This window comes from Pelobates fuscus, chromosome 13 (assembly GCF_036172605.1).
Source record: "Pelobates fuscus isolate aPelFus1 chromosome 13, aPelFus1.pri, whole genome shotgun sequence".
Classification (NCBI taxonomy): domain Eukaryota; kingdom Metazoa; phylum Chordata; class Amphibia; order Anura; family Pelobatidae; genus Pelobates; species Pelobates fuscus.
Genome location: NC_086329.1, coordinates 108,735,763 through 108,957,362, shown reverse-complemented (window position 1 = coordinate 108,957,362; position 221,600 = coordinate 108,735,763). Strand labels below are relative to the sequence as shown.

The 221,600-nt window shown below is 44.6% G+C and overlaps 1 protein-coding gene across 1 annotated transcript; it reads left to right on the top strand.

Annotated features, from left to right (window-relative positions):
- Positions 1–58,171: 58,171 nt before the first annotated feature.
- NTRK1 (neurotrophic receptor tyrosine kinase 1) lies at positions 58,172–164,909 on the top strand. The gene is made up of 17 exons (XM_063439216.1): positions 58,172–58,576; positions 92,061–92,135; positions 93,165–93,236; positions 98,062–98,130; positions 104,191–104,348; positions 105,036–105,178; positions 106,882–107,017; positions 110,544–110,873; positions 112,932–112,949; positions 123,136–123,194; positions 126,122–126,224; positions 128,618–128,764; positions 128,944–129,074; positions 137,063–137,235; positions 139,802–140,042; positions 153,997–154,155; positions 163,159–164,909. The coding sequence occupies exons 1-17, from the start codon at positions 58,341–58,343 to the stop codon at positions 163,342–163,344; spliced, it is 2,436 nt and encodes an 811-aa protein (XP_063295286.1). The 5' UTR covers positions 58,172–58,340; the 3' UTR covers positions 163,345–164,909.
- Positions 164,910–221,600: the final 56,691 nt, after the last annotated feature.

The window sequence follows — 221,600 nt, the reverse complement described above, 5'->3', positions numbered from 1 at the left end:
GAGAAAATGCAGTGTTTACATTACAGCCTAGGGATACCTCCACTGGCCATGGATGACTAGTAGAGGTGCTTCCTGGGGCAGTGCTGCACAATGTGATTACCATTCAGTGTCTCCACCCTCTGCATGGAGACACTAACCTTTCCTCATAGAGATGCGTTGATTCCATACATCTCTATGAGGAGATTCTGATTGGCCAGGGTGTTTGACGCCTGTGGGGGTAGATCATATGGGAAAGCATTGTGTTTGGTTGGGATCATCAATTCTGATGATGTCAGCCAAGAAGGCAGACCAGGGGCAGAGCCAGCAGTCGACTGTAATAAAGATAAGATTTTACTATCTCAGGGAAGTAATGGGGGTCAGGGGGACTTTTAACACTATAGGGTCAGGGATACAGGTTTGTGTTCCTGACCCTATAATATTCCTTTAAAGTGTATGTGCGTTGAGTACACTGAAAAAGCATGAAATCATCAATATGTTGTACTAACACCAACATGGTCCTTGCCGCCGACTGACCTCCCTTGTAGACCATTCTTGACATAGACAGTAAGTGACAGGGGAGCAGAATCACCCTCCTATAGGCTGATCTTCTACTCTTCATCACAGCAACTACAGTGCATGTGCTGCAGTTGCTGTGCTATTTCTCTATAGAGAGAGAGGCAGGTGTTGTTCCTTTGCCTACTCATATACTGGGAATAAAACCAAAATATTGGTGTTTTGGGGATGTGTACACGAGCCAGGCCAACCCTGGAACAGTAGGATGGGAGTAATACTAGTGCGAAATCCACCGGGTGAGCATAATGGTGGATGGGACACAAGGCAAGTTATACCAGAATCAGCTATTCGATATTTCTCTCATAAACTGTATATTCATTCTCTGTGAGGAAAGGTGCAGTAATTGTGTCAATATTGATATTTAAATTACATTTTCGTATTATCTAGTGTAGTTCCTCCGACCTGGACAGGTTGAGGTCTAAGAGGACCATTGCACGGTGTCATGGATCCTATCTGTATCATGCTATGAATAGGTTTTCCACTGACGTAAGGCCGTATGTTGCTCTTCCCTATATTGACGCATATATTGCATTATCTGCTGCATCTGGGGTAAAAGAAGCCAAAAAGGCCTTTGTGAAAGATAAAACATAGCAGTGTTTACTCTGCTGTCAGGATTCAATAAACGTTGCTGTCTACCTTTGTAACACAGACCTGTATCCTAACCCAGCAACAGCCCCATGGCGTGGGAACCGATCCATCTGTACCATGCGGACTTCCTGAACACCTTCAAACGATCTATTTCTAGGACACTGGAAATATGTAACTGTGGGTTTGTTTACACCGCTAATGAAAGGTTCTCGTTAACACGTCAGGGTTCATAAAGAATCCAACATTATTTCAATAAGAGGGAGAGTGGAGACTAACTTTTGTGAATTAAATTTCTTATGATGCATTGCTTGCCCTATGGAAGGAATGCTCCCTGCAATGTATTGACCTACTATAGTTACATCCACTATTCCCCACTGTACCCCATGATCTCCTAAGGGTAGGGAGGCTGGATGGGCCTAAAAAAATGATACACAAAATAAAATAGACTTGTGTGTGCAAGAATGTGTAAATGTGTGAGGACGTGTGTGTCAGTAAGGGTGTCAGTGTATGTGTTTGAAATCCGTGCGATTGTGTGTGTGTGTCAGTGAGAGGGTGTCAGTGTATGTGTTTGAAATCTGTGCGATAGTGTGCCTTTTATTGAGAAAGTGCGTCTGTGTGTTCAGGTAGCATTACTGTAGTTCACCATTTATTTAGAACTCTTTTTGAAAAGTCTATGGGTGACATGTCTCCATATGTTTGCTGTTGGTGTTTGTTGAATTGGGTTTGTTTTTCCTGTGTGCTTGGGACATATCCCAGTATAGCTTGATTCATAATTTTGTTATTGAGAAGCATTGATTCATTCTGTGGCTGACGTGGCATCTCTCCTCCTCTCCATATAATATTTGCTATAACCGTGTCAGCTGAATTGTATTTATGTATATATCACTGCTCATTGGTTTCTGCCCAAGTTGGGGAATTAACATGCTTGCCCAAATACAGTCAACAAGCTGCCAATATTATCTTTTGGCTGAAATGAAAGGTCAATTTGTTACATGGAATAATTGCTATTTAATGTGGTGAAGGTGGGAATGAAGCTTCATGGTGAAGTATAAGGCAACAAGCTGGAAAATGCTTTTTGAAAAAGTTGAATTGTGTGTACCCCTGCCCGCGGAGTTGCCCCCTATTGCTTTCTGTGGACTGTCTGTGAGGCCAAAATAGGCGTTGGCAACGACTTGTCTGGCATTACAGTAATACTGCTGCGAGTACTAATACTGCATTATCACATAGTAATACTGTAATGTTGTATTATTAACCATTAGCAGCAACTTGTCTGGCAGACATTACAGTAATACTGCTGTGGGTACTAATACTGCATTATCACATAGTGACAGGCAACTGTTCTCCTACTCCAGAGGAGCTGACAGAGGTTGCGGACCACGTCGTCGTGGCAGTGCACGCTTCCCCACAGGTAAGCAAGTATTTAACTCAAGATTTCCTTACTCCTCAAACCGCTGGTCGCATTGCTCTGTTCTTTCAGACCTGGACGACCATCTCAGGAACTCCTATCGAAAGGTCTGATCGAGTCCGCTCACGACCCCGGAGGTTTCTTCAGCAATATATTTCTGGTAAAAATGAAAACCGGAGATTTCCGTCCTGTCATAAACTTAAGGAGGCTCAACACTTACGTTATGTACAGGCACTTCAAGATGTAAGGCATCCATCTTTTAAGGGACCTCCTTGAAGACTGAGACTGGTTCACGAGACTGGACCTCAAGGACGCATATTTGTCAGTACCCGTCCACTTATCCTGCCGCCGATTCCTCAAATTCCAGTGGCAAGGTCTTCCCTGGCATTTCACATGCCTCCCTTTCGGCCTCAGCTCGGCCCCGTGGTGTTTCACCAAATTACTGAAGCCAGTGGTTGCACATCTTCGGGCACGAGGAATTCGGTGCATTATCTGCCTGGACGACCTCCTACTGTTTTGCTCCGACAGGTCCAGACTGAATCAGGCCTACTATCCGCATCCATACAGGCCATTTTCCCCAGGACCACTACAGGGCGATGCAACGCCTGAAAGCCTCCGTTCTTCGCCTGAACCCTTCCTACGACCAAATGGTTCTGGTAACGGAAGAAGTCAAGGAGGAACTCAGATGGTGGTTGGACAGCATGGAGGCATGGAACGGGCGTGCCATCTTCGGGAACGCACCAGACGTCGTACTGGAGTCAGACGCCAGCCTCTGAGGTTGGGGCGCGACGAGCGACGGCAGATCGACAGGAGGCGCCTGGACTTCACAAGAGATCGACTTGCACATAAATTGCCTGGAACTCTTGGCAGGATCCTTTGACATTCGCAGCCTAGCGAGGGACAAATCGAACTGTTGCATCCTCCTCTGGATGGACAACGTCTCCGCGGTTCGCTACATTAACCGCCTGGGCGGAGCCCGATCAAGGCTCCTATCAGCGATAACGAAGGAGATCTTTGACTTCTGCCTACCCCACAACATCTCCCTCAAGGTGGAATATCTCCCGGGAGAAACTAACCTCATGGCAGATTGGTTTTCTCATCACTGGCGGGACAGCAGCGACGAGAGGCTAGATCCCCAGGTCTTCCAACACCAATCAGACAGGATTTATTTGCGTCACGCAATAAGCAGACATGGGATTACTTCAGCTGGCTCCCAGATCCGGAGAGCAGGGTAGTACACACGTTTCTCAGCCATGGCCAACCATGGGAGCGTACGCCTTTCCCCGATTCACTACCTGAAGAATCAACGTGTGTCTCTACTTCTCATCACTCCCTTATGGCGGGGCCAACTCTGGTTCCTGGACCTCCTAGTGTTGTCCTACGCGGATCCCCTACTCATACCATTCGATGCTCCTCACGGATCCGAAGGGGAACCCTCATCCTCTAATCCTGGACGATTGACTCACCCTGGTGGCTTGGACTCTTTCCGGGGTGCCTGGCAGGTTGGTGAGCTACCGCAGACTGCTAGGGACCTCATATGGGATTCCTGGGCACCAAGAACCAGACAATGTTACAGTTCAGCTTGGATTCCTGGTCCTCTTGGAACGCAACCTCGATCCGTTTACTGCCCCTATAACTTCCATTGTGAACTTTCTTTCCTATCTGTTCTCCACGGGTCGTTCCTACCGGTCACTCAAAGTTGTGCGTTCCGCGATTTCGGCGGCACACGTCCCCATTCTAGGGATTCCCGTGGGGAAGGATCCACTGGTATGTCTACTCTTGAGGGGCATTCGACTGCAGAGGCCCCCGGGACCCAAATACTCGCTTATGGGACGTTGAGGTTGTCCTACAGTTTTTGAGAGACTGACTTGGTAACGACAGACTTTCTCTCCGACAACTCTCAGCTAGACTTGCGCTCCTTCTTTGCCTTGTTTTGTTCCGTAGGGTATCGGATGTTCAGGCCTTCGACATTGAGGCTTTTTCGGTTTCTCCGGAGGGAGTTACCTTTCGAGTATCACGTCGTACGAAATCAGACTGTCTGTTTTCTACCCCTTTTTCCTTACTGATCCTCAACTCTGCATTGTCTCTACACCACGACGGTATGTTAAGGTTACGTCCCTGCTTCGGGTCTCTACTTCGGGACAACTTTTGGTGTCTTACGTAAGACCACATGTACCCGTCTCGGCTACTACACTCGCCAGATGGATACGATGGATATTATCACTGGCGGGTGTGGACGCGGCGTTCTGGGCCCACTCTGTTCGCGGGGTGGCCGCTTCCTCGGCGGGTGCTTCGCTAGCGGATATCCTCCGTTCCGCGGATTGGTGGCAGGAATCAACCTTTCGGACATTCTTCTTCCGTCCGAGTTCTGGTGCGGCCATGTCTCTTCTGCATCAGTGTTAAAAATGCAAAATAGGAAGCCTCCTGTCATGTGGTAAAATTTAAGATTATGCTAGCTTTAAAGGAAAACTCCAGTGCCAGGAAAACAATCAGTTTTCCTGGCACTGCAGGTTCCCGCTCCCTCCCACATCCCAATCCCCGGTTGCTGAAGGTTGCTTCAGTTACTTACCTGAGGCAGCGACGATGTCCCTTGTCGCTGCTTCCTCCTCCGCACCGCTCCTCCTTCAGTCTCGCCCACTGGCCGAGGAGACCTAATGCGCATTAGCGCTCCCCATAGGCAAGCATTGAAAAAGATTTTCAATGCTTTCCTATGGGGAATTGAGCGACGCTGGAGGTCTTCACACAGCGTGAGGATGTCCAGCGACGCTCTAGCAAAGAAAATCTTTGCTATGAGTCAGGAAGTGCCTTCTAGTGGCTGTCTAGTAGACCGCCACTAGAGGTGGAGATAACCCTGCAATGTAATTATTGCAGTTTAAAAACCACTTGCAGGGCTAAGAGTTGGGAGTTGGCACCCAGACCACTCCAATGAGCAGAAGTGGTCTGGGTGCCTGGAGTGTCCCTTTAATGTACCAATCTTAATTTGTTCGACTGTCTCTAACATCCCTCCCACATCCCTCCCTCTTTCCCCATGCCGCTTGCTGATATCATCTCCGCCTGCATACCAATGATCCCACGCAGTGCGGCACGAAATTTAATATGGTCGCCAATCAGGTGATCTTTCTCACATCCCTCCCCCTTTCCTCACGCCATCAATATCAATGCTATCTGCCTACATCTCCCATAATCCATCGCGGCATGGGCCGAACTTATTAGAATAGCTGCTGATCACGTGATTTTCATAATCAAATATATTATGTTAGCTTTGTTTTAAAAATATAATTATCAGATATCCACCACATATGTATGTATGTATTTACCGATGCATGTAAATCTTGTTCATTTTGAAAGTTACAAAACGCATCTGACAGGTTTACAGGTTTAATAAAATGTTGGCACCTTTTATTAAACCTGTACATTCCCTATTTATACCTGTAGGTATCAGGCTGTATTTTCTGATCGCCACTTGATAAAGCCTAAAGGCGAAACACTTTCTGTTTTTTTAATATTACTATATTGTTTTAATAAAGGTATTTTGGGCACTTTCTTACTGTGAGTAGCCATTTTACTTTTTTATTCTTTTACCATTACCATCCTTTTTATCCGGTACCAGAAGTGTTTTACTTTCCAGTGTGGATATTACACCAAAGAATAGGATTGTGGGGATTATACCACTCAAGCTGTATTCATTGAACAGTTAGTCTGTTCAATCAAATGTGAGTAACCACTTGTTTTTTTATTTTCTCACCTCTGGCATTTGATACTTTGAGCACTATTGCTGTTCCCTTTTTATTCCCCATATGGTTCCCTAATCAAGCAAGAATACAAAGACCTCACGTATCCCATAAGTGGGGATTATACCACTGTACGCTATCAACACTAGAGCTAAGTACATAGCTCTATAAAACGTGAGTAGGACAATATATATTTTATATTGCATTTTACCCCTTTGGGACATACTACACCAGCAGTTGTTGTTATTTTTATTTATTTCATATTAACTACAAAGACGTATTGATATCACTCTGAAGTATACACATACTACCAAAGCCTGTACCCCCTTTCAAAAAGTAACACCTTGGTGTTGGACTCATTCACCATATAGATTAGCTATCCTGGACTTTTGTCCTGGACTGTTTATTTTTCCTGTGTGTCGGTAAGTATCGTGTGCCTATCATGTCATGGTGTGTCGGTGTGCCTATCATGTCATGGTGTGTCGGTGTGCCTATCCTGTCATGGTGTGTCGGTGTGCCTATCCTGTCATGGTGTGTCGGTGTGCCTATCCTGTCATGGTGTGTCGGTGTGCCTATCCTGTCATGGTGTGTCGGTGTGCCTATCCTGTCATGGTGTGTCGGTGTGCCTATCCTGTCATGGTGTGTCGGTGTGCCTATCCTGTCATGGTGTGTCGGTGTGCCTATCCTGTCATGGTGTGTCGGTGTGCCTATCCTGTCATGGTGTGTCGGTGTGCCTATCCTGTCATGGTGTGTCGGTGTGCCTATCCTGTCATGGTGTGTCGGTGTGCCTATCCTGTCATGGTGTGTCGGTGTGCCTATCCTGTCATGGTGTGTCGGTGTGCCTATCCTGTCATGGTGTCGGTGTGCCTATCCTGTCATGGTGTGTCGGTAAGTATCGTGTGCGTATCCTGTCATGGTGTGTCGGTGTGCCTATCCTGTCATGGTGTGTCGGTAAGTATCGTGTGCCTATCCTGTCATGGTGTGTCTGTAAGTATCGTGTGCCTATCCTGTCATGGTGTGTCTGTAAGTATCGTGTGCCTATCCTGTCATGGTGTGTCGGTAAGTATCGTGTGCCTATCCTGTCATGGTGTGTCGGTAAGTATCGTGTGCCTATCCTGTCATGGTGTGTCGGTAAGTATCGTGTGCCTATCCTGTCATGGTGTGTCGGTAAGTATTGTGTGCCTATCCTGTCATGGTGTGTGAATTCCTGACGGTGCCCGGCAGTGTGCTGAACTGATTCCTGCTGATGTTATACTAGAGGTCAGCGTCTATTCCGGGATTGTTGCGGTCTAACCGCTTAGTATGGGAGCTGTGCAGCTTGATATGAGGCAGCTAAGTCAAAGGTGTGATGCGGGCAAGTGAGTATGTGCCTCAGGGGTGTGGTGGATAATGGGGGGCAATGTTTGGTGCCTCTGTTGTTCGTGTGTAACCCTAACCCATGGGGGTAGCGAGGGGGAAGAGTGTCAGTTGTAGAAGTTCTCTGCGTGTGTCTCCTTTCTATTTTAACAACTAACATTCATCACCAGAAAACGTATCAAATTATAAAACAGGTTGGCTACAGTCCATTCCTTGAGGTACCACTTTTGTGGTAATTTGTCCATTTTTATTCATAATTCCAGATTTAATGCTAAACTCCAAATCGCTTCTTGAAAGTAAAATGCAAACTTCCGGTATGGTAAGTTGGTGTATCATACCATTGCCACTAGAGGTCAGCATTATACAACTTGCTGTGCATTATCATGGCTCACTTACTAGAGGGTTTTTCAAGATTCAAGATCATTAATGTGCCTCTGAAGACATACAAATTTAATTTATGTATATTTATATATATATATACATACATTGTTAATGCAATTCTGTAAGCACATTTTTATTTTTTGTAAAAAAAAATTTAAAATCTAAAAATAAAGGTAGTAGAGTGATTATAATTTTACAGCGGTCAGCACAGGTCCCTATGCTAGTAACAGAGACAGAAGAGAGCAGGAGAACCCTCCTACAAGTGGTTATCCTGTTCTCCATTATATCTATTCCTTCAGCAATACCAAGATGCACTGGCAGTGAAGCCAGCCTGTTGGTATTAAGCAGAGAACCACTGCCTATTATGGGGACTCAAGCAGTGCCAATCGTATGTGCCCTTAGGGCCACCCAATTGGCATCACTAAATAGAGGCCCCACTGTTGCCGTTTAAGAGTGCCGGCAGGCTGGGGCAGAGCGCGAGGTAGCAGTAATCTTCCTGCAGCTCCTCTCTGCTCTCTCGCTCTGTATAGTGATGCCGGGAGCGACATATGACGTCATTCCGGCCCCAGCATCACTATAGGGAGCAGAGAGGAGCTGCACGTAGATTACTGCTCCCTTACACGCAGGAACAGAGAGCAGCCCTACTGGGACCCCAGGGAAAGATCCACTCAGCTCTCCCAAAGGTAAGGAGGCTGGGTGGATTAATATTAAAAATGTCAATTTGTGAGAGTGTGTCTTTCTGTATCTGTTTAGGTACCTGCACCCCTCCGATCACGAGAGAGGGGTTTCTACTTACCTTCTCTCCCACGCTGGGCCAGTTTTCTGCGGCTTGTCCTGCCTTCATGGCTGAGATAATCTTTATGGTCTCAGTTAAACCAATGCTTTCGTATAAGAAAGCATTGGGAGGATATTGTGCATGATCTCTATAGGTAAAATTCAGAGGGTGGAGATGCGGAGAAAAGGTGCTGCACGCTGAGGACTCCCTAGTGACTGTCACTCGAGGTGTTACTAGGGAGCAATGTAAACACTGATTTTTCTCTGAAAAGGCGGTGTTTACATTGAAGAGGCTACAGGCACCAGAACAACTACATTAAGCTGTATACTATACATTAAGCTGTATACTATACATTAAGCTGTATACTATACATTAAGCTGTAGTGGTTCTGGTGACTATAGTGTCCCTTTAAGAAATGTATGTTTCGCGTAAATTAAACTTCACTAGTTTAAAAAAAAAAAAAAAAAAAAAAAACTGTCTCCTAGATTTTAAACAAATGTATTAAGCCCTGCACTACACACAAGCACACAACTGAATTCCAATGGCAACAGTACATACAAATACACCCCTCCATGCACAAATATACTCTATAACAAAGCATGCTTACATTCACACATACAATCCAGCAAGGATGGGGAAATGGTAGATCCCCAGCTTGCACAGCATCATGGGAGTTGTAAGACAGATGTATTTTTGAGAGATTCTTGCGCTAGAGAGGGGCCCAAAAAATGTCCTTGCACGAGGTCTACATTTGTTCCACCATTGACATGAGTATCTTTATTGTAGGCATTTTAGCACAATCAGTTTGTATAATTATTTAATTCATTTAAAGTGGGCAAACCATGGCAGGAGGAAAGCAGCAATGCTGGCATTTAAAGGACTCAGATACTCCTGATTGCTGTCAGTGCTATTCTACTGCCTTGCCATTGTGTCTCGGTTTCAAATCTGTCTGTCAGAGCTAAATGAAGTCTTTGTGGCATCCTGCGATCAAGGAATATCCTATCACTGCACACTCACAGCAGGATTTAGCGCTTAGTGTTCCCAAAGCTGCTAATAATAAATAACATATTGTGTGCAAGCAGCTGGTGGGATAAATGACGCATTAATGTGCAGTATATAAAATATGCTAAGATAGGCTGTGCCTTTAAGACAATATTTTATATTAAAAAAAAAAAAAAACGGGGGGCGGGGCCTGACTGCTGAGCAGGGAGGACGTGAATCTCACAAGCTCCTGCAATAAGCTACACTCTATAGCAAATCTTACGCTCAAAAAGCCACTAATCGGACTACAACGGTCACCAACCGTAAAGGGACTTCAAGCGGAACAGAATGTTACCCCTCAAACGATGCTGTGACCTACTTTCGCCGATCAAGCAATCGAGGCCTACTCACAAGGCGAGCGCGGGAGGGACGGCCGCCCTCCCACCGCCGCGACTAGCCACCTCGACGACTAAGGGCCCCTGTCCCCCCCCCCATGGACCGGCGGGGGTTATCCCGGTCCAGACTCCACAGGGCTACAGAACCCCACAAGCTACCGGGATTGCAAGCAGCACTTACCCAGAGGCCAAGATGGCGGACACCGACCGAGCCTCCATGCCCCCACCTGCCCAACCTCTCTCAGCGAGGATGCCAATCGTGAGCCATCAGGAGGACCGCATAGCAGCGGCATTTGACCTCTTCTGGACAAGGTGGGAGGCCATACTGGCACAAAACCATGCAGCCGCAGCGTTCCCTCGACGGCCCGCCACGGCTCACACAAAAACGCCGGCGTTGAAACGCAAGGCTACGCCACCGACTGACACAAAGCTACAGAAGTTCATAAGAGCTCGACCCAGATCTAAAGGCAGCAGACCGAGCACCCGCTACTGCAAGCCTGAGTCCAGACAAGCTCGGAGAGCCACCAAACTCTGCCTGCCGCCCCACAAACTAAACTGGCGCACTCGAGGGGCCCGCACCCGGCCTACACCAGGCGAAGGTCAGAAAGCCGGTCAACACTCCACCCCAATGCAGCGATGCACAGCCGTAACCAGCACTCTGATGAGCTACACATGTACCTCAAAGGGACACACTGAACCTCACACTCGCCAAACAGCAAGGGGAGCGGAGACACTGTCACACCACAAGGCATACATCCCCCCCACCCAAGGCACTCACACAGGACTGGGAGGCAATGGAGGAGACCCTGCAGCATTCATGACCACGGGCGTCCATCCCAGAGCCCAAATTAAGGCCTCTAGATTGGGCATCGGCTAGGCACCAGCGGACTGTCATGCCAGGCTCCTTACACTCTTTGACAACGTATATGCCATGAGAACTATACATTTGATAAACGGCAGGCCTGCCTGCAAGCTAACTTTTTCTTGACCTAATCTATGTCCACTAGACAGACACACACTTTTAAATATTTTGAGCTAATACCTATACACACGTTAGAAGCAACAACTAAGCATGTTACAGATCATCACTTAGTGAGTCACACGCACTACGATATGCATCACGCTATTGTATACTCTTCTTCCTTTCCAAAAAAAAAAAAAAAGTGCACTGTTATTCATGCCATGCAAATGTTTTTCTTTGTCTACTGAATTTCTGGCGATAGCTGTTGTGGCATTGCTAGCTAAAATGTTACCTTTATCACCTATGCACGAAAAAAATAAAGAATTTAAAAAAAAAAAAAAAAAAAAAAATTAGAGTTGAGTACTGTTTTTACTGATCTGAACTAGCTTAGACTGGAATTTTACACACCTCTACTTTTTTGATCTGTCATTAATCTGATCCATCTCATTGTTTCTCTGTTAAACAAATGTTATTTTTATTGCACATTTATACTGTACGAATTCTCTACATTAAAGTTTAAAATAAAAAAAAGAATAAAAAAAAAAAACATGTTGTGGCGGGACCGCTGCCTAACTGTGAATTGCCCCTTTTCTATGTGTGGATCTGCCCTTCTAGAATGTGTGTTCCTCCTTTTGTAATTCTCTACCTTTCCTTAATTTTGACCTTAAATCCTGCACCTTTTAACGGGGGAGCTCCGTGTGCCGATACCCCATTTAGAATGTTTAGTTGGAATGTTCACACCTCGCTGAGGTGTGAAAACCACAGACCGCAAGCTTCAATCACGTGGAGGTGCTCCGGCACACGGATCCCCGTGTGTCGGACCACCCCGATACTACATTTAGAACTTTTAGTTATAATGTTCACACCTAGCTAACGAGGTGTGAAAACCGTAGACCGCAAGGGAACAAACGGTGCATGCTTCCCCTAAGTGGCCGCCGGTTTGTATCACCGAATGCCTACCAGGGGGAGCATTCGTCTCCCGAACCGGCCTGCGCGCACTGTCTTCGATCCCCATGTCGGGGATCGTCCTACCCACTCCCCACCGGAGCTAGAGTCACTTTACCTCCCATACCTGGCAGCTTCGAGGCTAGGCTCGTGGCTGCCCAGGAGAATGCTTTCTCACACTGGGTAAAGGGACGCATGCAAGCAGGGAATCTCTGGAGCTGTGAGTCGCCCTTTCACCCGATTGGGGCGGCGAAGCCTCTCTCGTCCCTAGGCACTGAAAGGCGCAAATTGGTTTTGCGCCTTTCAGCGGATTGGTGCAATCGGGTTTTGCGCCCTTTCTTCTGATGGGGCCGCAAAACTCCTTCTCCCGAGCGCTGATTGGCGCGATTTGGTTTGCGCCCTTTCAGCCAATTGGCTGTTGCTTGGTTTAGGCACGAAGTTTGAATTTGGTGGACTAAACCAAGCAATTCCATGGAACTACTTTCAGGAATGTACAGAGCCTCAAGCCCCAGACTTTGAAGGCTGATATATCAGGCTCTGTACAGCCGATCGCCCCCCTTTTTGCAGGCATCCCAGATGGGTTTTCCCTGGGAGATTCTCTCAGGCCAGGGCACCCAGTTAACTGTTGAAATGCTGCACAACCTCCACAGTTGGTGGGTAATTAAACCAATCCTGAGCTCCCCTTACCATCCCCAGACCAATGGCCTGTGCGAGCGTTTCAACAGTACATTGAAGCAAATGCTCCGTACCTTTGCAGAACTCACAAGGATTGTAAGCTCATTGAGCAGGACCCTCCACCTCTCTGTTCCTGTACGTTGAGTTGTCTGGTTACAATTAAATGATGGCGCTATATCAATAATATAATAATAATAAAGAAACACCTTAATAATCTAAAAATGAAAAACCAGTCTGGACCTGATCAAATCCCAGCAATGCTGTTGAAGCTCAGTGCGCTGGCAATTGCTAAACCTGTCACAACTCTAATTAAAGAATCCCTGGTGTCTGGATACATACCCAAACTTTGGAAGACTGCGAAAGTAGTGCCTATCCATAAAAGTGGTGACACTACTTTGGTTTCTAACTATCGCCCAATATCATTGCTCCCGGTATTGTCAAAAATCTTAGAAAAATGCATCCATACGCAACTATGTGAGAATTACCAACAATCAAGCTATCTGACCCCTGATCAATCAGGTTTTTGGCCGAATCACTTCACTACAACTGCCCTCTTAAAAGTTTGCAATGACATCCAAACTAGCATGGAACAAGGAGACCTAACTGGAGCTATTTTCCTTCCCTTTCCATTCCCTTACATCAAACAAAGGGAGGGAGCGGATTCCCACTCCTGTGCCATGACGTCCTTGATTTGGCCGATGGTATTAGCTGCAACCCTAAGTTTTTAAAAAAAAAAAAATGCCCATCGACGGCAGAAGCCAGCCAATCCGCCCATCGGCAGCAGCCGGAAAACCCGCCCATCGGCAGCAGCTGGCCAATCCAGACATTGGCAGCATTAAGCTGAACGGGAGATGCCAATATATTGTGTCAAAGCAAAGTTTGGGACCATTTTGATAGCGTAGGGCAGGGGTAGGCAACCTACGGCACTAGTGCCATGCACGGCACTCGAGGTGCCTTTGCACGGCACTCAAGGCTGCTAGAGCCAAACAGGCTCTGGCCTATCAGGAGTCCCAGTAAAACTTCAGATATCTGGTAATCCGAAAAGGTGGTGAAGGGCAATCCTCAATTTATGCATAGCAGCACATCTCAGATCACTTCCTCCCAGCACTTGTGAATGGGAATCCACACAGTAGTAGAGCAGCACGCTCCTGTCTTTGACATGTACCTGGCCGGCCTGGTCCCCACTGGAACCCAGGGAAGTCACCCACACGGCTAGATATACACAGAAATGCAGAATAACCCTTCCCACCATACAAATAATACAGACAGCCCACACACAAACATACACACAATCCGAACAAACGCAACAACACTAACAATCCACATACATGCACACAACCCCACATGCAGCCTCTCACATGCAATACCCCAAACAACCCCCACACCCTACCAAACACACAATGTGACATATCCATTCACACACACAATTTCACAAGCAGCCCTCATACACAGCTTACATTCATATGTATCATACACAATACCATAAACTACTCATGAACATATACAATATAATAGCTCATATATGCAGGGCCGTCTTTAACTCGGGCAAATGGGGCAGCTGCACCGTGAGCCCCGCTGGCCTCAACTATTTCTCACCCCCCGGCCGGTAATCCGCACACTAAGGAGGCCCACCGGCTGGCCCATGCACAAAGGGCCACTCGGTGGGCTTCTGTCAGCAGGGGTCTGGTCGCGCGCTGAGGCGCTTTAACAGCGCGAGTGGACCCCTTGATTTTCGGCAGCAGGCTGGGAGGAAGGGACGGCCGTGCATCACTTCCTCCCACAAAGAGAGGAGCGCGTGGGAAAGAAGAGTAGGCAGAGTGGAGGGGGGCTGGCCAAGAGAGCCAGACCCCCAACTCTCAACACCTTCAGCCACCAGCAGGAAAGGTAGGAAACTGGAGGGTGGGTTTTAAAGTGTACATTGTGTGTGTGTTAGAATGCTTGTGTGTGTCAGTATTTGTATGTCTGTGTGTCAGTATATCGGTGTGTGTGTGTGTCAGTATATCGGTGTGTGTGTGTGTCAGTATATCGGTGTGTGTGTGTCAGTATATTGGTGTATGTGTCAGTATATCGGGGTGTGTGTCAGCATGTCTGTGTGTGAGTGTCAGCATATCTGTGTGTGAGTGTCAGCATATCTGTGTGTGAGTGTCAGCATATCTGTGTGTGAGTGTCAGCATATCTGTGTGTGTGTGTGTGTGTATGTCTGAGTGTGTCAGCATGTCTGAGTGTGTCAGCGTTGGGGTGGAGGACGTGATTGCACTCCTGGGGAGGAGGAAGGGGGGACAGGGTCCAGGGGGCCCCAAGCAAATGCTTTGCCCAGGGTCCAGTCAATATTAAAGACGGCCCTGCATATACGCACATATACAACGATACAAAGCAATTACAGTAAAAATAACAAGCAGAGTACGGCAGCATACACACCTTAATTGAAAAAAAAAAAATAGGACGGCACGCTACGGGACATCACAATCCTATATTGGCACGGTGCTGCTAAAAGGTTGCCTACCCCTGGCGTAGGGGATGGGTGCTTTGCAATGTGCAAACTGTGTGGGAAGAAAGCAAGCAGAGGGAGAGTGTTGGGTTATCTTACCAGTACTAGGACCATCATCTCTGCATACAGACCAAAGCAGAATTAATGAGGAAAGAGGCAAAAAATAGTACTCCTACAAGTCTTGAAATATTTTCACCACCAGGTCCAGAACCACTGTCTCAATATAGTCTCAATATATTCACCACCAGCTAGCGCCAGAACTAGAACCACTTTCTCGATACATTCACCACCAGCTAGAGCCAGGACTAGAACCACTGTATCAATATATTCACCACCAGCTAGAGCCAGGACTAGAACCACTGTATCGATATATTCACCACCAGCTAGAGCCAGGACTAGAACCACTGTCTCGACATATTCACCATCAGCTAGAGCGAGGACTAGAACCACTGTCTCAATATATTCACCACCAGCTAGAGCCAGGACTAGAACCACTGTCTCAATATATTCACCACCAGCTAGAGCCAGGACTAGAACCACTGTCTCAATACATTCACCATCAGCTAGAGCCAGGACTAGAACCACGGTCTCAATATATTCACCACCAGCTAGAGCCAGGATTAGAACCACTGTCTCAATACATTTACCATCAGCTAGAGCCAGGATTAGAACCACTGTCTCAATACATTCACCATCAGCTAGAGCCAGGACTAGAACCACGGTCTCAATATATTCACCACCAGCTAGAGCCAGGATTAGAACCACTGTCTCAATACATTCACCATCAGCTAGAGCCAGGATTAGAACCACTGTCTCAATACATTCACCATCAGCTAGAGCCAGGACTAGAACCACTGTCTCAATATATTCACCACCAGCTAGAGCGAGGACTAGAACCACTGTCTCAATATATTCACCACCAGCTAGAGCCAGGACTAGAACCACTGTCTCAATATATTCACCACCAGCTAGAGCCAGGACTAGAACCACTGTATCGATACATTCACCACCAGCTAGAGCCAGGATTAGAACCACTGTCTCAATACATTCACCATCAGCTAGAGCCAGGACTAGAACCACGGTCTCAATATATTCACCACCAGCTAGAGCCAGGATTAGAACCACTGTCTCAATACATTCACCATCAGCTAGAGCCAGGATTAGAACCACTGTCTCAATACATTCACCATCAGCTAGAGCCAGGACTAGAACCACTGTCTCAATATATTCACCACCAGCTAGAGCGAGGACTAGAACCACTGTCTCAATATATTCACCACCAGCTAGAGCCAGGACTAGAACCACTGTCTCAATATATTCACCACCAGCTAGAGCCAGGACTAGAACCACTGTATCGATACATTCACCACCAGCTAGAGCCAGGACTAGAACCACTGTATCGATATATTCACCACCAGCTAGAGCCAGGACTAGAACCACTGTCTCGACATATTCACCATCAGCTAGAGCGAGGACTAGAACCACTGTCTCAATATATTCACCACCAGCTAGAGCCAGGACTAGAACCACTGTCTCAATATATTCACCACCAGCTAGAGCCAGGATTAGAACCACTGTCTCAATATATTCACCACCAGCTAGAGCCAGGACTAGAACCACTGTCTCAATATATTCACCACCAGCTAGAGCCAGGATTAGAACCACTGTCTCAATACATTTACCATCAGCTAGAGCCAGGATTAGAACCACTGTCTCAATACATTTACCATCAGCTAGAGCCAGGATTAGAACCACTGTCTCAATACATTCACCATCAGCTAGAGCCAGGACTAGAACCACGGTCTCAATATATTCACCACCAGCTAGAGCCAGGATTAGAACCACTGTCTCAATACATTCACCATCAGCTAGAGCCAGGATTAGAACCACTGTCTCAATACATTCACCATCAGCTAGAGCCAGGACTAGAACCACTGTCTCAATATATTCACCACCAGCTAGAGCGAGGACTAGAACCACTGTCTCAATATATTCACCACCAGCTAGAGCCAGGACTAGAACCACTGTCTCAATATATTCACCACCAGCTAGAGCCAGGACTAGAACCACTGTATCGATACATTCACCACCAGCTAGAGCCAGGATTAGAACCACTGTCTCAATACATTCACCATCAGCTAGAGCCAGGACTAGAACCACGGTCTCAATATATTCACCACCAGCTAGAGCCAGGATTAGAACCACTGTCTCAATACATTCACCATCAGCTAGAGCCAGGATTAGAACCACTGTCTCAATACATTCACCATCAGCTAGAGCCAGGACTAGAACCACTGTCTCAATATATTCACCACCAGCTAGAGCGAGGACTAGAACCACTGTCTCAATATATTCACCACCAGCTAGAGCCAGGACTAGAACCACTGTCTCAATATATTCACCACCAGCTAGAGCCAGGACTAGAACCACTGTATCGATACATTCACCACCAGCTAGAGCCAGGATTAGAACCACTGTCTCAATACATTCACCATCAGCTAGAGCCAGGACTAGAACCACGGTCTCAATATATTCACCACCAGCTAGAGCCAGGATTAGAACCACTGTCTCAATACATTCACCACCAGCTAGAGCCAGGATTAGAACCACTGTCTCAATACATTCACCACCAGCTAGAGCCAGGATTAGAACCACTGTCTCAATACATTCACCACCAGCTAGAGCCAGGATTAGAACCACTGTCTCAATACATTCACCATCAGCTAGAGCCAGGATTAGAACCACTGTCTCAATACATTCACCATCAGCTAGAGCCAGGATTAGAACCACTGTCTCAATACATTCACCATCAGCTAGAGCCAGGACTAGAACCACTGTCTCGATATATTCACCACCAGCTAGAGCCAGGATTAGAACCACTGTCTCAATACATTCACCATCAGCTAGAGCCAGGACTAGAACCACTGTCTCAATATATTCACCATCAGCTAGAGCCAGGATTAGAACCACTGTCTCAATACATTCACCATCAGCTAGAGCCAGGACTAGAACCACGGTCTCAATATATTCACCACCAGCTAGAGCCAGGATTAGAACCACTGTCTCAATACATTCACCACCAGCTAGAGCCAGGACTAGAACCACTGTCTCAATACATTCACCACCAGCTAGAGCCAGGACTAGAACCACGGTCTCAATATATTCACCACCAGCTAGAGCCAGGACTAGAACCACTGTCTCAATACATTCACCATCAGCTAGAGCCAGGACTAGAACCACTGTCTCAATATATTCACCACCAGCTAGAGCCAGGACTAGAACCACTGTCTCAATATATTCACCACCAGCTAGAGCCAGGACTAGAACCACTGTATCGATACATTCACCACCAGCTAGAGCCAGGATTAGAACCACTGTCTCAATACATTCACCATCAGCTAGAGCCAGGATTAGAACCACGGTCTCAATACATTCACCACCAGCTAGAGCCAGGATTAGAACCACTGTCTCAATACATTCACCACCAGCTAGAGCCAGGATTAGAACCACTGTCTCAATACATTCACCACCAGCTAGAGCCAGGATTAGAACCACTGTCTCAATACATTCACCACCAGCTAGAGCCAGGATTAGAACCACTGTCTCAATACATTCACCACCAGCTAGAGCCAGGATTAGAACCACTGTCTCAATACATTCACCATCAGCTAGAGCCAGGATTAGAACCACTGTCTCAATACATTCACCATCAGCTAGAGCCAGGATTAGAACCACTGTCTCAATACATTCACCATCAGCTAGAGCCAGGATTAGAACCACTGTCTCAATACATTCACCATCAGCTAGAGCCAGGATTAGAACCACTGTCTCAATACATTCACCATCAGCTAGAGCCAGGATTAGAACCACTGTCTCAATACATTCACCATCAGCTAGAGCCAGGATTAGAACCACTGTCTCAATACATTCACCATCAGCTAGAGCCAGGACTAGAACCACTGTCTCGATATATTCACCACCAGCTAGAGCCAGGATTAGAACCACTGTCTCAATACATTCACCATCAGCTAGAGCCAGGACTAGAACCACTGTCTCAATATATTCACCATCAGCTAGAGCCAGGATTAGAACCACTGTCTCAATACATTCACCATCAGCTAGAGCCAGGACTAGAACCACGGTCTCAATATATTCACCACCAGCTAGAGCCAGGATTAGAACCACTGTCTCAATACATTCACCACCAGCTAGAGCCAGGACTAGAACCACTGTCTCAATATATTCACCACCAGCTAGAGCCAGGACTAGAACCACTGTCTCAATACATTCACCACCAGCTAGAGCCAGGATTAGAACCACTTTAAATGACAGAAGGGAAGCCTTTAATGAAGAAGCATCCAAGTGTGGTTGAAGAAATGAAGGCGTGAGGCTATGGAAAAACCCACTAGGAGAATGTTGTGACGGACTGCCTGGCAGCCGACTGGGTACCTCCGTCAATTGTTTCTTCCTAGTACTTGCGAGCACCATAAGCACTGCACTGGAACACCATAACCACCGTAAACCCCAAAACCGCTGCAGCTTGGTTGGGGTCTCGTTGTCCTGCACCTGGTGGACCCAAGACCAGGATCCAGCTTCCAGTGGGTAGACCTCTGCTAGTCCAGAGAGCGAAGCAGGCTGCGCTTATAAGAGCAAGTGTTGTGATTAGTGATTATAGCAATCCCCAGAGTGAATATAGGTCGGTCTAGTTCGGTAGTTTGAAAATAGTCTTACACTGGAGCTTGTTTCCCTCATCCAGACGAATGATCTCACCGAACAGCGCCCTTCTAAGTTGTATAGAACCGAACGCAGACGATGATGGAAGTCCAGCGGTGTTCGGGAGTTTCTGTATCTGATTTCAGTTCCATGAGATTCATGCCCAAACACCGCTGCCTGCATTCATACAAACAAGATGGCTGCCACCTTGTGGTTGTCCATAGGAATTGTGGCCATCCAGATGAATAATTAGAACACTGCGGTGAGAAACGTTACAAGTTGTTAATAGGTGTTATTAGGAGCAAGCAGGCTCCTCCAGGAACTCGTGGCAAACTCATGTAAAAAGGTGAGTTTATCACAAATGTGAATTACATAAAATAACATTTTTGGATGAAGTTTGGTTCAGTAGAATTTTTTTTTTTTTTTTTTTTTTTACATTTTTCACCTGTGCACAAGTCTAGTGTCTATATTGCAGTGAGGCTACAGTGAGGCTGCAGTAATGTGCAGGAGGTTATATGATCTCAGTAATCCATTATTATATTGCAGTGAGGCTGCAGTAATGCGCAGGTGGTTATATGATCACAGCTCTGCAGCGCAGTAATCCATTATTATATTGCAGTGAGGCTGCAGTAATGCGCAGGTGGTTATATGATCACAGCTCTGCAGCGCAGTAATCCATTATTATATTGCAGTGAGGCTGCAGTAATGTGCAGGTGGTTATATGATCGCAGTAATCCATTATAATATTGCTGTGAGGCTGCAGTAATGTGCAGGAGGTTATATGATCTCAGTAATCCATTATTATATTGCAGTGAGGCTGCAGTAATGCGCAGGTGGTTATATGATCACAGCTCTGCAGCGCAGTAATCCATTATTATATTGCAGTGAGGCTGCAGTAATGCGCAGGTGGTTATATGATCGCAGCTCTGCAGCGCAGTAATCCATTATTATATTGCAGTGAGGCTGCAGTAATGCGCAGGTGGTTATATGATCACAGCTCTGCAGCGCAGTAATCCAACATTATATTGCTGCGAGGCTGCAGTAATGCGCAGGTGGTTATATGATCTCAGTAATCCATTATTATATTGCTGTGAGGCTGCAGTAATGCGCAGGTGGTTATATGATATCAGTAATCCATTATTATATTGCAGTGAGGCTGCAGTAATGCGCAGGTGGTTATATGATCACAGCTCTGCAGCGCAGTAATCCATTATTATATTGCAGTGAGGCTGCAGTAATGCGCAGGTGGTTATATGATCGCAGCTCTGCAGCGCAGTAATCCATTATTATATTGCAGTGAGGCTGCAGTAATGCGCAGGTGGTTATATGATCGCAGCTCTGCAGCGCAGTAATCCATTATTATATTGCAGTGAGGCTGCAGTAATGCGCAGATGGTTATATGATCGCAGCTTTCCAGTGCTGTAATCCATTATTATATTGCAGTGAGGCTGCAGTAATGCGCAGGTGGTTATATGATCGCAGCTCTGCAGCGCAGTAATCCATTATTATATTGCAGTGAGGCTGCAGTAATGCGCAGGTGGTTATATGATCGCAGTAATCCATTATTATATTGCTGTGAGGCTGCAGTAATGCGCAGGAGGTTATATGATCGCAGCTCTGCAGCGCAGTAATCCATTATTATATTGCAGTGAGGCTGCAGTAATGCGCAGGAGGTTATATGATCGCAGCTCTGCAGCGCAGTAATCCATTATTATATTGCTGTGAGGCTGCAGTAATGCGCAGGTGGTTATATGATCGCAGTAATCCATTATTATATTGCTGTGAGGCTGCAGTAATGCGCAGGAGGTTATATGATCGCAGCTCTGCAGCGCAGTAATCCATTATTATATTGCTGTGAGGCTTCAGTAATGCGCGGGTGGTTATATGATTGCAGCGCTGCAGCTTTCCATTTTATTATGACATTCTAGCCAGGCTGCCATAATGCACAGTTGCTCCATTTTTAAAACATACCGAACCTGTTCAATAAACCTGTTCTTTACAAATCTGAAAACACAAAGTATTCAAAATCGAGACGTTAAATTTCACGAATACATATATATAAATAAAGGTAGAGTATGTTATTGTAACTCCTTCCCCTGCGCATGTATGGTGTCAGCGGAACATTGCCTTCACTGCCATAAATCTTTCCTGCCCTCAAAATAAGAGGGATATTGGCAAATGCTACAGAAAAAAAACAAAAAAACGATGAACTTTATCGATTAACCTGCCCATAAACTTTACGAGGCGTCGGAGCGGAGATGATGGACCGTGTTCTAGATAAGAAATACAGCGCGGGATCGATCTTCTATGGATGTTCACGATTCAAGGTCTGCAAATTGTAGAACTTGCTGGAGAGAAACTTTGAAAGAGTAACAAGTAAGATGCTGTGTCACGGTAAAAGTGCCGCGTTATTAAATACCGTGTAATGAGCTGCTCTAATTAGACAGCGCTGGGGATCGGGCTCAGAGAGGTGCTGCTAAGTGCACTAATTGCCATTTCCAAATACGTCAGGAAAAAAAGAAATATGTAGCAGTGATAAGACAGCTCCTGGGTTAGCGCTGTGGCCCCCAGGGGCCTGTGACAAATGGGACCCGTTACCATTTTTACAGAGAGTGCGATACCTTGATACATCCAGCTCAGCAGAATTCTCCAACTAATTAATGGCTTTTTAAGTGAGGTCGAGCGCAGTGCATGTCCTGTCGGGGAAGTCATCGAGAGATGATTTGCATAGGATCCATAATGTGAATGGACCCCCAGAGTGCTGTGAATCCCTTGCACTGGCCGAGAGGTGGAGGGGACCGGGCTGTGATTTATGGCCGGCACAGGAGGACACAGCTGTATGTTGAGGATTTAAACTTCCTATTGTCACCGTCAGCTTTCTCCCGCACACAGCGCTAAATTGGGAGGAAAATGGAAGCCATCTATCCCTATATAACTACGTCAATTAGGAGAACGCATCTAATAAAATAGACTATGTGCATACGCTGAGCTCCACACAAACTGAAATCATATCGCATTAGCACAAATGTATTCAACAGTAAACCCACACATTCACTTTCTCTTACTGTACAGAAGGGTAATAGATACCTGGAATAGCCTCCCAGTGGGAGCAGCAATAGTGATACAGAAAGGGTAGTAGATACCTGGAATAGCCTTCCAGTGGGAGCAGTAACAGTGATATAGAAAGGGTAGTAGATACCTGGAATAGCCTTCCAGTAGGAGCAGTAACAGTGATATAGAAAGGGTAGTAGATACCGGGAATAGCCTTCCAGTGGGAGCAGTAACAATGATATAGAAAGGGTAGTAGATACATAGAATAGCCTTCCAGTGGGAGCAGTAACAGTGATATAGAAAGGGTAGTAGATACCTGGAATAGCATTCCAGTGGAAGCAGTAACAGTGATATAGAAAGGGTAGTAGATACCTGGCATAGACTTCCAGTGGGAGCAGTAACAGTGATATAGAAAGGGTAGTAGATACCTGGAATAGCCTTCCAGTAGGAGCAGTAACAGTGATATAGAAAGGGTAGTAGATACATAGAATAGCATTCCAGTGGGAGCAGTAACAATGATATAGAAAGGGTAGTAGATACCTGGAATAGCCTTCCAGTGGGAGCAGTAACAGTGATATAGAAAGGGTAGTAGATACCTGGAATAGCCCTCCAGTGGGAGTAGTAACAGTGATATAGAAAGGGTAGTAGATACCTGGAATAGCCTTCCAGTGGGAGCAGTAACAGTGATATAGAAAGGGTAGTAGATACCTGGAATAGCATTCCAGTGGAAGCAGTAACAGTGATATAGAAAGGGTAGTAGATACCTGGCATAGCATTCCAGTGGAAGCAGTAACAGTGATATAGAAAGGGTAGTAGATACCTGGAATAGCCTTCCAGTGGGTGCAGTAACAGCGATATAGAAAGGGTAGTAGATACCTGGAATAGCCTTCCAGTGGGAGCAGTAACAGTGATATAGAAAGGGTAGTAGATACCTGGAATAGCCTTCCAGTGGGAGTAGTAACAGTGATATAGAAAGGGTAGTAGATACCAGGAATAAACTTCCAGTGGGAGCAGTAACAGTAATATAGAAAGGGTAGTAGATACCTGGAATAGCCTTCCAGTGGGAGCAGTAACAGTGATATAGAAAGAGTAGTACTCATGGGTGCCATCAAGGGGAAGAACCCCTTCAGTTTTGAAGGCATGGACTTAACATTCTTCTCAGACCTCTCACGCAGTACCCTGCACTGGAGAAAATCCCTTTGACCGTTGACAACATCACTGGCGGCCAAAGGGGTGACGTACCGTGGGGGACCATCACACGTACTCATTATACCGCATCAGGGCACTGAACATCGAGTAACGGACATATCTGTCCTGGCGGCACTGGGCCTCACGACCCCCCCAACTACTACAGCTTAGAACCCAGCCAATGTCGTCCCGTTTGTCCCAACTCTCAGGGGCACATCTGGGATGAAGACTATGTGAACCATTGACTTTTGTTTTTCATGATTTTGTTTTCTTTCTTTACCGCATACTCTATAGGTTGAGGTTTACCCCTCCAATTTACCTTTAACACGAACAGACGTCTGACTCTACGCCATTCCAAGTTTCCTGCACACACACAGCGGGCCTTAAATATACAACATGACTTCTCCTTAAATAGCTACCAATGCCTTCAAAAAAAACCTCAGTGCTCTCTTTTCAAATTCCCTTCTACAATCGAATCTTCAATGTATATCTCCTTGATGCATGTCTGCCCGATGCGTGTCTGCTCGATGCGTGTCTGCTCGATGCGTGTCTGCTCAATGCGTGTCTGCTCAATGCGTGTCTGCTCAATGTATGCGTGATGCGTGTCTGTTCAATGTATGCTCGATGCGTGTGTGCTCGATGCATCTGTTCAATGTATGCTCGATGCATGTTTGCTCGATGCGTGTCTGTTCAATGCGAGTCTGCTCAATGTATGCTCGATGCGTGTCTGCTCCATGTCTGCTCGATGCGTGTCTGCTCCGTGTCTGCTCAATGCGTGTCTGTTCAATGTATGCTCGATGCGTGTCTGCTCCATGCGTGTCTGCTCAATGTATGCTCGATGCATGTCTGCTCAATGTATGCTCGATGCGTGTCTGCTCAATGTGTGTCTGCTCAATGTATGCGCAATGCATGTCTGCTCAATGTATGCTCGATGCGTGTCTGCTCCATGTCTGCTCGATGCGTGTCTGTTCAATGTATGCTCGATGCGTGTTTGCTCCGTGTCTGCTCGATGCGTGTCTGCACAATGTATGCGCGATGCGTGTCTGCTCAATGTATGCGCGATGCGTGTCTGCTCAATGTATGCGCGATGCGTGTCTGCTCAATGTATGCGCGATGCGTGTCTGCTCAATGTATGTGCGATGCGTGTCTGCTCAATGTATGCTCGATGCGTGTCTGTTCAATGTATGCTCGATGCGTGTTTGCTCCGTGTCTGCTCGATGCGTGTCTGTTCAATGTATGCTCGATGCGTGTCTGTTCAATGTATGCGCGATGCGTGTCTGCTCAATGTATGCGCGATGCGTGTCTGTTCAATGTATGCTCGATGCGTGTCTGTTCAATGTATGCTCGATGCGTGTCTGTTCAATGTATGCGCGATGCGTGTCTGCTCAATGTATGCGCGATGCGTGTCTGCTCAATGTATGCTCGATGCGTGTTTGCTCCGTGTCTGCTCGATGCGTCTGTTCAATGTATGCTCGATGCGTCTGTTCAATGTATGCGCGATGCGTGTCTGCTCAATGTATGCGCGATGCGTGTCTGTTCAATGTATGCTCGATGCGTGTCTGTTCAATGGATGCTCGATGCGTGTCTGCTCAATGTATGCTCGATGCGTGTCTGCTCAATGTATGCTCGATGCGTGTCTGCTCAATGTATGCTCGATGCGTGTCTGTTCAATGGATGCTCGATGCGTGTCTGTTCAATGGATGCGTGATGCGTGTCTGCTCAATGTATGCTCGATGCGTGTCTGTTCAATGTATGCTCGATGCGTGTCTGCTCAATGTATGCGCGATGCGTGTCTGCTCAATGTATGCGCGATGCGTGTCTGCTCAATGTATGTGCGATGCGTGTCTGCTCAATGTATGCTCGATGCGTGTCTGTTCAATGTATGCTCGATGCGTGTTTGCTCCGTGTCTGCTCGATGCGTGTCTGTTCAATGTATGCTCGATGCGTGTCTGTTCAATGTATGCGCGATGCGTGTCTGCTCAATGTATGCGCGATGCGTGTCTGTTCAATGTATGCTCGATGCGTGTCTGTTCAATGGATGCTCGATGCGTGTCTGCTCAATGTATGCTCGATGCGTGTCTGCTCAATGTATGCTCGATGCGTGTCTGCTCAATGTATGCTCGATGCGTGTCTGTTCAATGGATGCTCGATGCGTGTCTGTTCAATGGATGCGTGATGCGTGTCTGCTCAATGTATGCGCGATGCGTGTCTGTTCAATGTATGCTCGATGCGTGTCTGTTCAATGGATGCGTGATGCGTGTCTGCTCAATGTATGTCTCCTCACTCTCATGTATAAAGCCAGGATCTCACGCCTGGTTAAGCTCATTCTCATTCCTAGTCATCAACTATATTAACGATTTCCCTTCTCAAAGCTTAAAGCAAGTGAGAGTTGTCCGAAACATGTTGGAGGGTTCTATACCAAGAGAAAAGGGTGTTATGTTTAAAACAAAATAAAAAAATCTGAATCATGTCCAGATAAGTTGCCCAGCTTTTCAGCAGTGTCTCCAGACAAGGAATACTCAACATATTTTTTCTTACACACACCTTATCATTAATCCTTATCACGCCAATAAATTGATTTTTCTTTGACTGGAACAAAACCTGGGAGGGCACTGTCTTACCTGCCCCATGTACAAGCCTCTGCTGAACCTGGCCAGTCGCTCATCTACGGTCGTTGACTGCCTCTACAAATAAAACCCAGTTATGGACTGCAAGTATTTCCGAGCAGCGCAAGGTTTTTCCATGGAAAGTCTACTGAAACGGCCATAGAGTAGTCTCCTTCTGAGATTGAATTAACCATCTGGCAATTAAACAGAATATCAATTCTGGAGGGACCAACTCCCATTAGTAATGTATTCACTAAACGATGAACTGCAGAAAATACATAATAGTAATAGTAACGTTTAGACTAAAATAGCCGATCTGTGACTTCAGCTGAATAGAAGATTCTGTCAGGTCAACTATCTTGGCCGACAATGTGCCATTCCTTTTTCAATTTGCTACAATTCAGAGTTGTGTTAACTTTTTAGAGCTGTTACCACACATTCTGTGTAGTTGGGTGTCAGATACATTGTGACATTTTCTGTAATGTCTCCTGATCACTGAAATAGAGGATTTTACACATCGTTACAGTGCGAGCACACCCACCGACAGACAGTTTGTACCAACAGTCCCAGCCAAACAGACCCTCCAGGACTCCCAATCTCTGATTACTGGGTCAGGGTAGTTGGTGGTGGGGAGGAAAGAGCTGTAGATTTAATTCTGAAATATGACTGGCTTTCAGTAAATATTACATATACTGGACCCTAGTGGTTTCTGTGATATGACTAGATTAGCTGCATTTTTTTCCAAGTGAAATGTCTGGCACAAGCTGAGTCATCCCTTCCACCGCGGTGACGCATGCCGTGTCGTAGTATGGTTTTAGAGGAGCAGTATCTCAAAACGAAGGCACGGAGTAGAATCAGTAAATGCAATAACTGATTCATTGCCAGAGGAGCAAAGAGTCTCTGTAACCGGAATCACAGGAGATTTCTCCAAAAAATAGAGAACCAACTCCGAGAGCAGCGATGGACAAACTGTAGATCCTCAGATGTTGCAGATCTCCAACTCCCATGATGCCTTTCCAGTCTAGTGTTTTAGTTAAGCGGCAGTTGCTGGAGGGTTTAAGGATCACTATAGTGTCAGAAAACCAAGCAGTTTTCCTGACACTATAGTGCCCTAAGGGTGCCCCCACGCTCAGGGTCTCCCTCCTGTGGCACTGAAGGGGTTAAAACCCATTCAGCAGCTTACCCTTATCCAGCGGCGGGTTCCCTCGGCGCTGGTGACCTCTCCTCCCCCGCCGATGTCAGCGGAGCCGAATGCTGCGCGTGCATTCAAAGTGTCCATAGGAAAGCATTTCTCAATGCTTTCCTATGGACGCTCTGTGCGATGGAGGCATAATATGCCTCCAGCGTTGCAGATGCGCCTCTAGTGGCTGTCCGGAAGACAGCCACTAGAGGCTTGCTTAACCCCAAATGTAAACATAGCAGTTTCTCTGAAACTGCTATGTTTGCATCTGAAGGGTTAAAACCTGAGGGACCTGGCACCCAGACCACTTCATTGAGCTGAAGTGGTCTGGGTGACTATAGTGTCCCTTTAACTTTTGGCCAACCCTGCTCTAGAGTAATCAGCAGCCCCTGGGTGGGAAATCTCCAATATATAAGGTAGGCAGCATGGTTTAAACAAGAACACATTCAGTCAGTCTGATAAATAATATTATATCAGGTGACCTCAGTCTGGGGTGGGATGGTCATGCTATAGGTTGTGGCTTCTATCTATGTACCTCATACTGTGAGCACAGAATTGGATCCAAGTTTCAGAGATGGTCGGGTTTATAGATCCGCAGAGTGACTATCATCCTTAAACCCTTCACCTCATTAGTTTCCTAGAATTGTGACCAGCAGAGCACCGACGACTTGGCTGAGGATAACAGCAAAGATCTCCAGGCTTCCAACAGAACGCAGGTCATGGCTGGAGGCCCAGGTTTGGGATGTCTCCCAGCACGCAGTGCAGGTTTATAACCAATAAAATGGACACAGGTAAAATTACAGGGATATCAGTCATGTCTAGGAGACAATCAGGAACCTCACAAACAGCGCTAATGTCAGAGTCCATGCCAAGATTTAGGCTTTCTTCAAACAGCAGTACTTGTGCCTGCACGTGAAAAAATAGTGGCCAAGAGGAAAGGACTCATGGTTTACCGGGGATGGTTAGTGTGATACCATGATGCGTGGCCTTGGAGAAGATCAACACTGAGGCACTAGGCCCTCTGCTCTGTATCAGGGTTGTATTATGTCATCAATGGATATCAACAAAATGATCCTTCAGAAGGCCAGGGGTTATTTCTTCGTTAGTTAATATATTTATATATCTGTATTTGTGTATCCAATACAAATGGATGCCATGAGGTTTGGTGGCCTTAACAGTAATTAAACGCTGCAGAAGAACTACGTCCACATATCACTCCAACAGGGATTTTACACGCTCCTCAAACAGTCCTGAACCCAGAAATGGCACACACAGATTGTCAGGGGAGAGACACACTCGGGAAACGAATGTGTATACAGAGATATATAGAGATATTTCATTTTCTGTCATAAACGATGCATGTTATTAGAAAAATAAATTACACAATGTAAAAATTCTGTTTGAGAGTGAGAGGGAAGGGCTCTGTAAAGGGTTAATCAGGGTAATGTAAATGGGCAGGATTTAAAAGTTTCCCCTATGTATAAAAATATGGAGCCTAAGGGGAGGAGCGAAAAGCACAATGGGTGGTTTCCAAAAGACAAATTACAAGATTGTTAAAAAGCAAATTTGTTCTTAATCTAAACACAGTAACAGCGATTGCTGCATCTCAAGGACAACTCGAACAATGCCTTCCATGTTTCTTATATTGTCCCTCGTGCTCAGGGAAATGGACCCTATGTCTCATTGTAAATCCCCCTCCTTCCCCCAACACATTTAGGAGGACTTCGTCACAACGAGGGAGACTCACTGAGGACAATGTACTCAGATTAATCCAGTAGGCTCCAATATGTGCCCCTGTCCCCTCTATAGGATCTTAGAAATTCTCGTTCTACAGAAGCTAACGGCGTCTTCTAACAGCCAACAATACACTTTTGTGTTTTTTTTTTAGGAAACATGCAATTCGTGTTAGAATTACAATTATTAAACTAGCGGACGCTTATCCTGCAGCGCTGTACAATAGGGGAAACAAGACAACAATGCCACGTCCGACATACGGGAATAGTTGGTGTAGTTACATTTAGGCATTTATTTAATCCAAACTTTGTGCTGGCACAGGCTGGCATCCCATGCAAATTCCAAATGTCCCATCACTCTGTGCGAGCAGCACGATTTCACAGGCTCACAGAGCTTCTCATTAAGATGGTCGCCCTGAAGTTTGATTTATACTTTATACCACCCCTGCACACCATGTCATCAGAATAAATGGTTCCTCTGTGTATAGCGGGGCGAGGAATGAGGAGATATTAAAATTGTGAATGCTAATTATTTATTTACATGGTAGCATGGTAGAGTTCTATAGGAGACAGTCGGAAAATAGAATGTCGTTCTTCAGCATTCTGTTTTATGGAATTAATAGATTTCACACTCTTTGATCACACTGAAAACCTGAATTAAGGGACAGCTTCCTGCCACCACTTAAATAAAGGCTGGGACCTCATTCCAATTATGCAATGGTGTCCTGGTCTCTGTACACTTAGTATACTGAGATTTTACAAATAAGTGGGGGAAATCTGGAGCCACTAGAGCAGCCAAAATACTCATTTAATGGAGTCTCGGACTCAGAAGGTTGGTTTGAGCACAGCTGTGAGGGTTTTGACCCCAAAAACATCCAGAGGGTGACTGCCACAGCTGGGACACAGGCCTGGTGGGCTCAGCAAGGACGAGAACAGCTGAGAAAACAAGACAGCAACACAGGGAACCGTGAAATATGTCAGACTGTGTTAAAACAATATGCAGAGGAATCGCCTCCACTTTAGAACTTAATGTATCAAAGAAAAACACGACACACAGATTGCAACAGATGAGAGCAGATCCCCGATCAGAGGGATGAAACCTGTCGGTGGGTGTAACACGTATCTTTATAGGATGGTGAAGATAAAGCACAATCTAACTGACTGGCAGAAGAAACAAAGGAGGTGATAAACCATGAAGATTCACAAGATTTCGCATTTCAGGCGTTTGTACAAATGTGTCCCAGTCTGAGCTCGACAATGTAAAATAAATGATCCCACTGAACTGCCGGAGAAGCACCACTAAAAGTAATACTACACGCATGTAATACATTAATACTACACGCATGTAATACATTAATACTACACGCATGTAATACATTAATACTACACGCATGTAATACATTAATACTACACCCATGGAATAAAATAATACTACACGCGTGGAATAAAATAATACTACACACGTGGAATAAAATAATACTACACCCATGTAATAAATTAATACTACACGCATGGAATATAATAATACTACACCCATGGAATAAAATAATACTACACGCATGTAATAAAATAATACTACACGCATGTAATAACATAATACTACACGCATGTAATAAATTAATACTACACGCACGTAATACATTAATACTACACACATGTAATACATTAATACTACACACATGTAATACATTAATACTACACGCATGTAATAACATAATACTACACGCATGTAATACATTAATACTACACGCATGTAATACATTAATACTACACGCATGTAATAAATTAATACTACACACATGTAATAAATTAATACTACACGCATGTAATACATTAATACTACACGCATAGAATAAAATAATACTACACGCATAGAATAAAATAATACTACACGCATAGAATAAATTAATACTACACGCATGGAATAAAATAATACTACACGCATGGAATAAAATAATACTACACCCATGGAATAAATTAATACTACATGCATGGAATAAAATAATACTACACGCATGGAATAAAATAATACTACACACGTGGAATAAAATACTACACGCATGGAATAAATTAATACTACACGCATGGAATAAATTAATACTACACGCATGGAATAAATTAATACTACACGCATGGAATATAATAATACTACACCCATGGAATAAAATAATACTACACGCATGTAATAAAATAATACTACACGCATGTAATAACATAATACTACACGCATGTAATAAATTAATACTACACGCATGTAATACATTAATACTACACACATGTAATACATTAATACTACACACATGTAATACATTAATACTACACGCATGTAATAACATAATACTACACACATGTAATACATTAATACTACACGCATGTAATACATTAATACTGCACGCATGTAATAAATAAATACTACACGCATAGAATAAATTAATACTACACGCATGGAATAAAATAATACTACACGCATGGAATAAAATAATACTACACCCATGGAATAAATTAATACTACATGCATGGAATAAAATAATACTACACGCATGGAATAAAATAATACTACACACGTGGAATAAAATACTACACGCATGGAATAAATTAATACTACACGCATGGAATAAATTAATACTACACGCATGGAATAAAATAATACTACACACATGGAATAAGATAATACTACACACGTGGAATAAAATAATACTACACGCATGGAATAAATTAATACTACACACGTGGAATAACATAATACTACACGCATGAAATAAAATGTTATTACACAAGTGTAATAAGACATACTACATCTGTGGAATAAAAATAATTTGACACACGTTGAATAAAAATAATGCTACATGTGTGGAATAAGAATTATACTGCATGTTTTTATTATGCATTTTTTCAGTGTGGGATAGATCTAAACCAGCTTGCAAAAGCAACAGATCTTGTGTCTGCAGCCTTTGCAAGCCCTCCCCTTCTAACCCCGCCCAGACTTTCTGTGGCTGTCCAATCACAGACTTCCCAATGCAGCTCAATGTCTCTAGAGTTTATCTCCACTGAGCTAAACAAACCAGGAGGTAACAGGACCGGCTGTCTGATTGGTTAAATTATAAAAGTGCCATTTTGATTGAAATCTGCACTTTTTGTAAAATGAAAAAGGACACAAGCTAAAGTGCTTTATGGGTGAGGATTGCCCCTTTTATGTTTTAATGCTGTGCTGAATGGGATAATGAGGAAGTATTGGCCCGAGCATCAGTGGGTGGCTGTGGTTTGCTGAGTGTCAGCTGACCCCTTTCAGTCTATCACAGCGCCCATTGTTGGTATGAATTGATATTGTTAGAAGGAAGTGTGCAATCTCTGCCGTAGCCACACCTCCACTGGGGTGGGGCTATAGAAAGCCAGGGACTCTAATTCAGTGTTAAACTGTTTAAAAATCATTTAACTCTGAATGGAGGGACAGCACCAGGGGACACCAGGCACTATAACAACTTCAATGAGAGGGAATGGTTTAACACTGAATGGAGGGACAGCATCAGGGGACTCCAGGCACTATAACCACTTCAATGAGAGGGAATGGTTTAACACTGAATGGAGGGACAGCGTCAGGGGACTCCAGGCACTATAACAACTTCAATGAGATGGAATGGTTTAACACTGAATGGAGGGACAGCGTCAGGGGACTCCAGACACTATAACCACTTCAATGAAATTGAATGGTTTAACACTGAATGTAGGGACACCGTCAGGGTACTCAAGGCACTATAACCACTTCAAGGAGATGGAATGATTTTTACACTGAATGGAGGTACAGCGCCAGGGGACTCCAGACACTATAACCACTTCAATGAGATAGAATGATTTAACACTGAAAGGAGGGACAACGCCAAGAGATTCAAGGCACAATAACCACTTAAATTAGATAAAATGCTTATTATGCCTACAGTGTCCCTTTAAGAAACAGGACAGAATACACATCATTTGAAAAATGTAAGAAATAAATTAAAGATAGAAGAGTACAGCCTTAGAATCATGGGGAATATAGTCAATAAATCTCTGCCAATATTGTCCATCACTCCCACTGGCAGTAGGACCTCGTGCATCATTGAAAATCTCATGGCTCATGTCGCCCTGTGCTATATATGGGAGTTAACTAAGAAACCATTCTCTTTATATTTTTCAGATTTTAATAATAATGTCTTTGATATCTTTCAATTTTTTTGAAATTGGAAATTAGAGTTGTATCTAACAAATAAAGGCGCAGCATACTCCATACTCCGTTTGTTTACATAACAGAGCGTAAGTTGTAATGAGGGTTTGATGAAGACGAGCTCTCGTCTCTAAAAGACCTTGTCCCCGAAGGCAAAGAGACCAGAAGATACTAGAGGAGCCATGTGGCTTGTCTCAGTACAGCTTGTTCCAATGTCCATAAATCCTTGGTAGACAACTTGAAATGTAACTCACGGTGTAAGGAGCTCTTCAAAAATTAAATTAGCACAAATCAAGTCCTTGGCCCCTCTGAGCCGCTCGCTCTCACTCCAAAGTCTTCTCCTTTGAGATACTGAAGACCATCCTCCTGAAGGGGCTTCTGCAGTCTCAGGCGATTATGCCAGGCTTGGATGAGCCTGTGCAGTTGGCCTCAATAACTCCACTTATCACAGAATAGCTTCATTAGAAACCTTTTAAGGACGAGAGCCAGAGATGACCTGGCTGTTTTTAGTGAGATGAGCACCTCTGGGGATCTCACAATGACTTAGATATGTAAGGTTTGGCTAAGAGCCATGGCGTGAGTTACAGTTCTCATTTTTAAACTTAAAAAAGAGCCATCAGGAGGAGTATTCACCTCGATCCACCTGGTCCTTTTTGTGATTGGGGAAATTAACAGGGCACGTAAAATGAAGGAATTTGGCTGAGGCAGGGGGGCACTTTGGGCTATAGATCCACGCCAGCATGATTACTCTGGAGTTTCTATAGAGTCAGTTTCACAAATCCACACCAGAAAATATTAAACAGAATAACACAGCATATGTACTAATACACACTTCACCATTTTGTATCATTTATATTTCATGACACTTTTAGGCTGAGGCTATTTAGTATGTTTGGGCTTGTGCTAGGTTAGAGTATAGGAACATGCTCTCTTGCTGCCCAAGATTAGTGGGAGTTACAGTTGTAATACAAATTATTCATCCCCCCATTGAACATTTCAGACTTTCAGCTGTATGCTATGAATACATCAAACAAAAGCAAATGAAATAGCTCAACACAACGAATACTTCAAGTGGTTATTGAATTTGGGGAAACCACCTGAAGCATCTGTTGTGTTGAGCTATTTCAATTGCTTTTGTTTGATTTGCTCATTGCAAACAGCTGAAAGTCTGTACATTTTGACAATAAATCTGATTTTCAATGGGGGGTTGAGTAATTTTGATTACAACTGCATACTCTCAGGCAGCAGCTATTTTATTCATTAATGGCGCTTGGGAGAAAACTAATGCCACACTGAACCCCTTAACTAATGCCAAGTCCGGTCCTTGGAGAATGATGAAAACATTACAACAAAAAGTCTGACTAACCAACCAAAGAAGACGGGGGGAGCTAACCATCCAAGAGAGACAGTGGGTTCAGCCAACCAAGGGAAACAGTGGGGCTAGCCTGCAGAAGGAGACAGTGGGGCTAGCCTACAGAAGGAGACAGTGGGGCTAGCCTACAGAAGGAGACAGTGGGGCTAGCCTGCAGAAGGAGACAGTGGGGCTAGCCTACAGAAGGAGACAGTGGGGCTAGCCTACAGAAGGAGACAGTGGGGCTAGCCTACAGAAGGAGACAGTGGGGCTAGCCTACAGAAGGAGACAGTGGGGCTAGCCTACAGAAGGAGACAGTGGGGCTAGCCTACAGAAGGAGACAGTGGGGCTAGCCTACAGAAGGAGACGGTGGGGCTAGCCGACAGAAGGAGACGGTGGGGCTAGCCGACAGAAGGAGACAGTGGGGCTAGCCGACAGAAGGAGACAGTGGGGCTAGCCGACAGAAGGAGACAGTGGGGCTAGCCTACAGAAGGAGACGGTGGGGCTAGCCGACAGAAGGAGACGGTGGGGCTAGCCGACAGAAGGAGACAGTGGGGCTAGCCTACAGAAGGAGACAGTGGGGCTAGCCTACAGAAGGAGACAGTGGGGCTAGCCTACAGAAGGAGACAGTGGGGATAGCCTACAGAAGGAGACAGTGGGGCTAGCCTACAGAAGGAGACAGTGGGGCTAGCCTACAGAAGGAGACAGTGGGGCTAACCTACAGAAGGAGACAGTGGGGCTAGCCTGCAGAAGGAGACAGTGGGGCTAGCCTACAGAAGGAGACAGTGGGGCTAGCCTACAGAAGGAGACAGTGGGGCTAGCCTGCAGAAGGAGACAGTGGGGCTAGCCTACAGAAGGAGACAGTGGGGCTAGCCTACAGAAGGAGACAGTGGGGCTAGCCTACAGAAGGAGACAGTGGGGCTAGCCTACAGAAGGAGACAGTGGGGCTAGCCTACAGAAGGAGACAGTGGGGCTAGCCTACAGAAGGAGACAGTGGGGCTAGCCTACAGAAGGAGACAGTGGGGCTAGCCTACAGGAGACGGTGGGGCTAGCCGACAGAAGGAGACGGTGGGGCTAGCCGACAGAAGGAGACAGTGGGGCTAGCCGACAGAAGGAGACAGTGGGGCTAGCCGACAGAAGGAGACAGTGGGGCTAGCCTACAGAAGGAGACGGTGGGGCTAGCCGACAGAAGGAGACGGTGGGGCTAGCCGACAGAAGGAGACAGTGGGGCTAGCCTACAGAAGGAGACAGTGGGGCTAGCCTACAGAAGGAGACGGTGGGGCAAGCCTACAGAAGGAGACAGTGGGGCTAGCCTACAGAAGGAGACAGTGGGGCTAGCCTACAGAAGGAGACAGTGGGGCTAGCCTACAGAAGGAGACAGTGGGGCTAGCCTACAGAAGGAGACAGTGGGGCTTGCCTACAGAAGGAGACAGTGGGGCTAGCCTACAGAAGGAGACAGTGGGGCTAGCCTACAGAAGTAGACAGTGGGGCTAGCCTACAGAAGGAGACAGTGGGGCTAGCCTACAGAAGGAGACAGTGGGGCTAGCCTACAGAAGGAGACAGTGGGGATAGCCTACAGAAGGAGACAGTGGGGCTAGCCTACAGAAGTAGACAGTGGGGCTAGCCTACAGAAGGAGACAGTGGGGCTAGCCGACAGAAGGAGACGGTGGGGCTAGCCGACAGAAGGAGACGGTGGGGCTAGCCGACAGAAGGAGACAGTGGGGCTAGCCGACAGAAGGAGACAGTGGGGCTAGCCTGCAGAAGGAGACAGTGGGGCTAGCCTACAGAAGGAGACAGTGGGGCTAGCCTACAGAAGGAGACAGTGGGGCTAGCCTACAGAAGGAGACGGTGGGGCAAGCCTACAGAAGGAGACAGTGGGGCTAGCCTACAGGAGGAGACAGTGGGGCTAGCCTACAGAAGGAGACAGTGGGGCTAGCCTACAGAAGGAGACAGTGGGGCTAGCCTACAGAAGGAGACAGTGGGGCTTGCCTACAGAAGGAGACAGTGGGGCTTGCCTACAGAAGGAGACAGTGGGGCTAGCCTACAGAAGGAGACAGTGGGGCTAGCCTACAGAAGTAGACAGTGGGGCTAGCCTACAGAAGGAGACAGTGGGGCTAGCCTACAGAAGGAGACAGTGGGGCTAGCCTACAGAAGGAGACAGTGGGGATAGCCTACAGAAGGAGACAGTGGGGCTAGCCTACAGAAGTAGACAGTGGGGCTAGCCTACAGAAGGAGACAGTGGGGCTAGCCTACAGAAGGAGACAGTGGGGCTAGCCTACAGAAGGAGACAGTGGGGCTAGCCTACAGAAGGAGACAGTGGGGCTAGCCTACAGAAGGAGACAGTGGGGCTAGCCTACAGAAGGAGACAGTGGGGCTAGCCTACAGAAGGAGACAGTGGGGCCAGTCAGCCAAAAAAGCAAACGCACCAGCCAGCTTAGGAGGCAGTGGGACCACCTGCACAAAGGTGACAATGAGACCACTGTCACAAGGGAGATGAATTAAAGAATCGAGAACACACTAATTGTCCTTCGATTAGGCAGTGACAGGACAGAAACAGTTCCAGTTTAAAGTTTATAACTTTGTCCACTCTATGTCCGATCTATCTATCATGGCCTTGAATCTTGAATAAAATATCAGAGGCTGCATGGCCTCACCAGAAGCCCACACAGCACGCAATGTATTTGTTTATTAGATGCATGTTCAATTTAAGGGTCAAATTCTTTAGTAAATATGTCCTTTAACTACATACCCCATGCTGAGTATATTAATCGGCATCTGTTAGCTCATTCCCTTATTGATAAACATGTCTCAAGGTGTTGATAGGTGTTCTTGATTGAGGGCTAATATTTGATGCAGCCCCTATAGCGATCATGACATTCCTCCTGCCGTCTAATCATTGTGAATGTACGTATATTAAAAACATTCTTCATCTTTCGTCGCCTTTCGCAAGTGGTTGGTCTCACATGGAGAGCGTGTGCTTTTCAGATATACAAAATCACACATGTTAGGGCCTTCTGATGAGGCACGCAACTCATTAAAGGTAGGAGCTCATCTACAAGAAACAGATCACAGTTTGTATGGACCCTGAATCTTGAAGAAACAGATCACAGAGTTTCTATGAACCCCAAATCTTGAAGAAACAGATCACACAGTTTGTATGGACCCTGAATCTTGAAGAAACAGATCACACAGTTTGTATGAATCTCGAATCTTCAAATACACAGATCACACAGTTTGTATGGACCCTGACTCTTGAAGAAACAGATCACACAGTTTATATGGACCCTGACTCTTGAAGAAACAGATCACACAGTTTGTATGGATCTCGAATCTTGAAGATATAGATCACACAGTTTGTATGGACCCTGACTCTTGAAGAGACAGATCACACAGTTTGTATGGACCCTGACTCTTGAAGAGACAGATCACACAGTTTGTATGGATCTTGAATCTTCAAATACACAGATCACACAGTTTGTATGGATCTCGAATCTTTAAATACACAGATCACACAGTTTGTATGGATCTCGAATCTTCAAATACACAGATCACACAGTTTGTATGGATCTTGAATCTAGAAGATACAGATCACACAGTTTGTATGGACCTTGAATCTTGAAGAAACAGATCACTCAGTTTGTATGGATCTCGAATCTTCAAATACACAGATCACACAGTTTGTATGGACCCCGAATCTTGAAGAAACAGATCACACAGTTTGTATGGATCTTGAATCTTGAAGAGACAGATCACACAGTTTGCATGGACCCTGACTCTTGAAGATACAGATCACACAGTTTGTATGGACCTTGAATCTTGAAGAAACAGATCACTCAGTTTGTATGGATCTCGAATCTTCAAATACACAGATCACACAGTTTGTATGGACCCCGAATCTTGAAGAAACAGATCACACAGTTTGTATGGACCCTGACTCTTGAAGAGACAGATCACACAGTTTGCATGGACCCTGACTCTTGAAGATACAGATCACACAGTTTGTATGGATCTCGAATCCTGAAGATACAGATCACACAGTTTGTATGGACCCTGACTCTTGAAGAGACAGATCACACAGTTTGTATGGATCTCGAATCTTGAAGAAACAGATCACACAGTTTGAATGGATCTCAAATCTTGAAGAAACAGATCACACAGTTTGAATGGATCTCAAATCTTAAAGAAACAGATCACACAGTTTGTATGGATCTCGAATCTTGAAATAAACAGATCACACAGTTTAAATGGACCTTGAAAATTTCCATCTGGTAAATTAAGCTGAAAGTGAAATCTTATGATAACACATGGAACAAAGAGACAAAAGGGTATATTATGATATAGTCTGAAATGCAATACATGTATTGAGAATACTGGATTATTGTGTGGTCTCCTGGCACCCTTCACCCCAACAAAACCTGTAAAATAAAACGTTAATTTGCCTCTAATCCAGCTGTGAGAGGATATCGCCAAGCATGCACTCTACCTCCCAATGCTTCTCTGTGAGAGTGCATGCTTGGTGATAGCTACATTGAGTCGGGCACAAAGTTATCAGGAAGAGCACTCATTCAGCTGTCTGTTGAATTAAATGGTGCAACCTTGTCACTTCATAAAAGGGCTAACTCTGAAATCTGCACTTCTGTAATGTGACAAAGAGAAAACACTCTGATAGAATTCTGATAACACTATGACTGCACTCTGTAACACTCGATAACACCCTGACTGAACTCTGTAACACTCGATAACACCCCGACTGCACTCTGTAACACTCGATAACACCCTGACTGCACTCGATAACACCCTGACTACACCCTGACTGCACTCTGTAACACTCGATAACACCCTGACTGAACTCTGTAACACTCGATAACACCCTGACTGAACTCTGTAACACTCGATAACACCCCGACTGCACTCTGTAACACTCGATAACACCCTGACTACACCCCGACTGCACTCTGTAACACTCGATAACACTCCGACTGCACTCTGTAACACTCAATAACACTCCGACTGCACTCTGTAACACTCGATAACACCCCGACTGCACTCTGTAACACTCGATAACACCCTGACTGCACTCTGTAACACTCGATAACACCCTGACTGCACTCTGTAACACTCGATAACACCCCGACTGCACCCTGACTGCACTCTGTAACACTCGATAACACCCTGACTGCACTCTGTAACACTCGATAACACCCTGACTGCACTCTGTAACACTCGATAACACCCCGACTGCACTCTGTAACACTCAATAACACCCCGACTGCACTCTGTAACACTCGATAACACCCCGACTGCACCCTGACTGCACTCGATAACACCCCGACTACACACTGACTGCACTCGATAACACCCCGACTACACACTGACTGCACTCTGTAACACTTAATAACACCCCGACTGCACTCTGTAACACTCAATAACACCCCGACTGCACTCTGTAACACTCGATAACACCCCGACTGCACCCTGACTGCACTCGATAACACCCCGACTACACACTGACTGCACTCGATAACACCCCGACTACACACTGACTGCACTCTGTAACACTTAATAACACCCCGACTGCACTCTGTAAAACTCGATAACACCCCGACTGCACTCTGTAACACTCGATAACACTCCGACTGCACTCTGTAACACTCAATAACACCCCGACTGCACTCTGTAACACTCAATAACACCCCGACTGCACTCTGTAACACTCGATAACACCCTGACTGCACTCTGTAACACTCGATAACACCCTGACTGCACTCTGTAACACTCAATAACACCCCGACTGCACTCTGTAACACTCGATAACACCCCGACTGCACTCTGTAACACTCAATAACACCCCGACTGCACTCTGTAACACTCGATAACACCCCGACTGCACCCTGACTGCACTCGATAACACCCCGACTACACACTGACTGCACTCGATAACACCCCGACTACACACTGACTGCACTCTGTAACACTTAATAACACCCCGACTGCACTCTGTAAAACTCGATAACACTCCGACTGCACTCTGTCACACTCAATAACACCCCGACTGCACTCTGTAACACTCAATAACACCCCGACTGCACTCTGTAACACTCAATAACACCCCGACTGCACTCTGTAACACTTGATAACACCCTGACTGCACTCTGTAACACTCGATAACACCCTGACTGCACTCTGTAACACTCGATAACACCCCGACTGCACTCTGTAACATTCAATAACACCCCGACTGCACTCTGTAACATTCGATAACACCCCAACTGCACTCTGTAACACTCAATAACACCCCGACTGCACTCTGTAACACTCGATAACACCCCGACTGCACACTGACTGCACCCTGACTGCACTCGATAACACCCCGACTACACACTGACTGCACTCGATAACACCCCGACTACACACTGACTGCACTCGATAACACCCCGACTACACACTGACTGCACTCTGTAACACTCGATAACACCCCGACTACACACTGACTGCACTCTGTAACACTCGATATCACCCTGACTGCATCGAATACTCAATATCACCCTGACTGCATCTAATACTCAATATCACCCTGACTGCACTCTGTAACACTCAATAACACCCCGACTGCACTCTGTAACACTCAATAACACCCCGACTGCACTCTGTAACACTCTATAACACCCTGACTGCATCTAATACTCGATATTACCCTGACTGCACTCTGTAACACTCGATATCACCCTGACTGCACACTGTAACACTCGATAACACTTCAATAATCCCTATACAATTTAAGAAGCTGAAGAGTGTGGAGTGTTCGTTAAAAACAAAAAATAAAGATAATTAATAAAACAAATTACAAGGTGATACAGAAATGAGGAACATTGCTAAACATCAGCATGTGATGTGACTGGTTAAAAAAACACAGGGAGTCGACGTTAATTTGAGTTTAGTAATTGATGAATGGGGTGTGTTTGGATAATTGTATGACGGCTGCCCACCTTTCTTGGATCATGCATTCATCCACCCTACTACACATGTTTATCTACAAGAAGGAGACATGGACCTTAATTAGCTCACAGAACTCTGAATAGATTTGCATATATAATGTGACCTGTATTACCCACCCTGCCCGTTATTTCACTCCCCTGATTTGGGGGACGTTACCATATCCTGCAGGGAGGGAGTGTAACGGGGGATCCAACTTAACTCCTCTGCTCTTGTAGGACTAAAAATTCCATAACTCTATGATCTATAAGCTGGTAGTGTTGAACGGGGGAGTCTCTAACTTTCCCCTGTCTGTAACTCCTTCTGAAGCTGGCAAGTTAAATTAAGGGAACACACACAAATACTTACATACATACATAGTTACATACAACCCAACTCTAGAAGGAGAATGCAACAAATCACTCTGCAAACTGTGTCAACATATATGTGGCAATAACAAATCATACAACATTAAGAGATCATATTCGTGTACATCTACGAATGTGGTGTACATGATACAGTGTGTGACAAAGCTTGCTACATTGGAGAAACTGGCCTTAAGCTGCATCTCAGAATTAATCTACACAGACGCTCAATCAAGAACCACAAGGAAAACGGATATTGTACCCCCGTTGGTCATCACTTCACCCAGACTGGTCACTCCATCCAAATCCTCAGGATTAAAGTTCTTAAAGGGAATTTCAAAGACTCTCATGAACGAAAGACATTTGAGATGAATATGATCACACATTTTAACACCAGAAATGAAGGACTTAATCTGGCTTTCTCACACACTACCACAACTTTATATAAACACACATCTTAATGTCTTATATAGTTATTTTTCAATATTCCCGCTTCACCTTTATTGGATCAATTTATGTACATCTATGTGTGTATATATCTGTGTGTGTATCTGTGTATATCTGTGTGTGTGTATCTGTGTGTTTCTATGTGTGTGTGTATATATCTGTGTGTATCTCTGTGTGTGTGTGTGTGTGTGTGTGTGTATATCTGTGTGTGTGTGTGTATGTATATCTGTGTGTGTGTGTGTATGTATATATATATATATATATATATATATATATATGCGCAGCTGTATGTTTGTATGCCTTGCCCTGTTCTGTACATACTGCAATACTCTGGGATTTATATATATATAAAAGGTATCATTGCATACTGCAATACTCTGGGATTTATATATATAAAAGGTATCATTACATACTGGTTGGAGTTCCCCAAGGCTCTGTCCTTGGTCCCCTTCTATTTTCTCTTTATACTGCCTCTCTTGGAAAACTTATTGCCTCTTTTGGATTCAACTACCACCTGTACGCTGATGACACTCAGATATACCTCTCCTCACCGGACCTCTCCCCGGTCGTCCTGCAACGTGTCACTGCTTGCCTCTCTTCCATCTCTGACTGGATGTCGTCACGCTTTCTCAAACTTAACCTCTCTAAAACTGAACTCCTTGTCTTTCCTCCTCCTAATACTGATCCTCCTCTCTCACTCTCCCTTCAAGTCAGTGATATCCACATAAGTCCATCCCTACAAGCGCGCTGTCTTGGCGTCATACTTGACTCTGGTCTCACCTTTGAGTCTCACATCCAGTTTGTTGCCAAGTCCTGTAGGTTCCAACTCAAAAACATAGCCCGCATCCGCCCCTTTCTTACGCAAGATGCTACCAAGGAGCTTGTCCATGCTCTAGTAATTTCCCGCATGGATTACTGTAACTCTCTCCTGATTGGTCTCCCCAAAAGCCGTACTGCCCCGCTACAGTCTGTAATGAATGCTGCAGCTAGACTGATTTTCCTATCCAGTCGGTCCTCTCACACCTCGCCCCTCTGCCAGTCCTTACATTGGCTCCCTGTATCCTATAGGAGTCAATTCAAAGTGCTAACCCATACATTTAAAGCACGGAACAATTCCAGCCCCTCTTATATCTCTTCACTGATCCAGAGGTATGCCCCTCCTCGTACCCTCTGCTCTGCCCGCGACCACCTCCTGACCGCTGCTCGCACCTGTACGGCCAACTCACGCTTGCAGGACCTCTCACGGGCGGCTCCTCTCCTATGGAATAACTTGCCTACTGCCATCAGACTCTCCCCTAGTCTTCAATCATTTAAGAAGGGCCTTAAAACCCATCTCTTCAGGAAAGCGTATGGCCTCCCAGAGTAATCTCTCCCTTACATACCTGTCTCTTGCTCTCTCCTATGGGATAGTGCTTTGCTCTCTCCTCCAGCTCTGCTTCACTCCTACTTGATATTTCCTATCCTAATGTTTCTAATACCCCACCTCCTATAGACTGTAAGCTCATTTGAGCAGGGTCCTCTTCAACCTATTATTCCTGTAAGTTTTCTTGTAATTGTCTTATTTATTGTTACATCCCCCCCTCTCAAAATATTGTAAAGCGCTACGGAATCTGTTGGCGCTATATAAATGGCAATAATAATAATAATAATAATACACATCATACTCTGGGATTTATATATATAAAAGGTATCATTGCATACTGCAATACTCTGGGATTTATTTATATAAAAGGTATCACTGCATACCGCAATACTCTGGGATTTATATATAGAAAAGGTATCATTGCATACTGCAATACTCTGGGATTTATTTATATAAAAGGTATCACTGCATACCGCAATACTCTGGGATTTATATATATAAATGGTATCACTGCATACTGCAATACTCTGGGATTTATATATATAAAAGGTATCATTGCATACCGCAATACTCTGGGATTTATATATATAAAAGGTATCATTGCATACTGCAATACTCTGGGATTTATATATATAAAAGGTATCATTGCATACTGCAATACTCTGGGATTTATATATATAAAAAAGGTATCACTGCATACCGCAATACTCTGGGATTTATATATATAAAAGGTATCATTGCATACTGCAATACTCTGGGATTTATATATATAAAAGGTATCATTGCATACTGCAATACTCTGGGATTTATATATATAAAAGGTAACATTGCATACTGCAATACTCTGGGATTTATATATATATATAAAAGGTATCATTGCATACTGCAATACTCTGGGATTTATATATATATAAAAGGTATCACTGCATACCGCAATACTCTGGGATTTATATATATAAAAGGTATCATTGCATACTGCAATACTCTGGGATTTATATATATAAAAGGTATCATTGCATACTGCAATACTCTGGGATATATATATATAAAAGGTATCATTGCATACTGCAATACTCTGGGATTTATATATATAAAAGGTATCATTGCATACTGCAATACTCTGGGATTTATATATATATAAAAGGTATCATTGCATACCGCAATACTCTGGGATTTATATATATATATATATAAAAGGTATCATCGCACACTGTAATACTCTGGGATTTATATATATATATATATATATATATATAAGGTATCATTGCATACTGCAATACTCTGGGATTTATATATATATAAAAGGTATCATTGCATACTGCAATACTCTGGGATTTATATATATAAAAGGTATCACTGCATACTGCAATACTCTGGGATTTATATATATAAAAGGTATCATTGCATACTGCAATACTCTGGGATTTATATATATATATAAAAGGTATCACTGCATACTGCAATACTCTGGGATTTATTTATATAAAAGGTATCATTACATACCGCAATACTCTGGGAATTATATATATAAAAGGTATCATTGCATACTGCAATACTCTGGGATTTATTTATATAAAAGGTATCATTGTGTACTGCAATACTCTGGGATTTATATATATAAAAGGTATCATTGCATACTGCAATACTCTGGGATTTATATATATATAAAAGGTATCATTACATACTGCAATACTCTGGGATTTATATATATAAAAGGTATCACTGCATACTGCAATACTCTGGGATTTATATATATATATATAAAAGGTATCATTACATACTGCAATACTCTGGGATTTATATATATAAAAGGTATCATTGCATACTGCAATACTCTGGGATTTATATATATAAAAGGTATCACTGCATACTGCAATACTCTGGGATTTATTTATATATATAAAAGGTATCATTGCATACTGCAATACTCTGGGATTTATATATATAAAAGGTATCATTGCATACTGCATTACTCTGGGAATTATATATATAAAAGGGCAATACTCTGGGATTTATATATATATAAAAGGTATCATTGCATACTGCAATACTCTGGGATTTATATATATATATATATATATAAAAGGTATCATTACATACTGCAATACTCTGGGATTTATATATATAAATATATATAAAAGGTATCATTACATACTGCAATACTCTGGGATTTATATATATATAAAAGGTATCATTGCATACCGCAATACTCTGGGAATTATATATATATAAAAGGTATCATTGCATACTGTAATACTCTGGGATTTATATATATAAAAGGTATCATTGCATGCTGCAATACTCTGGGAATTATATATATAAAAGGTATCATTGCATGCTGCAATACTCTGATTTATATATATAAAAGTTATCACTGCATACTGTAATACTCTGGGATTTATATATATAAAAGGTATCATTACAAACTGCAATACTCTGGGATTTCTATATATAAAAGGTATCATTGCATACAGCAATACTCTGGGATTTCTATATATAAAAGGTATCATTGCATACAGCAATACTCTGGGATTTATATATATAAAAGGTGTCATTACAAACTGCAATACTCTGGGATTTATATATATAAAAGGTGTGATTACAAACTGCAATACTCTGGGATTTATATATATATATAAAAGGTATCATTACATACTGCAATACTCTGGGATTTATATATATAAAAGGTATCATTACATACTGCAATACTCTGGGATGTCTATATATAAAAGGTATCATTACATACTGCAATACTCTGGGATTTCTATATATAAAAGGTATCATTGCATACTGCAATACTCTGGGATTTATATATATATAAAAGGTATCATTGTATACTGCAATACTCAGGGATTTCTTTATGTAAAAGGTATCACTGCATACTGCAATACTCTGGGATTTATATATATAAAAGGTATCACTGCATACTGCAATACTCTGGGATTTATATATATAAAAGGTATCATTGCTTACTGCAATACTCTGGGATTTATATATATAAAAGGTATCATTGCATACTGCAATACTCTGGGATTTATATATATAAAAGGTATAATTGCATACTGCAATACTCTGGGATTTATATATATAAAAGGTATCACTGCATACTGCAATACTCTGGGATTTATATATATAAAAGGTATCATTGCATACTGCAATACTCTGGGATTTATATATATAAAAGGTATCATTGCATACTGCAATACTCTGGGATTTATATATATAAAAGGTATAATTGCATACTGCAATACTCTGGGATTTATATATATAAAAGGTATCATTGCATACTGCAATACTCTGGGATTTATATATATAAAAGGTATCATTGCATACTGCAATACTCTGGGAATTATATATATAAAAAGTATCATTGCATACTGCAATACTCTGGGATTTATATATATAAAAGGTATCATTGCATACTGCAATACTCTGGGATTTATATATATAAAAGGTATCATTGCATACTGCAATACTCTGGGATTTATATATATAAAAGGTATCATTGCATACTGCAATACGCTGGGATTTATATATATAAAAGGTATCATCGCACACTGTAATACTCTGGGATTTATATATATATAAAGGTATCACTGCATACTGCAATACTCTGGGATTTATATATATAAAAGGTATCATTGCATACTGCAATACTCTGGGATTTATATATATAAAAGGTATAATTGCATACTGCAATACTCTGGGATTTATATATATAAAAGGTATCATTGCATACTGCAATACTCTGGGATTTATATATATAAAAGGTATCATTGCATACTGCAATACGCTGGGATTTATATATATAAAAGGTATCATCGCACACTGTAATACTCTGGGATTTATATATATATAAAGGTATCACTGCATACTGCAATACTCTGGGATTTATATATATAAAAGGTATCATTGCATACTGCAATACTCTGGGATTTATATATATAAAAGGTATAATTGCATACTGCAATACTCTGGGATTTATATATATAAAAGGTATCATTACATACTTCAATACTCTGGGATTTATATATATAAAAGGTATCATTGCATACTGCAATACGCTGGGATTTATATATATAAAAGGTATCATCGCACACTGTAATACTCTGGGATTTATATATATATAAAGGTATCACTGCATACTGCAATACTCTGGGATTTATATATATAAAAGGTATCATTGCATACTGCAATACTCTGGGATTTATATATATAAAAGGTATAATTGCATACTGCAATACTCTGGGATTTATATATATAAAAGGTATCATTACATACTGCAATACTCTGGGATTTATATATATAAAAGGTATCATTGCATACTGCAATACTCTGGGATTTATATATATAAAAGGTATCATTGCATACTGCAATACTCTGGGAATTATATATATAAATGGTATCATTGCATACCGCAATACTCTGGGATTTATATATATAAAGGTATCATTGCATACTGCAATACTCTGGGATTTATATATATAAAAGGTATCATTGCATACCGCAATACTCTGGGAATTATATATATAAAAGGTATCATTGCATACTGCAATACTCTGGGATTTATATATATAAAAGGTATCATTGCATACTGCAATACGCTGGGATTTATATATATAAAGGTATCATTGCATACTGCAATTCTCTGGGATTTATATATATAAAAGGTATCATTGCATACTGCAATACTCTGGGAATTATATATATATATAAAAGGTATCATTGCATACTGCATTACTCTGGGAATTATATATATAAAAGGTATAATTGCATACCGCAATACTCTGGGAATTATATATATATATATATATAAAAGGTATCATTGCATACTGCAATACTCTGGGATTTATATATATAAAAGGTATCATTGCATACTGCAATACTCTGGGAATTATATATATAAAAGGTATCATTGCATACTGCATTACTCTGGGATTTATATATATAAAAGGTATCATTGCATACTGCAATACTCTGGGAATTATATATATAAAAGGTATCATTGCATACTGCAATACTCTGGGATTTATATATATAAAAGGTATCATTGCATACTGCATTACTCTGGGAATTATATATATAAAAGGTATAATTGCATACCGCAATACTCTGGGAATTATATATATATATAAAAGGTATCATTGCATACTGCAATACTCTGGGATTTATATATATAAAAGGTATCATTGCATACTGCAATACTCTGGGATTTATATATATATATATAAAAGGTATCATTGCATACTGCAATACGCTGGGATTTATATATATAAAGGTATCATTGCATACTGCAATACTCTGGGATTTATATATATATAAAAGGTATCATTGCATACTGCATTACTCTGGGAATTATATATATAAAAGGTGTCATTACAAACTGCAATACTCTGGGATTTATATATATAAAAGGTGTGATTACAAACTGCAATACTCTGGGATTTATATATATATATAAAAGGTATCATTACATACTGCAATACTCTGGGATTTATATATATAAAAGGTATCATTACATACTGCAATACTCTGGGATGTCTATATATAAAAGGTATCATTACATACTGCAATACTCTGGGATTTCTATATATAAAAGGTATCATTGCATACTGCAATACTCTGGGATTTATATATATATAAAAGGTATCATTGTATACTGCAATACTCAGGGATTTCTTTATGTAAAAGGTATCACTGCATACTGCAATACTCTGGGATTTATATATATAAAAGGTATCACTGCATACTGCAATACTCTGGGATTTATATATATAAAAGGTATCATTGCTTACTGCAATACTCTGGGATTTATATATATAAAAGGTATCATTGCATACTGCAATACTCTGGGATTTATATATATAAAAGGTATAATTGCATACTGCAATACTCTGGGATTTATATATATAAAAGGTATCACTGCATACTGCAATACTCTGGGATTTATATATATAAAAGGTATCATTGCATACTGCAATACTCTGGGATTTATATATATAAAAGGTATCATTGCATACTGCAATACTCTGGGATTTATATATATAAAAGGTATAATTGCATACTGCAATACTCTGGGATTTATATATATAAAAGGTATCATTGCATACTGCAATACTCTGGGATTTATATATATAAAAGGTATCATTGCATACTGCAATACTCTGGGAATTATATATATAAAAGGTATCATTGCATACTGCAATACTCTGGGATTTATATATATATAAAAGGTATCATTGCATACTGCAATACTCTGGGATTTATATATATAAAAGGTATCATTGCATACTGCAATACTCTGGGATTTATATATATAAAAGGTATCATTGCATACTGCAATACGCTGGGATTTATATATATAAAAGGTTTCATTGCATACTGCAATACTCTGGGATTTATATATATAAAAGGTATCATTGCATACCGCAATACTCTGGGATTTATATATATATATAAAAGGTATCACTGCATACTGCAATACTCTGGGATTTATATATATAAAAGGTATCATTGCATACTGCAATACTCTGGGATTTATATATATAAAAGGTATCATCGCACACTGTAATACTCTGGGATTTATATATATAAAAGGTATCATTGCATACTGCAATACGCTGGGAATTATATATATAAAAGGTATCATTGCATACTGCAATACTCTGGGATTTATATATATAAAAGGTATCATTGCATACCGCAATACTCTGGGATTTATATATATAAAAGGTATCATTGCATACTGCAATACTCTGGGATTTATATATATAAAAGGTATCACTGCATACTGCAATACTCTGGGATTTATATATATAAAAGGTATCATTGCATACCGCAATACTCTGGGATTTATATATATAAAAGGTATCACTGCATACCGCAATACTCTGGGATTTATATATATAAAAGGTATCATTGCATACTGCAATACTCTGGGATTTATATATATAAAAGGTATCATTGCATACTGCAATACTCTGGGATTTATATATATAAAAGGTATAATTGCATACTGCAATACTCTGGGATTTATATATATAAAAGGTATCATTGCATACTGCAATACTCTGGGATTTATATATATATAAAGGTATCATCGCATACTGCAATACTCTGGGATTTATATATATAAATGGTATCATTGCATACCGCAATACTCTGGGATTTATATATATAAAGGTATCACTGCATACCGCAATACTCTGGGATTTATATATATAAAAGGTATCATTGCATACCGCAATACTCTGGGATTTATATATATAAAAGGTATCATTGCATACTGCAATACTCTGGGATTTATATATATATAAAGGTATCATTGCATACCGCAATACTCTGGGAATTATATATATAAATGGTATCATTGCATACCGCAATACTCTGGGATTTATATATATAAAAGGTATAATTGCATACTGCAATACTCTGGGATTTATATATATATGAAAGGTATCATTGCATACTGCAATACTCTGGGATTTATATATATATAAAGGTATCATCGCATACTGCAATACTCTGGGATTTATATATATAAATGGTATCATTGCATACCGCAATACTCTGGGATTTATATATATAAAGGTATCACTGCATACCGCAATACTCTGGGATTTATATATATAAAAGGTATCATTGCATACCGCAATACTCTGGGATTTATATATATAAAAGGTATCATTGCATACTGCAATACTCTGGGATTTATATATATAAAAGGTATCACTGCATACTGCAATACTCTGGGATTTATATATATAAAAGGTATCACTGCATACCGCAATACTCTGGGATTTATATATATAAAAGGTATCATTGCATACTGCAATACTCTGGGATTTATATATATATAAAAGGTATCATTGCATACTGCAATACTCTGGGATTTATATATATAAAAGGTATAATTGCATACTGCAATACTCTGGGATTTATATATATAAAAGGTATCATTGCATACTGCAATACTCTGGGATTTATATATATATAAAGGTATCATCGCATACTGCAATACTCTGGGATTTATATATATAAATGGTATCATTGCATACCGCAATACTCTGGGATTTATATATATAAAGGTATCACTGCATACCGCAATACTCTGGGATTTATATATATAAAAGGTATCATTGCATACCGCAATACTCTGGGATTTATATATATAAAAGGTATCATTGCATACTGCAATACTCTGGGATTTATATATATAAAAGGTATCACTGCATACTGCAATACTCTGGGATTTATATATATAAATGGTATCATTGCATACCGCAATACTCTGGGATTTATATATATATATATAAAAGGTATCATTGCATACTGCAATACTCTGGGATTTATATATATATAAAAGGTATCACTGCATACTGCAATACTCTGGGATTTATATATATAAAAGGTATCATTGCATACTGTAATACTCTGGGATTTATATATATAAAAGGTATCATTGCATACTGCAATACTCTGGGATTTATATATATAAAAGGTATCATTGCACACTGTAATACTCTGGGATTTATATATATATAAAAGGTATCATTGCATACTGCAATACTCTGGGATTTATATATATATAAAAGGTATCATTGCATACTGCAATACTCTGGGATTTATATATATATAAAAGGTATCACTGCATACTGCAATACTCTGGGATTTATATATATAAAAGGTATCATTGCATACCGCAATACTCTGGGATTTATATATATATAAAAGGTATAATTGCATACTGCAATACTCTGGGATTTATATATATAAAAGGTATCAGTGCATACTGCAATACTCTGGGATTTATATATATATAAAAGGTATCATTGCATACTGCAATACTCTGGGATTTATATATATATAAAAGGTATAATTGCATACTGCAATACTCTGGGATTTATATATATAAAAGGTATCATTGCATACTGCAATACTCTGGGATTTATATATATAAAAGGTATCAGTGCATACCGCAATACTCTGGGATTTATATATATAAAAGGTATCATTGCATACTGCAATACTCTGGGATTTATATATATAAAAGGTATCATTGCATACTGCAATACTCTGGGATTTATATATATAAAAGGTATCAGTGCATACTGCAATACTCTGGGATTTATATATATATAAAAGGTATCACTGCATACTGCAATACTCTGGGATTTATATATATAAAAGGTATCATTGCATACCGCAATACTCTGGGATTTATATATATATAAAAGGTATAATTGCATACTGCAATACTCTGGGATTTATATATATAAAAGGTATCAGTGCATACTGCAATACTCTGGGATTTATATATATATAAAAGGTATCATTGCATACTGCAATACTCTGGGATTTATATATATATAAAAGGTATAATTGCATACTGCAATACTCTGGGATTTATATATATAAAAGGTATCATTGCATACTGCAATACTCTGGGATTTATATATATAAAAGGTATCAGTGCATACCGCAATACTCTGGGATTTATATATATAAAAGGTATCATTGCATACTGCAATACTCTGGGATTTATATATATAAAAGGTATCATTGCATACTGCAATACTCTGGGATTTATATATATAAAAGGTATCAGTGCATACTGCAATACTCTGGGATTTATATATATATAAAAGGTATAATTGCATACTGCAATACTCTGGGATTTATATATATATAAAAGGTATCATTGCATACTGCAATACTCTGGTATTTTGGCATCTTGTCTACTGGACTAATACGGCTAGTCCAATCGTCACTACATATATAGAGAGAATAATAATAAGTATATATAAACTGCGTTCTTTAATACTAGAGTCCCCAGCAGTCCATCCTCTCTGATCTGTTTGGGCTAATAAGAATATATGAGACTGAGCAGCAAGGGGCGGCTGTGATTGGTTGGGAGTGTCAGGTGACCGCTTTCAGTCTATCACAGTGTCCATTGCGGTTATGAATCAACATGGCTAGAAGGAAGTGTTTAATCCCTGCCTTAGTCACACCTCCAGTGGGGGCTGGCCTATGGGAAGCCAGGGACTCTCAATGAGTGTTAAACAGCTTGCTAATGGTTTAACACTAAATGGAGGGACAGCGCCAGGGGACTCCAGGCACTATAACCACTTCAATGAGATGGAATGGTTTAACACTAAATGGAGGGACAGCGTCAGGGGACTCCAGGCACTATAACCACTTCAATGAGATGGAATGGTTTAACACTAAATGGAGGGACAGCGTCAGGGGACTCCAGGCACTATAACCACTTCAATGAGATGGAATGGTTTAACACTAAATGGAGGGACAGCGCCAGGGGACTCCAGGCACTATAACCACTTCAATGAGATGGAATGGTTTAACACTAAATGGAGGGACAGCGTCAGGGGACTCCAGGCACTATAACCACTTCAATGAGATGGAATGGTTTAACACTGAATGGAGGGACAGCGTCAGGGGACTCCAGACACTATAACCACTTCAATGAGATGGAATGTGTAACGGACCGTTTCACTTACAAGAGGATAAAACCCAGTTTAGGCGATAATCCCCTTTACAGATGCACAGGCAGCTACTGCAAACACCATTCTCCCGACTGGAACCACACGAACACTGGAACAGCTGAACAAGAAAAGCAGACATCGGCTTACACTCTTGGCAGTCAGCATACAATCCCATTCCCCCAAAGACCGAGACGACACATCGCTTTGAGGGTTAAGCAAGACTCTAGACTGGGACACCCAGTCTGGCTTTTATTTCCAACTCACACATACAGGCCACACCCAGGGGGAGGCATAAAAGAACCAATGACATAGATGTTACCTCCCACACATCCCCTCCCCTTAGTGTGACACATAATCCCATTATGCATACAGAGTAAAATATACTTTTACACAACTTTCATAACTTTAAAACCATACATCACATTCACATAAAAATACATATCCACAATCAATCCATTCAGGGGAACAACATATTAAAAAATGGCATGAATCCGACCAGGGGTTTAAAAGTTACTAAAAGTATCTTTTGGGCCTGGGCTTGCAGCATGGCACAATCTGGCTCAAACAGAAGTAAAACATCCCCCACAATGCATCCCGGCTTCCTCCCTTCTGCCCTGGAGATAATTGGAGAAGTAATTCAATTATCTAGGACTAGAGTCAGACTCCATTAACCACATGGTTGCAAAGAGACAGTAAAAGACATAAAATTACATACTGATACATTTAACACATAAAACACACATTTCTACATATCCCCAGTTTAACTGAACACATAAATACCTACATAATATTTAAGACAGTATTACTGTGATATGTTACAAAGTCTTAAAGGGACATTAGTCCCAAAAGTCCCAATATGTCCATCGCTGATTTTAAAGGGCCAGTAGCAGCAATATAAATTATTACATGCCCAAATATAGTGTTTATAGAGCAATATGTCCATGGGCCGTAGTCGCAGGGCAGGAGGCTAGCAGCCAGGCCTCTCCAGTTCACAGTGGCGAAGCTGGTTTCGCCACAGAATGGTTTAACACTGAATGGAGGGACAGCGTCAGGGGACTCCAGACACTATAACCACTTCAATGAGATGGAATGGTTTGACACTGAATGGAGGGACAGAGCCAGGGGACTCCAGGCACTATAACCACTTCAATGAGATGCAATGGTTTAACACTGAATGGAGGGACAGTGTCAGAGGACTTCAGGCACTATAACCACTTCAATGAGATGGAATGGTTTAACACTAAATGGAGGGACAGCGCCAGGAGACTCCATGCACTATAACCACTTCAATGAGATGGAATGGTTTGACACTAAATGGAGGGACAGTGCCATGGGACTCCAGGCACTATAACCACTTCAATGAGATGGAATGGTTTAACAATGAATGGAGGGACAGCACCAGGGGACTCCAGGCACTATAACCACTTCAATGAGATGGAATGGTTTAACACTAAATGGAGGGACAGCGCCAGGGGACTCCAGGCACTATAACCACTTCAATGGGATGGAAAGGTTTAACACTGAATGGAGGGACAGCGCCAGGGGACTCTGGGTACTATAACCACTTCAATGAGATGGAATGGTTTAACACTAAATGGAGGGACAGCGCCAGGGGACTCCAGGCACTATAACCACTTCAATGAGATGGAATGGTTTAACACTGAATGGAGGGACAGCGTCAGGGGACTCCAGGCACTATAACCACTTCAATGAGATGGAATGGTTTAACACTGAATGGAGGGACAGCGCCAGGGGACTCCAGGCACTATAACCACTTCAATGAGATGCAATGGTTTAACACTGAATGGAGGGACAGTGTCAGAGGACTTCAGGCACTATAACCACTTCAATGAGAGGAAATGATTTAATGCTGAATATGGAACTTTTCATAGCTTCATCTGAAGGATCCTCCCCCTTCCCACACACTAGTACCCCCGTGAAACAGACACATCGTTAGGGTGAGAGGTGTTTGGTAAAAAAACGCTGACAATGCTCATTAAACTAAACAAAGTAGATCATCCGCGCTTCTATCTGGATTCATGAATTCATTTCCTTCTTGCAGCATATGAATGTTATATACTGCCATATTGATATATAATACAATCCTAGCGCCTGTTAACGTAGGGCCTTCTTCCTGCCATGTGCGCCTCGTTTTACAGTCCTGAACCCCCACAAGATGCGAAACCTTCCCCCGCGGTGAGTCCTGTGCATTCTCACAGTATGAAAATCGACCTCCCAACAATACTGGGGTACAAGACCTGATCCCAGCCTTGAGTTACAGGGGAAAGCTGCAGCATTAGGGAAAGTATTTTACAAAGTAGTAGATGGATGGTATGGCCTCCCCGCAGAGGTGGTTATCACTTACACTAGTCGAGTTAAGGAATGTCCAGGACATAAGCCCAAGAACCAAAATCATGAATAAAGTTATTACTATGGCAACAGGAAGGCTAGGTAGGTCATTGGTTCATTTACTTTTTATTTCTAAATAACCAAAACAAATTGTAAAATATAGGCAAAAAAATATATATTTGGAAAAATTGCTCAACTATGCTATTACCTCAGTCTTAGTTTTTTGCCATTTGGCAAGTTACTATCCCAACATGTTGTATAGTGATTGAATCCCTAATAGTGCTCACACCGAATGCACCGAGGCGATAAAAATGTATTCCGTAGACTTGGAATTATAGAGAATCGACCAGAAAACTGGGAATTGAACACCACCTATAATTTAATTGGAGGTTGCAAATATTTAAATAAAATGTTTAATTCTCTATAATTGCCAGTTCAGGAACGAATTTCCAATATACTGTCCCAAAGCAGCCATGGGCGTCAGTCTTTGTATGTACATAGGGGTACACAAAGCACATCACCTCCGTGATGTCACGGCTTATTATGTCCTAACCAGCCGTGCTCCTATCGGACATTAAACTTCCAGCATTCATTTTTTTAATCAACCCCCTTTGTTCTTGTGTTACCCTACTGCCTCTCACACATGAGATTTGAAGATTTCCTGTCTGTAACGCATTGCCTCCTAATCCCCAATAACCCCAAACGATACTTTCCCCTCTGCATGCTTTGCCTTTTGTCCTATAACTAGTTGCCCCTGCCCCCGGACACCGTCACATTCTCTGTCACTAATAAAGATTCAGAAGATGAGATAAACGTGGTCTTTGGACAGCTGCATCCCTCGCATTAAGTATTCATTACTGTGGTCGCCACTTTACTGTGTGTCCAAGGAGGGAGTTGTGTGCCTGATCTGCAGCCCCTCCCCATTTTAGGCTGAGATGTTTGCCTTTAGAGTAGGGACGATATCTGTGTAGCACTCACGTGCTGAGCAAGCAGCGATCATTCCACGATGTGCATCCCTTGTTAGAGCAAGCTGGAGGACGATGCACTGACTCGCAGCCAACAGAGGTAGCGAGGCAGGTGACGTGGAATATGGGGTGTCTGGTCAATAGTCAGGGGACCTGGTCCTGCATGGACAGGGCAGTTTTTGGAGGAGTTGGGCATCACGTTGCTTGGATTCTGGCATGGTTCGTCTTACTTTCCACGCCAGGCATGGTGACACCTTGCCCAGAGTCCTGCAGGTGTTACGGGACCTTGGTTCAATGTCTGGAACCCAACTCCATCACTAGCATGCTGGACCTCGGAGAGATGGAAAATGTCACCGAAATGTAAGTGTTGTTTGTGACACCTTCCCCATGCTCGGGGACAGCACTTGCTCTGCCAGAGAAACACACGTTCACGAAAAGTTTTATAGGAATTCCTCAAGTAGTATTGCAATATTCCAACGTGAGGACTTGGCAGGTGTTTAGTTAGAAAAGCTATGTATGTTAATATTGTTGGGGAAAATAGTGTCATTTTTTTTTTTTTTTTTTCAGCGTTATGATATTCTTAGAACCTGCTTTACTTTGTACTTCATCAGTAATACATCCGTCGCCTACTCAGATGGCTACTAGCTTCTAGTCGGATGGCTGTTCTTGCCACTTTCAAGTTGTCTATGTATGTTGTGCATCAATTAAACAGATTCTGTGAGTTCTGTCTGTATGTCAGCAGTCAGTATGTCCTGAACTTTATTAGTTTTGAATTAAGCAGAAATTTGTATAAAATCCATTTACAAAAAAACAAAACATATCTATTAGATTTATCGAATGAAAGATCCACTGGGCAGGAGCCAAATACTACTATTAAATATCAGCAAACAGACCCACATTGACAGGGAGCTAGCCCAGTGTCAGGTATTTGTATTCATTGTGTACAGAAATGTTGTAATAGCTACACACATCTATCTGCACAATCACTTGAGATTAGACCAGAACACAAACGGCAGACTGGCTTCGGAATAGACTTTTAAAGCATAAAATGAACAATTTTGTAGGTTCGTTTGAGCATATCTTGGCAAGACAATGGGATATTTCAGCTGGACGTGAATTAGCAGAGATCAGAAACCTGTGTTGATCATTCTACATCATTTGAATCGTTGGTGAGATCTGTTTGCGTACAGTACTTAATCCCCAATTAATTAGTAGACATGCTCCCAGCAGGTTGCAGACATAGCTCCAGGATCTGGGGTACCAGAAAGTTCTAATGCTCATTGTGGGTTAAGAAAGTTCTAAAACAGTAGTCAGAACATTCCATTAGTTTCCATGGCGACTGGTCCAGGTTAGAACTTTGTCCAGAATTGCTCTTAATACCGGACTGCTGCTGTCCTGAAACAGTGCTTGGGTTTTCCCATAGTAACATGCTGGCTGATCGTGTGCTTGGCGTTTACCTGGTCTTTAAATGCTCCGAATTGTAATATGTTTTATCAATGTCTCCCGTTTGGTATGTGCTGGGGTACACAGAAGGGTTGCAGGGGAGCGTTACTTTGATCATACTTTAAAAGCCAAGTGCACCCCACTATGGAGGATTACCCTGATATTAAGGTGTCGTAGCATGGCTCAATCCGGGTTCGATGTTTGCTTTGCTAAGAAGCAATCTGGGTTACAGGGAAACGCTCCCTACATTTATTTAAAGATTGCCAACATCTTGCGTTTCTGAGTACAGGTGTGCTTTGCCTAGCCACGTTGGGTTACAGATGTGTGTCCCCAATGAATCTAACTCCAATCCTGCTCAGATTTCCTAAATCCAGAGCCATACACCTGTGACCTCTCTACTATAAGGAAGAAAGCCCTGATTTCAGGAGGAATCCTACAACACCAGGTTTCTGGTAGGTAGATCTGCCGCGGCATAGGGTCTACACCAGAGACAATGAGGCTCATCTTAGCAGCGCTGCGAGAGAGCAAACTCGGCTGAAAGTTTACTATCTTGACACAAGAGCACCTTGTCAAGTACATAATTAAAACCTCTATGAGTTCTTCAAGAGTAATTAGGATAAATAAACATTTTAGAAGAAGCAATATCCTATGCGAGGTTCATTCCTCATTTTGGGTTCCTTGTCTATCCTTTCCTCGAAGTGACATTCAGCTGAATGATAAAGATCTTTTTAAATATTTACTTGAATTCTTGATCGGAGTTTCCCCAATTAGATTGAACTTTGTTATACCAATTATTTAGTGATTTCTGTGAAGAATTCTTAGAATGAGATTATTATAAATTTATTATAACAAACGCATCATTCATGTAACTTATAAAAGGGCTCCCAATGGTTTTGTTGTTTGTGTTTAACACAATATTTGGAAGATCGGCATTGTGCTACGGAATGCTACAATGGGGTAATTAGAAAGAGCAATCCTAGAGCAAGGTGCTAAGGTTGCAGCAATCTACATGAACAATGCAGTGGTTTCCATAGCGATAGCTCCAGTTTAAGCACTTTGTTCCAGATAAGCTCTTTATAAAGACGTTTTACTTAGGGTTTTGTGCTGTGACCGTCGCTGAGAGCTGCACTTGCTCCTAAGTTAGTGAAATTTATCATTTGGGGCTTCGTGAATCTCACACAGAGTACATTAAAAAAGTAGTGCATACTTGGAATTGCCATCCGGTAGAGGTGCCTGGGGCTGATACGCTGAGATTAGCAGAAAAGGCTGATAATTACCACTAAATAACAATGAACCATAACGATGTCCCCCAAACTGTGAATGAGAAAAGGCCGATATTCCCTAATAATACATGAGACACGTACCAATAAATCCATGTGCATTAGGAGTCCGCTAACACACATCCTGACTAATGGCATTACCCAGCTAATGACTGTCCCCCTGCGCTGGGAGTCATTCAGTAATGGGCTGATGTGAGATGCAGATCCGGTAGGGAAGATTAGACGGCCGCCCGGGGATCTGTTTTGTCGGATTTCTCTGAAACACTCACCGGCATTCACCAGCGGAGTTTAAACCTTTCAAACGTGCGAGCTCAGACTCACTGCATGCCAGCCGTACAGAGAATATTCTACTATCCATCGTGTCCCCCATATATATCGCCCCCCAAACGTCCTCACAACTTCCACCCATCATTCAGCGCTGCACAATATGTTAGTATATCTACTGATATAATAACATGAAATAATAGGAATAATTGTATTCTTTACAAACTGTTCATTATAGAAATATTTCATTTCGCAGGAGACAGCGCTACTTTTCCAAAAGTAAATATCTTAAGGTAACCGACTGCAACAAAAATGCCTGCCATTAATCCCAACGGAATCGCTTGATACGGCAGCGCCAACTCAACTTGTTTGTCACAATGTTTCCATTCTGTACCCGTCGTACAACCCTGCAGTATATGTTGGCACTCTTACATAGATTCCATGGAATGGTTCCATGGCGGTAGCTCTCCAATTCTACCATCACAACCTTCTTTCCCCCGATTACAAAACTCTTACCCCATGAAAGTCCCAATCATCCAACAATCCTGTTTTAGCTCTCTCACCCCAAAACCTGTCTCCTTAATGAGGAACTGGGCATCTACATATTAGTAAAGGTGTCTGTGAAACACCCACTACAGAATGTCATAATACCCAGACACAAACCCTCTAAGGCTCTAAAAATATTAGATGGACATCTTTAGCAGATCGACTGGCCCAGGGTAAACGTTTACGACCACACGTTTAAATGGTTTAATCTTTAGGGTATGAAAAAAAAACAGACCAGCGATCTAGTCCTAAGTAGGAGAGTGACAATAAAATGGAAAGGATGCCAAACCTTTACTAATTCCAAGGATGACATACTTACATACTGAATTGTATCTACCCGCTACTCCAGTTTATTGTCACTCTCCTACTTAGGACTTCATCTTTGGTGATTTTTTTTTTTTAAATATGCTATTTGTGGTTATTCCCCATTTCCAGTGAGAATGGCAGCGGGCATTATTATTGTTCTCTGGGCTTCTCGATCAGATCCTACTTACATATTTACTCTACCTATTCTTTAGGGTAGACTTAGCCCTTACTGTTTCCACTGGAAGGCTATTCCAGGTATCTACTACCCTTTCTATATCCCCGTTACTGCTCCCTCTGGAAGGCTATTCCAGGTATCTACTAACCTTTCTATATCACTGTTACTGCTCCCACTGGAAGGTTACTCCAGGTATCTACTACCCTTTCTATATCACTGTTACTGCTCCCACTGGAAGGCTATTCCAGGTATCTACTACCCTTTCTATATCACTGTTACTGCTCCCACTGGAAGGCTATTCCAGGTATCTACTACCCTTTCTATATCACTGTTACTGCTCCCACTGGAAGGCTATTCCAGGTATCTACTACCCTTTCAATATCACTGTTACTGCTCCCACTGGAAGGCTATTCCAGGTATCTACTACCCTTTCTATATCACTGTTACTGCTCCCACAGGAAGGCTATTCCAGGTATCTACTACCCTTTCTATATCACTGTTACTGCTCCCACTGGAAGTTTATTCCAGGTATCTACTACCCTTTCTATATCACTGTTACTGCTCCCACTGGAAGGCTATTCCAGGTATCTACTACCCTTTCTATATCACGGTTACTGCTCTCCCTGTAAGGTTATTCCAGGTATCTACTACCCTTTCTATATCACTGTTACTGCTCCCACTGGAAGGCTATTCCAGGTATCTACTACCCTTTCTATATCACTGTTACTGCTCCCACTGGAAGGCTATTCCAGGTATCTACTACCCTTTCTATATCACTGTTACTGCTCCCACTGGAAGGCTATTCCAGGTATCTACTACCCTTTCTATATCACTGTTACTGTTCCCACTGGAAGGCTATTCCAGGTATCTACTACCCTTTCTATATCACGGTTACTGCTCCCACTGGAAGGCTATTCCTGGTATCTACTACCCTTTCTATATCATTGTTACTGCTCTCCCTGTAAGGTTATTCCAGGTATCCACTACCTTTTCTATGTCACTACTAGCCTTTATAGCTAAAGACTATTCAACACGTATAAACGTTTCTATGGCACAGTGTTTCCATGTCCCCGTGTTACAGTTATGTTGGCAGGATAAGGGTTCACATGGCCTATCCCGAGCGGTGAGTTAGTAGCCTCCGTTTCTACATATGAGGCTGTGAATTGAAAGGCTCTTGGAGTTATGTCCGATTGCAGGGCTGGCTCTCTGGGGAGACCGGCTAAACATACAAGAAGTTATGATAACAAATTGATGACAGCGAGCTGAGAATTCAAAGTTTAATACACATTGTATCAGCGGGAGAAAAAACGGAGACCCAGAAAATTAACTAGGGGCATCGAGGAATAATAAGATCCTAAAACTGGGTTACCAGGAGCTTTAACATGTGTCCTGCAGGACCAGTAAAGGAGTAGTCAGTGCAGAGAGTGCTGTGACGGCAGAGACACTCATTTCATATCAGAATGGAAACGAATAGTCAGATGGATGAAATCTGGGTTTCTTTACCAGTTTCAGGTCACGGGGTGAATGGGGAGGATTTGGGGTAGAGAGGTGGGTCAGATGGATTTTAACTCCCTACAGAGAATAATCTCCAGGCTTGGGGGATCGCACGTGTTAAATACAAAGTTAACATAAAAAACAATATCCAAAAATAATAGTACAAAGACGCATTAAAGGGTCCAGCATTCTCAGGATTTGCAGCTCTTACATGCAGCTACGACAAGTTCTAGAAGTCAGTTCAACAATATTTAATAAATATGTGAAATGTAAAAAATAAAATTAAATATAGAAATCTCCTTTATCCTGTAGCTGGGCGCCTCCATCTTAGCTCCATGTCAATCATTGTTATAAGCTCCGCCCTTTACACCTGGCAGTCAGTATAGAGAGAGCTACCTCCATCTTAGCTCCCTGTCAATCATTGTTATAAGCTCCGCCCTTTACACCTGGCAGTCAGTATAGAGCCACCTCCATCTTAGCTCCCTGTCAGTCATTGTCATAAGCTCCGCCCTTTACACCTGGCAGTCAGTATTGAGAGAGCCACCTCCATCTTAGCTCCCTGTCAATCATTGTTATAAGCTCCGCCCTTTACACCTGGCAGTCAGTATAAAGAGAGCCACCTCCATCTTAGCTCCCTGTCAATCATTGTTATAAGCTCCGCCCATTACACCTGGCAGTCAGTATAGAGAGAGCCGCCTCCATCTTAGCTCCCTGTCAATCATTGTTATAAGCTCCGCCCACTACACCTGACAGTCAGTATAGAGAGCGCCACCTCCATCTTAGCTCCCTGTCAGTCATTGTTATAAGCTCCGCCCTTTACACCTGGCAGTCAGTATAAAGAGAGCCACCTCCATCTTAGCTCCCTGTCAATCATTGTTATAAGCTCCGCCCTTTACACCTGGCAGTCAGTATAGAGAGAGCCACCTCCATCTTAGCTCCCTGTCAATCATTGTTATAAGCTCCGCCCTTTACACCTGGCAGTCAGCATAGAGAGAGCCACCTCCATCTTAGCTCCCTGTCAATCATTGTTATAAGCTCCGCCCATTATACCTGGCAGTCAGTATAGAGAGAGCCACCTCCATCGTAGCTCCCTGTCAATCATTGTTATAAGCTCCGCCCTTTACACCTGGCAGTCAGTATAGAGCCACCTCCATCTTAGCTCCCTGTCAGTCATTGTCATAAGCTCCGCCCTTTACACCTGGCAGTCAGTATTGAGAGAGCCACCTCCATCTTAGCTCACTGTCAATCATTGTTATAAGCTCCGCCCTTTACACCTGGCAGTCAGTATAAAGAGAGCCACCTCCATCTTAGCTCCCTGTCAATCATTGTTATAAGCTCCGCCCATTACACCTGGCAGTCAGTATAGAGAGAGCCGCCTCCATCTTAGCTCCCTGTCAATCATTGTTATAAGCTCCGCCCACTACACCTGACAGTCAGTATAGAGAGCGCCACCTCCATCTTAGCTCCCTGTCAGTCATTGTTATAAGCTCCGCCCTTTACACCTGGCAGTCAGTATAAAGAGAGCCACCTCCATCTTAGCTCCCTGTCAATCATTGTTATAAGCTCCGCCCTTTACACCTGGCAGTCAGTATAGAGAGAGCCACCTCCATCTTAGCTCCCTGTCAATCATTGTTATAAGCTCCGCCCATTATACCTGGCAGTCAGTATAGAGAGAGCCACCTCCATCGTAGCTCCCTGTCAATCATTGTTATAAGCTCCGCCCTTTACACCTGGCAGTCAGTATAAAGAGAGCCACCTCCATCTTAGCTCCCTGTCAATCATTGTTATAAGCTCCGCCCTTTACACCTGGCAGTCAGTATAGAGAGAGCTACCTCCATCTTAGCTCCCTGTCAATCATTGTTATAAGCTCCGCCCTTTACACCTGGCAGTCAGTATAGAGCCACCTCCATCTTAGCTCCCTGTCAGTCATTGTCATAAGCTCCGCCCTTTACACCTGGCAGTCAGTATTGAGAGAGCCACCTCCATCTTAGCTCCCTGTCAATCATTGTTATAAGCTCCGCCCATTACACCTGGCAGTCAGTATAGAGAGAGCCGCCTCCATCTTAGCTCCCTGTCAATCATTGTTATAAGCTCCGCCCACTACACCTGACAGTCAGTATAGAGAGCGCCACCTCCATCTTAGCTCCCTGTCAGTCATTGTTATAAGCTCCGCCCTTTACACCTGGCAGTCAGTATAAAGAGAGCCACCTCCATCTTAGCTCCCTGTCAATCATTGTTATAAGCTCCGCCCATTACACCTGGCAGTCAGTATAGAGAGAGCCGCCTCCATCTTAGCTCCCTGTCAATCATTGTTATAAGCTCCGCCCACTACACCTGACAGTCAGTATAGAGAGCGCCACCTCCATCTTAGCTCCCTGTCAGTCATTGTTATAAGCTCCGCCCTTTACACCTGGCAGTCAGTATAAAGAGAGCCACCTCCATCTTAGCTCCCTGTCAATCATTGTTATAAGCTCCGCCCTTTACACCTGGCAGTCAGTATAGAGAGAGCCACCTCCATCTTAGCTCCCTGTCAATCATTGTTATAAGCTCCGCCCTTTACACCTGGCAGTCAGCATAGAGAGAGCCACCTCCATCTTAGCTCCCTGTCAATCATTGTTATAAGCTCCGCCCATTATACCTGGCAGTCAGTATAGAGAGAGCCACCTCCATCGTAGCTCCCTGTCAATCATTGTTATAAGCTCCGCCCTTTACACCTGGCAGTCAGTATAAAGAGAGCCACCTCCATCTTAGCTCCCTGTCAATCATTGTTATAAGCTCCGCCCTTTACACCTGGCAGTCAGTATAAAGAGAGCCACCTCCATCTTAGCTCCCTGTCAATCATTGTTATAAGCCCCGCCCATTACACCTGGCAGTCAGAATAGAGAGAGCCACCTCCATCTTAGCTCCTTGTCAATCATTGTTATAAGCTCCACCCTTTACACCTGGCAGTCAGTATAGAGAGAGCCGCCTCCATCTTAGCTCCCTGTCAATCATTGTTATAAGCTCCGCCCTTTAGACCTGGCAGTCAGTATAGAGAGAGCCGCCTCCATCTTAGCTCCCTGTCAATCATTGTTATAAGCTCCGCCCATTACACCTGGCAGTCAGTATAGAGAGAGCCACCTCCATCTTAGCTCCCTGTCAATCATTGTTATAAGCTCCGCCCTTTACACCTGCCAGTCAGTATAGAGAGAGCCACCTCCATCTTAGCTCCCTGTCAATCATTGTTATAAGCTCCGCCCTTTACACCTGGCAGTCAGCATAGAGAGAGCCACCTCCATCTTAGCTCCCTGTCAATCATTGTTATAAGCTCCGCCCTTTACACCTAGCAGTCAGTATAGAGAGCCACCTCCATCTTAGCTCCCTGTCAATCATTGTTATAAGCTCCGCCCTTTACACCTGGCAGTCAGCATAGAGAGAGCCACCTCCATCTTAGCTCCCTGTCAATCATTGTTATAAGCTCCGCCCTTTACACCTAGCAGTCAGTATAGAGAGCCACCTCCATCTTAGCTCCCTGTCAATCATTGTTATAAGCTCCACCCTTTACACCTGGCAGTCAGTATAGAGAGAGCCACCTCCATCTTAGCTCCCTGTCAATCATTGTTATAAGCTCCGCCCTTTACACCTGGCAGTCAGTATAGAGAGAGCTACCTCCATCTTAGCTCCCTGTCAATCATTGTTATAAGCTCCGCCCTTTACACCTGGCAGTCAGTATAGAGAGAGACACCTCCATCTTTGCTCCCTGTCAATCATTGTTAAAAGCTCCGCCCTTTACACCTGGCAGTCAGTATAGAGAGAGCCACCTCCATCTTAGCTCCCTGTCAATCATTGTTATAAGCTCCGCCTTTTACACCTGGCAGTCAGTATAGAGAGAGCCACCTCCATCTTAGCTCTCTGTCAATCATTGTTATAAGCTCCGCCCTTTACACCTGGCAGTCAGTATAGAGAGAGCCACCTCCATCTTAGCTCCCTGTCAATCATTGTTATAAGCTCCGCCTTTTACACCTGGCAGTCTGTATAGAGAGCATGCAGAGAGGAGGAGACCTGAAACAATGTTACTATTCCTTCTCCTCATTAGCAATGTGTGCCCTGACTGTGCCTTTTCTGAACTGGATTAACATGTAATTTGATAAATATGAACACGTTTTAGGTGATTTCAGTGTTTTATTCAATGAACTAAAAAGTGGAATTTCTCCTTAGACTTGCTAAAGCATTCCTGATTTTACCCCCACAAATACCAGCACCATCGTTCTCTATGGACACAGAACATTTCTGGGAGTTGCAGTTGAATTTTGAGCACGCAACATAACACACATTCTCACAACAATATTATTAAAAGCAAGAGAAACTCTGGTAGGAGGGAGAGTGAGATAGGATGGACTGTAACCTAACCTACACAGTGCACCTAACGTGTGTGGGAGCTTGGAATGTCCCTTTAATAATATAAACCCACCCAGTATAACTAACTGTAACCTAACCTACACAGTGCATCTAACGTGTGTGGGAGCCTGGAGTGTCCCTTTAATAATATAAACCCACCCAGTATAACTAACTGTAACCTAACCTACACAGTGCACCCAACGTGTGTGGGAGCCTAGAGTGTCCCTTTAATAATATAAACCCACCCAGTATAACTAGCTGTAACCTAACCTACACAACGCACCTAACGTGTGTGGGAGCCTGGAGTGTCCCTTTATTAATATAAACCCACCCAGTATAGCTAACTGTAACCTAACCTACAGAGTGCACCCAACGTGTATGGGAGCCTGGAGTGTCCCTTTAATAATATAAACCCACCCAGTATAACTAACTGTAACCTAACCTACAGAGTGCACCTAACGTGTATGGGAGCCTGGAGTGTCCCTTTAAAAATATAAACCCACTAACTGTAACCTAACCTACACAGTGCACCTAACGTGTGTGGGAGCCTGGAGTGTCCCTTTAATAATATAAACCCACCCAGTATAACTAACTGTAACCTAACCTACACAGTGCATCTAACGTGTGTGGGAGCCTGGAGTGTCCCTTTAATAATATAAACCCACCCAGTATAACTAACTGTAACCTAACCTACACAGTGCATCTAACGTGTGTGGGAGCCTGGAGTGTCCCTTTAATAATATAAACCCACCCAGTATAACTAATTGTAACCTAACCTACACAGTGCATCTAATGTGTGTGGGAGCCTGGAGTGTCCCTTTAATAATATAAACCCACCCAGTATAACTGTAACCTAACCTACACAGTGCATCTAACGTGTGTGGGAGCCTGGAGCGTACCTTTAATAATATAAACCCACCCAGTATAACTAACTGTAACACAACCTACACAGTGCATCTAATGTGTGTGGGAGCCTGGAGTGTCCCTTTAATAATATAAACCCACCCAGTATTACTAACTGTAACCTAACCTACACAGTGCACCTAACGTGTGTGGGAGCCTGGAGTGTCCCTTTAATAATATAAACCCACCCAGTATAACTAACTGTAACCTAACCTACAGAGTGCACCTAACGTGTGTGGGAGCCTGGAGTGTCCCTTTAATAATATAAACCCACCCAGTATAACTAACTGTAACACAACCTACACAGTGCATCTAATGTGTGTGGGAGCCTGGAGTGTCCCTTTAATAATATAAACCCACCCAGTATTACTAACTGTAACCTAACCTACACAGTGCACCTAACGTGTGTGGGAGCCTGGAGTGTCCCTTTAATAATATAAACCCACCCAGTATAACTAACTGTAACCTAACCTACAGAGTGCACCTAACGTGTGTGGGAGCCTGGAGTATCCCTTTAATAATATAAACCCACCCAGTATAACTAACTGTAACCTAACCTACACAGTGCATCTAACGTGTGTGGGAGCCTGGAGTGTCCCTTTAATAATATAAACCCACCCAGTATAACTGTAACCTAACCTACACAGTGCACCTAACGTGTGTGGGAGCCTGGAGTGTCCCTTTAATAATATAAACCCACCCAGTATAACTAGCTGTAACCTAACCTACACAACGCACCTAACGTGTGTGGGAGCCTGGAGTGTCCCTTTAATAATATAAACCCACCCAGTATAACTAACTGTAACCTAACCTACACAGTGCATCTAACGTGTGTGGGAGCCTGGTGTGTCCCTTTAATAATATAAACCCACCCAGTATAACTAACTGTAACCTAACCTACACAGTGCATCTAAGGTGTGTGGGAGCCTGGAGTGTCCCTTTAATAATATAAACCCACCCAGTATAACTAACTGTAACCTAACCTACACAGTGCATCTAACGTGTGTGGGAGCCTGGAGTGTCCCTTTATTAATATAAACCCACCCAGTATAACTAACTGTAACCTAACCTACACAGTGCATCTAAGGTGTGTGGGAGCCTGGAGTGTCTCTTTAATAATATAAACCCACCCAGTAAAACTAACTGTAACCTAACCTACACAGTGCACCTAACGTGTGTGGGAGCCTGGAGTGTTCCTTTAATAATATAAACCCACCCAGTATAACTAACTGTAACCTAACCTACACAGTGCACCTAACGTGTGTGGGAGCCTGGAGTGTCCCTTTAATAATATAAACCCACCCAGTATAACTAACCCGGTGTAACCTAACCTAAACTACCTAAACTATTTACATCTCACCATTTGGATTGAGATATTTAAAAAGTGTACATCATGTAATATTCAGAGTCCCTTTCTTTGAGAAAGACTTTATGGTTTAACTATATTTGCTTTTAGAATTGAGTTACGAAGGTTGATTTCTCATGTCTTATTAGACATGTTTTGAGATTTTGAGATTAACATATTTTTGAGCAATGACCAGATGAGTTTAGTTACCAATTCACTTCCAGTTACCAGCCACTGAGTGACGTGACAGCCTATCATTCTGATCAAACAGCTTGGAGATATGGACCCCTGTGGGATAAAGGGTTCAAAAGAGCAATCACTTGGTGGTCTGTTCATTTGTACTGGTGACAAAGGGGTTAACCCCATGGATTAGCCGAGATAGAGGTGCCCCCCAGCTCATGTAGCCATGTATGTTATAAGTGTAGGTCACCGTGTAATTGTGAACGCGTCTGTTTAGCGGGGCTTATGGGACCTATCGGTTTACAGAGCTTTTAAGTTGCGTGTGTTGTTTGTACGGCTAAGTGTTCATGTGTGGGGTGAGAGAATCGCTCTCTCAGATTGCACACAACGTCAGCTTGGGGAGGGGGTGGTTAATGGCGTGAAATTAATCCACAAAAAAAAACAAAAAAAACACAAAACACTGAGCAGAAAAGAGAAATACAATCTTATCACAATATAGACACAGTAGTAAAGTAGCACAAACATCGTTTCTTATTTTTTGTTTAAATAAAGATTTTTTTACACTTATGGCCAATTTTTTACAATACGTCAAACCCTTTGTCCTTTATACAAAGCAATTCTGTGGCTTCATTTAAACTAAAGCATTGTCTGTTCTACAGAAAAAAACATGAATCCTCGATAATATCCCACGTTAATCACTCATGACATCATCATGACATCATTTTCCTTTGATTAACAATGGGGGCGATGTCTTTGAAGCTTTGTATATCTTTAGTTAATATCAAACTAAATAAACCCGATAAACCCTTTTTGCAGTGTCCTTCTTTAACACAGGATCTACATCGGACATGTTGGGTCTTTCAATTCCTCAATTTTAACTTATACAGCACAAAAATCAGACGTGTTAATACTTATATCACAGTATAAAATGATTACAACATGCATTAAGTATATATGTGAATACAATCTTCTTTACCCTTATATTAATACATTTTAGGATTGCTTTCTTTAAAAAAATAAAATAAAAAATCAATTGCCCCATTATTCACTGAGGAATATCCCTGAATACAGATATTTGAAACAACACTATAGTCACTCATTGAAGTGGCCTGGGTGAAGTCCCTGTCTCCTTAGTCCTGCAATGTAAATTATTGCAGTTTTTGAGAAACTACAATAATTACATTGGAGGACTAAGACTGCCTCTAGTGGCTGTTAATACGACAGACACTAGAGGCACTTCCTGGCGGCTAACCGACTTTATGTCATCTGACGCTGGACATCATGTTCTGCATGAGTACATCTAGTGTCAGTGAAATCCCATAGAAAAGGGGAAGGACTATTGCTCTCGTAGAACTCACACAGCGCATGCGCCACCTCCCCAGTCCGATTACATTTGAGGTGTAACCCCACCTCTGGCAGTGTCATGGGGTGTCATCAGTTAGACCGAAACTCTCACTCTGGTCTGGCTAATGACAAATTATGTGCAATTCATTGTGTGAGAGCGGACCGTCTCAGCCAATCATTGGCGATGGAATTCTGTGCTCTGCAGACCCAGATAAGAGGGCAAACCTCTGCTAACCAGGGAACCGGACCAGGGTAATCCCATATAATAATTACAACAGGGGGCTGCACTCTTTAACGTACCCTTTCTCTGTAAATATGTTGATATTGTTTTTTACCTTGACAGTCACTTTAAGAGTACAAGACCATATACAGGTCTGCAGTATTTACCAACTAAAATAGTTAAATAGCTTCTAATCTGTAAACCGTTGTTCCCTATTAATGACTGCTGATGAATTCTCTCCCCCTGTTGCCCCCAACAAAAACACATGAGACCTGAAATAGGGGTAAGGGCAACGGCCACAGCTTTATTAATTTTACAACTTTTTAACGGATCAGCATTCTATCCAACTGTCAGCTGTTGGGTAACTTTCCCCAACAGACAGGTACCACTTCCTTGTCCAGAGTTCGTATCAGCCTGCCTATTGCCATCAGCCCTCGGCAGGCTGCAACTCCCCAAGCCAACTCATCGTTTCCCCCATTACTTTCCATTTCGCTGGCCAGGAGCACCGCCACCGCGATGTCGACTCAACCTAGCCCCTTTGGTTGGCATTGCGCCCCCCGCAGCCAGCGCCACCTCCAACCCAGACTGTAGTCCCAAGTTAAAAATGTCCAAACCATCAGATGAACTCCATCTCTTCTCATTAAGACCACATTGTCACCCTACAGGTCCACGTGACGAACCACCATGCCACCCAACTGTCTCACAAACCAAGAGACTGTCATGTTCAACTTTCGCCTCCCACGCTCGAGGCCCCGAGCGTGCGGCAACGCCTGCCAACAAGGGCGTAGAACGATTTCGAACCAGACGAGCATAAGATCCTGAAACAGATCCACACAGCAGGCCAGATCCTGGTTAATTACATGAATCATTCCCACCCATGTGCACCACCAGAGTTACCAGCCCCGACACAAACCTCCTAAGTTCAACACATTCCTCATAAAACTGACCCCAGGAAAGCCCTCTAATCCCCCGCTACCGAACTCTGGCCACTTCATCTGGGAAGCCCAAGTTCCTGCCGTAGGACCTCACCTCTGCTTTGCGAGCTGCCCATTAAACATAAGAGTGGCCCAGGATTCACACATAACGAGGGGGACCTACAAGAGAGGAAAGCGTTACAACAAGTGCGACCGAAAAGTCCCATCTGCCCAAACGCAGCCGCTGAATAACCTAAGACGCCTGCATGGCGGCTCCAATCCTAAAGCAGTGAGCAGAATACCCAGAGGCATCCACTCCACAGGCACGCAACGCCAACCGAAGCAATGAGGAGAACTGGTATCAACGGCGACCCATCCTGATGTGCCAATAGAGACGACGACGCCCCCAGCCTCGCATCCAAATAAACCCTGACCAACTGAACTGGACAAAAAGGGCCCCTGGCGGCCCAAATCCAAACAACAACAAAGGGAGAACGCAACCCGACACTTCGAAACCTCAAATGCCGAAGCACACACCTGCGGAAGGACTGTTAAAAGCTGCCCCAGTAAGTCCACTGAAATTGGTCTCCGACGATCATTACCTTTCCAAAGCCTCCTAACTTTCAACACCCTTTGAACACTAAACTCCTTCGTGAGATCCCTCCACCCTAAAAAGCGAAACAAAAAAGACAAGGCCGCAGTGCTTGTTCCGCAGATGCACCCAACCTACCCTAAGGCTGCTACGCCGACAGGAACAGCAACGTAACTTTGACCTCCCCGACTCCGAAGCGATCCTATTCTCCCTGTCGATAAAAGACAGCCACTGTGACCACACCGACAGATATGCCCGCCACAACGCTGGAGGCAAGGACTCAGCCACCAGATCCCTCCGGCCTCCAAAGAGAGATCCCATAAAGATGCAAGACAAGTCCGTCAAATTCGGTCCGCCTCTGGCGCTGCCTCTCTAAAACGGTCCCACTGAAACCGAGGAAGAGATTCAGCCACCACATTGATCACACCCGAAACATGAACCGCCTTCACCGAAACATTATACTGCAGGCTCAGCAACACCAAGCGCCGAAGCAACGCTAACACGGGGGGAGGGGCCGACAAGGAGCGATTTATCACATGGACCACGCTCATATTGTCCGTGTGAAAAAACACGACGTGCCCCCGCAAGTCGTCGCCCCACAGTTCTAAGGACACCAAGATTGAAAAAAGCTCTAAAAAGGTAAGGCCAAGCCTTCCGCACACCAGTGACCCCGAAAAAACGCTCCGAAGCCAATGGAGCCCGAAGCATCCGTAAAAAGATCCAGTGCCCCATTGGACGTGCCTGCCCTCAGCCAACACGAATGCCCATTGTAGGTCCCTAGCATAGAACTTCATGCCTCCAGGAGCCACTTGTTGACCCGGATGAAGTGATGCGGTTCTCGAATGCCCACCATCACTAATGACAAACGATGACAAAACGCCCAACCCATTGGCAGGACTCGGCATGCAAATGCCAAGTGCCCCAACAGGACCTGCATCCGCTGTAATTGGACCTTCCTCGCACCCTTCAACTGGTTCACCAACTCCAGGAGTACTACCAATTTGTCATCCGCCAGCCGAAAAATCATGTACACCATATTGATCTCCAGAACTGAATGCCAACCCGACCACTAAACTGTTACCCACTCTTGGAAGGAAGAAAACGTCTCGGGATCGCAAACCCCCTGGGCAAACACATGTCGTGGTAAAACAGCCCACAAAAGTGACAACCCAACAGATGGAAGCACATTTAGGTGATGAATCAACCGGAAGGACCCTGCTTCCTTCTTGGGAACCAATCCCAAACGCGCAAGTTGGAAAAGAAGGGGGAAGTCAAAGGGCCCCGTCATCTGCCCCAATCGAACCTCCTTGTCCAGTTTGTCCTGCAAAATCACATATTTCCCTAACACCGACTTCAAATTATCCGCGAACGAAAAAAAACTTCTGAAAAAAAAAAACTGTATCCAAAAACCCTCGGAAAAGCCACATCCAAAACGTCTGTGGCGCACCTATTGGGGTACTGAGTGAGCCACGGGCACATCTTTACTACGCTCACCGGGGCCCTCGCCTCTAGAAACGTCCTCCCTCCCTGTCCTTTTGCCGGCACCTGCTTACCCTTTTTAAAGCAGCACATAGCGGGATGCGCTCCTCCACAATTGGCGCAATCATGCCGGAACCGACAGGAGTTGAACCACTTACAGTGTCTCTCGTTAAAGAGCCAGCATACTCCTTTTTTCTATCCTGCCAGGAAAAGGTGACGGCCTACACAGTGTCATCAGGGGCAGCCATAGGCTACCATCCTGCATGCTAAAATCTAGCCCCGGAAATGCCGCCATCTTCTGCCTGAATTGTTGGTCATAGCGAAACCAACATTGCCCGCCATCAGGGCTGCAATCAGAAATTTTTGGGCCCCTGACACAGCTCAAGGTCTGGGTCCCCCGGTGCCTGCACCCGAGTCTGCCCAAAGGGCTGCCCCCCTCCTGAGTCCGCCCACAGGGATGCAGTGTCTGTACTGATTCTGGTGTATAGTAGATGTAGAATGTGTGTAGTGGATGCAGAGTACGTGTGTAAAGTGGATGCGGTGTGTGTTTAATGTATGCAGTGTGTATAGTGGATGCAGATTGTACATTTGTGTAATGTATGAGGGGTATATTAGATGCAGAGTGTGTGTTTGTGTGGTGGATGAAGTGTGTGTTTATAGTGAATGCAGAGTTTGTGTAGTGGATGTAGTGTTTAGTGAATACAGTGTGTGGGTGTAGTGGGTGTGTATAGTGAATGCAGAGCGTGTCTTTGTGTAGTCGATGTAGTGTGTGTGTGTATAGTGACTACATAGTTTGTGTTTGTGTTGGTATTTAATGTGTGTATAGTGACTGCAGACTGTGTGTTTGTGTAGTGGATGTAGTGTGTGTAGTGACTGCAGAGTGTGTGTGTTTGTGTAGTGACTGCAGAGTGTGTTTGTGTAAGGATGTAGTGTATGTAAATGTTAGTAAACAATGTGTGTATATGTTAGTGTATAGTTTGTGTAAATGTTAGTGTATAGTGTGTGTAAATATATGGGGCTGCATAATGTGGGGGGAAAGTACTGTATACTACAGTGTTTTATTTTCTTCTTACATTAATTGTAATGTTTTATTCCTCCCTACCTGCATCTCACCTGTGGCCATGGAGGGGGAGATCACATTGTTTGGAGCCGGAGGTCCTGAGGCATGGTGCAGCCCCCCACTACCTGTATTGTGCAGGGGGCCCAGCACACTTGAAATATACTGCCCAGATGCTCTGCTCTGTCGAAGTCTCGCGAGCCGTGCGGAGCAATGCCATGATAACCCGTGGCAACGCTCTGACGATCGCGTTGCTCGCGAGACTTCGACAGAGCAGAGCGTCTGGGCAGTATATTTCAAGTGTGCTGGGCCCCCTGCAGAATACAGGTAGCGGGGGGCCCGCAGTGCACACATACAGTTGCAAGAAAAAGTATGTGAACCCTTTGGAATGATATGGATTTCTGCACAAATTGGTCATAAAATGTGATCTGATCATCATCTAAGTCACAACAATAGACAATCACAGTCTGCTTAAACTAATAACACACAAAGAATGAAATGTTGCCATGTTTTTATTGAATACACCATGTAAACATTCACTCATACACACACTGCACTCATACACTCACTGCACTCATTACACACACTGCACTCATTACACACTGCACTCATTACACACTGCACTCATTACACACACACACTGCACTCATTGCACTCATTACACACACTGCACTCATTACACACTGCACTCATTACACACTGCACTCATTACACACACTGCACTCATTACACACACTGCACTCATTACACACACTGCACTCATTACACACACACACTGCACTCATTGCACTCATTACACACACTGCACTCATTACACACACTGCACTCATTACACACACACACTGCACTCATTACACACTGCACTCATTACACACACTGCACTCATTATATACACACACTGTAAATAAATATTCAATTAATATAATTTTTTTAAGATCTAATTTTATTAAGACATTTACCAGTAGCTGCTGCATTTCCCACCCTAGTCTTATACTCGAGTCAATAAGTTTTCCCAGTTTTTGTGGGTAAAAAGGGGGTCTCGACTTATATTCGGGTCGAATTATACTCAAGTATATACGGTAGTTATCTTTTTTTTTTTAGGGAATGCCAGCCAAATGCCAGAAAGAGCGGGAAAGAGTCAGGGTCCCCTACACTCCTTCTAGGTGACAGGAGTCCTCTCTCTCTCCTGGTTCTTGCAATCACAAAATACCGGGCTAAAGCTGAAAGTTTATTTCTTGCTTTACAATAAAATCGGATCTTACTAAGTAAATATAAGGCTCCGATGATTAAGAATCAGGGTGCCAAATTGAATCTCAAGTAGCAATGTTGTGTAAAACCTACTTTTTAGACAGTTTGTTCTGCATCCCATAAATTGACCTGAATAATATGCACATGAAACCGATAACTTCTTCAGTCCATTGGGGGGTGCCTTTTATAATTATTTATTATCATCATGTGGACAGAACCAACAAATTCTGTAGAACCTTACAATATTATAAGATAGTAATTGTCTGACAAAATAATGTTGGAGAGTCAAAAGGTGAAAAGGGTCCTGCTCCATCAAGCTTACCATTTCTATGGAGTAATACGATTATAAGGTTTGGGGAATTTAGTTAAAATTCTCAAGCTGACAAAACTGCAATCTTATTAAACACCGAATTTAGATCAAAGTGTGAAATCGTAGAGGTGTGCCGATAGCTGTGTGGGAATCCCTATTTCCCAAGATTCGAAGGTAGGTACACGGGACAGGTGGGGTTTGCCCGTGATGGACAGTTCCTGGCTGTTCCCAGAAGCAGGACACCCAGGAATAAACCTGGGGTGTTAACACCACATTTGGGACTGTTGGAAGGTATTTAAATGCTTTATTTTAACCTTAACTTTGCAGATCTGTTTTTCATTCACCACAAATCCCTTTTTATTGAATAAATGCTGCGCTTAGTGAATAGGCCCCATGTTTTAACCTGCTTTCTATTTTTATAGAGAACAATGTTTGTGAGTTAGAAGAATCGTGGATGTGTTGAAATTCTTGGGGGAGCCCATGAACAATCCACTAATGATACAATGCCACTCAGAAAGTTATTACACACAGATCTGCTAGTTGCCTTGAATTATAGAATAGAAACACGTAAGTCTGTTTACATATCACAGAAATGTAGGATGTTGTTTAAAGTTAGGATACGTATAACTCAGTGCCAACCATTTACATTAGAGGGATTAATTAGCAACTTTGTACAAGCTCCCCTAGACAGACCCCTGACTCTTAAAGTGTAAAGCACTCGGCCCTGACGGACCCCCCGCAGGAGAAGCTCGTATTGATTCCCTGCGTACTGGCAGCGTCTCCTGGCTTAATATTTAATGGATGGCCCCTGGGAGAAAGCTCTCACTAATGATCTGTTTTCAATTCCCCCATCCTTGCTCTGTGTACATTATCAGCATCGCATTAACCCCGCGGCAGACAGGAGAGAGGTGTCTCGGACCCACCCTTAAGCCGTTAACGTGGAGCTGTCACATACAATTTCATGAGTGCCACTGCGATTATTTATACATTTTGTGTTTCCCCTGTCCTAGAATCATAAATAGGCCAGGCCATCGATGGCTGATTGATGGGGAATGACAGCGCGGTTTGGGGAGAGACAAGAGTTTTAATATTAACCATTTCTGCACGCAATGTCTTCATAACCTGAGAATTAACTCCTTGTATACTCAGAGAAAGCTGTAACGGGGAATTAAAATACTATAATATACAAAAAAATATATTATTTCTACAGTTACCATGACTTAACATTTTTAAAGAATCGTAATCAAGAGTAACTCTTGTGTTTTAGACAACTGTGAAGAATTTTTATTTAATGTTTTACCTTAAATTTTTTAAAATAATTTTTATTTGTGACTATTTCACAATTAGTGTACAAGAACGTCATATCTGGTTATTCCCTAAACTCTCAAGGTTCCTTAATTCTAGCTGTTCCTTCAACAATGATTTTTTACTGTCAATCTGATGTCTATGTTTCCCATAGTATTGAACGCTCACCAATCACTGTTAAAAGTTTCCACATTATGATACGTCTTGCTGGATGTGAGTGGGGGCTGCTGTAAGCCGAGAGTGTATTCACTCACAAGTAAACTTGCGAGGAGCTGACCACGAAAGTACAAAGTGTAGGCAGAACTAGTTGACTTAGAAAATGTCTCAAAGTGCACACTGCTTTTCAACTTCATTGTACAAAGCTGTCTAATCAATCCAACTAACTGTTTAGTAAGTATAAATTCATCGCATTTCACAACCTCAAATATGTAAATTGTACACATTTTGATAAAACAGTCAATACAAAATAAAGGTTTTTAAAAGATGTATGCAATTTGCACTTTGGGTGTACGTTTATCACAATTTATTGGTCACATCCCATTATGAGAATTTATTAAACAACGCCCAGCCATGCCTGCGCGCAAATTCTGTGACATCATACGCCACTTTCCGTCTGTTGGTATAGGGAATGGCGCCATGTTGGTATAGGGAATGGTGCCATGTTGGTATAGGGAATGGCACCATGTTGGTATAGGGAATGGCGCCATGTTGGTATAGGGAATGGTGCCATGTTGGTATAGGGAATGGTGCCATGTTGGTATAGGGAATGGCGCCATGTTGGTATAGGGAATGGTGCCATGTTGGTATAGGGAATGGTGCCATGTTGGTATAGGGAATGGCGCCATGTTGGTATAGGGAATGGCACCATGTTGGTATAGGGAATGGTGCAATTGTGGTATAGGGAATGGTGCCATGTTGGTATAGGAATGGCGCCATGTTGGTACCATGTTGGTATAGGGAATGGCGCCATGTTGGTATAGGGAACGGCGCCATGTTGGTATAGGGAATGGTGCAATTGTGGTATAGGGAATGGTGCAATTGTGGTATAGAGAATGGCACCATGTTGTATAGGGAATGGTGCCATGTTGGTATAGGGAATGGTGCCATGTTGGTATAGGAATGGCGCCATGTTGGTACCATGTTGGTATAGGGAATGGCGCCATGTTGGTATAGGGAATGGCGCGACGCCATAGATGGTGTACGCAAGAATTCTGTGGCATTAATTGGATTCTTCTATTAAACCTTCTATATAATAATTGTATAATATATATATATATATATCTATCATAATATATTTCCCCCAAAAACTCTAGATTAAAGAGAAAAAAAGGTAAAAAAATGAAATAAACAAAACAAAAAATTGTTCATTTAAATCTAAAATAAAATATATCTGGATACTGTTATGCGTGGCTGATGTATGGAATGATGGATTGGGGGGAAAAAACTAAACTTACCACTTTGATCATAGCTAAAAATACTAAAAATACCACTTTGATCATAGCCAACCATCAGTTTCCCCATCCATGAATTATGAAGTACGTTCCATTTTACACAGCATATAATATGCCCCACTCTGTGACTGACTCAGCTAGCTCTCCCAAACATTTTGTCCTGCAGCACATCACACTGTGTCGTCGTATTCACACGTCCCGCGTCCTTAGACGTCTGAACTACAAATGAAATGTTCTCCTTGATCATTGGTGTTAACAGCCCTGCTCGTTCCCACCAAATTAATTATAGGAAAAAAGCCAATGTCAGCCTGTTTGATCTTTTGAGCCTCTGAAGAGAGGACCAGGTCTTTAACCAATTACATTAGCAAAACACAGGACAGAATGGCTTCCATTAAACGCTGATTTACAGATAGATAACGCATCTTTAAAGAGGACAGCCACCGATTGTAATCTTACTTAATTCATAGGACACGAGTAATAGACTTTTCAAAAAGCTCGCTTATCTCTCAATTTCTCGCTGCCAAGGAAACAAAACTGGAAAAAATAAATTGTATAAAAACAAAATAAATACATAAGAAAGCCGATGATGGCAACAGGAAATAGACGATTAACCCCTTAAGGACACATGACAAGTATGTCATGATTCCCTTTTATTCCAGAAGTTTGGTCCTTAAGGGGTTAATAAACAGCTGACTATAACATCTTTATGGACTGATTATATCTACAGGAAAAGTGCTGACCAGTAATGTAAGAATCATATCCTCTACAGAGCTAGCAATCTAATCCAAATCTCGCAATCTAATCTACAGAGCTAGCAATCTAGTCCAAATCTCACAATCTAATCTACAGAGCTAGCAATCTAGTCCAAATCTCACAATCTAATCTACAGAGCTAGCAATCTAGTCCAAATCTCACAATCTAATCTACAGAGCTAGCAATCTAGTCCAAATCTCACAATCTAATCTACAGAGCTAGCAATCTGTTTAGATAAACATTTCCTTTACAAAGCTTCTTGTAGAGCACGGTGTAAGAGATACGCCTTCACTGGTGGACCAACATTATATAAAGCATACAGTGGATTGGTTAAAAGATTAGCCCTCACTGGTGGACCAACATTATACAAAGCACACAGCGGCACGGTTAAGAGATACGCCCTAACTGGTGGACCAACATTATACAAAGCACACAGCGGCACGGTGAATATATACGCCCTCACTGGTGGAACAACATTATACAAAGCACACAGCGGCACGGTGAATATATACGCCCTCACTGGTGGAACAACATTATACAAAGCACACAGCGGCACGGTTAAGAGATACGCCCTAACTGGTGGACCAACATTATACAAAGCACACAGCGGCACGGTGAATATATACGCCCTCACTGGTGGAACAACATTATACAAAGCACACAGCGGCACGGTGAATATATACGCCCTCACTGGTGGAACAACATTATACAAAGCACACAGCGGCACGGTGAATATATACGCCCTCACTGGTGGAACAACATTATACAAAGCACACAGCGGCACGGTGAATATATACGCCCTCACTGGTGGAACAACATTATACAAAGCACACAGCGGCACGGTGAATATATACGCCCTTACTGGTGGAACAACATTATACAAAGCACACAGCGGCACGGTTAAGAGATATGCCTTCACTGGTGGATAAACATTACACAAAGCACAAAACCGCAAGATTAAGAGATAGGCCCTCACTAGTGGACCAACATCATACAAAGCACACAGCGCCATGGTTTGGAGATATGCGCTCACTGGCAGAACAACATTATACAAAGCATACAGCAGCACTTTTAAGAGATACGCCCTCATCAATGGAATGCACATTGTGTGAAGCATACAGTGGCATGGAAAAGAGATACACCTTCGCCCAGGGAACGCACATTGTGTGAAGCACACAGCGGCATGGAAAAGAGATACAACTTCGTCCAGGGAACGCACATTGTGTAAAGCATACAGCCGCAAGGTTAAGAGATACGCCTTCGCCCGTGGTATGCACGGTGTACGAAGCAAAGAGCAGTACATTGTATTTACACAAGAAAGCTTGGGGACTTCCAGGCAGCATGTACCAGCAAGCAGACAAGTTTAATCACCGCGTCTAATCGAATCCCAGCAGCATTAATAGCTATTAGAGGTAATCTGCTCTCAGCTAAAAGGATTCTCTTTGCAGGGAAGGTCTGTAACACAGGCTGGAGTCCAGTCATTGTCGGCTGTTTGTCTTATTACTAATGTGCTGTTTAGCACGTTACAAATTCTCTCATGTAAATGCCTGGGGTGTCGAAGGTGTGAATACGTGATAAGATTGATGGATGCATAGATAGATCGCTAGAGGTTTTATTCCTAACGGAAAGCTGTCTCACAATAAGGAAAAAATTACTAGGGGAATCTCTGGTACACAGAACAATATCGACCACACACAGTCAGTAAGTTTCCATACTATTATACCTTAAAGTCATTGCTTCAGTAATCGGGGGACACAGCATAGAAACATAGAATGTGACGGCAGATAAGAACCATTCGGCCCATCTAGTCTGCCCAATTTTCTAAATACTCTCATTAGTCCCTGGCCTTATCTTATAGTTAGGATAGCCTTATGCCTATCCCACGCATGCTTAAACTCCTTTACTGTGTTAACCTATACCACTTCAGCTGGAAGGCTATTCCATGCATCCACTACCCTCTCAGTAAAGTAATACTTCCTGATATTATTTTTAAACCTTTGTCCCTCTAATTTAAGACTATGTCCTCTTGTTGTGGTAGTTTTTCTTCGTTTAAATATAGTCTCCTCCTTTACTGTGTTGATTCCCTTTATGTATTTAAATGTTTCTATCATATCCCCCCTGTCTCGTCTTTCCTCCAAGCTATACATGTTAAGATCCTTTAACCTTTCCTGGTAAGTTTTATCCTCTAGTCAAATGCTAGAGGAGAAGACATCTCAGGCTTTGAGTTTTACACAAATGTTTCTTTCTTTAAGCATTACATTGATTTTTAGATATACCTACAATATAGATACAATCTAGATGCTATTATTGAGTTTCAGACAAAGTGGTATCAGGTAAAAGTCAGATGTTGATGGCTTGGGGTAATATTTAGGGTAATCACAGTAAATACAGAGTAGGTTGTGGATGCGTTATAAGTGTGTATAAAATTGGGCGATGGGGTATGTAGTCAGATGTGAACCTACACAGTGCACACTGCTCTAAGCAGTAAAGCAGAAACATGCACAGTGGCCAAACTTACCGATGGTTCAGATGCTGCACAAAGCTGGAGAAGAAAGAGATGAAGACAAAGGGTTGAGATGTTCCTCAAGAAAGATGGTGACATGGAGATTTAGACTTCCCGTTTAAATTGTAGTATTAGAGACTGTACATTCAAAAGTTTTACTGTTCCTGGAAATATTTAATTAATGCATACACATAGTATTATTAAATAACATACCATGGGCAAAACGTTGTCGTATTCCCAAGAGGCCACATCCCTCAACTTCCCACACCCACCATTTTGAAAGATACCTATCTCTGGGGCAAGGTTTATCATAGATAATCACACCCCAAACATCATCCTCCTTACTGTATTAGCAAACTGATAGCAAGTAATGCAACTGTTCATTAGACGGCCGATATGGCAGTGTTACAGAAGTTTACTGGTGGGGTTGGAAATATATACATCGGACGGGCCACTGGGACACACAGATCAATGCTAATCTTTTAATGCATCAATAACTCTTACTTCACACTGTTTGAATGCTCCTAAGATAAATATTGTTTAAACCTGTTGAAGTAAAATTAGCAGTGTCTACTATATAGTATCCACCCATTACTAAACGCCTAATGGGAACGAGTTTATCAGGTCTATTCCCAAACGTTCCATTTCCAACGTTCAGTGTTATTATAAAGTGTATACACGGGAGACAAGCAGCCGGGTGGGATTCATTGGATCCATCACCTTTACATTGAATTTATCATTATTATTTAATGTCAGACACGGTTTACACTATGAGCTTTATTTATTTATTTCAAACAGTAAAATGGCTTTGGCGATATTACAGCGGCTTCCTTTGGAGATGTAGTAATTAATTGAATACAGAATGCTGACTGAGTAGCTCATTGGAGGCCTACATATAGTGTTAAATTAACGAATTACCGAACATGGGATATGTCCAACCAATCACATGCAAGTCTGAACCTCACAGCCGCGACAAAGGCAATGGGAGGAGCCACAGGAAATATAATGGATTCAGTGCTTTACAGCATGTGATTTATGAGAAAACAGTTGTACTCATAGAATGAAATGCAAATATAGATAACTCCGAATACAGAGCGATGGATAAACAGCAATTCTGGAGTAACTACATCCTGAAAGTGGAGTAAACAAAGGAGAAATTCCATTGGTTTCCAAGGATACTTCAGAATACAGCTTTTCATTGTTACAATATAACTAACTGTAACCTAACCTACACAGTGCACCTAACGTGTGTGGGAGCCTGGAGTATCCCTTTAATAATATAAACCCACCCAGTATAACTAACTGTAACCTAACCTACACAGTGCACCTAACGTGTGTGGGAGCCTGGAGTATCCATTTAATAATATAAACCCACCCAGTATAACTAACTGTAACCTAACCTACACAGTGCACCTAACGTGTGTGGGAGCCTGGAGTATCCCTTTAATAATATAAACCCACCCAGTATAACTAACTGTAAGCTAACCTACACAGTGCATCTAACGTGTGTGGGAGCCTGGAGTGTCCCTTTAATAATATAAACCCACCCAGTATAACTAACTGTAACCTAACCTACACAGTGCACCTAACGTGTGTGGGAGCCTGGAGTATCCCTTTAATAATATAAACCCACCCAGTATAACTAACTGTAACCTAACCTACACAGTGCACCTAACGTGTGTGGGAGCCTGGAGTGTCCCTTTAATAATATAAACCCACCCAGTATAACTGTAACCTAACCTACACAGTGCACCTAACGTGTGTGGGAGCCTAGAGTGTCCCTTTAATAATATAAACCCACCCAGTATAACTAACTGTAATCTAACCTACACAGTGTATCTAACGTGTGTGGGAGCCTGGAGTGTCCCTTTAATAATATAAACCCACCCAGTATAACTAACTGTAACCTAACCTACACAGCGCACCTAACGTGTGTGGGAGCCTAGAGTGTCCCTTTAATAATATAAACCCACCCAGTATAACTAACTGTAACCTAACCTACACAGTGCACCCAACGTGTGTGGGAGCCTAGAGTGTCCCTTTAATAATATAAACCCACCCAGTATAACTAACTGTAACCTAACCTACACAGTGCACCCAACGTGTGTGGGAGCCTAGAGTGTCCCTTTAATAATATAAACCCTCCCAATATAACTAACTGTAACCTAACCTACACAGTGCATCTAACATATGTGGGAGCCTGGAGTGTCTCTTTAATAATATAAACCCACCCAGTATTACCAACTGTAACCTAACCTACACAGTGCACCTAACGTGTGTGGGAGCCTGGAGTGTCCCTTTAATAATATAAACCCACCCAGTATAACTAACTGTAACCTAACCTACACAGTGCATCTAACGTGTGGGAGCCTGGAGTGTCCCTTTAATAATATAAACCCTCCCAGTATAACTAACTGTAACCTAACCTACACAGTGCATCTAACGTGTGTGGGAGCCTGGAGTGTCCCTTTAATAATATAAACCCACCCAGTATAACTAACTGTAACCTAACCTACACAGTGCACCTAATGTGTGTGGGAGCCTGGAGTGTCCCTTTAATAATATAAACCCACCCAGTATAACTAACTGTAACCTAACCTACACAGTGCATCTAACGTATGTGGGAGCCTGGAGTGTCCCTTTAATAATATAAACCCACCCAGTATTACTAACTGTAACCTAACCTACACAGTGCATCTAACGTGTGTGGGAGCCTGGAGTGTCCCTTTAATAATATAAACCCACCCAGTATTACTAACTGTAACCTAACCTACACAGTGCATCTAACGTATGTGGGAGCCTGGAGTGTCCCACTAATAATATAAACCCGCCCAGTATTACTAACTGTAACCTAACCTACACAGTGCATCTAACGTGTGTGGGAGCCTGGAGTGTCCCTTTAATAATATAAACCCACCCAGTATAACTGTAACCTAACCTACACAGTGCATCTAACGTGTGTGGGAGCCTGGAGTGTCCCTTTAATAATATAAACCCTCCCAGTATAACTAACTGTAACCTAACCTACACAGTGCATCTAACGTGTGTGGGAGCCTGGAGTGTCCCTTTAATAATATAAACCCACCCAGTATAACTAACTGTAACCTAACCTACACAGTGCACCTAACGTATGTGGGAGCCTGGAGTGTCCCTTTAATAATATAAACCCACCCAGTATAACTAATTGTAACCTAACCTACACAGTGCATCTAATGTGTGTGGGAGCCTGGAGTGTCCCTTTAATAATATAAACCCACCCAGTATAACTAACTGTAACCTAACCTACACAGTGCATCTAATGTGTGTGGGAGCCTGGAGTGTCCCTTTAATAATATAAACCCTCCCAGTATAACTAACTGTAACCTAACCTACACAGTGCATCTAATGTGTGTGGGAGCCTGGAGTGTCCCTTTAATAATATAAACCCTCCCAGTATAACTAACTGTAACCTAACCTACACAGTGCATCTAACGTGTGTGGGAGCCTGGAGTGTCCCTTTAATAATATAAACCCACCCAGTATAACTAACTGTAACCTAACCTACACAGTGCATCTAACGTATGTGGGAGCCTGGAGTGTCCCTTTAATAATATAAACCCACCCAGTATAACTAACTGTAACCTAACCTACACAGTGCACCTAACGTGTGTGGGAGCCTGGAGTGTCCCTTTAATAATATAAACCCACCCAGTATAACTAACTGTAACCTAACCTACACAGTGCACCTAACGTGTGTGGGAGCCTGGAGTGTCCCTTTAATAATATAAACCCACCCAGTAAAACGGTAACCTAACCTACACAGTGCACCTAACGTGTGTGGGAGCCTGGATTGTCCCTTTAATAATATAAACCCACCCAGTATAACTAACTGTAACCTAACCTGCACAGTGCATCTAACATGTGTGGGAGCCTGGAGTGTCCCTTTAATAATATAAACCCACCCAGTATAACTAACTGTAACCTAACCTACACAGTGCACCTACCGTGTGTGGGAGCCTGGAGTGTCCCTTTAATAATATAAACCCACCCAGTATAACTGTAACCTAACCTACACAGTACATCTAACGTGTGTGGGAGCCTGGAGTGTCCCTTTAATAATATAAACCCACCAAGTATAACTGTAACCTAACCTACACAGTGCATCTAACGTGTGTGGGAGCCTGGAGTGTCCCTTTAATAATATAAACCCACCCAGTAAAACGGTAACCTAACCTACACAGTGCACCTAACGTGTGTGGGAGCCTAGAGTGTCCCTTTAATAATATAAACCCACCCAGTATAACTAACTGTAACCTAACCTACACAGTGCATCTAACATGTGTGGGAGCCTGGAGTGTCCCTTTAATAATATAAACCCACCCAGTATAACTAACTGTAACCTAACCTACACAGTGCATCTAATGTGTGTGGGAGCCTAGAGTGTCCCTTTAATAATATAAACCCACCCAGTATAACTAACTGTAACCTAACCTACACAGTGCATCTAACGTGTGTGGGAGCCTAGAGTGTCCCTTTAATAATATAAACCCACCCAGTATAACTAACTGTAACCTAACCTACACAGTGCACCTACCGTGTGTGGGAGCCTGGAGTGTCCCTTTAATAATATAAACCCACCCAGTATAACTGTAACCTAACCTACACAGTGCACCTAATGTGTGTGGGAGCCTGGAGTGTCCCTTTAATAATATAAACCCACCAAGTATAACTGTAACCTAACCTACACAGTGCATCTAACGTGTGTGGGAGCCTGGAGTGTCCCTTTAATAATATAAACCCACCCAGTATAACTAACGGTAACCTAACCTACAGAGTGCACCTAACGTGTGTGGGAGCCTGGAGAGTCCCTTTAATAATATAAACCCACCCAGTATAACTAACTGTAACCTAACCTACACAGTGCATCTAACGTGTGTGGGAGCCTGGGGTGTCCCTTTAATAATATAAACCCACCCAGTATAACTAACTGTAACCTAACCTACACAGTGCATCTAACGTGTGTGGGAGCCTGGAGTGTCCCTTTAATAATATTAACCCACCCAGTATAACTGTAACCTAACCTACACAGTGCACCTAACGTGTGTGGGAGCCTGGAGTGTCCCTTTAATAATATAAACCCACCCAGTATAACTAACTGTAACCTAACCTACACAGTGCATCTAACGTGTGTGGGAGCCTGGAGTATCCCTTTAATAATATAAACCCACCCAGTATAACTAACTGTAACCTAACCTACACAGTGCATCTAATGTGTGTGGGAGCCTGGAGTATCCCTTTAATAATATAAACCCACCCAGTATAACTAGCTGTAACCTAACCTACACAGTGCATCTAACGTGTGTGGGAGCATGGAGTGTCCCTTTAATAATATAAACCCACCCAGTATAACTAACTGTAACCTAACCTACACAGTGCATCTAATGTGTGTGGGAGCCTGGAGTATCCCTTTAATAATATAAACCCACCCAGTATAACTAGCTGTAACCTAACCTACACAGTGCATCTAACGTGTGTGGGAGCATGGAGTGTCCCTTTAATAATATAAACCCACCCAGTATAACTAACTGTAACCTAACCTACACAGTGCACCTAACGTGTGTGGGAGCCTGGAGTGTCCCTTTAATAATATAAACCCACCCAGTATAACTAACTGTAACCTAACCTACATAGTGCATCTAACGTGTGTGGTAGCCTGGAGTGTCCCTTTAATAATATAAACCCACCCAGTATAACTAACTGTAACCTAACCTACACAGTGCATCTAACGTGTGTGGGAGCCTGGAGTGTCCCTTTAATAATATAAACCCACCCAGTATAACTAACTGTAACCTAACCTACACAGAGCACCTAACGTGTGTGGGAGCCTGGAGTGTCCCTTTAATAATATAAACCCACCCAGTATAACTAACTGTAACCTAACCTACACAGTGCATCTAACGTGTGTGAGAACCTGGAGTGTCCCTTTAATAATATAAACCCACCCAGTATAACTAACTGTAACCTAACCTACATAGTGCATCTAACGTGTGTGGGAGCCTGGAGTGTCCCTTTATTAGGGATGCTTGTGATTAGGGGTCGCTGTATTGCATGGTGGCCATGAATTTGCACATTACGGGAAATAACTGTCAGATACCTGGAAGCAATGCAGGATTGCAAAGCACGACGTGCAGGGTGTAATCATTGCTTGCATCTGGTCAGTTAAAGGGAAACTCCAGTGCCAGAAAAACGATCCGTTTTTCTGGCACTGGAGGGTCCCTCTCCCTCCCACCCACCAATCCCCGGTTACTGAAGGGGTGAAAACCCCTTCAGTCACTTACCAGGGGCAGCGACAGGTCCCACGTCGCTGCTTCCTCCTCCCCCGCCGCTCCTCCTTCTGGTTACGTCGGCCGGTGGGCGAGACTGATCTCGCCCGCCGGCCGAGGAGACCTAATGCGCATGCGCGGCAATGCCGCGCATGCGCATTAGCGCACCCCATAGGAAAGCATTGAAAATGAATTTCAATGCTTCCCTATGGGGAATAGAGCGACGCTGGAGGTCCTCACACAGCGTGAGGACGTCCAGCGACGCTCTAGCACAGAAAACCTGTGCTATGAAGCAGGAAGTGTCCTCTAGTGGCTGTCTAATAGACAGCCACTAGGGGAGGACTTAACCCTGCAAGGTAAATATTGCAGTTTTAAAAAAACTGCAATAATTACACTTGCAGGGTTAAGGGTAGTGGGAGTTGGCACCCAGACCACTCCAATGAGCTGAAGTGGTCTGGGTGCCTGGAGTGTCCCTTTAAACTATGTAGTAGACAAGACATGTTAAAATGTTTTATTCATATAAAATACAGGTATGATTATTGCTTATTTCTTTTAGTGCAAGCAGTGCATTTAATGTTCCTCTGGTACTGAACGGGTTTAAAAAGGGACACCATATTTAGCACGACCCTCTTCTAGCGTTTTAGAGAGCTCTAACAGAATGGAAGATTCAAGGTGGTGCACCAGCAAGGTCGAAGATCTACGGGAGCCCAATGCTATAAATTCCCCTCCGTAAAGCTCTCCTGCCAGCACTACTGATTGTGCTGGTAGAACAAAGGGCAGGGAGGGGAAGTTCCCTATGACCCATTGTGGAGTGCGTGTGTTTTGCAGAGGGCCCATCAATCTGATACAGTGTTTTCATCTGCCTGAGCACAGTCAGGACATATAAAAGCTGTGCTCTCAGGAAGGTGACAAAAAGGGTAACCCCTGTTTTGAGATGAAGCGATGACCTCATTGTGAAAGCGGACACCCACTCATTAAACGTACACACTTTAGTGGGCAGCAAGAGGGGACCAAGACATTTAATAGCTGTCTGAAGAGACATGTCATCTGTTTAGCATGGACAGACTCCGAGCAAGGAGCGAGGGATTCTGGGAAACCTACACATGGTGTTTACACAACACAATCGCTATGGTCTAACATTGCTTTTACTAGACTTGTTTTTAATATATTTAGCTTTCGTGCCATAAACTGTATCTAAGTAGTTATTGTATAAAATGATCCACCCTTGAATGGATTCTCCCTGCCTGCGCGCCCATGTCAAACCCCAACATGTAAAACACATTATAGGAAAATGATACATAATAACTCCAGCAGCCAGGTGCGGAGAGGACGTGAGGTGCATGCTGGGAATTAGTATGTTTTAAACACTAGAGAGAGGGATTTTAGACTTTTAATCTGAACCTTTGATTCATTTTTTTTTAATTCTATTTTTTATTGTAGCACGAAAGAGAGATTCAGTTGTAAATCTAAGGTTATTTACAATCTCATTTCACTTTTTAACATGACCCTCATAACCGCTCACTGCTGGGAGCTTCAGCTAAATAACAAACACTATATATATATTTAGATTTATTTGACCATTTCACAGCACTATGTGTCACGCGCTCGTTACAGTAATGTGTGGCTAACACATTTTCAACAAGTGAGAATTTCTTCTGTTCTCAAAGTAAAGTATAAATAAGAAAAGAAAATGGAACACAATGATAAAAAGTATCGAAAATAAAAGTCACTGATTATGGGAATGATACAGCTACAGATAAATCTATGTAGTATGTGCATTAAGCCATCGCAGCGAGCAGGGGAGCGAGGTAAAGTTAATTAAATTTAATGTTTTAAAGTTGCGGTGTCCAGATATATTTTATGGCCATTTTGATAAATGTGTAGTGTTTCTCCATCCTGTCTGACGCTTTCTGTAGCATGGAGAGCTGGATGATCACACTTTATGTATTTGAAGTGACATTTTCTTGGAGACATCCTGGCCTTGAGGTCCACTATGTATTGCTCCCATGGGGGAAGCCTTAAACACTGATTGATGCCTGTGTCTTTCCAACAGAGTAATTGAGAACCAGAAGGACTTGTTGAGCCTAACTAAGACCGACATGAAAAACTTCAGAGAGCTGAAGAATCTGTGAGTATTTCAGTCTGCCCCGCACGTCAATTCTCTGTGGCTGTGGAGACATTAATAATTTTTGTCATCGTGTCTCTTGGAGCTGGGGGGGAAGAGGGGGTAGGCGATGATGACTCAGGAAGCGTGAGAAGGACTGTGACCTTGAGCTTTAGGTGAAACAGGAGAAGTTCTGTTTTTGGGAGCAAAACCAGGACCAAGTTCAGTTCAATATGCCCAACATGCTAACAGAGGAAGTCGCGCAGCTGCGTGGCCTTTAACCTTCTGACGACCATAACAAGATGGCATAGAGCATGCCATCAAACTATCCTCACCCCTCCGGTCAGAGCTAACACTACACCAGACTGTGAACTAGTGCAATTGTATGTTTTATTAGAATAAAGAGTACACAAAAATACTCCACCAGGTTAATTACCTGGTTGGTCTTAAAGAGCTTAAACTTTGTAGTACTATTCTGCTAGCCAGGTCTCAAGCATTACTAGCCACTGCATATTCTCCAGCTATGAATTTCTACTCACCAGCGTAGTTATTATACAATATGACGCAGAATTGTAATCACTTGAACTACACTATTACATAGTCACTCTACAGAACCCCAAGTCCTAGAACAATAGGGCTGCTGTTTAGATTGCATGCACACGGTTGCCAAAATAGCTATCCCATTTCAGCAGGTCCAGTGTAATAGAAATATACAGCCATCCCCTGGTGTAGTGACCAGGCAGGATTCTGATTTATGATTTTAAAAAACACCGGTGGCCATAAAATATGAATTTACTGCGAAAAGTGCTAAGGTGGAACAATCGCAGTAACATTCACTGGTCTCCGTGGCGACTGCAACACTTTTAGAGCCTTGTCTCAGAATAGCGTTCTCACAATATTATTTTATTGAAACATTTACGAACTAATAATAAAGGATTTGACAATATAGAGCGGGCTTGACCGGTTTAGAACATTTACAGTTCCATCACCAAATGGCAAATAATTTATAATAATTAGCGATTTTACAATCTAACGATATATTATCTTCTGCAGGACAATTTCAAACACCGGGCTGCAGAATATTTCAGAAGACGCTTTCCAGTGGAACACACGGATTACTCACATGTAAGGGTACTAAACTCACCTACCGATAGCACAGGGTAGCTTTGTGTCGACTTTCTAAATGTTTGTATTGATATGTCTCTTATTGGATTGCTACGTGACCAGTGCCTGCTTTCTCCCCAACATAAACTGCAGCTTGATCTCATTTTAGAGCATCTTTTTCTAGTAGAGATTTTAGAAAGGAACCAGTTACTAAACAGTGACTCCATCATAACTGAGGAACAGCAGAACTGACAAAGAAATTGTACATTTTAACCCAAAACAGACAAACGGAGATAATTCTGAAACATGGCTATTTTGCCAACTCTTCTATTTTAATTCCTCTGTGAAGTTAGTACCAGTGTCTGTGCCCATAGAGATGCCAGTCTGCTTGCTGAGTTAGGGCAGTCGTGAAAGTTTTTTCCATTAATGAAATGGCTTAGCGAGCACTTGTTTTCCTGTTTTTCAAAGTTATTAAGTGTTTTCCTGGAGAGTCTTTAATTGCCGGAGTGTGTTTCTGGCAGAGTGCACAGCACACTAATGGAGATCTCACCGATGAGGTGATTTGAATAAGTAATTAAAAACTAAGAGGCGTCCTGCTTTGTTGTTTTTTTTTTTTTTGGTTAATGGGATGATCTCCCGGCTAGGTACCATTCCCCTGGCTTCAGGGAACTCAAATATAATCTGCTGGGGGTTTGTTACAGCTCCATTACTGTCCTGGAAAACGCTTCCAAGAACTCTGAAGGTTTAAACATTATATTATAAAAAAGGTTTCCAGTTTCACTAATATTTTATTACATTTGGACTCATTTCCCAGCATAGATCTGCAGTCGCCATCACACTAAACTCGGTGCAACAATTCTAATGTTCTAGGGTACCGGTGCAAGACTTACCATACGCAGAGTTTTATCCTGCTGCCATCAACCTGCTGGACAGATATATAAATGGAATCACTGGCAGCTTACAATCTGCTTCCTTCATACCCTGGTCTGTACTAGCCAAAGCTGACATATAGCTCCTGGATGTCTCCTGTCGGAGGGCCGTGTCTGGGCTAGCTGGCTGAGGAGGGGTGGGGGCAGTGTCTGAGCTAGCTGGCTGAGGGGAGGTGGGGGGCAGTGTCTGGGCTAGCTGGCTGGGGGGGCCATGCCTGGGCTAGGTGCCTGGGCTAGCAGGATGGTGGGCCATGTCTGGGCTAGCTGGCTGGGGTGGGGCCTTGTCTGGGCTAGCTGGCTGGGGGGGGGGGGGGCTTGTCTGGGCTAGCTGGATGGGGGCCGTTCCTGGGAGGCCGTGCCTGGGTCAGGATGGTGGGCCATGTCTGGGCTAGCTGGCTGGGGGGGGGGGGCGGAGGCAGTGTCTGGGCTAGCTGGCTGGGGGAGGCAGTGTCTGGGCTAGCTGGCTGGGGGAGGCAGTGTCTGGGCTAGTTGGCTGGGGGAGGCAGTGTCTGGGCTAGCTGGCTGGGGGCCATCTTTGGGCTAGGTCAACATAAGTTATATATCCCAATATATAAGCAATATTGTTACGTCCTATTTAGTCGATTTGGCCAGAAGAGTCAGAATGAACAGTTTTTTTTAGGCACCAATGCCAAAACACAGATATCAATCGACGGGCAGGAAGGGGTCCACACAAGATGAAGGGCTAATTACAGATATAAACCTCTATGTTGTAGATGATTGATGCACATTTAAAACAATGACATTTCTCATATCAGCAAAACAACAAATAAAAACAGCTAAATGGAAACAAGGTGTCCCAAAGGGCTTGTAGGACAGATCATTTCATATCAGCCACGTTAATTAAAAAAAGACAGACACAAACAGAAAATACATATAGCTGTCTATCTCGGCCCGTTCTGCTTCCATAATGCCATGTGTAATGTATCATTTTACCAAGACATTGATCGATATTAACAGGGCGATCTGTAAATTCCACCATTTGATTTATCCACTGAGTTAAACCAGGAAGTAACAGGACCAGTGCCTGATTGACAGCCAGGGGGGTGTAACCAGATTTATAATAGTGACAATTTCTATTGAAAACTGCACTTTTTGTAAAATGAAAAAGGACACAGTCTTCACATATAAAGCACTTAAACAAGACAAACTGTGTCTGGAGTGTGCCTTTAACCCCTTAAGGACACATGACGTGTGAGACATGTCATGATTCCCTTTTATTCCAGAAGTTTGGTCCTTAAGGGGTTAAAGGAAAGCTATAGGGGAATCCCTTTATTTTTAATGCATGCTATAAATATTTAAAAAGTAGTTTAAAAAAATAAAATTAAATAAATTCCCTGTAGCTATATTACCAACAGACCACTCCGTAGCCAGACAGAGGCCTCCAATTCAGAGTGTCTCATTCTAGTCTGTGCGGTCTAATTGTTTCATATAAAGCTCTGTCTGCAGAAGTCTTTCACCCATCAGTAACCGTACCAACCATCACACAGAATGATTGGAACTGCTCTGCATTAGGTTAGCCAGTTTACACACAGCCCAGATCACTGTTTAGGGAAGCTGGCTATGTGTACCCATTGACAGAGACAGCCACGTTGTGTGAATGGCCCATGCTCCTGACTGGGCTGCTTTGAAGGAATCATGGGACATTTGGAATTTGCATTGTGTGCCAGAATATGCCACCATAACCCTGCTCTTGATGCATATTCAAAGTATGTAACAAAAATGTTTTTAAAAGACACAGTGAGTGTGAATGTATCATTACCCCTGTACTGACGTGATGACTGATTTTACTATAGTAAGGATTGCTACCTGCACCCAATGTAACACATTGTATATTATTATTATTATTGTTATTTATAAAGCACCAACATATTCCGCTGCGCTGTACAATGGGACATTAGGATTGATTTCACTATAGTGAGGATTGCTACCGGCACCCAATGTAACACACTGTACATTAAACAGGTAAAGCCGAGTATAGTTAGCACACAGAGTATGACGTGCTGTGGTACACAGGGGTGTCAGTATCTCAGTCCCCAGCTTCGTACCATCGGAGGGCTATTGTGGATCGATTAACTCCTGGAGAAATCAATGCAGATACTGGAATTCTATCCCTGGGCAGCTGGCTTCAGCAGGGCTCAGTGTGGGGATGGACATAAAACACTAATTTACGCTCCCCTGAGGGCAACCATTGACCTGGCTCCCTCCCAGAGCTCAATGTAAGTCATCCTCTGAGTGTAGGCACGTGCTAGGAATCCACTCCCTGTCTATACAGAGGCACAGAGACAGATCCTTTCTTAATACTTCTTAAATGGACGCTCTAGGCTGATCTAAACTTTAAAAGAAATATGTACCTGGATGTCCCCTGTGTGTGGCTTTACTATGGACCACAGATTGGCTTAGATTTCCCAGCCCGTCCTGGCCCTATAACAGTTTGCAATGTCCTGCTTAATAAGAGTTTATGATATATAATTCAGCACTCGCTGGCATAGCCCCCAACAATGAGATGTTCTACATCAAGACATGAGGGGAACATGCCAGTTATGCAATATGACTGGCAGAGGAAGTCTTGCCAGGCCTGGCTTTTTCTTATGGTAGTGGGTTCCCAGTGGGTGAGAGGCCTAGCTCCTTCTTAGGGTAGTGGGTTCGTGGTGAGTGAGAGGCCTGTCTCATTCCTAGGGTAGTAGGTTCCCAGTGGGTGAAAGGTCTGGCTTCTTCTTAGGGTAGTAGGATCTGGATGGGTGAGAGACGTGGCTCCTTCTTAGTATAGTAGTAGGTTCCCGGAGGGTGAGAAGCCTGGTTGCTTCTTAGAGTAGTGGGTTCCCACTACTGACTCCTCCTTAGGGTAGTAGGTTCCTGGTGGGTGAGAGGCATAGCTCCTTCTTAGGGTAGTAGGCTCCCAGTGGGTGAAAGGCCTGGTTTCTTCTTAGGGTAGCAGGATCCCTGTGGGTGAGAGGCCTGGCTCCTTCTTAGGGTAGTGGGTCCCTGGTGGGTGAGAGACCTAGCTCTTTCTTAGGGTAGTGGGTCCCTGGTGGGTGAGAGACTTAGCTCTTTCTTAGGGTAGTGAGTCCGCAGTGGGTGAGAGGCCTGGCTCCTGGTTTGGGTAATAGTGTGACATGGCCTTGTTCCTGTTTAGTGGAGGGGAAAGCTTCTGGTTTGAGATACCGCCATGTGCCTGATTGGGGGTAAATTATCTGTGCCAGAAGCATTCACGCTCCTAGACTGATTTCATGCTTCTGGTTTAGGGTTGGGAATGAGATTCTGGTTTCTGGTGAAGCCATTCTCTGGCTTTGGGGTGGGCGTATGTGCTCTCAGCTAATGATCAGGTATTTCTGGTTTCAGGGCTGCGATCCCATTTTCTGTTTAGGTTATACTCAGGGTTTCAGGGCTGCGATCCCATTTTCTGTTGAGGTTATACTCGGGGTTTCAGGGCTGCGATCCCATTTTCTGTTGAGGTTATACTCGGGGTTTCAGGGCTGCGATCCCATTTTCTGTTGAGGTTATACTCGGGGTTTCAGGGCTGCGATCCCATTTTCTGTTGAGGTTATACTCGGGGTTTCAGGGCTGCGATCCCATTTTCTGTTTAGGTTATACACAGGGTTTCAGGGCTGCGATCCCATTTTCTGTTTAGGTTATACTCAGGGTTTCAGGGCTACGATCCCATTTTCTGTTGAGGTCATGCTACTGATTTGGGGAGTTGTGAGGGAATGAGTTAGCTCCCAGTTTATGATGAAGTCATGCTTATGGTTAATTTTCCACTTATTGGCCAATTTCTTCACCACAATAGGTTCTATTTTTCTTTCTCATGTCATCCACATCCTTAACAAACATGACTTTATATCCAGGACGGCTTTTCTGTGGGATAAACATCTGACTCATTTTTCTCCATCTTTCCACAGTAACCTGTCTGCTAATGCCCTGGTGTCACTCTCGTGGAGAACGTTCCTTTATCTGCCTCTCCAGGAACTGTAAGCTCTCCCACCCCCCCAGCCGTGTCAATGTATAGAATACAATGTATGTACGCATTGCGTGATGTCCACCTCTCAAAATATACACATAGAAATGTAACCAGCATTATCACAGAAACATAGAAAGTGAAGTACTGCGAAGATTTTTAATACAGAGAACGTTTATCCAAGGCACATTATATCTGAAACATGTTTTGATCCATGTCGAGTTAGAAAAAGAAAGAAAGGTTTATTCACTAAACTGGGAATTTGGAGAATCAACAGTAACATTACAAATCGCAGGTTAAAATAGCAAAATATCTCCAGTTTGTTACGTTTCCCACTTAAGCTATTTTAACTCGCACTATGCATTTTCCACTTCAATAACCTAATATCAGAATGTGACAAAATATGGTTATTAAAATGTAATGCGAGGGATAAAAACCTGCAGAGTTAATTGGTAAACTGTACAGAGAATTGTAGGCCTTGGAGTTCAGGTTATGAGGAACTGCAGGATTCAGTATACACTCTACAGGAAGCTGCAGGGTTCAATATACCAACAATGGGTAGCTGCGGGATTCAGTATACAGTCTACGTGAGCTGCAGGGTTCAATGTTCCCTATATGGTGAGCTGCAGGGTTCAATGTTCCCTATATGGAGAGCTGCAGGGTTCCGTGTTCCCTATATGGTGAGCTGCAGGGTTCAGTATTCCCTATATGGAGAGCTGCAGGGTTCCGTGTTCCCTATATGGAGAGCTGCAGGGTTCAATGTTCCCTATATGGTGAGCTGCAGGGTTCAATGTTCCCTATATGGTGAGCTGCAGGGTTCAGTGTTCCCTATATGGTGAGCTGCAGGGTTCAATGTTCCCTATATGGAGAGCTGCAGGGGTCAATGTTCCCTATATGGAGAGCTGCAGGGTTCAATGTTCCCTATATGGTGAGCTGCAGGGTTCAGTGTTCCCTATATGGTGAGCTGCAGGGTTCAATGTTCCCTATATGGAGAGCTGCAGGGTTCAATGTTCCCTATATGGTGAGCTGCAGGGTTCAATGTTCCCTATATGGTGAGCTGCAGGGTTCAGTGTTCCCTATATGGAGAGCTGCAGGGTTCAGTGTTCCCTATATGGTGAGCTGCAGGGTTCAATGTTCCCTATATGGTGAGCTATAGGGTTCAGTGTTCCCTATATGGTGAGCTGCAGGGTTCAATGTTCCCTATATGGTGAGCTGCAGGGTTCAATGTTCCCTATATGGTGAGCTGCAGGGTTCCGTGTTCCCTATATGGTGAGCTGCAGGGTTCAATGTTCCCTATATGGTGAGCTATAGGGTTCAGTGTTCCCTATATGGTGAGCTATAGGGTTCAATGTTCCCTATATGGTGAGCTATAGGGTTCAATGTTCCCTATATGGTGAGCTGCAGGGTTCAATGTTCCCTATATGGAGAGCTGCAGGGTTCAGTGTTCCCTATATGGTGAGCTGCAGGGTTCAATGTTCCCTATATGGTGAGCTATAGGGTTCAGTGTTCCCTATATGGTGAGCTGCAGGGTTCAATGTTCCCTATATGGAGAGCTGCAGGGTTCAATGTTCCCTATATGGTGAGCTGCAGGGTTCAATGTTCCCTATATGGTGAGCTGCAGGGTTCAATGTTCCCTATATGGAGAGCTGCAGGGTTCCGTGTTCCCTATATGGTGAGCTGCAGGGTTCAATGTTCCCTATATGGTGAGCTGCAGGGTTCAATGTTCCCTATATGGAGAGCTGCAGGGTTCCGTGTTCCCTATATGGAGAGCTGCAGGGTTCAATGTTCCCTATATGGTGAGCTGCAGGGTTCAATGTTCCCTATATGGTGAGCTGCAGGGTTCAGTGTTCCCTATATGGTGAGCTGCAGGGTTCAATGTTCCCTATATGGAGAGCTGCAGGGGTCAATGTTCCCTATATGGAGAGCTGCAGGGTTCAATGTTCCCTATATGGTGAGCTGCAGGGTTCAGTGTTCCCTATATGGTGAGCTGCAGGGTTCAATGTTCCCTATATGGAGAGCTGCAGGGTTCAATGTTCCCTATATGGTGAGCTGCAGGGTTCAATGTTCCCTATATGGTGAGCTGCAGGGTTCAGTGTTCCCTATATGGAGAGCTGCAGGGTTCAGTGTTCCCTATATGGTGAGCTGCAGGGTTCAATGTTCCCTATATGGTGAGCTATAGGGTTCAGTGTTCCCTATATGGTGAGCTGCAGGGTTCAATGTTCCCTATATGGTGAGCTGCAGGGTTCAATGTTCCCTATATGGTGAGCTGCAGGGTTCCGTGTTCCCTATATGGTGAGCTGCAGGGTTCAATGTTCCCTATATGGTGAGCTATAGGGTTCAGTGTTCCCTATATGGTGAGCTATAGGGTTCAATGTTCCCTATATGGTGAGCTATAGGGTTCAATGTTCCCTATATGGTGAGCTGCAGGGTTCAATGTTCCCTATATGGAGAGCTGCAGGGTTCAGTGTTCCCTATATGGTGAGCTGCAGGGTTCAATGTTCCCTATATGGTGAGCTATAGGGTTCAGTGTTCCCTATATGGTGAGCTGCAGGGTTCAATGTTCCCTATATGGTGAGCTGCAGGGTTCCGTGTTCCCTATATGGTGAGCTGCAGGGTTCAATGTTCCCTATATGGTGAGCTATAGGGTTCAGTGTTCCCTATATGGTGAGCTATAGGGTTCAATGTTCCCTATATGGAGAGCTGCAGGGTTCAGTGTTCCCTATATGGTGAGCTGCAGGGTTCAATTTCCCTATATGGTGAGCTATAGGGTTCAGTGTTCCCTATATGGAGAGCTGCAGGGTTCAATGTTCCCTATATGGTGAGCTGCAGGGTTCAATGTTCCCTATATGGTGAGCTATAGGGTTCAGTGTTCCCTATATGGTGAGCTGCAGGGTTCAATGTTCCCTATATGGTGAGCTGCAGGGTTCCGTGTTCCCTATATGGAGAGCTGCAGGGTTCAATGTTCCCTATATGGTGAGCTATAGGGTTCAGTGTTCCCTATATGGTGAGCTGCAGGGTTCAGTGTTCCCTATATGGTGAGCTGCAGGGTTCAATGTTCCCTATATGGCGAGCTGCAGGGTTCAATGTTCCCTATATGGCGAGCTATAGGGTTCAATGTTCCCTATATGGAGAGCTGCAGGGTTCCGTGTTCCCTATATGGTGAGCTGCAGGGTTCAATGTTCCCTATATGGAGAGCTGCAGGGTTCAGTGTTCCCTATATGGTGAGCTGCAGGGTTCAATGTTCCCTATATGGTGAGCTATAGGGTTCAATGTTCCCTATATGGTGAGCTGCAGGGTTCAATGTTCCCTATATGGAGAGCTGCAGGGTTCAATGTTCCCTATATGGAGAGCTGCAGGGTTCAGGGTTCCCTATATGGTGAGCTGCAGGGTTCAATGTTCCCTATATGGAGAGCTGCAGGGTTCAATGTTCCCTATATGGCGAGCTATAGGGTTCAATGTTCTCTATATGGCGAGCTGCAGGGTTCAGTGTTCTCTATATGGCGAGCTGCAGGGTTCAATGTTCCCTATATGGTGAGCTGCAGGGTTCAATGTTCCCTATATGGAGAGCTGCAGGGTTCAGTGTTCTCTATATGGCGAGCTGCAGGGTTCAATGTTCCCTATATGGCGAGCTATAGGGTTCAATGTTCCCTATATGGAGAGCTGCAGGGTTCCGTGTTCCCTATATGGTGAGCTGCAGGGTTCAATGTTCCCTATATGGCGAGCTGCAGGGTTCAATGTTCCCTATATGGCGAGCTATAGGGTTCAATGTTCCCTATATGGAGAGCTGCAGGGTTCAGTGTTCCCTATATGGTGAGCTGCAGGGTTCAATGTTCCCTATATGGAGAGCTGCAGGGTTCCGTGTTCCCTATATGGTGAGCTGCAGGGTTCAATGTTCCCTATATGGTGAGCTGCAGGGTTCAATGTTCCCTATATGGAGAGCTGCAGGGTTCCGTGTTCCCTATATGGTGAGCTGCAGGGTTCAATGTTCCCTATATGGTGAGCTGCAGGGTTCAATGTTCCCTATATGGTGAGCTGCAGGGTTCAATGTTCCCTATATGGCGAGCTATAGGGTTCAATGTTCCCTATATGGTGAGCTATAGGGTTCAGTGTTCCCTATATGGAGAGCTGCAGGGTTCAATGTTCCCTATATGGTGAGCTGCAGGGTTCAATGTTCCCTATATGGCGAGCTATAGGGTTCAATGTTCCCTATATGGAGAGCTGCAGGGTTCAGTGTTCCCTATATGGTGAGCTGCAGGGTTCAATGTTCCCTATATGGAGAGCTGCAGGGTTCAATGTTCCCTATATGGTGAGCTGCAGGGTTCAATGTTCCCTATATGGTGAGCTGCAGGGTTCAATGTTCCCTATATGGAGAGCTGCAGGGTTCAGTGTTCCCTATATGGAGAGCTGCAGGGTTCAATGTTCCCTATATGGTGAGCTGCAGGGTTCAATGTTCCCTATATGGAGAGCTGCAGGGTTCAGTGTTCCCTATATGGAGAGCTGCAGGGTTCAATGTTCCCTATATGGTGAGCTGCAGGGTTCAATGTTCCCTATATGGTGAGCTATAGGGTTCCGTGTTCCCTATATGGTGAGCTGCAGGGTTCAGTGTTCCCTATATGGAGAGCTGCAGGGTTCAATGTTCCCTATATGGTGAGCTGCAGGGTTCAATGTTCCCTATATGGCAAGCTATAGGGTTCAGTGTTCCCTATATGGTGAGCTGCAGGGTTCAGTGTTCTCTATATGGCGAGCTGCAGGGTTCAGTGTTCTCTATATGGCGAGCTGCAGGGTTCAGTGTTCTCTATATGGCGAGCTGCAGGGTTCAGTGTTCTCTATATGGCGAGCAGCAGGGTTCAGTGTTCCCTATATGGTGAGCTATAGGGTTCAATGTTCCCTATATGGTGAGCTGCAGGGTTCAGTGTTCCCTATATGGTGAGCTGCAGGGTTCAGTGTTCCCTATATGGAGAGCTGCAGGGTTCAATGTTCCCTATATGGTGAGCTATAGGGTTCAATGTTCCCTATATGGAGAGCTGCAGGGTTCAATGTTCCCTATATGGAGAGCTGCAGGGTTCAGTATTCCCTATATGGTGAGCTGCAGGGTTCAATGTTCCCTATATGGAGAGCTGCAGGGGTCAATGTTCCCTATATGGAGAGCTGCAGGGTTCCGTGTTCCCTATATGGTGAGCTGCAGGGTTCAATGTTCCCTATATGGAGAGCTGCAGGGGTCAATGTTCCCTATATGGAGAGCTGCAGGGTTCAATGTTCCCTATATGGAGAGCTGCAGGGGTCAATGTTCCCTATATGGTGAGCTGCAGGGTTCAATGTTCCCTATATGGTGAGCTGCAGGGTTCAATGTTCCCTATATGGTGAGCTATAGGGTTCAGTGTTCCCTATATGGTGAGCTGCAGGGTTCAATGTTCCCTATATGGAGAGCTGCAGGGTTCAGTATTCCCTATATGGTGAGCTGCAGGGTTCAATGTTCCCTATATGGAGAGCTGCAGGGGTCAATGTTCCCTATATGGAGAGCTGCAGGGTTCCGTGTTCCCTATATGGTGAGCTGCAGGGTTCAGTGTTCTCTATATGGCGAGCTGCAGGGTTCAGTATTCCCTATATGGTGAGCAGCAGGGTTCAGTATTCCCTATATGGTGAGCTGCAGGGTTCAATGTTCCCTATATGGAGAGCTGCAGGGGTCAATGTTCCCTATATGGAGAGCTGCAGGGTTCCGTGTTCCCTATATGGTGAGCTGCAGGGTTCAGTGTTCTCTATATGGCGAGCTGCAGGGTTCAGTATTCCCTATATGGTGAGCAGCAGGGTTCAGTGTTCCCTATATGGCGAGCTGCAGGGTTCAGTATTCCCTATATGGTGAGCTGCAGGGTTCAGTGTCCCCTATATGGAGAGCTGCAGTGTTCAATCTTTCCAATATGGAGAGCTGTAGGGTTCAGTTTTCAACCCACAGTGAGCTACAGGTTTGCATCTATGTAGACATAGGAATGGAAGATCCTACCCTCTTAGACAATGCAAGCAACCTTGTGATACTGATTGCCAAACCAGTCCACAGTATGAATCCTCCCTTCCACAGAATCCTCACCGGCAATCATTTCCGCTGTTCCTGTGAAATCCAATGGATCCAGATTATGATAGACGATGAGTGGGCTGACCTTGGAAACCAGTCACTAAGCTGCTTTTATGACAATAAGGAAGACATCTCAATTGGAGATCTTCGTATTCCCGAGTGTGGTAAGTCCTCTGGTCAACCCAGGACAGCGAATGGTGGTAAAGCCTTACAGTGCTCTACTCCTTGCCTAAAAATTACATTGAGTTCTCCATTACAACATCGCACGCCAGTAGTTACCACTTTAGTTGCTGGTCCAGCCTTTATCAGTGTCACCAGAGAACAGATTTTAGGTATTTCTTAAACCATGGTCTGTGGGTGGTTGATGACTGGTCTTAGATATACAGTTCTACACCGATGGCCTCAAAACTATTCTAGATAGAACTTCATGATTTACATTTCTAATCTTGTTACCTGGGGTTTTGGAAAAGTCTTCAATGCCAGGATATTAATGGACTAAATATCATGGTTTTACACAACCAATAGGTGACAAGCCAAGATAGTCTTGCACTTGATGTTATGATGATATTGAAGACATTATGGGCGATGTTCCAAAGTCAGGTTTAGATATAGTGAACTAAAAATTTGTTTTTCTAGAGGAAGCCATCAGAGCGAATGAGCATGACTAAATATAAAGCTGGCCCCATTCTTGTCCATGCAATGCCCTGTATACATAACTCATGTTTCAGTAATCTGACTCATACAAAAAACAAAAACAAGACTTGTTATTCTGTGTGTTACCAGGTGTGTGTCCCAGGATGTACTACATTCTAAATAAACTTATAATACATTTACTTTGTGCTTCTCACCAGAACTACCGCAGGTTGCCATCGTTAAACAGAATCTTACCGTGCTAGAAGGCGACAATCTCACCCTTGTATGCACCGTTTCGGGGCAGCCCACCCCCAAAGGAACCTGGATAATACCAGATGTGAAAGCCCAGTCACGAATCGAGGTATGGGAAGATTGACCACAAGCCATTCTGTAGAAAAATTGTCAACTGGCAGCCACGCTACAATCTAGAATATACTTTTGATGAGAGAGAAATGGGTACGGATTGGGGACAATGGGAGTTTGTGACATTTGGAAAACAAGAAATTGTGTGTTAGGCAAGTCACAAATAAAGCATTGGTTTGCATAGTTACAGCAGACTTGATAGACTGATTGATTGGCTGTCTACGCAGCCATGATCAATAAGTAAAAGAGGTCACCTTTAAGCATTTAAACAGACTTTATAGACTACACAAGTAAACTGGATACAATTACCTCCATAAAATGTCTCCAACCACTAGATGTTTGATGTGAACCATTGTATGGTTGGTCGTATTTGAATACAATCATCTGGAAGCGGCCTTCTTCCTTATACATTATTTGTAAGCACATATTTTAAGAAGCATGGTGACATCAGGGAAGAACCATCACTATTAACTACACTTAAAGCGGCACTGTCACTATTAACTACACTTAAAGCGGCACTGTCATGCCGAACTTACCTTTCTCTAATCGATTCCTCTTCTCTCCCTCTCTCAGGATCTGTTCTTCATTTCTTCCTGTATGCTCTGGTTTTCTTTAAAACATAAGACAAAGTAGGGACTATTTGTCTCATGGAGGTTTCCTACGTCTGACCATCGGAGGAGCAAAGTGTGCTTCATTTCCGGTGGTCAGAGCAATTTTCCCATAATTCTCACCTTTCCTCCGTGTTCCTGCGAAGCCTTCTTTCACTATTCCCGAATGTCCTGTCATTTAGACAGAACGCTGGCAAAACTGCCGCTCAGAGGTGGGGGCCGGTGGGGAGGACAATAGGTTCCCTCCCCTCATTCACATTTAGGGCCCCCACCCGCCGCTCAGTGGTGGGGGGAGGCCCCCCTTATTCTTATTTCGGGCCCCCACCCACCGCTCAGGGGTGGGTGCCGGGGGGGGGGGGGGGAGGGGGAAGTAGTTATTTAAGGCCTCCACCCGCCGCTCACTGTTTAATAGACATGCCCCTACTCGCAGTGTAATGAGTAGGGGCAGAATTTACTAATACTAAGTAATCAGTAATCTTTACTTAGTATTAGTAAATTTGGCTGAAAGACGCAATTCGGCAGTTTTGCCGGCGTTCTGTCTAAATGACAGGACGTTCGGGAAAAGTGAAAGAAGGCTTCGCGGGAACACTGAGGAAAAGTGCGAATTATGGGGAAATTGCTCTGACCACTGGAAATGAAGCACACTTTGCTCCTCCGCTATTCAGAGATGGTCAGACGTAGAAAACCTCCATAAGAGAAATAGTCCCTAATTTGTCTTATGTTTTAAAGAAAACTAGAGCAGACACGAAGAAATGAAGAACAGATCCTGAGAGAGGGAGAGAAGAGGAATTGATTAAAGAAAAGGTAAGTTCGGCATGACAGTGCCGCTTTAAGGGTTTCAAAGCTGCAAAAAGTAGACATTGGTGCCAACCGGTGGTAACTGTGTGCAAACACCATTGTTCAGCAAAGTTCTAAAAGTGGAGCAGAATCCAGGGAAACAAAAGTAGGGTTCCTGCAGATTGCTCCAATTTTAAGACTTTGCTCTGTTATTGCTCCTTCTACAAAACCTCCATTGTCTCCGTATTCCTATCAGAAAATATTCCAATCACGGTACATATGGCAAACATTATTAGATACTCTTTTTCTGCTCCAGCAATCGGATCCTCCGGATGAAGTGATCTTCCTGCATCTTTTCAATATCTCATCTAAATTTAACAAGCAAGATGTCTCCTGCAAGGCAGAGAATATGGTTGGACCCAAGAACACATTGGTCCAGATCGATGTGCTGTGTGAGTATTAGATGTCCCACGCCCTCGGGCTGGCACCATCAGCATGTGACACTTTGTGCCCCTGGTCACCCACACCTCTAAGCCTTTTGTGGACAACAAAACACTATACCAGGGATTGGAAGCCTTTGGGACTACATTTCCCAAGATGCTCATGGTATGATACTGCCTGTAATGAGATCTTGTTTATAGCTCATGATATACGTTAATATGGTTCTCAGTTCAGTTTTTATTTAGATATTTTTGTTGTGGGAGAGCACGCCAACCTGTCATGCCATACATTGCAACATTGATGGGTTTGAAGCGGGAATGCAGGGCCAGCGCTACATAAGGCGGCATAGGCAGCCCGGGGTGCAACGTCCAGGTGACCGATGTTCTTCCATTTACTTCATGTACCGTGGCTGAGTCATGCCGAGCCTTCAGCTCTTGTTCACGTTGCAGGCCGTGTGCAGGGAGTGTGGATATCAATCATGTCATATCCCTGCTCCCTGTATACCACACAGTGTGGCACGAGTGGCAGTACCTTGGTAATAGGGTTGCAGAATTGGGACTCCACTGAGACGTAGAGCATGCTCCCTGGGCAACTGATTGCACAGGCCTGAGATGTGAGTATTTATTGTGACTGCTTGAATGTCTGCATGCCTGAGTCTGTATGACAGTGTCTGTATGGCAGAGTCTGTATTACAGTGTATGTCTGTATATGGCAGTGTCTATATGTCTGTGTATGACCGTGTCTGTATGTCTGTGTATGATTATGTATATGACAGTATCTGTATGTTTGTGTATGACAGTTTTGTATTACAGTGCATGATGACAGGGTCTGTATGTCAGTGTCTGTATATTCCGTATGTTTTGATTGTATGACTGTGTGCCTGTTTTACAGCGCACATTTGGTTGTGTGCCTTTTATGACTATGTTCCTGAATAGCATGTCTGTGTGTCTTTGTGCATGTATGTCTTTTTGGCTGTATATTTGTGTCTGGGGGAAGAAAGTCACCTAAAGGGTGGGTTGAGTGGGGGGGGGGGAGATACACAAAGGGGTGGGGGGAGAGCCATACAAAGAGACTGGGGAGAAAAAGAACCACACAAAGGGTCTGGGGGAGCCACCCAAAGGGGCTGGGGGGGGAGAAAGAGCCACACAAAGGGGCTGGGGGGGAGAAAGAGCCACACAAAGGGGCTGGGGGGGGAGAAAGAGCCACACAAAGGGGCTGGGGGGAGAAAGAGCCACACAGAGGGGCTGGGGGGGGGAGCAAGAGCCACACAAAGGGGCTGGGGGGAGGAAGAGCCACACAAATGGGCTGGGGGGAGGAAGAGCCACACAAAGGGGCTGGGGGAGGAGGAAGAGCCACACAAAGGGGCTGGGGGGGGAGGAAGAGCCACACAAAGGGGCTGGGGGGGAGGAAGAGCCACACAAAGGGGCTGGGGGGGGAGAAAGAGCCACACAAAGGGGCTGGGGGGAGAAAGAGCCACATAAAGGGGCTGGGGGGGAGAAAGAGCCACACAAAGGGGCTGGGGGGGGGGAGAAAGGGCCACACAAAGGGGCTGGGGGGGAGAAAGAGCCACACAAAGGGGCTGGGGGGGAGGAAGAGTCACACAAAGGGGCTGGGGGGGAGTAAGAGCCACACAAAGGGGCTGGGGGGGAGGAAGAGCCACACAAAGGGGCTGGGGGGAAAGAGCCACACACAGGGGCTGGGGGAGGAAGAGCCACACAAAGGGGCTGGGGGGGAGGAAGAGCCACACAAAGGGGCTGGGGGGGAGGAAGAGCCACACAAAGGGGCTGGGGGGAGGAAGAGCCACACAAAGGGGCTGGGGGGAGGAAGAGCCACACAAAGGGGCTGGGGGGAGGAAGAGCCAAACAAAAGGTCTGGGGGGAGGAAGAGCCACACAAAAGGTCTGGGGGGAGGAAGAGCCACACAAAGGGTCTGGGGGGGGAGGAAGAGCCACACAAAGGGGATGGGGGTGAGGAAGAGCCACACAAAGGGGATGGGGGGGAGGAAGAGCCACACAAAGGGGATGGGGGGAGAAGAAAGAGCCACACAAAGGGGATGGGGGGAGGAAGAGCAACACAAAGGAGCTGGGGGGAGAAAGAGCAACACAAATGGGCTGGGGGGGAGAAAGAGCCACACAAAGGATCTGGGGGGAGAAAGAGCCACACAATGGGGCTGGGGGGAGAAAGAGCCACACAAAGGGGCTGGGGGGGAGAAAGAGCCACACAAAGGGGCTGGGGGGGGAAAGAGCCACACAAAGGGGCTGGGGGGGAGAAAGAGCCACACAAAGGGGCTGGGGGGGAGAAAGAGCCACACAAAGGGGCTGGGGGGAGAAAGAGCCACACAAAGGGGCTGGGGGGAGAAAGAGCCACACAAAGGGGCTGGGGGGAGAAAGAGCAACACAAAGAGCTGGGGGGGAGAAAGAGCAACACAAATGGCTGGGGGAGAGAGAAAGAGCAACACAAAGGGCTGGGGGAGAGAGAAAGAGCAACACAAAGGGTTGGGGGAGAGAGAAAGAGCAACACAAAGGGCTGGGGGAGAGAGAAAGAGCAACACAAAGGGCTGGGGGAGAGAGAAAGAGCAACACGAAGGGCTGGGGGAGAGAGAAAGAGCAACACGAAGGGCTGGGGGAGAGAGAAAGAGCAACACGAAGGGCTGGGGGAGGAGAAAGAGCCACACAAAGGGACTGAGGAGAAATGGACACACAAAAGGGCTGTGGGGAAGATATTGATACACAAAGGGGCTGTGGGGGAGTAGGAGACACACAAGGGGGTGTAAGACACAAAAACATTGGGGATAAAATACACAAAAGGGGGTGTAATTCACACAAAGGGCCAACATGGGGTAAAACATTTAAATTAGGGGATTGGAAACACAAAAGGGGCTAAGGAAGGTAAGAAATTAAAAAGGGGGTATAAGAGACAAACAGGTGAAGACACGTTTTATTTTTAGGGAGGGGCAGCAAAATGCATCTTTGCCTGTGTAGCCAAAAATCCTTGCACTGGCTCTGCTGAGATGGACGCATGTTGCTCTGGGAAATGTCTCTAGTATCACCAGAAGCGATACACCAGAGAAATTACAAAATGGCTGGACACAATCAACAGACTCTCTGATGGGATACTCCGATTACCATAACCACCTCTGCTACTTGCATAGATAATGGTTCAAGGAGATCCCAGTCTAGTTATATATATATATATATATATATATATATATATATATATATATATATATATATATAGACTCCCCACTGTGTGCTCTGCTTCTGAGAAACACAAGCTCTAACTAACCTGCACAAGTTCTCCGTTACGATTCGATGACGCACTCTGTAACACAGCATCCATGCACCAGTGAGAGAGGCGTTATTCATGAATGAAGCTACATGCAAGCCAACAGATGTCACATAAGAGGAATCTTATGTCAATCAAAAAGCTTAAAACTCAGATCTTTATAACTGGTGCAGGACTCACAAAGAAAAGTTTAGATGTTAGATGTGCATGTTGTGTTCTCCCCTCTAACTGCTCCCTTTTCACCATTTCACAGTCCCTGCCAAAATCATCAGTTTAACTGAGCCAGTTAGGCAACACCATCATTGCATCCCATATACTGTGGATGGGAACCCGCGTCCGGAGATTCAATGGCAGTTCAATGGGGAAAACCTTTGGATGAACGATTTCATCTTCACATGGGAATTTGAGGACATGGACAACTCAACAGCCTTCCACGGCTGCCTCAACTTCAACAAACCCACTCATGTCAACAATGGGAACTACACCTTGCGGGTCAGGAATATGCTTGGGTCCGCTTCGCAATCCGTGTACAGCCATTTTATGGAAAACCCCTTCAGCTTCAACCCAGAAGAGCCGATTCCAGGTCAGGATACAATCCAATAACGTAGAAATATAATGGTGAAAACCACAGTGACAGGGAACAGAGAACATATTATAGTTACAATTGTCAAAGAAATACGAGAGTGGGTTTAGGTTTAATATTACGCACCTTTCCCGTAAAAGAGGCCAGATTACTTAGATTAAGTTGTGCTGTACGACCAGTTTAGAAACGATGGAGGCTAAATCCACCTCTCCCATGTGAAACAGAGAGATGTGACAAGAATGTGGGGCAATGAACTTAAGGACGATTCAATTAATGTTTATGCAGAGCCAAAATCCACTTTCCCCACCTGGAAAAGTTCTCCACCTGGAGGCCCAAACATAGTCTTTAACCCCTTAAGGACCAAACTTCTGGAATAAAAGGGAATCATGACATGTCACACGTCATGTGTCGTTAAGGGGTTAAACATGATGCCTCTGGGTTAAACTGGAAGACTCCTGAATATATACAGTCCGAGTACAATCACCGAGTTCTTAAAGGACAACAGCACAAAAGTGTACTAATGCAATGCAGACGGTTAGAACCCACCATGCAGGTGTAGACAGTATAATTTGTCAGGGTGATTTAGACGGTTAGAACCCACCATGCAGGTGTAGACAGTATAATTTGTCAGGGTGATTTAGACGGTTAGAACCCACCATGCAGGTGTAGACAGTATAATTTGTCAGGGTGATTTAGACGGTTAGAACCCACCATGCAGGTGTAGACAGTATAATTTGTCAGGGTGATTTAGACGGTTAGAACCCACCATGCAGGTGTAGACAGTATAATTTGTCAGGGTGATTTAGACGGTTAGAACCCACCATGCAGGTGTAGACAGTATAATTTGTCAGGGTGCTATAGACGGTTAGAACCCTCCATGCAGGTGTAGACAGTATAATTTGTCAGGGTGATTTAGACGGTTAGAACCCACCATGCAGGTGTAGACAGTATAATTTGTCAGGGTGATTTAGACGGTTAGAACCCACCATGCAGGTGCAGACAGTATAATTTGTCAGGGTGATGTAGACGGTTAGAACCCACCATGAAGGTGTAGACAGTATAATTTGTCAGGGTGATGTAGACGGTTAGAACCCACCATGAAGGTGTAGACAGTATAATTTGTCAGGGTGATTTAGACGGTTAGAACCCACCATGCAGGTGTAGACAGTATAATTTGTCAGGGTGATTTAGACGGATAGAACCCACCATGCAGGTGTAGACAGTATAATTTGTCAGGGTGATGTAGACGGATAGAACCCACCATGCAGGTGTAGACAGTATAATTTGTCAGGGTGATTTAGACGGTTAGAACCCACCATGCAGGTGTAGACAGTATAATTTGTCAGGGTGATGTAGACGGTTAGAACCCACCATGCAGGTGTAGACAGTATAATTTGTCAGGGTGATGTAGCCGGTTAGAACCCACCATGCAGGTGTAGACAGTATAATTTGTCAGGGTGATGTAGACGGATAGAACCCACCATGCAGGTGTAGACAGTATAATTTGTCAGGGTGATTTAGACGGTTAGAACCCACCATGCAGGTGTAGACAGTATAATTTGTCAGGGTGATTTAGACGGTTAGAACCCACCATGCAGGTGTAGACAGTATAATTTGTCAGGGTGATTTAGACGGTTAGAACCCACCATGCAGGTGCAGACAGTATAATTTGTCAGGGTGATTTAGACGGTTAGAACCCACCATGCAGGTGTAGACAGTATAATTTGTCAGGGTGATTTAGACGGTTAGAACCCACCATGCAGGTGCAGACAGTATAATTTGTCAGGGTGATTTAGACGGTTAGAACCCACCATGCAGGTGCAGACAGTATAATTTGTCAGGGTGATGTAGACGGTTAGAACCCTCCATGCAGGTGTAGACAGTATAATTTGTCAGGGTGATTTAGACGGTTAGAACCCACCATGCAGGTGTAGACAGTATAATTTGTCAGGGTGATGTAGACGAGAGGTGCTATACAGTAGTTATCTGACAGAGAGTTCTAGTAAAATGACTATAAATATATGGAAATTAACACGCATTTCTCTGCTTGTATTACAGTGTCCCTGTCTCCAGAGGGTAAGTGATTTCTTTGTACTTTATTCCATTAGTAATAATTGCATGTTTCACAACATCCTGTTTTGCCAGATATTTAACATTGTATTTGATTCTGTCTGGTCTCAGAATGCGGATATTGAGTGAATTGCAATGTTTGTGTCCCAGCGAAAGAGAAATCCACTTTGTGGTGGGCAAGAAGGACATTTCAGAATCAATCTGGACATATTAAAAAGCTAGATGTCATCTGCTTGTTATATTTACCAAGAACACATCCACAGGGTTAGTTAATAAAGTGAGAATTCAAAGTGAATTTCAGATTAATGTCGAATTCCCACTTTAGTTAAAAGCCACGGATTGTACATGATGAATGAAATTTATCGGTAGGTTCCTGCTAATCTATGAAAACACAGATGGTTTCACCGCACCTATCCCAAGAAGGATCCACAGATAAATGGTAACTCCATTTCCTAATACATATAATTAAAGGGACACTATAGTCAACCAGATCAATGAAGCCAGGTCCCTCAGGTTTTAACCCTTCAGATGTAAACGTAGCAGTTTCAAAGAAACTGCTATGTTTACTTTTGGGGTTAAGCCAGCCTCTAGTGGCTGTCTTCCGGACAGCCACTAGAGGCGCATCTGCGACGCTGGATGCAAATTTCGCATCCATCGCTCAGAGCATTGAGAAACGCTTTCCTATGGACTTTTTGAAAGTGCACGCGGCACTTGCTGCACATGTGCATTGCGCTCCACTAGGTAGCTGACATCAGACGGTGGGGAGAGGTCACCAGCGCCGAGGGAGCCCGGTGCTGGAATAAGATAAGCTGCCGAAGGGGTTTTAACCCATTCAGCGCCACGGGAAGGGGACCCTGAGGGTGGGGGTACCGCTTTGTTTTCCTGACACTATAGTGATCCTTTAAAGGGATACTATAAGAGCCAGGAATATAAAGCTGTAATAACATCCACTTTCACTGAGTGAGGAGAGAGAAAGATTTGAGTCCTATGAAACATCTCGAATTCCATTAGGGGAAATACTAGAGTTGTAAAGATTGCAGTATATCTTTCCTTTAAGACCATGGTTTTGTGCTGCCCAGTAGTGAAAAAGTTAAAGGGACACTAAAGGCACCCAGACCATTTCATCTCAATGACTCATCATGTCCCTGCAGTCTTAAACCTGCAGCTGCAACAACTAGCGTCCTGCAGAATGACAATGTTTTCATTACAATGTATAAATGCCCCCAGTAGTAAATGCCACTCAGACAGACACTAGAGGCACTCTCACCCAATTGGAGTAAAACTCTGCACTTTCAATCAGATGGTTTCACAGAGACCTTCTGATTGTCGCTGCGCTTTGTCTCCCATGCACACTAGCCTTTTGTAGGGTAAAGCATCGTTTTTGATGATCTCAGCCTTGGTGGTGGGATGGCACCACAGAGAGAGCACCACTGCGTGGAAGGAAGGGCTCAAACCTGTCCTGAGTTCACTGGACTATTATAGGGTCCTGTTCGGCCATCCTGATTCTGTTCCCCGGTGACAAACGTTCTCCCTGCAGGGCCCGCACACTTGTTCTAATGTTGGGAGGTTTGGGAGCCACGTGTAGAAAAAACAGTGTTTTTGGTAATTAATGTTAACAGAAAAAGCACATTTTATGGATATCCTATTGATAAACAAGATACAGAAAAAAATATCAATAAATCCATGTTAATTAGTATTTCTGTGGATCTCTGAGGCCACCACGTTATTGAGTATAATCATGTATTGTATCAAAAATTATTAAAATAATTGTATCTGGTACACCTAATGTGTTAAGCAGGGGTGAGGGAGTAGGACTGGCACGCGAAAAAACTGGAAAAATAGGAATCCACTAAAACCTATAAAAAAAATACTATGGATAAACACCGATAGTGTGTGCAGATACCAGGAGCTGGCCTAGAATATGGCTGAGATAGGGTGAATATCTGGATATGAAAGTGAGTCGGTGTGCAATGGTACTGTGCCTTTAAGAGGGAACTAATGTTTATAAAAGGTAAAAGCAAGATAAATAGAAGATCCATTCACTTATTAATTCTTTTTATGTATTATATGTCTATAAGATACCGATTTCTTATCCAGAAATATCCCATTTATGCTTTTTAAGTATATCTATTTATCTTGCTTTTACCTTTTATAAACATTAGTGTAACGGACCGTTTCAGCATAAAAGGGGAAAAATGCGTTTAGGCGATAATCCCCTTTTCCATAGACAGGCACAGCTACTGCAGAACATCAGAACTCACGAGCTGGATACGAAATGACACTCCGAACTGGAACAGCTGAACAAGAAAAGCATACAATCGGCTTACACTCTTGGCAGTCAGCTTACAATCCAATCCCCCCCAAGAACGAGACGACACTTCATTTTGAGGGTTAAGCAGGAACTCCGGACTGGGACACCCAGTCTGGCTTTTATTACAACCAAGTACATACAGGACACTCCCAGGGGGAGGATGAAATTAACCAATCACATGGATGTACCTCCCACACATTTCCTCCCCTTAGATTAACACTTAACATAATTATACCGTACACCTTTTTCCCCAATTCCTGGATGTACCCCAAATACATATGCTACACCTCCAAAACAGGTATCCCCTGATAGCCCTTATTCAGGGGGACAACATATGCAAGAATCAGCCCATTCGGATAAATGGTTCGGGAGATATGAAGTTCCAAAGATTTGACCGACCGCATGGGTAAAGTATCCGAAAACAGTTCCATGCATTTTGGCCCTGCGGTCGGTCACAAACAAGGGAATGAAAACAGGCGAATTGCCTGTGTTATAGAGCCTGGAGAGGGTTTGAATGAATTCCCTTGTTGGTGGGGTTCTTTCTACCGAACGGCGGGTCATTCGGTAGTTTCCATACGAATTTCTGGAAGTATGGAGGTCTCAGCGGTGTTTGCCTAGTCAAGTGTCCGATTTTAGTTCCAGACACTCGACGGCAAAACACCGCTGTTCGGTAGTTTAAGATGGCCGCCGCCACGTGGTTGTTTCCTGAATGGCGGCCACCCAGAGGACACAGAACACATTACATGATTGCCAATTACCCGTTTGCAACATTGTTGCAAACGGTAATTGGAGGCACACTTAGTCCTGGGTGGTCTGGTTGTTCGGTAGTTTCCTCAATACAATGAATGGAGTGATTCTACCGAACAATCAGATGAATGCGGCATATATATATATATAACCCAGGTTAACTGCATACATAAATACATATACAATATATAGGCAGTACAATAGGATATGCTTCACAGTCTTAAAGGGACAGTAGTCCCAAAATGTCCATTGCTGATTTTAAAGGGCCAGTAGCAGCAATATAAATTAGTACATGCCCAAATATAGTCTTTAAAGTGCAATATGTCCAGGGGCCATAGTCAGCGGGCAGGAGGCTAGCAGCCAGGCCTCTCCAGTTCACAGTGGCGAAGCTGGTTTCGCCACATTTCTCCCCTTGGCCAATTAGACTAACAGGGTACCTGACTTTCTGCCGGTCAGTGCCCTGGTTAGTCCAGCAACCCACCCACAAAACAGAAATAACAGAGCAGCCCACCCACACTAACCGGTTACTACATCTGGGTGAGGAAGGATTTTGTCCAAGTTCTGGTGTTTCACCACTGCTGGGTGGGAGACGGGTAGGCTGCCTTGGTGGGTTGCTGAGGGGGCAGAGACCAGCGGTACTCTGTCCTGTTGCCAGCACTACCACGGGAGTAGTCTGGTGGGCGTCTGGTTGCTGGAGACTGGCTGTCTCCCCTTTAGGTGCGCAGCTCGACTGCCGGAGGGGGAGACCGACTGTCTCCCCTTTGGATCCATCACACTGAGGCTGGGGAACAGGACCGACCGTCCCTATCCCTTGTGCTGTAAGTGCAGAGACTACGGTCCCATCTGCACAGTTGTGGGGCTTAACATCTCCCCTTGGTGAGTTAGGCTGCCGCTGGAGAGAGGGTGTAACAAGCTCCTCTCTCTGGACGGTAAACTGCCGCTGGGGAGGGAGGACGCTGCTCTCCTCTCCCTTCGCTTCACACTGCCGTCTTGGCATCTCACTTTGCTGCTGGGGGGCAGGAACAACAACCTCTGCCCCCTGTAACTCAGCCTGCCGCTGGGGAGGAAGGACTGCACCTTCGGCTCCTTTGGACCCACACGGCTGCTGGGGAGGATGGACGACACCATCAGCTCCCTGGGGCACACATTGCCGCTGGGGAGGGAGGACGCTGCTCTCCTCTCCCTTCACTTCACACTGCCTTCTTGGCATCTCACTTTGCTGCTGGGGGGCAGGAACAACAACCTCTGCCCCCTGTAACTCAGCCTGCCGCTGGGGAGGGAGGACGACACCATCCGCTCCCTGGGTTACACACTGCCGCTGGGGAGGATGGACGACACCATCAGCTCCCTGGGGTACACACTGCCGCTGGGGAGGAAGGACTGCACCTTCTGCTCCCTGGGACACACACTGCCGCTGGGGAGGATGGACGACACCATCAGCTCCCTGGGGTACACACTGCCGCTGGGGAGGAAGGACTGCACCTTCTGCTCCCTGGGACACACACTGCCGCTGGGGATCTGGGCCGACTGCCCAGCATCCCTGTAGGGCCGGTAGAGAGATCTCGGTCCCATCTCCCCCGGCCATCTGTGGGTCTCTCCAGGGCCAGTCCATGAGGTCCCCCACTTCTGCAGCTGGTAGTGAAGCAGGAGGTACCTCGGCCCCGTTTTCCCAGCTGTAGGCTAGCAGGTCTGGGTCTGCCACCCAGTTTTCCCGGTCTGCGTCCCCTCTCTGCGGCTGGCCGGAATTTAATAGTTCTACATAGTCCATCTCCAGCCCTTGTTCCATGCCAGCGAAACGGCGGAGGTCTTGTCCCAGTCCAATAGATCTCGGGCCCTGTAACATCTCACTCCGGTAATGCACGATAGCCCAGTACCGTGACTCTGCTGGACTGCCGAAGTCGACGTCTTCTGTTAGGGCCTTCCACAACAGGCCAGGGCTAGTGTAGTGATCCCCCTCCGGCTGGATGCCCTCTGCCCTCCACGTCTCTGGCTGGACAGTGCACCACCACAGTGCCCGGTATGAGACGTCCAGGCTCAGTTCCCTTTCCACGAGGTACTCAAGTTGTCTTACCCGCTCCCCTCCGGGTTGGTCCCCCAGAAGCGGCATCCGCCAGGCCATTTGTTCCTCCAACTGGTATGCGGCACCAGGAAAGCGCTGCTGCCGTTGATACTGGACTTCTTCCAGGGCATCATCCCATAATTCTATCCGGGCATTATCTCTCCATTCTAATTCACTCTCTTCCTCAGGTGTGTGTGTTGCCCAGGTGTGCGTGTTGCCCATTTTCCCAAAATCCTTCGTAGATAGGGTCGCTGTACGGGTACTGGCGTTGCCCTCACTTTGTAATCCAGGAATGGTGTTGTCTGTAGCTGTCCCTCTGGTTGTAGGAACGATCCCACCGCTGCCACCAATTGTAACGGACCGTTTCAGCATAAAAGGGGAAAAATGCGTTTAGGCGATAATCCCCTTTTCCATAGACAGGCACAGCTACTGCAGAACATCAGAACTCACGAGCTGGATACGAAATGACACTCCGAACTGGAACAGCTGAACAAGAAAAGCATACAATCGGCTTACACTCTTGGCAGTCAGCTTACAATCCAATCCCCCCCAAGAACGAGACGACACTTCATTTTGAGGGTTAAGCAGGAACTCCGGACTGGGACACCCAGTCTGGCTTTTATTACAACCAAGTACATACAGGACACTCCCAGGGGGAGGATGAATTTAACCAATCACATGGATGTACCTCCCACACATTTCCTCCCCTTAGATTAGCACTTAACATAATTATACCGTACACCTTTTTCCCCAATTCCTGGATGTACCCCAAATACATATGCTACACCTCCAAAACAGGTATCCCCTGATAGCCCTTATTCAGGGGGACAACATATGCAAGAATCAGCCCATTCGGATAAATGGTTCGGGAGATATGAAGTTCCAAAGATTTGACCGACCGCATGGGTAAAGTATCCGAAAACAGTTCCATGCATTTTGGCCCTGCGGTCGGTCACAAACAAGGGAATGAAAACAGGCGAATTGCCTGTGTTATAGAGCCTGGAGAGGGTTTGAATGAATTCCCTTGTTGGTGGGGTTCTTTCTACCGAACGGCGGGTCATTCGGTAGTTTCCATACGAATTTCTGGAAGTATGGAGGTCTCAGCGGTGTTTGCCTAGTCAAGTGTCCGATTTTAGTTCCAGACACTCGACGGCAAAACACCGCTGTTCGGTAGTTTAAGATGGCCGCCGCCACGTGGTTGTTTCCTGAATGGCGGCCACCCAGAGGACACAGAACACATTACATGATTGCCAATTACCCGTTTGCAACATTGTTGCAAACGGTAATTGGAGGCACACTTAGTCCTGGGTGGTCTGGTTGTTCGGTAGTTTCCTCAATACAATGAATGGAGTGATTCTACCGAACAATCAGATGAATGCGGCATATATATATATATAACCCAGGTTAACTGCATACATAAATACATATACAATATATAGGCAGTACAATAGGATATGCTTCACAGTCTTAAAGGGACAGTAGTCCCAAAATGTCCATTGCTGATTTTAAAGGGCCAGTAGCAGCAATATAAATTAGTACATGCCCAAATATAGTCTTTAAAGTGCAATATGTCCAGGGGCCATAGTCAGCGGGCAGGAGGCTAGCAGCCAGGCCTCTCCAGTTCACAGTGGCGAAGCTGGTTTCGCCACAATTAGATCCCTCTTAAAGGCACAGTACCATTGCACACCGACTCACTTTCATATCCAGATATTCACCCTATCTCAGCCATATTCTAGGCCAGCTCCTGGTATCTGCACACACTATCGGTGTTTATCCATAGTATCAAAAATTATTAATTGTATATAGAACACCTGACATTTGTAGCATTCTTATGATGTGACTGATCACACAGAGTTAAGGACACTCTTTATTTACTCTGCCTGTAGTTATATTGTACCTCTTTGTATAACATAATGTCATTGAAACGGAAGTTCCTGTACCCCGGTTGGGTACCTCCGCCGATGGATGCTCCTAGTGCTCACCAAGCACTCCACCTGACACCATCAGCACCGCAGTCCCCACGCCCAGCGTTACAGCTTGGCTTACCCACCCTGGACCTACGACAAAGCTCCAGGTTCCAGTCGTAAACCTCTCTTCCTCCAAAGAGTCAAGCAGGAAAGAAGTTAGTGATTATAATCCCTGGGGAGTATCCCCAAGGTAGATGCAGCCTTTTCCCCCACACATGAGAAGAGACTCTATGTTGAGGGTAAAACAGGAAATCAAGTTTAATGGGACACACTGGCCTTTTAAATAAGTTTCCCAACAAGGTTCACGCCCAGGTGGACCTTGTTGGGCACGACATACAAAACATGCAAGCCAATAAAAACATAGTTTTACATTCAGGCACGCCCATACAGTGTACACAATCCCTCCCCTCTGCCTCTGATATAATTAACGAAGACAATGGACGAACTTAATTAACTTGAAGCAGAAAAAAACATGCATTTTTGCAAAGTCTGGAAAACACCCGAAAACACCACATATCCCCACAAACACATCCAAAAGTCACCCAGATCAGAGAAGGGGTTCAGTAATTTTGTGGAAGTCACATTTTGACCGACCGCACGCATGGTTTCATGCCCAAAACAGTTCCAGGGAATTAGGCTGTGCGGCCGATCTATTTTCAATGGCTAAATTCAGTTCGAATAGTCGAACGGGAACCGTTCATGCACATAGTCAATGTTAAAGTGCCATTCGAATTGTCGAACACCGTTCGACTCCCGAAGAGTCGAAGTCCCAAATGACTTTGAAGGTAAGTTTTCAGCGATGTTCGGGCCGCCACGTGTCCGATTTGAGTTCCATGAACTCGACGACAAAACACAGCTGAACTCGTTCGACAAAATAAAATGTTCGAATGTTGAATGGCGGCCACTTCGACACTTCGGCTGCATCCGAAGTGCCATTTCGAAAGTGCAAATCCATTCCAATAGTATTTAAAGAGGCAGAAACAGTGTCTTAAAACCCAACAAGTCACAGGGGCCATAATCACAGGGCAGGAGGCTGGCAAACAGGCCCCCTCCAAAAACCAGTGGCGAGGTCATTTTTGCCAGTCATCCGAGCACACAGCCATGCGGAAACACCACCTTACGTTGAATAATACTGTTGTATGACATCAGCAACTTACATGGGGTGAAATGTTGAGTAAATGTTGTATATCATTGGCACACACTCCAGCGCGGTCGCTGCCCTCATTACAGTATAAATGTTGTATATCACTGGCACACACTCCAGCGCGGTCGCTGCCCTCGTTACAGTATAAATGTTGTATATCACTGACACACACTCCAGCTCGGTCGCTGCCCTCGTTACAGTATAAATGTTGTATATCACTGGCACACACTCCAGCTCGGTCGCTACCCTCGTTACAGTATAAATGTTGTATATCACTGGCACACTGCTCCAGCTCGGTCGCTGCCCTCGTTACAGTATAAATGTTGTATATCACTGGCACACACTCCAGCTCGGTCGCTGCCCTCATTACAGTATAAATGTTGTATATCACTGGCACACTGCTCCAGCTCGGTCGCTGCCCTCGTTACAGTATAAATGTTGTATATCACTGGCACACACTCCAGCTCGGTCGCTGCCCTCATTACAGTATAAATGTTGTATATCACTGGCACACTGCTCCAGCTCGGTCGCTGCCCTCGTTACAGTATAAATGTTGTATATCACTGGCACACACTCCAGCTCGGTCGCTGCTCTCGTTACAGTATAAATGTTGTATATCACTGGCACACTGCTCCAGCTCGGTCGCTGCCCTCGTTACAGTATAAATGTTGTATATCACTGGCACACACTCCAGCTCGGTCGCTGCCCTCATTACAGTATAAATGTTGTATATCAATGGCACACACTCCAGCTCGGTCGCTACCCTCGTTACAGTATAAATGTTGTATATCACTGACACACACTCCAGCTCGGTCGCTGCCCTCGTTACAGTATAAATGTTGTATATCAATGGCACACTGCTCCAGCTCGGTCGCTGCCCTCGTTACAGTATAAATGTTGTATATCACTGGCACACACTCCAGCTCGGTCGCTGCCCTCGTTACAGTATAAATGTTGTATATCAATGGCACACTGCTCCAGCTCGGTCGCTGCCCTCGTTACAGTATAAATGTTGTATATCACTGGCACACACTCCAGCTCGGTCGCTACCCTCGTTACAGTATAAATGTTGTATATCACTGGCACACACTCCAGCTCGGTCGCTGCCCTCGTTACAGTATAAATGTTGTATATCAATGGCACACTGCTCCAGCTCGGTCGCTGCCCTCGTTACAGTATAAATGTTGTATATCACTGGCACACACTCCAGCTCGGTCGCTGCCCTCGTTACAGTATAAATGTTGTATATCACTGGCACACACTCCAGCTCGGTCGCTGCCCACGTTACAGTATAAATGTTGTACATCACTGACACACACTCCAGCTCGGTCGCTGCCCTCGTTACAGTATAAATGTTGTATATCACTGGCACACACTCCAGCTCGGTCGCTACCCTCGTTACAGTATAAATGTTGTATATCACTGACACACTGCTCCAGCGCGGTCGCTGCCCTCGTTACAGTATAAATGTTGTATATCACTGGCACACTGCTCCAGCGCGGTCGCTGCCCTCGTTACAGTTTAAATCACTAGTTATAGTCATGGTAGACTGCTGTCCAGTATTACATGATCTCTCCACTTTACCCACAAAGTATTCTAGTGTTTAATCCAATAAGGAGACCTTAATCTACTATAGAAAGTGAATTACGGTTAATTGATTGCTTCTCAAATGTAATAAAATACTCTGTTACTGCAGCACATGCTCAGCAATTAGCGCAGCCTGGGGGCATTCTGAATGGCACCAAATGGAGCCTGTACCTTTCCCAAGTAGTCAGGGGAGGGGAAAGGGGGTACAGTCCCTGTAACTGCCCCCAATAAACACTTACTGCCTTCCCTGGATCACTGGAAAACGTCTAATGAGAGTAATGTGCAGACATTTTAATGTTTAATTTCTAGAATGCATTGTTGAGTTTAACGGCCACTTTCAGAGTAACTTGTAAACCTAATGTCCTATTACTGTGCAGGTGGAGGAAACAGCACATTTGTGAACCCTGTAGAAACCGTGGAAGAGAACACATTCGGGGTGAGTTAATCTTATGCCAATGCCAATATGATTTTCTTAAAATACTGATTGTTGTGGAGTTCTGTGATTCACCCATACACTGTTCATTACAGAAACATAGAATGTGACGGCAGATAAGAACCATTCGGCCCATCTAGTCTGCCCAATTTTCTAAATACTTTTATTAGTCTCTGGCCTTATCTTATAGTTAGGATAGCCTTATGCCTATCCCACGCATGCTTAAACTCACTACTGGGAGTTTTATTGCAATGGAGCTCTGCGATCACTCATACAGAATGCACATTACTGGGAGTTTATTTCTGTAGAGCTCCATAATACATTTAAACAGATTGCTCCTTACTGGGAGTTTTATTGCTGTGGAGCTGTGATACAGTCATGTACATTGCTGAGAATTGTATCTTTTTGAACTCTGTGGTACAAATTGCTGTTATAGTTATAGAGCTCTGTGATACAGTCATGTACATTGCTGTTATAGTTGTGGAGCTCTGTGATACAGTCATGTACATTGCTGTTATAGTTGTGGAGCTCTGTGATACAGTCCTGTACATTGCTGTTATAGTTGTGGAGCTCTGTGATACGGGCATGTACATTGCAGTTATAGTTGTGGAGCTCTGTGATACACTCATGTACATTGCTGTTATAGTTGTGGAGCTCTGTGATACGGGCATGTACATTGCTGTTATAGTTGTGGAGCTCTGTGATACGGGCATGTACATTGCAGTTATAGTTGTGGAGCTCTGTGATACACTCATGTACATTGCTGTTATAGTTATAGAGCTCTGTGATACAGTCCTGTACATTGCTGTTATAGTTGTGGAGCTCTGTGATACGGGCATGTACATTGCAGTTATAGTTGTGGAGCTCTGTGATACACTCATGTACATTGCTGTTATAGTTGTGGAGCTCTGTGATATGGGCATGTACATTGCAGTTATAGTTGTGGAGCTCTGTGTTACACTTTTAAATGTCACAGTTTGATTGTCTAGATAAGAGGGTATATTTATTATAGGGTCTATCCTTCTAAAACAATGGCGGCCTGCCTACTGATGTTAAATCCACTATTTAATACTGGCCTCGTACAGGTTCCAAACCCTGCTAAAGGTCCAGTTTATGAAATATCGTGTGTAAGTAATTAAGGCCGATCATTAATCACACTTACTGCTATGGGATTCTCACCATGATTAATGGATCCCTAACTTCTGGCACCATACGAAATCGGCTTCCTGTTAGGAACACACAACTACTACGGGGACAGCATTAAATGACCAACTGGAGAGGCCCAGACACCCCCTGTGCTTCGAATCTCTCATTCAGCTGGATACACCACAGCCAACCTGTCTTTATTCATCAGTTAGTGGTTTGCAAACCTCGAGGAACCGCAACGCGTTCTGCGAGACCTGAAGGGAAAACTTTCAATTATCTAATTGGATGGCAGCTTAATTGCTTTAGGCCACTTGTTAATTAGTGGGTCATTCTTAGAAACCTTTACTGGGATAACATTCTGGGGAAAGCAGAGAAACCCACTAAGTGATTTGAATAAACTTAGAATTTCTCTCTGGAATCCAAGATGGCGGCCTTGTAGGAATGTAACCAATACCAGCTGGACGGCCCTCATTTAAACTTACATTTGTCATAAAACTTTAACCCCTTCAGGACCAGGGTTTGCAAACTCCCTGGATAACGCCACAAATCTGACATTTCATTAATAAGTGAACAGCGAACAATACATTTTAAAAGCACACATAAAAAATGTAAATCCCTACTTACTGGGTGAGTAGATTGTGAGAGCACGTGTACATCGACTGCCCATCTAGGCTGATTTGATTATTAAAAAACAAAGGCTTTGTTCTTCATAGTGTGCGCATCTACTATTCTACCTGTAAAAATAAAATAAATAAGTTACAGTAGTTTTGGTTTTTAGATAATTATATCACCTTGGCATTAAATTAAATTTCACTTTTCCCAACAGAATATTGTCTCTTTTTAAAATGTAGTGAGTCTTTTTATATGTAGCCCGGGCCCTAATGTCTATGTGTTTCTGTAGATGCAATTTCTATAACTGAACATAATATTCTAAGTAACGCTAAAGTTGTATCAGTATCTAAGATTTAATATTAAACGATCTTCTTCCTTAATACTTTACTAGCTATTCCACTATTCAGCCACAGTGTCTGAGCACTATATGGAGCAATACTGTCCTATAGAGCAAAACAAATCGGACATTGCATTTTACAGCAAGATCGTTAAATACCAGGTATAAGCTATACATTTCCTTCAAGGGACTCTAAAAACAACACTTTAGCTTGAAGTAGTTTTGTTGTATAGATTGTGCCCTGCAGCCTCATTGCTCAATTCTCTGCCATTTAGGAGTTAAATAACTTTTAAAAAATATGCAAAAAAACATGAAATAAAACGATACCCACCTTTAAAATCTATTTGTTTGCTGCAAATCTCCATGATCTGAAACTTCCTACAGGGCATTTTGCCCAAGGTTTTGCCACCTGCCATCAGTACCAGTGGGCATTTAATTAATCCAATGCATTTCTAAGTGGGCCCAAGAATATAGAAAGACAGGGAAAAAAATAAACTGCAAATATACATTCATGGTTTGTAGAATAATGTTCTTGGAACTAAGCAACGCGTTTCTCCAGTACCTAACAAGTTAACACCCAACACATTCCGAGTTAATTCCTTTGCATGCATTATAGGATAAATCATAATGAGAATGTTACACGTTTATCCCAGGTGACTGCAAAGTTATATAGCCTGAATAATTTAATGCATTGTATCCAACACGAAGCTCATATTACGGGGTGATTTATGGGAAATTCTGTTCATGTTTCTCATATTACGGGGAGATTTATGGGAAATGGGAATCCCTTAAGTACAGCAGGTTGAGTCTTACTGTGTGTGTCTCTCTCCATCAGGTCTCGGTTGCAGTGGGACTGGCTGCATTTGCCTGCATATTTCTCGTCCTCATGCTGATCGTGCTTAATAAATGTGGACGTCACTCCAAGTTCGGCATTAACCGTGAGTTTCCATCTTGAGCACTCACAATGTTGGTAACTATAATCACTGCAATAAATTAAGGCGCCACTTTCACCTAGACTCCTAACCATTCGCTATGCGTGCAGACAGAGAGAGAACAAACCAAATGACGCTATGCATATCTACATTACAAAACTTACCAATTATAAAAGAATAAAACATGGGATAAAAATAAATAATAAAAAGGGGTGTTTCATGACTGGGATACATCGCGCATTTTGCCACATTTTTAAAGTTACGAACTTCTACAAAATTAAGAAAAATACGAGAACTTTGTCGATGGTTACATGAACTGAAGATTGAATGCTATTTTTGTGATTTAGGTTATTAGGTTATTTAGCTTTATTAACAGCATCTATAATGATATGAACATGGAGCACAATGTGTCTATCTGCAAGTCACTGACTTATAGTATTGGATTAAGACAAAAACAAGGAAAAAAAGAAACCACGTATTGGTTTGGTTACAGTTAATATATTATTCTGAATAATTTCTCGAGGAACCTTCAGTAGAAGCAGCACTGGGGAGGAGATAACCTTGGCGTTGGCGTTCAGTTATTATAGAAAACATGGCGGCCCTCTGCGGGCTTATATCAATATCTTTACCGGTGTAGATTAGAGGACTGCAACTGGGTACATCAACAATAACTGTGGCTGAAGAAGAAGACCACACACATTTTATAGGTTTATGACCCTCTCACTGTTTGGATATATATTTCCCTTTAAGTACCGCAGAGAATCTCTTATGGGCCTATAAACATCTGTTTATATAAGCCATGCTGTGCCATTATATTGTCACTTAAGATACATGTTTATTACTCCAACCAGTAGAACTTCCCCTACACTAAGTTAAAGGGCCAGTGAATGTATTTGTATAGCCTAATATAAACGATACACACTGTTACTCACTTACGTTAGAAACAGAACGTGAATTTCACATTTTGCACCAATATAGCAAACTGAAAGCAAAGCTATTTCGAATTAAACTACTGTACCCTACAATTTAAAATGCACTTTGAATTCCTGACACTGTACACTTTAGTAAAAATCCCTGAAAATTAAACAGTTCTATAGTTATGTCAGCTCGAAGAACATCATCTGACGGTCCCAGCTTATCAGCGACACCCCTGTTGGAGGCTTCCTCTTCGGAGGAAGAGCTCACTGGCGTTGGACAGAAGACTTTGGGTTAAACCATTTGTTAACCGTTTAGACCCTGAAAGACCTTCTGGCACCATAATAATGGAATTGTGATGAAGTTGTTATGGTGCCTGCAGAATTCCTTACATTCGGCTGACTCGTTTACTTAGGCAATGCACTGCACAGTGGCAGCCCCTCGCACAAGACTCAATTAATAATCTCTCCTTTCACTGTAACTGCATTTTCTAGACTTTAATGAAGACGAGGAGGGGAGAATTAGGAGAGTTGCTCTTTAATAGTGATTGTTTCCCTTGCGCCAGGCACTGAGGAGCTGCTAATTCACTTCTGAAATTCATTCAAGACATAAATGGGTTGGATTTGTTTCCCCCATGGAGTTACAGCCCAACTGCAGGAGGAGAAATTGCACAGGGCTCCTGTCTGCACTGCTTAACCATTTCCTCACCTAATTTAGTACAAATGAGCAATGACTGGTAATCATAAAAGGCTACAGAGAGCAGTGCTGGTTCACCTGTTACTCTCACAAATCTAAAATGAGAGGCTGGCTGAGAGTGAGGACAGTGGTCAGCAAGGCAGTTATACAACCCCGGCCAATAGAATAAAGGCTCTACACACATACACAAGGACACAACGTCACATGTTTAGACTGGAAGAAAGGAGACTTAGTCCAAGATAAAGAAAAGGTTTTTTTTTTTACAGTAAGAGCAATAAGGATGTGGAATTCTCTGCCTGAAGAGGTGGTTTTACCAGAGTCCATACAGATGCTTAAACTGAAATTGGATAAAACATAACATACAGGGATACAATTTCTAATTAGTGGGGTAATAGCTGCTTGATCCAAGGAGACATCTGACTGCTGTTTTGGGGTCAAGAAGGAATTTTTCCCTCGTTTGTTGCAAAATTGAAGCGCTTCAGACTGGGTTTTTTCCCTTCTTTTGGATCAACAGCAAAAGCATATGTGAGGAAGGCTGAACTTGATGTACGCAAGTCTCTTTTCAGCTATGTAACCATGTAACTATATGTTCACACATTCTGGGTTGTTCATATTTAGTTTTTTTCAAACCGTTTTTAGAATGTGGGGAGTGGCCTGGAGGTGGTGGACCATTGGTGATCAAGTAAATACTACTATATTCTCGACCTATAGCGACCTCTGTCACATGCATTCTGGCACAGCTCGTCCCACGAACATTCACTCTGACATTTATTTGGTTTCATTTCTAGGGGCGGCTGTGCTGGCACAGGAGGATGACCTGGCAATGTCGCTCCATTTTATGAACTTTGGAGCCAGCCCTCTGACCTCTGCTGAAGGGAAGCTGGATGGAGCGAAAACCAACTTCATTGAGAACCCACAATACTTCTGTGATGCCTGTGAGTGGTGCCACACCCTCTATGTCCCATTGTGTCCCTTCTCTAGCCCCCAAATATGCCAGTTCCTGTAACATCACAGCTTCCTATAGATGTATCTGATGAAAAGTGTATACTTTAGCATTAGACCAAGAAACGCATTGGGGTTAGAAGACTGATTTAGCAAGACTTTTTATTTCCAGGTGTTCAACACATCAAACGACGAGATATTGTGCCCAAGTGGGAGCTTGGAGAAGGAGCCTTTGGCAAAGTATTTTTGGCAGAATGTTACAATCTAACTCCGGAGAATGAAAAGACTCTGGTTGCTGTAAAGGTGAGGCATATAATACTTCCATTTCATGTGAGAGTCGACCAAAAAGCAGAAACTTCCAAAATCAGTTTAAGCAGAAAAAAGCCAGATTAAACAACAACTGCCATTTTCTATATCCGACTGTTATTATGCCAACATTGGTCATTAAAATGTTTTGAAATCTCTGCCATATACCAGCTCAAGACTGATTGCAACATAATTAACAGTAAGACAAATCCTGCTTTATAATTCACCCTGAAGCTGTGAAATGCGTTGGAATCGGATGGTTAGGGTCCAGGCTATGATGGGAGCACAGATTACTTTCTCGTGATTACAGTCAATATGTTCCACGTAAACATTTATTGAACACAAAACAAACCATCTTTACACAAATATACCCGGGGGCTGGGCTGTAAATGAACAGCTAAAAACAGGGAGTTTACTGTCCGGTAATGTTGGGGTACTGGGTACTTCAATTCTTTGCTTAGCGACCAAACCATCTAAGCTGGTTTAAGTTAGGGGACAATATCTGAGAGAATCTCTCTTACAGCCAGCTCTGTGTGTTCAATACCCGCATTGTATTTAGCAGCCGATGGCACGGTACTCCAATAGCCTCCCAATGTCAGGTTCAGGGGTTACATTGGGCGTGAATTTTACTTGTTTATCTAGTAAATAGAAGCACACCCCCAACATGTCAAAGCTGGACACTTTAATTTTATGGGCGTGAGTGGAGGCGTGGCCAGCGGCGGGGCTGATCTGAGTGCGAATGAGGGTGTGGTGTGGGGGCAGAGCTGCTCCGAGTGGGGGTGTGGCCAGGGGCGGGGCTGTTCTGAGTGTGGGGGCCGAGCTGCTCCAAGTGGGGGGTGTGGCCAGGGGCGGGGCTGTTCTGACTTACTAATAGCAATTTATCTAACTGAAAGGAAATTTAGAAAAAAAACAATGTATCTTATTAACACAAACTGTTTTCACATTTACAACATTTGGTTTAAATGTTTTATTGCTGTGGAGCTCTGTTATACACTCAGACACATTACTGGGAGTAATATTGCTGTGGAGCTCTGTTATACACTCAGACACATTACTGGGAGTATTATTGCTGTGGAACCCTGTTACACAATCAGACACATTACTGAGAGTATTATTACTGTGGAGCTCTGTTATACACTCAGACACATTACTGGGAGTATTATTGCTGTGGAGCTCTGTTATACATTCAGACACATTACTGGGAGTATTATTGCTGTGGGGCTCTGTTATACACTCAGACACATTACTGGGAGTATTATTGCTGTGGGGCTCTGTTATACACTCAGACACATTACTGGGAGTATTATTGCTGTGGAGCTCCGTTATACACTCAGACACATTACTGGGAGTATTATTGCTGTGGAGCTCTGTTATACTCTCAGACACATTACTGGGAGTATTATTGCAGTGGAGCTCTGTTATACACTCAGACACATTACTGGGAGTATTATTGCTGTAGAGCTCTGTTATACACTCAGACACATTACTGGGAGTATTATTGCTGTGGAGCTCTGTTATACACTCAGACACATTACTGGGAGTATTATTGCTGTGGAGCTCTGTTATACACTCAGACACATTACTGGGAGTATTATTGCTGTGGAGCTCTGTTATACACTCAGACACATTACTGGGAGTATTATTGCTGTAGAGCTCTGTTATACACTCAGACACATTACTGGGAGTATTATTGCTGTGGAGCTCTGTTATACACTCAGACACATTACTGGGAGTATTATTGCTGTAGAGCTCTGTTATACACTCAGACACATTACTGGGAGTATTATTGCTGTGGAGCTCTGTTATACACTCAGACACATTACTGGGAGTATTATTGCTGTGGAGCTCTGTTATACACTCAGACACATTACTGGGAGTATTATTGCTGTGGAGCTCCGTTATACACTCAGACACATTACTGGGAGTATTATTGCTGTGGAGCTCTGTTATACTCTCAGACACATTACTGGGAGTATTATTGCAGTGGAGCTCTGTTATACACTCAGACACATTACTGGGAGTATTATTGCTGTAGAGCTCTGTTATACACTCAGACACATTACTGGGAGTATTATTGCTGTGGAGCTCTGTTATACACTCAGACACATTACTGGGAGTATTATTGCTGTGGGGCTCTGTTATACACTCAGAGACACATTACTGGGAGTATTATTGCTGCAGAGCTCTGTTATACACAGGCACATTACTGGGAGTATTATTGCTGTGGAGCTCTGTTATACAATCAGACACATTACTGGGAGTATTATTGCTGTGGAGCTCTGTTATACACTCAGACACATTACTGGGAGTATTATTGCTGTGGGGCTCTGTTATACACTCAGACACATTACTGGGAGTATTATTGCTGTGGAGCTCTGTTATACACAGGCACATTACTGGGAGTATTATTGCTGCAGAGCTCTGTTATACACAGACACATTACTGGGAGTATTATTGCTGTGGAACCCTGTTATACAATCAGACACATTACTGAGAGTATTATTACTGTGGAGCTCTGTTATACACTCAGACACATTACTGGGAGTATTATTGCTGTGGAGCTCTGTTATACAATCAGACACATTACTGGGAGTATTATCGCTGTGGAGCTATGTTATACACTCAGACACATTACTGGGAGTATTATTGCTGTGGAGCTGTTATACACTCAGACACATTACTGGGAGTATTATTGCTGTGGGGCTCTGTTATACACACAGACACATTACTGGGAGTATTATTGCTGGGGAGCGCTGTTATACACTCAGACACATTACTGGGAGTATTATCGCTGTGGAGCTGTGTTATACACCCAGACACATTACTGAGAGTATTATTACTGTGGAGCTCTGTTATACACCCAGACACATTACTGGGAGTATTATTACTATGTAGTTATGTTATACACTCAGACACATTACTGGGAGCATTATTGCTGTGGAGCTCTGTTATACACTCAGACACATTACTGGGAGTATTATTACTGTGGAGCTCTGTTATACACTCAGACACATTACTGGGAGCATTATTGCTGTGGAGCTCTGTTATACACTCAGACACATTACTGGGAGTATTATTACTGTGGAGCTCTGTTATACACCCAGACACATTACTGAGAGTATTATTACTGTGGAGCTCTGTTACACACTCGGACACATTACTGAGAGTATTATTACTGTGGAGCTCTGTTATACACTCACACACACCAACAATATGGAGATTTGGGCCCATAATAGAGACTGTCCCTCCTAAATAGGGATACTTGGGAAGTATGCAGCAAGGTTCACATCACTGGGACTGCTCCATTATGGCTGGCTTGCCAATGAACGGGTATGTCACACATTGCTAGTAAGAGTATACTGGGTTACACAAGCCTGCAGGCTAATTATTGATGTCAGTGCCCAATATACCATTTGCAGCCTACAATAAGCTAGATATTTTATCTGATTGATGGCGCAGAGCTGGGGTCATTAGACCATTTAAACCCAGGCCCGTGAATAATCCATTATCAGTGTCAGTGCAATTATATTTACCATTACACACAGCCAGGAGTGCTTGTTTGAATTCACTATGGTGTGTTTCATGTCCATGGACGTTGCAATCCTAACCCCGGGTTACTAGCAGGTGGCTGTAATATCACTAATTAGCCTCAGAGGGATTGCAGATCTTGCTCATGCTGAGTTAGATAGTGGAATTCAGTGACATAAGGTAAGCCCCCAATCTTATTCTTATGGGGGCTCCTAAAAAATGTTTAATGATTCCGTTCCTGCACACACCCTCAAGGAGTCCTGCCTGATTGGGTGGCACAGGCTAACTCTGTATTAAAGGGGCACTCCAATGGGCAGAAGTGGTCTGTGTGCCAACTCACACCACCCTAAACCCTTCAGGTGTAAATATGGCAGTTTTTATAAACCGCGATAATTACCTTGCAGGGTTAAGTCCTCCTCTAGTGGCTGTCTATCAGACAGCCACTAGTAGGACTTCCGTGTTGTTAGAACACGAAAAATGTTTTAAACAACGCTGGACATTCTCACGCTATGCAGTGTCGCCGGAATCCCCATAGGAAAGCATTGAATAATGATTTCCTATGGGGAGGTCTAATGCGCACAAGCGGCCATTGCCGCACATGCGCAATAGGTCTCCCCTGCTGGCTGACATCGGCGGTGGAGGAGCGTGGGCGGAGCCTGACCCAGCGCAGAGGGACATCGGCACTGGATTCAGGTAAGTCACTGAAGGGGTTTTAACCCCTTTAGCAACATGGGATGGGGAGGGGGAGGGAGAGGGGACCTGCAGGATATGTTTTCCTGGCACTGGAGAGTCCCTTTAACCCCTTAAGGACCAAACTTCTGGAATAAAGGGGAATCATGACATGTCACACATGTCATGTGTCCTTAAGGGGTTAAGTCAGACGCAGGGTATGATGTCATCTCTATGCACTCATCGTGTATAAAGTGCTAGAAGGAAACAGGGAGAGAGCCCTCCCACTGGGATAATGGCTCGTCATCTCCCACTCTCCATTACTGGGAAAACATAGGGTCATGGTCATTGGTAAAGCTATGGGGGGCACGGTTACAAGGGCACCCTCAATGACATCTACTGTTATTACAGAACAGAGGGGAAATGTCATAAAGGATAATGTGGGGGCATTTATCCAGCCATGGGTTATTGGACAGTGAGTATATCTTTCAGTGATACCTATGTATCATAGTGAGAGAGAGAGAGACCAGTTACCAGTACACACCATGTGAGCTGACACAGTAACTCCTTTTATAATCACACCTTAATGCAGTGTATTGGTAACAGTTTATGCATGGCTACAGTAAGGCATAACGTCTATTCCATCCAACACTGAAACCCAACATGACTTTTTTCCCCCAAATGATTTAAAAAAAAGTTTTTGTCCTATAATTTTTTCAATATTAGACTTTTTAATGAATTTAATTAATCTAATATGAAAAACTTCTCTTCTCTTTTAGTGGTCTCCCCCGCTTCATGTTCCTCTCTCCCCCCTCTTTTTTAGTGTTTCCTCCCTCTTCCCCTGTCCCATAGTGTTCTTCCCCCCCTCCCCCATCGCATAGCGTTCGTACCGCCCCGTCCCATAGTGTTCTTCTCCCCGTACCCATGTTGTCTTTCCCCGCCCCTCCCCTGTCCCATAGTGTTCTCTCCCCCTTCCACTGTCCCATAGTGTACTTCCCCCCCTTCCCCTGTCCCATAGTGTTCTCCCCCCCCCTCCCCTGTCCCATAGTGTTCTCCCCCCCTTCCTCTGTCCCATAGTGTTCTCCCCCCCTTCCTCTGTCCCATAGTGTTCTTCCCCCCCTTTCCCGTCCCATAGTGTTCTTCCCACCACCCTCCCCCGTCCCATAGTGTTCTTCCCGCTCCCCTTCCCGTCCCATAGTGTTCTTCCCCCCGTACCTATGTTGTCTTCCCACGCCCCTCCCCTCCCCCATAGTGTTCTCCCCTCTTCCCCTGTCCAATAGTGTTCTTCCACCCATAGTGTTCTTCCCCCCTTCCCCTGTCCCATAGTGTTCTCCCCCCCTCCCATGTCCCATAGTGTTATCCCCCCTTCCCATAGTATTTTTCCCGCCCCCCTCCCCATCCCATAGTGTTCTTCTCCCCGTACCTATGTTGTCTTTCCCCGCCCTTCCCCTGTCCCATAGTGTTCTCCCCCCTTCCCCTGTCCCATAGTGTTCTTCCCCCCCTTCCCCTGTCCCATAGTGTTCTCCCCCCTCCCATATCCCATAGTGTTATCCCCCGTCCCATAGTGTTCTCCCCCCCTCCCATGTCCCATAGAGTTCTTCCCCCCTTCCTCTGTCCCATAGTGTTCTTTCTCCCTTCCCCCGTCCCATAATGTTCTTTCCCCCTTCCCCTGTCCCCGTCCCATAGTGATCTTCCCCTCCGTACCTATGTTGTCTTTCCCCGCCCCTCCCATGTCCCATAGTGTTCTTCCCCCTCCCCTGTCCTATAGTGGTCTTCCCCCCCCTCCCCTGTCCTATAGTGTTCTTCCCCCCTCCCATGTCCCATAGAGTTCTTCCCCCCCTTCCTCTGTCCCATAGTGTTCTTTCTCCCTTCCCCCGTCCCATAATGTTCTTTCCCCCTTCCCCTGTCCCCGTCCCATAGTGATCTTCCCCTCCGTACCTATGTTGTCTTTCCCCGCCCCTCCCATGTCCCATAGTGTTCTTCCCCCTCCCCTGTCCTATAGTGGTCTTCCCCCCCCTCCCCTGTCCTATAGTGTTCTTCCCCCCTCCCCTGTCCTATAGTGTTCTTCCCCCCTCCCCTGTCCTATAGTGTACTTCCCCCCGTCCTATAGTGTTCTTCCCCCCCTCCCCTGTCCTATAGTGTTCTTCTCCTCCTCCCCCGTCCCATAGTGTTTTGTTTTTTTGTTAGATTTCGACAAATTTGACCCATTTTTAGCCTAAACGGGACAGGCCCATTTTCGGATGAAAATTTCAGCAGCCGAAATTTCGGTGCATCCCTAGAGCAGATCATTTTCTATATCGCTCAACGTACAAACGTTGCTAACATGAAGATTCCCAGTTAATGTTTTATGTACGTTGATACAGCAGACATGATAGTTCCCATTAAACGAACGTGTACTTGTAGAGTATCAGGTGGAGAATCCTATGAAACAAGATGCTTTAAAGACGTGTTTAGCCTTTATGGAACAAAATCCATATTTGAACCCATTTATTCACAACTAAATGAATTTAGTCCAAAATAAATATAGATTTTCACTATATAGAAACTCGATTAAGTCATCTTAACCTTCGTAAATTAGATTTTTCCATGTGAGTTTATCTAGAAATGATTTCAGTGTAACTGTGTCTACTCGTCCCGAACATGACAGGAAATCAATGTTAAGGGGAAGCTGTAAGGTGAATTATTTGATCCCTTTACATATTCTGGCGGCTCGCACTGCTAGAGATCACTGCCTGAATCCCATCGGTGGTCTGCCAGGAGACCTCTCTTTGGGTAGTTATTAACTTTTCCTTATAAACATAAAGGCATCAAACTGTGGGTTGAAAGGCACAATATAGACATCTCATTGAAGTGATTATAGTATCTGGAGTCCCTCCACTCAATGTTTTCCATATTTCTAATATTTTGTTACTAAATGAGAGCCTCCAGCAGTCCATCCCCTCTATGCTGGTTGGGCTAATGAGGAACCATTAGTCTGACCAGCAATGGGAGGCTGTGATTGGCTGAGAGTGCTAGTATAAATCGGTATGGCAATAAGGAAGTGTGTAATCTCTACCTTAGTCACACCTCCAGTGGGGGTGCAGTAACGGGAGGCTGTGATTGGCTGAGAGTGCTAGTATAAATCGGTATGGCAATAAGGAAGTGAGTAATCTCTACCTTAGTCACACCTCCAGTGGGGGTGCAGTAACGGGAGGCTGTGATTGGCTGAGAGTGCTAGTATAAATCGGTATGGCAATAAGGAAGTGAGTCATCTCTACCTTGGTCACACCTCCAGTGGGGGTGCAGTAACGGGAAGCCAGGGACTCTCATTCAGTGTTAAACTGCTCGAAAATGGTTTAACACTGAATGGAGGGACAACGTCAGGAGACTCCAAGTACTATAACCACTTCAATTAGATGAATGGTCATAGTGTCTCTTTAATGACTCTATCAGAGATAGCACCCAAGATGGCATGTACGTGAAATGCATTGGACCCCCACAGCTTGAGACAAGCAATTCAGGGTAGCCATGAGTCAAGCAATTTTCAAGTAAATTCAAATATCAACGTGGTACACAGACATCTTCAGATTAACTGATAGGATAAATTGTATGGATCGTCATGTGTAAAGAGGTTCATTTTAAATAAACTTCCCCATTTTTCCCTTCCCAGGATACAATACTCCATGTACGTGAATATTGTAAGCAATAAATATAATCACACACAATATTGTGTTCTAGAGCCTCGTTAATGAAGGACAGTTTCTGTATCATGTAGAAATTTCACGTTGGGGTATGTTTCTTTTCATTAGGCGTTGAAAGAAGCCACGGAAAATGCTCGCCAGGACTTCCAGCGAGAGGCGGAGCTTCTTACGGTGCTCCAGCACGAACACATCGTCAAGTTTTACGGTGTGTGCACGGACGGCGAGCCTCTGATAATGGTGTTTGAATATATGAAGCACGGCGATTTAAACCGATTCCTAAGGTGAGGACAACACATGGATCGGATCCAGACGGACACAGGAAATTAGCAACTAAATAGGTTTTATAATTCCATCTCAAAGATAGCCGCTAAAATATTCACTCTTCTGAATTTATTTTTATTCTCAATTTTAAGAAACCCATTTAATTCCTGGCTGTAAATCCATTTAACCCACACAGTGCCGTGAGCACAATGCTATAGAAGAAACGTCCGAACACACATATATGGGGTTTCTAAGCAGCTCCAGGAGCGTGCATGAAAGACACAGAGGTAAATGTGTTATCACTAACCACCTACAGTGGTCAACATCAACAGCATTTATCGGAGTGAAGGAATGACAAACTAGCACTTTTGGAGGGTCACTATTCTGTGTCACGTTTTTGGACAGTCCCTGCCTGAAATATGTTGTCATCTATTTTGCCATCTTTGCTTGCTTCTCAAATTATAAGTGTCCAAACAATGCATACATTCTAGACAATAAAACAATCACACTAAATTAAAATGAATAGGCTTGGACCTCGCATGAATGCTTGGCAGAAACGTTACACAATTCTCTCCATTTTAAGATATATTTTGTTTTGTTTCCCTCCAAGGCTAGAAAACAGCAGGCGGTATAACAATATTATAACAGACGTTATTCTCAGACGGCATAATTAATTATCTTAAGTTATAAATCACTGTATCAGTAATATAAGTGCTAGTTTGTGTAACATCTATACACAGTATACACTTCTAATTTAAACTATAATTTAAAAATGCAAATAATAAATTGGAGTGGAGATTGCAAATGTTAACTTTACAATGGAAAAAGTTATGATTTTATCCCGTTATACATCATTCCTCAGACTTATAATTAGAAGTTTAAAAGATTACTTAAAGGAACACTATAGTCACCAGAACAAATACAGCTTAATGTATAGTATACAGCTTAATGTAGTTGTTATGGTGAGTATAATAGTTACCTTTGGACATTTTTATGCAAACACTGTATTTTCAGAGAAAATGCAGTGTTTACATTGCCCCTAGGGACACCTCCAAGTGGCCACTCCTTAGATTGCCACTGGAGGTGCTTCCTGGCTCAGTGCTGCACAGTAGGCAGCCCTAACATTCAGTGGTTCTCTCTGCAATAAAACTTCTCTCACTCCCTGTACAGAGGTTTATCTTTTAGACAAGACTAGATCAGACTAGATTAATGGGACAATTAAAGCAAAATCACTTTTTAATGGATTCAACCCAAATGCAAATGTGCATGCATATAATTATGCATTTATTAATTGGTGTATATTTTAGATATATAGCTTGCTATAGCTGCAGACCTCTTGTCAGCAGCCTTTGCAATCCACCCCCTTCTAACCCCGCCCAGACTTTCTGTGGCTGTCCAATCACAGACTTCCCAATGCAGTTCAGTGAGAAGTCTTTTTTGCAATTCAGGTGCTCTGGGCAATTGCTGTCTCTAGAGTTTATCTCCACTGAGCTAAACAAACCAGGAAGTAACAGGACCACGTGTCTTATTGACAGTCAGGGAGGGAGGGGGTGTAACCAGGTTAATTTATAAAACTATCACATTTCTAATGAAATCTGCACTTTTTATAAAAAAATAAAATAAAAAAAAGAGGACACCCTCTTCTCACATTGAGCACACCTTTAATCTCTCGGCAGAGCTGCATTTCACATTTTCACTGATTTTCAGAAAGAGTCAGTTTGGGTTGCGTGCGTGGGACAGAGATGCTGCATACAAAATTCGGCTAAAATACATAAAGCAGCATGAAAAAGAACCAGACTAGGTGGAGCTACACTGCAGTACAAATGCCAAAGCGGTTGTGAAGTTTAAAATGACCTTTTAATAATCCTGGTTGCCAACTTGGAATGTGATAAAAGAAGGGCACTCGACACAATATTGTTATATTGCCTGTACGTTCCTATCTAGGTACCATTGTTCAATGTGAGTGCCTCCCCCCCCCCCGCCTTAAACCATGCTTCCATTATAACTGTCGATCTGCGTCTCTCACACAGCCATCTCTCCTGCTAATGCAGTACTCCTTGCAATATTGATTAGATTAGCTGTCTGAGAGGTTGAATAGGAGGAGATTGGCCATCACATGAAATACAGAGAGACTTTTTGATTGGCCCCGTAGGTATTTGAGACAGACAAAGTGCTGCCAGTAGCATTGCATGGTGTCCGGGTTCTCATGGCAAGATTGTCGGCACGCCATTCTCTTATATTTATCTAATAACTACTGTTACACCATAACCTGGCATGGCAGGCACTAAAATCCTCCTAAAACAAAACCGTATTAAAGACAATGTGTACTGGCCGAAAACATATGGGATGGACGAGCTGGGAAATTCTCTACTAAACAAAGCAAGAGAGAAATTCCTGAGCAGAAAGAGACTCCGCAAGACGTGAGCTTCTCATTCTGATATATGTGTATTGTCTTATCCTATAGAGCCAGCCTATCAAGGATACAAAGTCCACTTGTCACTCAGGAGTTGCTCTATAAACCAGCATTAACTAGTCTGTTTGTGAATAGAAGCCAAATAACTATAAACATGTTTTGTTTTTTTGCAGATCTCATGGGCCCGATGCCAAGATACTAGACAATGGTAATGGACAGACATACGGACAGCTCAACCTTACGCAGATGTTGCAGATAGCGTCCCAGATTGCTTCTGGCATGGTTTACCTGGCATCTCTACACTTTGTCCATCGTGACCTGGCTACAAGGAACTGCCTCGTTGGCAACAATTTGGTAGTTAAGATCGGAGACTTTGGAATGTCAAGAGATATCTACAGCACAGACTATTATAGGGTAAGACATTCTCAGACTCTTTATATCAACACTCCAGACTCCAACACATGTTAGACGCACTGTGTAGGTTAGCTTACAGTTAGTTATACTGTGTGTGTTTATATTATTAAAGGAACACTCCAGGCTCCCACACACGTTAGATGCACTGTGTAGGTTAGGTTACAGTTAGTTATACTGGGTGTGTTTATATTATTAAAGGGACACTCCAGACTCCCACACACGTTAGATGCACTGTGTAGGTTAGGTTACAGTTAGTTATACTGGGTGTGTTTATATTATTAAAGGGGGACTCCAGACTCCCACACACGTTAGATGCACTGTGTAGGTTAGGTTACAGTTAGTTATACTGGGTGGGTTTATCTAATTAAAGGGACACTCCAGGCTCCCACACACGTTAGATGCACTGTGTAGGTTAGGTTACAGTTATACTGGGTGGGTTTATATTATTAAAGGGACACTCCAGGCTCCCACACACGTTAGTTGCACTGTGTAGGTTAGGTTACCGTTAGTTATACTGGGTGGGTTTATATTATTAAAGGGACACTCCAGGCTCCGACACACGTTAGATGCACTGTGTAGGTTAGGTTACAGTTATTTATATTCGGTGGGTTTATATTATTAAAGGGACACTCCAGGCTCCCAGACACGTTAGATGAACTGTGTAGGTTAGGTTACAGTTAGTTATATTCGGTGGGTTTATATTATTAAAGGGACACTCCTGGCTCCCACACACGTTAGATGAACTGTGTAGGTTAGGTTACAGTTAGTTATATTCGGTGGGTTTATATTATTAAAGGGACACTCCTGGCTCCCACACACGTTAGGTGCTCTGTGTAGGTTAGGTTACAGTTATACTGGGTGGGTTTATATTATTAAAGGGACACTCCAGGCTCCCACACACGTTAGGTGCACTGTGTAGGTTAGATTACAGTTAGTTATAGTTATACTGGGTGGGTTTATATTATTAAAGGGACACTCCAGGCTCCCACACACGTTAGATGCACTGTGTAGGTTAGGTTACAGTTAGTTATACTGGGTGGGTTTATATTATTAAAGGGACACTCCAGGCTCCCACACACGCTAGGTGCACTGTGTAGGTTAGATTACAGTTAGTTATAGTTATACTGGGTGGGTTTATAGTATTAAAGGGACACTCCAGGCTCCCACACACGTTAGATGCACTGTGTAGGTTAGGTTACAGTTAGTTATACTGGGTGGGTTTATATTATTAAAGGGACACTCCAGGCTCCCACACACGTTAGATGCACTGTGTAGGTTAGGTTACAGTTATACTGGGTGGGTTTATATTATTAAAGGAACACTCCAGGCTCCCACACACGTTAGATGCACTGTGTAGGTTAGGTTACAGTTAGTTATACTGGGTGCGTTTATATTATTAAAGGGACACTCCAGGCTCCCACACACGTTAGGTGCACTGTGTAGGTTAGGTTACAGTTAGTTATACTGGGTGGGTTTATATTATTAAAGGGGCACTCCAGGCTCCCACACACGTTAGGTGCACTGTGTAGGTTAGATTGCAGTTAGTTATAGTTATACTGGGTGGGTTTATATTATTAAAGGGACACTCCAGGCTCCCACACACGTTAGATGCACTGTGTAGGTTAGGTTACAGTTAGTTATACTGGGTGGGTTTATATTATTAAAGGGACACTCCAGGCTCCCACACACGCTAGGTGCACTGTGTAGGTTAGATTACAGTTAGTTATAGTTACACTGGGTGGGTTTATATTATTAAAGGGACACTCCAGGCTCCCACACACGTTAGATGCACTGTGTAGGTTAGGTTACAGTTAGTTATACTGGGTGGGTTTATATTATTAAAGGGACACTCCAGGCTCCCACACACGTTAGATGCACTGTGTAGGTTAGGTTACAGTTATACTGGGTGGGTTTATATTATTAAAGGAACACTCCAGGCTCCCACACACGTTAGATGCACTGTGTAGGTTAGGTTACAGTTAGTTATACTGTGTGGGTTTATATTATTAAAGGGACACTCCAGGCTCCCACACACGTTAGATGCACTGTGTAGGTTAGGTTACAGTTAGTTCTACCGGGTGGGTTTATATTATTAAAGGAACACTCCAGGCTCCCACACACGTTAGGCGCACTGTGTAGGTTAGGTTACAGTTAGTTATACTGGGTGGGTTTATATTATTAAAGGGACACTCCAGGCTCCCACACACGTTAGCTGCACTGTGTAGGTTGGGTTACAGTTAGTTATACTGGGTGGGTTTATATTATTAAAGGGCCACTCCAGGCTCCCACACACGTTAGATGCACTGTGTAGGTTAGATTACAGTTAGTTATACTGGGTGAGTTTATATTATTAAAGGGACACTCCAGGCTCCCACACACGTTAGATGCACTGTGTAGGTTAGATTACAGTTAGTTATACTGGGTGAGTTTATATTATTAAAGGGACACTCCAGGCTCCCACACACGTTAGATGCACTGTGTAGGTTAGGTTACAGTTAGTTATACTGGGAGGGTTTTTTATTATTAAAGGGACACTCCAGGTTCCCACACACATTAGATGCACTGTGTAGGTTAGGTTACAGTTAGTTATACTGGGTGGGTTTATATTATTAAAGGGACACTCCAGGCTCCCACACACATTAGATGCACTGTGTAGGTTAGGTTACAGTTAGTTATACTGGGTGGGTTTATATTATTAAAGGGACACTCCAGGCTCCCACACACGTTAGATGCACTGTGTAGGTGAGGTTATAGTTAGTTATACTGGGTGGGTTTATATTATTAACCCCTTAAGGACCAAACTTCTGGAATAGAAGGGAATCCTGGCATGTCACACATGTCATGTGTCCTTAAGGGGTTAAAGGGACACTCCAGGCTCTCACACACGTTAGATGCACTGTGTAGGTTAGGTTATAGTTATACTGGGTGGGCTTATATAATTAAAGGGACACTCCAGGTTCCCACACACGTTAGATGCACTGTGTAGGTTAGGTTACAGTTAGTTATACTGGGAGGGTTTTTTATTATTAAAGGGACACTCCAGGCTCCCACACACGTTAGATGCACTGTGTAGGTGAGGTTATAGTTAGTTATACTGGGTGGGTTTATATTATTAAAGGGACACTCCAGGCACCCACACACGTTAGGTGCACTGTGTAGGTTAGGTTACAGTTAGTTATACTGGGTGGGTTTATATTATTAAAGGGACACTCCAGGCTCCCACACACGTTAGGTGCACTGTGTAGGTTAGGTTAGAGTTATACTGGGTGGGTTTATATTATTAAAGGGTCACTCCAGGCTCCCACACACGTTAGATGCACTGTGTAGGTTAGGTTACACTTAGTTATACTGGGAGAGTTTTTTATTATTAAAGGAACACTCCAGGCTCCCACACATGTTAGATTAATTTTTGAACAAAACTTTGAAAAAAACTTTTTAAACAAGCTCCACACGTCCATCTAACATTGATTTCATGCATTCTGTTAAATACTTTTTATTGACGCATACATAGATATAAAATGATGGTCAGCGCAGTGTTTTGTCTTGTGTCAGAGGTAAAGCACTCTGCGCTCCTGTTCTGAATGTGAGGGCAGCCAAGGATTATAGATTAAATGAAAAGTATGAGACAAAAGGTACGAGTTTCATATGACAAATGTGTTAGATGAAACAAAAGAAGCTTCTCAGCGGAGCGATGTCCTCGCTAATCTCGCAGGGAGAGAAAGAGACTCAGATCGATGGACACGATACAGCTCTGATCCTTATCACGGCATCACTGTGACTGAGGGTAACATGTACTGTGTACAGAGATTGCTACTAGCAAATCCCTTCTATAGAGTGTGACTTTAAACAGGCCTGCAGTGAGCATGCTGCTCAGGTAGTGTGGGTTATAGGAGGTGTGAGCATGCTGCTCAGGTAGTGTGGGTTATAGGAGGTGTGAGCGTGCTGCTCAGGTAGTGTGGGTTATAGGAGGTGTGAGCATGCTGCTCAGGTAGTGTGGGTTATAGGAGGTGTGAGCGTGCTGCTCAGGTAGTGTGGGTTATAGGAGGTGTGAGCGTGCTGCTCAGGTAGTGTGGGTTATAGGAGGTGTGAGCATGCTGCTCAGGTAGTGTGGGTTATAGGAGGTGTGAGCATGCTGCTCAGGTAGTGTGGGTTATAGGAGGTGTGAGCGTGCTGCTCAGGTAGTGTGGGTTATAGGAGGTGTGAGCGTGCTGCTCAGGTAGTGTGGGTTATAGGAGGTGTGAGCGTGCTGCTCAGGTAGTGTGGGTTATAGGAGGTGTGAGCGTGCTGCTCAGGTAGTGTGGGTTATAGGAGGTGTGAGCATGCTGCTCAGATAGTGTGGGTTATAGGAGGTGTGAGCGTGCTGCTCAGGTAGTGTGGGTTATAGGAGGTGTGAGCGTGCTGCTCAGGTAGTGTGGGTTATAGGAGGTGTGAGCGTGCTGCTCAGGTAGTGTGGGTTATAGGAGGTGTGAGCGTGCTGCTCAGGTAGTGTGGGTTATAGGAGGTGTGAGCGTGCTGCTCAGGTAGTGTGGGTTATAGGAGGTGTGAGCGTGCTGCTCAGGTAGTGTGGGTTATAGGAGGTGTGAGCATGCTGCTCAGATAGTGTGGGTTATAAGAGGTGGACAGACAGCCTGGCATGCATTGTGTCGCTGTCCTGACCCATTTCCCACCGGCGTCACAGGACGCTGAAGATGGGAGTTATGGAAGTGAGCATGTTGCTCAGTGAGTTTCTCAAAGAAATGATATGAACTAATCAGAGGGTGTGTTACTTGTTATCTAGTCAATGGCTTTTTATTATATTACAATAAGTGATGGTGTACTCACATAGCATGACTGAGTAACACAATGTATTGTACAGAGTGTAATTCAGCAAAGGAATTGCTTAGAAAGAACCATTTGAACTACTTAGAGAACGGAAAAATGTATAACAATGCATCTTATTAGGGAAAATTGTCCAGCTCAGCGATCGATCGTGTGGCAAAACTAGCCACTTCTGGACTGTAGTTCTTCAAGGTTGTCCGTAGGCTGAATATGTACTGTATATTTTAACCTGTGTATGTACCGTGTTGTGGCCGTTCGCAGGCTGGCCGCCGTATGCGGCCAGCGCACCAAGCAGTCATACGACGAAACACGGCTATCCTGGCCGTTCGCCGTACGAATCCGGGCTCCCCAGGTCGACCACACATTCCCAAGTCGTGTGGTACCAATTCACCGATTGCAACCTTGTTGCAATCGGTGATTAAGGGCTCTCCGAGGTGGCCGTCGATCCACTACCGACCATGCGGCGGTCGGCCATCTTGGATCCTTTGTCCCTGCAGCGGTGTTCGGTCGTCGAGAGCCTGGAACTGAAAACGGCTACTCGATGATCTGAACGCCGCTGGACTTCCAGCCCGTTCGGGAGTCCCGCGTTCGGTCCATTGTATGTCCCGTACTTATTCGGTGCTTTTAAACTCACGTTAATGTTTTGTTGTATTGTGTGCGGCGTTCGGTCAATTCAGCTGGGATCAGAGCGGTATTCTCCCAAAGTGTGCGCTCCGACCCCAGCTATCTACCGAACGTTCAACTATTGCAAAGTACCGAATAATGTGTAATTTCTGTATTTTAATGTAAATTGTCGGTTTCGCTGCACGAGGAGATAATCCACTTAGTCGTCCATTTTAGTGGGAGTATCTCCCTCGTGCAGCAAGGCCGGTTGGGAAATTCACGGTGCATGGTGGGAGAAATCCCCTGGAATTACTGTCTGGAAACCCCTTGCATGGGGAACTGTATAAATATACTGCCTGTGAATAAACCGAGTTCAGTTGACTCCCAAACTGTGTTTCGTCCGGTTATTGGGAGGATGGGGAATATTGCCGTGCTTTCTGTCGTGACTGTGGATTTCCTGAGGATACCAACGGGTATCGTGGACTAATATACTACGTTCCGTAACAATTGGTGGCAAGCGACGGGATCCGAACCTTACAGCCGAAAAACGGAGTTCGTGTAACTGGAACTACCGAACGAGGAAAGCAAAGGCAATTCGTATGGAGATTGACTATACCATACTGAAGCGACAGACGTTAAAGGAACTACTGGAAGCCAGAGGGAAAGTAGCCAGCAGCAAAAACAAGGCGACAATCATTGCCGAGCTGATGGAGGGAGACCAAGCCCGCAGCGCTACCCCCCCGATAGTTATGGAGGAGACGCTCTATGAAAGAGAAATGAGGACCAGGCTAGCGTTTTTGCCGCAACCGATATCGGATGCCATGTTAAATATGGTAATGGCAAATGTGCAGGAATATGTTATGGCACACAGCCCGCAACACACCCTGGCTCGAACCGAGTCAAACCCAGGGTCCCTCTACAACCCAGTAAAGCCCAAGATCCCGTACCAGGCCTTCAGGGCTTTTTGCGAGGAAAAGGACGAGATAGACGGGTACTTGCAGGACTTTGAAAGACTGTGTGATCTGCATGAGCTAGAACGGTCCGTATGGGTGCAACTGCTAGCAAGCAAACTAGCAGGTCGGGCAGCCGAAGCGTACCGTGCTGTACCCAGTGAGGACAGCAAAGATTATGCCAAAGTAAAGCGTGCAATCTTGGAGAGGTATGCCATTACCCCAGAGGCATACCGGCGCAAGTTCCGACACTTACGCAAACCAGAGCGAGATTCGCACGCAGAATGGGCACACAAATTGGATCAAGCCTCCCAAGGGTGGATCCAGGCCAGCAACGCCACCACCATGGAGGAATTACGCCAGCTGATGTTGCTGGAACAATTTTTTAATGGATTATCCCCGGAGACGCAAGAATGGGTACGGGATAGGAAACCCCTTACCCTAACGGAAGCGGCTAGATTGGCCGATCAACATTTTGATGCCCGGAGACCCCAGGGACCCGTAGCCAAAAGCTACTCCCGACCCCCAGGACTACCTAGCGCCACAACACCCCTAGCGCCCACCGCTGCCCCGTTCCGTCCCTCACAAGGACAGATACCGCCACCGTCCAGATACAACGGGCGGGCCAACATCCAATGCCATTCCTGCAAACAATGGGGGCATATGGCCCGAGAATGCACCCAGAATCGCAGCAGGCCCACCTGGAATCAGGGCCGTCCAAACCCCGCACCCAGGGCGGCTGCTCACCATTACCAGAGGGACCCCGCCACTCAGGATTTATGGAGTGTGCAGGCGGAGGAACCTCTGGGCATTTTGCACGAAGTCATGTCGGTCCGAGCCACTGATAACCGGCAGCATCACCGGCAACTGGTAACTCTTGAGGGAACCGAAGTGCAGGGTCTGCGAGATTCGGGAGCTACCTTAACCCTGGTAGCCCCCCATTTGGTTTCGGAGGGCACGCATACCGGCGGATCTGTGGCCGTTCGGGTAGCCGGGGGAGCTGTATACCGACTACCCACGGCGAAAGTACATTTGAACTGGGGTGCGGGAGAGGGGACAGTGGAAGTGGGACTAATGCAGAACTTACCAGCAGATGTTGTGTTAGGGAATGATTTGGGTCAGATGACCTCTGCCTTTGTTCCGCAGGCACCCTACCAGGAAGCCCATCCAGTAACCACACGGCAACAGGCACGCACCACGGCTACACCGATACACTCTGAGGCTCAGGTAAGAGACCACGACCCTCACCCGACTTCCATATCCTGGGATACCCCGACTACCTTTATCACCGAAGTACAGACCGATCCCACTCTACAAGTCTATAGGGACCGGGCACAAGCTGCCCAGACAGGGCTAGAGGGGGAGCAGTACACGTGGGAAAAGGAGTTACTGTACCGTATCACGGCCAAGGATGTGGGGGGGTCCGTCACTTTGACGAACAAACAACTAGTGGTACCCCGGAAGTATAGGCAGGAGCTGCTCAGAATTGCTCACGATATTCCCTTATCAGGACACCTAGGGATGACCCGTACCCGGTACCGCCTAACACACGCGTTCTTCTGGCCCGGGATCTCACAGGATGTGCGACAATATTGCACGTCCTGCGACGTCTGCCAGAGGGTAGGAAAACGAGGGGATCGCCACAAGGCCAAGTTATGCCCCCTTCCCATTATCGCCGAACCCTTCAGCAGGGTCGCTGTAGATATAGTAGGACCCCTGCCAAAACCCAGTCCTTCTGGGAAGAAATACATTTTAACTGTGGTGGACTACGCCACCCGATATCCCGAAGCAGTAGCCCTTTCTAACATTCACGCGGAAACCGTGGCGGAAGCTCTGATAAAAGTATTTTCTCGAGTAGGGTTCCCCCAGGAGATAATATCTGACCGGGGCACCCAATTTACTGCTGAGGTTACCCAACAGATGTGGAAGGTGTGTGGCATTAAGCCCATAGTCAATTCAGCCTACCACCCCCAGTCCAATGGACTATGTGAACGCTTTAATGGGACGCTGAAGCAGATGCTTCGGACGTTCGGGGAAACCCACAAAGACTGGGAGAGATTTCTACCTCACCTGCTCTTTGCGTATAGAGAGGTTCCCCAAGAATCGACTGGGTTCTCCCCATTCGAACTACTGTTCGGGAGAAGAGTACGGGGACCTTTAAACTTAATTAGGGAGCACTGGGAGGGGGAGAGTATCGCTAGCGAAACCCCTATAGTATCGTACGTGCTGGAGTTCCGAGACCGACTGGAGGCGCTAACCCAGGCCGTACACACCAACCTCCAGGCAGCCCAACAACGTCAGCGGCGATGGTACGATAGGGGAGCCAGGGACCGCAGCTTTCAAGTGGGGCAGAAGATTTTAATTTTAAAACCTGTCCGCACAGATAAGCTGCAGGCCGTCTGGCAAGGCCCATACCAGGTAGTGGAGCAGCGATGCGACACTACCTATGTGATTGGCCCCTGCTCCGGGGTAGGGAAGAGACGCATGCTTCACGTCAACCTGCTCAAACCCTACCACGAGCGGATAGAGGATGTGACGGCAATCTGTGCCTCAGCCCTGGAAGATCAGGAGAACTTACCACTACCTGATCTGCTAGAACAGGAAGAGCCGGTAGAGCCCTCCCGGGGGGTTCAACTGGGGGAGCGGCAAAGCCCTCGCGAGCGTGCCCAGATACAGGAGCTGATCGTAGCTAAAGGGGCTACGTTCTCTAATTTACCTGGATACACTCCGCTGGCCACCCACCGAGTTGAAACCCCGGGACAGCTACCTATGCGGCAGGCCCCGTATAGGGTCCCGGAATCCGTCCGGACTCATATGAAGGCCGAGCTGGATGAAATGCTGCAGTTAGGGGTTATCGAACCCTCAGATAGCCCCTGGGCATCACCGGTAGTCCTGGTGCCTAAAAAGGACGGCACAACCCGATTCTGCGTTGACTACCGGAGGCTGAATGACAAGACCGTGTCTGACGCCTACCCGATGCCCCGTATAGACGAACTGCTAGATAAAATGGCACGGGGCCAGTATCTCACTACAATTGACTTATGTAAGGGATACTGGCAGATTCCTTTAGCCGATGATGCCATCCCCAAGTCGGCGTTTGTCACCCCGTTTGGCCTGTACCAGTTCAAGGTCATGCCCTTCGGGATGAAAAACGCTCCGGCTACTTTTCAGCGGATGGTAGATCGACTACTGGACGGCTTCCAAGACTATGCCTGTGCCTACCTGGACGACATAGCCATCTTCAGCCAGACTTGGGAGGACCACCTCCAACATATAGGGGCGATCCTAGATCGGATTGGGGGAGCGGGGTTAACGCTGAAACCGAGTAAGTGCCATATAGGGATGGCCGAGGTGCAGTATCTAGGACACCGAGTAGGGTGTGGGCAGCAGAGACCCGAGCCAGCCAAAATTGAGGCCGTGGCCAAGTGGCCTACCCCCAGGACCAAAACCCAGGTGCTAGCGTTTTTAGGGACTGCAGGGTATTATAGGAAATTTGTACCCGACTACAGTACCCTGGCCAAACCCCTGACGGACCTGACCAAAAAGAACCTTCCCCGACTGGTTGTCTGGGCCCCAGAGTGTGAGCGGGCATTCCAACAGCTCAAAACCGCACTAACTAATGCTCCTGTGTTAATGGCTCCTGATCCAACTAAAAGATTTCTTGTCCACACAGACGCTTCAATGTTTGGATTGGGGGCAGTGCTGAGCCAAGTGGGAGCCGATGGCGGAGAACATCCCGTAGCCTACTTAAGCCGCAAGTTGTTACCCCGCGAAGTAAGCTACGCCGCCATCGAGAAAGAATGCCTGGCCGTGGTGTGGGCCCTTAAAAAGTTACAGCCCTATTTGTACGGACAACCTTTTTCTTTACTCACAGATCACAACCCGTTAGTGTGGCTAAACCGTGTGTCTGGAGACAATGCCAGGCTGCTGCGCTGGAGCTTGGCGCTGCAGCCCTTTGACTTTACTATCCATTACCGGCCAGGAAAACAAAACGGTAACGCTGACGGGTTATCTAGACAGACTGAACTCGAGAAGTGATCTGTGAGTACTCTCCCGGACATCCCCAAGCCGATCCGTTGGGATCAGACTGTGTATGCCGGCTTGGTTCTGGGGGAGCAGTGTGGCAAAACTAGCCACTTCTGGACTGTAGTTCTTCAAGGTTGTCCGTAGGCTGAATATGTACTGTATATTTTAACCTGTGTATGTACCGTGTTGTGGCCGTTCGCAGGCTGGCCGCCGTATGCGGCCAGCGCACCAAGCAGTCATACGACGAAACACGGCTATCCTGGCCGTTCGCCGTACGAATCCGGGCTCCCCAGGTCGACCACACATTCCCAAGTCGTGTGGTACCAATTCACCGATTGCAACCTTGTTGCAATCGGTGATTAAGGGCTCTCCGAGGTGGCCGTCGATCCACTACCGACCATGCGGCGGTCGGCCATCTTGGATCCTTTGTCCCTGCAGCGGTGTTCGGTCGTCGAGAGCCTGGAACTGAAAACGGCTACTCGATGATCTGAACGCCGCTGGACTTCCAGCCCGTTCGGGAGTCCCGCGTTCGGTCCATTGTATGTCCCGTACTTATTCGGTGCTTTTAAACTCACGTTAATGTTTTGTTGTATTGTGTGCGGCGTTCGGTCAATTCAGCTGGGATCAGAGCGGTATTCTCCCAAAGTGTGCGCTCCGACCCCAGCTATCTACCGAACGTTCAACTATTGCAAAGTACCGAATAATGTGTAATTTCTGTATTTTAATGTAAATTGTCGGTTTCGCTGCACGAGGAGATAATCCACTTAGTCGTCCATTTTAGTGGGAGTATCTCCCTCGTGCAGCAAGGCCGGTTGGGAAATTCACGGTGCATGGTGGGAGAAATCCCCTGGAATTACTGTCTGGAAACCCCTTGCATGGGGAACTGTATAAATATACTGCCTGTGAATAAACCGAGTTCAGTTGACTCCCAAACTGTGTTTCGTCCGGTTATTGGGAGGATGGGGAATATTGCCGTGCTTTCTGTCGTGACTGTGGATTTCCTGAGGATACCAACGGGTATCGTGGACTAATATACTACGTTCCGTAACAGATCGTCACAGCTCAGTTATTCCTATTTTAAAGCAGGACAATGCACTGTTTAGTAAATGATCCCCAATGTGTTGGTTTCGGGATTCCTGATTCTATGAAGCATTGTGCTGCCAAGTCGTGGATACGGAACGTGTCCGGCATGGGGTGGGGGTGTACGGCCTGCGTAAAGTACTTGGCAAACCTGGCTCTTGGGTAGGGCGGCCAATCCGTCTTCATTGTCTTCAAGGGGTCTGTAGGGATTCCATCCTGTGACATCCTGAATTGAAAGCGCCCTGTCTTTCCCTTTTAGCCTGCCTGAAACAGTCTCTCTGAAAGATCCATATTCATATTTAATGCCGCCCCTTGATGGGAATGGAGGAAAAAGTCACTTAGTGAATGGAAAAAGTCTTACTGTAAAGAAATGGATGGAGGGTCTGTCTCACCCGGGAGAATATTACATAATTATTATTATAAGGAGATACAGGCAGGGTGAATCATTGTATAATCACCAATAATGGCTGGATTTATAAATACATGATGTGTACAGAGAACATGTCATGATTATATAAAGTTTGCCAAAATCGCTAGCAGCGCCGACTATTGAGTTACCACACATACGCTGTGGTTGCTACACGTGGAAAGCAGAACAACCGCCTACGAGCTGCGTTTTCTATTCATCTCGATATTTAAATCATCTGCATAGAGTCTATGCCACAGAATTGATTGACAGGTGGGATAAAGACTTGTTTTTCTCTCAAACTATATATTTGCTACTAAATCTGCTAGTACAATGTATAGATAGAATTGTGCACCCTTTAAAAAGAGCTCATCCTAGCATGACAGGTTCCATACCTAAAATGACACAACAAAAAAACAATGCCAAGCATTGTATAATACAGGATCGCCGGGTGTGGATCCCAGGCTGATGTGCAAAATATCCCATAATGCAACAGCTGTTCTGGCCATCTTCAATGTAATATTGGCCGTCTGTGGTAAATATAGATATGTCAATGATAATAATGCAATGTCAGGATTAGCCATCAGTGATGTAGGATATACAGCTAGATACATTGTAACCGTGAGAGTGGACTTGCGAACTCTGGTGTAGGATATACAGCTGGATACATTGTAACAGTGAGAGTGGACTTGCGGACTCTGGTGTTGGATATACAGCTAGATACATTGTAACAGTGAGAGTGGACTTGCGGACTCTGGTGTTGGATATACAGCTAGATACATTGTAACAGTGAGAGTGGACTTGCGGACTCTGGTGTAGGATATACAGCTAGATACATTGTAACCGTGAGAGTGGACTTGCGGACTCTGGTGTAGGATATACAGCTAGATACATTGTAACAGTGAGAGTGGACTTGCGGACTCTGGTGTTGGATATACAGCTAGATACATTGTAACAGTGAGAGTGGACTTGCGGACTCTGGTGTTGGATATACAGCTGGATACATTGTAACAGTGAGAGTGGACTTGCGAACTCTGGTGTAGGATATACAGCTAGATACATTGTAACAGTGAGAGTGGACTTGCGGACTCTGGTGTAGGATATACAGCTGGATACATTGTAACAGTGAGAGTGGACTTGCGGACTCTGGTGTAGGATATACAGCTAGATACATTGTAACAGTGAGAGTGGACTTGCGGACTCTGGTGTAGGATATACAGCTGGATACATTGTAACAGTGAGAGTGGACTTGCGGACTCTGGTGTTGGATATACAGCTAGATACATTGTAACAGTGAGAGTGGACTTGCGGACTCTGGTGTAGGATATACAGCTAGATACATTGTAACAGTGAGAGTGGACGTGCGGACTCTGGTGTAGGATATACAGCTAGATACATTGTAACAGTGAGAGTGGACTTGCGGACTCTGGTGTAGGATATACAGCTGGATACATTGTAACAGTGAGAGTGGACGTGCGGACTCTGGTGTAGGATATACAGCTAGATACATTGTAACAGTGAGAGTGGACGTGCGGACTCTGGTGTAGGATATACAGCTAGATACATTGTAACCGTGAGAGTGGACTTGCGGACTCTGGTGTAGGATATACAGCTAGATACATTGTAACCGTGAGAGTGGACTTGCGGACTCTGGTGTAGGATATACAGCTAGATACATTGTAACAGTGAGAGTGGACGTGCGGACTCTGGTGTAGGATATACAGCTAGATACATTGTAACAGTGAGAGTGGACTTGCGGACTCTGGTGTAGGATATACAGCTAGATACATTGTAACAGTGAGAGTGGAATTGCGGACTCTGGTGTAGGATATACAGCTGGATACATTGTAACAGTGAGAGTGGACTTGCGGACTCTGGTGTAGGATATACAGCTGGATACATTGTAACAGTGAGAGTGGACGTGCGGACTCTGGTGTAGGATATACAGCTAGATACATTGTAACAGTGAGAGTGGACGTGCGGACTCTGGTGTAGGCATTGCTGCTCCCCCCACTGACGTCAGTAAGATGAAACCACACCGTTACATACTGTTATTGTGCTTTCTTTGTAGGTTGGCGGACGAACCATGCTTCCCATTCGCTGGATGCCACCGGAGAGTATTTTGTACCGAAAATTCACAACTGAGAGCGACATATGGAGCTTTGGTGTTGTTCTTTGGGAAATTTTCACCTATGGGAAGCAGCCATGGTATCAGCTTTCTAATACAGAGGTAAGACAGCGCTGTCAACTCTATTACAACATTCTGAGCTTACAGGCCTTGCTCCCAGCCTGCACCATACTGGTACCATGATGTCAAAATACAGGAGGCTGCTAAAAAAAAATTCACTCCTCCTAGTCCCCGGTTACCCTTATGGAATAATTTGGAATTCTCTGGTGCATCATATTGCTATAACCTGACCATGTGCTCCAACCGCTGGACAGCCCTTCTGCCCATCAGAAACTGGCACTCAATATCCTTCTGCCCACAATGACACTGTTTGAGATCCCAGGTACCACTCCTACGGGTTTGTGATAACCTGCCCCCACCAGCTCACTTTAATAGGATAGGATACATATAGAATACATGTCCCCTCTCCTTGTGTTTCCCGACACTGTACACAGCCCCCACAGTACACATGCAACATTCACACACACACAAATTACACTACAACCTACTGACCAACATTTCAAACCGACAAAGACGGACACTATAATTATAAGGGTGAGTGGTGGTGTGACCAGGGTCCTGAGAAATGTTAGGTGGCTAATAATTTAAGAAACACTCAGACACATTACTGGAAGTATTATTGCTGTGGGGCTCTGTTATACACTCAGACACATTACTGGGAGTCTTATTGCTGTGGAGCACTGTTATACACTCAGACACATTACTGGGAGTATTATTGCTGTGGAGCTCTGTTATACACTCAGACACATTACTGGGAGTATTATTGCTGTGGAGCTCTGTTATACACCCAGACACATTACTGGGAGTCTTATTGCTGTGGGGCTCTGTTATACACTCAGACACATTACTGGGAGTATTATTGCTGTGGGGCTCTGTTATACACTCAGACACATTACTGGGAGTATTATTACTGTGGGGCTCTGTTATACACTCAGACACATTACTGGGAGTATTATTGCTGTGGAGCACTGTTATACACTCAGACACATTACTGGGAGTATTATTACTGTGGAGCTCTGTTATACACTCAGACACATTACTGGGAGTATTATTGCTGTGGAGCTCTGTTATACACCCAGACACATTACTGGGAGTATTATTGCTGTGGGGCTCTGTTATACACTCAGACACATTACTGGGAGTATTATTACTGTGGGGCTCTGTTATACACTCAGACACATTACTGGGAGTATTATTGCTGTGGAGCTCTGTTATACACTCAGACACATTACTGGGAGTATTATTGCTGTGGAGCTCTGTTATACATTAAGACACATTACTGGGAGTATTATTGCTGTGGAGCTCTGTTATACACTCACACACATTACTGGGAGTATTATTGCTGTGGAGCTCTGTTATACATTAAGACACATTACTGGGAGTATTATTGCTGTGGAGCTCTGTTATACACTCAGACACATTACTGGGAGTATTATTGCTGTGGAGCTCTGTTATACATTAAGACACATTACTGGGAGTATTATTGCTGTGGAGCTCTATTATACATTAAGACACATTACTGGGAGTATTATTGCTGTGGAGCTCTGTTATACACTCAGACACATTACTGGGAGTCTTATTGCTGTGGAGCTCTGTTATACACCCAGACACATTACTGGGAGTATTATTGCTGTGGGGCTCTGTTATACACTCAGACACATTACTGGGAGTATTATTACTGTGGGGCTCTGTTATACACTCAGACACATTACTGGGAGTATTATTGCTGTGGAGCTCTGTTATACACTCAGACACATTACTGGGAGTATTATTGCTGTGGAGCTCTGTTATACATTAAGACACATTACTGGGAGTATTATTGCTGTGGAGCTCTGTTATACACTCACACACATTACTGGGAGTATTATTGCTGTGGAGCTCTGTTATACATTAAGACACATTACTGGGAGTATTATTGCTGTGGAGCTCTGTTATACACTCAGACACATTACTGGGAGTATTATTGCTGTGGAGCTCTGTTATACATTAAGACACATTACTGGGAGTATTATTGCTGTGGAGCTCTATTATACATTAAGACACATTACTGGGAGTATTATTGCTGTGGAGCTCTGTTATACACTCAGACACATTACTGGGAGTCTTATTGCTGTGGAGCTCTGTTATACACTCAGACACATTACTGGGAGTATTATTGCTGTGGAGCTCTGTTATACACGCAGACACATTACTGGGAGTATTATTGCTGTGGAGCTCTGTTATACACTCGGACACATTACTGGGAGTATTATTGCTGTGGAGCTCTGTTATACACTCAGACACATTACTGGGAGTATTATTACTGTGGAGCTCTGTTATACACTCGGACACATTACTGGAAGTATTATTGCTGTGGAGCTCTGTTATACACTCAGACACATTACTGGGAGTAGTATTGCTGTGGAGCTCTGTTATACACTCAGACACATTACTGGGAGTATTATTGCTGTGGAGCTCTGTTATACACTCAGACACATTACTGGGAGTATTATTGCTGTGGAGCTCTGTTATACACTCGGACACATTACTGGGAGTATTATTGCTGTGGCGCTCTGTTATACACTCAGACACATTACTGGGAGTATTATTGCTGTGGAGCTCTGTTATACACTCAGACACATTACTGGGAGTATTATTACTGTGGAGCTCTGTTATACACTCAGACACATTACTGGGAGTATTATTACTGTGGAGCTCTGTTATACACTCAGACACATTACTGGAAGTATTATTACTGTGGAGCTCTGTTATACACTCAGACACATTACTGGGAGTATTATTGCTGTGGGGCTCTGTTATACACTCAGACACATTACTGGGAGTATTATTGCTGTGGAGCTCTGTTATACACTCAGACACATTACTGGGAGTATTATTACTGTGGAGCTCTGTTATACACTCAGACACATTACTGGGAGTATTATTACTGTGGAGCTCTGTTATACACTCAGACACATTACTGGGAGTATTATTGTTGTGGGGCTCTGTTATACACTCAGACACATTACTGGGAGTATTATTGCTGTGGAGTTCTGTTATACACTCAGACACATTACTGGGAGTATTATTGCTGCGGAGCTCTGTTATATACTCAGACACATTACTGGGAGTATTATTGCTGTGGAGCTTTGTTATACACACAGACACATTACTGGGAGTATTATTGCTGTGGAGCTCTGTTATACACTCAGACACATTACTGGGAGTATTATTACTGTGGAGCTGTTATACACTCAGACACATTACTGGGAGTATTATTGCTGTGGAGCTCTGTTATACACTGAGACACATTACTGGGAGTATTATTGCTGTGGGGCTCTGTTATACACTCAGACACATTACTGGGAGTATTATTGCTGTGGAGCTTTGTTATACACACAGACACATTACTGGGAGTATTATTGCTGTGGGGCTCTGTTATACACTGACACATTACTGGGAGTATTATTGCTGTGGAGCTCTGTTATACACTCAGACACATTACTGGGAGTATTATTGCTGTGGGGCTCTGTTATACACTCAGACACATTACTGGGAGTATTATTGCTGTGGGGCTCTGTTATACACTCAGACACATTACTGGGAGTATTATTGCTGTGGAGCTTTGTTATACACACAGACACATTACTGGGAGTATTATTGCTGTGGAGCTCTGTTATACACTCAGACACATTACTGGGAGTATTATTACTGTGGAGCTGTTATACACTCAGACACATTACTGGGAGTATTATTGCTGTGGAGCTCTGTTATACACTGAGACACATTACTGGGAGTATTATTGCTGTGGGGCTCTGTTATACACTCAGACACATTACTGGGAGTATTATTGCTGTGGGGCTCTGTTATACACTCAGACACATTACTGGGAGTATTATTACTGTGGAGCTCTGTTATACACTCAGACACATTACTGGGAGTATTATTGATGTGGAGCTCTGTTATACACTCAGACACATTACTGGGAGTATTATTGCTGTGGAGCTCTGTTATACACTCAGACACATTACTGGGAGTATTATAGCTGTGGAGCTCTGTTATACACTCAGACACATTACTGGGAGTATTATTGCTGTGGAGCTCTGTTATACACTCAGACACATTACTGGGAGTATTATTACTGTGGAGCTGTTATACACTCAGACACATTACTGGGAGTATTATTGCTGTGGAGCTCTGTTATACACTCAGACACATTACTGGGAGTATTATAGCTGTGGAGCTCTGTTATACACTCAGACAAATTACTGGGAGTATTATTACTGTGGAGCTCTGTTATACATTCAGACACATTACTGGGAGTATTATTGCTGTGGAGCTCTGTTATACACTCAGACACATTACTGGGAGTATTATTGCTGTGGAGCTCTGTTATACACTCAGGCACATTACTGGGAGTATTATTGCTGTGGAGCTCTGTTATACACTCAGACACATTACTGGGAGTATTATTGCTGTGGAGCTCTGTTATACACTCAGGCACATTACTGGGAGTATTATTGCTGTGGGGCTCTGTTATACACTCAGACACATTACTGGGAGTATTATTACTGTGGAGCTCTGTTATACACTCAGACACATTACTGGGAGTATTATTGCTGTGGAGCTCTGTTATACACTCAGACACATTACTGGGAGTATTATTACTGTGGGGCTCTGTTATACACTCAGACACATTACTGGGAGTATTATTGCTGTGGAGCTCTGTTATACGCTCAGACACATTACTGGGAGTATTATTGCTGTGGAGCTCTGTTATACACTCAGACACATTACTGGGAGTATTATTACTGTGGAGCTGTTATACACTCAGACACATTACTGGGAGTATTATTGCTGTGGAGCTCTGTTATACACTCAGATACATTACTGGGAGTGTTATTGCTGTGGGGCTCTGTTATACACTCAGACACATTACTGGGAGTATTATAGCTGTGGAGCTCTGTTATACACTCAGACACATTACTGGGAGTATTATTGCTGTGGAGCTCTGTTATACACTCAGACACATTACTGTGAGTATTATTACTGTGGGGCTCTGTTATACACTCAGACACATTACTGGGAGTATTATTACTGTGGAGCTGTTATACACTCAGACACATTACTGGGAGTATTATTGCTGTGGAGCTCTGTTATACGCTCAGACACATTACTGGGAGTATTATTACTGTGGAGCTCTGTTATACACTCAGACACATTACTGGGAGTATTATTGCTGTGGAGCTCTGTTATACACTCAGACACATTACTGGGAGTATTATTGCTGTGGAGCTCTGTTATACGCTCAGACACATTACTGGGAGTATTATCGCTGTGGAGCTGTGTTATACACCCAGACACATTACTGAGAGTATTATTACTGTGGAGCTCTGTTATACACTCAGACACATTACTGGGAGTATTATTGCTGTGGAGCTCTGTTATACACTCAGACACATTACTGGGAGTATTATTGCTGTGGAGCTCTGTTATACACCCAGACACATTACTGGGAGTATTATTGCTGTGGAGCTCTGTTATACACTCAGACACATTACTGGGAGTATTATTACTGTGGAGCTCTGTTATACACTCAGACACATTACTGGGAGTATTATTACTGTGGAGCTCTGTTATACACTCAGACACATTACTGGGAGTATTATTGCTGTGGAGCTCTGTTATACGCTCAGACACATTACTGGGAGTATTATTGCTGTGGAGCTCTGTTATACGCTCAGACACATTACTGGGAGTATTATTGCTGTGGAGCTCTGTTATACGCTCAGGCACATTACTGGGAGTATTATTACTGTGGAGCTCTGTCATACACTCAGACACATTACTGGGAGTATTATTGCTGTGGGGCTCTGTTATACCCTCAGACACATTACTGTGAGTATTATTGCTGTGGGGCTCTGTTATACACTCAGACACATTACTGGGAGTATTATTGCTGTGGAGCTCTGTTATACACTCAGACACATTACTGGGAGTATTATTACTGTGGGGCTCTGTTATACACTCAGACACATTACTGTGAGTATTATTACTGTGGAGCTCTGTTATACGCTCAGGCACATTACTGGGAGTATTATTGCTGTGGAGCTCTGTTATACGCTCAGACACATTACTTCCCAGTATTATTGCTGTGGAGCTCTGTTATACACTCAGACACAGTACTGGGAGTATTATTGCTGTGGGGTTCTGTTATACACTCAGACACATTACTGGGAGTGTTATTGCTGTGGAGCTCTGTTATACACTTAGACACATTACTGGGAGTATTATTGCTGTGGAGCTCTGTTATACACTCAGACACATTACTGGGAGTATTATTGCTGTGGAGCTCTGTTATACACTCAGACACATTACTGGGAGTATTATTACTGTGGGGCTCTGTTATACACTCAGACACATTACTGTGAGTATTATTACTGTGGAGCTCTGTTATACGCTCAGGCACATTACTGGGAGTATTATTGCTGTGGAGCTCTGTTATACGCTCAGACACATTACTTCCCAGTATTATTGCTGTGGAGCTCTGTTATACACTCAGACACAGTACTGGGAGTATTATTGCTGTGGGGTTCTGTTATACACTCAGACACATTACTGGGAGTGTTATTGCTGTGGAGCTCTGTTATACACTTAGACACATTACTGGGAGTATTATTGCTGTGGAGCTCTGTTATACACTCAGACACATTACTGGGAGTATTATTACTGTGGAGCATTATTACTGTGGAGCTCTGCTATACACTCAGACACATTACTGGGAGTATTATTACTGCGGAGCTCTGTTATACACTAAGACACACCCACAATATGAAGCTCCTAGAAAAGATGGACATTAGGATAGAAAAGAGGAACAGAGTGATTTAGGTCCAAAATAGGGACTGTACATCATAAGTAGGGACACTCGAGAGGTGTGCTACAAGCAACCTCCCTTATCACAGCCTTCATTGCACACTCAAGCAAACACCACACACACAACCTTCAGCACCCCCCCACACACACTAACTGACTAGTGGAGGGACAATGAAACATAGAATGTGACGGCAATAAGAACCATTCGGCCCATCTAGTCTGCCCAGTTTTCTAAATACTTTCATTAGTCCCTGGCCTTATCTTATAGTTAGGATAGCCTTATGCCTATCCCACGCATGCTTAAACTCCTTTACTGTGTTAACCTCTACCACTTCAGCTGGAAGGCTATTCCATGCATCCACTATCCTCTCAGTAAAGTAATACTTCCTGATATTATTTTTAAACCTTTGTCCCTCTAATTTAAGACTATGTCCTCTGGTTGTGGTAGTTTTTTCTTCTTTTAAATATAGTCTCCTCCTTTACTGTGTTGATTCCCTTTATGTATTTAAATGTTTCTATCATATCCCCCCTGTCTCGTCTTTCCTCCAAGCTATACATGTTAAGATCCTTTAACCTTTCCTGGTAAGTTTTATAAGGAGAAATGTTAGTTAGGATAAAATGATGAAAGAGAGAGGCAGACAAATCACACATGCAATGCAGTGAGGCAGACATTGAATAGAGAGAGACACTGACTGTCAATGGGAAACATGAGAGCTTATTCATATCAAAACGTTATGAAAGCATCACACTATAAGGTGTAGGCTTGTGACGAAAACCAAAAAACATGACTGTCCTAAACACAATGGGAGAATTCTATTTAGGCAGACTCCGACTTTGTGAACCGTACCCCTCCCTTCTTCTTCAGGCAGGAACAATTATTTTCTGTTCAATGCCAAGAAAGCTTTCTCGATAAATAAATAGAGAGAAAGAGAATTTGATTTTAATTTTTTCCAATGCGTGAACGAGATAATTCAATCTTACTGCCCTGTGGGTCCGGTAACCGACCCTTCACAGGAACCAGAGACACTAATCAGCTCAAGAGACACCCAGATAAGTGGCTTTTTTTTCTCCAGCAAGGCGCATCAGGTTACCCTCAGCCCCAGGCGTCTTGGAAGGAGATGGGTGGGAGGCGGAGAAATTTGCAAACACAACATTATTTATTTTTGACAACCAATGACTAATTTTATTTGCAGATACTTGTGATTCTTCTTAAAACAATTAACCAATCCATTGCCAGAAGGAGCATGCTACTCCAAGTCCGACAGCAGCATATTATCTGCGAACCAGTGGGGGATCTGACCATAGATAAAACCGGTTTACAATATTTTATGTCAATTCTGGACAAATAAACATTGTCCCCCACAATGTACCTCCCCCCTTGTTGGTTGGTAACTTGGCAGCCCCCATCTTCCAGTTATCTTCTTTCTCACCTCGGAAGTAGCATAATTGGAGACCTGAAATTGTCTGTGAGAGTTGGAGAATTTAACTGCCAGGTCAACTTGTTTCCACACCTGCCTACACCACGTCTTCCAAAATCTTTGGTTGGCACCAAATGTCTCCACTCTGCTTTAGTTGCTCCTACATGCCCCATGTCAACTCTTATCTACTTCAGTTTCCCCTCTTCTGTGTGTGCCAGTTTGCCTTGCCCACTTTCTTCTATTAGCTGTCTCTTTCTATTGAACCATGTCCTTCCGTTACAGTTCCCCACTCCCTCCTTCCCATCCCCAATGCGGTTCCTGGTCTCCCACTGGCAGTAGAGATAGGACACATATATTAAGAATATTCTGAGAGTCCCCTTAAAACAATTCCTATAGTTTGTTCATTAACATTGCCATATTGCATGTGTGCCATCTCCTAACTGGTCCGGTCAACTGAGCTCTTACCAATATCTTACCATCCATCCTTAGAGTCAATTATTCTTATCTGAGTGAAAGAAAATCGGTGGAAACAAGAGAGAACCGAACTGTATCTGCCATGGAGTTGGCAAATCTCATTGTGTTTAGTAATAAGGGTTCTTTGTGTTTTGGGGTTCACAACAGATTGAAGTGTAGTGTAAACCTGTCCTGTTTTAGTCACAACCTAGTCACATTTTTGCCAGACACATTGCCAGCATAGGAAGAAATGTATGTTTAAATTCTATTCAGTGACCATCACTTCCCTAACTCCCACACCACTATGTTTTTGTCTCACCAGGCCATTGAATGCATCACCCAAGGACGAGAGTTAGAGAGACCTCGGACATGCCCAACAGAGGTGTACACCATCATGCAGGGGTGCTGGCAGAGAGAGCCTCAGCAGAGACTCAATATTAAAGAAGTTCACAGCAAGCTGCAAGCTCTTGTGAAAGCTCCACCGGTGTACTTAGACATCCTGCAATGAACGGACTCGAGGAGACATTGGGATTCTTCGTAAAAAGGGACCAAAAGCACCTGTACAGGAAACGCTTCAATGCAAAGCCATCCAACCAATATACATATATATTCTGCTTCTATTAAGACACAAGATCCGAACCCTCCTTCTGAAAGACTGCTCCTGAGGGTGAGTGGTCAAACTCTCTGTGAACTCGAGGGAAACTTTAACCAGAAGAATTTAAATAAAAATCTGCTGTCGGCACTTCTGAATACCTCTAATGATAGGTTGTATTTATCATCCATAATGCTGACAATCTAGTGATATTTGTGTATGATCTTTACGTCTTGATGATATTGCGTGAAAAACTTAACATAATTCCGCATGAAAGGGAGCAAAAACGACTCCATAAACCAAGGCGAAGCCGCCGGCGGCATTCAGATCACACCAACCCCTATCTGGCAAAGTCAGACGCTCATTGATAGATATAAATATTTCCAGCTATATGGATGGACATCCTGCTTCCTTCAAGATTGACGTGGTATGTGTTCACCTTCTTCTACCTAGTGAATGGCTTTGGAGATAAACTGCGCAACATCTATCTTCATTCACACTGCCTGCCCACACAATCACCACCTCTCGCTTCCTAACGGCATCTACAGCGCTCATTGTTTTCCCAATGAATTTATAACAGACTGTTAACCACGGGGCTGGTGGACATTTTGTTTTTCTTTGCTTTTTGGAAGGGAAACATATAATGCATCTGATTTAACCATGCATGTCATACGTCATTTAAAGCTAAAAAGTGACCAAAGACGTTGATGAGCAGGTAATGTCACATCGTATACTAGCCCGGTGGAACCTGACCTGCAGTAAAATTGAATGATTGGTACACCTAAAGTACTTTGTAAAGCTTCAAGCTGGAAAGAAAAAGTCTGTAGACTTTGTGTTGTATCTCATGTGGGATACGTCATGCTGTAAATACATGGAGACCCGTCCAGTGGGGACAGTAAGACCGAGATGTCGGATATTAGACACTGGACGTATCCAACGAAGAAACAAGGCCATTTAAACTTCTATTGTAAATACAATCTCTTCACCCATGTTATGGTCGTCGTTCCCTTCTTCTATACCAGTTCACCAAACATGGCAATCTGTACGATAATGTATATTGATCTGCAGAGAATAGTGTAGACAATTGTCATGAGCATCCAGCAAAGTAACCGGTACAAGTGAGCAGCACGCGATGCAACAGGTGCTGCTGCAGTGGATGAGGAACTAACGCACCGTGTCGTAGATCCACGGGCTATGTAGAACTGTAATAAACCATGATGAATTGTTTGGGTACAGATATATAGCTCCTTTGATGTAACCAGTAGATAACGTTCACTTATCTAATGAAAGCTCCTAAAGTGCTCTAATACAGCTTAAAAATATTGCTTATGTTGTGATACTGTTCCTAAACCGTTCAGCAACATTCAAAAGGAGCAGTGGGGTTTTAATGTATTGGCAACATTCATGCTCTCATTCACAACATTTCAAAACAAACCAAAGTTGTATCCATATTGTCTAGCACTTCGGACACACATAGCAAAGGGACACATAGCAAAGGGACATTTTGTTTTGGGGACTATGATTATGGTTTGGCATTACTGACGATTTGTGATGGCAATGACTTGTTTTAATTTGGTAACTACTTAGAACAAAACCTATATGCTTTATTTAAACAATTTAATTTATAAACATGTGCACTAAAAAAATGTTTACTGTGAGTTTTATTGCTTTGGAGCTCTGTGAAACATTTACACACAGTGCACATTACTGGGAGTCTTACTCTTGTAGAGCTCTGAGATACATTCTCATTCAAAGTGTTAGTTGTGCTGTTGTGGAGCTCTGTGATACATTCAAACACACTGCACATTACTGTGAGATGTGCTGTTGTGGAGCTCTGTGATATACTCATACACGCTGCAGATTACTGTGAGTTGTGGAGCTCTGTAATACATTCATTATACACACTGCACACTACTGTCAGTTTCACTGCCATGGAGCTCTGTGATATATTCTTTCTCAATGCATATTACTAGGGTTTTGTGGCTGTGGAGCGCTGTGATATGAGATGGGTAGAGGTGAGATTTAATGTAAAGTACAGAACTAATACAAAGAAAAGAGACCCCCTTAGCACTAACATTTTGCCAGTACTGTGCAAACAGGTTAAAGGTGTAATTCACACATTAATAAATATGTTGATAAATGTGTAACTGTGCGGGTTCAGAAGAACACTGAGAGATTAGAGTTCAGTTAGGTTTTGCAGAACCTCCAGCATGGGGTTCCCTATCCTAAGTGCGTCCAGCTGGGTATAGGACAGTCAGTGGAGCCGAGTATAGGGCCAGCCGAGCTGGGTTACGGGAGGGCCAGCCGAGCTGGGTTACGGGAGGGCCAGCCGAGCTGGGTTACGGGAGGGCCAGCCGAGCTGGGTTACGGGAGGGCCAGCCGAGCAAGGTTACGGGAGGGCCAGCTAAACAAGGTTACAGGAGGGCCAGCTGAGCAAGGTTACGGGAGGGCCAGCCGAGCAGGGTTATGAGAGGGCCGGCCGAGCAGGGTTATGAGAGGGCCGGCCGAGCAGGGTTATGGGAGGGCCAGCCGAGCTGGGTATAAGATGGTCAGTTGAGCTGGGTACGGAACGGTCAGTGAAGCTGGGTACGGGACAGTTAGTCGAACTGGGTATAGGATGGTCCGTTGAACTGGGTACGTATTGTAAGGTTAGTCTTGCTAACAACAGAAATTAGCAGGAAAAAAAACACAGAAAACACATTTCTGTGACATAATATTAGATCAGGGATCAGCAACCTATGGCACTCGAGGTGCCCTTGCACGGCACTCAAGGCTGCCAGAGACAAACAGGCTGTGTCCTTTCAGGAGTCCCAGCGGGACTTCAGATATCTGCTTGTGCAACCCGACCTATGATTGCAGGTAGTGAGGGACAATCCTCAATTTATACATTGCAGCACTTAGAGGAAGTGATCTCAGATATTTTCTTCCAAGCTCTTGGGAACGGCAATCTGCTCTTGAGTAGAGTAGCACACAGTTATCACAGCTACTCCATTGGAGCTCCTCAGCCTGGTCCCCAATGGACCACAGGAAAGTAGTCCACACTGCTATATATACACAGAGCTACAGAAGAGGTATTTTCCTCATACAAATAATACAAACAGACCATACACATACAGTACCCACAAACACAACACCATTGACAATTCACATACACTCACACAACCCCACAAACAGCATCTCACACACAATTCCACAAGCAGCCCCAATATACAGCCCACATTCATAGATATTACATACAATACCACAAACTACTCATGAGTATAGACAACATAACAGCCCGCATACACACAAATACAATGTTACAAAGCAACTGCAGCACCCATAAATAGCACAAAAACAATACAGCAACATTCACACCTCAATTTAAAAAAAACTGGATTGCCACGCCAAGGGGCTTCAAGATCTTGTTTTGGCACAATACGACTAAAAGGTTGCCTACCCCTGTATGAGATGTTACATACATAGTTACATAGTTACACAGTTACATAGTTACACAGTTACACAGTTACATAGTTACACAGTTACACAGTTACATAGTTACACAGTTACACAGTGACATAGTGACATAGTTACATAGTTACATAGTTACACAGTTACACAGTTACACAGTTACATAGTTACAGTTACACAGTTACATAGTTACATAGTTACACAGTTACACAGTTACATAGTTACATAGTTACACAGTTACACAGTTACACAGTTACATAGTTACATAGTTACACAGTTACATAGTTACACAGTTACACAGTTACATAGTTACACAGTTACATAGTTACATAGTTACATAGTTACATAGTTACACAGTTACATAGTTACACAGTTACATAGTTACATAGTTACATAGTTACACAGTTACATAGTTACACAGTTACTCAGTTACATAGTTACATAGCTGAAAAGAGACTTGCCAAGTTCAGCCTTCCTCACATGTTTTTGCTGTTGATCCAAAAGAAGGCAAAAAACCCAGTCTAAAGCGCTTCCAATTTTCCCACAAACTAGGAAAAAATTCCTTCTTGACCCCAAAATAGCAGTCAGATGTCTCCTTGGATCAAGCAGCTATTACCCCACTAATTAGAAATTATATCCCTGTATGTTATGTTTTTGCAAGTATTTATCCAATTGCAGTTTAAACATCTGTATGGACTCTGATAAAACCACCTCTTCAGGCAATGAATTCCATATCCTTATTGCTCTTACTGTAAAAAAACCTTTTCTTTGCCTTAGATGAAATCTCCTTTCTTCCAGTCTAAATGTGTGACCTCGTGTCCTATGTATAGCCCTGTTTATGAATAGATTTCCAGATAATGGTTTGTACTGGCCCCGAATATATTTGTATAAAGTTATCATATCCCCTCTCAGGATGTTCATTGCTATTTAACTCCACCCTCTGTACGCTCTCCAAGGAAGCACAAGATCTCCATAAATGTCTGTAGCACATATCCCAAACATTGAGGATCTATATTCCAAGCTACCAATATTTATTTCCTTTTGTAATGCATCTCAAGAACCATGTGCTTAAACCACTGTGTGCTTCAAATAAAAATATGAATAACAGAAGGTCTGGAGTAACATAGTTCATTCATAGGTAGTTTGGGGTAATTTAGTTTCAATGAGTGGATCTCTGTGAAGTGCCTGTCTCAGCTCCTCTGTTACATTTATGAATGGATAGATTGGAACATTTCTGGAATTTGGTGGTAATCAGGAAACATACATGTCAAACTTTAGTGTGATCCTCTAATTCAATAAATTCACATTAGCAAAATAAATTGCAAAACAATCAACATAAACCCACCATGAGGCTGAACCAGACATGCCTGAAGTCCTGTCCCCAACAATTCGACATCCACTGATCTCAAAAGACAGGCACGTAATCAGTCACTCAGTAAATAATACCCTGTTAATCAAGTATTGCAGCCCATCAGTTGTAACTGCGTTGAAACTGGAACTTGATGATATCAAGTTTGCGTGCATGATACCAAAAAAAGGGGAGGGAGGGCTGTCTAAACAAACCTTCAAGCTGCCCATTTGTAAATACGGCTGCAGAATATAACAATCTTATTAGTAGAACTCTATATACTTACTGCATAAACTAGCATAAAGTGAAATCCTAAAATGCCATGCACGTCTAGCTCCCAGGTTGATATACAACAAGCGGGCTGCTCAAGTACCCTCAACATTTCAGAGAGCACCTGTAGGATGTATAAGGATTTATAACAAATTATTCCTGGTCCTCATGGGCAGGGCTCTGCAGTGGATGCATTATTAGCCCCTCCCACTTCCTGACCAGCCTTGTGTTCTCCTGACCTGACTATTGTGACCCATGCTTTCATCTTAGGGCATGAAATTTCCCCTACAGGAACAGCAAACCTTTCAGGATATTAGACACAATGAAATCTCTGTATTATACAAGACAACCTAATGCTGGACAGGAAGCATTAATGAACAATGAAGGATGGAAAAGGAGCAAAACACAGGAGAGCATCGAGAGGACAGGAGTAAAGACGATGGGGGGACTGGCTCTCAAAGAGGACAACAAAGACACAGTATTTCAGTATTAAAACACAATGTAGATAATTTGGGCTAAGTGGCAATCATATGATGTAATTTCCAGATGCTGGAATGTATTTAACAGCACTTACATACACAGGGCCCAATGCCAACAATCATCACACACAACTATTTATTAACACCACATCGCTGTCTTTTACTTGAAAGGTTAATGAAGAAGTGGAAAAGGGACGGTTAGAAGCGGCTGTCAGTTTAGGCATATCTCTTGTTCTATGTTTGGTTCACCCCGTCCATAAAGCTATACCCTAGTGATGTCTTCTGAGCCGTCAGTCAATTCCTGGGGAAATTTCTCTACTCCTTAACATTATCTTGTCAGACCTTCCGATCTCCTTGATGGACGTTAACATCCTGGGCTGAGGAAGGAGCTGTCATTGTTATCTGCAGGACACAGAATGCCCGGGGGGAGAGACATGCCCTGTCATTGGCAGAGACATCGTCTGAACAGATGTCCTTGGCACGGCTTCCTAATGCACACACTGCTCTGTGCTATTAAGATGTAGGTGAGAAGCAATATGAAATATTGCTGGTAGGGCAGTGAGAACTGCTATCCGATACGATAGTTACACTGCCAACTCTAAGTCTGAGGTATTAAATGCCATGAGCTGGCACTGCTCAGTCCTAAGAAAGCCTTTCCTTCCTGTGGCCTGCATCGTCTGAGTTATACCCCATACAGGAAATGATTAAGTGGGCTCTGGGAACCATGGAACAGCCCAGTCAAGAGCCACACACCTGCCAGAGCAAGTGCCTCTTCCTGCCCTACCCTCAGGCCCACTCATGTGTGCAACCCAGGCCACAAGAAGAGGTAGTCCTAAAAACCATAGAGAGGATGCAGTGATGGATTGGCCGATACACCCTGGACAAGGCAATTTTGGTGCCATCTTAGCTCCCTCTGGTCAATGTGACCTGGAGGAGATGTATGAAGAGACACACAGCAGGTATTTACTCTAAATAAACTCACACAGATACACAGATAGTGATAGTGTACTAATGCCAGTCACTCTCACAGGGGTGCACAGCTGCAGAGGATGAATGTATCTAAAAGGGCCTCGCTCGCACACCCTCGCTCGCACACCCGTGCTCCTGCAACCCTCGACCCTCATGTGGTCAGCTCAACTACCCATGCCGGCCGCTCTCATTCATTCGAACGCCACCTCTATTCGTGTGAATGCCCCTTACCGACACAGAGCTTCGGGAGAATCAAAGGGCGCAATGGGGGGACCAGGGAGGATCTACAGTAGACAAGACCACCCACTCTCCCTATATAAACCTCACACACCCTTTACTCCTAGCTCAGTTGTACTGTGCTCCTGATCGTGTAAAGACCTTCAGCGATTGTCCTGTTGTATCCGGATCTTGACCCTTGCCTGTACCATCGCTTCTGAACCTGTGCCGCCTGTCCTGACATTTTGCTTCCCCGACTACTCTCTTCGTTTGATCCTCTTGTACTGCGAACTTGGTCCATTGCTTTCAGCACTCCTCTGCATCTTGGGCTTCGTCTACTAAACAGTGAACCCGACAGTATCCGTTTAATGACTGACCAACTACATCCTGTTTCAAAATTTAATTCCCATCATGCTTAGCTCTTCAATTGGTTGGATGAGAATCACAGTATTTGCAGCTGTGTAGTCTGGTCCCGAGAGCTTACAATCTATAGCATAGTGCTCTCAACCCTCCATTAGTTTTAAAGCCCGCCCAGCCCCATCTCCCCGCATGCTGAAAATGGAAATTTTGATGATCAGCATTAGAGGTTTTATTGCTTCTCTCGTTTAGTCCCAAACAGTTTCCATTTCAAACATAAAACTACTTAAACCGACGTATCGGAAGGTTAATGTGGAAATATTGTTAAACGCTGCACTGCCTGGAGATGGCCAAACAGGTTATTTAGAACAGACAATAAACTGGTTAAATCTTATCTGGGTTATTATTTACCAACCCAGGACTTGCAAAGATTCAAATATTAGACCTAGGACATTTATCCAATCTGACTATTCTGGTTCAAAATGTGCAATCCCTTAATAGATAAATCCCATTTATAATACGGATTAGTAATCTAGCTCTACCCGCCGATATTGAAGGTTAAGACTCTGGTCACCGGATTAGTACATAATAAAATGTCTGCACAGACCCAGCATGTGAGTCTTGCAAATTCCGAGAAAAATTTACATGCATCAGTGCAGGGAAAAAACTGACACTCAAGTATATGCAGAGCTCCGGCCATGCGTGAGGGCATGTTTGCTGCGCAGGCTGGCATGCATGGCTGCCCTAAATTTGCAGGAATCGTAAGATTTCTGCTCTCTGACCGGATGAAAGAATGGAATCCACGCCTACTCAATGTGAAACCAAGACATTAATCATGGCTACAATCTCAGAGGAAATATCAAGATTAATGCATTGATTCCACATGCGGTGTTAACGTATTGTTCATACTGCACGGCTGCACTTTCAAACCCGGACCAACAGAATGCAGAATACACAGGTTCCACTAAAACATGGCGACTCGGCTTCTCAATGCTGGCCTGGCACTGCCCTCTCCCAGAAAGGGGGGCGCTGTGACTTCTCTATCCCAGGGCTCCCCAAGTTCATAAACATCAACAATAAACCCAACACTGAGAAAAAGAAAACAGGTTTGGTCTCTCTGCATATTCCCGCAACAACAGCCCAGAATTCAGGTATTTCCCAGTTACCTTCCAGTGGGATAATGGCAAACTGTGGACTGTTGGTGTGCCGTTAGGAACCCCTGCTCTATACAACTCTGCATTTAAATGGACACACAAATCTCGTTATTGTATTGTCCCTGTAACAGTACAGAGTGCAAGGCTGCAGCGTACACTGCATGGCGGTGAATTCTAAGATGGCGGGCAGCCTTATCGATAACCAAGGCTTGATGTCCTTCAGTGATTTAATGAAGTAAATGTTTACACGGAGCATGTTAAGCACTGTATAGAGTGTCCATTGTCACTCTGTTTTACACAGAGATAGGTTTAGGATTTTTATTTGCCTTTTATTTGCCAAAGTACAGAATGTTATATAATGCGTACGCTTCACATCCACGGACAGGAGAAGCCCAGAAGGATTTGCTTTTGAAAAGAGGTTTCATTAGAAGTTGCGCTACAAATCAAAGGCTGAATTTATCTCATGTAAAATTAATTGATTGGCAGTAATATGATCTATTTAAGTAATGTCTATATGAAGAAGGTCTCGTGAAATTAACATATATGTATATGTGCGTTGAGTAGAGAGGCCACTGGCGCAGAGTCAAGCTTGCACTGGAGTCTGTCGGAGATTAGAAAACCCTTTCAATCAACTCTCATCCGAATCCGGGCCAAAGTCATGGAGTAAAGCAAAGCAGGACAATCCAACCGGTGGCACTGTTCAGACCCGCAACCTTCTACTGGCAAAGGATCTCGGGACTTGCAGGCAGAGAAAAATCTGTTGGCCAAGTCTGGAGTAATAGATATAAAGCTGTACCAGGCCCCTATAATATAAACTGGTGTATTATCTATTTATAGTGAGGACCTAATCCCTTTTACTAGTGTGACATGGTTTTACCGCATTCTGCTAGTGGTCCTCACTGGTGAAACCAAACAAACAATGATTTCTCAGCTGGACCTTAATTTAAAATTATATATTGTGATAAAAACAAGAAATGTAAGAAGTCTACCTTCCAATGATCTATAACACATTCCTTGCACTGTTATGTTAATTTCATCGACTAACAGTTTTGGAGATAACTAAAATTCAACTGAAACGGCTTTTTAGTCAAAAGACTGGGGGAATGAGACACATTAAGGGGGGTTGGGGGAATGACACACATTAAGGGGGGTTGGGGGAATGACACACATTAAGAGGATTTGGGGTAATGACACAAATTAAGGGGAGTTGGGGGAATGACACACATTAAGGGGGGTTGGGGTAATGACACACATTAAGGGGAGTTGGGGGAATGAGACACATTAAGGGGAGTTGGGGGAATGAGACACATTAAGGGGAGTTGGGGGAATGACACACATTAAGGGGAGTTGGGGGAATGATACACATTAAGGGGAGTTGGGGGAATGATACACATTAAGGGGGGTTGAGGGAATGAGACACATGAGGGGGGTTGAGGGAATGAGACACATGAGGGGGGTTGGGGTAATGACACACATTAAGGGGGGTTTGGGGAATGAGACACGTGGGGGGGGGGGGCAAGAGAATGAGACTCGAGGGGCTGGTGGACTAAGACATTTGGCAGACCGCCTGGCACCCCGACTGGGAATCTCTGCCAATCGTGCTTCCTAGTAGTTGCCGATTACCATAAGCACCGCACCGGACACCATAAGCACTGTAGCCCCCTTTAGCGCCGCAGCTTGGCTGGGGTCTCGCCGTCCTTTCCCACCCTGGACCAACACCCAGTGGGAAGACCTCTCCTCCAAGAGAGTATAGCCAGTATAGCAGTCCTTATAGCAGTATAGCTGTTCCCCCCACACATGAGCGGAGGCTTAATGCGGGGAGTAGTCTGTTTTTTGCCGGCCAAATGGCCCACTTAAATACAAAATCTGAGCACAGTCACACGCCCAAAACACACCCACAACATGCCCAAGAAATGCAGTGTTACTGTGACTCAGCATGAAACAAAATATGAAAAATACATAAAAATACATATTTCCCACATAGAAACAGTCTATACATCTCCGGGTAGCCTGGATCTGAGAGTTGTCTAAATAGCGCTCAGATCCATGCAGTGTAGGGGAAACGCCATTGTGTGGAAGTTCTCAGAGGCCACACACACGGTCCTATGCCCAAAACAATTCCATGAATTCCGTGGTAGTGGCCAGACCCTTTCGGGAGTTCCATGCGAAAGAAACATCGAATGCACACTCTGGTTTCCATGTAGCGTTTGTTCGTATGGTTCATACAAACAAACCTATCGAATGGCGCTCTCCTGACATGTATGGGGAAGAAGCAGGCGTTCGTCCAAGTTATGCGGTGTTCAGGAGTCAACGTGTCAGATTTTAGTTCCATGTGATCGCCGCCCAAACACCGCTGCCTGCATTCTCGCGAACAAGATGGACGCCAATACAGTTCCCACGTTTTTGTGAATATGAACAGCAGCCACCCAGCCACTCAATTAGAACCCACACTGATTGAAGGAGAGGTTAACAAAGGTCAATAAGCTCAGAGGTGGTCCGTAGTTTGTGGGTTGGTTCGGTTCCCCAACAGTCCAAGGGAATCCCATGAACCAAGTCTTTTATAAGCCTGTCAGCATGGCCCATGGTTAGTGGGCAAGAGGCTGGCAAGCAGGCTCCTCCAGGAGCCAGTGGCGAGGTCACGTTCGCCACAAGACACATGGAGGGACTGTGGGGGAATGAGCACATAGAGGAGCTTGGGGGGAATGAGGCATGTGGAGGAGATGAATTAAAACAATTCAGATGACTAAAATACAATTAAAACTGAAATGACGTTTTTATGACTAAGACTAAATTAAAATTTGCTGTCAAAATTAACACAGATTCCTTGTAATAAAACCAGGGTTGAGGTCTTCATGGACAGCGATGACCCAGTGGGTTTAGAAGGTTATTTGGGGTAGCAAGTTGCAGAGAGATCTAGGTAAACAGCCAAAGCTACAAAACATACAAAACCTATGAACCCAGTAGGCAGAGAACAAAAAGAGCCCAATAATGTAAAGGGTCTTCATTACAGAGAATTGGGGTGTATTATCTATTGTGCCAACAACATATCTCTCCCAAGACATTCACGAGGCCGATAAAAGCTTGTATTTTTATCAATTACAGGTCACACACCCATCTCTGCTATAACTAGCAAGTCCTGGTACAAAAATCCCCAGGAATCTCCGTCTGCTAAATGCCTCCAAGGTTCGTTCCAAAGGGTTTATCAATAAGTGAGTTTTGTTCAATTTGAAATAAAAAAAAAATGTCTACCTCCATCATAATTTATATCTCCTTCTGAATCAATACTCAGCAGGATTGAGTGGACATTAATATTGTTTTGTCTCTCAAAGTGAAGTGCATTACGCCTGACCACAATGAACTTAGGGCTTCTAGCGCTGGAGATAAGAGACCGCGTTAGGAAAAAGATGAGTAACCTTTTACTGATTCCCCACTCATCACCAAGATTTAGCAAAGTACTGCCTGGACCGAGGTCTCCCAGGAGCATCTCCTAATAAGAAATATATATCTTTACTTACACATCCAGCTTTATCTTTATGTCATTTACGCCCACAACTTCCATCCTACTGTGCGTATCTATAGAACATTGTCAGCTTAAAGATAAAGTAACAGATTTGTTTCTTTTTGTTCATTACTCTGAGCTTGGGTGGATGTGTCTGGTAGGAAGAAAAAAAAAAAAACAACAAAACAAAAGAGGCAACATTTTTATTTAACCCCTTAAAGACACATGACATGTGTGACATGTCATGATTCCCTTTTATTCCAGAAGTTTGGTCCTTAAGGGGTTAAAGGTAAAAGTAACCAAAATGATTGGAGTAGTGAGTGTGCGCCTCTGGAAGAAGATACAGCATGGCTTTATACAACCTGTAAAATGGCAGATCAATCAATGCACTGTATATCTTTTAATGCCATATGTTCTCTGAGCTTCTGTCGTGTGTCGTTAAGTCTTGTACAACCTACAACTAGAATTACAGCGTAAAACACAACACGGTTAGATTACGGTATATTTAGCTTGTGTTCATTACACGGTGGACAGCAAGAGATGGTGGTCCGCCGGAGGTATCTGCTTGTTCTCAAGCACGTACCTCCAGAAGTGCTTCATGTGCCGTTTAATTTCATGGGGTATTTTATAAACCAATAAGTTTGTCACACCGTGCGGGTAATTTTCATTTCATAATTTCCAGACACCATACTTTCTGATTGTGCCAGTTTGTGTTCACAAGATCCCAGAGTACAGAATGACAAAAAAATCCACTTTTTCGTTTGTTGTCTTGTTTGCGATTAGGCCACAAATACGATGTGTCTCATTTGGAGTTATCTAATAGCTCACAATTTCACACTACACCATAAAGTATATAAATTGTATTTACATAAAAGCCTATAATGAGTAACACAATGCATTCAAAAATAAAAATGTGAGCAATCATTTTCTAACATAATATGCCGCTTTGGCACAATCAACAAATCTGCTCTATGATAAAGGGACACTATAGTCACCCAGACCACTTCAGCTCAATGAAATGGTCTGGGTGCCAGGTCCCTCAGGTTTTAACCCTGCAGATGTAAACATAGCAGTTTCAGAGAAACTGCTATGTTTACATTTAGGGTTAAGGCAGCCTCTAGTGGCTGTCTTTTAGACAGCCACTAGAGGTGCATCTGTGACGTTGGATAGGAATTTTGCATCCATAGGAAAGCATTGAGAAATGCTTTCCTATGGACTCTTTGAATGCGCCCGCAGCACTTGCCGTGCATGCGCATTCTGCTCCACTCGGGAGCTGACGTCGGTGGGGGAGGAGAGGTCACCAGCGCCGAGGGAGCCCAGCGCTGGATTAAGGTAAGTAGCTGGATTAAGGTAACCCCTTTAGCGCCACGGGGGGGGGGCCACCCTCAGGGGGACACCCTCAGGGCACTATAGTGTGAGGAAAACTGCTTTGTTTTCCTGACACTATAGTGATCCTTTAACCTTTCAACCTAATAATCACATTATCTAACTTTCCACCAAATTACCCACTTAGCCAATATGAAGAAATAAAAGACCACGACCTCGATTTAGTATTGCTGGATTCATGTTCAAATGATTTCATATTTTTGGATAAACGTTAAAAACGATTTTTTTGTAAATATTAAAATATCAAAAATTATGTAACATGTGTAATAAATATCCATACATCAAAAATATTGAAATATTACAGGATTAAAATACTGTTCACATATTTCAATAATTGTAAATGTTTATCCAAAAATATAAAATCAAGGCCTATGTAAGAAACATTATCGCTCAGCGTGAAGTGGCGTTTCCCCGTCTGAATCCAGTTTCAAGCTCAGAGTTTACTGCTCTTATGTAAAGCAATACTTAGACAGATTTACCAACGGTGCCATCTGTACAGGGCTGCACCAGAAGAGACGGACCGCTTGCAGAATTCCCAGGGCTGCAACGTTTACCGTAGTAAATAAGTTATGTATGGCCTGCACTATATATTACAAGCCTTGCTGTCCCCCTGCTTTTCCATCATACTGGGAGGCCATTTAGGTGGAGTCTCTTGTCTCTAGAACAGTATTTCAGTCCTTCTAAATGTTATAAAAAGACAGCGTTTAGCGCCTCCCCAGCCTATTTATCTTTGTGAAACCCTCCTCGGGCCTATTTAAAACCTTCTGCTTCCTCTGCCAGCTCTTTGCAGGGGCTGCTGCCCCCGAACGCAGTCTGACAAATCAATTCTCTTCCCCAGAATGCAGCCTTAATGCGCTCTGCTGCCATATTACCAGGATTAGTAATTACACAGGGCAGACATCTGGACCGTGCGATATATTCTTAATATACAATATATCAATAGTTTCCAAGAGTCAGGGCGAAGTCTTATTACTGACAGATATTAGATTTTCTCATGCAGTATTTTACTATCACTACCTTGAAATGAAATCCAGCCAGACGCACTCCCAGGATAGCACGATTCCGGAGCATAACTCTGCTGTACTGCGTTACAGAACACGCTGGTGCCATATATATTAATCAATGCAGTTCTTTCTATTGTTGCAATTGATAGCTTCATCCATTTTTGCTGGACGAATACGCCATGTGTCCCCTAATTCGGGTCCCTAAAAGCTCCCATAATAGTTGAGGGAATTCTTGGAGCTCTTGTTGTCTGTTAAGATGTTGCTTTTAGTGGAGTCTCATAGCTATATCATCTAATAAAGTCATTCTTAACCTTCAGGTCAGGAACTAAAGTTGGGTCTCCAGATTATTTTAGCAGTTCCCCATGGGTTGAAGGAGGCACACATGTGTTTATTAGATATCTCCCTAATTCGGAATCCTTAAAGGGACACTATAGTCACCAGAACCACTAAAGCTTAATACAGTCCCTGCAGGCTCAATAATGAAAACGCTGCCTTCACAGAGGAAAAGCAGTGATTACATGGCTGCCTAATAACAGCTCTTGGTGCAGTCACTCACGACAGCCACTAGAGGTGCTTCTAGTGTGGCACAAAACAGCAAATGGTGGAAATGATTAGTGCCCCTCATTCACCCCCTAAATTACTGTATTCAGCACACAGCTTGCAGACGACCAATGGTGGCACAGCTAGTGCCACTGAAGTCCCCCATCAGCCTGTACAACTTAGAGGGCGGGTAACATCACCGGAGGAGGATTGGCTTGCTGGGAGAACTTAACCTCGATTCAGGGTGTTTTTCCTGGGTCTCTTGGGACCACAAGCAAGGGGTACTTTTTAGGTTGGAGTAACCCTTTAAGAACCACAGGTCTGATGGTTGAGAGTTTGGTGATTATTATTTCTGCTTCTATCTAAGAACTATAAGCACCACGAGGACGTTTGAATTCCTTCCAGGGTGCTGTGGATAAAAATGACACTGGAACCTTGGAAGAATGAGATACCAATCTCCATTGGACTCCTGAACTGCAGTTTTTTGTTACTGTACACACGGCCACGTATAGTACAAAGGATATTACTGTACACACGGCCACGTATTGACGTATTTTACAACGGATATTACTGTACACACAGCCACGTATAGTACAAAGGATATTACTGTACACTTGGCCACATATTTTACAAAGGATATTACTGTACACACGGCCACGTATTTTACAAAGGATATTACAGTACACACGGCCACGTATTGACGTATAGTACAAAGGATATTACAGTACACACGGCCACGTATTGTACAAAGGATATTACTGTACACACGGCCACGTATTGACGTATAGTACAAAGGTTATTACAGTACACACGGCCACGTATTGTACAATGGATATTACAGTACACACACAGCCACGCATTGTTCAGTGGATATTACTGTGCAGACTGCCACGTATTGTTCAGTGGATATTACAGTACACACGGCCACACATTGTTCAGTGGATATTACTGTGCAGACTGCCACGTATTGTTCAGTGGATATTACAGTACACACGGCCACACATTGTTCAGTGGATATTACAGTGCACACAGCCACGCATTGTTCAGTGGATATTACTGTGCAGACTGCCACGTATTGTTCAGTGGATATTACAGTACACACGGCCACGCATTGTTCAGTGGATATTACAGTACACACGGCCACGCATTGTTCAGTGGATATTATAGTGCACACAGCCACGCATTGTTCAGTGGATATTACAGTGCACACAGCCACGCATTGTTCAGTGGATATTACTGTGCAGACTGCCACGTATTGTTCAGTGGATATTACAGTACACACGGCCACACAATGTTCAGTGGATATTATAGTGCACACAGCCACGCATTGTTCAGTGGATATTACTGTGCAGACTGCCACGTATTGTTCAATGGATATCGCAGTACACACGGCCACGCATTGTTCAGTGGATATTACTGTGCAGACTGCCACGTATTGTTCAGTGGATATTACAGTGCACACGGCCACACATTGTTCAGTGGATATTACTGTGCAGACTGCCACGTATTGTTCAGTGGATATTACAGTGCACACGGCCACGCATTGTTCAGTGGATATTACTGTGCAGACTGCCACGTATTGTTCAGTGGATATTACAGTACACACGGCCACACATTGTTCAGTGGATATTACAGTGCACATGGCCACGTATTGTTCAGTGGATATTACTGTGCAGACTGTAAAGTATTGTTTAGTGGATTCTACAGTGCACACGGCCACGTATTGCTCAATGGATATTACAGTGCACATGGCCACGTATTGCTCAGTGGATATTACAATGACCGATTGAACAGATGTTGTTGACCCCTTATTTTGATCAAACCCTAAACTCGAAATAAAAATTGGATATATAGCATATTTTTTCATTGCAAAGGGCGGTTTGAGACACCAGAATTGGGATAATAGTTCATTCTGGCAAGTACCATAAAGGCTGGCTGTGCATCATGGGAACCACAGCATTACGGTGCACCATCGCAGCCCTAGCAGGATCGTGATTTCCCAGCATGCTAGTGGAATGTAACAATGTGACAAGAAACTCTCTGTTACAGCAGTAAGTGTTGAGTGTTTCTGAATTCCCATCTCTCAGCGTCGATACACTGATGGTTAAATCAGCTAAGTGATTTCCGAGCCCCTCGGTGCATGTTCCAAGCCTTGCTCTATCTGAAACCACTGAGAGAAAGGCTTGTGTAAGATCTAATTAACAGCGGCTCCATCCAGGGGCCCAAAAGGTTGTATCTTCTCCCCTCTGCTCACCACAGGCCCTCGATTATTCTCCTAATCTGTACTTAAAGACTGAGGTGGGAGGGGCCAACCAACTAGAAATCGATAGAGGAATATAGAGGTATACATATACACACACACACACACACACACACTTTTTACCTCCCCATCAATTTCCTCAATGAGAGTAAAGCTTCATTTGGACATTAAGTAACGCTAAATGGCGTGTAAGTAACGTTTTGTTGCGGGTTCGTAGTTTGCTGCATTCGCAAGATTAGAAGAGATCCACCGGGAGGTTTACATGACAAAATGTAAATATTCAGAACCAGATCTAGCTAAAAGCTTATACAACACTGACACAGGCTGAACCCAGATCTAGCTAAAAGCTTATACACATCACTTCGGCCATCTTTAGCCGTTACCGTACTGAACGTGTGCGCCCTGCGATTAAAGGGTTACTAATACTATTGTTATATTGGACATCAGGCAATAAACATAACATTTCTGCATTACATATATGTATTGTAACAAAATATAAATAAAATAAATATAAGAAAAAAAAAACACTGGGAAAAATGAGGGCCACAAAGAAATAGCAAGATATGGAGAAATACATCTGTGTACTCTCCACGCACATAAAGACAGAATGCCAAACGTGGAATAAAACCAATAATAATAAAAAAAATGTATATTTTAATGGCGAAATGTGCCGAGTCGTGTTTTGGCAAACAGAAATATATATGTATTCTTTGCGTTACACCAGTCAACAAGGTGGTAAGTTCCGTTTTTATTGGAATTGTCTTTTTAGCTCGAGCTTCGCTGTATGCGCAGCATTTGGTAGTAAGGTGTGCAGCAGGTAGTGCAGTATTAAATGCCAAAACCAACTCTACAGAAAATGCTGTTTAACTGCGTCACCTTGCAGGGTCTGTCTGCGGCTTGCAGGAACGTGAAGGGAAATGCTGTATTTTAGGAACTCTGTGTAAATAATACATCACGTCTCTCGAATGGCTTCCTTTCTCATTCATTACTGCTTGGGGTTCTGCATGGAAGTGATTTATTTGCAGATGAAGCCTTTATGTGACCTAACGTTCCGCCATCGTCCCCCGGGCCGGTAACTCCGAGAGCTGGACCATGCTGCAATTTCCACTAAACACACATTACACATGCACTTTCTGTTAAATGTGACTAATATAAAGGGGGCTGGGAATGGCACAGAAGCAATTCTAATGGGTAGAAACGTCTGGGAGGAAGGGTGAAAAATCATTAGGAGTGATTAGCGTTTTAGTACAAAAGCAATAAACAATCATTGGTGGCCCGCAAGGTGACTTTATGGGAAGCCAAAGAGCCGGCAGTTCATGAAAGATATTGGGGCAGATGGCTGGACGTCACGTGGGCTAGTCACAGTATTTATGGCGTAAGAGAGTATGGAGGTAGAGGAATGAGCCTAAAGTTCACATTGATTTGTTTTATTACAGATAATTGTAGTGATTAATATTTAATATTAAAGAGCCCCTTTTTAAGTACCGTAACCCTTGCTGCGTGCTGGGTGTATGCTGCACAGGTGTCAGTTTTTTAATGGAATAGGATGATGGTTAGAAAAGTGGAATTGCATGAAGGGCTGCGTATTGGAGTAACACACTATGTCCATTTTTAGATTACTTTAATAAATACAATCAAATAATGACAGAATGTAACCGTCACGTTTGAGAACGCTAAATATTCCCAACTGAGTTAGAATTCCAGTGCGATCACATGATCTGCATGGGGACTATTTCTCTTATGGACGCCTAAGAAAATATCGAAACAAGGCAAAATGGTGCGTATTTCACTTGCCGTATGCCTGATGGGAAAAGGCACGTTTAAACACAAGAGCTTCCAAAAGAGAAAAGCTTGATTATCAATGTGTTCGATAGTCCTTCGATCCCCTTCTTAACCCAGGCGTGCGCATTATCGGGACATCTGGAATCCATGTACACGACCCACAAGAGGCGGTTTTAAAGACACAAGCTCATCTGCTTGTGTTTGCCTCTTCGTATGATACAATGGCTACAATTCTTGCCGGATTTGGCAGCCATGTTAGTTGGTTTATACAGAAAGCTTATTAAGAGGAAGAAAACATTGAGCTTTTGTTAGGTTCTAAGAATTTTACAGGGTCTGTAACGGTGATGGATTCCCTATGAATGACAGGCTGCTAATTTTGTCGCTTATTTGATATACTCTATAGTTCGGTATACAAGCACCACTAGAAATTCCACAGAAGTTCGGTAAAATACATGAGAACTGAATGGCGTACGGTGGGAGCAAGCTCCCGAACAAGAAATAAAGACTGACTGTATTCACAAATAGTTACGTTCGGTACTTTTGTTATATTTGTCATTCCCGAAAGAGACCGACCACACAGTCCGATTTCGTGGAACTCTTTTGGGGCAGAAGCCTCGTGTGCGGTTGGTCAAACTGAGACTTCTATGGAAATCCTGGACCCCTGAACCGATCTGGGTGATTTTTGGATATGTTAGTCCCCCAGATCGGGGCTATCAGGGGATATTTTTAATATGTATAAAAAGTATGTTTTCTGTGCCTGAAAATAACAGTTTAATACAGTGCTTGACTCAATTATCTCCCAGGTACAGAGGAGGGATTAACCTATTTTGTATGGTGGTGTCCTGGACCTGAGAGCCAATGTAATCGTGTGTTTTTTTTTACTGTAGTCTAGTCTCAGGTCCAGAGGGGATTGCCCCTTGCATGGGGACCTGCACATAAGGCCAGTTGTGGCGGTCAATTTCCAGTTCCTGCTTACCCTCAACATAGAGTCTCATCTCATGTTTGTAGGGGCCGTTATACCAGCTATAATCACCAGCTCTTGTAAGAGCTACACTGCTATATCTGCTATACGTTATTGGAGGAGAGGAACTGGATCCAGGAGTTTGGTCCATGTTGAGTTTGGTCAATGTTGAGAAGGGACTGCCATGCTGCGGCAGCTAAGGGGCCACGGTGCTTATGGTGTCCGGTGCGGCGCTTATGGTACTCGGCGATAGCTAGGATGCAGCGATTGGCGGAGGCACCCAGTCGGGGTGCCAGGCGGTCCGCCACAGTAACCCTTTAAGCTGCCATGGACTATGCTGGTAACACATGTGGCTTTCCTTAATCTTTGTATAGAACAATTAATGTACAATTAAAGCAGACCAGTCATTATGAAGTTTAAGAAAGAAGTGCTTTTTTAATGTGGGTACAGCGTATATATGAGTTTTTATAGGGGGGTATCCAACAGGAGACAAAATCAACCAATCATAGACGTTCAGTGCAAAAAGTATAATTATTCATATAACATTAGTTATTGCCGTTATCCTACTGGGCTTGTCTAGCACGGCTTCTGTTAACTGAAGTACATGGCCGTCTTTCATTTAGGAACCCAATTAAAATGTACAGGTGGTTAGAAAGAATACTTCTTGTTTTTCCAACGGCAGGATATTTATAAAGATAGTGAAAGTTAGTGTGCCCAGTTTGGCCTATGGGAAACAAGGGGGCTTCTGCTTGCCACAGATTGCAGACAGGAGAGGAAATTCTTGCTTTTAACCCCTGCAGATGTGGAAAGACATTTTAACCCTTTCAAAGCATGAGTATCTTGTATTCTAATCAGGCTTACTGAGTATTCAATCTTCCAAGCCCTGTATATAGTATATACTTTTAGCTAGTAATAGGAAATACAGGACATGAGACGGACGCCCTGTAACATAATATAAATATCTATTATATATAGCTCTGTATGTGTAGGGGAATATTCACTAAGCATTGCATAGGTTAAACAATTAGAACCGCAAATCACAAACAATACAAGCATACAACCAAAATGTTACATAGTCAAACGTTGAGCAAACCTTGCAAAGAATGGGGGCCAACACGGACTGCAGATACGTATTAAATGTTTGTTGCAGAGAGAGGGTCTGAGTCTGACGTCAATAAACAATAAATGTAACCCTGAAAAATACATTCCACTTGCACTAGTTCACAGGTACGTCCTGGGATCTCAATGTTTTTAAGGGGCAGTGGTCGAGGTTTTCAGCCCAAACTATTTTGATTTGGAGTAGGTTACCTGCCATTGTTAGCAGGAAAAGCAGCCGTGGGCAGCTAGCTCGCATTGGTAATCTGTGATAACAGTGTAATAACAGTGATTTGATGGCTACGAGGCATGTTGGATTACATTGTTTTAACAAGTCTCTATTTCAAGTTATACAAACTGGACAGTAACTAATAAGCGGTTCCTGTGAGAACAGACATGACGGTATTGTTAAAGCTGTTAAATGGGTGCTGCTGATGTAATTTTATTTAACCATGTTCCCCCCAATCATTGCTTTTGGGGTGTTTTCTTTTGGTTTAGTGTAGACAGAGCATCTTAACCTCAATAAATCACATTCCCATTGCTCCTATTGCTCTTGGACACACTAACCTTTCTCCTGCCACCCCTGCTGACAGACAATTCCTTGCTCACACTGCATTTTTAAGATCATTTAAACATCTAACCCCTGTGAAATCTTCTCACATTCCCACAGTAATAAACTGAAAGGAACTGTATCTCTATAAACATCTAAACGATATCCGATACAGGTACTGGTGCTGCAATGTCCGGGGGGAGCCATGATATACCATGCTATCATGTAACAATACTGCTAGACCTCAGCTAGCACAGAACGGGTTAAATGGGTGCCAGACGCCTGTAGCAGGCCAGGCCATAACGGTCCCTCTGATTTGCTGTGAATGATGATGGGAATAATAAAAAAAAAATAAGATGGCATTAAAATGAGTAATGATGGTAATAATTACATGTCTGTAAGTAAGAGTGTCAGTCAGTCAGCAAGCCGCTGTATGGCTTAATCACAAACCCATCAGGAAAAGAGGGGCTCCAACAGAGAGGGCGGCGCACCTTCAGAACATCAATTGTTCTCTGTACAAATGCCCCCAGGGGGCTGGCTTGCTAGGCATCATGGGTAACTTACAGATGGTTGACGAGCGGCTGGGGAATGAAGGGAGGATTTCAGAGTAAAAGTGAGAGGTTTGCTGGTTCCATGCCAGGATGCTGTCGGTGCACTTTGACGAATGGCCGTGAATTTAAGAACGGGTGCAGGATGAGGCCTCATCAATTTCCCTTCCATTGGGCTAAACTCCAACTCACACAGGGAATGGCCGCAACTGGCGAAATAACTGCAACCAACAACGAGCTGCGTGTGCACATAGCTAGAATTGCAATCACTTAGCATCCGATAACCAGCCGCAAGTTAATACGAATTTATTAAAATCCTAACACTTTAATGTTCCAAAATCAAAATGCTGAACAGAATTGCGTTATGGCGAAATTATACTAACTAGAAGTGCGCACAGAAAATATCACGTGATATATAAAGATGGGGAAACGGAAAGGCATTCTTCCAACTTTCTGTGAATGGAACTTTCCCTGCAAAGTATTTAAATATTACGGCCTGTTCACCGCACAAACCACATCCGTGGGATACGAACATCGCAAGGAGCTTGTTTACGTTCACTAATCTACTACCATATGTCACAGTGATGGTACTCCTCCCAGGGAGCACAGGATTTGGGATATATTGGGAATATTAGCAGTTCCTTGTTATTTTACTGAGTTAGGGCTATATGTGTAGAAACCAAAAACTGGAGATTCAGACATATTTTCAGATATTATGGCGAGTCCAGAGGAGACATTTTCCTGTCTTTGTTGCACATATGCCAGCCGGACCCTGGTGTGGCCATCAGCGGCTCTCCAACTCATAATCAACAACTCCCATGACACTAACAAGGTATATAACTTGTGGCCCTTACAGTCTGGTAAAATAATATAATCTGGAAGCAGGTGCAGCTCCATCCATATTCATTTAGTTATGATGCTGGAAGGACCTGCTCAGGGGCTCCCATCGTTCTATTAATTCTAGCGGCAAGGATTCACACAGATCACCACAATATAAACCCACCCTCTCATTCATGATATAACAAGGCTATGGGGGTACACTTACTGTATGGTCCATACACACATAGCACCTCGGACAGTGGGTTAATAGTCTCAAATCAGGACTGTCTCTGAGATCGGGACTGCTGGGACCTATAAGCAACTTTACAGTGATACCGTCCCTTTAAATCTTGTTAATATAGTTAAATACCCATAACTGATCTAAGATGGCAGACAACAGATACACATTATGTCTGTCTGAGAAATCGGTCATTTCATGAACTCCATCTGCTTTTAATGAAGGAATCTGTCTTGGAGTCTGAGCCAGCTTTGGATAAATGAAGGCGACAATTGATGGATTGATTATTGTATTAAAAACACATGCGCACATTATACTTCACTGGCCAGATCAGAGAATTGGATCATTTTTTATCACCCGTTCCTATAACTCCTACTTTATTGAGAGGTCTGGCACACAAGCCAGTACAGGTCACATAAGACCCCACCGGGATTTCAGGAGTATTTTAACAGGTGGTTCAGATAAAGGATAGGTAGTACATTGAGACAAGACATTGTGACTTTATATAAACTGCGGCTCCTTTTAACCTTGGAAAAGTTGTTTATAGATCGAGCAAATGTGTCCTGGAAAACAAAACACTCAGCTCAGCTTTAGCACCACAGATATTACAGAGCTGAAAGGATGGCCCTGGCCAAATCACCTGAGTTCAAGCAGGCTTGCCCTGTGACTCTGAGCAAGGTGCGTCGCACAGTGTCCTGTTGGGGCCTTCATATCCACAGAAACACAGAATGTGACGGCAGATAAAAACCATTCGGCCCATCTAGTCTGCCCAATTTTCTAAATACTTTCATTAGTCCCTGGCCTTATCTTATAGTTAGGATAGCCTTATGCCTATCCCACGCATGCTTAAACTCCTTTACTGTGTTAACCTATACCACTTCAGCTGGAAGGCTATTCCATGCATCCACTACCCTCTCAGTAAAGTAATACTTCCTGATATTATTTTTAAACCTTTGCCCCTCTAATTTAAGACTATGTCCTCTTGTTGTGGTAGTTTTTCTTCTTTTAAATATAGTCTCCTCCTTTACTGCGTTGATTCCCTTTATGTATTTAAATGTTTCTATCATATCCCCCCTGTCTCGTCTTTCCTCCAAGCTATACATGTTAAGATCCTTTAACCTTTCCTGGTAAGTTTTATCCTGCAATCCATGAACCAGTTTAGTAGCCCTTCTCTGAACTCTCTCTAAGGTATCAATATCCTTCTGGAGATATGGTCTCCAGTACTGTGTACAATACTCCAAGTGAGGTCTCACCAGTGTTCTGTACAATGGCATGAGCACTTCCCTCCTTCTACTGCTAATACCTCTCCCTATACAACCAAGCATTCTGCTAGCATTTCCTGCTGCTCTATTACATTGTCTGCCTACCTTTAAGTCATCAGAAATAATCACCCCTAAATCCCTTTGCTCAGATGTTGAGGTTAGGACTCTATAAAATATTCTGTACTCTGCCCTTGGGTTTTTACGTCCAAGATGCATTATCTTGCACTTATCCACATTAAATGTCAGTTGCCACAACTCTGACCATTTTTCTAGTTTACCTAAATCATTTGCCATTTGGCTTATCCCTCCTGGAACATAAACCCTGTTACATATCTTAGTATCATCAGCAAAAATACATACCTTACCATCAAGACCTTCTGCAATATCACTAATAAAAATATTAAAGGGACACTATAGTCACCCAGACCACTTCAGCTCAATGAAGTGGTCTGGGTGCCAGGTCCCTCAGGTTTTAACCCTTCAGATGCAAACATAGCAGTTTCAGAGAAATTGCTATGTTTACATTTGGGGTTAAGCCAGCCTCTAGTGGCTGTCTTCCGGACAGCCACTAGAGGCGCATCTGCGACGCTGGAGGCATATTATGCCTCCATCGCGCAGAGCGTCCATAGGAAAGCATTGAGAAATGCTTTCCTATGGACACTTTGAATGCACTTGCCGCACATGCGCATTCGGCTCTGCTGACGTCGGCGGGGGAGGAGAGGTCACAAGCGCCGAGGGAGCCTGGCGCTGGATTAAGGTAAGCTGCTGAAGGGGTTTTAACGGGAGGCGTACCCTGAGGGGGGGGGGGGGGGAACCCTCAGGGCACTATAGTGTCAGGAAAACCACTTTGTTTTCCTGACACTATAGTGATCTTTTAAAGAGAATGGGTCCAAGTACAGATCCCTGAGGTACCCCACTGATGACAAGCCCAAGCTTCGATTATACTCCATTGACTACAACCCTCTGTTGCCTGTCACTCAGCCACTGCCTTACCCATTCAACAATATTGAAATCCAAACTTAATGGGAAACTATAGTCACCAAAACAACTTTAGCTTAATGAGCAGTTTGGGTGTATAGATTATACCTCTGTAGTTTCACTGCGCAATTCCCTGCCATTTAGGAGTTAAATCGTTTTTGTTTCTGTTTATTCAGCCGTAGTCACACCTCCCCTGGCTGTGATTGGCACAACTTGAATGAAAACAAAATAGTTTAAATTTCAATTCGATGTAACTAACTTTAAAGTTTTTATCTCCAGATTTGTAAATTGAACTTCAATTACATACAAGAGGATCCTGCTTGGTCTGGCAAGCTATTAACAGAGCAGAAGATGAGAAATTCTAAGTTAAACATAATTTAAAATAAAGGAAGTGTAAACATTAGCTGAATCTTTACAGGAAGTGTTTATGGAAGGCTGTGCAAGTCACATGCAGGGAGGTGTGACTAGGGTTCATAAACAAAGGGATTTAACTCCTAAATGGCCAAGAATTGAGCAGTGAGGCTGCAGGGGCATGTTCTATACACCAAAACTGCTTCATTAAGATAAAGTTGTTCTGGTGACTATAGTGTCCCTTTAACCCCTTAAGGACCAAACTTCTGGAATAAAATGGAATCACGACGTGTCAGACATGTCATGTGTCCTTAAGGGGTTAAAGATTGCAGTTTATTGATTAGCCTTCTATGTGCAACAGTGTCAAAAGCCTTACTGAAATCTAGGTAAGCAATGTCTACTGCACCACCCTGATCTATCATTTTAGTTACCCAATCAAAAAAATCAATAAGATTAGTTTGGCATGATCTCCCTGAAGTAAACCCATGTTGTCTCTGATCTTGAAATCCATGTGTTTTTAGATGTTCAACAATCCTATCCTTTAACATGGTTTCCATCACTTTCCCCACTACTGAAGTAAGGCTTACTGGCCTATAGTTGCCCGACTCCTTCCTATTACCTTTCTTGTGAATGGGTACAACATTCGCTAACTTCCAATCTTCTGGGACTACTCCTGTTAACAATGATTGGTTAAATAAATCTGTTAATGGTTTTGCTAGTACACCACTAAGCTCTTTTAATAGCTTTGGGTGTATTCCATCAGGTCCCATTGACTTATTTGTCTTTACTTTTGAGAGTTGAAATAGAACCTCTTCCTCTGTAAACTCACGTGTAATAAATGACTCATTTATCCTTTTTCTTAACTGAGGTCCCTCTCCTTCATTTTCATCTGTAAATACCGAACAAAAATATTCATTGAGGCAGTCAGCTAGACCTTTATCCTCTTCTACATACCTTCCTTCTTTTGTTTTTAATCTAACTAATCCTTGTTTTACTTTCCTTTTATCATTTATGTATCTAAAAAAAGTTTTGGCCCCTTTTTTTACTGACTCTGCTATATTCTCTTCTGTGTATGATTTGACTGGGTGCCTCCGCCAATCGCCGCTTCCTAGCTGTCGCCGAATACCATAAGCAACGCACACCATGAGCACCTTGGCCCCTTACCCACCGCAGCTTGGCTGGGGTCACACCCTGGACCAAACTCCTGGAATCCGCTCTGAGTGAGAAGACCTCTCCTCCAAGAGAGTGTAGCAGGCTGCTCTTTCAAGAGTAAGTGATTATAACCGAGGGGAGTATTGTGATATAGCAATCCCCAGAGCAGATACAGCTGTTCCCCTCACACATGAGATAAGACTATGTTAAGGGTAAGCAGGAACTCATTTATTGGCAGCCACAACTGGCCTTATATGCAGGTCCCCATTCCCCTGGACCTGAGAGTAGACTACAGTAAAGGCATACACAAGATTACATTGGCTCTCAGGTCCAGGACACCCCCACATAAAACAAGATAATCCCTTCTCTGTGCCTAAGAAATAACTAAGTCAGGAACTGTACTAAACTCAATTATCTCCAGACAATATACATTTTTACAAAACCCCACAATAGTTACATCTCCTGACAGCCCCGATCTGGGTGACCAACATATCCAAAAATCATCCAGATCGGTTCAGGGGTTCGGGAGTTTCATGGAAGTCATGATTTTGACTGATCGTGCACATGGTCCTATGCCCAAAACAGTTCCATGAAATTAGTGCCAACGGTCGGTCAAGTTCAGTAGTCTTTTACAGGTTTCCCTGCAGGACCCATAGTCTGTGGGCAGGAGGCTGGCATGCAAGCTCCTCCAGGAGCTCCTGGCAAACTCACATGGGAAGGGGAGTTTGTCACAGCTACTATGAGAAATGAAGCCAAATCCTTGCTCCCGACACCATTCACCAAGCCACAAGTTAAAGTCCCTAATACACATCTGTCTGTTATGCACAGGCAGAACTTCAGAGAATGACAGTGTGGAAGCAACCTGCCGTATATCATTGGCAAAACACTAAAAACTTCCTTTACCTCCGTAACCTCATTGCAAGCCAAGTCATTTGACCTCAGAGAAAGCCTGGGTAGGCGGGCGAAACGCGTCACACACACACGTCACTAGAGAGGTGGACCCGGAAGTGATCACGTGATCGGGACGGACGAAACCGGGAAGTGACTATCTACAAACTTTCTGCTTACTGCATACATGCTCTTATGTGGGTAACTATGTCAGCATAACCCACCACTCGCTAAGTAAGAGTTTTTAACCTTTGTTTTTTAATAAATTGTATGAGATACTATTCAATTGGAGATCCTGCCTCTCTTTGTCCTATATTGCACAGTACTACCAGCTTCCAGTGAGCACACCACTTGGAGTCTATTCAGTGTGGGAGTCTTCCCTCTCAAGTGGAGCATTGCAAACCCAGGCCCTGGGGAGATAGCGCAGCTAAGCGGACAAGGGCACATGTAGGAGTGTGGGGATAGATGCATGGGATTGGTTGGGAAGAGTCTGTGGGTGGGATTATGTTCTGTGTAAGACAGTGTGGGGGAGGTCTTACCTCAGTGCCACTTGGGATTCGGGCCAGCAAACAGCTTCCTGTCTCCTGCTCCTGTTTGCCTGGGCCTGCAGGTTACACAGCTTGATGGTTGAGGCTTCTGGCTTCTCTCAGGGCTGCTGCAGCGTGGATGGTGGCCGGCACCTGTGGGGACAATGGGCAAGCATTAATGAGGTATGGCTACCGGTGTGGGCCCCCCCCGCGGCCTACCTCCCCCTGGAGCACCCCCTGCGGTCTCCCCTGCTGCCCCTACCCCTGGGGGCCGCTCCAGCACTGGCAGGCGTTCCCACCGCCTGCCAGGCTCTTCCCAGCTCCTACTCCTCAGGCCCGGTTGAGGGTGTGGAGCCCGGGCCTGAGGCACCACCAGGACCGCGTGTCTGGGGGCTCCAGGCACGCGGCCTGCATCCAGAGACCGAGATTTGCGGCCTTCCAAGGCTGCGCGCGTGGCGCAGCCTGCTCCCTCAAGGTCTGAGGTCAGGCCTTCATCTACCGCCCGTGAGTACATCCAGGCGGCGAGTGGCCGCCCGGCACCATTCCAGGTCCCCCTGCGGCCGGCAGGGGGGTGGGGCTGCCACTGGGGCCCCTGTGGTAAGTGGTACCGCTGTTGGGGGTGCGTGGGGGGTCCCCTTGTGGGTCGGGAGCCTCCTCTGCCGGTGAGGAAGGCTCCCGGTACTCTCTTTTCTGTTCCCTCCCCCTCCCATGTGGCTGCTGTCAGTGGGTCCCCTGGGGGGCCCATCTTCCCACTGTCAGGGCCCCCGGGACCCTCTCATCCTTTTCTGTCCTCCCCCCCCCCCCTTTCAGCTCTGTGGGTCCTTTTCCTTTCTTTCTGCTCCCTCCCTTCCCCTCTCCTGGTTCCTATCCTGCCCGCCCATCCCCTCCCCTCTCCTCCCTGTCCCTCCCCTCTTTTCCCCTCTCCATGTTCCTATTCTGCTCTATCTGGGTCCCCTCTGTTCTCCACCCCCCCCCTACCTTGCCTGGACCCCATCCCCCCCCCCGCAGGTCACTTACCTCGGCCATCTCCTCTGGGGCAGGGGATCGCGTCTTCTCCACTGCTCTCTTCTCAGGACTGCTGCTGTTTCAGGACACGTCCAGCAGGTGGCGCCTGGATCACAGCTGATGGCTTTTCTGGATGCTGGAACTGCTGTTTCTTTGCCTCAGCCTTCTGTGAGCGCAGTGCCGGGTTTGGATCGCCAGGCTGCGACCGGTATGTACATTTCCCTTCCCCCTCTTTTGGCGCTTCACATGCCTCCGTTGTTCCTTCTTTTCTTCAGTTTGGTCCTTTTTAAAAAAAAAAAATAAAAAAATTAAAAATTACTAAATAAAAAAATTACTACATACATCAATACATAGATTTCAATACCAAAAAAAAAAAATTTATATATTTATAAGACAGAAATTAACTGTACATTCCCGAATGGCTTAACAAAACGGAAAATAAAAAACAAAAAATAAAATAAAAGAGAGGCGGTACTAGTCTCCAAACAATTGGGTATATGGACGCAGCTTCCCGCCCTCCACCCCACCCCCCCCCCTTTTTCATTTCAGTATGTGTCATGTGTTTCGGTATGCTTTCTTGCAGTGTCCGGCGCAGCTGATAGCGCCGGCGATGCCTCCCAGGTTTACGTGACCCTGGGTGTTGCTGAGCTTTCATGGCCCGCTTGGCTTGCGCGCGATGCCAGGGAGCAGATGGGGCGGGGGGCTTTTATTGCAGGTATGTTCCCTCCTGCCACGGGGGGTCCATTGCCTAAGATGGACATTGGGGGGCTCCAGAGGGTCGTGGGGAGCATGCTGTGGTCAGTTAAACCCCATGGCGCATATTCAGATGCGCCCTGTTTTCTGGATAGCATGGTCAGGGAGAGGGCTCCCCGAGAATGCGCTGCGTGGTTCTGCGGTCAGGACGCTCTCGGGGCGCATGTCGTCCCTGGGATGAGCTGGGTTGGTGGAGGTACGTTTTGCGGTGCGGCCCTTCTTGTCCCGGGACCAGATGGGCTTCGGCCTCTGGTTTTACTTGGGGCTCGTCTGGCGCTTCACCATGATGCGTTTTCGTCCTCTCTGCAATCTGTCAGGATGGGGGACGTGGGTGCTCTCGGTACAGGACCCTCAGTCCATGAGAGAGCTCCATCGGGCGGGTGGGTCCAGTTTACCAAGGACGCTCGAGGAGCTTACTTCCTCAATCGTTTGGTGTGCCCCTGAAGTCCACTCTGCGGGTCCCCCCTTTGGGTTGCGGTGTCCATGGAGGGGCGAGGTCGATATCGCCAGATTCCTTATCTGCTCAGTTGTCGTTTCATTCCAGGGGCTAGGTTTGGGATGGTAGCTCGGCGCAACGGTCTGAGTGGGTGGGGCACTGGGACTTTGCTGTCGGAGGCGGCTGTGGAATTTGTTTTCCGGCTGCTGCCGGTACATCGGTCGGGTTATTGCTTCCGGGCTGTTTTTCTGACGGTTGGGTTTGGGTGGCTATGTGCCTCCAGGGGAGTTGCTCCCGATGTCGCTTATGTGTGGGGCCATCAGTGTCGGACGTACGCACTCTGCTGCTGCGGGGTTTTTCTTGGGGTAGTGTTTCAGAGATTCCGGGTTCCGTGGCCCAGGCCATGTCCGTGGGTCGGGATACGTGCTGTAGTCTCATGGTTAGAGGGGTCAATTTCTGCAGGGGGAACATTGGTTACCACTGGCTGCGGTTTGGGTCATCGGGCAGGAGGCGTCGGGGTTTTGCGGGGAGGTGTGGTTTTCGGCTGCGCTACCCATGGGCTCTCTGGGGGGCGCTGTACTTTGCCTGTTGTGGTTGCCCTTGGGACTGTATGGGGTTCCTTCTGGGCCTTGACAGTGGCTTGTGCAATCTGGCCCCCTAACTTCTTTCCGATGACTTCCGACTGTTTGCCATGCAACGGGTTTGGGGTTTTGGGCCATGTTGGGCTCTCAATGGTGTGTTGACTCCTGCCCGTTACGGTGGCTAGCATTGGGGCTCTGGCGGACTCTGGTGTTCTTGGAGCTTCCCCTTTCTAGGGGCATGGTAGGCATCGGGTTCCCAGCTCGCGAACAGGTGGGGTGGTTCTCCTTCGGGACCATCGTGGGGTGGTGCTGGCTGTCTTTATCATGTGACAGTACCCTCTACCCCAGTTGTGCTCTGGTTGCGGTGCCTGGCTCGGCGCTGTTTGAGGCTAGGGGCGGCTGTGCAAAGGTTTATTTTATTTATTTATTTATTTTTCTTTCGTCCGGGTATTCCCAATGGGATGGCCGATGCTCTGTCTTGTTCACTATAGGGCGTACTTCAGGCGGAGGTGTCGCAAGGTCGATTTTATAGGGCAGTGGAGGTGTGGTCGCTTGGTCCAACGGTCGGATGAAGCTGGTCTGTGGGTTGATCTCTGAGGCGGAGTGGGGCCCTCTCTAATAAGGTGGGAGTGATCGGGACGGATGGGAACGTTTCCTGGGGGTTTCCGGGAGTGGACTGCTCATCTACATGTTTGGTCCCGTCTATTATGGGCATTGGGGGCGATTTCTGCGACTAGCAGGGCTCGGCTTCCTGTTCATGTTACGATCGTCGGCACGTGGGTGGGTGTTTTTGGTGGAGTTGGGTAAGCGTAGGGTCGGACTTCCTTCAGGTTTCGACGCTCAACGGCTGTTGTCGTTGGGAAGGGTAAGTCGGTTGCGGTTTGCTGATTCGTCGATAGAATCTGTGCAATTCTTGGATGTTGCGGGGTTTACTTTCTGCATCCTCCTGTGGTAGGTGGAATGCACGGGGTAATGGTTGGGCTCCTACCATGCTATAATGGGTTTCCAGGATAGTCTGCAATATACCGTTCCGATCGGGGGCAGTGCCGGTTTCCGTCATTTGCCTGTTTTCATTGGGAGTGCTGTTCCGTCCCCTGGATTGTTCGGCCTCCTCACCCTGTTTGGTTCTCGGAGATGGGTTTTCACCCCCACGTCCATTTAGTTGGGGTGTTCCTCTTGGGGGCTCAAATTCCTGGATAAGGATGGTGGGGAATTCAAGGGGCATTTATTTTGGTTGGGGGCGGCTAAGGACACCGCCAGGCTGGGCGTGCCTGCGCCAATGGTTCAGAGGGCTCGGATGGTGGGAGTCAAGGTGGTGGGTTCCTTGGGTTCGCCTTGCTGGTCTCTGACTGGATTTATCTCCGCGGTTACGGTCCCCCACCACCACAGACTGGGGAGGGTGGGATTTTCGTGGGTACTTTGGGCCAGGAGGCGGGGGCGAGTGGTTGGATCTTCCGCCTTCAGGAGCGGAGGTTCGGGGTCTGGCACCGGATACGTGAGGGGGGTGTGGCTCCTCCTCATACGGGGTCAGCTGTCCCGCCTCATGGGGTACCAGGGGTTTTGTCATCCCTGGGTGGCATGACATGGGTCGGTAACAGTTTCGGACTTGGGTGCTCTTCAATTTGGACATGTTACGCATTATGTTTCTTCCCCAAGGTTCTCAGGGACTAGGCTGCGCCTATCGCCCTTTCCTGTTGGCAGTGCGCTCCGCAAGTGAGTGCCCTGGTGCGCTGCTGTCGGTCATCGGACTAGATGTGTTTTTAGGTTTGTCGTGGCCATAAATATATAAAAAAAAAAAAAAAAAATTAAAATTAAAATTTCCGGTTAGCCTTTTGGGTTTGGCCGAATGTGGCCTAGTTATCTCGAAGGAAGGGTGCGCTTGCTGGAGGTCGGACTTGACCTCTGTTACTCTAGCGCTGCGAGAAGTGGTGGAACAGGCCATGGCTGGTTGTGGTGGGGTCCCCCGCTGATTTTAGGCGTAAATCAGCGGGGTTGTGGCGGGGGATGTCCTTGCCAATTGAGTTTGAGGTTACGTTTAAGTATATGGAATGAGATGAACAAGTTTTTAAGGTCTCAAACCTCCCCTGCTCCAAAGGTTAAACTTTAGGTTGCCTGAGGTCTCGTGCCCATCGAGCGTGGATAAGGTCGGCTGATGGCAGGCATTGGAAGGATTTTTTATGACGAGGGGGGAGGTGAGAGGGAGTGGTGATTAGGAACCACTCCATTTTTTTATTGGCAAGGACGGTTGGGTCACTGTATAACACTATGGGTGGAGTTATATATGTATATATGTTAATTTATGCTTATTTATGTCTAATGTTTTGGTTACAGAAAAGAAGAGATTTAATAAATAAAGTTATGGATGTGTTATGCAGTAATTTAGTTGTGATAATAAATGCTGTGGCCTGTTTCATCCATACTAAGTGGTCTGTCGTTACTGGGGGGTTGAATGGGGTTAGATTTTGTTCTAGGCTGCATCGCGATTCCCCACTACGTACATACAAGAGCCAGGGGTGATTGGGCTCTGGTAAATATCTTGCCCATCAGTTTAGAGCGCTCTTTTTGGCAAACATTTGTCTGTATTCTGTGTATACTTCTGTATCACTGGGGTTGAGTGCTGCCATACTGAATGTGTTACATTCTATAGCGCTCACACACTGTTGGTTTTCTTCTGTTTAACCAAGCTATCCAGCCCACTAGATGCCCACTGTCTACTGTCCACTTGACCTTGCTTTTACTTGAGTGCAGCTAGTGCCACTAAAACCCAGTCTCACCTACCTCACACACAATGGACTTACTACACATGAATATGACGAGCCTCATTAATACCACTAGGAGGACCCCAGCACCGGCAATGATACCATGTCCTCCTGCAATAAGATTTATTCTCATAAAATGTGAATGAAGACATCTGTGCCCAGCTTTCAACGGCTCTGGCAAGTGGTTTAATTCATGGCATTCATTAATTAAGCCACTGCATGCTGATCAGTTTTTGGTAGAAGCAGCGTTCTGGGCTCTAAATCCAGTGAATCCTCACGGAGTGCCAGGATTGGCTAAAAAAGGGATTTTCAGATATGTCCTGGTAAAAACTCACTGCAAAAACTGCCACTCCAGAAAAACATCAACAAGCTAATGTTACTTTTTTTGCATGTTTAAATGATTAACCTAAAGAATGTACTTAAAAACGGAGGGGGATCAACTCCATCGTGAAGTGTCCTTTCAGTTCCCAGATCCCTTCCTTCCACTATGCTCTCCACCTTGTGTCCTATCAGCTCCAGAGAATGATCTGTTTCGAAACCCTCTAAAGAGGTGATATATTGCCTCCCTGAGCCCCGTTACGCTTATTATTTCATAACGGAAAGCAAATACCAACCGTCAATGTGTGCTACCCAAACTATAACATCAATGTGTGCCACCCAAACCATAACGTCAATGTGTGCCACCCAAACCATAACGTCAATGTGTGCTACCCAAACTATAACATCAATGTGTGCCACCCAAACCATAACGTCAATGTGTGCCACCCAAACCATAACGTCAATGTGTGTCACCCAAACCTTAACGTCAATGTGTGTCACCCAAACAATAACATCAATGTGTGCCACCCAAACCATAACATCAATGTGTGCCACCCAAACCATAACGTCAATGTGTGCCACCCAAACCATAACGTCAATGTGTGTCACCCAAACCATAACGTCAATGTGTGCTACCCAAACTATAACATCAATGTGTGCCACCCAAACCATAACGTCAATGTGTGCCACCCAAACCATAACGTCAATGTGTGTCACCCAAACCTTAACGTCAAGTGTCACCCAAACCATAACATCAATGTGTGCCACCCAAACCATAACATCAATGTGTGCCACCCAAACCATAACGTCAATGTGTGCCACCCAAACCATAACGTCAATGTGTGTCACCCAAACCATAACATCAATGTGTGCCACCCAAACCATAACATCAATGTGTGTCACCCAAACCATAACATCAATGTGTGCCACCCAAACCATATCGTCAATGTGTGCCACCCAAACCATAACATCAATGTGTGTCACCCAAACCATAACATCAATGTGTGCCACCCAAACCATAACATCAATGTGTGCCACCCAAACCATAACGTCAATGTGTGTCACCCAAACCATAACGTCAATGTGTGTGTAGCGGAATGCAGTGAGCCTGTCCTGCAAAATGCCTGTGTGACTGTGTTTGTATATGTTTTCCCTATGTTGAAATTGCTATTCGTGCGTGTATTATGTGAATTGTATGGTATTCGGTAGTTTCCACTTATGGAAACTACCGAACGGAGGGACCACCCCAGAGAGAAGTGTGCCGGCTATTAAAGTTCACATTCCTTCCAACCGCAAGTTAACCGGCTCATTTAACATTGTATCTGGGTGGCCGCCATTCGGCATGCGTACACGTGGCGGCGGCCATCTTACGCATGAAAATCCCAGCGGTGTTTGGTCGTCGAGTGCCTGGAACTCAAATCGGACACTCAAACAACCAAACACCGCTGAGACCTCCAGAGCTCCGTAACTGCCGAACGGAGAAACATAACGAATCCCCATTCGGTAGTAATAAAGTACCGAATGAGGGAATTACTATCCAGGTGAATGTAAATGTGGATGGCAATTATAAATGCCTATTTTAACTGCCGAACGGAGACCGACCGCAGGGCCCATTCTCATGGAACCCTTTTCGGATACCAACTCGTGTGCGGTCGGTCAAACTTCACATGCCTGTAACTACCGAACCCCTGGTCCGATCTGGGTGAATTTTGGATATTATATTCACCCAGATCAGGGCTACCTAGCGGTACCCTGATATTAAGGATATGTGATGGTTTAGGGGTACATCCAAGTTTGGGGTAAAGTATGGTACAACTTAAGGGGATTATGACTCACTCTGAGGGGAGGAGATGTGTGGGTGGTAACAAGAATGGTATTGGTTACTGTCATAATTACTATAGTTCCCTCCCTTGCATGGGAGCAGGCTTTATAAGAAACCTTGGAATAAACGATTGTCAGTTCTACTCCTGAAACTGTGTGTCGTCCAGTTATTGGGAGTGCTGTGGGGATATTTCTGTACCTTTTTTACCTGCTGGAAACTCTGCTGTGGATTTACTAATGACTTGTTCCTGAGCCTTCCTTGGATCTAAAGTGGAGAATAGCTGCGAGAAATCAGCTCTCCGCTACAGTGTGCTACCCAAACTATAACATCAATGTGTGCCACCCAAACCATAACGTCAATGTGTGCCACCCAAACCATAACGTCAATGTGTGTCACCCAAACCTTAACGTCAATGTGTGTCACCCAAACCATAACATCAATGTGTGCCACCCAAACCATAACATCAATGTGTGCCACCCAAACCATAACATCAATGTGTGCCACCCAAACCATATCGTCAATGTGTGCCACCCAAACTATAACATCAATGTGTGTCACTCAAACCATAACGTCAATGTGTGTCACTCAAACCATAACGTCAATGTCTGCCACCCAAACCGTAACGTCAATGTGTGTCACCCAAACCATAACATCAATGTGTGTCACTCAAATCATAACGTCAATGTGTGTCACCCAAACCATAACGTCAATGTGTGCCACCCAAACTATAACATCAATGTGTGTCACCCAAACCATATCGTCAATGTGTGCCACCCAAACTATAACATCAATGTGTGTCACTCAAACCATAACGTCAATGTGTGTCACCCAAACCATAACGTCAATGTGTGCCACCCAAACTATAACGTCAATGTGTGCCACCCAAACTATAACGTCAATGTGTGTCACTCAAACCATAACGTCAATGTGTGCCACCCAAACCATAACGTCAATGTGTGCCACCCAAACCATAACGTCAATGTGTGTCACCCAAACTATAACATCAATGTGTGTCACTCAAACCATAACGTCAATGTGTGCCACCCAAACCATAACGTCAATGTGTGTCACCCAAACCATAACGTCAATGTGTGTCACCCAAACCATAACGTCAATGTGTGTCACCCAAACTATAACATCAATGTGTGCCACCCAAACCATAACGTCAATGTGTGTCACCCAAACCATAACGTCAATGTGTGCCACCCAAACTATAACATCAATGTGTGTCACTCAAACCATAACGTCAATGTGTGCCACCCAAACCATAACGTCAGTGTGTGTCACCCAAACCATAACGTCAATGTGTGTCACCCAAACTATAACATCAATGTGTGCCACCCAAACCATAATGTCAATGTGTGTCACCCAAACCATAACGTCAATGTGTGCCACCCAAACTATAACATCAATGTGTGCCACCCAATTCATAATGTTGCTCCTATAAGGTATCCCAATATTAACAGGCCCTATAAGGTACCCCAATATTAACTGGCCCTATAAGTTACCCCAATATTAACTGGCTCAATAAGGTACCCCAATATGAACCGGCTCTATAAGGTATCCCAAAATGAACTGGCCCTATAAGGTACCCCAATATTAACTGGCCCTATATGTTACCCCAATATTAACAGGTCCTATACGGTACCCCAATATTAACTGTCCCTATAGGGTACCCCAATATTAAATGGCCCTATAGGGTACCCCAATATTAACAGGTCCTATAAGGTACCCCAATATTAACTGTCCCTATAGGGTACCCCAATATTAAATGGCCCTATAGGGTACCCCAATATTAACAGGTCCTATAAGGTACCCCAATATTAACTGGCCCTGTAAGGTACCCCAATATTAACTGGCCCTATAAGGTACCCCAATATCAACTGGCGATAACCTATACACACAGAAAGAGAAAGTAAAGAAAAAGCCATAAAAAGGGTTAAAACTGAAGTGGAACTGCTCGTTCTTTTTGTAAATATGTTTCCTTGATGTATAGTCAAACATCTTTAAAATAAAGGCAAACCTTAAATGTGATTAATTAATTAAATATAACTAGAGGACTACTGCCCCCTGCTGTTCCTGAAAATATTTCACACGAAAGGCGAAGAGATAAGGAGATTTCTGTCTCCCATCACTGTGGCTGTGACCCTACAGACAGACGTATCTGGCCACTAAAAGGCAAATAAAGTCAGGACAAATTATTACAACTATATTCAGAACTATATCAATTCTATCCGAGAATATTACCGGCACACATAAAGGAGAAAAGGCAGATGGGATATATATAGTGTGTTCTATACCAAGAACGGACTCCAAGCAGGAGCAGTAACGGCTACTGCAAACACTGATATAGAAAGAGTAGTGGATACCTGGAATAGCCTTCCAGTGGGAGCAGTAACAGTGATATAGAAAGGGTAGTAGATACCTGGAATAACCTTCCAGTGGGAGCAGTAACAGTGATATAGAAAGGGTAGTAGATACCTGGAATAGCCTTCCAGTGGGAGCAGTAACAGTGATATAGAAAGGGTAGTAGATACCTGGAATAGCCTTCCAGTGGGAGCAGTAACAGTGATATAGAAAGGGTAGTAGATACCTGGAATACCCTTCCAGTGGGAGCAGTAACAGTGATATAGAAAGGGTAGTGGATACCTGGAATAGCCTTCCAGTGGGAGCAGTAACAGTGATATAGAAAGGGTAGTAGATACCTGGAATAGCCTTCCAGTGGGAGCAGTAACAGTGATATAGAAAGGGTAGTAGATACCTGGAATAGCCTTCCAGTGGGAGCAGTAAAAGTGATATAGAAAGGGTAGTAGATACCGGGAATAGCCTTCCAGTGGGAGCAGTAACAGTGATATAGAAAGGGTAGAAGATACCTGGAATAGCCTTCCAGTGGGAGCAGTAACAGTGATATAGAAAGGGTAGAAGATACCTCGAATAGCCTTCCAGTGGGAGCAGTAACAGTGATATAGAAAGGGTAGTAGATACCTGGAATAGCCTTCCAGTGGGAGCAGTAACAGTGATTTAGAAAGGGTAGTAGATACCGGGAATAGCCTTCCAGTGGGAGCAGTAACAGTGATACAGAAAGGGTAGTAGATACCGGAAATAGCCTTCCAGTGGGAGCAGTAACAGCGATATAGAAAGGGTAGTAGATACCGGGAATAGCCTTCCAGTGGGAGCAGTAACAGTGATACAGAAAGGGCAGTAGATACCTGGAATAGCCTTCCAGTGGGAGCAGTAACAGTGATATAGAAAGGGTAGTAGATACCTGGAATAGCCTTCCAGTGGGAGCAGTAACAGTGATATAGAAAGGGTAGTAGATACCGGGAATAGCCTTCCAGTGGGAGCAGTAACAGTGATACAGAAAGGGCAGTAGATACCTGGAATAGCCTTCCAGTGGGAGCAGTAACAGTGATATAGAAAGGGTAGTAGATACCTGGAATAGCCTTCCAGTGGGAGCAGTAACAGTGATATAGAAAGGGTAGTAGATACCGGGAATAGCCTTCCAGTTGGAGCGGTAACAGTGATATAGAAAGGGTAGTAGATACCTGGAATAGCCTTCCAGTGGGAACAGTAACAGTGATATAGAAAGGGTAGTAGATACCTGGAATAGCCTTCCTGTGGGAGCAGTAACAGCGATATAGAAAGGGTAGTAGATACCTGGAATACCCTTCCAGTGGGAGCAGTAACAGTGATATAGAAAGGGTAGTAGATACCTGGAATAACCGTACAGTGGGAGCAGTAACAGTGATATAGAAAGGGTAGTAGATACCTGGAATAGCCTTCCAGTGGGAGCAGTAACAGTGATATAGAAAGGGTAGTAGATACCGGGAATAGCCTTCCAGTGGGAGCGGTAACAGTGATATAGAAAGGGTAGTAGATACCTGGAATAGCCTCCAGTGGGAGCAGTAACAGGGATACAGAAAGGGTAGTAGATACCCGGAATAGCCTTCCAGTGGGAGCAGTATCAGTGATATAGAAAGGGTAGTAGATACCGGGAATAGCCTTCCAGTGGGAGCAGTAACAGTGATATAGAAAGGGTAGTAGATACCTGGAATAGCATTCCAGTGGGAGCAGTAACAGTGATATAGAAAGGGTAGTAGATACCGGGAATAGCCTTCCAGTGGGAGCAGTAACAGTGATATAGAAAGGGTAGTAGATACCTGGAATAGCCTCCAGTGGGAGCAGTAACAGGGATACAGAAAGGGTAGTAGATACCCGGAATAGCCTTCCAGTGGGAGCAGTATCAGTGATATAGAAAGGGTAGTAGATACCGGGAATAGCCTTCCAGTGGGAGCAGTAACAGTGATATAGAAAGGGTAGTAGATACCTGGAATAGCCTTCCAGTGGGAGCAGTAACAGTGATATAGAAAGGGTAGTAGATACCGGGAATAGCCTTCCAGTGGGAGCAGTAACAGTGATATAGAAAGGGTAGTAGATACCTGGAATAGCCTTCCAGTGGGAGCAGTAACAGTGATATAGAAAGGGTAGTAGATACCTGGAATAGCCTTCCTGTGGGAGCAGTAACAGCGATATAGAAAGGGTAGTAGATACGTGGAATACCCTTCCAGTGGGAGCAGTAACAGTGATATAGAAAGGGTAGTAGATACCTGGAATAGTCTTCCAGTGGGAGCAGTAACAGTGATATAGAAAGGGTAGTAGATACCTGGAATAGCCTTCCAGTGGGAGCAGTAACAGTGATATAGAAAGGGTAGTAGATACCTGGAATAGCCTTCCTGTGGGAGCAGTAACAGCGATATAGAAAGGGTAGTAGATACGTGGAATACCCTTCCAGTGGGAGCAGTAACAGTGATATAGAAAGGGTAGTAGATACCTGGAATAGTCTTCCAGTGGGAGCAGTAACAGTGATATAGAAAGGGTAGTAGATACCTGGAATAGCCTTTCAGTGGGAGCAGTAACAGTGATATAGAAAGGGTAGTAGATACCTGGAATAGACTTCCAGTGGGAGCAGTAACAGTGATATAGAAAGGGTAGTAGATACCGGGAATAGCCTTCCAGTGGGAGCGGTAACAGTGATATAGAAAGGGTAGTAGATACCTGGAATAGCCTCCAGTGGGAGCAGTAACAGGGATACAGAAAGGGTAGTAGATACCCGGAATAGCCTTCCAGTGGGAGCAGTATCAGTGATATAGAAAGGGTAGTAGATACCGGGAATAGCCTTCCAGTGGGAGCAGTAACAGTGATATAGAAAGGGTAGTAGATACCTGGAATAGCATTCCAGTGGGAGCAGTAACAGTGATATAGAAAGGGTAGTAGATACCGGGAATAGCCTTCCAGTGGGAGCAGTAACAGTGATATAGAAAGGATAGTAGATACCTGGAATAGCCTCCAGTGGGAGCAGTAACAGGGATACAGAAAGGGTAGTAGATACCCGGAATAGCCTTCCAGTGGGAGCAGTATCAGTGATATAGAAAGGGTAGTAGATACCGGGAATAGCCTTCCAGTGGGAGCAGTAACAGTGATATAGAAAGGGTAGTAGATACCTGGAATAGCCTTCCAGTGGGAGCAGTAACAGTGATATAGAAAGGGTAGTAGATACCGGGAATAGCCTTCCAGTGGGAGCAGTAACAGTGATATAGAAAGGGTAGTAGATACCTGGAATAGCCTTCCAGTGGGAGCAGTAACAGTGATATAGAAAGGGTAGTAGATACCTGGAATAGCCTTCTAGTGGGAGCAGTAACAGTGATATAGAAAGGGTAGTAGATACCGGGAATAGCCTTCCAGTGGGAGCAGTAACAGTGATATAGAAAGGGTAGTAGATACCTGGAATAGCCTTACAGTGGGAGCAGTAACAGTGATATAGAAAGGGTAGTAGATACCGGGAATAGCCTTCCAGTGGGAGCAGTAACAGTGATATAGAAAGGGTAGTAGATACCTGGAATAGCCTTCCAGTGGGAGCAGTAACAGTGATATAGAAAGGGTAGTAGATACCTGGAATAGCCTTCCAGTGGGAGCAGTAACAGTGATATAGAAAGGGTAGTAGATACATGGAATAGCCTTCCAGTGGGAGCAGTGACAGTGATATAGAAAGGGTAGTAGATACCTGGAATAGCCTTCCAGTGGGAGCAGTAACAGTGATATAGAAAGGGTAGTAGATACATGGAATAGCCTTCCAGTGGGAGCAGTAACAGAGATATAGAAAGGGTAGTAGATACCTGGAATAGCCTTCCAGTGGAAGCAGTAACAGTGATATAGAAAGGGTAGTAGATACCTGGAATAGCCTTCCAGTGGGAGCAGTAACAGTGATATAGAAAGGGTAGTAGATACCTGGAATAGCCTTTCAGTGAAAGCAGTAACAGTGATATAGAAACGGTAGTAGATACCTGGAATAGCCTTCCAGTGGGAGCAGTAACAGTGATATAGAAAGGGTAGTAGATACCTGGAATAGCCTTCCAGTGGGAGCAGTAACAGTGATACAGAAAGGGTAGTGGATACCTGGAATAGCCTTCCAGTGGGAGCAGTAACAGTGATATAGAAAGGGTAGTAGATACCTGGAATAGGCTTCCAGTGGGAGCAGTAACAGTGAGATAGAAAGGGTAGTAGATACCAGGAATAGCCTTGAAGTGGGAGCAGTAACAGTGATATAGAAAGGGTAGTAGATACCAGGAATAGCCTTCCAGTGGGAGCAGTAACAGTTATATAGAAAGAGTAGTAGATAACTGGAATAGCCTTCCAGTGGGAGCAGTAACAGTGATATAGAAAGGGAAGTAGATACCTGGAATAGCCTTCCAGTGGGAGCAGTAACAGGTATATAGAAAAGGTAGTAGATACCTGGAATAGCCTTCAAATGGGATCAGTAACAGTAATATAGAAAGGGTAGTAGATACCTGGAATAGCCTTCCAGTGGGAGCAGTAACAGCGATATAGAAAGGGTAGTATATACCAGGAAAAGCCTTCCAGTGGGAGCAGTAACAGTGATATGGAAAGGGTAGTAGATACCAGGAATAGTCTCCCAGTGGGAGCAGTAACAGTGATATAGAAAAGGTAGTAGATACCTGGAATAGCCTTCCAATGGGATCAGTAACAGTAATATAGAAAGGGTAGTAGATACCTGGAATAGCCTTCCAGTGGGAGCAGTAACAGCGATATAGAAAGGGTAGTAGATACCAGGAAAAGCCTTCCAGTGGGAGCAGTAACAGTGATATGGAAAGGGTAGTAGATACCAGGAATAGTCTCCCAGTGGGAGCAGTAACAGTGATATAGAAAGGGTAGTAGATACCAGGAATAGCCTTTCAGTGAAAGCAGTAAGAGTGATATACAAATGGTAGTAGATACCTGGAATAACCTTCCAGTGGGAGCAGAAACAGTGATATAGAAAGGGTAGTAGATACCTGGGATAGCCTTCCAGTGGAAGCAGTAACAGTGATATAGAAAGGGTAGTAGATACCTGGAATAGCCTTCCTGTGGGAGCCGTAGCGGTGATATAGAAAGGGTAGTAGATACCTGGAATAGCCTTCCGGTGGGAGCAGTAACAGTGATATAGAAAGGGTAGATACCTGGAATAGCCTTCCTGTGGGAGCGGTTGCGGTGATACAGAAAGGGTAGTAGATACCTGGAATAGCTTCCCAGTAGGAGCAGTAACAGTGATATAGAAAGGGTAGTAGATACCAGGAAAAGCCTTCCAGTGGGAGCAGTAACAGTGATATAGAAAGGGTAGTAGATACCTGGAATAGCCTTCCTGTGGGAGCCGTAGCGGTGATATAGAAAGGGTAGTAGATACCTGGAATAGCCTTCCGGTGGGAGCAGTAACAGTGATATAGAAAGGGTAGATACCTGGAATAGCCTTCCTGTGGGAGCGGTTGCGGTGATACAGAAAGGGTAGTAGATACTTGGAATAGCTTCCCAGTAGGAGCAGTAACAGTGATATAGAAAGGGTAGTAGATACCAGGAAAAGCCTTCCAGTGGGAGCAGTAACAGTGATATGGAAAGGGTAATAGATACCTGGAATAGCCTTCCAGTGGAAGCAGTAAGAGTGATATAGAAAGGGTAGTAGATACCTGGAATAGCCTTCCAGTGGGAGCAGTGACAGTGATATGGAAAGGGTAGTAGATAGCAGGAATAGTCTTCCAGTGGGAGCGGTAACAGTGATATAGAAAAGGTAGTAGATACCTGGAATAGCCTTCCAGTGGGAGCAGTGACAGTGATATGGAAAGGGTGGTAGATAGCAGGAATAGCCTTCCAGTGGGAGCAGTAACAGTGATATAGAAAGGGTAGTGGATAGCAGGAATAGCCTTCCAGTGGGAGCAGTAACAGTGATATAGAAAGGGTAGTAGATACCAGGAATAGCCTTCCAGTGGGAGCAGTAACAGTGATATGGAAAGGGTAGTAGATAGCAGGAATAGCCTTCCAGTGGGAGCAGTAACAGTGATATAGAAAGGGTAGTAGATAGCAGGAATAGCCTTCCAGTGGGAGCAGTAACAGTGATATAGAAAGGGTAGTAGATACCAGGAATAGCCTTCCAGTGGGAGCAGTAACAGTGATATAGAAAGGGTAGTAGATACCTGGAATAGCCTTCCAGTGGGAGCAGTAACAGTGATATAGAAAGGGTAGTAGATACCTGGAATAGCCTTCCAGTGGGAGCAGTGACAGTGATATGGAAAGGTTAGTAGATACCTGGAAAGCCTTCCAGTGGGAGCGGTAACAGTGATATAGAAAAGGTAGTAGATACCTGGAATAGCCTTCCAGTGGGAGCAGTAACAGTGATATAGAAAGGGTAGTAGATACCTGGAATAGCCTTCCAGTGGAAGCGGTAACAATGATATAGAAAGGGTAGTAGATACCTGGAATAGCCTCCCAGTGGGAGCAGTAACAGTAATATAGAAAGGGTAGTAGATACCTGGAATAGCCTTCCAGTGGGAGCAGTAACAGTGATATAGAAAGGGTAGTAGATACCTGGAATAGCCTTCCAGTGGGAGCAGTAACAGTGATATAGAAAGGGTAGTAGATACCGGGAATAGCCTTCCAGTGGGAGCAGTAACAGTGATATAGAAAGGTAGTAGATACCTGGAATAGCCTTCCAGTGGAAGTGGTAGATAATAACAGTGATATAGAAAGGGTAGTGGAAAATAATGTATGTAATTATTTACATTATAAGGCAGCTGTTTGGATTATAGCAGCAGTTCCCAAACTGTGTGCCATGGCACCGATGGGCACACAGGGGCGCCGCGGAATGTAACCCTAGGAGGGAGAGGAGGCAGCCGCAGCATGAGGGGTGAGAAGCAGTCCAGGAGCTGCTGCAGAGCCCTCACTCTCTCCAGCCAGCAGGACAAGGACTCCAAGTCACCCCCATGGACACACAAGATATGCTAACAGGAGCGTGGCTGGAGATATAAAAAAATATATATATCACAAACGTGTGTGTGTGTGTGTCAGGGTGTGAATGTGTGTGAGTGTGTGCGCACACATCTGTATGCCAGGATATGAATGCAAGGGTGTGTTTGTAATATTTGTGTTAGGTTGCAGGAGTGTGTTTGTATGTTGTGCTGGTGTTTGGCTGCTTGGATGTATGCACATACACTACTACATACATACATACATGCACATTAACACAAATTGATATAGACACCGACACATACACACACCTTAACACAAGCTTACACTGACATATACACACGCACCCTGACACACAAACATTGATACATGCACAAATCATGACACAGATACACACACTGACATAAAAACATACACTCTGACACACAGATGCACATACACAGCACAACTTACAAACACACTTGCATTCAAACTCTAAAAGGATATACAAACACATCCCTTCAAACACAAATACTGCACACAAATGTACATTCACATTTAAAAATGAACATTACATTCAAACACACCCCTGCAATCGAACGCAAACATTAACCCCTTAAGGACCAAACCTCTGGAATAAAAGGGAATCATGACGTGTCACACACGTCATGTGTCCTTAAGGGGTTAAATACAAACACACCCCTGCAATCGAATGCAAACATTAAATACAAACACACCCCTGTATTAAAACCCAAACTGTATTCAAGCACCCCTTCAAACACTGTACATTACACTATAGCGGCAGCGAATGCCGCAGCGATGTACAGATATACAATGTAGAAATTTTGACTTGGAAAAATATTGAAATATTAAGGGCGTCTTGAACCTAAAAAGTTTGGGAACCACTGCATTTAGTCCCATGCATAAAGAAACCAAAAGAAGTTTCCTTCGTGCTCTGTTCCCCAGATTTATAAATAGGGAAAGTTTGTTAGGAGTCTAACGGGAGTCTCAGGAGGGGTGGCGTGGACTTGCATAGGATCATTATAAACATGCCCCAGAACGTCCAACGATTCAGACTGAAACTGAATCTAGTCTTGTGATCCACCAATTCACCTCTAGAGGGCATGGAGAGTACTGGTGGCAGCAGCTCCAGATTAGTATAGCCCTTCTCCTCCAGTCACTGTGTTAGTGCCCTCTGCTGGTAAGGTGATAGACTGACTCTTATAATTTGTATTATTATTTTATTATTTATATAGCGCCATCACATTCCGTAGCGCTGTATTATTCAGCCAGATCCCTGCCTGAGCCACGTCAGATAGATTATTATGATTGCAGTCATTACTAACCCTGGTTAAAGTAAGAGTTCTACACTCTTCATTATCACAGTCACATCGAGGTAAATATTTGCCCAGCGATATCAAAGGGTTTTTCCTGAATAGATCCTGCAGTCTGACTGCTCAATTATCAGCCATTTAGGAGTTAACGGTTACTCCACGGTTACAGGATATTTTATTGTAAAACGCCATATTAGACACTATCGGTGTGCCCACACCCTTACTGTAAGTAAATTATCCTGTAAAATAAAGACAACAAAAACAAAAACCAAGCAAGAATTATAACTGGTTAACGAGATAACATGTAACTGGCGTGCTAGGAAGACATGCCAGAAATGTGCCACGGAAAAACATGATCTCCAGAACCAGAGAAAGTGTCAAACCTGGTGATATCAGATAAAAACAAACACAAACTAACACACACACACACACACACACAAACTAACACACACACACAAACACACACACACAAACACACACACACAAACACACAAACACACACACACACACACACACACACACACACTCACACTCACACTCTCTCTCTCTCTCTCTATATCACAGGGACGTGATACTGAATGAGACCACTAGATGGAGCCCATGGCTTTGTTAACCAGGGCCAGGCTCCTAAGTGTGTTCATGCAATAAAGTGTAGTATTAAGTAGCTAGTAGACGATAGAATGCAGTCAGGTGCCTCCCTATAGATCTGTGGCAGGAATAAGACAAATGTACGAAGAAAAAAGTACAAAATGTAGTATAGGCCAATTATGCGAATATGCGGTATTGAACTTACACTAAATACTCCAAAAGACCTGCCTGACCAAAGCTAAAAGCCAATAATCCCAGAGAATCCCGTAAGGAATAATCTCCAGGAAATACAGGGATGTCCTAAGGAGAGAGGATCTCCTGTACTCCTGGTGGATATCAGATACCGATGAAGTGGTCTGGGTGCCAGGTCCCTCAGGTTTTAACCCTTCAGATGCACACATAGCGGTTTCAGAGGAACTGCTATGTTTACATTTGGGGTTAAGCCCACATCTAACCCCGGACAGCCGCTAGAGGCACATCTGTGACACGGGATGCAAATTTCGGGATGCAAATTGAAAAATGCTTTCCTATGGACACTTTGAATGTGCGTGCGGCACTGCCGCGCATGCGCTTTCCGCTCTGCTGATGTCAGACGGGGGAGCTGACGTCGGTGGGGGAGGAGAGGTAAGGGATTCCCGGCGGTGGCAGAAGGTGAGTAACTGAAGGGGTTTTAACCTTCAGCACCACGGGAGGGGGACCCTGAGGGTGGGGGGACCCTCAGGGTACTAGTGTCAGGAAAACCGATTTGTGATCCTGACACTATAGTGATCCTTTAAGTCATCAATAGGGTTGCCCAGCCATGCTATTTACATAAATCATTATGTATGCATGACATCACAGGACGTAAATCACAAACAGTGACATAAGAGAAAATTCCATACAAATTACAGATAAAACCTACTTACAGTTTGACCGTGCTGTATAGGGGGATTGCTTGGCAGTTTGGGGAGACTGAACGGCCATTCTGGGTGCTCACTCAATGTGCCCAGCAGCAGGCTGTCTGCATTGTAGACAATATATAAAAATACACCGGGTTAATTCATTAAACAACAAACTCTAAACTATATCACAATCCGAACTGCAAAATGTAGGTAAAAATATCCAAGCTATGCCTAGGCTGAATTGGAGAATTTTATCAAATCAATTATTTTTGACTATAATTTGCAATTCATTTTCAATTCCTTGCATTTCACAGTTTATTTATTAAACCTCAGTAGTTTATTCACTAAATTAAAGCATGTAGTGCAGAGAACTGAAAAACAAATGACCAAGTTAAAGGGACACTCCAGGCACCCAGATCACTTCTGCCCATTGGAGTGGTCTGTGTGCCGACTCCCACTACCCTTAACCCTGCAAGTGTAATTATTGCAGTTTTCATAAACTGCAATAATTACCTTGGAGGGTTAACTCCTCCTCTAGTCTACTACACAGCCACTAGAGGGCACTTCCTGCATCATAGCACAGAAAACCTGTGCTAGAGCGTCACTGGACGTTGGACTCCGGACCTCCAGCGTTGCTCATTTCCCCATAGGAAAGCATTTTCAATGCTTTCCTATGGGGAGCTCTAATGCTCCAGAAGTTTGGTCCTTAAGGGGTCAAGCTTTTTTTACTTTTTAAAACTCGTTTAACTTTTTTTTGCTTGTTACATTTTTTTTACTTTCTTAAAACTTTTTTTTACACATTTAACATTTTTATAAACATTTTTTTTTACCATTAACCCTTAACTAGCAGTAAGCAGCACTAACACAAAATTCCCCAATATCCCATAACTCCCACCCACCCCAGCTAGCAAAATATATCATTTTAAAATATTTAAATCAATTAAATAAATTGAACCCCTGAGGGTTAAAAAAATAAATAAAAGTTAACCCTAAGGGGTTAAAATAAATAAATCGTATCACAGTACAATACTGTGATCTGTATTTTGATCGCTGTAGGTAGTGATCAATTGGCAGTGAAGGGGTTAGTTTTTATTAGGACTGGCTAAAGGGTGGGATCTTTTTAAACTTTTTAAAAACTTTTTTTAACTTTAACCCCTAGCTAGCCTAACACCAAATTCCCCAAATCCCCACTAACTTCCATCCACCCCAGCTAGCTAGATATATAATTTTAATATATTTAAACTAATTAATAAAATAAATTTAACCCCTGAGGGTTCCAAAAAATAAAAGTTGACCCTCAGGGGGTAAACATTTTTTTAAAAAAAATCAGATGACAGTAAAATGTAGTCCCAGCCAATTAATCACTGTAGTCGGTGATCAATTGGCAGGGAAGGGGTTAATTTTATTAAAGCAGGGGAAAGGGGTGGGTGGGATTTTAAACTATTTTTTTTTGAGGAAGAAGATCACTGCTGATCCGTCTCCCTGCACTTCACTCAGAACGCGGACGCACAGGGAGGCGGATCAGAAGTCCCGGCAGCACATGTGCGCTCTAACAGCCTGTCATAGCGATCACAGCGGCAGGGACACCGCGATAATGTGAGGCCCCAGTATAGAGGGATCTTAGTGAGGAGCCTCGTATTATTATTGGTATTTATATGGCGCCAGCATATTCCATAGCGCTTTACAATATTATAGGAGGGGGAGATACAACAATAAATAAAACTTACAGGAACAATAGGTTGAAGTAGGCCCTGCTCAAATTGAAGTATTCCCCAATATGGACTGACAGTAAGAGGGGACAGACAACAACTGTGCAGAAGAAATCCATGTTATTTGTTTATGGAGGTAAATCTACTAAATATCTGTCTCTCCTCCTGTTACCCCCATCTGTGTCACTCCATGTCTCAGTGCCCCCTTGTCTCTCAGTGCCCCCCCCCGTTTCTCACAGGCTCCCCCCATGTCTCTCAGTGCACCCCCCCCCGTTTCTCACAGCCCCCCCTTGTCTCTCAGTGCCCCCCATTTCTCACAGCCCCCCCCCCTATGTCTCTCAGTGCCCCCCGCCCCCCCCCCTATGTCTCTCAGTGCCCCCCGCCCTCCCCCCTATGTCTCTAAGTCCCCTCCACCCCTCACTTACCTGATCTGCTGGCTGGACTCTCAGTGCCCCTCCTATGTCTCTCAGTGCCCCCCCCCTTGTCTCTCAGTGCCCCCCCCATTTCTCACAGGGTCCCCCCTTGTCTCTCAGTGCCCCCCCCTTGTCTCTCAGTGCCCCCCCCCCCTTGTCTCTCAGTGCCCCCCCCATTTCTCACAGGGTCCCCCCTTGTCTCTCAGTGCCCCCCCCCCCTTGTCTCTCAGTGCCCCCCCCCTTGTCTCTCAGTGCCCCCCCCCCTTGTCTCTCAGTGCCCCCCCCCTTGTCTCTCAGTGCCCCCCCCCCCTTGTCTCTCAGTGCCCCCCCCCCCCTTGTCTCTCAGTGCCCCCCACCCCTCACTTACCTGATCTGCTGGCTGGACTCTCTGTGTAGCTCCTCCCCCGCGGGTCAGTGGGTAGAGCGAGGCAGGGAGGGAGCTGATAGAACGTTCTATCCCGGCCTCTCTCCACACACACAGTGACCCCTTCTGGCCGGTGCCGGTATTGCATCTAGTCTGCAACAACCATAACTACTGAGCAGAATGTCTGTCTATCTTGGCTGAAGGATCCTCATATAAAGAGAGGGGGACATTGCTACAGAATGACTTCAGGGGGGGCACAGGATGACCTCGATGGCTGAAACTGGGATTAGAGCAAGTAACAGACTTTCTGTGTAGAGCTCAGGGTTAGGGTGTATGTCCTATTCATATCAAAATCAGCCCCTGACATCTGCTGGACCTGCCCCCATGCCAGTCTTACCCCGCCCCATGCCAGTCTTACCCCATGCCAGTCTCACCCGCCCCATGCCAGTCTTACCCCATGCCAGTCTCACCCGCCCCATGCCAGTCTTACCCCATGCCAGACTTACCCCTGCCCCATGCCAGTCTTACCCCATGCCAGTCTTACCCCTGCCCCATGCCAGTCTTACCACTGCCTGTCTTACCCCATGCCAGTCTTACCCCTGCCCCCTGTCAGTATTACCCCCTGCCAGTCTTACCCAATGCCAGTCTTACCCCGCCCCATGCCAGTCTTACCCCATGCCAGTCTTACCCCTGCCCCATGCCAGTCTTACCCCCGCCCCATGCCAGCCTTACTCCTGTCCCAAGCCATTCTTACCCCCGCCCCATGCCAGTCTTACCCCCTGCCAGTCTTACCCCTGCCCCATGCCAGTCTTACCCCCGCCCCATGCCAGCCTTACTCCTGTCCTAAGCCATTCTTACCCTGCCCCATGCCAGTCCTAACCCTGCCAGTCTTACCCCATGCTAGTCTTACCCCCTGCCCCATGCCAGTCTTACCCCATGCCAGTCTTACCCATGCTAGTCTTACCCCATGCCAGTCTTACCCCCTGTCCCATGCTAGTCTTACCACTGCCTGTCTTACCCCCTGCCCCATGCCAGTCTTACCTCATGCCAGTCTTACCCCGCCCCATGCTAGTCTTACCACTGCCTGTCTTACCCCATGCCAGTCTTACCCCTGCCCCCCACCAGTCTTACCCCTGCCAGTCTTACCCCATTCCAGTCTTACCCCTGCCAGTCTTACCCCCTGCCAGTCTTACCCCCGCCCCCTGCCAGTCTTACCCCCTGCCAGTCTTACCCCCGCCCCATGCCAGTCTTACCCCGCCCCATGCCAGTCTTACCCCATGCCAGTCTTACCCCATGCCAGTCTTACCCCTGCCCCATGCCAGTCTTACCCCCGCCCCATGCCAGCCTTACTCCTGTCCCAAGCCAGTCTTACCCCATTCCAGTCTTACCCCTGCCAGTCTTACCCCCTGCCAGTCTTACCCCCGCCCCATGCCAGTCTTACCCCGCCCCATGCCAGTCTTACCCCATGCCAGTCTTACCCCATGCCAGTCTTACCCCTGCCCCATGCCAGTCTTACCCCCGCCCCATGCCAGCCTTACTCCTGTCCCAAGCCATTCTTACCCCCGCCACATGCCAGTCTTACCCCCTGCCAGTCTTACCCCCTGCCAGTCTTACCCCATGCCAGTCTTACCCCTGCCCCATGCCAGTCTTACCCCCGCCCCATGCCAGCCTTACTCCTGTCCTAAGCCATTCTTACCCCCGCCCCATGCCAGTCTTACCCCCTGCCAGTCTTACCCCATGCCATTCTTACCCCCGCCCCATGCCAGTCTTACCCCATGCCAGTTTTACCCACTGTCCCATGCCAGTATTACCCTGCCCATGCCAGTCTTACCACTGCCTGTCTTACCCCATGCCAGTCTTACCCCTGCCCCCTGTCAGTATTACCCCCTGCCAGTCTTACCCCCTGCCAGTCTTACCAAGCCCCCTGCCAGTCTTACCCCCGCCCCATGCCAGTCTTACCCCCACCCCATGCCAGTCTTACTCCTGTCCCATGCCAGTCTTACCCCGCCCCATGCCATTCTTACCCCATTCCAGTCTTACCCCCGCCCCCTGCCAGTCTTACCCCTGCCCCCTGCCAGTCTTACCCCCTGCCAGTCTTACCCCCGCCCCATGCCAGACTTATCCCTGCCCCCTGCCAGTCTTACCCCCTGCCAGTCTTACCCCCGCCCCATGCCAGACTTATCCCTGCCCCATGCCAGTCTTACTCCTGTCCCATGCCAGTCTTACCCCGCCCCATGCCATTCTTACCCCTGCCCCATGCCAGTCTTACCCCATTCCAGTCTTACCCCCGCCCCCTGCCAGTCTTACCCCTGCCCCCTGCCAGTCTTACCCCCTGCCAGTCTTACCCCCGCCCCATGCCAGACTTATCCCTGCCCCATGCCAGTCTTACTCCTGCCCCATGCCAGTCTTACCCTTCCCCAGCCAGTCTTACCCCTGCCTGTCTTGAGCATGCCAGTCTTGCCCCTGCTCCATGACAGTCTTGCCCCAACCCATGACAGTCTTGCCACTGCCCCATACCAGTCTTGCCCCCATGACAGTCTGGCCCCTTCTTATCCTGGCTCCATAGCAAGCGATGTAGGCTAATACGGTTCATACCTTGGGGGCTTGATAGATGAGATTACTTTAATCACTGATCTCTGTGGGTCACCTTTATCTTGGCTTTTAAACCTTGCATCATAACAGGATTTATAAAGTCCATTATAGTGTGATATACATGGTACCAACTGGTTATTAAGTAGGTAATACCTTCATTAACCTGTACTGCTATCCCTCTATAGTAGCGCTTTCCAATTGGGGTTTGGTGGAGATTTGCCCATCGCCAATGGCTGTTCGATGGGAATCGCTAAACAGGGGACCTGTTAGGCACTGCGGTCGGGCCCCTGTAATATGGGATGCAGGGAGGAAGTGACAGTCTTTCACTTCCTCCCAGACAGAGCATGCCGACAGGAGGGAGAGAGGGAGCAGCAGAGACTGAGCAGCTGCCAAACTGGCACACCAGCCTCAGCCGGCATCCTGCAGCACTAAAGGAAGTCATCCTCCTGCAGAAAAATAGGTATATAAAGAGGAGGGTGACTGTAAATATAACATGTATGTGTGTGTATTTGTGTGTGTGTGTATGTGTCATTGTGTGTATATCTGTATGTCAGTGATTGTAACTGTGTGCCAAGGTGTGTGTATTAGGGCTGTTCATGGGCAAAAAATGTTTGGTTTGGTTCGGTTCGGCATTCCGAAATTTGTCAATTCGGTTCGGTTTGGCACTTCCGAAATATGGGACTTCGGGTAAGTGTTAGGGGTAGGGTTAGGAGGAGGGTTAGGGGTCGGATTAGGTAAGGAGTAGGAGTAGGGTTAGGGTTGGGTTAGGAGGAGGGTTATGTTGGGGTTGGGTTAGGATAAGGGTTAGGGTTGGGTTAGGAGTAGGGTTGGGGTTATGAGTAGGGTTGGGGTTATGAGTAGGGTTAGGGTTGGGTTAGGAGTAGGGTTAGGGTTAGGAGTAGGGTTGGGTTAGGAGTAGGGTTAGGGTAAGGTTAGGATTAGGGTTAGGAGTACGGTTGGGTTAGGGTAAGGAGTAGGGGTTGGGTTAGGAGTAGGGGTAGGTTAGGGTTAGGGGTAGAGGTACCCTAATCCTACTCCTAACTCTAACCCTACTCCTAGCCCAACCCTACTCCTAACCCAACCCTAGCCCTACTCCTAACCCTACCCCAACCCCAATCCTACTCCTACCGTTTTGCCACTTTTCAGAAGCCTGAAGCACTTCGGCAATTCAGTTCGGTTCAGCACTTCCGAAATTCAACACTTCGGAATTGCGGCAATTCGATTTGGTTCGGCACTTCCAAAATTCCGAAACTGTCTAGTGTGTATATGTATGTCAGTGATTGTATCTGTGTGTATGTGTCACTGTGTGGATATCTGTATGTCAGTGTGTGTAACTGTGTGTTTGCCAGTGTGTGCAGTGTGTGCATTAGAGGGGTGCCCGGGTCGCACTTAGACAGGGGCAGCATTTTGGGACCTAGGCTGCTTATTTCCGGGGCCCAGGAGTCTCTTTGCTGAATCTTGATCAGTAGCAGCTCCTCTCCTCTCACAACGCGGGTCGCAAGAGGTGATCTGATTCAACATGGATCAGATCACCTCTTGAAGAGGCCCCTCTTCAGAATTCAGGCTGCTGTGCCACCGGACTTCGAGGGAAATGTAATGTCCCCCATTCCTGACCCTCAGGTAAGATAAGCCCATTAATTAAAAAATGGTTCACCCAACCCTGTCAACCCCACATCCCCCTGTGATCTTCCTACACCCTGCCCCCCACACTGCCACCCCCAGACCCTGTTCCCCACACTGTTACCTTCCTACACCCTGCTCCCCCAAACTGTCACATCCACACTTTCCTACACACTGTCACCTTTCTACACACTACCCCCCACACTGTCACCTTCATACACACTGCCCACCCCCACACTGTCACCTTCCTGCACACTGTTCTCCACACTGTCACCTTCCTGCACACTGCCCCCACACTGTCACCCCCACACTGTCACCTTCCGGCACACTGTTCTCCACACTGTCACCCCCACACTGTCACCTTCCGGCACACTGTTCTCCACACTGTCACCCCCACACTGTCACCTTCTGGCACACTGTTCTCCACACTGTCACCCCCATACTGTCACCTTCATACACACTGCCTCCCACACTGTCACCTTCATACACACTGCCCACCCCCACACTGTCACCTTCCTGCACACTGTTCCCCACACTGTTACCTTCCTACACCCTGCTCCCCCAAACTGTCACATCCACACTTTCCTACACACTGTCACCTTTCTACACACTACCCCCACACTGTCACCTTCATACACACTGCCCACCCCCACACTGTCACCTTCCGACACACTGTTCTCCACACGGTCACCCCCACGCTGTCACCTTCCAGCACACTGTTCTCCACACTGTCACCCCCACACTGTCACCTTCCGGCACACTGTTCTCCACACTGTCACCCCCATACTGTCACCTTCATACACACTGCCTCCCCACACTGTCACCTTTCTACACACTGCTCCCCACACTGTCACCTTCCGGCACACTGTTACCCACACTGTCACCCCCATATTGTCACCTTCATACACACTGCCTCCCCACACTGTCACCTTTCTGCACACTGCTCCCCACACTGTCACCTTCCGGCACACTGTTACCCACACTGTCACCCCCATATTGTCACCTTCATACACACTGCCTCCCCACACTGTCACCTTTCTGCACACTGCTCCCCACACTGTCACCTTCCGGCACACTGTTACCCACACTGTCACCCCCATATTGTCACCTTCATACACACTGCCTCCCCACACTGTTACCTTTCTACACACTGTCACCTTTCTATACACTGCTCCCCACACTGTCACCTTCCTGCACACTGCCCCCACCACACAGTCACCTTCCTACACACTACCCCCCTACACTGTCACCTTCCTACACACTGCCCCACCACACTGTCACCCCCACACCTTACCCCTCACACTGGCACCTTTCTACACACTGTCCCCCACACTGGCACCTTCCTACACACTGCCCTTCCCTATACTGTTACCTTCCTACACCCTGCCCCCCCACACCCTGCATCTTTGTACCAATGGGTGTTGTAGCAGACTCATTCCCCGTTTGTTCAGCTGTCCATTCCCTTATGCAAATATGGTACCGCCGCTCGTTCCACTTCCCGAACAATTAGAAACTACCCATTGGGGGGAGCATTCGCTCCCTAAAAGCCAGGGGGAGCATTAGTCTGTGTTTGCACAGGAACCCCCGAAAGGAGACCGGTTGTTGTCCTCGTTTTTCTGGAACTATTTTGGGCCCTTGCCCCAAATGGCGATTCCGTGCTCCCAAACAGATCTGAGCGCTATTTGGATATGTTGGGCGCTCAGATCCAGGCTATTCAGGGATATAAGACTCGTGGGGTTCCTGTAAAATATGACAATGTTTGGGATGTTTTATGTATGTTTCCTGTATTTCCCGGTAACTGAGGGATAATTGATTTACTCAGTTTGGACTCCATTATCTCCCAGACACAGGGACACCTGGGAGGCACTTGTGTATATTTTGAATGGAGTCTGAGCTGAATAAATTAGATGTACTCCCAGAACTGTATGTCGTCCACTTACTGGGGAGGGATAGAGCTATTCCCATTTCAGCGCCTTGTTCCTGAGTTCCTGTCTTAACGGATCCAGTGGAGGAAAAGTCCTTGTCAGGACTAGCGCTCCGCTACAGGTGTTTATCCTTGTTTGTATGTGCCAATGTATGTATCTGTGTGTCAGTGTGTATCTGCCAATGTATGTATCTGTGTGTCAGTGTGTATCTGCCAGTGTGTGCATCTGTGTGTCAGTGTATGTTCCAGTGTTTATCTTTGTGTCAGTGGGTGTGTATCTATGTGTGTATGTGCCACAGTGTATCTGTAGCGGACTCCGGGGCAACCCGACTGATTACCTCCCCTTGTCCCCTTCCTCTAGCCGGTCAGGAACCACTTATAATGCAAAGAGACCCATTTCCGCCCAGTAACTGGATAACACCTAGTCCTGGAGGTACAACACAATTTATGGGCCACAAACAACTTTTATGCATAACCCCATGCAAGGGGTCTCCCAACAATGTAGACAGGGGCTATCGCCCAGAATCCTCACCTTTTCTGGGACCCTCGCACAGGAAAAGCTTTGTCCCTTTGTTTCCAAGAGCCTGCCACTCAAAGCACAGGGTTTCCCACCTACGGCGACAGGGGGTTTCCTTCCCTCTTTACCTTGGAGACCAAGCGCGGGAAAAAGGAATCGCTCCTTTGTCTCCCAAACACAGAAAAGCCCACCAAACCAGCCCGTGCCCACACCAACCTCAGGGACCCTCACAACAGCCCATGTCACAAACTGTCTCAGTTCGCGGGGTCCCAAAATGGAAACCAGGAAAAGGAAGCATCTCCTTTCAAGATACGAATGCTCTCCCTGAGCGCCGTTCACCTATACGAAATGGCGGCCACCCAGAGTAGCATTCATGACTAATTCCCTTGCGGTTTCACACTTATGTTGCAAGTGCGAACGTTCTAATTGATTGGAATGAACATTCCGAGATTATCAGAGCGTTGCTCGCAAGAGGGAGAGAGACGTGGTCTGTACCCTGCGGAAGTACAGACCAAATGACCTGCCAGCTGGACCACCAGGGATCTGTGTGCGGCATGGCCCCCCTCACTGGACCACCAGGGATCTGTGTGCGGCATGGCCCCCCTCACTGGACCACCAGGGATCTGTGTGCGGCATGGCCCCCCTCACTGGACCACCAGGGATCTGTGTGCGGCATGGCCCCCCTCACTGGACCACCAAGTATCTGCATGCTCCCCCTCACCCCTGCAAGTTTATAAGGGTCAGTAAATGTGATTTTATTTATTTATTTGTTTTTACCTTTTTTATGTTTAATTATGAAATTAATCATTTATGCCCATATACCACTCTATACACACCCACTCACATACAAACACACTACACCCCCTGCACCTACACAGAAACACATTACAAACACTCTTTGCCCCTTATAAACACACTATGCCCCCGACACAAACACAAACACACTCTATACCCCCTAAACATACACTACACTCCCTGCACTCCGATACTTTATACCCCTGTAAACACACACATTACCCCTTCCATTCATACACACTAATTTATATCCCATATAAATACACATTCTACACCCCCTGTACACACTTGCCGCACCTATACACATGTACTCTACAGCCCCTATATGCATACACACACTAGAGCCCCTAGATACACTCACAAACACACAGTACAATCCTTACATGCACACACTACATCCCCTAGGCCCAC

Coding starts and splice junctions, on each gene's coding strand:
- NTRK1 (XM_063439216.1), top strand. CDS start 58,341: ATGGGGTGTCTGGTCAATAGTCAGGGGACCTGGTCCTGCATGGACAGG. Junction 92,136..93,164: donor TTCAGAGAGCTGAAGAATCT/GTGAGTATTTCA, acceptor TATCTTCTGCAG/GACAATTTCAAACACCGGGC. Junction 154,156..163,158: donor ATCAGCTTTCTAATACAGAG/GTAAGACAGCGC, acceptor TTGTCTCACCAG/GCCATTGAATGCATCACCCA.